Here is a 261,041-nt window from a genome sequence, read left to right as displayed (position 1 = left end):
TTTTCCAAAGATGGAAGTATAGAATACAGAGGGAAGTCAGGCCTATAATTCAGAGTTACTGGGAATATAATACTTGTAGAATGGAGGTGGGTTGCTCCCAGTTCGGACCAGTTCTTAGAATCAGTAATATTGGTAGTGGGAGGCTCCGTCCAGCTGCCAGGGATGCTTCTGTGCATGTACAGAAGCATTGTTCATGCAAGTGAACCAGTAGCAAAACAATTTACAACTTACCACTGTTGTAGAAGGTAACATTTCTTTTATTTCTCCCAGACACAGAAATTTTGGAAAGTCCCATCTGAATCTTTAACAACTTAGTGCCAGACAAAACCAGATTCTCTAACAGGTTTATTCCCTATGCCATCCGTCTGGTAAACTTGCAAGATTCGTTTTTCTTGCATTGTACTTGCAAACATTAGTTTAGAACTAAGACGCCTTAAACAAGATCTAAGTATTGCCCACAAGATCATATGCTGCAACGTCCTGCCTGTCGGCGACTACTTAAGCTTCAACCACAACAACACAAGAGCACACAACAGATTTAAACTTAATATTAACTGCTCCAAACTTGACTGTAAAAAATATGACTTCAGTAACCGAGTTGTCGAAGCGTGGAACTCATTACCGGACTCCATAGTGTCATCCCCAAACCCCCAACACTTTACCCTTAGATTATCCACGGTTGACCTATCCAGATTCCTAAGAGGTCAGTAAGGGGCGAGTACAAGTGCACTAGAGTGCCTTCCGTCCCCTGTCCTATTGCTCTCCTATACCTTTCTTCTATTCCTATATCTCTTCTTCTATTCTTTCATTGATATGTTCTATTACTATACCTTCTTTTCTATTATCTCTTAGATATATTTTACTATGCGTATCTCCTCTATAACCTTCATCATGTATTTTACTATGTGTATATAGATATATACCCACTAAAACCCTCATTGTATATTGGACAAAATAAATAAACAAATAAATAAATAAACAAACAAACAAACAAACATCCGGACTTGTTATTTCTACCCACATATAATATATATGGGTATGTGCATAATTTAGTATGTATTTATTTATTTTGTCGTGTTTATGAAGTGTATATTGGAGCTGGTGACCCTTTGAGAGCTGCATGCAATGAAATTCCATTTTAATGTATGCCAATTAGGGTAAATTCAATATGACAATAAATTTTTTTCTAAGTCTTTCTAAATCTAAGTCAGTGGTGAAATCTACTTTCCCTACCAGTTCAAAAGTGCTCGCTCTGCTCGTGCGCACACTTCTTCACCCTTGCTCCACTCTGTGAACATGTGCAGAAGTTTAAACAAAAGAAAATGGCAACATCCATGCGAGTGGGTAGAGCCTTACGCTGCCGCCACAACTGGTTCTCCAAACCACCACCAGCTACCGCTACTGGTACTCACGGGCCAGGACGAACTGGTAGCATTTCACCCCTGGTCTAAGACTAAAACGCAATGTTGAACCAAAAAAGGGAAGGACTAGCCACGTGTAATAGAAACATAGAAACATAGAAGTCTGACGGCAGAAAAAGACCTCATGGTCCATCTAGTCTGCCCTTATACTATTTTCTGTATTTTATCTTAGGATGGATATTTGTTTATCCCAGGCATGTTTAAATTCAGTTACTGTGGATTTATCTACCACGTCTTCTGGAAGTTTGTTCCAAGGATCTACTACTCTTTCAGTAAAATAATATTTTCTCATGTTGCTTTTGATCTTTCCCCCAACTAACTTCAGATTGTGTCCCCTTGTTCTTGTGTTCACTTTCCTATTAAAAACACTTCCCTCCTGGACCTTATTTAACCCTTTAATATATTTAAATGTTTCGATCATGTCCCCCCTTTTCCTTCTGTCCTCCAGACTATACAGATTGAGTTCATTAAGTCTTTCCTGATACGTTTTATGCTTAAGACCTTCCACCATTCTTGTAGCCCCTCTTTGGACCCGTTCAATTTTGTCAATATCTTTTTGTAGGTGAGGTCTCCAGACCTGAACACAGTATTCCAAATGTGGTCTCACCAGCAGGCCAGATTATGGTCCTTGAGACAGAAAAGTGCCTCTCTTCTGACTACAGAAATGCAATCACTTATATGAATGTTTCCTGCTAAAGTTATTGGCCAAGTCTGCTGCTTCATTCTCCTTTATGGCAGTGCTCGTTCATATTGAGCCTTTGCAGTAACTGCACTATATGAGAAGATGACTTCCTATGGCTATTAATCTACAAACTGAAATGAGTTAGACTGGATTGATCCAAAATGTTTAACTGAAGGTAAATTAAGGAAGACAAGTAAAAGCAACTGTGTTATTCAGTGCTGGGGGAGTGGACATGGGCAACCTTATCTACAGTATTCAACAAATGAACAACTTGGATATGCAAAAGTGGATGACACAGGCGTCTGGAAGATATAGATAATAAGGTCTTAAGCCAATGGATGAATACAGACTACAAGTGCTGAGTATGACAACTGCATCCAACAGTCTTCTTTTTCCTGTCATTAGACTGCTTAAAATTTCTAAGATATTTCCACTTCTAATCATTGCTAGTACTATAAGGCTTTATACCTACCTACTTCTTTAAATTCCTTTCCAATTAAAAAAAAATCTCATGGCTTTTTCTTTATAGTCAGGAAGCTTACCTTGCTCTTTACATAAATTCGAAAATATCAGTCACATAGAATAGAATTTTATTGGCCAAGTGTGATTGGACACACAAGGAATTTGTCTTGGTGCACATGCTCTCAGCGTACATAAAACAAAATATACATTTGTCAAGAAACATGTGGTACGACACTTAATGATTGTCATAGGGGTCAAATAAGCAATGAAGAAGCAATATTAATAAAAATCTTAGGATATAAGCAACAAGTTACAGTCATATAGTCAACATGGGAGGAAATGGGTGATAGGAATGATGAGAAAAACTAGTAGAATAGAAGTGCAGATTTAGTAGAAAGTCTGACAGTGTTGAGGGAATTAATAATAATGGAATACTAAATTGAAGATGATTTTATACTATACAGAGTTTGGCTTCTATTGATTTTGCTTTGATCTAACAGAGCATCTGAAATTATTTCCACTTCCTAACTTCTCTTGTCTCTTTATTTTGTGGCCCCCCAATATTTACTTCCAAAAAGCTAATAAAACCAATTTTCTTTTTAAAAAATTGTCAATGGTGATTGCTACGGAAACTCACGCATTTACCTAACTGGAATTATGGGTGTGCATAAGCGCACCAGCGTGCCTACTGTCCCTATCCTATTGTTCCCTCTTATCCATAACTATCTTATGTATATAAACATAGATATGTTATATCTATGTATATTACCAATATATATTCTCCTGCCTCATCTATCCCAGCTGCCTGGAAATTGAAATAATAAATACTGTATGTACTTTACAAAATAAATAAATAAAATAAAATTTACATATTGCAAACATATTGCTACTTTTATTTGACTGCTTGAGTGTATTTCAGTTTTCCCCCTGCCTTATATTTAGCACATGTATCTTATTTTTGTTTTTTTCCCCTTTAGCCTCTTAAAAAATTTGACCTGTCTTACCCTTTTTTAATTTGTTGCTAAATTCTGCTCTGAGATTTTCAGTCTTGGTCTCTTTCTGGTCTTTATCTTTTCCTTTTCCGTTCTCTTGGGATAGCTTTCCTGAATATATTTGTTCCTCTCCTCCCACCTCTTTTTGTTTCCCTTTTTCTCCTAAATGTAGTTTTCTTCTATTTTCCAAGAGATTCAGTTTAGTTAGTTTAGCACTATTTAATTTTTAAAAAATATATTCAATTATTTGCACAGTTATTCTGTTCTTTTCCTTTCACATAACAGATTCATTCACTCGCCGTTAATTTTTTTTTCTGGGTTCCCCCCCCTTCCCCCCAGTCTTAGATTATAGAAGACCAAGTGCAGGAATTTGTTTTTCTCATTTGTAAGAGCAATTGTCCTGTCTCTGAATGAAAAAATATATATAACAAAACTGTTCTGTAAAAGAGTAGTCTCTTCTCAGGAAATTGTGAACTTCAGCACAACCTGAAGAAATGTTAAACACTCCAAACAGAAAAAGAAATCCTTATTTCAGTTTCAAATAAGGCCATTGACTGAAAACAAAACTTGAAACATTTCTTTTTAAAAAAAACACGTATTATAACATGCATATACCCCTAATAATACATATGTGATTTATATATTTTATCTATTTTTTCATTGACTGTAGGCCATTGTGAATTTGTATTTTAAAAATAAAGTATGAAAAGACCATAGTGGAAAAATTATAAGATTGGCCATTTTTGGTCAGTCTTAAGGAGAAAAATATCTTTCAATGAAGTAATAGTTAATATAAGGAGGCTAAAATGTTTGATAAGTCCTTGGTCCTTGCTAAAAATCAATTTTCAGCTGCTTCTAGTTTTCCTGAGTTGCAGCTGTTCTTTGTGGCTGAGTTTTCCTGCATGTCACTAAAGAATCCAAGGAAACACATAAGCTCTTCTGCTGCTAAAGAAAAGAGCTGGGTTGCCAGAGAAAGAGAACTGTTGATGCTGGAGGTCACTACCAGCTGCCAAAACCCTACAGCCAGAATCTGAACGTTCTTAACTTACATCAAAAATATTCCTTTCTCTGTGAGGTCATGCGTTCCTCTACTTTTATTCTGAAAATCATGGAATGCTTTTGCAAAAAGGCTGGCCTGACTAACTGGAGAATGCATTCTATTTGCAGTCATATATGAGGAAACATAGGCTCAAGGAGGCATTAAAAGCACAACTCCTAGGTACATTGTGATTCTTGTTTCCTTGCCCCTCCCATTTTAAACAAATCTGTCCATCTATACTAGGGATGTCAAACTCAGATCATCACGGCGTCACGTGTGACACATCAGGATTTTTCTCCCCTTCGCTAAACTGGCCATGCGTGTGGCCAGTGCATGACACATCTGGCCTACGGGCCAGGAGTTTGACAGCTGTGATCTATACTTTCTACTTATTTTGTAAAGTATTTTGGCAACTCCTTTAAAAAAACACATCAAACTGGATACTTGCTCATTTGCTGAAGATAAATTCAATGATGAAGCTAGTGTCACCTAGCCTGAAGACAATCCTGTTGTCGCTGCTGCATTGTAATGATTAAGCCTAAATTTATCACAAGGGGGAAAGTATTGTTCACAATTCTAATGCACATGGGCCAATATCTTTAAATTTAGACCACTATCAAAACATTTCTTCTTAAAAATTGTGCACATTCTGGTAACTTCCTTTCATGTCCCAGTCAGGAGTAACACAATTTGCTCTTGTGTTATAAACTTTTCATGTTTCAGAAACAGCTGATTAATAGTACAAGTCATGAGGATAGCTTTATTTTATTTTTTTTATTTTTCGTTGGTCTTTGAAAGGCTGCAAAGGGTATGGCTATGATACGCAACTCAGTGTGAAACTCGTTGAATTTTTCTTATAATGGTCAAACATTTAGGAAGCGTTTTAAGCTTTATGAGTTGCTTAACCCAGCCCATTTAACTGGAGGGTTTTTTAAAGGTTTTTTTAAAATTAAAAATGTACCAGCAAAAATCATTTTGCTACCTACATTTAATAGTATGATCTTACTTTATACATGGGTCTGTTTGGATATTACCTACATGGTATGACATGGCATAAAGTCACTTTCTACACTGTTGTAGGCAGACCTGAGCATATCTTACAGTCTAGCAAAGTGACTCATTTTAAGGTTAGCCCAAAGGGGAAATGGAAAAAGATAGAAATTCAAAACTTGATTCTGCACTGACAACTTTAAAATGCCTAACCATCTTTTATAGTTTTAGATTCTATCATTAAGTGCCATAGAGGCAAATTTATCTGTGGCATTTATTATATAATCAAAATTAATTGGAAAACCTCTTTTTTCAGGATTTTAAGATAGTTACATAAATATACACACCAAGTAATAACAATTTTGGGTCAGAAAAGTTTATCCTTTTTGTTTTGCTCAGGTTCACTAATCCCACAATTTCTTAATCTCAGTGACTTCCTCTTTCTGTGTTAGACAACACCACTTGTTAAAAAACTGCTACTGTATAATGCAAGATGAACTTTGCTCATTGTATGTCAGAAGTAATAGCAATATAATGACACTTAGTCTTATATACTGTTCCATAGGATTTTACAGTTCTTTCTAAGTATTCCCCCAATAATCTGGGCCCTCACCTTGGAAAGATGGAAAACTGAGTGAATCTTGAGCTGGTCAGGATCAAACTCCTGACTGTGGTAGAGTTTAACCACTGAGCCACCACAGTTCTTGTAAATACTCTGAAGCAAATCTTCTGATTACCGTATTTACATTTGTAGTGAACCAACACCAGTTACACATTTCATAATCAAAATGAAACAAAAAACACAGTTTCAGAACCTATTGAAGATATAAACTCAAGAAAGTATTAAAATTTATGCAAATCTATATGCATTAATTTGGCAGAATGAATTTTTTACTTTTAAGGATCAGTTGTGAAACTGTAGCTTAAATAACTTTGACCTTTCAATAGTCTTGCCAATGATTGAAGTCAGGAGTTCGTTTCTTTCTCTCTCTCTCTCTCTCTCTCTTCATCATGGACAAACTTTGGTCTTTCTGTTGTATATTTAAAATATAGTTGACATTTTCTATGATAACAATAACATAATGTATCCATGGTCAAGATGTATTATTTCAGTAACAAAACCATTTATCCTCCTAAGACTTGCCATGAAGAATTCGTTATCTACATTCAGTAATGAAATAGATCTATGCTTCAAGATAATGAAATTCCTTTCCAACTTTATAAATCAGGGAAATGAAATTCTCTTTCTATTCCCCTATAGGGAATGTTTGTCTAACTTTTCTTTCCTTTTTTAAACCTTATGATTATTTATTACTGATGTTTTTCTTAGTTTTTTTAGTCTTTACCATTATATTTGGTTTTAATTTACTTAGTTTATTTTAAAATTTATCATGGATTCTTTACTGTTTCTATAAACACAGTAATAGTAAGTTGCTAAGAGTGATTTGGTTTGGGCAAGACAGAAATTGAAACAATAAATAAATAAGCAGTAATCAGGGTGTAGGTCTTTTTGCCTTATATTTTGTGAACCAAGCTATTTTTATGTAACCTATGATTGATATGTTCACTGAACATCTGGAGTAGATGATAGGATCATTAGATACTGCTCCCACCTTCTTGGTTCTAGACTTTGCCATATTACAGACAAGGTACAAACAGCTTTTCTAATTCAAATACAACTCTCTTTGCAAATGTAGATGCCATTTAATCAGAAAAAAGCCAGTCACTTATAATCTGGAAAATTATTTATTGTAAAATATAGTTGAACTCATATTTATTTAATATTAAAATTAATATCTGGCCTATTTAAGTTTTTTAGCAGAACCAACTTACCAGATATTCTTACAGATGCATTCAGCTATATAAAAATGTTAAGGTTTGTTATACTAGGATGCTATTTACATATTCCTTTTACAAATTGTATTTCTTTTACAGGCAATCCAATTTGCCATATGTATTGTATATATATATATATACCATTACCTAAGCAACGCACACTTTAAAATGAAGTGTTTTATGAAACTCCTGAAGTCAAGACTGGGCTGCATTCATTACTATTGTGTATTCATTTTTACAAGTTTAAATTGCAACTTTACAATTGCAACACTTAATTTCTATTGCTGCCATTATATAGGTCACGCAACTTTACCATGTAAAATGTAGCATATACCTCAATAAAAATAGCTTCTCAAGCTAAACCAGGATCAATGTCTTTATTTGAAAATAAAGGAAATGGAACAATAATTTGTCCTTTAACTTTCAGATTTTTTTATCTGAGTCTCTGGAGAGGGACAGCTTACAAATCTAATAAATTATTATCATTATTATTATTATTATTATTATTATTATTATTATTATTATTATTATTATCTTTGGTCAGACAAAAAAATGGAAAGCTAGTTTTGACACTGATTAGATAGATTTTATTTACTAGGGCTTTGAATTCTTATGCAAAATACTTTGAGGAGGAACGCTTAAATAAGAAAAACTTATTTCAAAAAGTGCTGAAACTTGTATTTATGTATAATGCTTTGATGCTGTGCTGCACATTCTGTTCATGATTTAATATAATTTCTGTCAGTGGATTTTTTGGAGTTAGCTGGAGCATTATTGTGCAGTCAACCCAGCTGCTTGATTTTTATGACGATTTTTAGCTCAAGGCTCTGAATTACATAACATTTATCTCCTCTCTCCGCACCCCCATTATTTTTTACAAAGCATGCTTTTAAATATGAATTCTGACTGACACACTCTTGTGCCTTGACCATTTTCATATGACATTTTATAATATCTGGAACGGTGCTGTTAAAAAGATGTTTTGGAGATCTGAGAACTGATAAATATTTATAGTGATTTTGCAAGAATTACAGGACTATTTCAGTGACTCTGTGATCATGATGCATCACCCATAACTTTGTGCTATTTCTTTCCCAAGGACTGGCAAAAAAAAAATGATAATAGTTTACTGCAGGGGTCTCAAACTCAATTTACCCGGGGGGCGCTGGAGGTAAAGTCTGGGTGAGGCTGGGCCGCATCAAGCTCTTACAAAAACACTCCAATATTATAAAATGTCTTTATTTTTTCATCTTATTTTGTGTTAAAAAATAATTCATAAGAAAAATTCATAAGAAAAAAAATAAACCAATCAGTAATAAATAAATAAAATGAAAATGATGATGATAATAATAATAATAATACAGCACAAATAGAAGATTGAAGAAACCACATATAGTTGCTGACTAGGGAAATATAATTATTATTATTCAGATTCTGTAATAATAACAGTTCTTTAAAATTTAACATTTAACAGAACTGTTACGTAGAAACATAGAAGTCTGATGGCAGAAAAAGACCTCATGGTCCATCTAGTCTGCCCTTATACTATTTCCTGTATTTTAGCTTAGGATGGATATATGTTTATCCCGGGCATGTTTAAATTCAGTTACTGTAGATAAATCCACAGTAACTGAATTTAAACATGCCTGGTATAAATATATATCCATCCTAAGATAAAATACAGAAAATAGTATAAGGGCAGACTAGATGGACCATGAGGTCTTTTTCTGCCGTCAGACTTCTATGTTTCTATGTAACAGTTCTTTAACATTTAGCGGGCATAGATTGCAAGCTGGGCAGTGTCGGTGATGTCTGTGGTCTCATCTAGAGTGACTGAGTATACACTGAAACATTTTGCTTTCTCACAGTTGATCATAAATGTCACTTGACAGGTCAGAAATGTGCTCTGCTACGGTGTTGGCAGAAAGGCTGATGTTACTAAACTGACCTTTCTTTTCTGGACAGACAATACTTACAGTCTGTAATGTGCACTTTTTTACAAATTCACCTTCTTTGAATGGCGTTCCTACTTTAGCAATCATCTCACTAACCACGTAGCTAGCTTCAACTGCTGAATCATTCTCTTTGGTTGCTTTCTTAAAGAAATCTTGTTGCCTCAGTAGATATGTTTTAAGATTAGGAACCCGGTTTGCTTTCTCATCTCCCTGGTATTCTGCATACTCCTCAGCATGTCTAGTTGTGTAATGACGTTTCAAATTGTATTCTTTGTGCACCGCAACTTTCTCTGTGCAAATAAGACATGTCGGGATGCCCCTCTGCTCAACAAAGAAATATTGCACTTCCCACTTTTCCTGAAATTGTCTGTGCTCATCATCAACCTTTCTCTTCACTGCAGGCTTTGAAAAAGACATGTTTGGGGCTGTGTAATATATAATTCCACTTGGTGTCACTGTTTCAGTGTTTAGCGGCTAAACTTTAGCCGATGTGTCTTTTCCGCTTTTTTCCTGTCCTGCTGAGTAGCAATTTCCACCTCCGCTTCTGAGCCTGGGGTAATGGCGCAAGTTCGCAATATGCCTGGATGATGTCCCACCTCCTAGAGCAATATAACCAAACTGTGATTGGTAGGTTCATTCAGCTCTGCACACAACACTGAAAAGTGCCATTCGTATCAAACCCAGGCCGCACTAACATTAAACTTCGATATTGAAGTGGGGCCCCAAACTATTGTCCCAAGGGCTGCAGTTGGCCCACGGGCTGCGAGTTTGAGACCCCTGGTTTACTGTATCTTTTATTTTATAGGAAGGGTTGAAAATCAGAAATGTCATCAATCCGCACTTTGTCATTTGGTCTTTCTGGCCTAAGATTTGAAAGGAAACTTTTGTATTTTTCTGTGTATAAATCCAGATGCATCTGCAGCCTGTTATATACAAACAAGGATTTTTTGGGGTGGGTGGGGGTTTGATGCCCTTATAAGTAGTCTTCAGAAATTGGGTCCTTGGTGATCTCTGAGTTTGTTAATTTACTTTTGTTTTTTGGCAGACATTTCAGTGGCAAATTAGGCAATATAATCAGTGCTGGTAGGAAGTGGGTTGTACTCTTATTTTATGTCCTAGTACAGGTGTCCCCAACCCTTTGCCCATGGCCCACTACCAGCCTGTAAGAGTGAAAAGCTTCCAAATTTTTTACTACCACTGTGGGTGTGACTTATTTTGTAGGTGTGGCTTGATAGTCATGTGACCAGGTGGGAGTAACTTGACGATCATGTGACTTGATCAAGGATTTTCCAAGAACGTCAAAACAATACCCATATCAATGGACTCAAAACAAGCAGGTCATCGAATTCAACCACATCCTAGAAGTGAGCACCTATAGAACAGTGAAATGACAGAAAAATCTCACTTAGAATTTTTAAAACACATTTTGAGCATTGTCAAAAGGTGCCTTCATGATTAAAACGGCCACTCACAAAATAATCACTTGCTCAAAGGCAACAATCTAAAATGTCCCTTGCTTCTTTGACAGCCTAAGTGAACATCCCAAAATGTTCTATTCCACGTAACAATCTTAACCCTCCTTCCTGCAGACTACCAAACAAAATCAAGGTTTCTGGCAAAACATTAGGTTTCAAGTACTATTCATTTTATCTTCTAGAGCAGGGGTCCCCAATCTTGGAAACTTTAAGACTTATGAATTTCAACTCCCAGAATTCTCCAGCCAGCTATGAAAATCTCTGTTGTAGAGAATTCTATACCCATTCGGAAAGGAGGGGGAGACAGAAACCCAGATCACTTAGAATTAATTCTAGTTAATCTTATCTCCTTATACTTTTCGTAGACATTTTTGTTTCTAGCAGAATCGCTGGCTTTGGGATTTTTAAACGCTTTTGGAAAGAATGTAGAGGCTGCCCAAAGAGGATGCCCTCCATTTTCTTCCAACTTCTTTAGGTGCAAATTGGGTGCTCTGGTGTGGAGCTCCATTTTTGCTACCCCATTGCATTCCCCACCCACCATCCGGGCAGCAGCCCACTCTTGGCTGTAAACCATTCAGAACCAGGCTGCAGAAGTGTAGGTGAGTACATGCACAAACTTCCCCTTTTGGTTGAGCAGCATGCAAGCACATGCTTGCCTGCCACTCTAATGTTAATCTTGATGTCTTCCACACATTGTTGTAAGAAGTGTTCTTCAAAAATGACTTATTAATATATTAATTTTGGTAAAACTTTAAATGCTATCAAAAACTTACAAAACCCTAAAAGTTATATAAGGTGAAATAACATTTCAAAAATTAGAGAAAAGTGTCATAGAAATAAAATATTTGAATTTTTTTAATGCAGTTAAAGCTAACCAGTCAGCGTATGTTATTGGCATGGTCAAATAAGTTTTGGATTGGTATCACATAAATGAAAAATCAAAATGCAATTCCCTTAAATCATTATTTTTCTTTTTTCTTTGGAGAACCATTCAGAATAGTTTATATGCTTTTATTTAGGGTACTGTGAGAAACCAGCCAATTGTAGTTTTAGTAAACTAAATATTCCAGATTACTTTGTACTAATAGAGCAAAACCTTTGTTAGTCCTGTTAGACAACCAGTTTTGAAATCAGGCACTCTCTCAGAGGTGCTCTGAATTCAGGACAACACAGCTGAGAAGGCCTCTCTGAGGTTGCCATCTGTCTGACATTAAAACTAGAAGGGCCTCTGGCAAGGCTTAATAGCACACATCAACACTCTGAACTGTGTTGAGAAATGGACAAATGGCCAGGCTCATTTTGGTTCTGAGTTACTGAACCATTGATAAAGCTAGTTTGGCTTTAGTCCCATTAAAGTTAACATGACATATTATTTACATTTTGCATATGTGAAATCTTAGCCTGTGATTGGAATACTATGCACTCTACTGCAGGAGTGTCAAATTCAAGACCTGGGACCCAGATCCAGCCTGCGGGGTGCTTAAATTTGGCCTGCAGGGCCACCCTGGAAACAGTAAAGAACTGGTGCACAGTGCCTCTGCCAGCAAAAAGGGAGCGGGGGGAGGGGGGCTTCACATAGCCTTCCCGAGGTCACTTTTCACTGACAGAGGGATGTAGGAGGCTGTCTCAGCCAAAAACAAAGCTCGGGAACCTGTTTTCACTGGCAGAGCACTTGGGCCACCACAGGCACTCACAACATAAATGACACTGAGCTGCCCCTCTCAGCGCAAAGTCCAACACAACCCTGATGAAGCTCTAAATGAAATTCGAGTTTGATACCCCTGCTGTACAGATATTGGCTGCGCCCTTAGTCTTGATTGGTTTAATTTGCAGGATGTAACTAGAAAAAGTTGGAAGTACTTACTCTAATGCATGTACTTTGTTTTCCTAACCTCGTGGGGAAGGTGGAATGTATAGGATATATCTGTACATCACGGGGTTGACTTAATCACAATATGGAGCTTTCTTTCAATTTTTCTATCATAGCTTCTCTCCATTTGTATCAAGTATTGTGCATACCAATAGAAGTCCATTACCAGAGGTTGGTCAGCTAATTCTTTAATAATAATAATAATAATAATAATAATACTAATAATAATAATAATAATAATAATAACAACAACAACAACAACAACAACAACAACAAGAAACAACAACACGTTGAAAGAGATCTTGGAGGTCTTCTAGTCCAACCCCCTGCGTAGGCAAGAAACCCTACATTACTTCAGAAAATTATCCAACATCTTCTTAAAAACTTCCAGTATTGGAGCATTCACAACTTCTGGAAGCAAATTGTTCCATTGATTAATTGTTATAACTGTCAGGAAATTGCTCCTCAGTTCTAAGTTGCTTCTCTCCTTGATTAGTTTCCACCCATTGCTTTTTGTCCTACCCTCAGGTGCTTTGGAGCATTGTTGACTCCCTGTTCTTTGTGGCAACTGAGATATTGGAACACTGATATCATCTCTCCTTCTTTTCATTAAACTAAACATTCCCAGTTCCTGCAACCATTCTTCATGTTTTAGCCTCCAGTCCCCTAATTATCTTTGTTGCTCTTCTCTGCACTCTTTCTAGAGTCTCAACATCCTTTTTACATCGTGGCGACCAAAACTGAATGCAGTATTCCAAGTGTGGCCTTACGAAGGCCTTATAAAGTGGTAGTAACACTCCACGTGATCCTGATTCTATCCCCCCGTTAATGCAGCCTAGAACTGTGTTGGCTTTTTTGGCAGCTGATAATAGTTATACAATATTTGATTAGAGAATCTATAGCCCAATGGATATGCACTGCAACTTCTTTTACCCTTAACTATAGATAATGGATTCTTTGTGCTAGGGAAAGATTAAAAAACAGCATATGATAGTTACTGAAGTAATAACTATGGAATCGTTCACATTCATTTTAAGCAGTTTTAAGTATCTATCTACAAAAATGAATAGATTTTTTTTATTGAGTATAGAAATGTCACAGCGAAACAGATCATCTCAATTAATTGCTCATCATTTTAGAAAATGGAACATATAACGGGAAACTTCATTTCTAATGAAGAATAATATTCTTTATTCACTGGGAATAGTTTTATGGATAATTTTTGGATACAGAAATAACCTACATGAGCCTTTATTAAATAAAAATATCAGTTTATGCCTTTTTTAAAAACAAATTGCAAAATTCTATTACTAAATAAGTTTCTTTCTGTGAAAATATTTCAAATCTCATCAAAATTTAAATTACTTTCCTTCGAAATAGTACTTTTTTCCTCTAAAAAAGAATAACTGAACATTGATTTAATAGACATATTGAAAAAATGTAAATATAAATATGAAAAGTACACAAAACCATTTTTTAAATAGCAAAAGAATGCTACTACACACTTAGTCAAAAATACAAATTGGTTATTAAACTGTTAATTGCTTAGTAAATATATGATTCTCCCTGTTTATATTAATGAATTTATTTTATTTTTAATGAATTGAGGGTTTAGATTAGTTAGTTTAAATTAAATTTGGATTTAGGATGTTTTTATTGTTCTTTTATATGTTGTAAGCCGCCCCGAGTCTTCGGAGAGGGGCAACATATAAATCCAATAAATAAATAAATAAACAAACCAAGAACCTGGCGAGGAAGGCCGCCTTTATCTTCTTTTGACAGATGGATTGGTCTGGTTTCTTAAAGTGGGGAGGGGACAGGGAGGGAGAGAGAGAAATGTTTAAGAAATGTTCTTTCTTTTCCAGTTAACCACACAGAGCCACAGCAATGCGTGGCCTGGTATGCTACTACCGTGTTTCCCCGATAGTAAGGCAGTGTCTTACTATCTTTTTACCCCCAAAAGCCCCACTGTGTCTTACTTTGGGGGTATGTCTTACATTGTCCCGGGCACCGGGGCCGGCTCGTCTTCGGGCGCGGGGAGCTGCCGGAAAGGAGGCGGGCGCCGACCTCGACGTTCGGCGGGTTGCGGGGAGCATCCCCTCGCCGCTCCCGGCAATGTTTCTCGGCAGGGGAGGCCAACTCCGCGGCGACACGGACGCTCGGCTGGCTGGCTAAAGGCAGGTCAAGGGGTGGATGGGCAGTCAAAAAGGGTGAGCGGCCGCCGCTGTGCCCTCCTTCGCCCGCCTCCTTTCCGGCAGTTCCCCGTGCGCCCCTCGCCTTCGCTCGCCGCGGTGCCACCGCCTCTTCCCCTGCCGAGGCTCAGCTGCAAGCGGCCAGCGAGGCCGCTTGGCTCCGAGGCGAGCGGAAAGGAGGCGGGCGAAGGAGGGCGCAGCTCCGGCCGATCGCCTCGGAGCCGATCGGCCTCGCTGGCCGCTTGCAGCTGAGCCTCGGCAGGGGAAGAGGCGGTGGCGCCGCGGCGAGCGAAGGCGAAGGGCGCGCGGGGAGCTTGGAAGCAATGTCATCGCCCCCCCCGCAATACTGTTTATACCGTGTTTCCCCGAAAGTAAGACATATGTCTTACTTTCGGGGTATGGCTTATATAAGCCGACCCCCCTGAAACCCCCCATATGTCTTACAATCGGGGGGGGGGGTCTTACTATCGGGAAAACACGGTATATACTAAATATTAAAATACAAACTGCTCAGGGGCTTCTTTCATTCACTGCTTCCCCGTATTTCATGTTCTATGTTACCCTCCTTTCCTAAGCATCCAAATCATTCCTCTAGCTGCATAGGTGTTGCAATTTCATCTGTAAGGATATGATATGCATCAAGAACTCTTCTTAGATACTTATAAATGCGCTTTGAAAAGCATATAGCTTTCCCAGTGTCTTTAAACATTTTCAATATATTATAGGCTGATTTGTGCTGCTTTGGGTTATTCTGTTTTATTGTGTGATTGTTTCACTTTTCACATTGTTGAATATATTTCTTGTAATAATAATTAGTTGTGCTAGAATTCACTCTCTCAAAAGACAGATTATAACTCTGGAATTAAATAAGCAACCATATGCATCTTCTGAAATTTTTGACGATCTATTACAATGGATGAATATTTGAGATTTTAGTTGTCCTCAATAGTTTCATTCTCTGGATATTGGCTATTTATGCAGATAATGATATAAATCAAGTGCACCGACCTGGCATTTTTATGAGACTGGGTTTTATGAGATTTGAAGTCCCAATATAACCAAAACATGCCAGCTTTGAGATATCTATTTTAAAGTGTGCATCTTCCCCCAAATTAATGTTATTTTCTTTTATTTGTTTCTGAAAAGTGGATTACCTATGCATGTGATTCTAACAAGTATCTAATCATGAATTAAAGAGCCATTTGAAATTATTTAATTTTTTTAGGATTGATTTTGCAATTAACATGTATTCTCATTTTAAAAGTTTATTTTAGCAACTAATAATTATCAATAATTGGCATACATAAATGCATAAAAGCAAAATACCAACAGAAAACACAAGGCAGTGTAAAAAATAAGTGAGATGTGTATCTGTGGGGGTGATTTCAGAAAGAAATAGAAAGAAACAGGGTATTAACAATCAGAGTTAACATTTAAAAGAAAAAGACTCCCTGAAGGGAGAAGGTCCTTTTCTCATGACTTCTCTGTTTATTGATTCAGAGAAAGGAGAATGAATCCACACTGAGTTTGTTTATTAATTAGAACAGTGTTCAGAAATTTACAGTTTAAGCATTTAAAACTAGAGAAACAAATCTATTGTTCAGGTTTCTTGTTTAGTCTACCTTGAATGCCTTAGAAGTTCCTTAACAAAGTTGGAAAGCCAATGGAAACAAGCAAAATTGCTTTTTCTCAATCTTATTTATTAAAGTTTATGTTGTTTTATTTGTTTGTTTGTTTATGTAACTTATATGCTGCACACCTCACCTAGAGGTGACTCCAGGTCATTAAAACCAATAAAAATCATTACATTTAATAATACCATTAATTTAAAATGGACAAAAAACGTGAAGAGATTGAGATACGTACAAGGGAGACATGGGGCCCTCTCTAGACTGTTAACTACTTTCAGAATAATATCACCCCACTAGGGACCACAGGACATTTGGCAGGGCCATGCTTCAGGACCTTTCAAAAGGCCAAAAGGTGGGTGTGCTTCTCAGCTCAGAGTGACATGGTGTCTCAAACAGCACATATATGTTCTATACATATATAATCTAACTTCTACTTTGTTTTAATTAGTTCCGAAATATATTTTCAAAACTACTGGTTTGAATAATCTATTGCCTATTCTAATTGTAGGGTGCCACTGCAAACCTATTTAACCCAATAACAGAGTTGGAAGCAATTTGGAGATCTTCTAGTCCTGCCACCTGCTCAAGCAGGATACCATATATCATTATAGACAAAAGGATGTCCATAATGATATATCTTCCAGTGATTAAGTATTTATAACCTCTGGAGGTAAACCATTGCACTGATTCATTTTTCTGTCAAAAATATCTCCTTAGTTCTAGATTGAATCTCTCCAACCTAATGTAAACTTTGTCTTTCAAATGTAGGCCATTGTTTTGAAGATAGCAAAGGCCACATTTTGGTCATGGCAAACCACTTGCTTGAAAGAGGGGTCAAAGAGGTAATCTACATTAAGACTGAACAGCTCTCTCTCATCAAATATCTATCTCCTATTTACAACACAGTCCTTTCAGCAGTTTCAAGAAGGTTCCATACCCATTTGCACTTTTAAGGTGATTCTGGGGCACAGATAAAACTTCTAAAGGACCTCAACAACTCTCAGAAAGAGTGCCAACAATCAGATGACTACAAGAACTATAAATCCTTTTCTTCTTCACAATTCCTTCAGAGCTTTTTGGATGAGAAGCAAAGTGTCTTGAAGCAAAACCAAGATGTCAAGTTGCGTTTTGAAAATGCAACTTTGGGACATGCATGACCTGGATGACTAAGAATCTCCTAAGACAGTCACTATTTTTCATTTTTCTTACAATACTTTTAAGTGCTTGTTTATTTAAGTAACTTAATTCTATTATTATTTTAACTCACTTAAACATTTGCTAAGAAGTACAATCCTGTACACCATGCTGCCAAGTGTGTGATTTCTGACTAAAAATGCAATATGCATGTGCATTCACTCTACTTGGCCGGGAATGTTGCTTAATACTATTTTATTATTTATTTATTAATCAAATTTGTATGCCGCCCCTCTCCGCAGACTCGGGGCAGCTCACAACAGTAATAAAACAATATAAACAAATCTAATATTTAAGTTAATTTAAAAAGAAACCCCAATTTAAGAGACCAATCATACATACAGACATATCATGCATAAATTTTTTATAAGCCTTGGGGAAGGGAATATCTCAATTCCCCCATGCCTGGCGATATAGGTGGGTTTTAAGGAGCTTACGAAAGGCAAGGAGGGTGGGGGCAATTCTGATATCTGGGGGGAGTTGGTTCCAGAGGGCCAGGGCCGCCAGAGAAGGCTCTTCCCCTGGGTCCCGCCAAACGGCATTGTTTAGTCAACGGGACCCAGAGAAGGCCAACTCTGTGGGACCTAACTGGTCGCTGGGATTCGTGCGGCAGAAGGCGGTCCCAGAGGTATTCTGGTCCGATGCCATGAAGGGCTTTATAGGTCATAACCAACACTTTGAATTGTGACCGGAAACCGATCGGCAACCAATGCAGACTGCGAAGTGTTGGTGTGACATGGGCATATTTAGGAAAGCCCATGATAGCTCTCGCAGCTGCATTCTGCACGATCTGGATTTTCCGAACACTTTGAAGGGGAATCAGAAATGATGAATGAAATTGCAGGATTGTCGCATTTTAAGAGTGAGACAAACTGAAACAGAATCAGAGAACAACAAAAACAATGCGGAAGTTGGAAACTATAATACTCGAGATTAAAGGAATGCATATGTACAGCCTTAAGAAAAGCAAGTTCTGAAAACATGTCAGAATAATACCATGATCTTTCCAACATCAAAGACACAGAGTAATGGTTTTAAGGTTCAATTGCAAATTCATGCTGAACACTTTCTAAACATGGTGGAGAAAATAAGGATAGTTCCATAGTGGAATAGTCAAGGGGTTGGTAGACTCCCAATTGCTGGATGCGTTTAGGCAGAGGTTGGACAACCATCTGTTGGGAATGTTTTTAATTCCAGCATTTAGAAGCGAGTGGGATTCAAAGTCCTAAATGGCTTTTTTCAATTCTAAGTATAGGATCAAGATGTAAATTGTGTAATTCAGTGAATAATACTTTTGATCAAATATGTTAAGAATGCAGTTGAATAGGGCAGGTTTAATAGCAATAGCTACCAATCCTATTCACAGCAAAATTCCTAAGCCGCTCCGAGTCCTCGGAGAGGGGCGGCATACAAATCTAATAAATAATAAAATAATAATAATAATAAGTGCTGAAACCGCCTACATGAATCAAGAAGCCACATTTGAATAACAAAATAACAGAGCTGAAAGCGACCTTTGAGATCTTCTAGTCTGGCCCTCTGCTCAAGCAAGAACCTCTATACTATTTCAGACAGATGGTTGTCCAATCTCTTCTTTAAAAACCTCTAGTGTGGTAGAATTCAACTTCTGGAGGCAAGTTATCCCATTAATTAATTGTTTTAACTGTTAGGAAATTTCTCTTTAGTTCTAGATTGATTCTCTCCTTGATTAGTTTCCATCCATTGGTTCTTATTCTGCCTTAAGGTGCTTTGGAGAAGATAGATTCCCTCTTCTTTGAGGAACACTTGGAGGAGTAGCAATAAATTGAATTTTTACATCATCAGTAATATGTTTTAATTAGACATTGTATTTTTTTAACTGAAAGTAAAACTGGTTGCTAAGCAAAAGAGGTAATTTTATTATGTGAAATAAAAATGCATTAGTTTCACTTACACTCCTATATTAATTAGAAAGAAGTCAGACGGGCTCTTATTTACTAAGTACAGTACAAGAATTTGAAACTGCGTATCAATTCATTTATTTCAGTTTCTATCTGTGGATTAAGAGATTTATTTATTTTTGCCTGATTTGTTCCTACAGCTGATTGAAGCAACCCCACTGCCTCATTGCTCTTAGTGTCCATTTCAGAGGAAAGAGCAGATGTGTTTGAGGTGCACACCATCGATCACTGAAACTAATGGGAAGAATAATTGGTTTCAGTTGGCTTTACACCAGACCCTGGGCTCTCCAGTACAGCATTGTGCTCTCTCATCTAAAACTTACTTCCAAAAGAAACATATTTCAATTTATGTATTAGTGTTTTATTAAAGGAGACAGGTGGATGAGTAACAACTGACAACCTGCTCCCCACAGAAAATAAAGTTTTAATGAATAGTTCTGTTACAGAAGGATAAATTGTTCTAAGACACTTTAAGAATCAAGAAGACTAAGTCAAAATTAGACACTTGGGCTGGGGGGAGGGAAATAACCTTGGGGGGGAAATATTACTCATCATCTTGTTTCTTTCATTGTATTGTGATTACGCTATCAAGTAACTCAGCAATGGTCCTCAAGTGGGCACCCTCAAATTATATTTATCATATTTTTAGGCAAATGGCCTTAATTGGAAACTGCATGTGATGCAGCCCGCTACACTTATAGGACAGAGTTTAGGGAAAGTTGTGATATTAAATTAATTCTCAAATTCTGTTATAATTTTAAATGATTGCAGAAATTATCTTAATTGATAGGAATTAGAAATCCTTAGCCATCCTTTAATAATTTGAAATGATCACATAACATAATTCTGGGCATTTAGGGTTCTTTGGCCATTAATTATTATTTTTTAGTCCTCAACTATTAATCTGTTTAGTTTATCTAGAATGGATCAACAATGTTGTCGGCCAGTGTCCCACTTAGATCAAGTTGCAGAAACGTACAGTAAATCATTGCCTATTCAGATAGTGTCTGGCACATTGAATATGACCAGTAATAAAACACTTATATTACTACTGTGACAGAAGAGGAACATTTTTGTTCTCTTATTCCAATACCAACCTGGAAAAGATGTATCCCATGTCAAGTTTTTCAACTGAAAACAAAGTCAGGTGGGAAAAGGAGCCTGGATAGCTGATGAGGAAGGATATATTGGTGCCCATAAGTATCAGGTTATATACTTCTGATCTAAGTGCCATATTTCTGAATTCTAGTCTATGCCTAGTTTATTTCTTTCAGATATTATATCTATTAAAATCTTTTCAAGCTATTTTTACAAACAACTCAATATGCACTGAAATACCAAGAGATACGCAGGCAGTCCTTGACTTATGATCACAATTGAGCTCAAAATTTCTGTGGTTAAGTAGAACATTTGTTAAGTGAGCTTTGGGAATCTTGCTTGCCACAGTTGTCAACTGATTTACTGTAGTTGTTAAGTTAGTAATATGGTTGTTAAATGAATGTGGTTTCCCCATCGACATGGCTTGTCAAAAGGTTTCTGAAGCTGATCGTGACCCCAAGGCACTGAGGCCTTCATGAATATAAGTCAGTTGCAAACATTTGAATGTTGATCATATGGCCACGGGGATGCTGCGTGTAAGCGTGAAAAGTGGTCATTAGTCACTTTTTTCAGTGCCATTGTAACTTCAAACAGGCACTATAGGAACTGTTGTAAGTTGAGGACTACCTGTATATGACTTGAGATATTTTTCGTTCTGTTCAGCATTCTGTGCCTTCTGTGCATGTTCAGGGTTCTTCTGGACAAATCCCAGAAGCCTTTGGGGGAATTTATATCTTTAGGCTGTTACATAAGTTGAACTATGACTGCCCCGCCCCATATAATTTGACATACGTAGTCCATTATTAACAGGCAATAATTTCCCAACTTGGTGATATAACTGAGATGGTGATAAATAAAGGGAGTTGGACTAGATGACCTTCAAAATGCTTCCCAACTCTATTATTCTTTATTCTATGTGCTATTTTCATGTAGAATGGACCAGACTGGGGAAAACTGATAGAATGTCTCCTGTCTCTTTCCCCTCCCGTTCACTCAGGACCGGCGGATGCGAGTCATTCATCAAGCACCCTCCCTCCCCCCGCTCTCCATCCCTCCCTTCCCCTCTCCGCCAGTGAAAATAGCAGCAAAGGGGGGGGGGTTAGCTCACTTCGGCAGCAGCGAGAAGGAGGAGGAGTGCTGCCTGCCCAGTGCTCGCATAAACCAGGTGTGAGAAAGCGAAAAAGACGGCGTCGAGAATTCGGCTCCCATTTGTTTTTCCTTCCCTCAGCTCCAGGACTTCGGTTGTTTCTTCTACCCGGCTCTCTGCCTTCACACCTGTTTGAGTCACTTTCGCAGCTGCAGCCGCCGTCTGCCTCAGGCTAAGGCGGTCCACCTGAGGGAGAAAAATTTTGCTTTCTTTCTTTCTTCCTTCCCTGACTGTCTGTCTTTCTTTCCTGTCTTCATTCCTTCTTCCTTCCTAGCATCTTTCTTTCCCCCCCTACCCCTTGGGTAAATTACACAGTCAATACTGTACTGGTTTTTATTTAAGGTTACAAAGCAAAAGCTGAGCGGCTGGGATTGCAGCAAGAAATCCCAGAGCGGGTGGGAGAGGTGCCTCCACGGACAAAGTTGCCTTCCTTTGCGATCGCTGCCTGCTTGGAGCCCCCACCCCAACCACTGCCAGGTCCGGTAATTTTCTTGCAGCAAGGAATCCTTCCAAAAGAAAATTGCCGGAGCTGGAGGGGGGGCTTCATGGTCACCCCCCCCCTGACTTCACTCCCACCCAGGCCCCCCAGGGATGGGGTGGGGGAGCCTAGCAAAAAAAGAGAGCTGCACCATGCCAAAGCTTTTCCATCTGAGCTGCAGGCAGAGCGAGGGCTTCACAAGGGGGAAATAGACCGCTTTGGTGCAGCGTGACTGGGCTCTTTTTTCCCCTGCTGCTGCTGTCTGCGTGCTCCTCCATTTTTTTCTCTCTCCTCCTTCCTGACGGCATGAGGCTGGAGGGGAGCTGGGCAGGAGAGAGGGAAGCTCACCGAGGTCAGGAAGGAGGAAACAGGGAAAAAGTGAGGAGTGCAGATGCAGCAGCAGGGGAAAGATGGAGAGTCAAGACCAGTAATCCCGGAAGTGACTGCCACCGGTCAGCTGAAGCTGCATGCAGTTTCATTTCCATTGGCAGAACGGTTCCATGCCCTGGTAGGTGCAGCCTACCCCTGCTGCCGGCGCTCAGGCCATTACAGCACCCGAGCGCCATCAGTGACTCAAGTATAAGCTGAGGTCGGATTTTTCAGCACATTTTTGGTGCTGAAAAACTCGAGTTATACTTGATTATATACGATATTTATTTTAATACCTGACAGTACCATACATTTTCAAGTTATCCTGTTCTTTTATGCAGACAAATCTACAAATAATTCATTTACTCCTACTGAAAGCATTTGTTTTTCCTACTGGAAATTACCTGGTCCAATAGTTCTAAGCAATCGCGGATAAGCAGTAGCTTCCTAATTTTCATTTTTGCTTTGTTAAGGTTTTCCTTTCATACAATCTTGTTTTTGTTCAACACACTATAATTTCCATTATACAATGCAGTCGTGGATCAATAAATCCTGGTAGAAAGAAATGGAAAGAAGCATATAAGATTTTATAGCAAGTTATAGAACTTTAATTTAGAACAAACATGTCTTGCCAAGAGTTGCCTCCAAGAGATGTTTACTGAAAAGCAGTATCTATTTCCTGTTCTTAGAGCCTCTTCTCCAGAGATTCCTGTACTTGGACACAAACTTTTGAAAATAACATTTTTATTCCTCTATCGGTGTTGCAATTTTAGAAACTAGTACTGACATTATGGTTGTCCCAAAAATTGTTGTGAAAGCAGTCAGTTGAATAAACTATACCTTTCTCTCACCTAAGCCCCTCTCAAGTACTGACAGTAATATACTACTTCTCAGTTGCTCCTGGTTGGTGGGTATTATTTTCATTTCCCAAAGTGATGCCTGAATAACCCATGGAACATCATTCTCCTAATGAATGACACTCTATAATGCCATAATGCTATTCCTGGAACACTGGAATATTCTCTATTATCATTTTTACCACCTTTAACAGAGCAGGATATCTCTGACAAACATAAATACTGAAAATGATATCATTGAACATTCCAATGTTCCAAATAAATGTTTATTAATTAAGTGATAATTAGTGGCACTCAGGCAAGTGCATGAAATTCCCTAGAGATTATAGGTAGATCTGGAGTTACAATCACAATTGATAGCAGAATTTTGGTGACTAAGCAAGGCGGCTGAAAAATAAATAACACTCAATTTCACTCCCTTTTTTTCTCATAGTTGTTAAACAAATCACTACAGTTAAGTGAATCATATGGTTTTTAAGCAAGTTTGGCTCCTCTGCCCTTGACTTATTTACTAATTGTGCTTATTATTAATTTATTAATTGTGCTTATATGCCACCCTATTCCTGAAGGTCTCTATTTGCGACTTTGCTGGCTGAAAGCCAGCTGGGAAGGTCGCAAATAGGAAACACATGTCTCCAGGATGCTGCAACCATCATAAATATATGCTGGTTGCCAAGCATACAAATTTTTATCATGGGAATGCTGTGATGGTCATAAGTATGAGGAACAGTTGTGGCTCACTTTTTCAAGTGCTGTTGTAACTTCAAATAGTCAGGAAACAAAACTACTTGTATGCAGAAAAAAGTCAGTTGCTATAATAGAAAAGGCACATGTAGAATAGAAACGATGCTCCCATCAGTTCTCTACTTATTCCCCAGGTGATAAATACTTGAGTTATTTGTGAGCACATTTAATTTTTAATTCATACATTTTTAAATACAAAATCAATGACTAAGTTTTCACAAAGTGACTCACCTTCTAACCATAGTGATTCAGTGACGGACAGTCAGCCTGTCCTGGGTTATGACTTCAGCCATTGCCACTACTGCTAAGAAAAAGCCCTGGCAGCTTCCAGTGCAAGGCTGGCAATTTGACAAGCAGTTTGTGAATCTGCATCACAAAACAAGGAGGTATGTTTACCATGGAGGTTGCAATCTTTATCAATCTGGATAAGGGAGGCTGATGGATTTCAATCACCTGCCAGGGAGGCAACAGGTGGGGCATATTCATTATAATTTGTTGTATTATAATAATAACATAATACAACACACACAGAGAGAGAGAAATGTATACATGTACACACACTATTGAGAAGCAGCAGATAGATTAATTTGAAAAATTAAAACCAAATTAGTCTATGTGTGAATTTTCAGATTGTAAAAACTACTTCCCAAAATTATTTTATGTATTGTTAGAAAACTGATTGTGTTACAGAATTCTCAACCAAAGATTCTCTTAAGAAGAGATTTCTATAATGTATAATTCTGTGTAAACATTTTCTGAAATATTTTAGAACTATTGAATAAAACAATTTTATTACTTGAGCCAATGGGCAAATCATGGGCTAAGAAATGGATAGAGGCAACAAACATTGCTTCTGACCATATTAAATAACTAAAGTTTTCAACTCTCAAACTACTGGATTTTTCCTATATTCATGCTAGCTTATTCAAGACACTTACTAAACTGAAACTCAGTATAGTATCCCAAGCAAGCTTGCTCATTATTTAAATAGTTTTTAACCAATTCAGTTACTCAAATGAAATATCACCATAATGTAATGTAACCAACTCCTACTGATGTTCATATATAAACTAAATTAAAAACCTCTCCTAGATGGCAGCAAAGAGATGGAGAAAATTGAAGCTCAAATTTAATAGCTCCATAGATGATGTGTGCATCACTGCCCACAATAACTAGATTTTATAGGGATTATGATCTAAAGCAAAGGTCACCAAGCTTTCGGACCCCAGGAACAACTAAATTCATAATTTTAAATCCTGTAGACCACTAATAAGATCTGCCCAATGATTAGCTGGGTGGGCATGGTTATGTGGTCATATGACTGGGTTAGTATGGCCAACTCAATGTCATTCACGTTGAGGGACGCCTTGCCAGCCTTTACTCTCCTCTCTCTTTCCAGCTACTCCTCACTTGCCCACCCAAACTCCTTAGTGACCCAACAGGAAACAGTTGTTGGAGTTAAGCAGCCACCACAAAAAAGAGTTGGCAAAAGAGCTAGCTCAGTTCAAACTGGATCTGACTGAGAAGGAGGCTCAGCAGAACATCTCACTGAGGACTACCAGCATAGGTTTTCAAGCAGGCAGAATACCTGTGGGAGTATAAGGCTAAGTACCGGTGCCTGGAGGCTCAGCGGGCTGAGTTGGTCAGCCGGTTCCAGGCCATGATGTACTCCCACTGGAACTAGGCCTTCCGACTTTTTGCTACCAGCAGCACTTTCCTCCAGCCTTCGTCCAAAGCCCCACACCACGAGGCTGAAGCAGACCCCAAATCGGAATTTCTGCCCCTTTCCGACTCACAACAAAAATGACCCCAAAGGGTAAGACACTCTGCAGCAACATAAAAGTCCATTGCATGTATTTGGCCAAGGAGCTGTAGTTTGAGGACCCCTGATTTAATGCAATGTAAAATATGCAAATAATTTTTCTGCGGACCACCACATTTTTCTTGTGGGCTACTGGAGCTCCACGGACCAGCAGTTGGTGACTGCTGATCTAAAGCATTCAGAGAGATTCAGACAGACTGCACCTGATAAAGATGGTCCTTAAACAAGATTCCTAAGGTGCCCACACAAAGCTTAACGAGGGTGAGGAAGCCTGGAAGCTAGGCTGCCTTTAAGACAATTAATTAAGACAATTAATTTATAGTGTTTGAACAAAGAACAAGCTTTCTATAATTGGCTTCAGTCAATAGTTTTGCCATATCAACTGAATCTGGTGCAAAATGGAACCAAATGCTTGAATACTTTAGCAATATTTATATTCAAGAATCCTTAACTTGAACCTAATGAGGAGATAAAAGGTCAGTTACCATCCTGTGCAACATATTTACAAGGAAGTAAACCCAACTGAACTTTTAATATGTAAATATATATAGGATTACATACCGTAGCCTACCTTACAAAGCAGCAATTCATTTTTTATTCTATTCATCCAGTTACTTCAGAGGCACATAAGTTGCTGATGTTCTGATCTGATTGTCTTCTTTGCTGAGAAGAAAAAAGTGATTCTTCTTATAGTCTTGACCAAAGGAGCATGTTTCTTTTGATCCCACTTGTGGCAGGGAAGCAGGTTAGAAATCTGTTTCAAAAGTAAAACAAAATTAGCAGTTTCTGTCTAAGAAAGTGAAACAGTAGTTCCTTATTTCAGAAATACTGAATCGTCTCTTTTGAAGAGACTAGATGAAATAGTAAATCACTGTGAGATTTCCCCAACAGTAATTGAACACCCTATTGTCGCAGCATAACAAAGTAAAAAAAAAGGGGGGTTTGTTTTCAATTAAAAGCTGATCTACAGGTAGACCTGTAGATTGGAATCAAAATTGGGATCAGAATTTCCATTGCTAAGCAAGGTGGTTGTTAAATTAGTAGCGTCTGATCTTATGACTTTTGCCATGGTTGTTAAGCGAATCATGATTTAGCAAATCTAGCTTCCCCGCTGACTTTGCTCATCAGAAGCCGACTGGGAAAGTCACAAATGAAGATCATATAATCCTGGGATGCTGCAATCATTGTAAATATATGCCATTGGCTAGGTGCCAATGGCATCTATTTTGATCATGTGACTGGGGGGATGTCACATGATCAAAATTTGGTCTTCTGGCAACTGGCACTTAAGAGAGTGAGAATTTAGGCCACTGTAACTTTGAACAATTGCTATATGAATGATTGCAAATCAAGAACTTTCTGTATATTACTAACATTTCATCCACTGATTCAGACAGGTTTCTTAATTTTATAGTTGCAATCAGATCTTGGAGATAAAACATTTATATTTAAAAAATACACAGAAATAATAATCCACATGTACTCTCTTTTTAAAGCATGCAATATTACTTGAAAAGTGAACATTTTCAAGCCTACTTTCTGAATTAGGCATCTAGTAATTTCTATCCTTGGAACTTTTCCTACGCATCTTAATTTAATAGTCATAATCAAGGAGTGAATAACCGTAATGTTAAGTGTTTTTATTTAACTGTCTGAGCTCTCACAATATGCCATACCAGTTAACCATGGTCTACTGAATAAACCATATGGTTTATAGTTGGTCAAAACTCATGATTTGTAAACCTTAGTTACTAGGGTATACAGTAACCCATAACCCAAAGGATATGGCATGAGGTACAAATTTAGCCATTCTTTTCATTGTTCTCACTACTTGAAAAGAATGATTATTTTATTGTATTGGTTAAAGATATACCACCCATGTTTATATAGAATGACAGTGGTAATGGGAATGATATGGTACAGATGAAATCTATTTATTTGTTTGTTTGTTTTGTCCAATACACAATAGTACACAATGAGGGTTATAGAGGATATAATCAGGTAGAATGTTTTTAAAGGGGGAATAGAGGAGAAAATAAAGGAGTAAAATATAACTATGAGAGAATAGCAGAAAAAGATATAGGTATAGAAGAGAAGATATAGGAGATATAGGAGAGACAATAGGTCAGGGGATGGTAGGCACTCTGGTGCACTTATGTATGCCCCTTGCTGACCTCTTAGGAACTTGGTGAAGTCAACCGTGGATAGTCTAAGGGTAAAGTGTTGGGGGTTAGGGGATGATACTACAGAGTCCGGTAGTGAATTCCACGCTTCGACAACTCGATTACTAAAGTCATATTTTTTACAGTCAAGTTTGGAGCGGTTAATATTAAGCTTGTATCTGTTGTGGGCTCTTGTGCTGTTGTGGTTGAAGCTAAAGTAGTCTTTGACAGGCAGAACGTTGCAGCATATGATTTTGTGGGCAATACTTAGATCATGTTTGAGGCGTCTTAGTTCTACTCTTTCTAAACCCAGGATTGTAAATCTAGTTTTTTAGGGTGTTCTGTTATGGGTAGAGGAGTGAAGAGCTCTTCTGGTGAAGTATCTCTGGACATTTTCGAGGGTATTAATGTTAGAAATACGGTATGGGTTCCAAACAGATGAGCTATATTCTAGCAATGGTTTGCACTTAATCACAGGCTTTAGAACCAGACTGCTATACAGTTCAAAACTGATGATTGAAAAAAAATATTGAAAGTTCTGTTCTGTATTATTCTGTTCCACTTCATTCTATTCCATTTTTGCATGAAAGTGGATTGCTATCTTCTAAGAAGTACTTCCTAAAAGTACATTTGAGGCTCTGAAAATCCAAAATACTTTTTGCAGTGTAAAATAGAAGAGACAAATTGACCAGAACAGATGAATGACTTCTTCAGTGACATGTGGTTACAATAAAACTATAAACATGAAAAAGAATCTTGTTTGCTAAAACAATTAGAGAAATCTTGTTAAGAATTACAGAACTGAGGGAGCCAGCTGTATAGAGATTGTTACTAAGAGAAAACTCTCCAAATGAACACAAAATGAACCCAAGAAAAAAATATTCAGGGAAAGCATAAAGAATACCAGAGCATACTTAAAACAGCACATACACTACCGAAGGCAACAAACACACCATATGGAAGAAAAAGGCTATTCTCAACAAATTAAGTGTTTAATAACAAGGAAATAGCAATCATAGTAAACCAAAAAACCAAAAACATTAGTTATGTATCAGGAAACCTATTTGGAAAATAATTTGTCTCAGATGTATTAAGGTATTTGTTATAATGTACAGTTTTAATCTGTGAGAAGCTTTACTCTGAGGTATGGGACATCAGATGCTCTTTTGCACTGTGGAAAAATAAAACCAAGAAGGTTGGAAGGGAAACATTATTTTCATTCCTGAACTATGATACATTAAAGACTCATTATTTTCTTTTGGAATGATTTTTTTTTTGTAGGCAGAAACCTATTTCAGAGTTGAACAATCTGCATTCCCAAGGCTCCAGGATTCCAACATAAATTCTACAGATGTAGAAGCAACATTGATAGTGTTCGTGCCATAAGTAAATGCTGAAACAGGGTGTAGTGAGGGTAAAGGGGATGGCTGGAGCAATCCTGGACTCATAATCATTCTGCTTCTCCTATAACCTCCTGGATGATCTTTCTCATTTAAGTCAGCTAGGAACTCAGATTGTTACCGAGTTCACACATGTGATTTGTTTACTTTAGGCTGGTCATCATCAACTGTGGTTTAACATAGTAAACGAGATTATTTCATCTCTCATTCAATTAAAATAGAAGGGAAAGAAGAAGAAAAAAAACCCTGCTGGGGGGTCAAGGGACTTAGACATGCCACCTGGCTACTTTGAGCTAGCAAAGCCCTGGATCTTTTTTAGCTGCTCTGTTATTTCTTTACTTGCAATCCTCCATGGACTCTCATAGATTACTTTTCACTAAACTAAATGGGGATAACTTAGTAGGTATGTATGGATCACATTGTATATATAAAATTTAAAATGTTCTTCAAGTTATTTTTAGCACTTGTATTTTTAGAATAGGGAAAGGTGATAGGAAACTGAGAGCAGATCACACACAGCACAAAGTATTTGATTCCAATTCTACTTTCTCGTTCCCGGTCTCATCCCTGCTGCAAAGTCACCAGATTCTTAATGGCCTTTGTCTCCAGCTGGTGTTGTCAAATGACACGTTGCTTTGTAATAAGACAAAGATCCATGATCTTATTATGGATGAGATAGTCAAGCTGACAAATGTTACTGAGACTCATTCATATATGCACACCTGGATTCTTTTCATCATCTATAACTTCAGGACAAAAGAATGTGTTGGCAACTATTATCTGGGAAGCCTTAGCAGGTTCCTGAAAACCAGAGGTGAGACAGTACGATTAAAGTTGGGCTCTAAGGAGTAGTTTATCTATGTATAAGCTGACCAATTCCATCATTTAGCTGGTAATGAAGTCTCCAAAACTGAGTTCTGGGAGAGTTAAAATTCCCCTCATCTCGTGTAAAGGGTTGTGGGGCTCAGAAGATCACATCCATCATGTCAAGTGTCAACCCCACTAGGTAGACCAGATCAGAAAAACAACTCTATATCTCCATCAAAGTAATATTCTTTATTCTCAACATCAGGAATGGATCTGACCCATATTATTTAAGATCCAATACATATATAGCATCAGATCTATTTTAGATGGTTTTTTAATTATTATTTTCAGGGAGATTGAAATATAAACTTAAAGGCAGAGTACATTACTATTATTTGTTAGTCATGATAAAGTCACTCTCTAGTTGCCTTTTGGCTTGTTGAAGCTATCTTTGTACTCTTCCACCCCCAACAGTTAGGTCCTATTTGATCGATGTACTGAAGCACTTAATGAATTTGAATTGATTTCAGAAAGAGTTAGAGGTTTTTCTTGGGATCTGGTAAACATTTGACAGCAAACCTTGACTGGAATGAGTGCATAATCTGATTGTTCCTATGTAGCCTCTCTTGTTCATTGATCCTATGCAGGATTCTGATTTTTTTATGGCACTTCAGAAGACGAAACAAAAAAATTACACCATTGGAGAAATACAAACAACCAATTCAACCAAGTACTGTACAGGTAAGAGTCCATGTCAAGGATTGTATTGTGGAATTAAGAACATCTAAACATAGCTTCTCATTCACTCTTTTTCACAGATACAAATAGCCCTGCTTAAAGTGATCCATTCCCAAGCTGGGGAGAGATAGGTCACAAGACTATAACACTCTAGGAATCTTGATTTTATTTATTGTTAAAATTTTGTAACAGCCTTGACATTTTTATTATTAATTGAACACTGTTCAGAATCATGTTCAGTGAAACGAGCAACCATGTATATTTATTAAATAAAAAATAAAATAAATCTGATGAATAAATTGGAGTAGGCACTGTTGAATCAGCTGGATCATGTGCTGTTACTTGATAAATATTTGACCCTCTAACTCCTGAAAAAATGGACAGGCTCCTTATATAAGTCAGTTAGTTGCTCATTAGATTCATGTACCTATAGGTGAACTGTGGAAAATCCATATGGTGAATTTTTACTCCACTCAAGGTAAATTCATCCTTGAGCAGAGATGGGTCTGCTTGCCCCAAGGAGGTGGTAGTTCACTCTCTGCTTGTGAAATCCCTATTTTCCTTCCCAAAAACTAAGATGCATCTCATACTCTGGTGCGTCTTATACTCTGAAAAATACGGTACTTAATGCGTCAATTGCTCTCATTTTAGGACTATCTCTTTAAGTCATTCTTAGCCATATTGAATGAGGATAATTGCAATATATTCTGTATGGTGTTAAACCTGAAGAACACTCAGATTGCAGTGACACAAGCCCTAATAGCCACACTTTAGTACATCCATGTAACCCATCTGCTATACGAGATGTACTGGTTACCAGAAATTTAAGGTGCTAATTCATCATCTATGAAACAATTTGTGGCAAAAAGGCTGAAAGATTGCTTCTTTCCATTATCTCTGCCTATCCCAGAAGATCAAACAGAGTTGGCATGCTTCATGCCCCACCCATTAAGCTAGATCATTCTCCCTGCTTGAAAGGGTACAATCCCAATATCTAAGGACAATCTATCAAGCAGTCACCTGCATGGTAATGTGTCATGAAGTCAATTTACCTAAAACTGGCATATATCATTGGATACATTTTCCCCCCTACTGGGTTAAGTTACTATTCTTTCCAGCCAGTCTGGCTCCCCTAGTCCTGGTGGAAAACTAATTCTTTTTGAAGTCAGTTATTTTACAAGAAATTACAAATCATCAGTTTTTTGAGGGCTACAGTTTTTCTGATGGGCTATGGCTACTCATTGTTGCTATCAACTAATATGCCTTGCCTAGATACATTTTCTTGAGTACCACATAAGAACAACACAGTGTCCTACTAGATCAGATCCTGGCCCATCTATTCCACTAGTCTATATTTGCAGTGGCCAACTAATGGCACAAGGAAGTCCATTAGTGGACCTGGAAATGCTCATCAGAGACAAGTCACATTGTTATCAAGACTAACAGCTATTGATTGCCATGACTTCTATGAATTGAATCAAACCTTCTTTGAAGAAGCTCTTCTCACCCATTTCAGTCAGCAAGGTATCACAACCAAAAAGTAAAAAGGCTTCACTCAATACCTCCCATCAAAGAAAAAACAGAAAGTCCAGTTGCCTCTAGAAAAAGTACCTTTGGAATAAGTCTAAGTGCTAATGATATATTTTGTTTTTAACTTTGTTTTATGCCATCCGGGATCACTTGTCTATAAGATGAATTACCATATAATTTATGGTTTAATTTATATATGAATAATAAAATGTAATTATTTTTTTAAAAAATCTGAGATAATGTCCCCGCAGTGGAGGAGCCATAATATATTGACATTTGGCAAAATATGTGCTCTCTCTATTGCTAGCTAAAATAGGATTGTTCTAACTCCTGTCTTAAAGTCTATAGTCATCATATTTTCTGGAGTGAAAGGCTGCAAAAAATTTACTACCACACTGTGGGCATGGCTTATTTTGTGGGTGTGGCTTGCCAGCCATGTGACCAGGTGGGAATGGCTTGACGATCATGCTTAAAGATCATGTGATTGGCTTAAAGATGGCCAACTTGACATCACTCACATCAAGGATTTGTGTTACGGTTAGGGTGCCTGGCCTCTCCTCATCTCAGAGATACAATTTTCCTATCTGTTTACTATTACTGAACATCCAAAATATACTATTTAATTTTATGTATAGATGCCATGTGTCTGCATACATATTACACAGGTACACACACAAAAAATATTATCTACTATATAAAGTGTACGTACACACACACACACACACACACACACACACACACAGAGCTCTTCTACAATTATACACATCCAACCTCATTTACTGTGATAGGAAAAACATACACAGAGCCCAGAAGGGAAAAAAGAAAAAAAATCAAAATTTTTCTACCAGTTCTGCGTACCTGACCATACCTGTAGGAGCCCATCACTGGACACACCTTATTTTTGGTGGAGGAAAATGGAGGGGAATGTCTACCAGGTATTTATCTGGATAGCATCCTTAGTCTGGTCAGCTGCCTCACATTATTTTCTTCCCTGTTAGGGCTTTAAAAACCCTTATTCACAGCAAGTAGAAATGAAAAAAAAGCCTGCAAGCTGGGAAGATTATTAGTGCCTCATTAGTGCCTCAGGGTTTTTTGGGGGGGGGGGACTTTGAAAAAGCTACATTCGGTGTATAAGACACACCCAAATTTTTAGCTTCTTTCAGGGGGGACAAAGGTATATCTTATACCCCTAAAATAGAGTACAGTAAGTATTTACAGGCACTTCCAAGTTGCAATTGTATCATCCACAAATTTACCAAAAGCTATTTAAAAACTATCCATAATCATCTTTATTTCTCCCAACTTTGAAATATAGAGAACAGGAAATACAGAATATTACGAAATCACGTAAATCATGTCTAAGCTGCCATTGATCCCAGAATATTTTTTTTTTAAAAAAACACCTTAACTCCTTAAACATGAAAAAAGAAAATACATTACTTGCCCTTTCATTTCCTCACTTAATGTTATGTGCATTTCTCTGATCATATGCAAAAAAGAAAGTTTCTTGATTTATAAGGAACTGTAAGGATTTAAACTGACTTTAGGGTGTCTATAGCTCAGGAGGTTGAAGTCAGAGAAGCAAGTTATTCCAAACGAGGAAGTCACGAGTTTCAGACTAGTTTTTCTGCACTCTACTGCAGCTGAGCCAGAAATAAATCAATTCAGCTGCCCAATAGAAGACATGGCAGTGTTAAAATCATAGAGACAGAACTGATTCAGGAGCAGTACAGTGATTCAGAGTACATGGGGGATTGTGTAGCACCTGTTGGCAACTACTTAAACAAGTAGGCCTTTGCTTAAGATTGCATAGTTACCCTCTACAGCTATTGCTGTGTAGAAAAGATTCATATGATTTAAGGAGTTACTGACAAGTGCCTCATGGATTGCCTTTGCATGCTCAAAGCACTGCACAGCCCACAAAATAACCCTTTGGCAATGCTTATAGCATCTATCCTATAATATACTAAGGAATATTTTGCAGTCTTGTCTAAACCAAAAAATGTGGGTTTACTTGTGTTGCCATAATTTGTAGTATTTATGTCACCTCTACATGCTATATTTATATTATTACCAGAATATTTTTAAGATGTGGTTTCAAGTAATATACATATATTAGCCTTACCATTTTAACAAATCTACATAGCAGTATTGTGTAATCCCATGCAATATCATTTTATGTGTATTCTTACAATAGCAAAATATTTTATCTATAGTGCACCACAGATGGAATTAATTTAGTTTGTGTTATAAACAAGTGTATTTGTTATTAAGGATTCCCAAACTCCCAAAAAGTATTTGTAATTTTTCAAAAATATTAGTCAAAAGGCTAATATATCCTTTTATTCAAGTAAAAAAATGCTTCATATATAGTATTTTTCTTCTTCTGTTCAATAATGTCTGATTCTCAGAGGCAAGATTTGAAGAAAGCTTTTCAGAAGTAGTTTGCCATTGTCTTCTTCCTAGGCTAAAAAAAAGTGACTGGCCCAAAATCACTCAGTTGACCTTGAACCCAAGGCAGGACCAGAACTCACAATCCTAGGTTTGTGGCCTGATATTTTAATCAATATACCAAACTGACTTTCAACCAGGATATAGCTTACTTCAAAAGCAGCAAACATTATTCAAGGGCTTTGAATGATAAAGCCATTCTATTATTTTTCAACTGTGAGTTGTAAGCTTTAGATAGTGTCCACTATAGAAGTTTTCCAATAGATTGCTACTATTTCATCAAGAGCCAAAGACTGATGACAGGAATTCTAGGAAATCATATACAATACTTAAAACATCTGATGGCAAAAAAAGTTGAGGAAGATAGTTGAACAAATTGCATTGAAATCCTCTATTCATTCACCTGGGAATAAGTTTAGTAAATTTGTGTTCAGAGCATACAGTATGAGTGAAACTTGCTTATACAGATGAAACTCAAAAAATTAGAATATTGTGCAAAAGTTCATTTATTTCAGTAATGCAGCTTAAAAGGTGAAATGTAATATATGAGAGAGACTCATTACATGCAAGACAAGATAGTTCAAGCTGCGATTTGTCATAATTGTGATGATTATGTGGAAACTTCACACTGGATTTCAAACATCTTGCTTTGTGTGCCTCTCCATTCTCCCTCCATACTTTAGGTCCTTGGTTTCCAAATGAAATGCAAAACTTTCTACAGTCTGTATTGATTTATAGAGCCATTTTCATCTGCTGATATTGGTCTACTGTGCTTCATTAAGTCCAGGGTCAATGCAGCCGTCTACCAGGAGATTTTGGAACATTTCATGCTCCCTTCTGCAGATGAGCTTTATGGGAATGTTGACTTCAATTTTCCAGCAGGACCTGGCACCTGCCCACACTGCCAAAAACACCAAAACCTGGATTACTGAATTAATTGGCCAGCAAACTCGCCTGACCTGAACCCCATAGTGAATCCATGGGGCATTGCCAAGAGAAAGATGAGAGACACGAGACCAAACAATGCAGAAGAGCTGAAGGCCACTATTGAAGCACCCTAGTCTTCCATAACACTTCAGCAATGCCACAGGCTGAAAGCTTCCATGCCACACCTCATTGAGGCAAATTGCTGCAAAAAGGGGGCCAAACCAAGTACATATGCATGTTTATACTTTTCAAAGGCCTGTTATTATTCTATGTACAATCCTTGTTTTATTGATCACATGTAATATTCTAATTTTCTGAGATGTTGAATTTGGGGTTTTCATGAGCTGTACTCCATCATCATCACAATTATGAAAAATCCTGGCTTGAACTATCTTGCCTTGCATGTAATGAGTCTCTCTCATATATTACGTTTCACCTTTTAAGCTGCATTACTGAAATAAATGAACTTTTGCACAATATTCTAATTTTTCGAGTTTAATCTGTATAAGCATAAGGCTGTATTCAACTTACTGTAGAACATTTAGTAGAAAAATTTTCAAATTTGAAGTCAAATTTAACCATAATCCTATATTTTTTAAAAAAGTTACAGAATTAATATTTTACTGTATTTAAAATGTCTAAGGCTAGTTACAGCATCTGTGTAAAAGGACGAATCAATAGCAGCGTGATCTATATGTCTTATGTCTTATCCACCTCTCAACAATTACACCAATCAGACATTTATCCATTTATGTAAATGACATATAACACCCTTTCCAAAATAATATATTTTTTAAAACTATCCCAAGAAAACTAAACACATATATATTATATGTGAGGTTTTTAGGAACCAGGTTTTTCTGAAGTAAAGGGGCATTGGTCTTACCTGATACTCTTCTTCCCATCGGTATGAAGCTATCATCCATGATGGGTTAATCTCGTCCATCAGCCAATGAGGACTGTTCTTATGTCAATTCTGCCTTGGTCTCTGTGGCCCTCTTTTGACAAAGACGAAGTGCAGATTCAAGGTGTGGTCAGCCGGATACTGTGTCATTTGGAGCTCTGGAAGAAATGTCTTTCTGGAAATGGATTTGTTCATTCAGCTATGGAAGAGGGTGAAGAAGTGGGGCAGCTGAATATTCTCCCTGGTGGCAAACAGATCGATTAAAAGCCAACCAAAGCATTGGCAAAGTTGAACAAAGATGCCCGAGTGACGCCACCTCTCCATTGAGTCTAGGGTTGAACAGCTGAGCCAGTCTGCCCAGACATTGGTCTCCCCCAAGATATATTCTCCGACTATAGACAGCAGATGTTGCTCTGCCCACAAGCCAAGGGCCTTGGCCTCATCCATCAAGGCACAGCAGTTGGTATCCCATCTGTGCCCTAGTTGTGGTATTGTTGGTGAGAACCAAAATATGCCTCCTCACCATCAGCGACTGCAGCTCCTGGAGGGCTCAAAGTATGGCACACAACTCTATCAGGTTAGCCTCCTGCTCAGACCAAAGGCCCTGGGCTATGGCTGTTGCAGTGTAGGCTCCCCTACCGAACAAGCTGACATCAGTAATGAGGACCAGTCTGGGAAATTCATGGAACAGGTTGCCTTGAGATAGCACAGGAGACATCCACCAGTGGAGGGAGTGACGGACTGCCTGGGGAACCAGGATCTTGGAAGGAGAGGAACCTCGTCCAGCCTGCTGGAACCGTAAGAGAAACCATTGGAAGTCTCTGGAGTGTAGGTGAGCCCAAGGTGTGATATTCATAGCCGATGTTAATTTCCCCAGAAGCGTGGAGAGCAGGCACAGGGTAACCCTGCAGTGCTGCGGAACAGAAGTTACCAATTCACAGATGCTGTCCTGACACTCCTGGGAAAGGAACACCCTACATTGCAGAAATAGGTAAGGCAGGTGCAAAGGGAGAGTTACTTCTCCACGTTGAAGGAGAACCCATGGCGTACGAAGGTATCAATGGTTACCTGGGTGTCATATAAGCTTGCTCCTTAGAGGAAGCCAAGAGAAGGATATTGCCCAGGTAATAGGAGACTTGCATGGGAATGGCTCTAAAGTGAACTGCCAAGGCTGCCAGCACCTTGGTAAACACCCTGGAGGCAGAGGAGATAGGTACTAGTAAGGATAAGAAGAATAGTAATACAGACTTAGTAGTTAATTTGACGGTGCTGTGGGAATTAGTTGTTTAACCGAGTGATGGCATTTGGGGGAGACTGACCTTGTGTCTTGTTGTTCTGCTGTTTTGAGCATGGAAGTTGAAACAATTTATGTCCAGGGTATAAGGGGGTCTATAGATATTTTCACTTCCCTCTCTTTGACTTATGCAGTATACATGTCCTCAATGAAAGGGAGATTAGTAGCAATTGTTTTTTCTGTAGTTCTAACTATCGGTTTAAGTGTTTGTCTGTCTTGTTTGGCTGCAGAGACCTGGAAGCTATCTTTTATCTTTTTATATTCAGGCCTGCCACATTTTCTATTGTGGCAAAATGGGAGGGGAGATTATATGGAAAATGTGATATGTACTAGTCTAAATAACATTCTTTTCAGAAAGCCAAGGCCACTGTGCACTGCAGCTGCAACGAATTGACTGGGAGGCATCTTCAGTTTTGGATGGTGCATGATTGGACCATGTGATAGACATGTGAGTGCTGGACAGGGACTTGAACTTTCATTTGGATAGAGAAAACCCTGAAGCTTTCAGATTCGGGTTTTCCCAAATATTGCCAACATATCATCTCTAATACATTGGAATTTTGAGGAACCTCTAGCCTGAGTGTTTTATTTTGTTGGGAGTGTTTATTGGAATGCTGACACAAATTGGCCTGTTATAGAGGTGCCAAACAAAATACAACTATCTTTTTAAAATCTAAACTCCTCAACAGATAAACAATTATGTTTATCATAATGTTTATATAAAAATGCTTATGTCAATCAAGTTTTTAAAATATTTTACATTGGAATAAAGCATATACATATTTTATTATAACTTTTTTCCTTATGGGATATGTATGAGAATACTTGTATGAAAATGGTAACAATTATTTATATCCTCTGTAACTTCTTTGAAATGAAATTCCCTCACAATTTGAATGCTCTCAATCTAGAGTACTAGTATTTGAACAGCCTGGGGTCCTTTTGCCCAGGCCTTTAGCATAGGTGACTGAAATCCTCTTTCGATTGTACATGTTATCTTCTTTATTCTTACCCTGATTTCTCATCTGTACTTTTTTCTTATTTTTACTTTTTTAACAATTTGTTATCTGCACAAATATTTTCCTTGACCCCAAATTTTGTTTATATGGATTATTGGGTTTTTCAATATTATTGTTTGGTTTTAACGTCTGCTCTGCTGCTGTCAGCACCAAAAATAGGCCAGATGAGTGTCCCAATGTAAGCTTTTTTTTAACAAAGAAATGGTGGCGAAGCTGAACTGATGGACCTACGTTAATAACTTTTATTTTTGGTGATCTTATCCTCAGGTTTAAGGAAGAGCTAGAATCAAAAGGACATACAGTAGTACCTTGAAATATGAACCCAGGGTTCGGAATTTTTTTTGCCTCTTCTTATGAACTTTTTTCGCCTTATGAACCCGCCGCCGTGAATGCCAAACCCGGAAGTTCGGCAAAAGTTTGGGTTCGGGTTTGGGAAGCCGCCGAGAAGTGCCGCCGTCCGGCTGTCACTTTTTGAAACAGCCGGACGCTTCTCGGCGTTCTCCCGAATGCCGAACCCGGAAGTTAGGCAAAAGTTCGGGTTCAACATTTGAGAGAATGCCGAGAAGCACCGCCGTCCGGTTGTCACCTTTGCAGAAAAGCCGTGGAGCTGTCGGCCAGTCAGGAGACTCAAATGGAATCCCAAGGGTAGAGCTTTGACGTCATGGAGACGTCCTACCTGACCGGCCAAAACGTGGACTCCAGGAAGGACATCTTCATGACGTCAAAGCTCCGCCCCTGGAATTCCCTATTGGGATTCCCCACCTCCATTTGAGCCTCCCGACCGGCCGACAGCCCCACAGCTCTTCTGAGGTGAAAGCCGGGTGGCGACGCTTCTCGGCGTTCTCCCAAACCCGAACGCCGAACCCGAATTTTTGCCTAACTTCTGGGTTCAGCATTCGGGAGAATGCCGAGAAGCGCCTGGCTGTTTCAAAAGGTGACAGCCAGGCGGCGGCGCTTCTCAGTAGCCTCCCGAACCCGAACTTTTGCCAAACTTCCGGGTTTGGCATTCGGGAAAATGCCGAGAAGCGCCCGGCTGTTTCAAAAGGTGACAGCTGGGTGGCGGCGCCCAGCAGAGCATTGTTTTTACGATTTATTTTTTTTGCTTGCCCGCATTAATCGGTTTTACATTGTTTTCTATGGGAAACATTGTTTCATCTTACGAACTTTTCACCTTACGAACCTCCGCCCAGAACCAATTAAGTTTGTAAGACGAGGTATCACTGTATCTGCCACTGGTCTACATATTTACAAAGAAAGAAAGATTTTAAATTAGACAAAAAAACCTATGTGTTAAAAATGAATTGGAAATCCTACTGTGTGGTAGTGATGAACATATCATTGCTAAAGTCTACAAAACATTACTGAATTTGAATAGTAAATATCTAAAGCATTGTATGATTCAATAAGTAAGGAACTTTGGATGCAATGTAAAGCTTGAACAATTAGAGAATATGTGAATGAGAGGTTTAAAATGTACATTAAATTACAATTTAAAAGAATTTTTTAATAAGATAATAAGAGCCGAGGTGGCGCAGCAGGTAGAGTGCAGTACTGCAGGTTACTAAAGCTGACTGTAGATCTGCAGGTCAACAGTTCAAATCTCATCAGCGTCTCAAGGTTGCCTCAGCTTTCCATCCTTCCGAGGTGGGTAAAATGGAGACCCAGGTTGTGGGGGCAATATGCTGGCTCTGTTAAAAAGTGTTATTGCTAACATGTTGTAAGCCGCCCTGAGTCTAAGGAGAAGGGCAACATAAAAAATCGAATAAATAAATAAATAAGATGACATATCATTGGTTATTTAACCCCAGATACGTTATCAAGAATGTATAATTTCGAATGAATATTGGAAATGCAAATGTAAACAAGGGACTTTTATAATTTATGGTAGACAAGTGATAAAGCAAAGAAATATTGGAAAACGATTCATATTCTATTGTAAAAGTTCTTGTGCGCCAAGAAGCACTTGAATCTAAACACAGCTAGGTAAGCTCATCTGCGCCGGTGGTCTGCAGCTATCATCCCAGGGCAGTAATAGCTCTTTGGGCACCAAAGATACTTGCTATACTGAGGAAAGCCTTTGCACAGAACAAATGGTAGAATCATAGAGCAAATGTTTTATGACCTCCTGTTCAAGCAGGGGATTGAACTAGAAGAACTAACATGTGCTTTCCAACCTTGTGATTCAATGCTCTATGTAATACAGAAAATTCTAAAAGTGAATATAAAGATAAAGCCAGAAACCTTTCTCTTGGGTTTAATGAAAAAAGATCTGGAAAAAAATGGGAACGTTGATGTTATATATGTGCATAGCAGCAAGATCACTTTATGCACAGAAATGGAAGGACACTTTGATTCCCTCATTGCAGTGTCTTTCAACTGGGGTTCCACAGAAGCCAAGGGTTCCGCAAAAGCCAGCCAGGGGTTCTGGGACTTAATGAGAAAAAAAAATGACCAGGACCATATCATACAGCATCAGCAATCCTCGCCGCCCCCTCCGCCTCAGGTCTGGCCTTTCATCGCCTTACTCTACTTTTGCTTCCTCCTCCTCCCAGAACACTTATTGAGGAACCATGACGAAGTCGCAGCCCCATTCACACATTATGGATGCCAGCGACCGAATGCCCCCCCCCCGCCGTGCATGGCATCCTGGGAAGTGTAGTTCTAAGGAAGCTTTCGGAAGTGCTCCGAGAAGCCCTCGGCTACCTTTTCGCCGTGATTCAGCTTTGGCCTTTGGCCACTGTTTGCTGTGGTGGCAGCACCTCCGCCTTCAACAACCGTCGGTTTTACATTGCTTCTGATCTTTCCCCCAACTAACCTTAGATTGTGCCCATACTGCTATGTCTGCCCAAATCCCAGTGACTCTGGGTGCTCTACAACATTAAAAACTACAATATAAAACTATGCCTCACCAATGCTAACAACAACACACTCAGGTCAACTACCTGATTGGTTCCATCTCTATTCAAGGTCCCCAGATGAGCTGACAAAATCATGTCTTAAGGGCCTTTTGGAAAAGCAACAAGGTGAGGGGGAATTGTATTCCTGGGGCGATGATGTTCCATTAAAGAAGGGGCCACCACTGAGAAGGCACTTTTTCAGGGATACATAGAAACATAGAAGATTGATAGCAGAAAAGCAACTCATGGTCCATCTAGTCTGCCCTTATATTATTTCCTGTATTTTATCTTAGGATGGATATATGTTTATCCCAGGCATGTTTAAATTCAATTACTGTGGATTTACCAACCACGTCTGCTGGAAGTTTGTTCCAAGCATCTACTACTCTTTCAGTAAAATAATATTTTCTTACATTGCTTCTGATCTTTCCCTAAGCTCAGTGATGGGAATCAGTGATCGTTTTTTGCTGTGCAAACCGCACAATTACACGATTAATGGAGTAGTGGATTAGTTTTCTGAAGTGTGCGAGGAAAAAATTGCAGGCATGAAATGTGCTATAGCAGAGTGTTGCCTTTTTTGAAGTAAAAAAGGTTTCCAACAGTCAACTCACCTACAAACATTTTTAGATAGAAAAAAATTGGGGGCTCACCTTTAAGGGACATAAACAGTACTTGTACACGGTACAGGTTCCACCAGAAAACCTAATCAGAGATACCCTATTAAATACATGGCAAGAAATTAAAAGAAAACACTATTTAAAGACTCCAAATTGGCTCTCAGTCATGAAAGCCCTAATTTACCCAAATACAATAGATATGACCAAAACAGTTAAATATAAAGAAATATTAGACCATTGGGAAAACTAAAAAGCAGGGAAGAATTGGCAAAACAAGGTATAAAAATCGTTTGGTGGCCCTACTAGCAAATACAATCAAGATATAAAAAATGGGTAGAAAGAATTGGCATCGATAGGGAAACCTAACAATTAGACAAATTACTCACGGACCCATAGGAAAAAATTATATCCAAAATATATAACTACAGTACTTGCTAGAATTTGATAAACATGAAGACATTTGCCGCCAGGCCTGGGGTTCCTTAGATCTTCCCCCCTGACCAATGAATGCTTTAGTTTGACTGTTGAATGAATGATATTGATAGCTTTTTAATTAGAATTTTAAGATTGTTTTTTAAGGTACAAATTGGATTGTTATTACAGTATTGTTTCCTGTTTTTCTGTACATGCTGTACAAGTCCTCAGAGAGGGGCAGCATACAAATCCAATTAAATCTAAATCTGAAAGATCCGATGATTGCATGGGCAAAAAACACCAGACACAACATACACCTGGCAAACGGGGAGCAAATTTGGACTGGGCTCCAATTAGATTGGCAAAAATATAGCCAAATTCTAATCTGATCTGTTGGAAATGTAAAATAGAGCAGGGTACTTTCTTTTATACGTGGTGGACGTGTCCCGAAGCTAAACGGAGGGAAATACATAAGTGGATGCAGGAAATAACAGGAACAAATGCTAGAGGATACACCTGAATTTTTTAAATTAGGAATTATTAATAAATAATACCTTAAAAACATCAAATATCTAATATTACACATTGGGACAGAAGTAAGGATTATATATGCACAACAATGGAAAGACCGTCAGAAAATTATTTTAAAAATATGACTGTGCTGAGATGGACAGACTAACAATGGAGCTAAATGGACAAAAGGATTAATGGATAAAGAAAAGTATAAATGGATAAAGAAAAGAAAGACGACAAGATAATGTGGGATGGGAATGTAAGAACTGACAATAAGGAAAAGCAATGTACAATGTGTAAACTATGTAAGTATTAATATTAACGTATATGTATTGATGTGGATCTGTTTAGAAATATTAAGATGTGGAAAATATGAAAATCTATTTAAAAAAACCGTTTCTAAAACACTTCAATTCTCTCTCTCTTCAGAGAGAAAACCAATAAGAAAAGCAGGCAAAGGAGAGTTCCTTCCCTAGCAAAGCATCACTGGTGTTAGGGATGAAAAAAGGCTTCTAAACACAGAGGCCCAAGTGATTGTCAGAGGAAGCAGTTGTGAAAAAGCAGGCAAAGCACTTCACTCATTAGCACCTCATTAGGACTGAAAAAAGTTTAGTAAATGCTACATTCAGAATATAAGATGCATTGAAATTTTCAGCCTCTTTTAGGGGGGAGGGTGTGTCTTATACTCCAAAAATACAGTACTGTATATATATTTGTATCATCTATTATTTATGAATTAGTCTCTCCCATCTTTCTGAGAGGTGAATACCCTTTATGTCAGGATTTCTCTCAATATTCTTTGGAGAAAGTTTCACCAGCATATGCTGTCTAATATATATTGCAATAAGCCATGATTATTTGTTTTCAGTCCTGTTTGATTACACAATAGATAGGCTAAAGTATGCTTACTGAGATTGGCTATAACCAGAAACTTTTGCAAATCTGTTTGTGCTCTATTTCCTCCTCTTCTTCCTTCAGAGAATTAGGGAGGGATTAAGCTGTTCTCAAATGTTACCTTGCTGTTCAAGATTCAAAGCTTTTGGAATTGTCCCTGAATATTTCCATGAAGGTCATCTTTCCCATTCTTCACAATCATTGCATTAGGGTTAGGGTTATAATTAGATGGGCGGTCGTGTAAATTATTTAAATGAATAAGTAAAATGTCATTGTGACACAAACTCTGCTTCTTACATCTGACCCAAAAACATCTGCTCATCAAATGAGAGTGCACATTTATTGTTTTGAAAAAAGGAATGTGTTGTTTGACATAATCAAGGTTAATTGTCTATGAATCTGGCAAAAAGAATGAATAATCAGATTTACTAAAGATACAGAAATATGTAGAATAAAAGCACTCTCTTTTAAAAAAATTGAAGAACGTGGACTTAAATGTAAATGAACTTTTATATTCACTTACTAACCATATTTCAGTCCATTTCAAAACTCTTGTAGGGTAATAATTAGTATTGATTATGCAAATTATTCTATGGTATAACCTATTTTTAAGCACATGAAAAATAAACTGCTGTCACTGATCTGTAGAGGGACTGGAGCTAAGTATTAGACCAAATGAAGATGTAAAGTATTACAGATCTGGAAAAGAAATGAAACTCTATAAAGCACAGCTTTTTAATTAGAAGAACTCTATTATCATTCTTGTAAATAGATGAAATTCATTACCCTTGCACATTCTAATTTTATACTAGTTTATTCCAAACTACTTCAGTAGAATTTAAGTTTTTAAAGTGTATTTTCTGTTTAAGATCTCAATTGCTTTCTGTGGTTCCCAAAATTCCAGGTAATCTAGCAACCATAATTTTCAATTTTCATAATTTACAAGTATGAAAACATTGGCTGTTGGTAAAGATATACTTACTTATACATTAGTCTTTGGAAAATAGATGTCCTAGACAAAAGTATGCCAGCTTCTGTTGATAATCTCCGAAAACATTGTCCATTTTCTTTTCTTGGACCCAAAGACTCTCACTGTAAAAAAAAAAAGTTTATTTTTCACTACTAAGAATTTAATAGGGTTTTTTAACATTAAGATAATTATTATACAGTATTCAACATTATTTTGCATTATATTGGTCACTGCAAATAAAAAAACAGGAGAAATTACTTCATACTGGTTCAAATTAGCCCATGTGTGTGTACGTGTATATGTGTGTGTGAGTGTGTGTTTGCATCTTAACATTAATTTTGAAAAATAGCTTGAAAAAACAAACCATTCCACTTTCACCTAGAATATCTGACATAATCAATCTATCCAGTTTGGGATCCATTCCAGACAATTTTTGTATTGTTTATCAGCAAGAAACTGGTTGATAGGAAAAGATCTTTTCAGTATATTTTCCTGATTACAAACTTTTCTCATTTGAGATATTCAACTGGCCATTTCTTTTTCTTTTTTTTTAGTTTTAGATAATTTAGTAGGTTTTTAAAAAAATTATTCTATTTAACAATGAATTTTACCAGATTTAATTCTGTCATATTTTTAACTGTGATCAAATTGTAATTGTAAACTATTATTATTAAAATTTATTGTAGATGCCCACTCCCATGGACTCTGGACAGCTTATAATACAACAACAATAATAATAGCAGTTAAAATTTACTCGTTTAAATATATATATATATGTTTAATATTTGTACACTTGCATAAAACATATACTGCTTTTAATTTATACAAAACTCATTTCTAGGATGGAGGTTGATTGACAAAGAAGTTGATTATATGTAATAATATTTTACAATATTCATAACAGTTGCAGAATTTATGCAACTGCACCTAGTCCTAGTTATGACAATAGAGCCCAACATTTTTGTTGCTAAGTGAGACAGTTTTATGACCTTTCTTGCCACAGTTGTTAAGTAAATCACTGCAGTTGTTAAGTTAGTAACATGACTGTTAAATGAATCTAGCTCCTCCACTGACTTTGTTAGGGGATCATCATGTCATAAAAGGGGATCACATGATCCAGGGGATACTGAAAGCATCAAAAATATGAACCAGTGGTCAAGCATCTGAATTTTGATCACATGATCATGGGGATGCTATAAGTCATGTGAAAAAGTCGTAAATTACTTTTTTCAGTGTTCCTGTAACTTTAAACCATCACTAAATGAATGGTTGTGAGGCGAGGACTACTTATGTTATCCATATTAATCAGAATTAAAACCCATTATTTCAGAAAGGTTCTCTTCTAAGTTTGTGTTATCAGAAAATATATGAAAAAATTGACCAAACAGATGAGACTGATAGTTGTTATATTATATTTTGATTTTACTGATTCTTGATGTTTTCATTGCTATGTTATTATTTATTTTTACTTTAGTATTGTTATACACTGTGGAATGTTTGTTCAGAAATTGAATATAATTTCACCCCAAATGAATTACAGCATTGATTGCCCCTTCTAGTTTTCTATATTGTGCTACATGCTTATGTTTGTATCTATTCTATGAACCGCCCCGACTCTTCGGAGAAGGGTGGCATACAAATCTAATAAATAAATAATATATTTGTTCAAGGATGATAAATCAAATGTTAATTTGTTCCCAATTCCACCGACCTTTCAAAAGACATGCCATAACCATTTTATTGCAAGAAAAAATAGAAGTTTGTCTTTACAGAAATCTGTATTTATCATGGCATAATCTTTTTGGAATTTGAATCCATGTGCTAAATATTGTAGAGCTGGTATACAGTATACTATACTATACTGTCTGGGAAGTACATTCTATTTACCTGCAGGAAATGCTGCTTTCCCTTTCGTTTATCATTTCAAACATCAGAATCTACTATTGTTAACATGACAAAAGAAACAGATAAAAGGTTTTGTATAAACAGATAAAAGGTTTGCCTCAGGGTCTTCTTTTGGAAGCAGACTTAGTACCCCACTCCACACATTTTATAGTAATTAGCATAGTATACTAATATGGGGGACCGTGGTGGTGGGTTTTTTGGGGAGGATAAAAGTAATGGCACTCCATGGCTGGAAGTTGTGGCATAATGTAGTTTGCGCCGTTATAATCGCACTCGTTGGCAAGAGCGCTCTTTTACAATGTGCTTTTTTTATTTATTTCTGACTTCCTTTCAACTTTTTTCATTCTTTTTCCTCACGCGCTAGAGCTCCGTTTTATTTTTTTAAAAGAAAAAAAAACTGGAGGAAAAAAGAAAGAAAACTTCGCTAACGGAATTCGGGTGGTCGTCTGCCGCCCACCTACCCCCACTCCTTTTCGAGGCCATCCTGCTCGGCGGCAACGCCACACGGGCCATTCCCGCGCGGAGCCTGGCTTGGTGCGCCTGAGGAGACTCTCCGCTCCTCCCCCCTCCCCTTGGGTATCCCTCCTGCGAAAGGAAACTCCTCTGTGTCCCTTCGATCCCACCCCGCTCCCTTAGGGGGTGTCCCGCCCCCCTCCCCCCTCCCCGCAATAAACAGTACCTGCCTACTGGGAGAGCTGAGAGAAACTTTTCCCTCCTGCCGGTTCAAACGCTGTGCCGTAAAGCGGGCGTCTCCCCTGGCAACAAGGTTCCGGCGGCCGAACACTAGGTGTAGGAAGGTGATGTAAAAAAGTAAAAAAAAAAAAAAAAAGAGCACCACGCGCGCACGCATACACACACACACACACACACGCACATACAGAGACACTCACACCAAACCTCCCAGTGTCGTAAACCAGGTCCGGGCGGGGGCTGAGGGGGGGAGGGAGAGCAAGGGGAGGGGGGGAGGAGGTGACTGGAGCATTTAGACACAAGCGAGAGGATCATGGCGGATGGCCCCAGGTGTAAGCGCAGGAAGCAGGCGAACCCGAGGCGCAATAACGGTCAGTCAGCTTCGCCGGGCAGCGGCCCGAGCTTGGCTGGGGCCGCTTCAAGTCGCCGAGCTGGATCGGGCTGAACTGGGGGTGGAAAGGGGAACGGGGAGAGAAGTAGAAAGTAATTGCCCGGGAGCTCGTCCATAGGAGCCCGGTCCCTGTGTACCGTTAGATCCGCTACCTGCTGCCTTGCCCGACCGCCTGCCTCTGCGCTCCCTCCCTGCCTGGCTGCTGCTTCTCCGCCTAGCGGTGCCTGCTCGCTCAGCCGGCTGCTGCTGCCCGGATGCCTCTCTCCTGCCCGGGGACCGTTACTCGCCGTCCGCAGCCACCTTGCCTCCCCTTCCTCTGCTTCTCCAGCGGCCGCCGGCTCCCCTCGCCCCGCTTTCCCTTCGGGGGATGGGGTGGGGTGGGGAGAGAACTGAAGCGGGTGGCTGAGTGGCTTCGATCTCCCCACGAGGAGCGGCCGAGGCCGCTGCTTCTCCCGGCCACCTCCGCAGCCCCAAACTTGCAAACTTATTACCTGGGCTGAGGCGGGTCCCGGCGGCTCTGGGGAAAAAAGGGGGAGACCGCGTCGCCCCGCTCCCCAAACTTTTCTGGGCGAGGGCTGATGGAAAGGAAAAAGGGGGGACTCGCTCCCGTCTCTTCCTCTCACCCCAGGAAAGTCGTAGGGAGACGCAGTGCTTTGTGGGGGGGCGGGGATCCCCCCTTTTGGGGCTGCCCTCGCTCTCCTTCCCTCCCCCCTCACATTTGGGGTGCTTGGGAGGGGACGGGGAGGATCGGTGGGGTTGGAGCACTTTTTTTAGCGGAAGGTGGGAAAGAGTGCGCGCTAACTAAGCAAAAAGTCTTTTGGGCAGCGAAACGCCGAAGCGGGAGGACTGTAATGGGGACTCGGGTGCCCAGGAGGGTGGCGTGTTTTGGCCCCGGCGGAGGAAGAAGAGGAGGAGGAGATGGAAGCACTGTTGCTTGCTGCAGTGTGTATCGATTTTATTTTATTTTTTCTTTGCAAGGGAAACGCGCCACATGCGCACCCCTGACATCGCCTTGAAAGGGACCCCCCCTTCTTTCGCTCTCACTTTCCTCCCCTCCCTCCTCTGCTTCCCCCCCCCACTCTTTCGCCTCCGCCTCTTTTAGTGCCTGCAGTGCATGTTGATTTATCTCCGTAGCCATTGAACATATTGTTTCTCCTCTTACACCCAGCCAACCTCCAAGATCTTGGCAGAACTATAAGAAGTGGGCTCCCCCTCCCCCCCTCCGCTTCCTTTTCTGCCTAATATCTTCTCTCCTTTTATCAACGCGATGAGAAAGAAAAACTCTTCGCTCTGGGTTAGGGAGGGAGCGTGAATCAGCCAAGTTTCTCTTTCTCTCGCCCTCTTCTTGGATTTCGAGGTACCTGTTTGTATAATAATCATAATAATGGGTGGTGACGGTTTGGCCGATGCGCCCCCCTCCCTTTCTCCTCCCGCTTCTTCGCAACGAACTGTTAACAGCCTATATAAGGAATGGGGCTTACTTCTCCCATTTGTCTCTTTTTGTTTCTTTTCTCCCCCCCCCCCTCTTTTTTTTTTTTAAAGAAACGACTTGAAAAGGGGGGAAATAAACACATCAAAGTTCCGCGTTGTTGGATTCACTCCCTCATTTCTTCTAGAAAATAACGGGAAAGCTGGTGATTTCATAGGATGTCAAACGGGAGGTTTTGTAACCTTTCTTGGTAGTTTTTTTTTTTTTGTGTCTCTGTGTGTGTGTTCGTCTGGCATTTCCTGTATACGGTTATGGATAGGAAGGTTTTTAGCGGTTGGTCCAAGATCATGACGTTTAGCATGGGGTTTTGATATCCCGGAGAAGGAATTATCGTTCCCCGGGCGGGAGGGCGCCATTGGTTATGAATCTTAACGTGCGAAATGCACATATAAACACCGGCCTTCTAACCGACTAGCAAGTTGACCTGATGTTGATTATGAAGTAGTAGTTTCTTGCTCTGTTGTGGGTGGGTTTATTTATAGCACAAGTGTGTGTGTGTGTGCCTGTAGTTATTTTCCTGTTTTAGACCTGTGTATATTTCATGTTGAGTCTATATTATAGGTAAGTTTGGAAAGAGCCGCTCTGTTGTTACCTTATTTAAAATGTTAATGATAGAGAAAAGGGGGCTTTTCTTGCTGACGACATGCTTGTGACATGCAAGTCTGAACCACCCAGTCTCTGGGCAGGATCTGTAAACATGTTTACCTGAGCAGGAAAGAAAATGCATTTTCTATTTAAAATACTCCTGTTGGAATATTATACTTGTAAAGATTATCAACAGATGCCTTGAGAAGTGCCTGAATATTTTGCTTTTGAGAGCTGCTGGAAAAAAACACAATTCCGAGGGCTGCAGCAAATGGCAACTTGTGCAGGTAGAAAAAAATGGTGTGTGAGGTTTCTCTTGCATGCATGTCAGCCCTCTTCTGTCTGCTGCTTTCATTCTCAAGGGAGGGATTTATTTACCATGCTTGTTGTCAGTGTTTTTCCTTTGTGCTTAATACTAGAAAACCAGATTTGAGATTGTTTAGTGCAAATGATTTGTCTGCAGCATGCATGATTTGTAGAAAACAAAAGGTGTGTAGAATATGTGCTATTCCAGGTATTTTAAATATGATTTTTGATTGAAAATATCTCACCTGGTGTTCAGGAGTAAAACCTTTGATCTATCATTGCTTCTAATTATAATATTTTAAAATAAATAACTTAAGCTTGTATACATTAATTCCATCAATCACTGGAAAAGACTAGATAATAGATGCTGGATACTAGAGATTTCTCAGCAGTAGAATCCTGTTTGACTTGCAAATGTTTACTGAACAAAATTACTGGGAGAAGTTAACCCTTAATCCTTTCTTGCAAATAGGGAGTTGAAATTATTTTCATTCTTTATGTCTTCTATAAAGATGCTATTAATGGTTACCTTGTCTATTGCTAATGTTGTGTTTTAATTTTCTTTCATTAGTCTTAAGGCATACAGACTTACCAAAGTACATTTGTTAGCAGCATCACAGATTAAAAATGATCATTGTCTAATGGACTAGTATATTATTTTAAAGATGATGTTCCTCTTTGCCTCCATTGATGATAAATTGATACCTCAACTTTTTTTTACTCCTTGACAGTTACGAGAAATACCCTTTTGTGCATTAACTTAAACATATATTCACAATCTTCCATTTTAATTTCTAAATATAATTGTTGTGATATTCTCTTGATTGATATGATCATGTTAATAAAGAGCACGTTACCAAAAATACCAGAGGCCAGTAAAAAGTGTCTGATATTTTCTATCAAAGTAAATTCATTCCATATTCTTGATAAAAATGTAACACCATATAGTTATAATCAAACCATAACTAAATGCAATGTAGAAAATTCTTAACCAAACTTGTTTTGAAAATCAAATTTCATTCAGATAAAAATTCTGTAGAAGTTTAAATGAAAATTTAACAATATACATTCCTTTGCTTGCTTAAATATTAAATATATATTTTATAGAATATATATATACAAATGTAAAAAATCCTTTAGATATTGCTGACTAACTAAAAGTTGCTTTATGTAATTTTTTCTAACAGACATAGTATATGAAGAAAAAGACCTGAAATTGCTGAACCAAATTTGTTATCTACATTTTTATTTAACAATTCCAAATACTTATGAGTAGTACAGTACTCTTAAATACGAACACTGGAAATGTGACCACTTGAATTATAAAATTTGCATAATCAGAGAAGCATTTTTCATATTAGAGTTTATGTGTACTCAGACAAAATAAAAATAGCATCAAAGTCTGACTTTTAATTCATTTTATAAGAAAGTCACTTTTATAAATCGATTATGCTAAACTTTATTTTCTGTTGAGTTCTTGATCTTTCTAATAGGAATGGACTGGAATCACTTTATTCATCTAGTACAAGTTCATATACCATAACCTATGTTGTTATGGTCATTAAACTTCCAAATATAGCTATATTGCTTTGTCCCCAAGAGAGCTGTCTAGTGTCTACAGAGGTTCTAGTCAGATTGTCTTGGCCTTGGTAATGGAGCAAGGCATGTCCTCCTTTTAGACTTATCTCACTTTTCTCAGCCAAATTTAGTACTAGAACTGATGCAGTGTTTAAATTTGTACTACTTCTAATAGAAAGTTCTTTCCATAGATAGTCAGCTTGATAGCAATAATGTTTATTATTTATTTATTTATTGTGCCTTTATTGCTTTCTAAATAACCCAAATGATGATCATATATGTCTGCATATATGTTTATTAATCATTACAGAAATCTAAATAATAACTTCAGCCATAATGTCAGACCTGAGGTCACAATATAATTTATATAAACCATTTGAAGTATTTAAGTAGTTGTAATTTGCATTTACTAGGCCTACATAGAAGAGAAGTCAGAAGAGGAAGTCTTGGTGTCAGGGTAAACTTCAACAAAACTTTAGGAGACTTTCTAGGCCAAAGAAGAAACAAATACACACATAAACACTCACACAAACACTGTAGCTGACCTCCATGAGCCCTTATCAAATGACTACTTGCCTATCTCAAGTATGCATTTTGATATGCTGCCATATTATGTTGTATGAAATTTATATAACAGTACAGAAGAATTCTGTACCGTATATTCTCTATCTAATTTCAAACAAATCACTCTTAATTCCTCTTATCTGGATTTGGCCCAAGGGGAATTTCAATTTGACTCAGTTTATGAGGGAAATAATATTAACAAATACGGTACATTAATAATAATCCAGTATAACACTGAATGTAAAAAATGAGTGCTTTAATTTGATCAACTATGACATTAACACCTCACAGCCAAATATTCAGATGGAGGAATGTTATGAACCTAAAAAAATGTCAAGGAGTAAAGAGCTCCTTTCCAAAATAGATCTTATTCTACTTTTATCTTCATCTTTGCTTTTTATCTTCATCTGTCTCTCTGTTGATTGTTTCAGGGCTCCTAGGGAGAATCTTAAGATTATGATTACATTTATTATGAAGTATTTTAAAAACTGAAGCTAAAGTCACAGGAACCAGCGGTTCTTTGGTTGTAGATGGCTTTTACATAAACATGTTGCAACAATCTGACTTCAAGGCTACCAAGCACTGCATCAATTATAAGTAATTGGGTGGAAAAAAATCATGACTTTAAATCCTTGCAAAAGATACACCGGTAGAAATTTCTGATGCAATTGCATTGCAGTGAAATGCCTGTTTATAGCTTTATTCTTGTCTGCAGTAGTGATTCTAATCTAACCAGGATGTGTCCAAATCTTTTGCCAGGACAAACTGAGAAGTTGAGCTAAGGATGAAGTGTGTTAGATTGCTGTTTTATTGTCAAACCCATGAGTACAATGTGACAGGTAACTTTGACAGCTTAGAGTATTAGGCAAAGGGGGGAAATATAAAAATGATATTTGGTACAGTTGACTACTACATTGAGAACGTTTGTTGGTTAAATTCTTTATTATTAATATACATGACTTTGTATGTTACAATTAGCTCATATGTCATATTTTGGAGGCATTCAGTTGTTCTGTGTATATGGTCTAATATGCATGTATAGTAATACCGCAATAGTAGTAAAGCATATAGGGAGATCATTAGAATTTGGGATTGACATTCTGTGGTTATGTTCACACCTCACATTACATCATTAGTATATATGGAAACACCATCAATCGTAGTTTATAAGTCACGGTTTATGACTTAGTGCTTCAAATTCTGGCAACAATATCTTGTTGGAGAAACCAAAGCTTATCACATTATTTGGGATCAGGCAGATTTATGGAAATGAACTGTTTATTTGAGAGCTTTGAACAGCTGGTTTACTAAACCACACTAATAATTATAATCGTCCTTCAGAACTTAAATTGGTAACCATTAGTGGGGTAGTAATTTCTTAGGTAGTAATTTCCTAGGTAGATTAACAGATGACACTCTTAGAAATTCTTGCCAATTAAAAAAAAATCAGAACATGTAGTCTTTGACTTACAATATTTCATTTAGTGACTTTTTGAAGTTACATCAATACTGAAGAAAGTGACATGCCCATTTTTTACACTTACAACTATTGCAGAAACACTCTGGTCATATAATTAAAATTCAGCTACTTGGCAATTGGCATGTGTTTATGTGGGGTCATGTGATCAGCTTTTGCAACCTTCTGGCAAGAAAAATATTGGGGAAGCCGGATTCATTTTAACAATTGTACTATTACTAAACAACTGCAGTGATTCACTTAACAATTGTGGCAAAAATGGTCAAAAAAGTGTGCAAAACTCATTTCACTTCTTGTTTAGTAACAGAAATTTTGAGCTCAGTTGTAAATTGAGGACTACCTTTATTATTAGTCTTTGTAGAAAAGGAGCATGTAAACTTTTTCCTGGTAAGATCCATATTTGCCCTTTGGTGATTTAGGAATTGTATTCCGCAAATGGACAAGAACATGTAGTGGAGTGTTAAATTATTATGATATAATCATATTTTGACTATACATGAACTATATTCTATCGCATAAATATTTATAATTTCATAGTTGCTTTTAGACAAAATTAGAAAAGTGGAGGTTATAGTTCTGTGTAGTATGTCAAAAAACAGATTGTAGAGTTACATATACATAGAAAACAAATTTTGATTTCCCATAATTTTAGATTTCTGTATTAATTTTCTAAACAAAGGATAATTGGCAGTTTCTAATACTTCTTGGCATATAGATTTGTCATATTTCTTGTTCCAGTTTTCATTTGATTGGAAAGCATGATTAGTAGTAAGGCATTCTAAATGCACAGCTTTGTCTGTATTTGCATCGTACTGAATTCAGTGACATCCCTCAAGTTAGTATTTTAATAATGTTTCATTGAAAATATATCATAGATTTCTTAGGTACATCGTGAAGAAAATACAATTATACTCTCGAAGTAGTCAACCAATCCTAATTCTTTTATTAGTGCACATCATATATTTTTTCCTGGAGCATAACAGAATGGAGTCTCTTACCTAATTTAACCCACACGCAGCCACTTGTACTCTTCAAATGCCCATTTCCAAGTTTTGTTCAAAGTAAATCTGGGAATTTAGTCAAAAGAAATTTAAATTACTTACATGATTCCAACTACATTCCAATAGCAGTATCTGTAGAATACTCTAGGTCAGTGATGGTGAACCTTTTTTGGTTCGCATGCCAAAAGGGTGTGTGTTTGTGTGTGTGTGTGTGTCTATGCTAGCATGCATGCACGTGCCCGCACCCATTCCCTCTCCTACACATGTGCACAATCCCTCTTGTCCCTGCGCATGCGCACAGGCCTCACTGAAGCCTGGGATGGTGAAAAAACAGACAAACCAGAAGTTAGGAAAAATGGACTTTTGGTTTATCCGTTGTGCTGTTTTTTGCACTCCGGAGCCTTCGGGGAAGCTTCCTGAAGCACTGGAGTGCAAAAAACAGCACAATGGCCAGATCTGAAGTATGTTTTTACCAAAGTTCTGGTTTGCCCATTGGGCGGTTTTTTGCACTCTGGGGCTTCCCTGAAGCCTCCATAGAGCGGAACGGCCTTCCCTAAGGCCAAAACTCATCTGGCTAGCATGGGCATGCATGCTGGAGCTGACAGGGCAAAGCCTTGCATGCCCTCCAATATGGATGTAGGTGCCATAGGTGATGGCGTGTTATAGGTTCACCATCATGGCTCTAGGTAATTACTTGAGTTATTTTCAAACTTTTAAAAATGGGGTGAAACCAAGCTACACATTGTTGTAGTTATACAGGCCAATATTTTCTCTTCACTTGATAAAACAGGTAGAAAGTCAGTGAAACATCAGGTAGAAATATCAATGAAAACCTATGCAAAATATTAGTACATAGGAAATCTAAATATGATACATAATACAGACCACGAAGTATATGAACTATGATCCTAATGTTTTATTAGTACTTTTAGGTCTTATATAACTAGGTTCAATCTTTAGTAGCCATACATATTATATTCTTCCTGGAAGATTTTTATTCCACATATCTAGTCTTACATATATGGCTGATGAGGCCAGAACAAGGCCGAAATAGCGCTATCCTAGTCTCCCTTAATTTTAAAAATTTAGCAAAAACATGTTTTATACATATACAGTGGTCCCTCGACCATCGCGAGGGTTCCGTTCCAGGACCCCAAGCGATGATCGATTTTTCACGAAGTAGCGGTGCGGAAGTAAAAACACCATCTGCGCATGCGCAGATGGTGTTTTTACTTCCACCGCCCTTCGCCCGCCCACCCCGTTGCTCGCGCCTGGGGTTTCCCCGCATGCCGCCCGCCCGCCCACGCTGTTGCTGGGGCCGCTTCCCAGCTGGGAAGCGGAGCTTTGATGTCCCCAAGCGCGCGCGCGTTGCTGGGGCCGCTTCCCAGCTGGGAAGCGGAGCTGGGGTTTCCCCAAGCGCGCGCGCACCGCCCGCCCACGCTATTGCTGGGGCCGCTTCCCAGCTGGGAAGCGGAGCTGGGGTGTCCCCGCGCGCGCCGCCCGCCCACGCCGTTGCTCGCGCCGCCGTACCGGGGCAAGAGGGGGAAGACCCAGGGAAGCCGCCCAGGGAAACTCCACCATCTACGCATGCGTGGCCATAGAAAAAAGGCACGCATGCGCAGATGGTGGAGTTTACTTCCGGGTTGAAAACTAGCGATATAGCCCTTTCGCGATGCTCGAGGACGCGAAACTCGAGGGTTCACTGTATATATATAAAACAATCAAATAGCCTGCAAGCTCCAACTACTCAGGATATCACGCCTAATCAACAACCATTAACTAATCAGCATACTTCAGCTACATCAAGGACCCCAGATGTTACCCCACTGACTCACCAGGAAGTTTCTACACAGCAGGCAATTGCTGAGCCATCAAACCACACCCAGCCACCAGTATTTATAGAAGGAAAGCAGCTCAGGTCTCGCAGTGTTCGCCTTAGAACAAGGACAGAAACACCAGCCTGAAGATGATGAGTGTGACCTCGTCGAAACGTCACCAGAAATTTCCAAATCCTACACGGGAAGAAACCCGAATATACCAAGACCGTCATATATATATATATATATATATATATATATATATATATATATATATATATATATGTTTTCGTAAATTTTCACGGGTATATGTATGTAGATTGTTCTGAGTTCGGGTTTTGCCCTGTGTAATGTTTTGCATGTCTATGCGACGTTTCGGCGAAATCACATTCACCATCCTCAGGCTGGAGTTCCAATCTCTGTGTTGTTGTAAATGGAAATTATTCCATTTACAACAACACAGAGATTGGAACTCCAGCCTGAGGATGGTGAATGTGATTTCGCCGAAACGTCGCATAGACATGCAAAACATTACACAGGGCAAAACCCGAACTCAGAACAATCTACATATATATATATATATATATATATATATATATATATATATATATATATATATATATATCACATGTTTTTATAGTTTTTCAACAAACTATATTTACATACACATACATACATACATACATACATACATACATACATACATACATACATACATACATACATACAATGAACCCAATATCCACATGAGAGATAGGGTTGGCAAAAGATAAAATAGTACACAATGGTAGTAATTTTACCTTAATTCAAAAATAAACATAAAATACCACCCAATGGTTTTCATCTTCATATTTCAGCATGCAGAAATCTTGCTTGAATTGTAGAAGAAATCCATCTAATACAGTTTTCTCATTTCCAATATTATATTTGGGCACGTTCTTCTTAACATTGAATAGTTTTGTGACTATTGGGTTTTCTAAATTTTCGTGGAACTGAAAACATTAGAAACCCGATTAGCTAATCAGATTGGAAGCAGTCAGGTAGATTCACAGCAGAGATGTTTTATTGTTTTATTTTGCTGTTTCAAAAATGTATCTGACATAGCTTGAATCATATTTTTTTTCTTCCATGCAGTAAATAGAACAAGAGCAAAACGGAAAACCTTTGTTAAAACTCTTCTAGATATGAGCTCTCAAGAAAAAGCAATGGACACTAATGTTACAGTTATATTCATAAACATCCATTTGCAGATTTGTTAACAGGATGAAGTTCAGAAATTTAATGCAGCAATAACATAATGTCATACCAGTTTTTGAATTGATCAGTGTTCAAAATGCAAAGACATTCTTACTGAAGATAAAGTAAAATCAATCAGGTTGCCAATTGCATTAAGTTTGCAATTAAGTGAAAAATATCAAAAGTAAAATTGTCTCAAATTATATGGTTTAGTGACGTTTGCACATCAGATAGAACAGGTTCAAGATTTGCCAGAGTTAGTGGCTTTTGGAAAAACATCTTTAGAATCTAGTATACATTACTAATTAATACTAATGAATACTCTGCAAATTTCAAATTTATTCATCATTAGATCACTTGAACCGGATAATGTGGGTTAAGAGTTTTCAACTTAATGAAGGATCACTAGATCTGGATAGAGTTTTTTCTCCAGTTCACTGCTTGGAGAATCCAAGCCTGGGTTGACTTCCATCTATCTGCTCAGAGACTGAGTTGCTAAGGTTTTTTTGGCCACACCTCTTCTGCTCAGCTGAGCCTCAGTTTTTTGACTCAGTCTAGCCTAGAGACAGGTGTCCACATTTAGCTAATGCAGATCTGAGCAAGAAATAATCTTTGTTTGGATTCTCCATTTTTTGTTTTGTTTTCAGATTTTCTTCAGAGGAGCAGGCATAGTGGAGGGAGTTTCTCCATGGCATCCTCCAGAGAGGCAAGGATAGGTAGCTCTAGTCCTCAGTTCTATGACTGAGTTGTAACATTTAGGAACACCTTCCTGCCAATGGTCCAGTTCTTCAACTCACTCCTAGCTCTGAAGGACACTATGGAGTTTTCTTCTCAGCTATTTCTGTTAGTATTTTTTAGTAAAGAAGAAATCCCTGCTAGTTTTTGTCACAAGGCAAATTTTAGCTTCTCCTTAGCTTCAGTATTGTTAGAGTGACCAGCTGTTTGGCAGTGCCCTCCACTACTGTGGATAGAGCAGAGGACAGCTGCCCTTGCCACTACAATTGCTGGACGCTAGCTCCGAGTATGATTACTTTGTTAGACTTCATCTTCCAGTGCCTGTGGTACGGCTGCGTCTCCTTGGCTCTCCACCGAAGTGGATTGACTCTTTGGGGAGGCAGTTGACCATTTTTGAGGCAATTTTTCGATTGAGAGAAAAAAGTTGCCGTTTTGAAAGTCAAGCCTCTGGGGCTTGCGAGCTTGCTATTATTGCTAATTTAGAATGATGGCACACCTTGGACATGAGGAGAGATCTCCATAGATACATCAAGAGAACAGCATCCCTTTGGAAGATAGAACCCCTGTTCATCTCTTTTCAGCCTTCCTCTGTCTGTTCTGTGGCCCAGCAGCAGCCTGTGCAGTTGGTAGCGAATTCTAACAGAGATGAGTCTGGTGTGATGATTCCAAAGCGGCCTGTGCAGCTGGCACCCAAGTTGGACAGTGAGGAGGTTTGAGAACACTTGGTGCCAAGGCAGGGATTCAGCCAAGACCTTCAGAACCTTCAGAGACTGTCATGAGCAGAAGGAGAGGAGGAGGAGGAGCCTATTATCAATGTGCATGAGCGCAGAGCTGCCAAAAGGCAGGAATGACACCTCAGGAGAAGGACTACTCAAGAGTAAGACTTGGGGCTAATTGGCCACTTCCATAGCCTATTTGAGTGAGGAAAAGAACTGGCCAATTTGTAGGAAACAACTCCATTCCTGTTAGACACATGTTTGAAAAATGTCCAGTTTCCTGCAAATTCCTTCTGGGCATTTTGCCAACAACAATAAGATTGAGTGGCTTATCAGACAAACTCTGGGTTCTTGTTGTTTGGACTATTGCCAGCTGTTAAGGACTATTAACATTAGTTGCACTGAAAGCATTGATTTACCATTTCATTGGCTTTAAAAATGAGTACTAAGAAAAGTAAATATTAAAACAAGGTTTGTTTGAATCCGGTTTGTGCTACCTTCCTTGGGTCAGAACAGTGGGCAGGAAGGTGTCTTCATCCACCGTTGGCTGAAGGCATATATTGCAAGAGCCTATGAGCTTAAGACCAGGCCTTTGCCCAGATGGATAACAGCCCATTCTACCAGGAGTGCGGCCAGAATGGCAGCAAGGGCAACGCAAGCATCCATTGGAGATATCTGCTGGGCGGCTACTTATTCTTACCATTGCCCTTTATTCGCCACTATAAACTGGGTATGCATACCTCGACTAAGGTGTCTTTCAGACAGAGAATGCTTCAACAGGTTCATTCCATCTTGGGGACCCCAGACCAGTCTGATTCCAGCCCTTAGAAATTTACGCTTTGGTATATTCCATGCTTGGATTCTCTAAGCAGTGCACTGGAGAAAGGACGTTGGTCTTACCTAATATGCCTTTTCTCAGTGCACTGTGGGAGAATCCAAATTCACCCTGATGACCGTTCTGGTCCGGGAGGAGGGGATTCAAGGGTGGTTTTCTATGCTCACTAGATTATTTCTACTGGACAGCTGCACCTTCGTCGAAAAACTGAGGTTCAGCCAAGCAGAGGAGGTGCGGCCAAGAAACCTTAGCAACTCAGTCTCTGGGCAGATAGATGAAAGTCAACTCATGCTTGGATTCTCCCACAGTGCACTGAGAAGAGACGTATCAGGTAAGACTAACGTGCTTTCTCATGAGCAGATGCTAAATATCTTAGGGAAAAGCTATATTTTTCTTTATGTGCTTTTTCACACAGGACAATGAAATAGGCTGTATAAAAGTTTAGCATATAAGAATATATATTTTGTTAGCTTGACATTGTAAAATTATTTTCAATTTAAATAAAAATTTAAATATAAAGTGTGTATAATGACTATTATGAACTTACCTCACAGCATTCGGATTAAAATTCTGCTTCCAAAATATTGCACACAATATATTTGTTGAGCACACAACATCAAAACTTAGAGGAAACATTGGAAGAAGTATAGTTGTGTATGATAGTTTGTTTAAAGAGAGGAATGCTTATTAGCTCTTTATAATATATGTTCCCTTTTTGCTTACTTTCCTACATATTATATATTATTATTATTATTTATTAGATTTGTATGCCGCCCCTCTCCGTAGACTCGTAAAATATAAGTAAAATTGCATGTATTATTTGAATATGTTTCATCCACTTCAATCTAGTGTTATGACTCTTACTCTTTGGTCCTTTGGCTTACGACCATTCAGCATCCACAGGACAGTGTGATCAATATTCTAGTACTTGGCAACTGGTGTGCATTTACAATAGTTGCAGCATTTTAGACTCATATGATCCCCATTTGTTACCTTCACAGCCAGCTTTTGACAAACAAAGTCAATTGGGAAATCAAATTAACTTAATAATTATGGTATGTGATTCATTCAACAAATGTAGTTATTCATTTAACACCTATGGCAAAAAAAAAGTTATAAAATCAGGGACAACTCACTTAACAGCTTTGCTTAGAATCAGAAATTCTGGTTCCAGTTGTGATTGTAAGTGAAGGACCACCTGTAGCCGGTTCTCTAGTAGTTTCCAAAATGACATCAGAATGGAAACCATCCAGACTTTTGGGGACAAGGGAGGACATCTTTACAGGGGACAGGTGCCATAACAGAGAAGATCTGCTTCTTGGATCCTGCTGGATGAAAATGCATGATCAGTGGAATGAGAATATCCAGTCAGCACACTCCAGTTTCAGACTGAAAGGGAAATTATTTATTATTTGATTAGTATACACATGAACTTTGTTGCCATAATAAAAATGTAAAGTGTTAGAAAAGTGGTGAAATTCAAAATTTTTCCCTGCCGGTTCTGTAGGTGTGGCTATGGGGGGCTCATATGACTGGTTGGTGTAGTCAACTTTTTAAAAACTCTTTTTAGCAATTTTTAACCATCAGTTAACAGGTAGTTTAAAAATGCTTTTAAAAGTTTTTTAAAAGTTACAGTGATCAGCTGTGACAGTCAGCTGATGCTCGGAACCTTTTTTAAAAAAAAACCTTTTGAAGCATTTTTATTACTTATTTGTCAGAACTGATAGTAAAAAATGATTTTTAAAAGTTTTAAAAGGTTCCCACGATCCTGCAGCACAGCTGATCGTGAGAACCTTTTTTTAAAGAGCATTTTTACTATCCCTTTGGGTGAACAGTTAGCATTTTTACTACTGGTTCGGTGACCTGCCCTGAACCGGTAGCATTTCACCCATGTTAACATATTATTCAGATGTAGAGATTCTTGTTCACAAAAGCACTGTTTGAATAGATCAAGAAAAGCAAAGTTTGGTTTTTATGTAAGTTTTATTGTTTTTAACAAAAGGCTATTATCACCTTTAACATGATAAAAGAAAATGGAAAATATTTCCAAGAAACTGTGATGACCATAGCTATGACTTACCTTGAATTGGCTCACCCTGCTTCGAACTAGAGAGTTGGTGATATAAAGAAGTTGTTACCTGATTGATCTCAGAGATTTGCAGCTGACTCCCTGAAGTTTATTGTCTATCCACTGACAATTTCACTTGAAGCAATTTTACTTTGGTTAGTTGGACAGTATATTATTAGGTTAAAATCAATATTTTGATATATTTATATAATTATGGGACAGTTACTATTGTTACCCTTACATCTTCATTCTTCTTCCTACAAATGGCTTATATTCTCCATGAGTTTGGAAAAGTAGACTGATCAAGCCAAGACTTAAGATACATTATGATGTCCATTATTGAAAAAATGCTAATAGAAAAAACTATTTGGCAGGACTTTCCCAGTAGTTGTTAGATAATAATAAACATCCTTTATCCTATTTAGATCCTAAATCCATTTTTCTAAATTATGACTGCTACTTTAAGGTAAAGAAACTGATTCACATTGCAAATAGTGGAACTTGTAAGTTAGCTAACCAGTGAAAAAAAGCAACAAAAATGAATGTGGAATTTACAATGTTAACCAGTAGGAACTTAGTTTGACTTAATTCTTTTTTAAAAGCGACTAGATACTGACTTGTAGAAAGCCTGTTCGATTTTTGTTTAGCTTAGGTTGGTAACTAAGGAAGAATGCTTCTGCGTGCCTGGATTTGTGATTATATAAACTATTAGCATGCTTTTCTGATTTCAGTCAATACTGTGCTATAAAAGGTTTTAGGCTATTCTCCTTTGTCATATTATGGAGAATTTTTTTGTTGAGGTAATTCATTAATTCAACTATTTTTTTTCTTTTTAAGCACTATATCAAGTAAAACAATATAGTAAGATTATTTTAATGACTGTGGTAAAGACACCATTTTATACTGTGCAGGAAAAGGCAATAAGTCCCTCCTATATTTATACCAAAGAAAATCACATGAACGTATTTTACATTTGCTTTTCAATGTATGCATCTTTTTATTCATTTAATAAAGTCCCTGATGTTTAACAAGGCTACAGTTAGCATCAGCATGTCAATACAGTTAAGTTATATGTAATTACTGAGTACACAATACAATAATAGGTGTGCAGCTGTGGATATATTGGAGCTATCTCTATCTGTAACTATTCATAGTTACAATGGTGGGTTGCTACCAGTTCAGCCCAGTTTGAGCAAACCGGTAGCAGTGAGAGGCTCCGCCCACTTGCCCAGATATCATAACAGACGTTCTGCACATGCACAGAAGCGTCACACATATGCTCCCATTCCCAGTAGCAAAGGCAAATGAAACCCACAACTGGTTGCTTAGACTATTTGGGATATGGCTTAGCTGCTATGGTATTCAAAAACCTTATTTCAATCATCAATAATTTTAAGATCTGAGAGCATGGCCTACTTTCTAGCACTAGGCTAGAAAGTAGGACATCATGAGTTCTAATGCTGCCTTAGGCCTGAAAACCATCTGGGTGACTTGAGCCAATCATTCTCTCTCAGCCCAATACATCGCCTAGGGTTATTGTGAGGAAAATAAGAGGAAGGAGAAATAGATACATCTCCTTCTAGGAAGTAGATCATCTTGAATTATTTATAAAAATAATAAAGGTGGATTGTTTTTTTAAAATATCTATATCATATTAAAGTAAAAAGATAAGTTATTTAGATATCCATGTTACAGCTATTTTGAGTTTTGATGATTATGCTCAATATTAGAAATAGTTAAGAAAATATTTGAGGTTGTTCTTACTAATACAAGTGTATAATTTTTTTTCTCAGCTGAAAGATGTGCATGGATTTTAAAGGCATCATAGTCCCAACATTTTAAAGACTATATGGGACTAAGACAAAAAAGGAATCTTGCCAAAGTAAAAACTTAACACTGAGCTTATATCGAAAGCTTTTGGAAATTTCATATTTATTTTTGATTTCTGGTTCTGTATTCCCATTTAAAAGGTATGCTAAACTACTGCTACTTGTGAATTAATGGGATAATTAAGGATATATTACAAAAAGCTGGAGCCTAGAAAAATCAGTATACAGTACTAGAATTTTTTGCTGCTACTTAAATAGAACAAATTAACAAAAATATTAGAACTGGTTAGTTTACTTTTCTCCATTTGAACTATGGAAAATAAAATAAAAGCTGGAATTGAGAAGTAATTTTTACATGATGGAATTACATGGCTTATTTGAATATTTAGTTATAACTACATTGGTACATTGACAAATATATCAAAATTAAATATAATTTAATTTATTTATTTAATTAATAAATATATACTAAGATCAGTAAAGTTTGTTTGTTTTGCATAACACCTAACAGAACTATGGCTTTCACTTGCTCTTAAATGTGATGATCGCTACTAATATAAAACATTTTAAAGAAAACTGGACAAATGTATGTGCCTATCACTGGCTACTAATCTTGATTAGCTCTTTAGCTCTTGAATTGCAAATAGCACACATTAAGCACCAGACCACTAGTTCTGTTATGCTGCCTCATTATAGCTGGGAAGAGTGGGGAGCAAAGAAAACAGGGAATGTTCTTGGCAAAAGTATAGTCCCAGCATGGCCACTCAAGGTGTGAAGATAATCTCAAATGCCCAACTAAAGAAGCAGGCACTGTATCAAGTAAAGCAATATAGGAAGATTATTTTAGTGACTGTGCTAAAGACACCATTTTATACTGTGCGAGAAAAGGCAATAAGCCCCTCCTGCATTTTTACCAAAGAAAATCACATGAAAAGATAGTATGAAATGATACAAAATATAATGCTAGATGATTGTTTCCTCAGGTTATACGACACTTAACATGTTATTAAGGAAGAGTTCAGTATCTTTGTAGTACTAATGGTGTTTATAACTTGGCTGGATTAAAGCCTTTGGGATGTCCTTTCCTGTTGCCATGCAGAAAAATAAAATCCAAACTGCAAGGACAGAATTATAATGGAAACTTGGAATGTAAGAAGTTGAGTTAAGTGAAAAATGAAATGAATTAACTACATATTGACATCTTAGACATCAATAAATTAAAATAGACTGGAACTGATTATTTGTCCAGAGTCATAAGAACATACTGTTTAATATTCAGGACAATAAAAACAAAGAATGAACGGTGATGCTTTCATAGCAAGTAGTATATTTGGTATAGACTGTCCTTTAATATGACAATCACCCAACTTTATGCTCCAATAATGGATGCAGGACAGTGATCTAGATTTAATAGCCAGGTTTAGTCTGAAACCAACAAAACATGTAAGCAAGGTAGACTGCCTGTGATTGGAGTCTAGAATACCATAGCTGGAAATATTAAAGAAAACAGTTGGACTGTTTTGCCTAGGAATCTGGTAGGAAGCTAGAAAATCTTCTATTGTTTTTTGCCAATTCAATTATTTCTACATTCCAACAATTCCAACTGTCTAGATTACATACAGATATCAAAGGATGAAGTTTTTAAAAAATCAAACTGATCATATTATTGATACAAGGAGTGGAAGAGCAAATACCTAGCCAGGGTCTAACAATGGAACAGATCACAAATTTCTCATATGCAAATTCGAAGTCAAGCTAAAGTGGAGCAACTTTATCCAACTAGTTTTCATACTTTGTGCATATAGATAGCTGCCATTGCAAGGAAAGCGTCAGGAATCACATTTGCCTCCTGAATCACATTTATTAAGAATCGGAGGTATTATTGAAGTTGCTCAGGGTGAATTTTAAAAAGGCAGCCAAAAATCGAAACAACCAAAAAAAGCTAACAATCTCAGAACAAACAGTGGAAATTGCCAAGAAGAGAAAAGAAGCCAAAGCCAAGAAAGATCTTGGAAACAATATCGAGATTTCAGAGAACTATTAGAAGAAGCAGTATTATAACAATCTGTAGATAGAAAGAGACTGGAGGTACATAAAAAAGAAATTATTTCAAAGTATTTCTGAATTCAGACTGAGGTTCCAACCTCAAATTAATATGCTACAGGATGTCAGTGGACAGATAATAATTGATTGAAAGAAGATCAAACAGAAATGGAAGGAATATCCATGTCAACATCCGAGATTCTTCAAAAATATTTACTAAGTACAAGAACTTCCAGTATTAGAAGATAAAGTTAAATCAACACTCCAGACCAAGCTTGACATTAGAACAATTTATGATATACAGTATTCCCTCGATTTTCGCGGGGGATGCGTTCCGAGACCGCCCGCGAAAGTTGAATTTCCGCAAAGTAGAGATGCGGAAGTAAATACACTATTTTTGGCTATGAACCGTATCACAAGCCATCCCTTAACACTTTAAACCCCTAAATTGCAATTTCCCATTCCCTTAGCAACCTTTTAGATTATTACTCACCATGTTTCTTTATTAAAGTTTATTAAAAAAATATTTATTAAAGGTGGATGAAAGTTTGGTGATGATATATGACGTCATCAGGCAGGAAAAACCGTGGTATAGGGGGGGAAACCGCAAAGTATTTTTTAATTAATATTTTTGAAAAACTGTGGTAGACTTTTCGCGAAGTTCGAACCCGCGAAAATCAAGGGAACACTGTATCTACACAAATATTGTAAGCAACAGAGGAATCTATAAATATATTAATTTATAAATTACAGCAAATGTGCTTTATGACCCAGGAGTCAACAGATTGCATAACAATATCAAAAGAAAAAAGACTTGACTGAATAGGCAATGTATAATAGCCTTAATTTTATATGTCACTACACTAGTAAATAATGTTTATAATTATCCCATGGTTAATTTCATTCACAGAATATTTCATTGTCTTCCTTGAAAACCTATAAACAGATCTAGAATTCACATGCAGTTGTGTAAAATAACAAAACACTGGATCCCGGTCTGCAAAAAAATGAATTGTCTGTATATTCTCATTTATTCAACTTATATCAGAATATATACTGAGGAAAATTAGATTGGAAAGAGATAGTGTTGTTTGAAAATTGAAGGAAGAAACATCAAACCTGAACTGTTCTGATGACACCACCTGACAGTCAAAAATGACTTGAAAACTGGTAGTGAAAAGAGTACAGTAAAAAAAAATTGGGACTAAGACTAAGAATAAAGGAAATTAAATTAGTAACAATAAGATAAGTAAAGCAACAAATTTAAGATTAACAGAGCTTCTGCCTTTTAGAATGTACTGTCAACATTAACAAAATTAACAGTCAAGAAATATGTTGCAGAGTAGCACTTGTTAGAGTAGCAAATATGTTATTAGAAAAAATATTGATATGCAAGGATGTATCTATACCAGAGTTGGGTTCCTCTCGGTTCAGACTGGTTCACTCGGACCGGTAGCCACCCACTTGTGATGTCATGATGATGTCATAGAACTGGATCGGTTAGTGCTAATCCATGGGCGCCGCCATCTTTAAAAAAAAAATCCTTCTGAGCTTGTGCAGAAGCTCTTGTGCAGACAATTATTTTCTTTGTAACATCCTGCAGAAGCAAAAAAAAAGGACTTTAAATAAACAACATAGATATTTATGCCTGTGAACTTTGGTGTTTGAGAAAATATCTAAGAATACTGTAGATAACCCAGAAAACTAAGAAGTCCTAGAACAAGCAGTACAGAATTTTTATTCAAGATACAAATGTTCAAGTTTTAATTATATTTTGAACATATTATGGAAAGGCCATATTATTGTAATTATTCTTTATATTAATTTAATAACAGTGGTAATGTCATATAACATTTTAAATCAAACAAATAAAATTTATTTTGATTCATTGTGCTGTCTTAAGTCCAAATGTCTTGCTCGTGGATATTAAACATGAAATTAATTACATAATCTTCTTTTAGAAATATAGTGTAGATAATAGTCAGAAAGGTAACACTGTTCTAATTAAAAGAAAAACACTTTTTAATTTGCAAACATAGAAGGTTTTTAAAACATTTCTGCTATTTGTTATATTTTGGATCTTATACGTACACTTATATAGCTGATATGATCATGGTTAGATAGGTTTCCTTACTAAAAAAAAGTGGGGAAATCACATATATGCAAGAGATTTGCCTATTACACAATACTGAACTCTACCTATTTACTTATTTATCTACCTATCTCTTTAGCTTATTTTAATTTGCAGGAGAAACTGATGACTGATGTAAGTTTCTCATGAACTACTATTGCCTACTATTACATGAACTATCATAACATATAAAGCATGGTAAATAAAATGTTAGTTCATTAATCTATATTGAAATAAGAGAGAACAAATATAATAATGGCCACTAGCTTGAATGCAATACAGCCATGGAGGAAAAGTTATCAATGACCTGGATCACACAAAATCTTAAATTTTAATATAGTTTGCTTGGTTTTGGCTTACATGACCTTAGTTATTATATAAATCACAGTTAAGCCAATCATAGCATAGTATGTTATGAATCCAGCTACTGTGCAATTAGGTACATTATAATTTACAATAGAGATGCACATAAAATGGAAAAAGTGTCTTTTATTTCAAACTCAAAAACAAACGAATGCCTCTCAAAATTTCTGTTGAGCCATTTCAGCCTGGCTGAGGCTTGGCAGAAAGAAAACCTGGAATGATTTACCAATTAAATGTTGCAGTAGAAATAAATACCTAAACAATTCAAATATTTTGGTCATGGAAAATAGGATTCAGAATATGTTATTGCATTATATGTGTATGAACAAACACCAGATGGCAGTAAAGAGATAGGGAAAATTTAAACTTTTTATTGCCATCCAATGAACGTGTATTTTTTTGCAGCCAGACTTTTCGTAGCCTCCCTAGAATTTGACACCATTGTAAGAGTAAGCACCAAAGCCTGTAGTCCTTCAGAGCAATTGCTTCTTCTATTATTCATTTTGTAGTCTTTATCTTCAGCTAAATGTAGAATGGTTTCCTCTGTGTCAGACAACATCCCAATTGCAAGAATTTCCAATCATAGCAGCTAAAACAGAATAGAACACCTGAAACACTTGTATCCAGCTAATCACAGATCAAAAGATAAATCAGGCCACATTTCAATCCATGTCTGGAACAGACCATCCAAAACACACATATTTCTATTTGGCTATGAACCATTTGAAATCTTCTGTTCCATGCAAAAGAATGTGTGTTCATCAAACATATTGAACATTCTTAACGTCTACTATTACAGTGCTGAAGAAAATATGTAGTGGAATGCTATTGCAGCTTTGTTCTCAGCTTGATATAAGCATTTGGGTGGCAATGTAGGCTATGTGATGGGCTAAATTTTCTTTGAATGTATACACGTTCTTGTCTTAATGAGTAGTTACTTAAAATGATGTGAGATTATTTGTGTAGTAGAAAATATAAGTGGTTCTCACATTGCTTTCCAAATAAATTCTACATCAAATGAAACATAAGCATTGGTATCTCTAATTTATATATCAAGAATCCGATATGTGTAGAGTAACATACATTTCTTGTTTTGTAACTGACACAGAGCACACAACTTAATGAATAAAAAGACATTCTTCTCTGTAATGTCTACCTATCACAGTGAACTTAAATTTTATATCTTGCTTATGCGCTTATCTTCTAAGATTACTATTATTTCTTTTTACTATGCTTTTGGGCCACAATATATCCTTGATATAAATATCCTATAAAAGAGGCAAAGAAACAATTATGAAATAGTACCAATCTATTTCCCTATCTCAACATTATTAATCAAGAGGCTAAAATCTGCTACAGTTAAATAACCAATAAAACGTATTTGATGTCAAAGATAGCTATGAAGAGATATCATTTCTCCAATGTGCTGATGTGAGAATTCAAAGTATGGGATTGATTCTGCCTTCTTTCTTTTAGAAATTGAATCCATTAAACTTTTGCCACACCTCTCCTGATTGAACTCCAATTTGATTCAGTCTTCATCAGAAATAGAGAGAGAGAGAGATGTGTGTCATCCAAAAGAGATTCTCACAGGGAACCAATTAACAGATAGAACTGGATTTAGAGATAGAAACAAGCAGCAGTTTCAGTCCAAGAAACAATTGGATCTGGAAACCGCCCCTTTCGGCGCTACAAGTGATCCCAGGTCACTCCCTCCCATTGTTGGCTGCAAATCAATGGGAGGCAACCATGTCAGACATGTGGATTCTAAACCCAGTCAGACTGGATCGCCGGCTTGAATTTCTCTCCAGATCCTTGAGATTCTTCATATGTTGTCCCATACCAGGGGACAACACAAAGAATAGCTTCAGAGAGGCCACAGTCCAGCACCTATTAGATGTTCAGCCGGTCCCAGCTGTCCAACAAGGGCAGGGATTCTACATACTATTTGTGGTTTGCAAGGCTTTGGGGTGGTGGACTAGAGACCGATTTTAGATCTAAAACGATTGAACAAATATCTTATTTATGTATGTATGTATTTATTTATTTATTTATTGGATTGGATTGGATTTCTATGCCACCTTTCTCAATTGGCTCAGGGCAAATGAGGTTCAAGGTGCAGTCCATGCTGGAGAGCATCTGGTACAAGAGGTTCAAGATGCAGTCCATACTGGAGAGCATCCAGGAGAGAGACTTTTTAATGTCCATAGACCTGATGGAGATGCCCATCCTACCATTACATCAAGGGTTCCTTCAGTTCTGCTACACAGATCACCACTACCAATACAGATCCTTACAGTTCCATCTGTCTTCAACACTCAGGGTGTTCATCAAGGTCCTATTGGGGCACAACCCCAATCCAGTGTTACCTGGATGACATTTTAATCCAGTCCTCCCACAATTGGGCAACAAAGGACCTACAAGTCACAGTCTGGGTTCTTCAGGATCACAGGTTTTCCGTCAATTACGAGAAGAGTTATCTGACTCCCACCATCCATTTGCATCACCTGGGTCCGATCATAGATACTTTGCTATGCAAGGTCTACCTATCACAGGACAGCATAAGGACTTTAGTAAATCAAATACAAGCAGATTGCAAGATTTCACTAGTTCTTCTCTCAGAGCTCTTAGCCAAGATGGTATTGTGCTTCATGATAGTTCCCTGAGCACGTCTACACACAAGGTTTCTCTTACCTTACCAGAAGTCTGGAGAAAGCAATTCAAATAGCAAGGTTCTGGTCCCACACAAAGTACTACAAACCTTCCATTAGTGAATGTCCCCAGCTATGGACAGAGGTTGTGCCTTCAGGAGGCCAACCACCTAACCATCACAACATATGGCAGCCTCTTTGGCTGGACCACTGGACCACTCACTTTCAGACAAAGATGGCACAGGAACAGTGGTTGCAGGAGGACCTAGCAAACAATATTAACATTCTGGAACGCCAGACAGTTTGCTTGACCCTGATTTGGAATCTAGGAAGAATGACACAAGCACCACAGAGAGAGTGCTTCGGGGACTGATCTAAATATGCACCTTCTGTCCGGACCAGACCGACAGCTCCATGGCTCTTTTGCAAAGCTGACAGCCGGGCAGCGGGGCTTCTCAGCGTCCTCCTGAACCCGAACGCCAAACCCGAACTTTTGCCAAACTTCCGGGTTCGCCGTTCAGGAGAACGCCGAGAAGCCCCCCGGCTGTTTCAAAAGGCGACAGCTGGGCGGCAGGGCTTCTCAGCGTCCTCCCAAACCCAGAAGTTCGGCAAAAGTTCGGGTTTGGCGTTTGGGTTCGGAAGGACACCAAGAAGCCCCCCGGCTGTTTCAAAAGGTGACACCCGGGCGGCAGCGCCTAGCAGAGCGCCATTTTTACGGGGGGGGGGGTTTCTTGCACGCATTAATTGACTACATTGTTTCCTATGGGAAACATTGTTTCACCTTACGAACTTTTCGCCTTACGAACCTCCTCCGGGAACCAATTAAGTTCATAAGACGAGGTATTACTGTATTACCAAAGAAAGACAACTGATGGGAAGGTGTTGAGTGAGCTAATTGGGTTAATGTCAGCTTGGCTTATTGAAGTTATATCTGGAAAAGCTGTAGTAATGCACATTATGCTTCAGAAAGCAATAACTAGAATTCCACTGAATTGTTGCCACATGATAACAATTGGTGTTGCTGTAATTTAAAGTTACTGTGATTCACAGTACAATAGAGTAAAAATGTTTTAAAATTGCTTAAGTGTAAAATAAACCAAAAAAATGTAGGAAAAAAAGATACAAAAATAATGCACCTTTGAAATTCCCAGCAAAAGGCAGGCACCAGGACATGATTTTAGCAAGAGATCCAAAATAGCAATAGTTCTTAGACTTATATACCACTTTACAGTGCTTTTTAGCCCTCTCTAAGCAATTTAGAGTCAGCCTCTTGGATTCTCATTTTACCGACCTCAGAAGGCTGGAAAGCTGAGTCAACCTTGAGCCTGATGAGATTCCAAATTCCAGGCAGCCGGCAGGCAGTTGAAGTAGCCTGCAGAGTTGCATTCTAACCACTGCGCCACTGTGACTCCTTTCTAGAGATAGCCCTGCGTCAGACCATGTTTTCTACAAGCCAATACATACATTCTGCTCCTGGTCCAGGAATGAAAGAAAGACCACAGGTTTACCATTTCTCCTCCACTAAGGCTATGGAGATTTTCATTAATTCTGATGCTAAGGTTAGAAGGGAAGAGTGGAAAAATTCTTATTTTCACATAGTTTTTTAAAAAAAATCCTTGTAACATCAATGCCCTTAGAAAGAAAGGGAGGGAGAAAAAATTTACTTATGATAATTATATGTAAATATACAAAATATAAAGAAATGTATCAGAAAGGTAATAGAAATGGATTAAGATCTGTTAAACTAGAACAAAACATGTGAGAAATACTGCTTTTATTCCTTATTCTTTTACCTTTTTTCTTTTCTTTTTTCTTTTCTTCTTTTTTATTTCTGGAAAACAATAAAGATACTTTATAAAAAAAGAAAGAAAGGGAGGAACATTGGGTGGATGGGTAGGGTAGGGGTAGGGTTTAGGTGAAGGATTTGTTTATGAGGAACTGTAGCACAGTATGTAAAATGAACAGCATGGCTTGAGACGGGGAAAATTAGAAAATCTCATTTTTGGAAGTAAGCATGATAACTTGCCGAGAGAGATTGCATTCGAATAAGAACAATATCAGGTATCGCCTTCTAGAAGTGATAGTTCTTGTGATTGCACTGGGGTAAGTTGGAAACATATCTGTCCTAAGAAATATTCAAAATAAATATTGGATTTACTAGAGTGACAGTTGGGTTCTTCTCAGTGACATCTGTGATTTGATATATTGTTTGTCCGGCTCTACTCTGTCATCGACATGGAGCGTTTTCAGCAGCAGGCAGACATCTCAGTATACAGTGGCCATTTTGAAGGACAAATACAACTGACAGCCATCTTAGATTCAGGCAGACAATTGACGGGCATAAGGTTGTTGGGCAGCCATTTTATTGAGGGGTGACCATTTGATTAACACTTCATCAGGAGGAAGGCCCTTCTCTCAAGGCCCTTACCACAGCATCCTTGCCAGAATAGGTGGAGACACCATTATGCCCAAGGTTCCCTCCATATGGCCCACAAAGAAGCACTTCAAGATGGGGCCTCACCCAATGGATGATACTTGCCATTCTACCTCTCAGGAGGATTTGGCCAGGGCTCAGGTGCCTAACCAACCCCACCAATCCAAGGCCTCTGAGAAAGATGAGCGCAGATGGGACACGTCTTTCCAAAGGATCTGCACTCAATCCTCCACTAGGGAAACAAGTCAACCAGCAGCTGTCAGGCTCTCTGGCAATTTTGGGGATCTTTTCTCACTAGATAGTGCACAGATCATCCTAGCTGAATCTATCCTCTGGGGTCAGCCCCAACGGATGCCTGTCACCCTAACACTGTCTCAAACAGAGGCTCCTCCTAAGAGTCCATATTCAGCGATTACCTTTGAACAGACCAGAAGTTTCACTAAAAGCACCCACCAACATCTCCTCCACCCCACAGAGGAGGGAACTGACTCCCCTATGGTTCAGATGCACCTGCAAATTTTCAGGCCCTGGTTTCCATGGCCGACCAGCAGTGCATCGCTGTAGGGCTTGCCCATATCCGCAGACCCCCAAGAGCAGGAAGGAACAATATCAACCTGCAGTCCAGCCACAATATCAGCCCCATATTTTACTCCCAATACTCTTCAGAGGATCAGCAATTGGTTCAGTCAGGGGATGAGAAACAACTGGAGGTTGATCTATTGGAGGATGAGAGGTTTGCTCTTTGGCCCAGCCCTTTCTATTATATAAGACCAAGATGGTGGCGAGACTTGATCTCCCTTAAGCTCCCCGAGAGCCACCCGGACCCCTTATTTGCTGAGCAGGTGCTGGAGATGGAGTCAGTTCCCACTCCACAACTCTTCGTGGACACAGTCCAGTGCCAGTGGTCTGCCCCTACCTGTGGTCCATCTACTGTTGCCTCTGACCGCAGGTTCTTCAGTGTGGACTCAGGGTTATCACAAGTCTTGTCAGTGCCTTCAGTAGATCTTCCCGTGACAGTGCTCTACACTTTGAACTCCATGCCCAGGAAATCAAAGAAACCTCTTGGCCCTGAAGACCATCGCTCGGAGCAAGTCCTTCAGAAGGTCCATCAAACGGTTGTCTGGGCAGTCAGAGCTGCCTCGGCGGCCTCCTTTTTCAATCCTTCCTTGCTGATTTGGCTCCAACCGCTACAGGAGAGAATACCTTACACCAACTTACAGGCAAACAGGACATCACAAAGTTGATTGCACCCACACAGTTTTCAGCAGACATCACTTTCCAGGCATTGGAACTCGCCTCAAAGGCCATCATCGGGTCTATAGTGTCTCAGCGAATGCAATTGCTCAGACAATGGCAGGTGGACACTTGTCACAAGTAGCACCTGGTATCCGCTCCCTTCAAGGGACCACTCTTATTTTGTGAGCCCCTGAACCCTATCATTGAATCCAAGGACGAGAAGAAGGTTGCCCCTACCTTCTCTCAAAAAGGGTTGTACGGCAGCTCCCTACTCCCAACATCCCTTTCAGGGTTCTGAGCAGGCCCTATCATTTCTGAGAAGCCAAGGTCATTATTTTATTTATTTATTTATTTATTTATTTATTTATTTATTTATTTATTTATTTATTTATTTATTTATTTATTAGATTTGTATGCCGCCCCTCTCCGAAGACTCGGGGCGGCTCACAACAGCAATAAAAACAATATAACAGTGGAACAAATCTAATATTAAAAACATATAAAACCCTATCATTATTTAAAAACCAAACAGCAACATTCATACCAAACATAAAGCAAAGTATAAAAAAGCCTGGGGGGAAAGTGTCTCAAATCCCCCTTGCCTGGCGATATAAGTCTACGGAGAGGGGCGGCATACAAATCTAATAAATAAATAAATAATCTAATAAATAAATAAGTGAGTCTTAAGACAGGAAGGGTGGGGGCAGTTCTAATCTCTGGGGGGAGTTGGTTCCAGAGGGCCGGGGCCACCACAGAGAAGGCTCTTCCCCTGGGGCCCACCAAACGGCATTGTTTAGTCGACGGGACCCGGAGAAGGCCAACTCTGGGACCTTATCGGTCACTGGGATTCATGTGGTAGCAGACGGTTCCGGAGGTACTCTGGTCCAATGCCATGTAGGGCTTTAAAGGTCATGACCAACGCTTTGAATTGTGACCAGAAACTGATCAGCAGCCAATGCAAGCCACGGAGTGTTGAAGAAACATGGGCGAATCTTGGAAGCCCCACGATGGCTCTCTCGGCTGCATTCTGCACGATCTGAAGTTTCCGAATACTTTTCAAAGGTAGCCCCATGTAGAGAGCATTGCAGTAATCGAACCTCGAGGTGATGAGGGCATGAGCGACTGTGAGCAATGACTCCCTGTCCAAATAGGGCCGCAACTGGTGCACCAGGCGAACCTGGGCAAACGCCCTCCTCACCACAGCTGAAAGATGATGTTCCAATGTCAGCTGTGGATCGAGGAGGATGCCCAAGTTGCGAACCCTCTCTGAGGGGGGTCAGTAGTTTCCCCCCCACAGGGTAATGGACGGACAGATGGAGTTGTCCTTGGGAGGCAAGACCCACAGCCACTCCATCTTGTGTGGTTTGAGTTTGTTGACACCCATCCAGGCCCCAACAGCCTCCAGGCACCATCACATCACTTCCACTGCTTCATTGACTCCCATCCTCATAAGTTCCAGGGCAGGCCCAACTGTAGAAGCCAATACAAGTGGCCATTTCATAGGGGAGAGGGTCGCTCTGCCTGACCATCCTGATAAACCCTCTCATGCTCCACCTATAGGGGGTTGCCGGTGTTTTTATGCCTCACATTGGGAGTCCATTACCCAAAACAGGTGGGTCAAGGGCACCGTGGCTTGTGTTAGAGTTCCTGTCCCTTCCCCTGAGGTTTTTTTCTTAAGTGTCCATTGTCCAGAAGACTATGTAAGAGAAAACTTATGGATTTGGCTATTTAACACCTGTTGGACATCAGAGCCAACCAACAGGTACCTCAACATCAAATTAGGCAGGGGTTCTACTCCATTCTGTTTGTAGTTCCCAAAACCTCGGGGGATGGAGGGCGACACTTGATTTGAAATGTTTGAACCAATATTTAAAATTCAAGACGTTCAAAATGCACTCCTTACAATCCATCCTGGAGTGTGTCTGTCAGGGAGACTTTCTCACCTCCATAAGACCTCACTGAAGCCTATCTGCACATTCCCATTCACCACATCAGCAGTACTTACGATTCTGCTATGCAAGTAGGCACTTTCAGTACAGGGCACTCTCCTTTGGCCTGTCCTCCACACTGCATGACTTCGCAAAGGTGCTTGCGGTGGTCAGAGCCCACCTGAGGACATTGTCTATTTGGGTCCATTGTTATCTTGATGATATACTGATATTGGACCCCTCTCTACTGTTAGCTAGAAGTCACTTCTCAATAACAATGGAGGTGTTGCGCACCCACAATAAATCTGGCAAAGAGTTACCTTGAACCCACAACTTCCCTCCTTCACCTAGGGACCATCATAGATTCCCTAGAATCCAGGGTATCCTTGTCCCAGGAAAGGCATGATAGTCATAATGCTAGTCCAACTCTAGTGGAGGGTTTCAATCTTCCTTCTATCCATCCTGCTAGGGGAAAATGATATCGGCTATCGCCATCACCCCTTGGGCTCGCCTGCATTCTAGGGACCTTCAATGGCTACTCTTGCCCTTCCAGAAAACTGGCCAATGCAATTCAAATTCCTGGATCCTCTGCAGATGGCACTCCTGTACACTGTCACTGGGGTGCAACTTCAAGGACCCCTACCAGATGTGGGGCACATACTCTTAGGGAAGGATTATGCAGGGCAGGTGGACATTGCAGGAAGCCAGTTTGCCCATCAACTAACTAGAACTTCGAGCTATCTATTTGGCCCTCAAGCATTTTGCTCCTCACATCTCCATCCTGCACGTCTTAGTCCTCGTGGACAATACAGTAAGCAGGCTCGTGTCAACAGACAGGGGAAGACCTGATCCTGGACCCTGATGCAGGAAGCCAAGAGACTGGGCCTCTGGGCAGAACGCCATCTTCTGTCCCTCTCAGCAGTCACATCTCCAGACTATCCATCACCCAGGCAGACTGGCTCAGCTGGACAATGATCAACCCGGCAGAGTGGTGGTTGCATTCATCACTATTCCAAGATCTGATTGCCACATCAATCTCTTTGCGAGTCCAGAGAATGCCCAACTGCCGAGATTGAAGCGGAGGCAATTAATGCACTCAGGGTCCCTTCATTTCCCTATCCAAGGTCACCCAAAAGCTCCTGGATAAATGGGCAGAGATGATTTTATTGCCCCCCCACTAGCTCGGGCATCCCTGGTTCTCAGACTTGAAGGCGCTATCCATGGTCACCCCTTGGCCCATTCTGATCCTTGAGTCCTCCCTCAGCCAGGGCCTGGTGCAACACCAGATCCAGGGTGGCTGTGTCTGACCACTTGGCAATTGAGCATCAATCTCTAAGTTACCAACAATACTCTGGCAAGGTCATCACCACCATGTTGGTCTCAAAAAGGCCACCCATTTGAACGCATTTATTCCACTACGTGGAGGGCATTCTGCAATTGGTGTGCTAGCGTCAGCTGTACCCTGGCATGCATCCCAGTTCCTAAGATCCTGGACTTCGTCCAGGAGGGTCTGGACAAGGGTCTGTCACCCAAACCATCCATAGGCAAGTGATGGCCTTATCTTCTGTCCTGTCATGCAGAAAGGCAGAATCTCTAACACAACATCCACCGATGCAGAGGTGGAAGGCCTTAAGGCCACCACCAACTTGTGCCCACCAGTAGTCTATCATTTTTACACCTGTGACCTTTGCTTACTTGAGCTCTCAACAAGCCACTGAGATTCACCAGCCTCAGACACCTCAGTTATAAAGTGACCTTCCTACCGTGTTTCCCCAAAAGTAAGACAGTGTCTTACTTTCTTTTTATCCCCAAAAGCCCCACTATGTCTTACTTTCGGGGTATGTCTTATATTGGAGGCGACCGGCGGTGAACGGGAGAAGCCGGCGCTGCTGCTGCTTCGGAGCCGCTCGCGGGCAAAGAGCGAACGAGAAACTTTCCCCGGATCTTTTTTCCAAGCGATGCGATCTGGAGGAGGAGAGATCCTGCACCCGCCGGGTGGGGGGAGGTGGGAAAAAAAGCGCCGCAGCGATAGCACTTGGGGGGGAGACGCTTCGAAGCGGGGGGTTGGTGTCAGTCTGGGGAGGCGAACGGCGGCGAACGGGAGAAGCCGGCGCTGCTGCTGCTTCGGAGCCGCTCGCGGGCAAAGAGCAAACGAGAAACTTTCCCCGGATCTTTTTTCCCAGCGACGCGATCTGGAGGAGGAGAGATCGCCTCCCCAGACTGACACCAACCCCCTGCTTCGAAGCGTCTCCCCCCCAAGCGCTATCGCTGCGGCGCTTTTTTTCCCACCTCCCCCCCACCCGGTGGGTGGAGGATCTTTGCAGAGGCGCCGAAGCTGCGGCCGAGACCGTCGCTGAACGAAAGGAAGCTGCTGCAACGCTCCGGACGGGATTTTGCTCCCCGCTCCATTATTATTATTATTATTACAGTTCGGCGTGGCCAAACGGGGCACGGGAACCGGGGGCTTCTCCTCGGTCCGAGCTTCTCCCGCTGCCGTGAGCCCGAAAATATCGGAGGGAGGTGGGCGGGGGGTGGACGAGAGACTCCCGTTTCTGAAGAAAAGTGGGGCCGTGAGCCCCCCCGGCCGCGTTTGAGCTTCTGGCACTTCTCTTTTTTAGCCCTCGTTCTCCTCCTCCTCCATCATCGCCGCCACGCCGCGCTGCTCACCCAGAGCGAGGGGAGGAGGATCTGAAGAGAGCGCCAATGGGAAGGAAGCGCTTCCCCCAGGAGGGACTGTTATTTCCCTCAAAAGCCCCGTGGAAGTGGCTAACTCGGGTGCTTTCCCTGCGGCTAACTCGGCTCCGCCGGCAAATTTCACTGGCTCTCGAGGAGGCGAAAGCGAAGGCTGGAGCAGGTCGCTCGCTGCAGCAAGCCCCGCCGTCTCCGGCCGACAGCTCCCTCTAACGAGCCGAAGCTTACCCCCGTGTTTCCCCGAAAGTAAGACTTATGTCTTACTTTCGGGGTACGGCTTATATTAGCCGACCCCCCTGAAACCCCCGATACGTCTTACAATCGGTGGTGTCTTACTATCGGGTAAACACGGTAGTAGCCATCACCTCAGCCAAGAGGATCTTGGAACTGTCCGTTCTGTCGGTTCAACAAGACTTATGTGGGTTCCTTCCCAATAGAGTTGTCCTACGGCGATATCCATCTTATGTGCCAAAGGTAAATTCTTGGTTTCATAGGGTCCAAAAATTGATCTTGCCAAGCTTTTGCCCTAATCTAACACATGACCTGGAGAAACAGTGGCACAAGCTGGACATCCGGAGGGCCCTCTGTATCTATCTGAAACAGACAGAGGAATTTTGCTGGACTGAGTCCCTCTTCATTGCTTTTTTATCTCAAAGTCTCTGCCTCCACAATTGGCAGGTGGATTCGAGCAACCATCGCTGCAGCCTACAATTACTCAGTGACAACAAGGCCCACATGAATCACAGCATATTCCACACGGAGTGCCGCGACATCAGCAGCATGGGTGATCCAGGCTTCATTGGAAGAGGTGTGCTGCAATGCGATCTTGGTGACTTGGTCACAATTCATCTGATATTATAAAATTGACAAATTTGCATCTGCTGACACATCATTTGGGCACTGAGTGCTGTAGACTGTTTTTCAGTCTGATGATTGAGTGCAGGGCCAGTTCCTTTCCCTTCCGAGAACGAACTGCGTGGGTATGTTCTATCCTGGATGATAGTTCCACCCACTGTGGAAAAGGGCCGTTGGTGTTACCCTGATACCCTCTTCTCGTAGGGTGGAACTATCATCCAGTCCCTCCCTGTGCTAACTGGTGACAGACCAGTTCCTGTTTGCATGGGGATCTTCTTGTCTTGGACTTGGACATTGTTGGGCGACCACGCCGAGTCTGTATTCATTGGCTTCATCATAACTGAGGCTCCAGACAAGGCTGAGCACTCAAATTAAAATTACATACTCACTCTTCATCTGATTGAACGAGGTCAACCCATCCTGGGTGATAGTTCCACCCTACAAGAAAAGGCATATCAGGTAAGACCAATGCCCCTTCTTGATTTAGTTATCCAATTTGTATAGCCATCCATCTCACAATCAATGGACTCAGAGAAGTGTACAACAAAGTTAAAACAATCAGTGTTGTTAGTACTAATAAATATGAAATACGTAGCCTAGTTTGATTAACTTTTCCTTTCTATGCAGCATTATGATCAGAAGAACATTCAGTTTTAACATTTTAAAACAAAACTGTCCAAGTTTCTTCGGGTATCAGAAAAGAAATATTTTTTCTGGAAATTGACCGATGCCATGTTTTGAATAAAGTTATGGTTGCATATTACACTTGGTTTTGAGGGGATGGGCAATAAGAAATTTGTCCTTTGGGGAAACTGACAATTGCAGGTAGATGTAGACTACATGATGCCCATGAGCAGGAGCAGGCTACCATTCCCAGCCCTATCGGAATGGGCCAGGGGCGCACCCCTGCTTCTCTTTCCTTTGTGTGTGCGCGCATGCACAATTTCCAGGGTTTTTCCGATGCTCAGAAGCAAAAAAAACCAGAAATGGGCAAACAAGTAAGTATCCGCTTGCCGCTGCTGTTCCCCCCCCCCCCCGCCCACTTGCTGACATCTGCCTCGCTCACCTCTCACTCTTGAGGCAAATGGCGGCAGCACAGGCAGTGGGAGGGAGCAGGCGAGAGAGACAAGCAAGGGGTGAACGGTGGGGGAAGGCAGCACTCGAGGCGGGGCAGGGCAAGTGTAGGTCCTACACGTTACATTGCCATCCCCGGAACAGCGTTCCCCACCGTTGCGGCTGGGGCCCACCACTGCCCATGAGGAAAGCTAAAGTGTGTAGATGTGTATGTGTGTGTGTGTGTGTGTGAGAGAGAGAGATGATTAATGTCACATCCATTGTTGATAGAATAGATTGAAAGCAAATAAGTAAACTACAAACTCCAGAATGAAACTTTTAAAAAATTGCATTCCTATACAGGTAGTTTTAAATTTATAACCGTTCATTAAGTCACCATTCAAAATTACAACAGTATTGAAAAAAATAATTTAAAAGTGAAAACGTCTTTGTATGTTACAGCACACACACCCCACCATGGTCAATTGACCACATTTCGGCCATTTGGCTGCGGGCATGTATTTTTGATCCTTGTGCTGTCCCAAGTTATTTGATCACCATTTATAACTTCTCAGCCAACTTCAGACAAGCAAAGTCAGATGGGATGGGGAGAGTGATTTGTTTAACAACTGTGGCAATAAAGTCTTAAAATGAGGCACAACCCATTTATCAAGGAGAATAATAAAGAAGTTCAGGTTGAAATGTGGGTTCCTTGGTGCTCTCTGATTTTGACTGTTTTATTGCAGACACTTCATTACCCAAGCTAGGCAGCATTACCAGACAGCACCAAGGCCTCCTCACAATTCACTTAGCTGCCTTGCCTAGGAACAAAAATTGGGACTCAGTTGTAGATTGAGGGCTATCTGTACAGAATCCACTAAATGGAGGTTAATATTCAAGTACATGTTTACATATTCAAGTACACGTTACATGTTTCAGATTTATGCATTTTATATCTAATCATTGGTATTTCTACTTCCCGTTTTAAGGGAGAGGTTAGATTATAGCTGCTGAAGTTAAAACTTTCTCATGATTTGCATATTGATAGTAAAATATTGTCTAAATAACATTTAAATAGCAAAATATTGTTTTTTTTTGTATTACATGTGTTTGTTTTCCATATATTTCTTCTGATTGTGGACAGTTTTTGAAAGCAGAATTTGTTTGGCAATACATGAATAATAGGGAAATTTATATTTATTGGCTTGATATAGAGTGATATTACAGTGACTAGGTAATATTAATGTAGGTATACTTCAAATAATTATCTGTTCTTTGCATTTCTTGTTCCTTGCATTTTGCTGATAACTACCCCTCAATCTCTTTTGTGGAAAACCTCTTATCTTTGCAAATATAATTACACTTTTTCCTGGCAATTCACAGAGTTAATGTACAGTCCTCTTCCAGTCAGCTGCAGAAAGATGAGAGGGCCCTACAGCATGGACCTATTGAAGTCCTCCATCTCTTTCTTCCCCCTGTTGTATGTGAAGTGAAATGGGAAAGAAATGTCTCTCTCTTCCCCCTTCGTCTCTTCAGCCTGAATGGGATACCATGGATTTTTGTTTTTCCTGAAGAGGAAATTACAAAGAAAAAGACAGATCACCTCTGAAACATTGACAAAGATGGTTTTCCCACTATAAGTCAGTTCAGCATACGGTAATGTACTTATTTGTGGACCAGCCTATTCAAAATGTCTTTCCAGATTTAGTTTGTCTCAGAGTTTCCAGTCTAATAAAATTTAGAAAAGTAAAAAAGGAAATGCAACAAAAAGGTTTAGTGATGTTTAAAAAGAGCAACCTAAGCAGGGTGGGTGAAGAAAAAGAAAAATTAGTTGAACATAGCGTATCTCCATTTTTTGTGTGCCTATTTTTTCCAATTTAGATTTCTCCTGTTGTTTTTCCTTCATGCGTGTACTCATATGATCACTTATTTTTGAATGGATATTTTCTCGTGCTAATCTTTCATATATGTGCCCGTGGAACTCTTCAAACAATTTCAAATAAGCCCCCAAATGTTTGGGAAATTCTGAGACCATTAACTTATATGGAATTTTCAGAATTATTTGTTTGTCTGTTTTTTGTTTCTTTATTTCCATTTTTTTTTTAATTTGAGATAGCCAGGCAATTTTTTATCCTTCCCTGGAAATTAAGAACTGAAGAATGAGAAGTCTTAATGTTTTGAATATTAATCATAATTAGAAGCAAAGCTGTGGGTATTGTTGTTATTATCTGGTTATGTTGTATAAATAATTGGGAATAAGTTTGCATTTATTTTTAGAAAACGTTTCTATTTTTCATACCAAGACAGATGAATAGTTTGTGCCATTCATTTTAGATATTTTCGATAAGATGTTTCTTAAATTCAGTCGTGTACAGGCAGTGAATTTTTTTATGTAACTTATTTAATATCACATACATGCTAATGTATTTGTCTTACCTCATTTATCCTTAAACGTGCAGTACATACATGTTGTAAGTGGAATGGAGGATAAATAGAATGCATGATGAATAGGATGGAAGTAAGAGAGGAAGCTATCTAAGATAATGAAAAAATCCAATTGCATTCCAAAGCAAACTTTTGTAAGCTGTATCTCCCAGATGGAATGTGGCTCTTCAGAATTTGTGTATTGGAGAATAGTCCCTCAGCAAAATTTCTCTCAGATTTTATAACCTAATCTAAGAGCTCCATTTAATTTTTTTTTAATGTAATAGCTCCTTGGAACAGTTTGAAAGCATAACAGCTGCTACATACTTTAGAAAAAGGGCTGCAAATACCTCTAGGAAAAACAGATATTTTTTTCCTGCCCTTCCCTCCCTCGCTCCCCTCCAATTAGACTTCCAAATGCAATTCTTATTTGTTTGTTTCACTCCACTCTAATATATCGTATATCAGTTGCCTGGGGTAATCCTGGGAGTTGTAAATCCACTCATCCTCAGATGGCCACAGTTGAGAATCACAGCTTTTACCGTTTGCTCTCTAGAAACCTTTTCTTTCAGCTTTTTTTATGCCTTATTATTCAGAATAGAATAGAATTTTTATTGGCCAAGTGTGATTGGACACACAAGGAATTTGTCTTGGTGCATATGCTCTCAATATACCTAAAATAAAATATACATTTGTCAAGAATCATGTGGTACAACACTTAATGATTGTCATAGAGGTCAAATAAGCAATGAAGAAGCAATATTAATAAAAATCTTAGGATATACGCAACAAGTTACAGTCATACAGTCAACATGGGAGGAAATGGGTGATAGGAATGATGAGAAAAACTAGTAGAATAGGAGTGCAGATTTAGTAGAAAGTCTGACAGTGTTGAGGGAATTATTTGTTTAGTAGAGTGATGGCGTTCGGGGAAAAACTGTTCTAGTGTCTAGTTGTCTTGGTGTGCAGTGCTCTGTAACGACGTTTTGAGGGTAGGAGTTGAAACAATTTGTGTCCAGGATGTGAGGGGTCAGTAAATATTTTACCCGCCCTCTTTTTGACTCGTGCAGTATACAGGTCCTCAATGGAAGGCAGATTGGCAGCAATTGTTTTTTCTGCAATTCTGATTATCCTCTGAAGTCTGTGTCGGTCCTGTTGGGTTGCAGCACCAAACCAGACAGTTATAGAGGTGCAGATGACAGACTCAGTGATTCCTCTGTAGAACTGTATCAGCAGCTCCTTGGGCAGTTTGAGCTTCCTGAGCTGGCGCAGAAAGAACATTCTTTGTTGTGCTTTTTTGATGATGTTTTTGATGTTAGGTGACCATTTTAGGTCTTGAGATATGATAGAACCTAGAAATTTGAAATTCAGCAAAACTGAATACAGTGATCCCTCGATTTTCGCGATCTCGTTCTTCGCGAAACGCTATATCGCGATTTTTCCCACCCGATGACGTCACTCTCTTCCTTCCTCATCTTTCTTTCTCTCTCTCTTTCTCTATCTTGCTTCTTCCTCTCTCACACTCTCTTCCTCCCTCTCTCATCTCTTTCTTTCCTTCTCTTTCTTTCTCTATCTCTACCCCTCTTGCTGGCGGGCGGGCAAGCGGGGGCATCAGCGAGGAAGACCCAGGGAAGGTTCCTTCGGCTGCCCAGCAGCTGATCTGCTCGGCAGCGCGATAGCAGTGAGGAGCCGAATCGGGGTTTCCCCTTTGCGTGGGCGGCGGGGAAACCCCGATCTTCGTCTGCTCGCTGCTGCTGTGGCCACCCAGCAGCTGATCTGCTCGGCAGCGCGGTAGCAGCGAGGAGCCAAATCAGGGTTTCCCCTTTGCGTGGGCGGCGGGGAAACCCCGATCTTCGTCTGCTTGCTGCTGCTGCGCTACCGAGCAGATCAGCTGCTGGGCGGCGCAGCAGCAGCGAGCAGACAAAGATCGGAGTTTCCCCGCCGCCCACGCAAAGGGGAAACCCCGATCTTCGTCTGCTCGCTGCTGCTGCGCTACCGAGCAGATCAGCTGCTGGGCGGCCGAAGGAACCTTCCCTGGGTCTTCCCCGCCGCCCACGCAAACTCCACCATCTGCGCATGCGCGGCCATGAAAAAAAGGGCGCGCATGCGCAGATGATGTTTTTACTTCCGCAACCCTACATCGCGAAAAATCGATTATCGCAAGGGGTCTTGGAACGGAACCCTCGCGATAATCGAGGGATCACTGTATACAAATCAGAAATGGTATCATATCCTAGATGTTGCTAGTTCTATAAAGTCGCCAGGTTTTTTAGTTACAATACTAAAGTTACGTTACTAAAGTCTTTATCTGGATTTTAAAAATAATTCAAATATAAATTTAAAATATAACCAATTTCTAATTATCAGTTCAGGATTGTTCCCAGCCTTGTTTAAGTAAGTGAAATTCCAGCCGATATTATTGTTATGAATGCATTGGATCATACCCTACTTTGAATATACTGCATATAAGTAGAATAAACTGCTATTCAGCTATTGAAGGACACAAAATAGAAAGATTCCATATTAGTCCACAAGGGGGCCCCAGGAAACAGCAAGATCCTTGGTAAGTGTATATGTAAAGAGAAGGTGGCTTTTTTAACATACTAACCAAAAAGTTATCTTTTTAATGGTAACAGCAATTTTGATATTTTTGTTACAAATTTAGAATGGGAGGGCCTTTATTTTTACAAAATGTAATAAAAAAGATTAATATTTGGAATATGTAGGGAAATTCCCTGAGACATTTAATACGGAATAAATATTTATTCTGAATTTATTAACTTTCTTATAGGTATTTTAAAGAAATTAGCTCTATTTCCTGTCCAAACATATTTTTGTTTAAATCCTGGATTCAGACTGATGCCATTTTGTAATAAGAAAAGTACAGGTATTATTTTAAAACATAAGGTGCAGACTAAAAAGAGCAATTATCCCAATAGCACAGATTTAAATGTGCACGTAGTCCTTATTTGGCAACTGCCTCATACACAACCATTCACAATTATGACAGTGAGAAAAAGTAATTTTGTCATGAATCCTCATATTTATGGTCTTCATAGGTCTGTAAAGCAAATGAAGCTGAACTAAGATCATAAGTATAGTCATAATTTAAGTTAACAAAAACTACATTTAATGACCAAGTTATCAGTCTCAATTGTGATTGCTGAACAAGGATTGCTTGTGTATATGAAAGTGTTTTTCAGCAATTGGTCTACACCTATCCCTAAGCCAGTGATGGGCAACCTTTTGAGCTTGGTGTGTCAAACTTCACCAAAAAACCGAGCATAACTCGGGTGGTGTGTCACCTTGAGAAAAAAAACACAATTTTGTGATATTTATAGTTTAAATAACAAATATGTATAATTATTTAACTTACCTGCTTAGTGACTTCTTTGTTAATCTGTCAGTTGGTTTCTTTTGTTGGTCTTGTTGTTATTTAACTTGTGTGGGGTGCCATGAACTAAGATAAGTGAGGGGGAGGGGGAATTCTTCCAGTGATGACGAGCCTGTGGCAGTCCAGCAACAGGACCTCCAGACCGCGATCATAGGGCCTCCAGACAGTGATCACAGGACCTCCAGACAGTGATCACAGGACCTCGGATATGTGTCCCCCGCGGCATTCCGCTGCTCCCTGCTGCGTCAGCCGGAAGTTCGGCCTAGCGGAAGTCCCAGGCCTAGACACTCTGTGCCGGAGCTCTGCTGTTCTGGCCTACAGACCTCCGGCACAGAGTCATTAGTCTACAGTCTACACTACAGCAATTTTTTTATCCTCGGCTACTGCACCTGGCCGTGTAGGAGGCGAGGATGAAACATAACTCTCCGAAAGTTTCTCCGGCGGCCGTGTGTCACTGAAAATGGCTACGCGTGTCAGTGCTGACACGCATGTCATAGGTTCGCCATCACTGCCCTAAGCCAACCTGCCTCTCCTTAGGATTCAAATCAAAACTTAACTGGAATTTCTTTGAAGGACTTTTACTCCATTTCTATAAAATAGATTATATGAGATTTATAAAGAATTTAAAAAAAATCTTTATACAGAAATTGCTATGTGTATATAACATATGTAGGGGTGGTCTCTACGTGATAGCAACAGGATATAAAATGACTGGGGCTAGTGTATATAAAATGGAAAAGGTAGAATTGAAAACAGTAAAAGAAATGTATATGAAATGGAAAATGCAATGGAAAATAGAACATGTGTAGAAAAGTTAGGGGCAAAAGATAATTAGGTTCCTACCTGTGTGTGGACAAAAGATTCTCAGAGCAGTTTTAACAGGTTTTAAATAAGTTATAATCACACAAAACATCTATCTTAAATTATAGCTTCTATTTATATTCACTTAGAAGAACATCTTAAATTAATGGTGCTATAAATCTTGATATTTCCTGCACATCATTTGTGCGCAAGTGGCTGAAAGTGTTTGAATGGTACAGCAATTTGGAGCTCTAAAGTAGACTTATTTATTTGTATCCCATCTTTATTATTTTTACTAATAATTCAAAGCAATGAACAATATATCTTATTCAATTTTCACTACATTTTACTCAATCCATGACATCTCCTGGTTCTAAAAGTCATGTGCAAACTAGGGAAGTACATCTGAAGGCATGTCTAATATTTTAATGTACAGACATTATGATTAAATCTGTGGCATAAAGTGAACTCTTGGTGTGTTTTTCCAAATGCAGTAAGTGAGGTTAAATGTGTATAATTTTAGAAGAGGTGTGTGTGTGTGTACATATACATACAATATATACATACAGTATACATATACATATACAGTATGTAAAGTATATTTTTCTGTATGTACATATATGGCATATATACCTAGGATTAAATAGTATATTTTGGATGTTCAGTAGTAGTAAATAGATAGAGAAACTGAATCTTGTTGAGGCCTTTGAGGCAACATTTGATATGAATGATGTCAAGTTGGCCACACCCACCCAGTCACATGACCACAAAGCCACTCCCACCCAGTCACATGACCACAAAGCCACTTTCACAAAATTAAGTCATGCCCGCAGAGTTGTAGCAAAAAAATTTGGAACCCACCCCTGCTTCTAATTTCCATGTTTCTATCTAGAAGAATCCAAGTAGTATAATTTAACTGGTTACCATAATAGGCATATAAATCTGAAAGTTACAGTTTGTTTTTAAAATATTTCTTGCATACCTTATCTTTTGGGGTATAAGATGCACCTTTTTTAAAAAAAAAAACCAGGGTGAAAACTTCAGTGCGTCTTATACACTGAATATATCCCCCTCCCCCGCCCTACACACACACTCTTTGGTCTCTGCCTCACAGCAATTTATCTCCTTGCAACAAACAGTCCAGAGTCTGATCAGCATAAGCAATTGAGTATCAGCCTCCCTGCACACAGCTGATTCAGTACAAGCAAACCAGATGCTAGAACTGAAAGTAAAAGTAGCTGCAAGGAGTCAAATTGCTGTGAGATGGACTGCTGGCAATGTTGGATTGCTGAAACTGCAAGGAGGAAGTCAATAACTATAAATGTCTATAAAATGTTCAAATTATTAGCTTTATTTTTTAAGGACTGCTTTATTATTGTTTTAGACAAAGTGAAGGAGCTTTTTAAAATAAATGCTTGATCTGAAGAGGCCCAGTGCTATTCTATCTTCTTTTTAATAGCAGAGAATAACTATATTTCCAGAAAGCCATATCCAATTTAAAGATCTGTAAAAGTATAATCTGAAATGTAACAGCGTCCTAGTTAGTATTAAGATAAGATGGTTCAGTTAAACTCTTGAGTTAGTCATGTTTGGAGTAGATCTATTTTAATAATTGGGAGAAGTTAGTGTGACTACATTTAAGAAAACTTTCCGGCATTAATGTATTGCCATAATGTACATTTTTCCAATTCTTTGCTATTTTTATGGGTCAGACACACATGTACAGAAATACATAGCAAACAGTGTATATCATCTATGCTGTTTTCTGTTTTGCAAATTGCTAAGAGGGAGAGGCCTTTCTTCCTTGTTTTCCTCCCCCAAAACTAAGATGCGTCTTATACTCCGGAAAAGACAGTATGTATCTTGATAATATTTCCATTCACCATACACAAATCGTTTTGTCTTATTAACCTGCACTGTATACTTTCGACATCTAGAAATCTCAATGTCAGGGATGGGCAACCTCAAAATTCCTTTGAATATAATTGGTGGTTTCTGCAATTTTGTGGCAGGAAGACTGGAAAGTGTGGTAAAAGGCTTCGCACAGCTTAACCAAAACCAAATATTTCAAAGCAACTCTGTTAAAAGCATGTATCTGGGAGGACAAAATTTACTCTCCACTTATATATTTATTTTTTTTCTACTATGGCTTAGCTTTCTATGTTAAAAATGGCAGAGAGAACAAAAATTGTCCACAAGGTAAGAAAGTAAAAAGTGAGATTCAAATTTCAAGAGCCATTTATATTTAAACATCTTGTAGAAAGACATGTCTGAATGTTTCAGCTAACCTTTATATTTTTATAATTTTATACACTTTGTAGGATGAACTATGAACATGAAAGATAATGTCAATTTGGAGTAAATACTAAACCTTCATAATATACATAATTGCTAATATCTGAATGTAAATCAGCTATTCTACTCAATGCAATTTATATTCTCTTATACTGCATTCAAAAATGTATTCATTCTAATAAGTTATTAAAATTATTTTGAATTTTTCAAAGATCTTGAAAAAAATTGCTTAATGTAATTCAGTGGCATCCAAATTTCATAACAAAATACCATTTGGCAAATAAGAATAACACATTTTGTTCAAATATTCAGCTCTGTTTCATTTTATAACAAAAATCTTATGTTTGTCTGATTTTATAATCTGAAAATAGTTTCAGTCTGCCCCATTGTTGGATGAAAAGATCAAGAGCAATGAAGACCCAATGCCCTAGGGCTGCGGTGTCAAACTTAAGATCTGCAGGGTACTTAGATCTTGCCTTGGAAATGGAAGGATTGACCCCGTAATCAGTGACGAATCACCATTCCCAGCGACACCACAATGGGCCACAAGCGCGCACATCCGGTACGGAATGGGATTTGGCTTCTGCACATACACAAGCTGAATCCTGCTCGAGAATCCACCAATTTTCAGCATTTTTTGCTTCCACGCATGTGCAAGAGCAAAAAGTAGCTGAAAATCGGGAAAAATGGCTACTGCTGCAGTTTGGAGGCCTCTCAGAGCAGAGGAACAGCCTTCTCCTTACAGGTGAGAGACCTCCAACCGCCGCCGCTGCTCATTCCGGCAACCGCTGCCTGTTCCCCGCTGAGTCCCAGCCGTTCATTCTAGCAGCCATGTCCCCGCCACCTGGTCTCTTTCTCCCCTAGCTTTTCTGCTGCGCAATGCTGCTTCACCCTCTTCTGTGGCGCGAAAAGGAGGCTGGGTGGCCAGAGGCTGGCACCACTGCGGCCTGTTGCTGCTAGCTGGGGCTCTCACTGAGCTTCTCAGGTCTGGAGTCTTGCACAAGTATCCTCACGCGAGGTTTGGCTGTTGCGGGTGCGCAGCAACCAAAATCTCACATGACAATCCTCATGTGAGCAATATTTCTCCGATTTTCCTGAGTTGTTTTTTTTTTTTAAACCAAGCGAAAATCACCAGAATCTCTCTGGTTGTGCCTGTGAACGGGTGCCGGAAACCTAGAGCTGCATGCACAGCTCCATTTCTACTGCCAGAACAGCATTTCCCGCCGTTCCGGCTGAGCCCCATACCTGCCCACAATTGTTCTGCCAATAAAAATGAGCTACCATGGCCTCCCGCAACCCACATACGGCCCTCCTGAGCAACATTTTCACTGGCATAGGGTTGCAGGAGGCTGTGGCAGCGAAAAACAGAGCTCGGGAGCCCTTTTTCGCTGGCAGTGCACAAGTGCCCCCGACACAAGTGACATCGAGCTGACAACACCCACCCCGTCCCAAGGTCAAACACAACCCTGATGCAGCCTTCGAAATCGAGTTTGACATCAGGTAATATTTGCCATTGGATAGACCCTGCTCCAGATAAGGAAGGATAGTCCTGAACTCTTTCAAGTTTTTTAAAAACCCTTAAAGATAATATGAATGGGTTAAATAATTTGTTTACAGATAGTCCTTAAATTACTATGTCAATTGAGCCCAACATTTCTGTTGCTAAGTGCTAATTTTCTTGTCCCACCTGTTAAATGAATACCTGCATCTGTTAAATTAGTAACATGGTTATTAAGGGAATCTGGCTTTCCCCATTAACTTCGCTTATAAGAAGGTTGATCATGTGACTGACCCTGGGATATTATAACCGTGATAAATATGAAGCAGTTGCCAAGCATCTGAATTTTGATTATGTGACCATGGGGATGCTGCAATGGTTATAAGCGTGAAAATGGTCATAAGTCAGACTACCTGTAATGTGAAACTTCCAGCAGGGTACTCATGAGCACGAGCATGCCTGCAGAATTTGGGTCTTTTTGTTAATTTTATTTATCAACTTTGTTTGCCACTCATGGTATCATGAGAAGAGTTTGGGAGGCTTACAATATTAACCTGCTAGTTTTTGGGGAGACCTCTGTTCCCCAAATGTTTCTGAGCTTTGAATGATATAATAAATTGCATGTGGTATGCTGCACAATAAAAAAAACCTCTCAGGCTGTAGCCTTCTACTTTTTCCAAAGAATGACTCTGAGTCTTCTGGCTCTTCCTTAGTACTGTGTTAATGTGTTTTTGTTGGGCCCATTAGGCAATAGAAATATATACGAGCTTATTTTTGTACTTCTTTTACCGCTGAGCCCTATTCTTGCCTCAGCGGTGAGGCCAGCAGTTGCTGCTTTCCTCACATATTTAATGCAAGACAACTTAAGGAAAGTGATTGGTGCATTTCCTTGGCATAAGCTACTCATGGGAGAAACATCCATCATTCAGCCTAAGAGAGCGGGCAGGTTTTCACAGATTTCTGGACCATCTATCACATGGTACGTTTCTCTGGCAGATTCTGCTTAGTAAAATACTCAGGTCTCTACTGTAGGTAAAAGCTGCCTGGAGTCATGAACAGGTTTTCTTGTAACTTATTAATGTCTTTCTTCTAAAGGGAGGTTTTTAACAAATTATGTCTATCAAATTAAGAGAACAATTATGACATTTCTAAAAAAAATTCTGTGTTTAATTGGGTCCTCTAATATCAGCTATTGCCTCTCAGAATTAAGTTAATTATTTTCATTACTTATTGATTTTTAAGTGGGTTAACATAAACAACCTAGTCATTCATTGTTAAAATAAAATAGAATAGAATAACACAGTTGGAAGGGACCTTGGAGGTCTTCTGGCCCAACCACTTGCTTAGGCAGGAAACCCTATACCACTCCAAGCAGATGATACAAATAAAAGATATTGGATATACTTGCAGATAAATGGAGAATTTTAGATTCCAAGATAACCCCAAATTACATTTGGTTTATTTGCAGGGGGCTTATGTATGTATGTATGTATGTATGTATGTATGTATGTATGTATGTATTATATTGTGTGTGTGTGTGTGTGTGTGTGTATATATGTCACGTGTTTTTTTTTGCTGAATTTGAAAATTAAGGGGGACTAGGATAGATCTATTTCGGCCTTATTTTGGCCTCATCAGCTAGCCATACCCACTGGGACTTGAACCTGCAACCTTTGCCTTGTAAGGCAGAGAATTATATATATATATATATATATATATATATATACACACACACACACACACACACACACACACACACACACACACATACAGTGGTACCTCGTCTTGCAATCTTAATTCGTTCCGTGAGGAGGTTCGTAAGGTGAAAAGTTCGTAAGATGAAACAATGTTTCCCATAGGAATCAATGTAAAAGCGAATAATGCATGCAAGCCCATTAGGAAAATCCAAAATATTAAGGCTTTTTTTAAAAAAAGCGACGGGTGGACGAAGCTGAGGCGAACAGAGTGGGGGGAGGGATAGCAAGAGGTGGCAGTCCCAACAAAGCAAGGCGAAAAGAGCCTTTCTTGAGCTCCATGAGTCCCTGCCTCCCATTTCTGTTTACCCCACTCTGCTCATTTCACTCACACCTTTCTCCTCTCTTGAGCTCCATGAGTCTTTGCCTCCTGTTTTTGTCCACCCCACTGTGCTAATTTCCCTCACACCTTTCTCCTCTCTTGAGCTCCATGAGTCTTTGCCTCCTGTTTTTGTACACCTCACTGTGGTCATTTTTCCCACAACTTTCCTCTCTTGAGCTCCATGAGTCTTTGCCTCCTGTTTTTGTCCACCTCACTGTGCTCATTTTCCCCACACCTTTCCTCTCTTGAGCTCCATGAGTCTTTGCCTCCCATTTGTCTGGGCACTGGGACAGACTTATCCTTTCCCCCAGAGAACACAAAATGCTCCATTGATTCCAGGCTGCCCAGATAGAAGGGAGGACTTCTTTTCTCTGGGAGAGACTTCCTCCCTCCTTGACAGCTTCTTCCCTCCTTGATAGCCCTGCTGCCTTGTTCTCCTTTTCCTCCCCCTTCTCCTTTTCCTTTCCCCCTCTTCCTCCCCCTCGTCCTCCTCCTTTCTTTCTCTTCCTCCCTCACTGGTATCCAAACGACCACCCCCGTCCTCCTGGATCTGTCCTTTATGCTGCCGGGATATCCCCTTTGCTTGCCTTAAATCCTGCAATTAAAGTGCCTCCAAAGCCAAGGAAAGGGGCGGGGGAAGAGACTTGGCCATGCAGTTTGGAAGGGGGAGTTTGTCACTGGGATTCAAAGCAGTGCCGGCAAAAATGAAGGGAATCCTAGCGACGGGAGCCTCAGGGAAATATCAGCAATGCAAGAACGGATGCTTCGGCTGGCAACAGAAGTCTAGAGGCGGGGATTCCCAGCGAGGGAGACTCAGGGAAATCCCAGCGCTTCGGGACATCCCGGCAGCAGCTCAGGTTGGTAAGATGAAAATAATTCGGAAGAGGCAAAAAAATCTTAAACACCGGGTTCGTATCACGAAAGGTTCGTATGAAAAGGGGTTCGTAAGACAAGGTATCACTTTATGTAGGTGTGTATGTGTGTGTATATATATATATATATATATATATATATGTGTGTGTGTGTGTGTGTGTGTGTGTGTGTGTGTGTGTGTGTGTATATATATATATATATATATATATATATATATATATATATATATATATAAAATTTTTGGAGTATAAGACGCACCAGCATATAAGATGCACCTTAGTTTTGGGGGAGGAAAATAGGGGGAAAAATCTACCTACCAGGTATTCATCTAGCTATAATAGGTCTGGTCAGCTTCAGCATATTATCCCCTGATTAGAGCTGAAATAAATCTTCTTTGATGGCAGTAGAAATGAAAACAAGCCCGCAAATACTTAAGGCTGGAAAAAAACTTTGGAGGGAATAGGATGCCAAGAAGTTCATTAGCACTTTGTTGGGGCTGGGGGGGAAAGTTTCAAAAAAGCTACATTTGGAGTATGAGACGCACCCAATTTTTTCAGCCTCTTTTAGGGAAGAAAAACATGCATCTTATACTCTGAAAAATTGTGTGTGTGTGTGTGTGTGTGGACACACAGAGAGGTAGAGACAAAGTTACGAAGAACTTACAAAGAATTTACATAGAAAGAAAGCGAGACTAGTATAGATCTACAGTAATACCTCATGATACGAACTTAATTGGTGCCAGGAGGAGGTTCGTAAGGTGAAAAGTTCGTAACACGAAACAAAGTTTCCCATAGGAATCAATGGAAAATTGATTAATGTGTGCAAGCCCAAAATTCACCCCTTTTGCCTCATTTCCGCCAGCATTCGGATTTTGTTCGGGTGTGGGTGGAGGGGGGGAGACAGGGGAGACAGCACAGGCTGCCCGGAGGGAGCCTCGTGGGTGGATTAACGGAAAAGTCAACAGTTACTGTCCGGCTTGCAATGACTGGAAGGGAAGAGAGGGAAACGCACGGGCGGTTTGTACGTGCGTCTTCTCTTATTTCCTCCCTCCCTCCTTCCCCCTCTCCCTTCTGGCCTCCCTCCTCCTCCTCCTCCTGTATTCCTCCTCCCTCCCAGCCTCCGGGCCACATTCTCCGTGCTGCTGGCCGGCTGTCATCTTCTAAAGAAGCAAGAAGAGGAGGAGGAACTGGGCGCCTTCCTCCGCCACCACCGGCGCCCAGCTCCTCCTCTTCTTGCTTCTTTAGAAGATGACAGCCAACTGGTGGCGCGGAGGCTGGGGATGGTGTGCGTGTGTGGAAAGGGTCAGCGGGAGAACTGGGGGGAGCCATGGCCACTGCCCCGTGGAAGGGACCCGGATGGGAAGCTCCCGAAGGTGTGGGCTGGGGTCTTTCCGGGAGAGCAAGCAGCAGGCGTGGGCTGGGGTCCCCCCAGTTCTCCCGCGGACCTCTTCCACACATGCCGACTCCTGCAGCCTCCACGTTTTTCTTTCGGCTTCGGGCTGGACAGGAGGCGCTAAGCCAGCCCAGTGGCTTTTTACATTGGGGAGATGTTGCCAGCCCAGCGGCATTGATTCCTCCGGCCGCTTAGCTCCTCCCATCCACCCAGAAGCCGAAATTTCTGGCCTTTGTTCACCAGCCTCCACGTTTTTCAGGTCTGCATCCTGGGCGGGCGGCGGGCGAGGAGGCACGACCGAGCGGGCCCGGCTCAGGCTCCGGCTAGGACAGGGCTGGGCGCGGCGGCGAGGGTGCGTCCGACTCGGGGCTGGCGGCACCCGACGCAGCGGGGAACATCAGCGTGGGAGGCAGGAGAAGACCAGGCAACCGGAGCAGCAGCACCGCCACTCCCGGCTCGGCTTCCCTGGCCGCCACACGCAATGCGTGCTGCGATCTTCCGGGCCGGCAAGGCTCAGTGACAGAAGGCAGCCGCCTGGCCCGGGAGGCTCGGCTGAAAGGGGCCGGGGCTGGATCCGCTGAGCCTGGCCTGCCCGGAAGATCGCAGCGCGCGTTGCCTGCGGCGGCCAGGGAAGCTGAGCCGGGAGCAGCGGCGGTGCCGCTCCTGGCTCAGCTTCCCTGGCCGCTGCAGGCAACGCGCGCTGCGATCTTCCGGGCTGGCCAGGCTCAGTGACGGAAGGCAGCCGCCTGGCCCGGGAGGCTCGGCCGAAAGGGGCCGGAGCTGGATCTGCTGAGCCTGGCCGCCGCAGGCAACGTGCGCTGCAATCTTCCGGGCCGGCGAGGCTCAGTGACGGAAGGCAGCCGCCTGGCCCGGGACGCTGGACCGAAAGGGACCGGGGCTGGATCCGCTGAACCTGGCCGGCCCGGAAGATCGCAGCGCGCGTTGCCTGCGGCAGCCAAGGAAGCCTGCACCATATTGGCCTTCCAGAAAGAACGCTGTAAAGATCTGGCTTTTCCAACAAGCCTAGGGCCATTGACCCCAGAGGTTACTAGCGGCTGCTATTATTTTAAATTGAAATATTTTATATTGATCCATATTTATTTTTGTTGTGAGCCACCCTGAGTTTTAGGGAGTTAGGCAACATAGAAATATATATATACTGCTCAAAAGAAATAAAGGGAACATTCAAATAACACATCCTAGATCTGAATGAAATATTCTCATTGAATACTTTGTTCCGTACAAAATTGAATGTGCAAAACAGCATGTGAAATTGATTGATTGTCAATCAGTGTTGCTTCTTAAGTGGACAGTTTGATTTCACAGAAGTTTTATTTACTTGGATTTACATTGTGTTGTTTAAGTGTTCCCTTTATTGTTTGAGCAGTGTGTATGTGTGTGTGCGTGTGTGTGTGTGTTTTCTGTCGAACAAGGCAAAGGCTGCAAGTTCAAATCCCAGTGAGGGTATGGCTAGCTGATGAGGCCAGAACAAGGCCAAATTAGATCTGTCCTACTCTCCCTTAATTTTCAAATTCAGCAAAAGCATGTGACTATGTATGTATGTATGTATGTATGTATGTATGTATGTATGTATGTATATCACCAATAGACATAGTATAGTATAAATTAAGTGATTTTAAAAAATATAATAAGTTGATATTTCAGATTGTCTCCGATTCCCTAGAGTTTTATCTAACCATATTGAATCCTTTTTATACTTCAATCTGGTTTAAATGCAGTTCTATGATTAATCCAAAATTATTCAGAGATTTTCCAATGCAGAGAATAGAATTGGACCTGGATCTTTCTGGTCCTTGCTCAAAACCTAAATCTTTACACCAAGTTGGAACTCTATATACATGAGCTACACAAAAAAATAAGGTTCTACGTTCTTGCTTCTCCATTCTTTTCTCCTATCTGTTTTGAACTAAGTCTTTATTTAGACTTGTACTATAGATTAAATATTGTTCGTAATATTGGTTTATCACAGATTATTGCCCTGAAAACAGCATTTGGTTTGTTTTAATAATTTATCACTATGTATAAATAGTTAATTAATTAATTAAATTTAATTTCTACCCATCTTACCATAGGGTAACTCTGGGCAGCTTACAATCATAACAGTAGAAACATAGAAGACTGACGGCAGAAAAAGACCTCATGGTCCATCTAGTCTGCCCCTATAGTATTTCCTGTATTCTATTTTACAATGGATATATGTTTATCCCAGGCATGTTTAAATTCAGTTACTGTGGATTTACCAACCACGTCTGCTGGAAGTTTGTTCCAAGGATCTACTACTCTTTCAGTGAAATAATATTTTCTCACGCTGCTTTTGCTCTTTCCCCCAACTAACTTCAGATTGTGTCCCCTTATTCTTGTGTTCACTTTCCTATTAAAAACACTTTCCTCCTGAACCTTATTGAACCCTTTAACATATTTAAATGTTTTGATCCCTTCCGTCCTCCAGACTATACAGATTGAGTTCATTAAGTCTTTCCTGATACGTTTTATGCTTAAGACCTTCCACCATTCTTGTAGCCCGTCTTTGGACCCGTTCAATTTTGTCAATATCTTTTTGTAGGTGAGGTCTCCAGAACTGAACACAGTATTCCAAATGTGGTCTCACCAGCGCTCTATATAAGGGGATCACAATCTCCCTCTTCCTGCTTGTTATACCTCTAGCTATGCAGCCAAGCATCCTACTTGCTTTTCCTACTGCCCGACCACACTGCTCACCCATTTTGAGACTGTCAGAAATCACTACCCCTAAATCCTTCTCTGAACAAAATGTGGTCCCATGACGCAAACTCCTCCCTTTGAATCCATTGTAGTCCCATGACACAAACTCCTCCCTTTGAATCCATTGTAGTCCCATGACGCAAACTCCTCCCTTTGAATCCATTGTAGTCCCATGACGCAAACTCCTCCCTTTGAATCCATTGTAGTCCCATGACACAAACTCCTCCCTTTGAATCCATTGTATCAGTCCATGCCCAGTCAACGAAGCGGTGGAAGTGATGTGCCGGTGCCTGGAGGCTGTTGGGGCCTGGATGGGTGTCAACAGACTCAAGCTCAACCCGGATAAGACGGAGTGGCTGTGGGTTTTGCCTCCCAAGGACAACTCCATCTGTCCGTCCATTACCCTGGGGGGGGAATTATTGACCCCCTCAGAGAGGGTCCGCAACTTGGGCGTCCTCCTCGATCCACAGCTCACATTAGAACAACATCTCTCAGCTGTGGCGAGGGGGGCGTTTGCCCAGGTTCGCCTGGTGCACCAGTTGCGGCCCTATCTGGACCGGGACTCATTGCTCACAGTCACTCATGCCCTCATCACCTCGAGGTTCGACTACTGTAATGCTCTCTACATGGGGCTACCTTTGAAAAGTGTTCGGAAACTTCAGATCGTGCAAAATGCAGCTGCGAGAGCAGTCATGGGCTTACCTAGGTATGTTTCTCCATCACTCCGCAGTCTGCATTGGCTGCCGATCAGTTTCCGGTCACAATTCAAAGTGTTGGTTATGACCTTTAAAGCCCTTCATGGCACTGGACCAGAATATCTCCGAGACCGCCTCCTGCCGCACGAATCCCAGCGACCAATTAGGTCCCACAGAGTGGGCCTTCTCCGGGTCCCGTCAACTAAGCAATGTCGGTTGGCGGGCCCCAGGGGAAGAGCCTTCTCTGTGGCGGCACCGGCCCTCTGGAACCAACTCCCCCCGGAGATTAGAACTGCCCCTACTCTCCCTGCCTTCCGTAAACTTCTTAAAACCCACCTTTGCCGTCAGGCATGGGGGAATTGAAACATCTCCCCCTGGGCACGTTTAATTTATATATGGTATGCTTGTGTGTGTGTCTGTTAGTATATGGGGTTTTTTAAATCTTTAAAATTTTAAACTGTTTGATTACTTATGATTTGTTTCTACATGTTGTGAGCCGCCCCGAGTCTTCGGAGAGGGGCGGCATACAAATCCAAGTAATAAAATAAATAAATAAAATTGTAGTCCCATGACGCAAACTCCTCCCTTTGAATCCATTGTAGTCCCATGACGCAAACTCCTCCCTTTGAATCCATTGTAGTCCCATGACACAAACTCCTCCCTTTGAATGCACTTGAAATCCATGAGACCCACTGTCAGGATTAATATTTTAATTATATTAAAAGGATCAAACCTGCAGATTTTAAGAATGACAACATTTTAGCAATTTTATTTTACTAGTGTTTTAATTATTTACTATTTTTTCCCCTTAAAATATTAAGTTCCCTGCATTTTTAAACTTGATGTTTTAATATTAATATTTACTATCAATGTTTTATTTGGGAATGACCATATTTAAAAATGTATAAGACTATTTATAATTGACTCTGTGGCAGTGATTAAAGAGGTGTGAATAATAGGTTAGAAAATGTTGACAGCTTCTTGTTTGCTAGTCTGCCTTTGGCACTCCTACCTCATTTATTATAAAAGAATATCTGCATTTGGCATAGGCTTACTAATATTTTGTATTCTTGGGAGGCAAATGAGTTTTGTGTTAGTCAATTACTCATAAATAATGCTACATGAGCATTTCACAATCATACTTCATTTATGAGTTGAAATTTGTCGATTTATTCAATTTCTATAGCAGCCCTTCTCAAACAGGTGACCCTGGGCAGCCATATATCAGTTCTAATTAGGTATTTATCAGAAATATTCTAAATTTTATTAGTTAAAATGTGCTCAAGTATAAAACTAATATTTTGATATCAGAATTTATATCAAAGCACTTAAAACCACGATAAAAATCCAGATCCATTATACATTATTTTAAGCAATGTTATTGCATATCTAGCTATATAATAAGTAAAGTTTTGAATATATGATAGAAGTAAGAGGTAATAAGAGGGAAACTATGAAAATTAGGAAAACTATAATTGAGTACATGTTTTCCTTCAATGAATTTAATTGGGCTTAGTTTTCAATAAATGAGTGTCAGATTGCACTCCATCATAAATAATGGAATAAGAAATATTCTGGGTTGTTGTTTTTTGTTGTTGTTGTTGTTGTTGTTGTTGTTGTTTTACAATAGCAACTATTATATGAAGAGAGCAGATTCATTGGGTATATGCTCCAGTTGGATGGATTTTAAAACAAAGGTTCACCATGTACTTAGAACTCTCATACATGTTTTTCACTTACATTTCTTGATCACTATAAACTTAACAATTGTCACAAAGTGAAGATAGATGTGTCTATGCCAAAATAAAGATTACAAAATCAATATCAGAGTTAAGTGGCAATTTTTTTCCTGATTGTGCAATATCATTTTATAAACTGGAGATTGCTATCATTGATGTTTTTCCTATGTAAAGAACGTTCTCTGTATAGCAAAATATATAGGGATGAAATAGATTTATTTCTCTTTAGCATGATATTTTATTTAGACAGAAAAGTTTTTAAATGCAAGAGTGCTATTTTTGAGTGGTAAGACTAGACCCATGACTAAAATACTACAAAAGATCTATTTACATCTGATCTATACTGCTACTTGATATTTTTCCTAAGTAAAGAAAGATAACCAGAGAAGTTTCTGACTCCAGAAATCTCCCCAGCCTTTTCATAGTCTATGATTGTATCTACCTTTTCCTACAATATTAAATGTCTGGCCCATCTTTATTGAATATTAAATAGGTAACATTTAATTTATTGTTGTTGTTCAGCCATTTATAGAATTGCAAAATGCCATGTATCTGATATTAAAAGTAAATGTTGATTTTTAGATTATGTTCCACAGGTAATACAGAGAAACACTATGGCTATTCTGACCTATTTTTATTCTAAGACAGGGCAATATTTCCCTGCAGCAAAAAAGAAAAAGAAAGAACCAAAAGCAGTGGTAAAGTTACTATATAACAGTGATGGCGAACCTATGGCACGGGTACCACAGGTGGCACGCGGAGCCATATCTGCTGGCATGTGAGCTGTTGTCCTAGTCAGCTCCACTGTGCATGTATGTGCTGGCCAGCCGATTTTTGTTTCACACAGAGGCTCTGGGAGGATGTTTTGGCTTCCAGAGAGCCTCCAGGGAGATGGGGACGGTATTTTTACCCTTCCCCGGCTCCAGGGAAGTTTTTGGAGCCTGGGGAGGGCAAAACAGGAGCCTACTTGGCGCACCAGAAGTTGGGAAACAGGCTGTTTCCAGCCTCCAGAGGGCCTACAGGGGGATGGAGAAAGCTGTTTTTGCCATTCCCAGGCATTGAGTTATGGGTGTGGGCACACGCTCTTTTGTCACCCAAGGGAAAAAAGGTTCGCCATCACTGCTATATAACTTCCAAGCAAGTGCTACCCAAATTTCTGGGATCAGCTTTGCAAGTTCCTAAACATACTTTCCTTGCAGTTCTAAAATCAGAATTGGGAATCTTAGATCCTGATTGCTATGCTTAGCCATTTCCCTATTCTATCCAGTCGTAGAATTTGGAACATAGGTATTTAATGTCCATTTTGCTGACTATGTTCAGGAGAGGGGCAACATTGCAGGGTGTTTTTTATAGATTGGTACAATAATTGCCATCGCCCAGTCTTTCAGAATATGAGCCAAATTGTCTGGAAAGGTAAAGTATGCTGCCAGTATGAAGTCAACCAGTGACTGCACAGGTAGTTTTCAATTTACAACAATTCACTTAGTGACCTTTGAAGTTACAACGCCACAGAAAAAAGTGACATGACTATTTTTCTCGCTTATGACAATTGCAGCATCTCTAGGGTCATGTGATTTACATTTGGCGGCTTGACAACTGACTCACATTTATGATAGTTGCAATGTCCTGGGGTCGTGTTCACTTTTTGTAATCTTCTGACAAGCAAAGCCAATGGGGAAACTGGATTCATTTAACAACCATTTTATACTACTTTAACTGCCGTGGCAGGAAAAATCGTAAAGTGGGAGAAAATTAATTTAACAAATTTCTCACTTGGCAACATAAATTTTGAGTACAATTGTGGTCATTAAGGTGAGGACTACTTGTACTTTTTGAATATCTCAGCAGGGACAAAGTCATTACCAGGGGTTTTATTGCATTTCAGCTGTTTAATTAGTTGTTGCGCCTTCCATACAGAACCTTTTTGCCATCTTGAAGGTAGGGTACATTGCTAGCCTCCTGCTTTTTTACATCCCAATTTATCAAAATCAGCTAGCTTATTATTCTCATTAAATCCATTAAAGTTGAATGAATTTGCTAAGCTGGTTTGAATGTAACAGTTGAGTGATTATCTTAATCGGGCATTCTGTCCATTTAGTTCTCCTGCCTCTCTTTTCCCTCCTAAATCAAAGATGAAATTTGTCAATATGGGTGTATATATCAGGAAACATAAACAGTTTAAAGTAATGGGAGAAGATTTCTATCTTGAATGCTCATTGTTACCTGAAATTAGGCTACTAAATTAAGCACATTTTTAAATATAGTAACATAGTTAAGTGTTTCAATTTTTTAAGGGAAATTACCTTCTGTTGTTCCGTTAGGGGTGCTCAAATTTAAGCAGTTAGATTAGTTGGGGTAAGCAGAAGGAGAAGACAGAAAAATGGTGGAGATTCTATCTTTAAATTTGCTTTTTACTGTACAAATACTAATTTTACAAACATTGATGGAAACTTGCATACAAGGAGTATTGAAATTACAGGACTAAATGATATCATCAATAGAATTTTCTAGTTTATCACATTGATGATAAAGACTGACAGATACTGAAAATGAAAAGGCTAACAGACAGCACCAACATTAATAACAACAGATAGTCATAATTGGGTGTCTGCAAGATGGGAAGGGATGAAGCTTAGCATGTACTGTCATGCTCAGCTCCCACTTGGTCTTCTTTTTTTCTGGTTGATGTTTCCTTTAAGGTAAATGTAATATAGAAAACCCATGAAACTAGATATTTTTAATTGGTTTACCATATGCAATATGACTAAACCCAATATAATTAGGAGGCAAGTTTTCTGCATATTTTGTTAGAGTATATGAAAATGCAGCATTGTTTCTCTCTTTATTTCACTCACTGACATTCAAAGAGATAGTAATAGGTACCTTGTAAAGTTAAATGTTACTCTCAATAGACTATGTGATTTCCTGTTACTAGTTCCTCTTTTGATATCAGCTAACATTAGAGCACCATCTTTCAGCTGTGGCGAGGACGGCGTTTGCCCAGGTTCGCCTGGTGCACCAGTTGCAGCCCTATTTGGACCAGGAGTCATTCCTCACAGTCACTCATGCCGTCATCACCCCGATGTTCGACTACTACAACGCTCTCTACATGGAGCTACCTTTGAAGAGAGTTCGGCTGCGAGAGCAATCGTGGGCCTCCCCAGATATGCCCATGTCTCAACAACACTCCGCGACCTGCACTGGCTGCCAATCAATTCCTGGTCACAATTCAAAGTGTTGGTTATGACCTATAAAGCCCTACATGGAATCAGACCAGAATACCTCTGAGACCACCTTCTGCCGCACGAATCCCAGCAGCCAATTAGGTCCTACAGAGTTGGCCTTCTCCGGGTCCCGTCGACTAAACAATGTTGTCTGGTGGGACCCAGGGGAAGAGCCTTCTCTGTGGTGGCTCCAGCTCTCTGGAAACAACTCCCCCAGAGATTAGGACTACCCCCACCCTCCTCGTCTTTTGTAAGTTATTAAAAACTCATCTTCGCCGCCAGGCATGGGGAAACTAACACACACCCCAATTGTCAAGGTTGGTGTATGGTTTGATTGGGTTGTGTGATTATTTTATTTTATTATAAGGGGTTTAAATTATATTTTTAAAATTAGATTTGTATACTGTTTATGTTGTTGTGACCTGCCCCGAGTCCTCGGAGAGGGGCGACATACAAATCTAATAAATTATTATTATTATTATTTAAGCAAAGTGAATTCCAATTAATTACATTATTTATTTGCCTGTTATTCATTCGCTAAGTCATCTTCACAATCCTATGGATAATAACAGGATATTTAATAGACAGAAATTTCCAACTAAATCTGTAGCCCTCTGCTTTAATAGATATATCTTTGACAGACTCTAGGTCTTCCTACTTTTCCACAGAGCTCCAGACTACGACATTACTCATGCAACAAAATTAACCTCCCTACTAACGTGGGCAACCTCCTGCCCCTACCCCATTATCTTCCTTGGCAACCTCAACCTACCACACATCAACTGTACCCTAAACAAATGCTCAACAGAACCAACACATACTGCCGTCACCAGCTTGGGACTTGACCAATTAGTATCAAACAATTCTAGACTCAACAACTATCTTGACCTCATATTCTGTAACAGCAAAAGCGCTATTTATGGACTGCATATAAAACAACCCTTCTCCAAAAGTGATCATAGTATGATTAACTTCAACCTCAATCTGCACCATCCTGACACCCATCTGAATAATGTGACACCTAAGAACAATTTTAGGAAAGCCAACTATGAACTCATAGATGCCAATATCTCAATTCTTAACTGGCAATCTTTATTCTCTAACTGCAACATTGATGATCTCTACAACACATTCTTACTCCAAATTAAAAGTCTTATCGGACTACATGTACCACTCACTTCATCCAAAGGTAAAAGAAAAAATAACTTACCTGTCTCGATAAAGAAATTACAAACCAAAAAAAGATCTCTCTGGCGTAAAAGCAAAAAAGGCCAAGTAACCAACTTCAAAAGCCGCTACAAAAGCATATTCCCACAAATAAAAGCAGAGTGTATCAACTATCACAGCAAAGAGGAAAACCTCCTTCGCACCAAATCTAACCAAGCCTTCTACAACTTTGTCAACAACAAACTCAATGACTCTAGACCTATTCCACATCTCGTAGGACCCAACAACAAAGAATACCACGATGATCCATCCAAAGCTAACCTCTTCAGCTCTTTCTTTGGCTCATCCCCCATCTTTGCAAATCGCACCTCAAACCCTCCAACAACCTAACCCAAATCGACTTCACTGTAGACCACATTGAAAAAGCAATCCGTGACCTCAAACCTTCCCTATCAGTCAGACCAGACAGTCTTTTTACATATTTCCTAAAAAAGCTTTCTTCTGCTATAGCTGAAACTCCTTCAGGACCAGCACACACACCGAGCTCTGGTCAAAAGCAGTAGTCACCCCCATCTTCAAAAAAGGAGACCCTTCTCTCATTGACAACTACAGACCAGTATCACTATGCTGCATCTCATGTAAAGTCATGGAATCAATTATAAATCAATCAATTACCCTTTAAATCATTTTTTAAAAATCATTTATTCGATTTGTATGCCATCCCTCTCCGGAGACTCGGAGTGGCTCACAACACAAAACATGATACAAGTCCAACAATAAAAAAGCAATTTAAAACCCTACATATAAAAAACAATCATACATCTCAGACAAACCTTGCGTAAAACGGGAAACAGCCCGGGGGAGTCAATTTCCCCATGCCTGATGACAGAGGTGGGTTTTAAGGAGTTTGCGAAAGGCAAGGAGGGTGGGGGCAATCCTAATCTCCAGGGGGAGTTGATTCCAGAGGGCCGGGGCCACCACAGAGAAGGTTCTCCCTGGGTCCCATCAGACGACATTGTTTCATCAACGGGACCTTGATAAGGCCAACTGTGTGGGACCTAACTGGTTGGTGGGATTCATGCGGCAGAAGGCAGTCTCGGAGGTACTCTGGTCCGATGCCATGAAGGGCTTTATAGGTCATAACCAACACTTTGAATTGTGACCGGAAACTGATCGGCAACCAATGCAGACTGCGGAGTGTTGGTGTGACATGGGCATACCTGGGGAAGCCCATGATAGCTCTCGCAGCTGCATTCTGCATGATCTGAAGTTTCCAAACACTCTTCAAAGGTAGCCCCATGCAGAGAGCATTACAGTAGTCAAACCTCGAGGTGATGAGGGCATGAGTGACGGTGAGCAGTGACTCCCAGTCCAGATAGGGTCGCAACTGGTGCACCAGGCGAACCTGGGCAAACGCCCCCCTCGCCACAACTGAAAGATGGTTCTCTAATGTCAGCTGTGGATTGAGGAGGATGCCCAAGTTGCGGACCCTCTCTGAGGGGGTCAATAATTTCCCCCCCCCAGGGTAATGGACGAACAGATGGAATTGTCCTTGGGAGGCAAAACGCACAGCCACTCCATCTTATCAGAGTTGAGTTTGAGTCTGTTGACACCCATCCAGACCCCAACAGCCTCCAGGCACCGGCACATCCCTTCCACTGCTTCGTTGACTGGGCATGGGGTGGAGATGTACAGCTGGGTATCATTGGCATACTGATGATACCTCACCCTATGCTCTTGGATGATCTCACCCAACGGTTTCATGTAGATATTAAATAGCAGGGGGGAGAGGACCGGCCCCTGAGGCACCCCCAGGGGAGAGACCTAGAGGTCGACCTCTGACCCCCCACTAACACCGACTGTGACCGACCGGAGAGGTAGGAGGAGAACCATTGAAGGACAGTGCCCCCCACTCCCAACCCCTCCAGCCGGCGCAGGAGGATACCATGGTCGATGGTATCGAAAGCTGCTGAGAGGTCAAGAAGCATCAGAACAGAGGATAAACCCCTGTCCCGGGCCCGCCAAAGATCATCCCTCAATGCGACCAAAGTAGTTTCCGTGCTGTAATTGGGCCTGAAACCTGACTGCTGAGGGCTTAGATAATCAGCTTCTTCCAAGGACCGCTGGAGCTGGAACGCCACCACCTTCTCAACAACCTTCCCCATAAAGGGAAGGTTGGAGACTGGACAACAGTTGTTAAGAATGGCTGGGTCCAGGGAAGGCTTCTTGAGGAGGGGGAAGAATCTAATAACCTAGTCTCTAACAAACAATTTGAATTCAGAAAGAAATTATCCTGAAACCTACAACTACTTCACTGCAAAAACATTGATGCAATTTATATTGACTTTTCCAAAGCCTTCGATTCAGTGGTCCACGACAAAGTATTACTAAAACCCAAATCCTATGTCATCTCAGGTTTCCTCCACAGCTAGATTACTGCATTCCTGTCAAACAAGCAACACGTCAAAATTGGAAGCGCCATTTCTACCCCCGTCCCTGTTAAAAGTGGCATTCCCCAAGGCAGCCTACTAGGACCTATGCTTTTCATTCTCTACATCAACGACCTCTGCGATCATATCAAAAGCAACTGTGTTCTTTTTGCCGACAATGTAAAAATCTTCAACACCATGGACAACACATCTACTCTCCAAAAAGACCTCAACTTTGTCTCAGATTGGTCTAACACCTTGCAACTTCAAATATCAACCAACAAATGTTCTACCCTCCACATCGGCAAAAAGAATCCGAACCTCATATATAAATTGAATGAACAAAATCTCACAGCCAACCCCCACTCAGTAAAAGACCTCGGAATACTAATATCAAATGACCTAAATGCCAAAGCCCACTGCAACAATATTGCCAAAAAGACTTCTAGAGTTGTTAACCTGATCCTACATAGTTTCTGCTCTGGCAATCTCACACTACTCACCAGAGCCTACAAAACTTTTGCCAGACCCATCCTTGAATACAGCTCATCTGTCTGGAACCCATACCACATCTCAGACATCAACACCCTCAAAAATGTCCAAAGATACTTCACCAGAAGAACCCTTAACTCCTCCACTCGAAACAGAATACCCTACAAAAGTAGACTAACAATCCTGGGTCTAGAAAGCTTAGAACAATGACGCCTAAAACACAATCTAAATATTGCCCACAAGATCATATGCTGCAATGTCCTGCCTGTCAATGACTACTTCAGCTTCAACCGCAACAACACAAGAGCACACAACAGATTCAAACTTAATATTAACCGCTCCAAACTTGACTGTAAAAAATATGACTAGTAATCGAGTTGTCGAAGCGTGGAACTCATTACTGGACTCAGTAGTGTCAACCCCTAACCCCCAACATTTTTCCCTTAGACTATCCACGATTGACCTCTCCAGGTTCCTAAGAGGTCAATAAGGGCCGTACATAAGTGCACTAGTGCGCCTTCAGTCCCCTGTCCAATTGTCACTCCTTTATCTCATATATCTTCCTTTCATATATCTTCTCCCCTATTTTTATATTTTTTCTTCTAGCCTTTTCTTTATATATATTACTACTTGTCTATTCTCTTCAAAGTGTATTGTGTATTGGACAAAATAAATAAATAAATATGTGTGGCTACCCTGAACCTCTTCCCCCCACCCCCCAATCTATCCAGAGACAGCACAGAATCACTCCTCATATCGTTCCAGCCTGCTTCCCTAGGTAACAAGATCACTCCAATGAATGTACGCTGCTGGATCACAGTGTATATTGCAAAGTTCTATGAACTACAGGCCCTTTTGTTTTCTAGACTGATTACAGCCCATTCCACATGGAGTGTGGCTACCACGGCAGCATGGGCAACACAAGTCTCTATTGAGGAGGTTTGCAGAGCAGCTACATGGTCTTCTCTGTCCCCATTTATCCACCACTATAAGCTGGACTCCTACGCCTCGGCGGAAGAAGCCTTGGGCCAGCAAGTCCTCCAGAGGGTGCAATTTACTCTAAAACCTATACTTGTAGTTTACAATCAATGCTTGTTGAGTTGAAGAACATCTCTACAATTAATAATTAAAGGAGCTGTAATAACAGGAAGTTTGGCTGGAAGATAAAATTTGCCCTTTACATAGAATTCTTGACGATATATCAGGCTTTCACTTCTATATTATCTTTCATTTCCTGTCAACAAGAAATATGTCATAAATCAGATTAACTATTGTTAACCTGCTCAAAGTAACCCAGTTCCTCTATCATTTAGATTAGGATCCTATAGCTTGTGCTGCTTCACAATACAAAGTATTCAAGTTAAACAAACCTATTAAAACAATCTTTGTTAAAAGCCATAGTTGCAATACTCTATTTGACATATGTTATTCAAATAATGATTTGAGAATACTTCTCCCAAATAACTAGTCTTGAAACAATTTATGTAGATGACAATAGGAAGGTCAGGTTCTGACCAAAAGCTTAAAATGGATTGTCTGGTAAATATGACTTTGATAACTTTGCAGTTCAGTTACAAGAAGTTGGTGAAAAATGTGGTATCTAGTTTGCTGACAGAGAAAATCACAGAGAAAATATTATACTTGTACTTAAGGATCTGTATTAGTTTTACAATTTAAAATGCTGGTATTAATGTACCCATCCAAAATATTGCCTTTCTTGTTACGAATCTATTCCATTAAGATGCATTGGAGAGGTCTTGAGAAAGCTTCTCCATTGTCAGTTCTATATTTCTGGTTCATTTAAATAGCCTTTTTTTGTTGTATTCTATGGATCTAATGCAGTGTTTTTCAACCAGTGTGCCATGTGCCGCCTAAGGCCATGCTTTCTTAACAACCCCCCTCAAGCGGGAGTGGCAGCTGGCATGTCCAACCGCTTTTCAGAAAGGGGAAACAAAAGGCCGAGCCTCAGGAAAAGGGGGACGTGGGATTCAGGAGGTGTGCGTGATTGATGGGCGCAGCTCAATAGGCGCACAGGAGTCCCCCTCAGCTTTCCCACCCCTCTCCAACCATGGGTGGAGGTGGAACAATGGGAGGAAAAGGAGATAGAAGCAGGAAAATGGCAGGGGTGTTGGCAGCAGCAGCGGCTTTAGCATCGGCTATGGGAGGCAGCAGCGGCAGCTCGCACCAGGGCGCAGCACCCACAGCCTGCTTCCCTGTAGTGCTCCTACTTGTGATTCTTTCATCCCAGCATGAGTCTCAGGCATGTCATATTGGGCGGCTGTGGAGCTGGGGGGGGGGACAGCCAAGGAGAGTGCAGATGGAAGGAGAGGCTACTTCCTCCTCAGAGACCCGCCGCCCTCTTAGCCCAACCTGGTGTGTGCTGGAGATAGAGGAGGAAGACCAGCATTAGTTTGGCTGGGGTGCAATAGGGAGGAAAAAGAAGAGCGCCATGCTGGCCACTGGGCAAAAGGCGAAGGGAGCGGAGGGCAATGCCGCTTTTGTAGGATGGCTTGGGGGGCTGGATGGAATAGAATAGAATAGAATTCTATATAGATATTTGACCTTTTTCTTGTTTTTCTAAGAGGCCCCCGCATACAATGCATCACAATGCACCACAATGTTATCTATATTGTATATGGCCTCCTGGAGGGTCTTCTTCTTAAAGAGCTCAAATCTCTATATACACCATCAAAACAGACAGAACCAAGGCCACTGCACCCAGCTAACACTATACGTATAATATGTACTGTGTTAGAGTCATTTTGTGTCATTTTGGTTGGTGGTGTGCCCCAGGATTTTGTAAATGTAAAAAATGTGCCGCGGCTCAAAAAAGGTTGAAAATCACTGATCTAATGTGTTAATAATTGCATCTGATCGCCACTTGTCCATATTTGGAAAACTTTAAAAAATGCATACTTTTTAACATACAGTTGATTTTATTTTAATAGGCTTGATCAGAGTTTTAAGTTTTGATATTCTGTTTTTAAGTTTTTTAACTGCCTTGGAATGCTCACCACCATGGAAAGGTGTGGAGAGAGAGGGAAAGGGGAAGAGAGAGATCGAGATCATAGTTCAGGAGCTTAAGCCTTGATCAAGGCTAAGGGGGAAAAGATGGATTCAACCGTACCCGACAAGAACAAAGTTTGGACCAAGCTGCTTCGACAGCTGCTAGAGAAATACAAAATGAGCTTAGCTCAAGTCTATAAAATGTAACAGTAAGCAACAAGACTTTACATGACTGCATCCCTTAGCAATCACAATCCCAGCACTTCCTTTTATTTGTATAATAATAATAATAACAATAATAATAATAATTTATTAGATTTGTATGACGCCCCTCTCCTCTTTGTCAAAACATGTACAAGATAATAGGTGTTGGTATAAACATAAACAAAAGCCAAGTAGGAACAGGTAAATTTGGACAATAGGACAGTAAGACAGGGATGGTAGGCACATTGGTGTGCATAGGTATGCCCCTTACAGACCTCTTAGGTATGGGGTGAGGTCGACTATGGACCGTCTTAAGGTTAAAATTTGGGGGGGTTGCTGTCGTTAACTGACAATCATAGATTCTTAAGCACATACCCACCCTACTCCAATCCAAGTCATTCTGGGCTTGGTGCCTTCTAGCTAGAATGGCTTGGAATATGAAGGCAAACAACCCACATGGCTCTCATGCTTGCCACACTCCAGCTGCCCAGCCCAGTCCACTTGCCACACCCCAGCTGCCCAGCTTGCCCACCCCAGCAGCCCAGCCTGCACTCTGAGACTTCTGCCACCCTGTACTCTCGGCCTCCAGGTGACCTTCATTGTCTTATTAATCCAGATCAGTGTTTCCCAACCTTGGCGACTAGAAGATATTTGGACTTCAACTCCCAGAATTCCCCAGCCAGCTTTCGCTGGCTGGGGAATTCTGGGAGTTGAAGTCCAAATATCTTCTAGTCGCCAAGGTTGGGAAACACTGATCCAGATGATGATGAGGCATGCCCAGTCTGCGGCACGCGAAACAAAGCGCCTGAGACAGAGTGTAATAAAAATCCCCTTTGCAAAAAGCTTCTGGTTGAGGTGGATTTTGCCCTGCAGGAAGGCTGTGGATCAAAAGGGCACAGGTGGGTGGGGGGAGTTGATGTGCACCTGCAATAGTAAAAGGAGGCGGGCTCCCAATGAATTTTAATCATGTGACATGGGACTGCAACAAATATAACTTCAGGCATGCTAGATCGACAGTGGGGGGGAGGACAGATATGGGACACTGAACAACCATTTTATTTATCACATTTCTATATTACCTCTCACCTAAGTGACTGTGGATGGTTTAGAACAAACTTACTGGCTGGTTGCCATAAGTTGAGGACTGGTGTACATATGACTCAGAGGAAAGTTGTTATGTGAAAGAAGATATATGTCACTGGCTACAATGTAAGGTTCAAATTAGAAACATAGAAGACTGACGGCAGAAAAAGACCTCACGGTCCATCTAGTCTGCCCTTATACTATTTCCTGTATTTTATCTTAGGATGGATATATGTTTATCCCAGGCATCTTTAAATTCAGTTACTGTGGATTTACCAACCACGTCTGCTGGAAGTTTGTTCCAAGGATCTACTACTCTTTCAGTAAAATAATATTTTCTCATGTTGCCTTTGATCATTCCCCCAACTAACTTCAGATTGTGTCCCCTTGTTCTTGTGTTCACTTTCCTATTAAAAACACTTCCCTCCTGAACCTTATTTAACTCTTTAACATATTTAAATGCTTCAATCATGTCCCCACTTTCCCTTCTGTCCACCAGACTATACAGCTTGAGTTCATTAAGTCTTTCCTGATACGTTTTATGCTTAAAACCTTCCACCGTTATTGTAGCCCGTCTTTGGACCCGTTCAATTTTGTCAATATCTTTTTGTAGGTGAGGTCTCCAGAACTGAACACAGTACTGTACTCCAAATGTGGTCTCACCAGCGCTCTATATAAGGGGATCACAATCTCCCTCTTCCTGCTTGTTATACCTCTAGCTATGCAGCCAAGCATCCTACTTGCTTTTCCTACCGCCCGACCACACTGCTCACCCATTTTGAGACTGTCAGAAATCACTACCCCTAAATCCTTCTCTTCTGAAGTTTTTGCTAACACAGAACTGCCAATGCAATACTCAGATTGAGGATTCCTTTAGAAGGATGGAAGAAATACTTCAACCGTTAGATTATAAATATTTGACCTGGAGCAGTTTAATTGGCTAAAAATTATGTTGCCGCTTGGAAAATTGAGACGCACAGAAGGCGGCTTCTGAGTCTGTCAGTCACTTAGACATTTGGGGTAGAACTAAAAACAAAAGTCAAATATTAAAAATCTAAGCTTTTATACAGGGCAATGCCAGAAAAAGATCAATTTAAATCCCCAGAAAAGAAGCAGAATGCAAGCAAGAATAAGGGGAGTAAAGGTTGCCTATGATAGCCTGCCATCCAAAAGAGATCTAACCCCGCTAATTCAACTCTACAGCAAAATTCCCTTTTAAAAAGGAATTATAATTGTAGAAGTCAAAAAGCAGAAGAATTTTTGTATTCTGGCAATAGGACTTTATTTAATTCAAATAACTTTAATGTAATTCAAAAAAAATTTTTTCCAAGAAACTAGAGAAAGTCCTCTGGTTAAAATCTGGATTCAAGTAAAAGCAAAAAAATCATTGATAGTATTTTTGAGGAATTGCCCTACGAAATAATTACTGGTATTGACTTGCCAGTTTATGGGCAACTGATTCATAAAAACCCTGCACTACAAAACAAGAAGGAAGGAATAACTACAATGGCCGCAAGAACTGGAGATAGCTTCAGAAACTGGATCAAGAGAAGAAGAAGAAGCAAAAAAAGATTCTGATATTTTTTTTTTTTATTTATTTATTTATTTATTCGATTTTTATGCCGCCCTTCTCCTTAGACTCAGGGCGGCTTACAACATGTTAGCAATAGCACTTTTTTAACAGAGCTAGGCTATTGCCCCCACAATCCGGGTCCTCATTTTACCCACCTCGGAAGGATGGAAGGCTGAGTCAACCTTGATGAGATTTGAACTGCTGACCTTCAGATCTACAAGTCAGCTTCAGTGGCCTGCAGTACAGCACTCTACCTGCTGCGCCACCCCGGCACATTTTGCCCTTCACCTAGGCCTAATGCCAGGAACAATACCAAGGAAAGAACGTGCTATTAACAAAGTAAGCAAGAGCCAAAAGGCTAAGCTTTAGACACAAAACTGGGATGTTGCTATTAAAAATTTTCAAGAAAAAGGAAAATTACAAAAGAGCAGTAACTGGAAAAGAGGGTGACCAAATAGAAAAAAAGGGTAGGGATCTTATACAGACTAGTGATCACCATTCTGAAGTTCTGTTCTACTCTACAGCTTTACTGACATATGTTCATAAAAATCTATTCTCAGATTGCACAGGGCAAGGGGAAAAATTAATGACGTTCCGAGACAGATTCTTGTAATATATTTTTGATTCTTACTCTATTTTCTAGAATTGCTATGGATACTTTTACCAAATAAGCCAAATTAATATCAATATGTACTTTTGATTTCTCATTATACCACAAGCAGTAACTATTAATTACACAAAAGCAATTTGATGCACACAGTCATAGCAAAAGTTATGCCAGTTGGTTTCTTAATGTTGCTCAGTAGATTGGAAATCTCTAATGAAATACTCACAGATCAAGCCTCCAGCTTTTAATCTGTTTTCTGAAGAATGTGTACACAAATTTGGGAATATTTATCCTTTATAGAGGTAAGATATTGGCCAAGACATTACCTTTTGTTTAAATCAATTCATGTATCATCAGAATAATAATCAGAACAATAGGGAAGTATAAATAAATTATTCCTGGAAAATTTTCACTTTAAGAGTGAAGCTAAAACAAAACCAAACTGAATTAATGCTGTAGATTTTATCTTTGCATTTTAAAGTTTTATGATGATATTCACCTTTCTGTTCAAGAGTAATTTCATAGAGATAAATACCTCTTGTAATACAATCAGGAGCTTGCACAACAATCGTGGTCCCATGTAGCCCACATGTGGAAATGTAAAGAGCTTGTCCATCTCAGCTATATAAAGTAATGTGCTGTTGGAAAGAGAATAATTAAATAACAGATTAAATATTTATCTAGATGAAATTGTATATTTTCTGCAATATTACATGCTGAAAATCGTATAGTGCTAATTTACACAATATTACTGAAATGTTAAGGTATGCTATACATGAGGTTCAATGATCTTTCAACCAGGTATACTGTATATATATATTTGTTTTCATAGATTTTCACGGGTATATGTATGTAGATTGTTCTGAGTTCAGGTTTTGCCCTGTGTAATATTTTGAATGTCTATGCGACGTTTCGGTGAAATCACATTCACCATCATCAGGCTGAAGTTGTAAGCTTTGTGCTGCTGTAAATTTACAGCAGCACGAAGCTTACAACTTCAGCCTGATGATGGTGAATATGATTTCACCGAAACATCGCATAGACATTTAAAATATTACACGGGGCAAAACCCAAACTCAGAATAATCTACATACAACTCAGAACAATCTACATATATCTTGATAACAAAATGGAATTTATACATCTAGTACATGAACAGATACAGCAGTTCATAAAACTATGAAATTAAAAAAATGTCTAGGTCTATACAAGATTTCTAATTCACATTACATCTTTCTTTGGATATACATTGAGCTTTATAGATGTGTTAAGGCCAGAAGCTTATAATAGTGTCTAGTGGTGTAGGGTGTTTTTTTTAAGATAAAGAGTAGTTCTGTAGGGTATCACACCAATCTGGTCAAAAGACAGTATTTCAATGAAATACAAAGCCATATTGTTATTGTAAGTATTCTTCACGATATGTGGTTTATTTCTCATAAAATATGAATTAATCAACAGGCAAATTACTTGTCACGTAAGTAACCAACTGTTTCTGAACTGTTGGAAACATGTTTTTCCTCATACTGTAAAGCTGAGAACAACTTTGTTGTTGAAATGGTTCTTCAATTCAGCTTTGACTCCTGGTGACCATAGGAACAGTTCCATATGTTGTTATTATTTGGGGAGGGGGAAAATACTGCTTCCAATATTTTCTTGGAAGTGATTTCCAATATCTTCTACCCAAGACTGAGAATAATTGATCCAAGTTCACCTAGCTGGCTTTCATGCCCTAAGGCAGTTCTAAAACTCCCCGCTATTAACTTTGGACTATGGTAATTCTTATAAATGTGACACCAAACCATTTTAACTATCTGAAAATATTATTATTATTTATGATTTGTTGCCACGTGTTGTGAGCCGCCCCGAGTCTTCGGAGAGGGGCGGCATACAAATCTAAGTAATAAATAAATAAATAATTTATTATTATTATTATTATTATTATTATTATTATTATTAATTAGATTTGTATGCCGCCCCTCTCCATAGACTCGGGGCGGCATACAAATCTAATAAATAATAATAGTTTTTGCAATTCTGATTTGTGTTTTTTTAACAATTATATTTGAAACATTCTGGCAATATATAAGGCATTAAAGCATTTTAATAAATGCAATGTAGAGTATAATAAACAGCAGGAAATCTGAGGATTTAAAGACATTAGAACTGTTTTACTTGAGTCAGGATAAGTAGAGTTCCCTCTGGTGGAATATTACATTTGGGGTTCTGAGGACAGTTAATTGTTTTATTTCTATTTGCTTCTTGGGGTTGGGTTGTGGGTTGTTTTGCATTTTTAAAATTGTTTTTTTACACCACTCAGAATTGTATTGTTTGAATTAAGAGACCATAGAAATGCCTTAAATGAATAAAATGTGTTGTATTCTTTGTTTTACAAAGCGTGGACACATCATAGAGTAGCAAATCTATACCTCAGGCTTTACTGCAACACACAAATCTTCCTCCCAACAATTGTCTATCACTTTAGCTTAAGTTTACCCTTCTATATTTTGCAAGTTGCAGTGACCACATGACTATGTCTTAAGTCTGTTAATACTCCATTCAAAGAAAAGTCTTGAAATTTTTAAGTAGCATACAACCTGCTTTTTCTCCCCAATACAGTATTCTTTCACTAGAAGGGATGAGGTGCTGTTTCAGTATGGTTGCTCCTTTTTCAGTTGCTGCTGAGCTCCAGCCAAAGATCCAAAGAGGATTGCTCCCAAGATATGCTGGACACCATAGATTGTTGCCCTAGCAGTTGAATGGAAGTCCTCTTGCCTACTTGTAATCTCTGCCAGATGCTGCTTCCACTTCCTCCTCCTTTGCTTTCACCTTTCTTACTACACCTTTACTCTTTGACTCAGCTTTTGCTTTGTAAGGTTAAAAATGAGGCTGCCTCTGGATTTCAGCAAGTGCTTGCAAACCCAAGGGTGTGGCTTAATTAACCAGCAGCTGGAACACCTGCTGGAATGCATGTGAGTGTAGCTGAGGGAGCTTGTTTGCCTCAATGCAACTACTTTTGAAAAGAGCAGGCAGCAACTCCAAGTCCATTACCTCAAACCAGGCAGTTAAAAATATGCTGCTCCAAAAAAAAGAAAGAAAGGGGACACTCAAATAACACATCCTAGATCTGAATGAATGAAATATTCTCATTGAATATTTCATTTGCACAACTATTCCATTTGCACAACAGCATGTGAAATTGATTGTCAATCAGTGTTGCTTCCTAAGTGGACAGTTTGATTTCACAGAAGTTTGATTTACTTGAAGTTATATTCTGTTTTTTAAGTGTTCCCTTTATTTTTTTCAGCAGTGCAGTGTTGAAAATATTGCTGTGAAGTTGCCTGTCCAAATTCCTTAAAGAATACTGTGTATTTCAGCTAAGGTCCACTACAGAAAAGGCCTTTTGCTTTATGCACACAGAATGCCTTTCTATTGCTGGCTGACTCCAAGTCAGTGTTCCCTCTAATTTTGTTTTGGGGGGGGGGGGCGGAAAAGTATAGTGTCTGAGCGGCAGTCCCTTCGGGACTGGGCGGCACAGAAATAATAAATAAATAAATAAAACCCACCCTGTTTTGCCTCAGAGAATTTCAAAATAAAATACTGTACTGTGTGTCTATAACTGAGCTCATAATAGGGCAACTCTATCAATATCAAAATGCCACTTAAATAGTTGAGCTAGTTTCAAACTAGATTTTGATTTTCTTTCTCTCTTCCTTACTCCCATTCTTTTTCTTTCTCTTTTCCTTCCTCTCTTTTTTCTATCTGTTTCTCTCTCTTCCTCTCTCTCTCTCCTTCCCTCACTCTTTCCCTCTCGGCTTCTGGGCAGGTTTGGAAAAGTCTGAGTTGATGATAATTTTTAAGTGAGCGATTGCTCACTGCTCAGCTTAGAGGGAACTGTGCTCCAAGTATCATTAAAAGATATTGATCCCAGGTTATTTGGCATCAAAAGAGGTTACTAGAATCCCAGGATTTCCCAGGGAGTTTAATTCAAGGATTATTACTTTAAATAGAATGTAGGATAGATACCATTTATGCAGGGATGTGTTCCTAATTTTTTTTAAACTCTGTGGGTATGGCTTATTTTGTGTGTGTGGTTTGGTGGTCATGTGATGGTGGACATGGCTTTGTGATTATGTGACTGGGTGGGAGTGGCCAAGTTGACATCACTCATTCAAGGGTTAGTGTTAGGGTGCCTGGCCTCCTCACATCAAAGGCCTCAATGAGAACATATTCCTTGCCTATTTACCATTAAACAGAAAGGTAAACTTTCCTCCTACCCCATTCTTGATCCCATACTAGGGAATAACTGGTCATCCCAGTTATTGAAGAATTACTACATGAATCAATGTTTATTACCACTGAACATCCAAAATATACTATTTAATCCTATGTATATATGCCATATGTGTACATACACCCAGGAACACAAAAAGATAGATTATCTAGTATATACAGTGTTCCCTCGATTTTCGCGGGTTCAAACTTCGCGAATAGCCTATACCACGGTTTTTCAAAAAATATTAATTAAAAAATACTTCATGGTTTTTTTCCCTATACCACGGTTTTTCCCACCCGATGACGTCATATGTCATCACCAAACTAATAATTTTTGCAAATAAATAACAAAAAAAAATTATTGTTAATAAATAATTATGTTTATAAATATCAGGATCACTAAGTGTTTTATTCAATGGTGAGTACCAGTAATAATGGTGAGTAAATGGTTGTTAAGGGAATGGGAAATGGTAATTGAAGGGTTTAAAGTGTTAAGGGATGGCTTGTGATACTGTCCATAGCCAAAAATGGTATATTTACTTCCGCATCTCTACTTCGCGGAAATTCAACTTTCGCGGGTGGTCTCGGAACGCATCCCCAGCGGAAATCGAGGGAACACTGTATACTGTGTGTGTATGTACACACACAGTGTATGTACACACAGAGAGAGCTCTTCTAAGACTACACATTCAATCTCACTTAATACATTTTGAAAAACAACTCAGAGTCCACTTCCTGCCATACATTTAGCCATAACTTTTGCATATTAGAACACTACACATGCTTCCATATGTACTTCACTAGCTTGCACATGACTGTTAGAGCCAGGAAATGTGATGGATTGAGTAAAATGTTGAGAAATTCACTTAACAATGCTCTTGTTAGCAACCAAAATTTTGGGCTCAATTGTGATCATAAGTCAAAGACTATCTCTGCTTTCCTCTGCATGGCAGTCTTGTCCTAGTAAACTACTTCTCCTTTCTGACAATATATAAGCATGAGGTTGGACTGTATGACCTCTGAGTTATCTTCTAGCCCTAAGTTGCTGTGACGTTTCAAAGTGCCCCGTCTAATATCAGGATTTGTGGTGCTTCCTTCCTTTTCTACCTTTCCCTCTCTCTCTCTCTCTCCTCTCCTTCCTCTTTCACTTTTTTCTTTCTTTCTCTGTCTTTTTCTTTCTTTCTTTTCTCTTTAACTCTTTCTTTGTCTTCTCTCCCTTCCTTCCTCTTTTTCTTTCTTTTTTGTCTCTCTCTTTCTTTCTCTCTCCTTCCCTTTCTCCCTTCCAGAAGGTTTTCACTAGCAGGGGGGAAAAACACATGTTTTGAAACTGAGAACATGTCCATAGATCATCAGGCATTCTTAAAGCTGCACTGTTGATTAGCTTAGAAGGATAGCTTATAGCAACCACTTACAATTAACTCTCAACTCAAACTCCCTGCACATGGGGATCCCTAAACATTGAGTGTTCCCCCCCCCCGTGTCCCATTTTGGGCCTACAAAGCTTTTCTACAGTCCTTGGAAGCCAAAATGAGAGTTTGGGGAGGATGCTGCACCCTCTGCTCCCCGTTTTGGGCCTAGCAAACCTTCCTACAGCCCCTGGAGAGCCAAAGGGGGTACGTGGGGGGATGCCCTACCCTCCCTCGCACCCCATTTTGGGCCCAGCAATCCTTTCTATAGCACCAAAGGGGACATGGGAAGGGCTCTGGACCCCACCCCCCTGCATTTTGTTTTCAGCTTAGCAAGCCTTTCTACAGCCCCTGGGAGCCAAAAGGGATGCAGGGGGCACTGCACCACCTTCATACTGCATTTTGGGCCTAGCAAGCCTTCCTTCAAGGGTGGGTTTTAACTCACCTCACTGCGTGTTCACTTCCTTCTGCATTGCATGGCAAAAAAATAAAGCCGAAAAACAGATGGCGACCACATGCACAGTGCCAGAACTCATTGAAGGGGGGAGGGGGAATAAAATTTCAAAAATAATATGGCGGCACCCACAGACTGGCACCAACTAAACCGGGTCGGTGACATCATAGTGACATTACCAGTGGGTCACTATTGGTTCTATCGAACCAGTCCAAACCGGGAGGAACCCACCCCTGCATACATATAACTCTGATGTCACTAATTGCAGTTTCTAAATGGCCAATAGTGACGGATCCTGAGAGTTGCAGTTTAATAACTGTATTGTTGCTGGATAGTCAGTAGCTATCCGTTGCTGCATGTTAAATTTCACCTAGCTAACCAGGGTGGCGCAGCAGGTAGAGTGCTGTACTGCAGGCCACTGAAGCTGACTGTAGATCTGTAGGTCAGTGTTTCATCACCGGCTCAAGGTTGACTCAGCCTTCCATCCTTCCAAGGTGGGTAAAATGAGGACCCGGATTGTGGGGGCAATGTGCTGGCTCTGTTAAAAAGTACTATTGCTAACATGTTGTAAGCCGCCCTGAGTCTAAGGAGAAGAGCGGCAAAAAAATTGAATAAAGAAATAACCTGCAGTTTGAATTTCACATTTCTCTACCTCCAGTGTCTTACAAGGGGCCTTCATGCAGTCCAACCATATCAAAGGAATGGGTGACTATTATAAAGTTTGCCACTATATCAGCGGTATCAAACCTGATTTCAGGGCTGTTACAGGATTGTGTTTTACCTCAAGTAGCCAGGGTGGATATGGCCAGCATGACATCACTTGTGTCAGGGGTACACCTGTCAAGTGCTCTGCCAGCAAAAATGGGTTCCTGAGCTCTGTTTTTGGCTGGGGAGGCCTCCTGTAACCCTCTGCCAGCAAAAACAGAGCTCAGGGGAGCTGCGCACGGCCCTTGCAAGATCCATTTTTGCTAGCAGAGGCACTGCAGGCCGGTCCTTCGTGGTTTCCAGGGTGGCCCTGTGGGCCAGATCTAAGCACCCCGCAGGCTGAATCCTGCCTATTTGCTTTGAGTTTGACACCCCTGCATTATATGGTAGCAATTAGCAAAATAGTCAAAACTGATCAGAGATAATAGCATATGTACTATAGTTTGAGGTCCAAAATAGCTTTAACAGCAATTTCCAAGAACTAATAAGAACACTGATGGCTTTTCTGTCGTCTCAGAATTGAGCTTTACAATATGAATTGAACTTCATCCATCTTCTTTCCACCAGCAGACATTCAATATTTGTATAGCTAATAGTAAAGACAAATAGAGGTGGACCTGTTAGATCCATCTCATTCTGGGCACCATTTTTTTGAACTTTTACCATGTGGCAGATGATACAGGATAATAAAAACAAGGGCAAATGGGCTGAAAAGCAACTTCTATCGCAGGGCAGTAACTATATTCAATTCTACTGTATAGTGCAATACTAACGCAACATTAGCTTTTCAATTCAATTGTATAGAATATTAAGGATGTGCGCTTGTGTTTTATTTTTATAGTTATAGTGTACACTGCAGATGACATTTAATTTCATTGTATGAGATGCAATGACAATAAAATAAACTTAACTTGACAGTTACATCACTGCTAGCACAAAGAAAATATTGCCTATCCTTTTTTAAGGGGGGGGGGCATAATGACTCAGTGATTAAATACTCTGAGCTTGTCAGCTGGAAAGCTGAGACCCCCTGTTTGAGACCTTGAGACCTGTGCAATGGGGTGAGCTGTTCTTGCCCAAGCTCTTCACCACCTAGAGGTTCGAAAGCATGCAAATGCAAGTAACAATTGGTACCACTTTGGTGGGAAGTTAAGAATGTTCCGTGCACCTTTGGCATATAGCCATGCTGACCACATGACCACAGAAAATACCTTCAGACAATACTGGCTCCCTTTTGCTGGCTCCCACAATGCTAAGAAACAGATTGAGCACTGCGCCCTAGAATTGGACATGACTGGGCAGGAAAACCTTTACCTTTTACTTTAGTTTTCTTAATAACGTTGTTGTGATATCAAGTTACTTAGAAACATAGAAGTCTGACGGCAGAAAAAGACCTCATGGTCCATCTAGTCTGCCCTTATACTATTTTCTGTATTTTATCTTAGGATGGATATATGTTTATCCCAGGCATGTTTAAATTCAGTTACTGTGGATTTATCTACCACGTCTGCTGGAAGTTTGTTCCAAGGATCTACTACTCTTTCAGTAAAATAATATTTTCTCATGTTGCTTTTGATCTTTCCCCCAACTAACTTCAGATTGTTTTGTATATCATATTCCTTTCTTGCATTTTGATATATATCTGTGGCTGCTGAGAAGGGGCATAGAGAGACGGCTGAACGATAAAGGGAAAGATGCCAGTTTATGACCTTTATTATTAAAACTGAAGTAGTTAAATATATAGTAGTTAGTAGATATATGTATTCTTAGAGATGTATAAGTGCTGTGATAATAAAATTTGGCTACAGTTTAATCAATAAGAAATTATGTTAAATTTTGTAATAATTCTAGTTCAGTTGTTTCCAATGAAATAAGAATTTATGATTCTTTTTCTAAAGAGAAATACTTTGAAATCAATTGCAGAATATCCAGGGGAATCAAAATATCACTCACTCTGTTTTGGTATTTCCAATTTAGAATTGATATCTGTGTTTGCTGTTATGTAGACATTGATTAGTTGGTCCGATATAAAATATAGTAGTACCTTGGTACTTGTTAATTAGTTGTGAGAGCTGTGATGAGTACCAAACCAATTTTTTCTATAAGGAATAATGATGTCAGCCAACATGATAAGTTCTAGTTTGTGCATTGAGTAACAAATAAACAATGAATATTGGGACAAAATTTTCACACCAAAAATGCCTTGAGTAGCAAATTCAATGTGTTTCAAAAATGTCGAGTACCAAAGTCCCACTATATGGTGGAATATTGCTGACAGATTGTAGCATATTATAGAGTATATTAGGAAATGAATAGGTGAAAGTTCTGATAGTAGAAAACCTTTATAGCTGAGGATTGAACTATGAAGTTCTTGGTGCTTTCTGAGCTTGGTAGTTTTCTTGCAGACTTTTCATTACCAAACTAAGTAACATCATCAGCGGAAGTTTATTTGGTTAGTGATCCCTGGCTTTGAGTGAAGAAGCAGGTGTATTTCTGTTATTGCATTGTTTTTAGACTGGGATGTCTGTGTTTATGTTTAACTGTTTTGTAAACTGCATGGAATGTACTGAGTAGACAGTCATTAAAAAACTAAAATAAACCAAATCTAATCCTGTAATGATGTTGCCAAAGTAAACTTGCATACAAAATTAAGTGTACTTTAGTTTTTCTAAACAAGTACTATTTCCTGGAGCTCAAGTAGCAAGTTATGAATTTATACAGAGCATGTCTTAATAAAGGACAGATTATAAGGATTTTCTCAAATTCTCTCCAAGAAGATAGCTGGTATGGAGTTAGGTTTGAATGAATGGTTTCATCTCATCTCTAGACAAAATGACATAGTTATTTATTTACTAGACATTTAAGACATTAAACTACTGTACATTATACCTGTAGGAAGATTGTGCTATATTTATACTAAACTGTATTTACTTGCCTCAATGAGAGTTATAGTATGTTTCAATATTTTTAGAAATGAGGGCAAAATTCGGTGTAGTAGTTAGTTATACCTTACTATCAGTATTTTTATTAGCAATGAAACATTCCTGAACTGTAGACTGCATTGATTTTTTCTCCTTATATCTCCGCAGTTACCACTTACAATAATGTTGTAGAAGCGAATTCAGATTCGGATGATGAAGACAAATTGCACATTGTTGAAGAAGAAAGTGTAGTAGATGGAACAGATTGTGACAATAGCGTGCCAGATGATGATTTGCCAAAAGACCATGCAGTATTACCGGAACCTAATGAAAAAGAAGGAAGTACAAATAGTTGCTGGGAAGATGAAAGTAAGTACAGTATCAAGAAATGTATCTCTTCATAAACTTAAAAATAAAGCATTAACCTCTTTTAGAAACAGCGTAGCACAGGTATTTATACCCTAGGAAGATATCATTGTCATTTAATCTTTCAAACTCTTATAGTTCATAAGTTGATTGCACAAGCTTTTATCATTCAGCTTAATGATATTTGTTTCTCAACACACTTTCACAAATATTACAATATCAGTAATGAAAATATGGGACTCAGTGAACATGCAAGTTTACCTCCCTTTCCACTAATATTTCAGTGTTAAGAAAGATAGCAAAATGCAGCCCCTATAAAATTTTCCCACTGTCCTTGTCTATTGCATTGTCCTTATTCATAGCACTTCAGTAACTTATCTTCTATCTGCTACCCAGCTTTCAAAATATAGGAGTACAGTAAGAAGATTAAAAAATTATGCATTTGCAAAGAATTGGCCTTGAAGGATATTATCATTAGGGGGTTTTTTTGAATCACAGTTTTAGGTAACATGGGCCCTCTACTCCCAGTGAATGCATATAGTACTGTATTTACCAAGTAGCCACCCATTACAAAGATAATGATCTCTTTGAGATAATAGTTGCTTAATCATAGTAGGAACTACACTAGATAATAAGAAAATTGTGGCCCTCAGCCTGATCCTAGTAATAGCTATACAAAAGTAAGCACTACTTTCTCTATCTGTGTATTAGCTCAGGAAACCCTTTATATTGAGGGAAAGAGTTATCTTGCAGAAAGGAAATTAGTAACAAATGGAAATTAGCAACAAGCACCAAAGAAAGGGTGCCTAATATGTTATCTACTTTTCTCAGAGAGAACTCCACTTGTTTTGTTTCAGTATATACAATATCTTCTCTCTTTCCCCTGTTACACTTATTGCTTTCTTATCAGATATTTTGGGGAGTGTGTATAGTTAGAACAAATATAAGAAAGAGTGGACTCATAAAATTGCTGAATAAAGCAAAAATTCTTCATACTGAAGTACCTTTATTCCCATTACTAATTTTAGATACAGTTTTAAGTAACTATGGGTCAGTAATATGTCAAATTGGTATATATAACTGAAGCAAATGCTTCTTTATACGTAATAAAGAACCTCTTCCAGAGGCGAATTCCTCCCGGTTTGTTTGTTTGCTTGTTTGCTTGCTTATTTATTGATTGATTTAATTTGATTTGATTTGTATGCCACCACTCTCCGGAGACTCAGGGAGGCTCATAACAACAATAAAACAATGTCCAACAAATCTAATAATTTAGTTTGGACTAGATTGTAAGTCAGGTAGCAACCCATTGGTGTCATCAGGATGATGCTACAGGACCAGGTGGGTGTGTGGGCGTTGCCATCTTTTTTAAAAAAAAATTGGATCCTTTTTTTAAAGAAGGATTTTTTAAAAAAATAATTCTGGGGTGTTTTTCTTATGCGCAAAACCCAAGTTTCTTTAACTGTGCTTGCAGCACCATCTTGTTTTTGGCTTTATGGGAGTATTTTCGGGGGTACTGCGCATGCGTGCATGAAGCACATCTGCAGTCCTGCAGCACACGACCACATGGCACGGGAGGACGTGAACTGGCAGTGATATACGTTAGAACCCGCCTCTGATCTTTTCGTGTGGAGAAGTCAGATGTTACCTTTTTAAATTTTGATTTTCTGTAAATGTTATTTCAGTACAGTATTGGTCTTTGTTTCTGCTGCTTATATGCCATTTAGAAGCAGTGGTTATTAGAAACATGTGTACATATAGTGGATAGTTTATTTTCCAAATAAGAAACTTGCTTTGACAATTCAGTGGTCTTTAGTAGGTCCAAATATTTACTTCAGATGTTTATTTAAAATAAATAAATAAATAACCTTTAAAGCCCTACATGGCATTGGACCAGATTACCTCCGGAACCGCCTGCTACCGCACGAATCCCAGCGGCCGATAAGGTCCCACAGAGTTGGCCTTCTCCGGGTCCCGTCGACTAAACAATGTCATTTGGTGGGCCCCAGGGGAAGAGCCTTCTCTGTGACGGCCCTGGCTCTCTGGAACCAACTCCCCCCGGAGATTAGAACTGCCCCCACCCTCCCTGTCTTTCGTAAACTACTCAAGACTCACTTATGCCGCCAGGCATGGGGGAGTTAAGATATTCCTTCCCCCTAGTCCATTACAAGTTATGCATGATATGTTTGTGTGTATGTTTGGTTTTATAATAAGGGTTTTTAGTTGTTTTATTAATTGGATTGTTACATGCTGTTTTTATCATTGTTGTTAGCCGCCCCGAGTCTACGGAGAGGGGCGGCATTCAAATCCAATAAATAATAATAATAATAATAATAATAATATAGACAAACTTTGAATTTTTTAGGTGAAACCGCTCAAGTCATATTAGCAGCAATTCTAAGGTCTAGATCTCCCTACAACCCCTAAAAAACTCCCTAGAGGTTTTTTAGACTCTTTTCTTTTTAGAGTTAAGGATCCTAAAGGCAAATGGAACATGTGAATTGTTTTTCAATGTAGGACCTCATTTGCAACCATCTCTTTTTAAATTGGCTACCACTAATATATATGTACAAAAGGGATAAGTGTAATCTGGCTGAAGCCATCAATGTCTATTAATGTACAAATTGCCAAAATGTAATACATTTACATGGAAATGTCTTTCATGGGTTTTTTTCAGTATTTAATAGTGAAGCTATCAACTAGTACTGACAGAGAATAGAGAATACCAGAACTTAAATAATTTGATTCAATGTATAAGTCAAATCACTTTGATTTCTAAGAGACCAGTCTGCATTGGTTGCCGATCAGTTTCCGATCACAATTCAAAGTGTTGGTTATGACCTATAAAGCCCTTCATGGCACCGAACCAGAATATCTCCAGGACCGCCTTCTGCCGCACGAATCCCAGCGACCAGTTAGGTCTCACAGAGTGGGCCTTCTCCGGGTCCCGTCAACTAAACAATGTCGTTTGGCGGGACCCAGGGGAAGAGCCTTCTCTGTGGCGGCCCCGACCCTTTGGAACCAACTCCCCCCAGATATCAGGGTTGCCCCCACCCTCCTTGCCTTTCGTAAGCTCCTTAAAACCCACCTCTGTTGTCAGGCATGGGGGAATTGAGACTTTCCCTTCCCCCTAGGCTTATAAAATTTATGCATGGTATGTCAGTATGTATGATTGGTTTCTTAAATTGGGGTTTTTTAAATTAACTTAAATATTAGATTTGTTTACATTATATTATTATTATTGCTGTTAGCTGCCCCTAGTCTACGGAGAGGGGCGGCATACAAATCTGATTAATAAATAAATAATAAAAGCTAGGAATAGCTAGAATAGGTGAAGGAAAATCTATGAATTTAACTAATTGTTATGATTTTCATGAGATACCTTTCCCATGATATTCGTCTTGAAGTTAGATAAGTGAATTACATAAGATAGGCATTTTTCAATGTTATTTCATTCTCTAACAATTCAGTAAAATTTATTTATTTATTCAATTTTTATGCCGCCCTTCTCCTTAGACTCAGGGTGGCTTACAACATGTTAGCAGTAGCACTTTTTAACAGAGCTAGGCTATTGCCCCCACAATCTGGGTCCTCATTTTACCCACTTTGGAAGGATGGAAGGCTGAGTCAACCTTGAGCCGGTGATGAGATTTGAACCGCTGACCTACAGATCTACAGTCAGCTTCAGTGGCTTGCAGTACAGCACTCTACCTGCTGTGCCACCCCGGCTCTGTTTTTGTTATTTATTTATTCATTCATTCATTTGATTTGTATGCCGCCCTTCTCTGAGGATTCGGGGCAGCTAACAGCATATAATATAACAATACAGTGCAATGGCAAATCTAATTAAATTTAAAATTACAATCTAAAAATCCAATATTAAAAACAATGATATCAGTTCTATCATACAACATACAGTGATACCTCGTCTTGCGAACTTAATTGGTTCCGGGACGAGGTTTGTAAGGTGAAAAGTTTGTAAGATGAAACAATGTTTCTCATAGGAATCAATGGAAAAGCGATTGATGCGTGGAAGCCCAAAACTCACCCCTTTTGCCAGCCAAAGCTGCTGGGATTCCCCACCTCCAGACTTCCGTGTTTGTATCTCGAAAAGTTTGTATGATGAGGGATTTGTAAGACAAGGCAACATAGGTGAGTCTTAAGACTATTACGGAAGGCAAGGAGGGTAGGGGTAGTGCGAATCTCCAGGGGGAACTGATTCCAGAGGGCCACGGCCCCCACAGAGAAGGCTGCTCCCCCAGGCCCCACCAAGCGGCATTGTCTGGATGACGGGACCTGGAGAAGGACCTAATCTGTCTCTGGGACTCATACAGCAGAAGAGAGTCCTGCAAGTAATCTGACCCGATGCCATGTAGGGCTTTATAGCTCATTACCAACAATTATTCATATATTATACAGTAAAATGATATATATGTATCATTTTATACAATATCATATTACAGTATTATGAATATTTATTAGTGTGTCTCGGATGATTTCAAGTAAATAAGTGAAGGATTGATCTTCATTGATAGCCTATTATATTTCAGGTAATAAAGAAGCAAAGGAAATCCTGGGGCCTGAAGCTCAAGTAGATGAATCTGGATGTCCAGGTATTGTCATCAGATTCCTTAATTTTGTTTTTAGTATTTAGACTATTCTTCGGATTAATAGAACTATGCATTTCTCCTAATCCCTCCGCCCCCCGTGTAGCACTTTTCTACATGCACTCCACTTAATACTTTAAACTATGGATATGCATTTACTGAAAATGACCAGATTAGGCTCCCAATAGTGCAATTTAAAAGTGTTGCTGATAAATTATGCACAACAGCTACTTCCCTTGGCTGCAGTGCCTCTGCAATTTCTTTGCTGTTATTCTTAGCAGAACAGTGGATGAAGAATTTATTTGGGTTCTGTTATAAGATTATAATGCAAGATTATGAGCCAACCCACAAGGGTAGAAATTACCCTTTTTATTTCGATTTGTCTTCAGCCATGTACTTAAAATCAGTTGATATAACTGTTGATATAACAAGAAGATGGTTTAAATATTGCAATTCATATTTTAATCACATGAAAAAATATTACTTTGTACAGTATAAGATTTTATACTGGCAGCATATCACAGCTCTGGACTAAGTAACGTATGTCTTTTTTATTATTTATTTACTTACTTACTTACTTACTTACTTACTTACTTACTTACTTACTTACTTACTTACTTACTTACTTACTTATTTGATTTTTATGCCGCCCTTCTCCTTAGACTCAGGGCGGCTTACAACATGTTATCAATAACACTTTTTAAACAGAGCTATGCTATTGCCCCCACAATCCGTGTCCTCATATATGTGATCACCTAGAATTTTTGTGCATCTTGAAATCTTTTGTTACTATCACAGCCATTTAAAAGTTCAGTGAACAAGCTTAAATAATGAAAATACTTTAAAAGTTCAATGAATAAGCTTAAAGAATGAAAAATAAAGAACTAAACAAAAAAGGGACATTATTTTACCATAGTACAAATTTGTACAGATATTTAAAAGAAAATGCTGTGTAATGCATTATGATACCATAACGCCTTTTCATAATTTCTCTAGATTTAAATGGCAGCTGCTAAGATTAATTTTAAATTTGCAATAGCCATTTCTGAAAATAAGGAGGCAAAAAGAACAAAAGTATTTTGGCAACTTTCAAACTTTCTTCTTTTAAAATATATAGCAATAAAACAGTAAATACAAACAGCATTTAAAGATTATAGAATAGCAAAATATATTCAAGTCAATATAGTTTACATCTGCATTACAATATGGATGACATCTTGGGGAATTCAAAAGAAACTCTCAGATGGCAAATTTAAACGTTTGATCCTAGTTTGTACTACTATAAGCAAGGGATCCCTGTATCCAGGATAGAGGCAAGAGGAAGACAGTATATTGCTCCTGTAGAAATCTCCTTTGATATTGGCAATGACTCAGTAGTATATATACAGTGATCCCTCACCACTTCACGGTTCACCTTTCATGGCCTAGGTACATCGTGGGTTGCTGCTGGGGCTTAATCTAGTGCGGAGCGGAGCCTCCGGGAGCCCCTCATGATTGTCTGGTGGTGGGATCACTGAGCACATGTTATATGTTACATGCAAAGTGTCGTATTCCAGGTGGCTGCACAGGGGCCCCGGATGGCAGGGACAAGGCCGGGGCACCGACGAGTTAGCCAGTCCCAGCAGAGGCGGCAGCAGCAACTGCTGAGGCGGCTATGGCAGCTTCCCTTCGAGGAGTGTGTGTGTGAGTGTGTGTGTGTGTGTGTGTGTGTACGTGTGTGTACAAGTGAGACATCACCAGTATCGAAGGGGATTTCTACAGGAACAATTTCTTCATATATTTATATACCGGTATTTAAAATTCTGGCCTTCAGCATCATCTATATTTCAAATAATTACTCAAAAACTGCAAATGAACCTTATAAGCTCCAAATGAATCTTATAAAGCTCCAAATGAACCTGATAAGGAAAAAAAAAGATGATGTGCAACTCTTCTTTTCTTGGCTTTGATTTGATTTTGTTTGTTTTTGAAAGTTTGTCCAACAGTCTGGAGAAAGAAGGAAGCTGATAAGGAAAAAGTGATAGGATAAGAGAGATAGAGGAGTTGGAAATTAGTATCTAGTTAGATACCATGGTGGGGCAAGGAATTTGCTTTCTTTTTGAAAGGTCAATTTTCCAGATTCTGGAAATTCCTGCCCCACTTGACTGATATCTTCAAGAACAAAAATCCTCTCCATCAAATCAGCTCATGAACCACTATTAGATCCTTTTGCAATTTTCACTAAGTCCAAACAAACGGTTTTTTAAAATATTTTTAACCTCCGGAAGTGCAATTTAAAGGAGAAAACTCTGTTTAATTGGAATATAAATGTTTTAAAAATAAAAAATATACTGAAACTTCAATTTTAAAATGAAATTGTGAAAGCTATAACATATGTCAAATATACAGGTCTTGCTGAATGTTGTATAAATTTTGAAGACAAATTCTATACTTTGGAACAGCCTAAAATAATTTGTCACCAATTTCCAAATTTTTATCATATCCTCAGTATATCCATGTGCTACTTTGCCTTTTAAAAAAATACAACTTAAATCACATTGCTGGAAAATGTGATAAAACTTTGACATAGCCAATTAAATTTGATGGATGGTAATTATGTTGTCAAATAAAGCCCTATTCAGAGTGAGGCAAACTGGTCATGAAGCATACTTTTATGAAAATATAATACTTTTTTATTGATAAAGCAATTATTTTCTTGCCCAGTTTGGCATAAATTTTAGTCAGTTTTCAATGTTAACTAAGCTCTTTCTTCCATCTTCCTTTCTTTTTCTTTCTTCATTTTTCTTTCTTTTTCTTTTTTTCTTTTTTGCTAAATTTATGCTACTGAGTCATTTTATGACTCAGCTATTCCGGATAAAAGGATAATATTTGTCCAAAAATAAGAGGTTTGGAGTTGGGGTTTGTTTTTGCTGGAAAATTTCATCTATAGCTCTACATACAGTTCTTAAAACATTTAAAATGTCAAAGAAAAGATTAAGGGGATTATAAAGATTAATGGGGATTGTTTAGAAGTGATCTATCCAACTATAGCATGTTAAAATAAACCATGGTAAAATACTGAAATTTTAACACTGTTACCAGAATCCATCTCTATATTTTCATCTCATTGTTTATACATATCAAGCTTGTTCAAGATTGGTAAAAGGTATCATATTTACTATCAGGATTATCCGCAATGGAGGTAAAAAGATGTGAGCCACAACCATGCAAGTGAATCCCCTTCCCTTTTTAACATGTTGGGTATAATTAAAAAGGGACAGCACTTTGCATTATTGCAGCCACTATCTAGACTTTTTTGACATGCAACGCATAGCCACCCTTGCGTAATATTAAATATTGTTTTGATGTTTCTTTACCTTAATTATAATTTTATTGACAAATGCACAATACAGAACAGAAATCAAAAACAGATATGAACACATTTGAAGAAAAGAAAAGAAAATACAAAAAGTAAAAAGAAATTTACAATAACAAAAGTAAAATAAAGTAACAATTGGAGAGATATTTTGCTCTCTCCTTCTTTCTTTATTATTTCCCTATTGTATTTTGTAAATTTACAACATAATATTTAGCTTGCGGATTGCCATATCTATATTTTTCACGCTTTCCTAAATTAACTATATTTCTTAACGAACAGAAATTTTTCATATCTCTTTCCATTTTCAACTCATAATAAAAAGGTATCATAAAACTTTGAAAGTAATAATAATAATAATCTTAATGAAAAAGGAAAATAGTATAAAATTTTAAGCCTATTTTATAAATGTGTTTTTTTATCTCCTATAGATAAACAGTTTATTAACTCTGCTAATTTACCCCAAAAAAAGGCTAACAAAACAATTCTTGTCCATAAATATTATGGCATGACTGGGTTAAGGAAAAAGGGTCTTAATTTTAAATTTGGTAAAATACCTTAATTTTTATTAATCAACTTGAGCACTTGGCTTATAAAGACATAATACAAATAGTTACAGAATATTATCACTCCTCGTTTCTAGTAAAAGATGAATGTGATTCTGATGCAGAAAATGAACAAAATCACGACCCGAATGTTGAAGAATTTTTGCAACAAGAAGATACAGCAGTTATTTACCCTGAAGCACCTGAGGAGGAACAACACCAAGGTACACCTGAGGCTAGTGGTCAGGATGAAAATGGTAAGCCCTATTTGGCTGTATGTAATATTTTCAAATTGTGTAATTAGAAGCAAGTTTGTAATTTCTAAAATGATGAAAATTAGAAGCAAGACCTGAATAAGTTGCATGTAAAGCAATGTTTTTCAAATTTAACCATTTTAAAAATGTCTGGAAATCAACTCCCAGAATTCCCATACAAGCCAGCCTGTCACATATTTTAAAGTTGCCAAGTTTGGAAAAAAAAATCCTTAACTAAAGCTATATATCTGTATATCTGTGAGAGCATTGCATCTTTATAATATCTAATAAGCAATCCTTTGAGGTCATGTTTTCAATCCCAGAAACATTCAATACTGTACAGAAAAGAAGATTTTGTAAAATAATACATAAGTGAAAATCAATAATCACAACTTTTCAGATTTTTTTTCTCTTTAAGTCTATCATGAACTAGCACTTTCGCTTCCATGCTTAGCTATTTGCTTGCACCAACTGCTTAATTGATTTGCTTCAATGAAACTACTCCACTGAATAATAAATTGCAGATTTGATACATATTTTAATTTGAGAAATTCTCTTTAGAAACGCTATGTCTTTCAATATCGATATTTAGGCTATTTCCTATGGTTACTTTAAGGAGAGAGCTTACTAGGTATTTCAGTGTCACATCTTTTGGCTCTTATAAGATTATAGGCATATCCCTTGTCAAATGCTGCATCTATTCTCTTTTGGATATTGTTAAAATTAATGATTTGTTGCAGTAGTACATTCCCCACTTGTATAGATGTCATAATGAAATAGTGTCATGAGGTATTATGAAAGTAACATTACATGAAGGAATATTATATAAGAGCAACACAGATAGTTTAATGATGGTAATTGAGACGGCAATGTTGCTAAGTGATATGGTCCAGGGGTGGGTTCCATTTGAATTTTGCTACCGGTGTGTATATACGCGCACGCATCCCACTGCATTATTTCACTTCCCCACATGCTCAGAGCTACATTACAAGCTGAAACACAGGTGAGGAGCTTCTCAGCTGTGTTTTGGACGAAGAATAAAGGGTGGCATTAAGACAAGGGTCGGTGAGAGAGCTTCTTCTGACTTGGAAATCCTACCAGTGCAGCGCTCTGGACCATACTAGAAGGAACCCTGTTCTGTCTGGGTCCCCCCAGATGCCAACACCAACCAAAAAGAGTATCAGACACACTGGTAAAAAGCAAAGGCAGTTTATATACTGGAAAGCAAACACAGGTAACAAAAACTGTTCTTACAGACAGGAACACGATGAAGCTTCACAGAGGTTTCACGAAGGCCAGGCAATAAAACAGGATTCTTGCTGGCAAAAACAACACTGGAGATAATAAAACCCATGCCTCCCCCAAGTCTTTCAGCCTTCTAAGCCACAAGCCAAGATCAGAGACGCCAAGAATCGAAGCAAGATCACAGAACTCCCAATTGATAACTCTCCACAAGACTGTAAGGGCGGGCCTGCCTTTTCAACCCTGCTGAGGAGAACCACACCCAAACCCAGCTGTTGCCAATTCAGGGATGGAAATACCTTTCTAATTGGCCCCTTCTTTGAGCTGCACGTCTCTGCCTCATGTCTATTATAGCCTGTGCGTCTTCATCCAATGAATCCAGGCTACTAGCTGGGGAGAGCCCCCCCCCGGGGGTCTCAGGCTGCTCTCCCTCCTCCTCTTCCTGACGTTCCTCTCCCCCGTCTGCCTGGTCCTCCCCCTCCTGGTCACTGTCCTCCTCCTCTGGGCATGGATCCGGCAGAGCTCCAGCCGGTCCCTGAGGAGCCTCAGGCTGAATCACAACAGAACCCACCACTGATATGGTCATAAAATATATCGTGACTACAGTACTTAGCAACAATCAAGTCCAGCACTCCCCATTGCCATCATTAGAGCTTGGGGTTATTCCAGAGGCACTCGTCCACAGTTCGGCGGAGTCTCTCGCGGAGGCCTGGAACAGGGCTGCAGCGGGGGCTCTTGACCGGATTGCGCCTTTGCGACCTCTCCATGGCGCTAGACCCCGTAGAGCCCCATGGTTCAACGAGGAGCTCCGGGAGTTGAAACGCCAAAAGAGACGTCTAGAGAAGCGATGGAGGAAGAGTAGGTCTGAATCCGATCGAACACTTGTAAGAGCTTTTATTAAGACTTACAAAGTGGCGCTCAAGGCGGCAAGATGCGCGTACCATGCCGCCTTGATTGCATCAGCGGAATCCCGCCCGGCCGCTCTGTTTAGGGTGACCCGCTCCCTTCTTAACCAGGGGGGAGTTGGGGAGCCCTTGCAGAGTAGTGCCGAGGAGTTTAACACGTTTTTCGCTGATAAAGTCGCTCAGATCCGGGCCGACCTCGACTCCAATTGTAAAACAGAGTCGACTGACAACGAGTCAGTCGAGGTGACTGGGGCACGTACTTGTCCACCTGTCTGGGAAGAGTTTGATCTGGTGACACCTGATGAAGTGGACAAGGCCATTGGAGCTGTGAGTTCCGCCACCTGTTTACTGGATCCGTGTCCCTCCTGGTTGGTTTCGGCCAGCAGGGAGGTGACACGGAGCTGGGCCCAGGAGATTACCAACGCTTCCTTGGGGAGGGGAGTTTTTCCATCACTCTATAAAGAAGCGCTTGTGCGCCCCCTCCTCAAGAAGCCCTCCCTGGACCCAGCCGTACTTAACAACTATCGTCCAGTCTCCAACCTTCCCTTTATGGGGAAGGTTGTCGAGAAGGTGGTGGCACTCCAGCTCCAGCGGTCCTTGGAAGAAGCCGATTATCTAGGTCCCCAGCAGTCGGGTTTCAGGGCCGGTTACAGCACGGAAACCGCTTTGGTCGCGTTGATGGATGATCTCTGGCGGGCCCGGGACAGGGGTTTATCCTCTGTCCTGGTGCTCCTCGACCTCTCAGCGGCTTTCGATACCATCGACCATGGTATCCTTCTGCACCGGCTGGAGGGGTTGGGAGTGGGAGGCACTGTCCTTCAGTGGTTCTCTTCCTACCTCTCTGGCCGGTCGCAGTCGGTGTTAGTGGGGGGCCAGAGGTCGACTCCTAGGTTTCTCCCTTGTGGGGTACCTCAGGGGTCGGTCCTCTCCCCCCTGCTATTCAACATCTACATGAAACCGCTGGGCGAGATCATCCAAGGACATGGGGTGAGGTATCATCAATATGCGGATGATACCCAGCTTTACATCTCCACCCCATGCCCAGTCAACGAAGCGGTGGAAGTGATGTGCCGGTGCCTGGAGGCTGTTGGGGCCTGGATGGGTGTCAACAGACTCAAGCTCAACCCGGATAAGACGGAGTGGCTGTGGGTTCTGCCTCCCAAGGACAATCCCATCTGTCCGTCCATCACCCTGGGGGGGGAATTATTGACCCCCTCGGAGAGGGTCCGCAACTTGGGCGTCCTCCTCGATCCACAGCTCACATTAGAACAACATCTTTCAGCTGTGGCGAGGGGGGCGTTTGCCCAGGTTCGCCTGGTGCACCAGTTGCGGCCCTATCTGGACCGGGACTCATTGCTCACAGTCACTCATGCCCTCATCACCTCGAGGTTCGACTACTGTAATGCTCTCTACATGGGGCTACCTTTGAAAAGTGTTCGGAAACTTCAGATCGTGCAAAATGCAGCTGCGAGAGCAGTCATGGGCCTACCTAGGTATGCCCATGTTTCACCATCACTCCGCAGTCTGCATTGGTTGCCGATCAATTTCCGGTCACAATTCAAAGTGTTGGTTATGACCTTTAAAGCCCTTCATGGCATCGGACCAGAATATCTCCGAGACCGCCTCCTGCCGCACGAATCTCAGCGACCGATTAGGTCCCACAGAGTGGGCCTTCTCCGGGTCCCGTCAACTAAACAATGTCGGTTGGCGGGCCCCAGGGGAAGAGCCTTCTCTGTGGCGGCCCCGGCCCTCTGGAACCAACTCCCCCCGGAGATTAGGACTGCCCCTACTCTTCCTGCCTTCCGTAAACTCCTTAAAACCCACCTTTGCCGTCAGGCATGGGGGAACTGAAACATCTCCCCCTGGGCACGTTTAATTTATGCATGGTATGTCTGTGTGTGTGACTGTTAGCATATGGGGTTTTTAAAATATTTAAATATTTTAAATTTATCTGATTGCTTATGATTTGTTTTTTACATGTTGTGAGCCGCCCCGAGTCTTCGGAGAGGGGCGGCATACAAATCTAAGTAATAAATAAATAATAAATAAATAAATTGCTGTTGTTAAGTACCAATCTTAACAATAAGTTGTCAATTCCCAGGGAGTTTGCAAACAGGCTGAGGTAGGTGTCTATTGCCAGACAGAAAAGGATGCATAGGGGGACCTCAAGGCACTCCACAAATACATCAGGACAGGGGTAGGGAAGAATGCAAGCAATTTATCAGATCACTTGCAATCTTCCCTGCTGGTTCCATTGGCTGACAATTATGTGAGTGGGGCTCTGCAGTCACCCTCATTGTTAGCCAATTGCCAAACATCTGGATCACAATCTCATGACCACATGAGTGAACGTCAAAGACCAGTCCTAGATGCCATACATTCAGCATTGTAAACATTGAAAAAAGTCACCATTAAATAAGAACTACCTGTGGTAAATTACTTGGAACCTACTTTAAGAGCAGTGGTGGGGCAGTGGTTAGAATGCAGTACTGTCAGCTACTTCTGCTGACTGCAGATTGGTAGTTCGAATCTCACCGGGCTCAAGGTTGATTCATCCTTCCTTCCTTCCTTCCTTCCGAGGTGAGTAAAATGTGGACCCAGATTGTTGAGGGCAATATTAGAGAGGGCTGTAAAACATTGTGAAGTGGTATATAAGTAAGTGCTATTGCTATAGCTTACGTAGATAAACTTTTCAAAAGAAAAAAATCTCTTAATATCCCACTTTTAAGTTAAATACTACTATTCATCTATTCAGCAGAAAATTATAAAGACATGACATTTATGTTACCCATAACTCTCCATAGCTTTGATTCTAAATCACTGTAGAATGGAGCTGTCCTAACAGACAAAGTATGTGATTTGGTCAGAGGTGGTAGTAGCAGCACTATGCTGTCCTATTTAGGCACATTTTGAAGCTGTGGGCATGCATGCAAGCCACGCATGCGTGCATTCACATTTGCAAATTGGTAGAGAAAGTAAATGAATACCACTCCTGGATTTAGGTCTTTACTTTTTAATCCTCGCATTTAATCACCTTATTAGCCATTCAGAAAACCATCTGCCTATCCAGGCAGGAACTAGAGTGGGGTCATCATCAGGACCTATCAAACAGGAATTTTGCCCCAGGTGTATCTTGCTAAGTAACCTGTTAAGTCAATTTTGACCATCAGTAGCACTTAGATTTACAGTAATCCCTCGCTACTTTGCGGTTCATCTTTTGCAGATTTGCTACTTCACGGGTTTTCAAACGGGGCTTAAATCCATTAAATCCATTGAAAAATTTAAATCCATTAAAATTCATAAAATTCTTCTACAGTACTACTGTACTCTATTAAAGAAACTGGTAGGATATCACATGTAGTTCCAGCTGAGAAACATTATAGAATGACTGTTTAATGCAAAGGGTGGGTTTTAAAAGTCCAAATACTCGTTAAATACATAAAAAAATATCTTTCCTCTACTTCATGGAAATTCATTTTTCACAGGTGGTCTTGGAATGATCCCCCGCGAAAAATATTGGGTCCTCATTTTACCGACTTTGGAAGGACAGAAGGCTAAATCAACTTTGAGCTTGTGAGACTCAAACTTCTGGCAGTGAGCAGAATTATCCTGCTATACTGCATTCTAACTATTGTCCTCCATAGTTCTTCAATAAGGTGTCCTTGTGGCTTTTCTTCACAATGAGAAAGTGAGAAAGTAATTCAAATCAATCTGTCCAGTTATTAGAGAAGAAATACAGAATAGAGAATGGTATAAGAAGTTGATAAAAAAAACAGATAGTTATTCAGCTGTCATCACTCCTACATAGACTAGAGGTGGGTTCTTCGCAGTTCACACTGTAGAACCAGTAGCAAACCACTGGTGATGTCATGGAGCTGGTTCTTTTGGCACCAGTCTTGGATCCCGCCATCTTTTGGGGGGATTTATTTATTTATGGGGGGGGGGATATTTTGGGGGATTTTTTTGCTGATTCCTTTCTTCTGTGCATGCGCAGAAGCCACGTTTCTGGCATTGTGCATGCACCACCAACTTGTCTTTTGCTTTTTAAAAAATGTGCATTTTTGGCACTATGCATGGCCACGCGGCATAGGAGGAAGCAAACTAGCGGCGAGGTAAGTTAGAACCCAACCCTGACATAGACTATTTCTAATTTTGCTATTTGATCTGCAAAAGATTGTTTTACGCTCTAAGTTAAATGACAGGAAACTTGCATATATCTATACAGCATAGATAACATATGTTTTATCATCACTTGGTCCTGACTAGAGGTGAACTGATGAAAATAAGGCAATTTTGAAATAGAATGACTGTAATAATGATCAACAAAATAATACTTTGTTATTCTCATTCAGGCACACCAGATGCATTTTCGCAGCTGCTTACATGCCCTTACTGTGAAAGAGGGTATAAACGCTTTACCTCTCTAAAAGAACACATAAAATATCGCCATGAAAAAAATGAAGATAACTTTAGTTGCTCCTTATGCAGTTATACATTTGCATACAGAACACAACTTGAACGCCATATGACATCACATAAATCAGGAAGAGATCAAGTGAGTAATGAATTCCATGGTCATTCTGTTCCATATTAGTAATTGCTTTAGATGGGCTTTCATTTTGTTTGAATTTGAATCTGACTTTGTGCACAAATGTTTTTTCTTGTACTATTTTATGTTTTATGCATAATTTTCAATCATTGTTATACTAACTTTTTCAGCTGCCAGGCTTTGTAAATACAGCATTCCCTTTGCTTTCTGTAAATCTGTATGCTGTGATTGGAAAATGATCTTGGATCATTTTCATCCAAGATTTGTTTTATGCAAAAAAAAATGTTATTATTATATTTTTATCCCAGCTTAATCAATTTATTTTAAGGATCTGGAAACATTCCAGTACTTCTTGTGATCAAAACTGTTTGAACAGTTCCCACCTCAAAACTTTCTTTTTTCCATTGGATCAGTAACTTGCTTTATTTGAATTATTTTGGTGCAAATTTTCAGGGAACATATTTCTAGCCTATAATAAGGCAAATGTATATTTGATACTTCCCATAACTTTAAATATTACATTTGGTATTTACTTATTGATGAAATATTTTGGAACAATTATTTCATGTTCCCTTTTAAGTTGATGAATTTTATTTTTCAGTTAAAGCCGAAATGATATGTTCTACTTCATACACCCAAAACTGCAAAATGAAGAATAATTAGATTATAATGGCCTGTGATATTTCTTGTAATTATAAGTATACAATTCCAGATGCCCTGTTACAGAAGTCCAATAATCTGCATGTGTTTAATAATTGTTCCAAACTATTAGCGTTTAGAAGGGAAATGTCCCCTAAAGAGGCTTTGCCTTTTAAAACATGACTATTTTAATAAACAGGTAAAGTGTTTAACAGGTATCAGTGTGCATAAATTTATATAATCTGAATAACATATATACAGTACTGAAACTGCTTTGGTCATGCTGAAGGATGATCTCTGGCGGGCCCAGGTAGGGCTCATTCTTCTATCCTGGTGCTTTCAGATCTCTCAACGGCTTTTGATACCATCGACCATGGAATCTTCTGCGCCAACTGGAGGTGTTAGGAATGGGAGGCGCCGTTTTACAGTGGTTCTCCTCCTACCTCTCCAATTGGTCGCAGTCGGTGTTGATAGGACCAGTGGTCAACTCCCAGGTCCCTCCTCTGTGGGGTTCCTCAGGGGTCGGTCCTCTCCCCCCTGTTGTTTAATATCTACATGAAACTGCTAAGTAAGATCATTCGATGACACAGGGTGAGTTATCATCAGTAAGCTGATGATATTCAGCTATACATCTCCACCCGGTGTCAACTCAGTGAAACAGTGGAAGTGATGTGCTGGTATCTGGAGGCTGTTAGGGTTCGGTGGGTGTTAACAGACTCAGACTCAGCCACAAAAAGACCAAGTGGCTATGGTTCTGCCTCCTAAGGACAATCCCACCTGTCCGTCCATTACTCTGGGGGGCGGAGGACATTTGACCCCTTGAAAGAGGATCCACAACTTGGATGTCCTTCTCGATCCACAGCTGAGCTTAGAGCACCATCTCTCGGCTGTGGCAAGGGAGACGTTTGGCCAGGTCCGCCTGGTTCACCAGTTCACCAGTTATTTAGACTGGGAGTCACTTCTCACAGTCACTCATGCCCTTATCACCTTGAAGTTCTACTCATGCAATGCTCTCTATATGGGGATACCTTTGAAGAACATTCGGAAACTCCAGGTGGTGCAAAATGTAGCCGTCATGCACCTTTTGAGATACGCCCATACCTCTCCAGCACTCGTGAGCTGCATTGGCTGCCAATTGGTCTCCGAATGCAATCCAAAGTGTTGGTTATGATCTATAAAGCCCTACATGGCATTGGACCATATTACTTATGGGACCATCTTCTGCCTCAGCAGGCAGTCAGGAACCACAGAGTTAGCCTTCTCCAGGTCTTGTCAGCTACACAATGTTGCCTGGCGGGACGTAGGGGAAGAGCCTTCTCTGCGGCCTACATGGCCCTCTGGAATCAACTCCCCCGGGGGTTTATACTGCTCCCACCCTCCTAGCCTTCCGCAAAGCTTTAAAGACCCATCTCTGCTGACAGGTTTGGGATCATTAAATCTAACACCTAGCCCCAGCTGAAGAATAAATTATATGTTTGATTGAGTGAGTGACTGATTTTAAAAATTGGGGGTTTTAGAATGTTTTTAGACTTAGATTTCTACATGTTTTATATGTATTTCTGCTGTTGGCTTTGCCCTGTCCGGTCCAGCCTGCTGATTTTCGGTCTTCTGGAAGGCAAAGGAGGCTTCAGGAAAGCCTCCACAGCCTGTGGATAGTGAAAAACAAACCTAATGGTCCTACCTGAATTTCAGAAACAAACTTCTGATAGGACCATTGAGCCGTTTTTTGCCCTTTCCAGCTTCCGGAGCCTGTGGATGGTGAAAAGTGGGCCCAATAGGCCTACCAAAAATTGGGAACCCGTGGGTAATGTTCCCTCTAAGGTGTGCGCCCATATGGGCGCACACACAAAAATAACCTCCCACACAGCCTTTTCCAAGGCTGCCCAGCCGAGCCGGGCATCGGAGTTGGGGGCGGGGAGCGACAAGGTTTTTCTTCATTTGAAAAACCGTGCTCTCCCCATTCCACTTTGGCCCTGCCCTCCAGAGGGGTGGGGGAGGGTGTTTTTACCTTCCCTCAGCTCCAAGGAAGCCTTTGGAACCTAGGGAGGGCAAGACATGAACCTACTGGGCCTACCAGAAGTTGGAAACAGGCCATTAATGGCCTCCAGAGGGCCTCTGGGGAGGGGTGGAAGCTGCTTTCACACTCCCCATGCATTGAATTAGGGGTGTGGGCACTCATGCATGCACAATAGCACATGTGAATGCTCTTTCAGCATCCAGGGGAAAAAAGATTCGCCATCACTGATCTAGAGCATGGGGGTCAAACATGTGACATCATGTTTCTGTCACGTGATACATCATCATGTTTTTTCCCTTTGTGGAACTAAAGTGGGCATGGCCTGAGCATGACGCATCCAGCCCACGGGTCACCAGTTTGATACCCCTGGTCTAGAGAGGTTGAAACTCACTGTGGACACAGATCTGCAATAAAGCCAGTGCATGACTCAGATCTGGTCCAAGGCAATAGTCCAGGTAACGGTCCTGAGGCTGCACTATACCATATACGGTCATCAAACTGTCCCTAGGACCCTTTTGGACCATAGGGTGTGTCTCACCATTAACCAGTATTTGTTTGGCGAAATGGTTAGGCCTCTTCCCACCATCAAATTATGCTCCCAGATAAAGTCACTTCCAAAACCCACATTTGTATGCATTTACTTCTGATCTTGTTTCTCCTTCATTACTGTACCCCTCACTACACTTTAATACATGCCCATTTAATCCAATGAATCCTACACCCTTCTTTTCTCTGTTACTTCCTACAATCTGCAAAACTTCCTCCACCTATCTGCCTTTCCTGCTCCAACCTCATATTTATTTTTCCCTAAATTCCCAGCTTCAGTGTTCTTATTCATTCTACCACAGCCTTCCCTTGAGTATCTGAACCGTGCCTTCCAAATTCCAGCCTCGTCCTTCATACCTTCTTCATACCATGATCCAACATACTTTCTTCATTTCTTTCCCAATTTACCAAAGCCTTTGTGTTCCTCTTCCCTTTCACTGCTTCACGTTCTTCTTCAACCTTACTAGTGTCCAGATTTGAATACAAATTCTAGCCAGGACTGGAAGAAGCAAATGCCCAGCTTCATATATAGAGTTATGCAAAATACGATCCATAGTTTGAAATCATCAAATGGATTGACAACTTTCATTCAAGAGAATAACTAATCAGTTAACATGTCATATCAATTTGAACGTCTTCAAAATATTAACTAGATTAGCTAAATTTATCTGCAAAATAAAAGTAACTACTGTAGCCAACAACCATATTATTCCCCTTAATGAACACAAACTGTTTCTGAACACTGACATGAATTGAACAGCTTTTATTTATGTAGTACTCCATTACTTTCTTCTATTCCACAAATAGATTTTTTTGAAAATATCCTGCAGTCGGAATATAATTAATTGCCATAGACTGGAAAATAAAGCTGCACCCAATGAATAGGCAGAATTTCACGCAGTCCTTCATTCTAAATACAATCAGACCATAAAAATGCCTATCCGATCCCTGGGGATCTTTAAATTTGGAGAGATGCTAAGTTTATTGATTCAGATAATGATGAACTATTGAGCTGGAAAGCTACTTGATGCATGGTTGTTGTTATTTTCTACAGGCACTAAGAATCAAGATAGCTTATGGAATAAGTCTTGGAATACAATGAATTTGGTTAAATATAATCCAATATATGTTTAAAGAAATGTCTTAAACCATAAGATAATTTCATGTTAGCATGATAATTAAAAGTATGTTTAATATTTATATTTACATGAGTCAGGTCGTACACATCTGGATACGGAGGGCATAATAAATCCATTCTAAAATTGAATCTTAATGGTAGACTTATTTTCAGCCTTACCTGTCAAAGTCTGCTGAGAAATCATTTGAGATATTCTATGAAAGATAAATTAGGAATGCTCTTGCTCAGTAGCTGTAATCAATCAATTGTTGCTAATTTTTGAATAGATTTTATTCATCTGCACGCCCTAGTACACTTTCTAATACGTCATGTTTATCTGTACCCCAGAATGTCTAGAACAGGATAAGAGTTTATTTATTTTATTTATTTATTTTGTCCAATACACAATGAGGGTTTTCCTCCTCTTGCTGGCGGGAGGGCGAGAAGCCCCCCCCAGCACCCGCTCGCCCGCCCTTCGCCCGGCCACCCACCCTTCGCTCGCTGCTCGCCCGGCCACCCGGGTTCGGGGGGGTGCTGGCAAGCCCCCCATGCCGGCAGCGACGTTTTAAAACAGCCGCGCGGCTTCCCAGCTGAGTCCTGAAGCGAACTTCCACGTTTGGCTTCGGGACTCAGTTGGGAAGCCGCGCGGCTGTTTTTAAAACGTCGCCGCCGGCATGGGGGGCTTCCTAGCAGCCCCCCAAACCCGTGTTGGGGGTCCGGGGGGTGCTGGCAAGCCCCCCATGCCGGCGGCGACGTTTTAAAACAGTCGCGCGGCTTCCCAACTGAGTCCTGAAGCCAAACGTGGAAGTTCGCTTCAGGACTCAGCTGGGAAGCGGCGCGAGCGAACGGCTTGTCTGCCGCCTGCCTGCCCGCACGCACGCCGCTCGCCTGCCCTTCGCCCGCCCACGCCGTTCGCTCGCGCCGCTTCCCAGCTGAGTCCTGAAGCCAATTCGCTTCAGGACTCAGCTGGGAAGCGGCGCGAGCGAACGGCGTGGGCGGGCGAAGGGCGGGCGAGCGGCAGCGAGGAGTCTGCGTGGGCGGCGGGGAAACCCCAATCTTCGGCTCCTCGCTGCTGCTGCGGAAGTAAAAACACCATCTGCGCATGCGCAGATGGTGTTTTTACTTCCGCAGCGCTACTTCGCGAAAAAACCGATCATTGCGTGGGGTCCTGGAACGGAACCCTCGCAATGATCGGGGGATCACTGTATATCTATATATACATAATAAAATACATGATGAAGGTTATAGAGGAGATACTCATAGTAAAATATATCTAAGAAATAATAGAAAAGAAGATGAAGTAATAGAACATATCAATTAGAAGAAGAAATATAGGAATAGAAGTAAGGTATAGGAGATATAGGAGAGCAATAGGACAGGGGACGGAAGGCACTCTAGTGCACTTGTACTCGCCCCTTACTGACCTCTTAGGAATCTGGATAGGTCAACCGTAGATAATCTAAGGGTAAAGTGTTGGGGGTTTGGGGATGACACTATGGAGTCCGGTAATGAGTTCCACGCTTCGACAACTCGGTTACTGAAGTCATATTTTTACAGTCAAGTTTGGAGCGGTTAATATTAAGTTTAAATCTGTTGTGTGCTCTTGTGTTGTTGTGGTTGAAGCTGAAGTAGTCGCCGACAGGCAGGACGTTGCAGCATATGATCTTGTGGGCAATACTTAGATCTTGTTTAAGGCGTCTTAGTTCTAAACTTTCTAGGCCCAGGATTGAAAGTCTAGTCTCATAGGGTATTCTGTTTCGAGTGGAGGAGTGAAGGGCTCTTCTGGTAAAGTATCTTTGGACATTTTCAACCCAGAAATGACAAACCATAAAAGAGTTAGTAACATTATTACCAATGTACATATCTAGAGAATTGAGGGAGCAAGCTGAGATCTGTAAAACTAATTAGCACTATAGAATCAGTTTTATTTCAAGAACTGCAGTCTAGGCTGGTAGAGTTGTTCTCACATGCATGTGATGACTTTTCTCAAAGGAAGTAGCTGGTGGCAACCTCTCTAATCAACTTGCTCCAAAAATTGTGGGGCGGGAGGGGACAGCATGTTTTAGGACAGGGTTGTCAAACTCAATTTCAGTGAGGGCTGCATCAGGGTTTTGTTTGACCGGGGGGGGGGGGGGTTACTAGGGTAGGCATGGCCAGCTCGATGTCACTCTTGTCAGGGATGCATGTGGTGGCCCGAATGCTCTTCTAGTCAATGCAATGGCCTCCTTCTACCTCTGCCAGCGAAAACAGAGGACGTAAGGGCAGGCCTTCCCAAGCTCCCTTTTCACTGGCAGAGGCACTATGGGCTGGTCCTTTGCTGTTTCCAGAGTGGCCCTGCACACCAGATCTGAACAATCCATGGTCCTGATCCAGGCCTTGAGTTTGACACCCTTGTTTTAGGAGAAGGGTTTGGCAATTCCTGGGAGAACTACTAGGACTAGCCAGACATCAAGCTACTAGATTCCCACTATGCAGGTTTCATTCTGATCCCTACTGCTTTTAAGTCTTTTTTGGCATTTATGAACACAAGGGAGAGTTTAGCCTCATCTGTGTAATCTACTTTATATAATAGGATTTTTTTTAAAAAAAAACTTCCCCCCGATTTCCTGCAGAAGATAGGAATATATACATTCTATATATTCCAGAATAGTGCTTTTTTAAAAATGACAGAAATTATAGTAACTATAAAATTATAGTAAAGTCACTTTAATGTTGTTTAGGAATACTGATTATTAAATTTTGAATTGTGCTAACTTTTGAAATAAGATTTATGTGCATTTATTTGGAAAATAATTTCTCATTGAGTATATTTGTGACTGGGCTATCTTTTCTAAAGCAGTTAGATGGTGTGGATGCATAAAGGAATTCAAGGCCAAGAGTAAGAACAAGGAGCATGTAAATGGAAAAATCAATTCCAATAATTAAAAATAATTTTTCTATGATATTTATAATTTTTTTATTCACATTCTTTATAGATAACATAATGCCTTATGGAATTTCCTAGCCATGTAAAATGGAACAACCCCTCTGCCTGAAATTCAGTAGAGGATAACGTGATTTTTGTAGCTTGTTTATCTAATATGGCTCACCTGCTTTCATTGTTGTTCTTTTTTCACAAGCAATATCCTCAATCATCTAATGATTTTTATCTCTGTTAAAATTCACTGTATTTTATTATAAATAAAAGATTTCTCACACATACAGACTTTATTATTCCTGTTTAGTCTTGTGATTAATTTTCATATTTTGTCTTACAGAGACATGTGACACAATCTAGTGGTAATCGAAAATTCAAGTGCACTGAATGTGGAAAAGCTTTCAAATATAAACATCACTTAAAGGAACACTTAAGAATCCACAGTGGTAAATATCCTGGTATTTTGTTTGTCACTTAACTTTTGTGCCATAGCATAAATTCTGTCTATTTTGAATATAATTTTTCAGTGAATAGTTAAAATAGAATAAAATTGTAAAAATAAAATTAAATAGGCTGTTAGTGTTCAAATAATATTGAAGTAGTTATCACTTTATGGGCTACGCTCTTATTGTTGTTACACTAAATAATTGGATTGAATCCAAATATATTGTCTATGCATGAGCTATCTTATATTTCCATTCTAATCTGCTTCAAGAAAAGTTATATTAATTCATAGAAATTTCATATACAGTAGTCCCTCGCTATACCGCGCTTCACCTACTGCGGCTTCACTTCATCGCGGGTTTCTGAGGAAGTCGATCGGCAGATTTAAACAGCCCGCCGAACTCGATCAGCAGGTTTTTTAAAAAATAAATAAATCTAAAATTGTAAATACTGTATTTAAATACTGTATCTAAAATAAATACTGTGTGGGAAGGGTTTATAAACACTTAAAACAATGAAAACTTACCAAACAATTACAATATAAATACTTAAATAAGTACTATCAGTCGATAAATTCCCCATCGCGGATTTCACCTATCGCGGCCAGGTCTGGAACGTAACACCAGCGATAGGTGAGGGACTAATGTATACCAGTTGTTTACCTATTTGTCCAAATGATTAGAATTTCTCCATGTATAAGCATTTACATGCTGTAAAATGTTTTGACATAATTTTCCTTTCAATGACTTCTTTGCTTCCAGCAGAGAATGAGCACTATGCCTTGTTTGTATTATTTATTTGTCTTAGATGTTACCATTTAAAACGTTTTGACACATGTACTGTATACCATACTATATTAGTGGTTCAGTTGAACTACTTATATTTAAAAGGTCGGTGAATAAATTATTGTTGGTGAAAGCATTTTATGCAATATACCTATTGTATAATCAGGCGAGAAACAGATCCCTCGCAGAAAAAATGGGAATGTATTCATTATTAGTAGAAAGAAAAAGACCTGTAGATATGTAAATACCATTCCATTTACAGGGTAGGAGTTACAAGGTTTGAATAACATATCAATCAACCTGTGTTAATTCTAAATCTGGAAATACAAAGGTGTTGTTATAGAGGTATCAGGGTTCTTTCCTCATCTGGAATGCATCTTTTATTCGTATAACTCTTTAAGTATTTATTTTGTAAATCTATCCTATAAGTAACATGTATACATTATAATATTTCTTTTTTATATATGTATGTATCCAGGAGAGAAGCCATATGAATGCCCAAACTGCAAGAAACGTTTTTCCCATTCTGGTTCCTACAGTTCCCATATAAGCAGTAAGAAATGTATTGGAATGGTGCCTGTGAATGGCCGAGCACGATCAGGGATCAAGACATCTCAGTGCTCTTCTCCTTCTCTTTCTGCATCCCCGGGTAGCCCAACAAGACCACAAGTACGGCAAAAGATAGAAAATAAGCCCTTACAAGAACAGCTCCCTGTAAACCAAATTAAAACTGAACCTGTGGATTATGAATTCAAACCTATAGTGGTTGCATCAGGAATCAACTGTTCAGCCCCTTTGCAAAATGGGATATTTAGTGGTGGTAGCCAATTACAGGCAACCAGTTCTACTCAGGGCGTGGTGCAAGCTGTTGTTTTGCCAACTGTTGGTTTGGTATCTCCAATAAGCATCAACTTAAGTGACATTCAGAATGTGCTTAAAGTTGCAGTCGATGGTAATGTGATAAGGCAGGTATTGGAGAATAGTCACGCCAATCTTACATCCAAAGAACAAGAAACAATCAACACTGCACCCTTACAACAAGCTGGACATTCCCTTATTTCAGCTATCAGTCTTCCTTTGGTTGATCAAGATGGGACAACCAAAATTATTATTAATTACAGTTTGGAGCAACCTACCCCTCTTCAGGTTATACCGCAGAATCTGAAAAAAGAAAACTCTGCCCCAAGCAACAACTGCAAAACTGAGAAACTACCAGAAGATCTCAGAGTGAAGTCTGAAAAAGAAAAAAGTTTTGAAAGAGAAACCAATGATAGCACTTGCCTTTTTCGTGACGACTGTCCAGGGGAACCTAATGCACTTCAAGAATCAAAGCACTATGATAACAAAAATTCCACTCAGCCACCTCAGTTCAGTGGTCCAGAAGTTGAAAAATCTGAATCCTCTGCTTTATCAGAAGCAGGGGAGGTTAACCCATCTCCTGGCCAACCTCCTTTAAAAAACCTTTTATCCCTCCTTAAAGCCTATTATGCGTTAAATGCACAACCAAGCTCAGATGAGCTCTCCAAAATTGCCGATTCCGTCAATTTGCCATTGGATGTTGTTAAAAAGTGGTTTGAAAAAATGCAAGCTGGCCAGATTTCTTTACCAACATCTGGCCAGTCTTCCCCTGAACCTGACAAATTAAAAACCTCTGTTAATAATGATGTCCACATTGGACCTACAGCTGAAAATGAATCCCAGGATAGCCAATTGAATGCTGTAAGTCCTCTTAAAACCAATAAACCACAGACTGTATCAACAGGATCAGCTCATAACGGCTCGCAGCAAAACACACCATCCCCGTCACCCCTTAACCTCTCTTCATCTAGAAATGCACAGAGTCTCTTGTACCTTAATGAAAATGCCCAGGAAGAGCCACAAATAGAACCTCTTGACCTTTCATTACCAAAGCAACATGGAGAATCATTGGAACGATCCACTAGTGTTTACCAGAACAGCTCATATTCTGTTCAGGAAGAACCTTTGAACTTAACTTGTGCAAAAAAAGAACTACAAAAAGACAGCAGTATTACAGACTCTGAACCAATTGTAAATGTAATCCCACCAAGTGCCAATCCCATTAATATTACTATCCCTACAGTTACTGCCCAGCTACCTACAATTGTTGCCATTGCTGACCAGAACAGTGTTCCGTGCTTGAGAGCTCTTGCTGCCAATAAGCAAACCATTCTTATCCCACAGGTAGCTTATACTTATTCAACCACAATTAACCCTACAGTTCAAGAAACACCAAAACAGATGCAGGGCAATGGAAATCAGGTACCTAAATTTATACCCATTTATATCAATATTTCATCTTATTAGCAGTATTATAAAAAAAAAGTACGAGGCATGATATAGATAAAATGTAATCTTAATTTTACTAAGATTATATGCTACCTTGACTAATCACATATGGCTGATAAAGTTCAAAACATTTTTTTACTTCCTGTGTAAGTACTTTATGCTGAATACTGTATAAACAAGGATCTTTCATAACACTTCCTGGATGCTTAACTATATCACATAGCCTACAACCAAGAGTGGACAGATCAAATCAGAACTTCGTAAATGGTGTTGCCATTGTTTCCGTTTTCTCTTTCAACCTGGCTAAACTGTGATGTTTAGTAGTGTAATACACATGTCTAGCATGCATTTGTGCATTAAAATATATTTCTGAAAAGATATAAATAGAATTTTGAAGATGCATGCTATTGTTTTTGAATCTATGAAAGCGATGGACAAGTTAATACTATGTCAAATATTTTTGAAGATGGATATTTATGAAAAAGTGTTGCTTACTTGGCATATTGGAACAAATGATAGAAAAATGTTTCCATTTGAATAATTGCAGTATATTACTCCCTTTTGGATTCTGTACTAATCCTTTAGTTGCTTTTTTTTTGTCTACCTAGAGTTCTGTTCTTCATCTTCTCCTTTGTTGTTCTCTGCTTCAGTTGTTATATGCATCATGTATTTCCCTTTAATAGTTTTCAGCACGCCTCATAATTGAGCATTAAAGGTATTCCTGAAGTTTTAACAGTAGGTATAGCATTCTGATTTTATCCACAACATTGTCTTCTTGTCTTACCAATCAAATTAAAACTGTTAATAAGGCTGAATTAAATCAAATGTAGGGAGTGGCAAATGTAAATATGTTAAATACAATGTGGTAAGATGTGCTCTATGGAGTAAGTTGGTGAAGTCTTCATTAATATGCCTTCCCTCTCCCTCCCCCCTCCTTTTAGACTGATTTATGGGTACCGTTAAGCTGTTTCTTACCTGAATCTCTATAATCTGGTGAGAAATCTCTGGCCTTCCATGGCATGACATGAATCTTTATTGATTAGTCCTTGGGCCATATCAAAGTGCAGCCCCCCAAAAAATACAGTATATAATTACCCATATAATTATGGCTGCAAGAATATCCTATGAACAATTTTGAAAAAACAAAGAGACCCCGCCAGAAAATAATATCATAGACAAAAGTTTTAGATGTGCAGAAATGGATAGGAGATTAAGGAAATTAACAACTCAGAATACCATACAATTTGGAATAATTGGTATAATTTGATTGGCAATAAAGGCGTACAAAAAATGAGAAATATAGAAAAATGCAATGTAATATATGTACTTATAAAGAGGTAATTATAAGAAAGGTAACAAACTTTTAAAAATGGGCATAGATCTGTATTAAATTATAGAATTGTTTTTAAAAATTTGAAAAACTAATAAATAAAACTTTTTTTAAAAAATGCAAAGTTCCAGAAACAAATTATCACTAAAATTTGATAAAAGCAATTTAAAATGGATAAAATACAATTTAAAATGAAATTGGAGTAAAATACAGCCTAAAATGAAATTAAATAAAATACAATAATTTAAGATGTAGTTAAAATATAATAAAATTATATGTTGATGTCACCCCTGCAATCTTCCCCAATCAGTCCCACATATACAGATCTCAACCAAACCATTTTGTTTAAATACTGTGCTGTATTAAACGTTATTTTCAAGTTCTGGCCAGACCTAAGGTAAGTTGTTTTGATATGGGCATCCCAATGGGTCATTCATTTGGTATATAGACCAAGGTACATGTCTCCCACCCTCTTATACAAGCAACAATCAAATTGGATACAAATTTGAACATAATTGCACATAATGGAGAAAAAATATTATTCTTTATTACCATGGTACTTGTAAATAGTTGTTTAATAGGGAGTTACTAAATGAGGACTGCCTATCATACTAGGGATCCTTATAGCATAAATATTCTCAACGTGTACAAGATATTAATGAAACTGCCTTCATTTTTCAATCTACATATTTTTTTCTTACCAAACCTTTATTTTACACTAACACTCCCTAGATCAGTAACAGCGAATCTATGGCATGGATGTCAGAGGTGGCTCCAACCTGTATGTGTGTGCCGGCGAGCTGTTGTTGTTAATAATAATAACAACAACAACAATAATAACAATAATAATAATACCTCATAATGCTTCTCATATTAATCATCATTATTTTATCTACATGATTCCAAGTCATTTAAATCTTCAAATCTCTGCATAATGGATTTTTCAAATACATATAAACCGATCTCATATGTAGAATAATAAAGAATCAAAATACAGTGATCCCCCGGGTATTGCGATCCCGATCATTGCGAAACGGCTATATGGCGATTTTTGAACCCGGAAGTAAAAACACCATCTGCGCATGCGCGCCCTTTTTTCTATGGGCACGCATGCGTAGATGGCGCCGGGCAGATCAGCTGCTGGGCGGCTTCCCTGGGTCTTCCCCCTCTTGCTGGCGGGAGGGCGAGCGGCGGGCATCAGCGAGGAGTTTCCCCACCGCCCACGCAAACTCCTCGCTGCCGCTCGCCCGCCCACGCCGTTCGCTCGCGCCGCTTCCCAGCTGAGTCCTGAAGCGAATTGGCTTCAAGACTCAGCTGGGAAGCGGTGCGAGCGAACGGCTTGTCCGCCGCCTGCCCGCGCGCCTGCCCGCCATTCGCCCGCCCACGCCGTTCGCTCGCGCCGCTTCCCAGCTGAGTCCTGAAGCGAATTGGCTTCAGGACTCAGCTGGGAAGCGGCGCGAGCGAACGGCGTGGGCGGGCGAAGGGGCGGGTGAGCGGCAGCGAGGAGTTTGCGTGGGCGGTGGGGAAACCCCAATCTTCGGCTCCTCGCTGCTGCGGCAGAAGTAAAAACACCATCTGCACATGCGCAGATGGTGTTTTTACTTCCGCAGCGCTACTTCGCGAAAAAACCGATCATTGCGAGGGGTCCTGGAACGGAACCCTCGCAATGATCAGGGGATCACTGTATATCTTTTTTATTTGATCTATTTCCACTTTCTCTCATTCTTAGTTTTCCACATTTATACTTATCATTAATTATATTGGGTCAAAAATTAATCTGTCACGATTATCAATTCATCCATCTAATATACAAAATCAACCTCTATAAACAAAGCAGGAAACTTAACACTTGATAAAATAATTATATTAATTATATATTTCAGATTCTAAACAATTAACATTTGTATCACAATTAAATCTGGAATAGTAATTATAATAAAGGGAAAAACAAAAAGAAGAAGAAAATAAAACATTTCTATAGCATTCCAACACCCCTCATCTGTTCCTTTTAATTTCTCATCTGTTTCCTTTTTATATAAATATTGTTTCCATCTCCATTTTCATAACTTTTTTTCTTTCTTTCTTTCTTTCTTTTACCTTTATACAAAAAAGTTCTCTTTCCCCTCACTCTTTTTCTCTCTCTTAGGTCTGTTTTCTGTATATATCTAATTTTTTCCATACCTTTTGTAGCCTTATACACCTCAAAATCATCATCATCATCAATCTGGACACAATCATTTTTAGTATATTTTTTTTCTTTTAGCACTGTAAACTCCAGTGGGAATCATAAATTTCAATATATTCATCAGCATAGTCATTAATATTTCATTATCAATATTCTTTCTCATTTCATCATCATTTTCATCAGTCCTTTTTTTTTCTTCTTTTGTTATCTTCTCCATTTTTTCTACATGTGCTTCATTCTTTCCTTTCTCACGTACTTCAATTACAAAAGATCTTCTGAAATCATTAAGAAGATCTTTAAAAAAACCAACAAATTCTTCATAATCAATTTCCTCCATGACTTTAAAATCAAATATCTCTTATTCTGAGATGCATATATTATGGCCTTCATTAACAGTATTTATGGTTATGTCATAAGTGACATTAAATAAGTTAAATGATTAAATAAGTGCAGTAAATATTGATCCTGATTTTTATTGTGTAACCTATTACCAATATTATATTTTAACAGATTAAGAATTCTGTCCCTTGATTATTTTAGGAAGAAAGACAAGACACTAGCTCAGAAGGAATATCAAATGTAGAGGATCCAAATGATTCTGATTCTACACCACCGAAGAAGAAGATGAGAAAAACAGAAAATGGAATGTATGCATGTGATTTATGTGACAAAATATTCCAGAAGAGTAGCTCACTTTTAAGGCATAAATATGAACATACAGGTAGGTGAGCACAAAATAAAGTCCCGAATTGTTAATTTGGGACTTACTAGAGCATAGATTCAGAGGATTACAAGGACATTTTCCTTGTTAGTCTCAAACATTTTTGAAAAATGGAACAAGTTGTAACGAATTCATTAATTTGAATTATACTTTGGAGATAGAGCATTGCAAATACTTTCTTCATTAAGGAGGCTAAACAAAGGAAGTAACTTTTGAGCTGTTATAGGTAATTGACACATGTCAGAGCAAGGAAAGGATTAGACAAATGAGCTACAAATGTCAGCCAACAATTCTCACTCTCTCCTGATATTTTTGATGAGAAAACGGGAAGGGGGCTCTCTTATAATGATTGTTGAGGACAGTACCCCACTTTTATTATTTATTTATTTGTTTATTTATTTATTTATTTATTTATTTATTCGATTTTTATGCCACCCTTCTCCTTAGACTCAGGGTGGCTTGCAATATGTTAGCAATAGCACTTTTGACTTCTGATGAACTAATTTTTGTTTGGGATTCCCTTTAAAAAATTCAGAAGTATAGATACAATGAGAAAGTACGCATTCAAGCAAAATATAGTCACATCTAGGGAAATAATTTCATTTTTATTTTTCAGGCAAAAGACCTCATGAGTGCGGAATCTGCAAAAAGGCATTTAAACACAAGCATCATTTAATTGAACATATGCGACTGCACTCTGGAGAGAAGCCCTATCAGTGTGACAAATGTGGCAAACGCTTTTCTCACTCGGGGTCTTACTCTCAGCACATGAATCATCGCTACTCCTATTGCAAAAGGGAAGCTGAGGAACGTGACAGCACAGAACTAGAAGGAACCACACAGGAGCACGTGGGGAACGAGAATGCAGAGGCAGGAGCTTCTCCCTCACCACTTGACTTTGATGAGAGAGGAAGCTTCACAAGAGAGGAGGAAGACAGTGAAAAGGAGGAAGAAGATGAAGACAAAGAGATGGAGGAAAAAGAAAAAGAATGTGGAAAATTACAAGAGGAGGAGGAAGAGCAAGAGGGGGAAGAGGAGGAGGAGGAGGAAGAGGAAATAACTGAAGAAAGCATGAAGGACGAAGAAGCCGTAGATGAAGGAAACAGTATTAAACCAGAGGTTATATTAAAAGAGGAGCTAATGTCAGAGGCAGCAACAAGTAAAGTTTAACTGATGAGATTTTGTACAAGAGAAAGAATCTCAATTAGTAATGAAAGTTGTTCTATACTCTACATGCTTTTTATGGAAGCACAGTAGTCTGTGCACTGTGATTCCTGTTCACTACTGTGTAACAAAAATTTTAAAAAAACAGAAAATATAAATATATATATATATATATATCCAGGTGTGCCTGAATCTCAAATCTAATAATTTTTCACAGTTTTCAAATTTAGAAACAAGTTTGAGACCTGAAATAGATTGGAAGAAAACAACTCTGGAAGCAAATAGGTTAACATGTTACAGGAAACATTAGGTATGTGTTGGACATCAATTTGTTACCATCAGTATTCTTTTTTGTTTAATATTTTGATTGTACAATTGGGAGATATTTTATGTTACTTTTTTTTAAAAAAATCAGTGAAACAATTCTGCTAATTCCACTTCAGTATTTTATTATGTGTTTAAAATGTGAGAATTTCTGCACTACAGACTTCCCTTAAGCAGAAAGATATGACACAGTTCCAAACAGTGTTTGACTACCTTTGTAAATTCAGCTTAGAAGGTAGCAGTTTATAACATTTAGATGTTGTTAGTAGAACATGTTCTCATTTAAAGTGTATTATTAGCCTTAAGGGAGCAACTGATAGAAGGACTGAAGTTTATTCATGTGGTTGAAAATATAGTTTGAAAAGAAAGATTGTGATGGGTTTCTGATTGCAGGAACTAACAGTGTTAATACTGGTGAGGACAGCGAAGTTGTCAAAATCAGTGTTTGTAATTGTGTCTGGAGTGTGTAGTAAAAAATATGAAGGATATGACATGAAGCTTTGAATCTCTTTTGGCCTTATGCAAGACCCTGTGTGCTGTAAGTGCCATTTCTCAGTATTTTTAAAGGCTTTGACCAGCCTTTCTCCAATGTGTGGCCTACAATAACTAGCATTTGTTGATTTGTATTAAATTTCAGTAAACTAAATCATGGGACAAAAAAACCCAGCCCTCAGAGAAGTAGAAGCACTGGTAGATTTCATAAAGTAATTCTTCATTCTTAGTTGTTGCTTTTTCATTACTTATCTGGAGAAAATTTCTCTACAGTAATTATGAAGGGAAATTTCTAATCTATTATATTGGCTCACTTTATTTCAGACAAGTACATGATATATTATTGGGCTCATATGTTTCCAAATGTTAGTTATTCTGGACCCCATTTATTGACAATGTTAGCTGATTTAACCTATCAGTATTATTTTCTTTCTTTAGTTTAGATCTGTGCAACATTTTGTACTGTATGTTTTCAAATCTGGCAGTATTAATACCCTTCTTACTGACATGTACCTTTTAGGTTTAGAAAACTTTTATATTTATGTGTCTTATTTTTATATTTCTTTATTTATTACACAGTAGTGTATAATACAGTAGTTTGTATTAATACAATAATATATTTTAGTATGAAAATTTGGAAAGTTGATAAGATTTAAAGTAGAGAGGCAATTGGTTCTCTTGCATTGAGATTTGATTTAACAGTGTTATGTTAACATTTATACTTGCCTTGGACTGTAGAAGAGGAGAATTAAAATGGGAATGTATCAATTTACAATTGCAATCAATTCATTTCACCTTTTCCCAGTTTTTACTATAAAGCTCTTAAATTTTGAAATCCACTGTATGACTAAATAGCATGATGCTCTGCAGTTTTATTAATCTTACCATAAAACACTCATTTCTTTAAGGAAACCAAGCTAGAGTAATCTTCTAAACAGTGTGGGAACAATGTTTAACATTTCTGTGCCAATTTGTTCCTGTATTCATAAATGTGAGTTACAAATCTGAATCTTCATTTTTTAAGTTCCTTGTTATATCATGGTCATTTTCTAGTTTTTTACCAGACTCCCCATCTCACAATAAAAAGCATCAATAAGCCTGATTTACTGTCATTATTGTGATAATGAAGTTTATCGTTTGTTATAGTTCTATGGGATATCGCTGAGGTTTTATCCAAACAATAATCACTGAATTCCTTTCCCCTTTACTGCTCTCAAAATACCCTCCTGCCTGACCTAGAGGCTATCAAGGGTATGGAGAAGGTGTCATAAGAAAAAAACATCATGTTTTCTTCCTAATGAGAACATTTTCACTGAATTCCATAAAAGTAAGTCAAGTGCATAATCAGCCAGGGTGGTTTATACCATATACTGTATAGTGTCTGTGCATATTGCTATAGATTAAAAAGAGTATGGTGGTGTCTTATATTTTTAAAAAGTACTATTAAAAGGCATAAGTTTTTTGAAGCTACAGCTTATTCCTTTTAAAACATTGTATTAGTTAGAGAATTTGCTACTAGTCATCCTGATTTTGCCACCCTGGAATAACAAAGCTGTCCTATAAAATCATGCAGGTATGGATTGCTCATATTTTGAAATAGTTAAAAAGCAATTCCGTAGATGCTGCAGAGATGAGATTTACATTGAAAGGAATTCTGGAAACTCCAAAAATGTATATTATGGGTTCCCTGATGCTCTCTGAATTTGGATGCTTTCTTGTAGATGTTTCATTGCCCAACTAGCTAACATTTTCAATATTAGAAGGGAGTGTGGTTTGGTCTCTTTTATATACAAATGACTTGCCCTATCCGTATTGTTGGGAATCTTCTTGGCGATTTCTTGATTAGGCTGTTGTTCACAGTTTAATTGTTTGTCTGAGTATTTTTGACATATATAAACAGAATCTCATCCTAGACATCTTTCCTCCACCATCTCTTTGGACGTCACCATTCATCTTTTTCACCAGCACCAACTGTTGTATGTATATCACTTCAGTGGTACTTCTAAAACATTCTTGTATACATAATTCTCAACCCCAATGGCCAGTTGGGACTGGAGTTACTGTCACTATGCAATGCAGCCATAAGGCCAGCGATCAAATCTATTTATCTTCCCTACCATTTTGGAAGCACGTGTACTCTGCGTTTTGCACACATGCTTCATGAGCGCCACCATTATATGTGCTATTTCACCCTCTGCACATACGCAGAGATTAAAAAAGAAAATGGCAATGTCCAGGTGGGTGGAGCCCCGCGTGACTGCCGTTACCAATTCTCTGAAACACCGGCATCCGCCACTACCAGTATGCCCGGGCCAAACCAGTAGCATTTCACCCCTACATAAAACACAATCACTGTATTATGGTTGCAGTTGTTAACAGTAATTAGGTGAGGCAACTTCCTGCCATCTTTCTACAATCAAATCCACAGGGAAACTAGTAGGAATTTGTAAGTTGCAGATAGTTTGCAAGCAATCTGCCAAGCAGGAAAGTAGCTATTGCTGGGTGTGGAGAGCAAGAGGGTATTTGCAAGGGTCAGGAGAATACAAGGGGATGTGTGGGGATATGAGGAAGGTCCAACAAGGGGATAGCATGAAGGGCTGGTAGAAGATGTGCTAGTGGAGGGCTGACTTACTTCAATGATATGCAAACTTCCCTGCCAGTTTCCCCATTGATTTTCTGGAGAAGCCTTCAAGGAAGTTTGCAAACAGTGATTATGTGATCATGGGACAGTGAAATGAGTCATAACTATGAGCCAATTGCCAAGTCCACATATCACGATCATGCGGCCATGGAACAGCCAGAATTAGTCGTAACCACCATTCATTCAAAACTGTCATTACTTCAAATGTTTGAACCAGTGATCATAAGGTATCGACTACATATAGTCACCCCCTGTCATCTGTGCTCCCAGAACATAAAACATACAATCATTCTTCACTCCCAAACACCAATATCATAAAACTCTTCAGCCGGACATATCCATCAGACTTTCTCACACCATGGCGCTGCCAATGTACCAAGACAAATCAAAGAGAAAGAAATTAACATTCCTTCATTCACCCTGCCCAGTTCAAATACATCTTATTATTCACCATGCCTACAGTCTCAAACTCTGATTTTTGGTGCACTGGTTTCCCTAGCAGCCTCTCCAGTTCACCCAAATCCCTCGTTTTCATTTTATTTCAATTGATTTTTTCCACCACTTTGCAAGATTCCATTTGCATATCATTTCCTCTGCTTTCATCTCCCTTTCCTGAGGACCACAACTATTGGCTTGAATGTAAGCTATTCTATCTCATCATCTCTTCACTAATAGTCACCTGTGCTACAACGGTGGCCTCCTCATTGCTTCATTGTCCTACTTTGACAGACTAGCAGCTGTTCCCCATCTTTTCCAACAGCAGGCTGGTATCTTATTTTCAGGAGAAAAGGAGAATCTCCTCCTCCTGTAAAAATATCAAACACCATTCCAAAATATCCCAATTTACTTTTCCTAACATCTTTCTCAATCTGTCCAAATGGTCTACATTTATTCTAAATCAACCAAAGCAATTCAAGCTCAGTAAATCTAAGAACATTTAGGCTCCATTTTTTTAAGACAAATGTTATTAGGACTTAAATACTCCTTATAAATGTTTTCTATTTTTCTCCTTAAAAAATCTATTGGTTGCTTTTCTTTTAAAGGATGAAAACCCCACCCCCAATCATTACACTTCCTCTCTAATTAAATTGTCCTATTCCACTCTTTCAGTAACTCTAAATCTGTATTTGCTGATCCTTTGATGCTATGCCTAACATCAAACTACTGGTATTTGGGCACTGCAACTGTCATAAACACATGCCAGTTGCCAAACATTTAAATTTTGATGTATGATGTGATCATGAAGATGGTGCAACCTAAGTGTGAAAAGTTGTCATAAGTGACTTTTTTTCAGTGCTGGCTGTTGTAACTTTAAATGGTCATTAACAAACTGTTTTAAACCAACTATCTGTAATTCTTTTAATTGCATCAAGCAATATAATTGTTAGGAAAATAAGATTTGCAATAAAAGAATGTTGAAGTAACAAGATTTAATTCAGTGGTGGGTTGCTCCCGGTTCAGCCCGATTCTGCGAACCGATAGTAGTAGTGGCAGGAAGCTCCGCCCACCCACCCATGATGCTTCTGTGCAGCGTGCGTGCACGAACCAGTAGTAATGGGTGTTAGAACCCACTACTGATCTAATTATATGGTATTTTCTCAAAGACAAAAATATTGACAAGGTTTAGTAGAGTTATAGATTAATGTTAAATGAAAAGTATCTATGATGTAAAAACTTTTCAATATTTGGTCGAATAATACCAAGTAAAATAAAAATGCATCCTATTTATTCTGATTACATTAATTTTGTCATTGTAACTTTCTTGTTAGGTAAATATAGTGATAATTAAATTTAAGAACATACCCTCTTAAGTGAGGCTACATTTATGCAAACGTTTATTCCAATTTTGGAGTTTGCAGTGACTTGTTCCTGATATGAAGAATATTAATAAGAGCATTTTAATTAATATTAATAATATTAATATTATATTTCATAATATATAATATTAATAATATTAATAATAGCATACCTAACAGTTTAATCACACTGACCAGTCTTTATATATTTTCATTTACAAGTCTACATATCATTTTATCCAATCTGAAAGTTCAAAGGAAAAAAAAGAAGGAAAACTAATGATAGAATGTTTAGAATGTATGTCAGCTACCATACAACCATTTTTAATTGTTTCAAAATACTCCCTGGAACTTTAGACAAAGTTCCAAAGAAACAGTATTGCGGAGAACAAAATAAGGGGTGATAATTGCATTTTCTTATTAAAAATTAGTTGCACCGAGCAGGGGTGGGTTCTGCTTATCTTTCTTACCAGTTTGCATCGCATCAAAATGTGTGTTGCGCAGAGGATTATTTGCAAGCCGATTTCAAGGAGCAGCAGCAAGAAAACCGTTTTGGGGATGTGACCAACTGATCATCGCTGCTGGTTCAGCAATAGGGGGCAGTTTCATACAAAACCTTTGCCAGGCCAATTCTAGACCACAGCTCGTCCACCTGGAATCCTCACTGTATATTAAAACAATTGAGCAGGTCCAGAAGTACTCCACTCCTCTACTCACAGTAGAATCCCTTATGCCACCAGGCTTGAAATCTGGGCTTGGGCAATCTGGAAATGCACCGCCTGTGGTCCGATCATAAAATTGTCTGCTAAAACATCTTACCTGTCAACAACTTCTTCAGCTTCAACCACAATAATACATGGACAAACAATCAATAGAAACTCAAGGTAAACTGCTTCAAACTCGTTTGCAGAAAGTACAACTTCAGCAACGGCTGCAATTCTCTACTCGACTCCATTGTTACAGCTTCAAACCCTCATAGCTTCAATCTCAAAACTGTCTACCATGGACTTCACTCCATTCCTAAGAGGTCCATAAAGGGGGCATGCATAAGCACAGCAGTGTGCCTACCATCCCTGTTTTATTGTCCCCATTTATCAGTATTTGCTTACTTAGTTTATAATTATGTTATAACTATACATGCTATCTTGTACATGTTTGACAAACAAATAAATAATAAATAAAATAAATTGCATGTTTGGGTTCTGAATTAATTTCCTCCAATCAAATGATTTGGTTGATGTTATCATCCTGCAACTATATGGGCCATCCAAACAAGACAGTGTCAACTATTTTAACATTCAAGCTTAAAAAGAGCAGTGAAATCAATAATTGCAGGTTTTCCTTGCCTTCAGATAAAAATACATATTTTTCTCTTCTCCCCAACAATACAGGCCAAAAGAGAATAGCAATCCAAAAGTTTGGATTGATTGATTGATTCATTCATTCATTCATTCATTCATTCATTTCTGCAATAGAATAGAATAACAGAGTTGAAAGAAACTTTGGTCTTATAGACCAACCTTCCTGCTCAGGCAAGAAACCCTACACCACTTCAGACAAATTGTTACCAATCTCTTATTTAAAATCTCCAGTGTGGAGCTTCTGGAGGCAAGCATTCCACTAATTATTTATTTATTTATTTATTTTATTATTTGGATTTGTATGCCGCCCCTCTCCGAAAACTCGGGGCGGCTCACAACAAGTGAAAAGACAATCCAATACATTAATCCAATTAATTAAAATATTATAGATTTAAGAAAAACCCCTATACTAACATACACACACACAAGCATACCATATATAAATTCAACGTGCCCAGGGGAAGATGTTTAGTTTCCCCATGCCTGACGGCAAAGGTGGGTTTTAAGGAGTTTACGGAAGGCAGGAAGTGTAGGGGCAGTTCTAATCTCCGGGGGGAGTTGGTTCCAGAGAGCCGGTGCCGCCACAGAGAAGGCTCTCCCCCTGGGGCCCGCCAACCGGCATTGTTTAGTTGACGGGACCCGGAGGAGGCCCACTCTGTGGGACCTAATCGGTCGCTGGGATTCGTGCGGCAGAAGGCGGTCTCGGAGATATTCTGGTCCAGTGCCATGAAGGGCTTTAAAGGTCATAACCAACACTTTGAATTGTGACCGGAAACTGATCGGCAGCCAATGCAGGCTGCGGAGTGATGGTGAAACATGGGCATACCTGGGTAAGCCCATGACTGCTCTCGCAGCTGCATTCTGCACGATCTGAAGTTTCCGAACACTTTTCAAAGGTAGCCCCATGTAGAGAGCATTACAGTAGTCGAACCTCGAGGTGATGAGGGCATGAGTGACTGTGAGCAATGAGTCCCGGTCCAGGTAGGGCCGCAACTGGTGCACCAGGCGAACCTGGGCAAACGCCCCCCTCGCCACAGCTGAAAGATGGTTCTCTAATGTGAGCTGTGGATCGAGGAGGACGCCCAAGTTGCGGACCCTCTCTGAGGGGGTCAGTAATTCCCCCCCCCCCCCCCAGGGTAATGGACGGACAGATGGGATTGTCCTTGGGAGGCAAAACCCACAGCCACTCCGTCTTATCCGGGTTGAGCTTGAGTCTGTTGACACCCATCCAGGCCCCAACAGCCTCCAGGCATCGGCACATCACTTCCACCGCTTCGTTGACTGGGCATGGGGTGGAGATGTAATTAATTATTCTAACTTTCAGGAAATTTCTCCTTAGTTCCAGGTTGCTTCTCTCCTTGATTAGTTTCCACCCATTACTTCTTGCCCTGCCCTCAGGTGCTTTGGAGAATAGCTTGACTCCCTCTTCTTTGAGGCAGCCCCACAGAAATTGGAAAAGTGTTGTCATGTCACCCCTAGATCTTCTTTTCATAATTTTTCCTGTTTTAACATTCTGTTTTAAAGAGTGTTTTGCCATGCCACATCTTTATCCAAATGCAGTGTTTCTTGAAACACACCATAATGTGATTTAATAAGCTAATTTGTCTATCACATTTGTTATTACGATCACACTTAAAATGCAAAATCTTATGGCTGTGAATTCTCTTTCGAGAGTAATCCAATCTCATTAAAAAATTTAAAAAAAGACCACTGAGGTTGTTGTTTCTCAGTTGCAATTTGCCAGACATCCACATTGCATTTAACAGGTACAGGTTGTATTGCCTCCTTTCAAATGCATTTTTTCCCAATTTGGTAGGTCCAGAATGCTCGAAATTCTGGATACATTACAAGTTACAGACAGGCATTGTATAGCACTACAGTATCAATGCTACAGTATCTGCATTCAGACAGGGTGATTTTCCATCCTGGAAAAAAAATAATACACTGACATTAATGCTCCAAAATCTCCTCGATAGAGCACGCTCCCACATCTCATAGAGCAGTGATTTTCAACCTTTTTTGAGCCGCGGCACATTTTTTACATTTACGAAACCCTGGGGCACATTGAGAGGGAGGGGGGAGATAAAAAAAGTTTGAACAAAAAAATTATCTCTCTCTCTTCCTCCCCTTCACTCTATTTCTTTCTCCCTCTTTCTCTCCCTTCCTTACTCTTCCTTTCTCTCTCCCTTTCTTTCTCTTCCTTCCTCTCTTTTTTGCTCTCTTTCTCTCTCCCTCCCTACCTCCCTCTATGTCTTTCTCTCTCTCTCCTTCCCTCCCTCTTGTTCTCTCTCTCTCTTTCTCTCTCTCTCTCTTACTCTTGTTCTCTTTCTCTCTTTCTTTCTTTCTCTCTTGTTCTCTTTCTCGCTTGCTCTTTCTTTCTCTTTCTTTCTCTCTTGCTTTCTCTCTCTTACTTTCTTTCTTTCTCTCTTTCTTTCTCTCTTGCTTTCTCTCTCTCTTGCTTTCTTTCTCTCTGAGCTTCACGGCACACCTGACCATGTCTCGCGGCACACTAGTGTGCCACGGCACACTGGTTGAAAAACACTGTCATAGAGCAATGATGCTTTTATTTGCTTATTGTTGTGAATTCTGTTCATGTTACACAAAACAAACTTTCATCCATCAAAAATAGGAGACATAATGATCAAGAACTCCCAAGGTCTCTCATATAGAAACTCCTACAATGTAAGGAAGGATATTTATCCAACTTTACCGAGAATGGAGTTTTATGAAAGCCATGTTTTCTCAGTGTCAATAATTGTATCACATTAGAAGCATTTGTCTTGTCGTCACAAGAGAAGTCTATAAATCAAGGTTATGCTTGTATCCTTCACTATACTATATAGAAAATTAATTTTAATTAGTTGTATGGTCCAATTCTAGCATATGCATGGCCATCTTTCATCTGCACAGTAGAAATATTACAGAGCTTGACTTAAAATGTTAGTAAGCCAATAGAACACACACTTCCTAGGTTATGACAAAGAGGAAGATTCCATAGACAGTCCTTTGAGGACTGCAAATATAGTGATTAAAAAATGGCAATTTGCAATAATTAGGTTGGATGTAGGCTGGGTAAATTGTAGAGTGTAACCAGTGAGACACAAATAATTGCTTCTAACTGCATTGTTATTTGTTTGATATTGTTACTATAACTGATGATGGTTCCTAACTTTAAAAATTAGCATCATATCTTTGCCCAAGGACTTTGATATTGTTACAATGTACACTGCTCCAAAAAATAAAGGAAACACTTAAACAACACAACATAACTCTAAGTAAATCAAACTTCTGTGAAATCAAACCGTCCACTTAGGAAGCAACACTGATTGACAATCAATTTCAAATGCTGTTGTGCACATTCAACTTCGTACAGAACAAAGTATTCAATGAGAATATTTCATTCATTCAGATCTAGGATGTGTTCTTTGAGTGTCCCCTTAATTTTTTTGAGCAGTATATCAGAAAAGGCTGCTTCTCCAGGCAAGGATGTCCACCTCAGATGTGACAAAACAGAGTTTTAATTGCATCTTTTAAACTCTTGCAAGTAAATTGCACCATTCCCTGAAGCTAAACTCATGGAAATTACAGCTGAATGCATAAAACTTGAAAAATAACTGAATGAAACAAATACAATACATAGTGAAAGCCACTAACGGGGTAGTTTTCATAGGAAAATTTCATCATGTTAAATCAGATTTTATTGGGTGGTTTTAAAAGATGCAGCTGAAATTATTTATTTAATTATTTAATTGGATTTCTACGCTACCCTTCTCCAAAGAAATTCAGGGCGGCTTACAGCAAATAAAAACAATACAAATATAGAATTATGAAATCCAGCCATAAAAACTACTCTTAAAAACCCAAACCTAAAACCATTCAACCGTCTTCATCCAAATCACAGTTATACTGTTGGCCAGAGCAGAATGACAACGCTCAATTACCGCAATTCATCTACCAAACCTGATTTTTTTTAATGAACCCCCCCACCCCCACCCAAGAAATATATGCACAAGTTTGTTTTTTTAAAAATCCTTATTGAATTCCAAGGGAATTAGCTGCACTTATACTTTATAGCACATTATAAAGTTAGAAATGTATATGGTCTATAGAATATTTGCAGCTTGTTAGTGAGAAACTAAAGGAGGTTTGTGTTTATTAGCTGCATTTAATGATTTCCATTGTGACCTCTGTGACTTCTGAATGTATCCATTTGTTACTAAATTCAACAATACAGCAGAAAAAGATGGTTTGTGGTGATATCAGCACATGTGCCTAAAAGGTTGTTCAGATGGAGATGAGAAGAACGAATTGTTTCTCTTTTCAGCCAACTTTCAATTGAAGCATCACATCTACTGAGGGAGTCAAAATCAGCCAGATGGCAGAGTGTAGTAATGCACAGACTACCCTTTTGAACATAAGAGCCGGGGTGGCGCAGCAGGTAGAGTGCTGTACTGCAGGCCACTAAAGCTGACTGCTAGATCTGAAGGTCAGAGGTTCAAATCTCATCACCGGCTCAAGGTTGACTCAGCCTTCCATCCTTCCGAGGTGGGTAAAATGAGGACCCGGATTGTGGGGACAATATGCTGGCTCTGATAAAAAGTGCTATTGCTAATATGTTGTAAGCCGCCCTGAGTCTAAGGAGAAGGGCGGCATAAAAATTGAATAAATAAATAAATATATCCCATCAACACATTTCAAAGGGGATGGGACTTAAATTGGAACATTGCATCTAGCATCTGGCTGACTTTGATCTTTCTTGAAGACCGCTATAAGGAGACCCAGCTACTGAGATGTTTATAATAACAGAACAATAACAGAATAACAAAGTTGGAAGGGACTTTGAAGGTTATCTAGTCCAACTCCCCCACCCAAGCAGGAGACCCTTCACAGTTTCTGACAGATGGCAGGTCAATCTCTTCTTGAAAGCTTCCACAACTTCTGAAGGACAATCAACCAATGTTTTTCCATATTTCTAGGTTGAATCTCTCCTTGATCCATTTCTATCCATTCTTCTTTAGTCTGATCTTCAGGTGCTTTAGAAAATAGTTTGACTCCCTCCTCTCTGTGACAGCCCCTCCAATATTGGCACACTGCTGTTACATCTCCCCTGGTCCTTCTGTTCACTGGGTTACCCATGCCCAGTTCCTCTAGCCATTCTTCATATGTTTTGGCCTCCAGTCTCCTAATCACCTTGGTTGCGCTTCCCTTTCTAGAGTCTCAACATCATTTTTATAGTATGGTAATCATAACTGGATGCAATAGAAACATAGAAGACATGCAATAGAAACAGAATAGAAAAATATTCTAGGTATGGTCTTACTAAGGCTTTAGTACCTCATGTGATCATGATTTAATCCTTCTGTTAATTCAATTTAGGATTGGCTTTTTTGGCTGCCACTACACATTGTTGGTTATATTTAATTGGTTGTTCACTAAGACTCCAAGATCCCTCTTACAGTTACTGCTATCAACCTTCTTTCTCCCAATCTGTATGTTTCGCAGTGATGCTTAAAGTAGTTTTAGATCAATGTTTCCCAATGCTGGGAACTTTAAGAGTTGTGAAATCAACTTAAAATTCTTGAGCCTGCTATTCTCGATGGGGAATTCCAAGGACTAATGTCCACACTTCTTAAAAGTTCCCAAATTTGGGGAACACTGTTCTAGATAGATCATTCTGATACATGTCTGTCACTCATATTGTTTTTCCTGATGGAATAAAATGTTTTACAATCTTGCCCTAATCTCTCTTGCCATTTTTAGAGATCACATTTTTGACTAAATCATAAACACACGCTTGGATTAACACATTATGTCTTCAATGAACTGTATAACTTGAGACAGAATTTTCTAACTTCGTATCAACCCAAGAATTACCAACCTTTATCTGCTTCACACAAGTCACTCGTCTTAAGATAAAGGATATGACATGGTGAAAAAAACATAAATTCTTCAAAGAAATATTTTCTTGGAGGAACTGCACTCTGGATATTAAATGAGAGAAAACAGGTGGGAAATAATACTAGTACTTCAGAAAAATATTTTTAAGATGCTATTTCTTTTAAGAGATGCCAGGCCTGGGATTTGTTGGGATGTGTTCTAGCCTCCATCATATTGTTTTCTGCATTTTTGTTCTACATAATTGTTTTAGTTCAGGCTGCCTATTTTTGTGGGCTTTAATTGTTTTGCTCTTTTTTTATGGATCTTGTAAGCCATTCAAATTTTTCAAACTTGGGAGTGGGGCATAATTAATTAATTTAGGTTTAGCTTAAAATCTGCTTATTAAATCTACTGAAATCAATGATACTTAAGTCAATAAATATCACAATGGATCTATTTTGACTATATTTAAAGCAGGAACCAATCTGTTATTTTCATCCCACACTTTCCTAATATCTGTTTATCTGACAATTGTTAAGTTTCCTTGAACACAATATAAAAATTATAGTTCAATTCTGTAATGGTTACTGGGGTAGACACAGTAACAAAAAGGCGGAAATATTCATGAATGCAATACAGTAGTATGATTTCTGGGTAGAATTTATAGAGTTACAATGTTTTGTTACATATATAGTGTTGTCATTATGTTTTTAATTGTCTCTTGGCCTTTCATGAAGTTGTACCAAGATAACAATGAAGCTAGAATAATCCAGTAAGGAAGTTGAAAAACACTAAAATGGCAATTGAAATCCTGTCCTTATTTTCCCCATACCTTTCACACATGCAATAGGTATTACAGGAAGTTCTCAATTTATTACCACAATTGGGACAAGAATTGCTTTGATAGTCCAATTTACATTGGTCACATTATCAGTGTTTTTAACTGTAAGTTGTAAACATTTCTTTGGTTGCTTGCAAAGCGACTGGAGCAGTTGCAGACAGGGAAGTGACCTTGTTGCAAGCAGGCCACTCCTCCGGTTTCTATTTAAAGGCCATTACAAGCTGTGAAACCAACAGGAAAACATGTTGGCTGCCAGGTGCCTCCCACAATTGTAACTAACCAGAAATGAAGCCGAAACTTTTGCACATTTCTGCATATCATTCTCAAAGCATCGTAGACTAAAGAGAATCAAAGAGGTGTGCATTTTTTTGTCTGGCTCCTGATTCTGTTTTGGAAAGAACCCTGCAATGGAAAGAGACATTTCCCATAGGCAGTTTTAAATGAAACCTCAAATGGCAAAAGAAGAAAAAGATAAAAGTTTGGAGTCAAGAAAGTCAAGAGGGCCGGCCATTTTGTTTTTTTAAAAATAATTTTTATTAATTTTCATAAAAGGACGTACAGACTTACAAAACATTAAACATAAAATGTGGGGATGTATCTTCCCCGCTTCTCTCAAAAGTATAAATGCAGATACAGAAAAAAGAATACATAATTGAGTACATAGTTAAATACTAGTAAATAAAGAGTAACTAATAAAAAAGACTAATAACAAATGGTTTTAACTAAAATAAAATAAAATATTCTTCTCATCTTACTACTATATATATAAACTAATTCTAATATTGTTCTTAAAGAAAAAAAGGAAATTTCAACCAATACATACATATTTGTTTCTTTACATATTGTAACTTTGATTTTCTATTATTTTTTTCTTGTCTATCCATATATAAACTTTGTTCCATGTTTCATAAAATTTCGTTTCTTCTTGATCATTTAAGCGTCTTGTCATCATATCCATTTCCGCGCAGTCTAATATTTTTGTGATAACTTCTTCTTTGGGGATATTTTCCCCTTTCCAATTTTGCGCGAACATGATTCTTGCCGCAGTTAAAATATGTATAATTAAATATAAAGTTTCTTGCTTATAAACCTGGTTAGTAATTCCTAATAGACAAAACTCCGGGGTGATTTCTATATTTTGCATAACTATTTCTGTTATCATTTTCTGTATCATTTTCCAATACATTCTAGCCTTACCACATGTCCACCATTGATGGTAGTAGGTCCCTATTTCTTTCTTGCATTTCCAGCATAACGGGGAAGTCTTGGGAAACATTTTTGCTATTCTATATGGTGGGAGATGCCATCTGTAGAACATTTTGGATCGCCTGAAAGCTCTGAATTTCAAAGTGGACCAAAGGAAATTTTGCTGCTGTTCGGAATATCTTAGGGCTGAGCTGGAAATTAATTGACTCAACACTCCAACTGTGCTAATGCTGTGAAAACACAGAAAATATGCTTTCTAACGGGCACTGCAGTATCATGTGGGGTACTCCCAAGGGTGGGCTGCTAGCTAGAATGCCTAATTGGGTTCACCTCCGCGGCTCTGGAGGTACTGTGAGTTTGAGGGGAATAATGCTTCTGTGCCTGTGCAGGTAGCAAAATTGTGGTTTTTGCTTCCGCACATGCCAGGACCTCGCCGAAAGACGGGCGCACCTGCATCTCCATGCACAATTTTGCTACCTGCATGAGTGCAGAAGCATAGTTCTGCTCGAACACACAGTACTTTCAAAGCCGCAGAGGTTATTATTATTATTATTATTATTATTATTATTATTATTATTATTATTATTATGTATTTATTTATTAGATTTGTATACCGCCCCTCTCCGTAGACTCGGGGCGGCTTACAGCAATGATAAAAACATTATATAATAACAAATCTAATAGTTGGAATCTAAAATAACAATAATACATTTTAAAAAGTCTAAAAAACAAGAAACCCCAATATATAAAAACATACATACAGTCATCATACACAAAAAACTACATAGTCAGGGGGAGATGTTTCAGTTCCCCCACTCTTGACGGCAGAGGTGGGTTTTAAGGAGTTTACGAAAGGCAAGGAGGGTGGGGGCAGTTCTAATCTCTGGGGGAGGGCTGGTTCCAGAGGATCGGAGCCGCCACAGAGAAGGCTCTTCCCCTGGGTCCCGCCAAACGACATTGCTTAGTTGACGGGACCCGGAGGAGACCAACTCTGTGGGACCTTATCGGTCACTGGGATTCGTGCAGCAGAAGGCAGTCTCGTAGATACCCTGGTCCGGTGCCATGAAGGGCTTTATAGATAATAACCAACACTTTGAATTGTGACCGGAAACTGATCGGCAACCAATGCAAAGGTGACCCCAATTGGAGGTGAGCCCAATTAGGCATTCCGGCTAGCAGCCCACCCCTGAGTACTCCTATCATAGATGGAAACATACATATAAATCCGCTGTGAGATGAGCAGCTATGCTTTAAATAGTATGAGTAAATAAATAAATATATTATCCATGTGATATACAGAAGTGTATAGATTTCCCACAATTAGCCTATCTGAAAGCTGCTTATGTAGAGCAAGGATGTCAAACTTAAGGCCCGGTGACCAGATTCATCTCACAGGATGCTTAAATCTGGACATGGGGATGCCCTGGAGAACAGCAAAGGAATGTCCATGCTGCCTCTGCCAGCCAAAATGAAGCTCCCAAGAGCTGCATGCGATCCGCCCGAGCTCTGTTTTCACAGCCAGAGGATTGCAGGAGGCTGTAACAGCCAAAAATGGAGCTGGAGCGCCCGTTTTCACTGGCAGTGCTGAGGTCACCGCAGGCAATCCCCACCCTGATATCAAACACAACCATGATGCAGCCCTTAATGAAATCGAATTTGACAACCTTGCAATGGAGGTATGGAAGCAACAACTGAGAAGAAGATTAATGTTCAGGTAGTTTTGACTTACAAGCATTTGTTTGGTGACCATTCAAAGTAAAGTACTGCCTATCCTTGCATTTATGACTGGTGAGGCATGCCTACGGTCAGGCACGTGATCAAAATTGCAGAATCTGGGGTTATGAGATTGCATTCGTGACTTCCCTAGCAGGTTTCCACCAGAAAACTCAATTGGGAAGCTGAATTTGTTTAATGTTCACATGATTTGCTAAATAACAGCAGCGATTCAATGGTTTAAAAAGTTGCACTGCTTAGCCATGGAAATTCTATTCCCAGTTGTGGTTGTAAACAAGGAGTACCTATATGGCTGGCAGCTGTCTTTTGTCCTATTTCATGATTATTTGTGAGTTGAGAGAGGATGCAGTAAACCTTGTTTTCCTTCACTTCTCATCATTCATCGGTGCCCTTTCTCTATATTTCCTGATAATTCCATGTACCTTTCTTCAGTTCTGCCCTTTTCCAGCAGCCATGAAGGCTAACTAACTAACGGGTCCTGAATTAGATGAGTCCACAAGGCCCATAGGCTGACCTGGCCACAGGGTGCCACTCTGGAAATAGCAAAGGACCAGCCTGCAGTATCTCAGCCCATGAAAATTTACAGGACCGCCTTGTGCCACATACCTCCCAGAGACCAATAAGAGCACACAGAGTTGGCCTTCTCCGGGGCCCGTCGACGAAGCAATGCAGGTTGGCGGGACCATTTGGGAGGGCCTTCTCTGTGGCCGCCCCAGCTCTATGGAACCAACCCCCTGATGTCCGTACTGTTCCCACCCTACTGGCTTTCCATAAGGCCATGAAGACCTGGCTTTGCCAGCAGGCCTAGGGGACTATGAATTAACAACTGACAGGGCCACACTGAATGAATGGCATGTATGTATGGGATTATGACTGTTTTATAATTAATGGGTTTCTTTTAATACGGGGTTTTATAGTTTTTATTATATTCGACTTCATTTTATTGTTCTGTATCTATTTCTATTTCTTTTTATATTATTATTGTTAGCCACCCTGAGCCCTTTGGGATTGAGTGGCAGAGCAGTCAAACAAACAAACAAATAAATAAATGATGGATGGGGGGGTGGATGGGGGGGAGGGAGGGAGGGAGGGAGAGAGCAGATTATTATGAGAGGAGTGGAAGGTCTGAGGGATATCCTGCTTCAGCATTTGGCCACCACACGAGTGACATCAAGATGGTCATTCCCATTCTGGCTCCCCGAGGTCAAATATAACCAGTCAGGTACACAGAACTAGTAGAAAAATTTTAATTTTTCTTTTTTTCCCCTTCTGGGTATGTTTTTCCTACCTCAGTAAATGAGGTTGAATGTATATAATTTTAGAAGAGCTGTGCTTGCGTACATACACTTTATATAGTAGATAATGTATATTTTTGTGTGCCTTTGTGTAATATGTATGTACACATATGACATATATCCATAGAATTAAATAGTATATTTTGGATGTTCAGTAATAGTAAATAGATAGGGAAATTGTATCTCTTTGAGGTGAGGCGAGGCCAGGCACCCTAACTCAAACCCTTGATGTGTGTGACGTCAAGTTGGCCACCTTTAAGCCAGTCACATGATCTTTAAGCCCCCCGTCACATGACATCAAGCCACTCCCACCTGGTCACATGGCCAGAAAGCCACATCCACAAAATAAGCCATGCCCGCAGCATGGTAGTAAAAATTTTGCAGCCCTTCACTGAATATAACCCTAATGCAGCCCTCAATGAAACTGAGTTTGACAACTTCATCCATCCACACTTGGAAAACATTTATATATTTCCATGAAAGAGTCTTCTTCAACCTCGTCCCCTCCACATGCATTGATTGCCAAGTTCCAGGATCACAGCCATTTGCTCCTGGTTATTGTAAGGTAAGATATCAAAGCTGGAGAAAGTGATTAAAGAAGCCCTTCTACATAGCCATTAGGTTACAAAGAGCTTTCCTGCTGATCCTTGACATATCTGAAGCAACTGGGCTCAGGAAAAGTTACAAATAAAGCATGCAGATAAAATTAAGCCCTGGATGATGCTTGAGTGCCAGGATCAGCAATCAAATTACTATTGGCTCTATGTTGTCCTCCCACACACTGATAATTCATTATCTGCAGCTAAATTGCAATCAAGAAAACTCAGCGCTCTTTCTTGTCTGGGGATGTGCGTGAAATCAAGTTATAAACTCTTCTTTTTCTCCAGAGAAAGCCCCAGTGGACTTTTTGTATATATAAATAAAGGGTGAGTGCATCTTAACCCATGAGCACAAGCTTTTAGAAAACAAGGCTTAATCCATTAGACATTATAGTAGCCCCTGAAAGCAATGGAAATTGAGTGCCTCTCTCTGGCAAGCAGGAAGGATGTACATTAAGGAAGAAGGATTTGTAGCTAGACACCATCTCTGTAGATAAAGGCAGAGACAACATAACTATCTTGCTTTTGTGAAACACGGCGCAGTTAATATCATCCTTCCATTCACAAGACGAGCATCATCTGCCTCCTGAAACAAAATAACAGTGAAAACAGAATTCCGAAGAGTTTCAAGTACAAAGAGAAAAAGACATTTTACAACGAGAAAGAGAAAATTGACAGCTACACCGCCTCCGAACTGATTTAACTGTTGTTCATAAAATAATACATCACAATGTACGCCCTGTTAGCGACTACTTCACCTTTAACAACAACACAAGAGCATGCAATAGATACAAACTAAATGTAAATCGCTCCAAACTAGACTGCAGAAAATATGATGTCAGCAATAGAGTGGTCAACACCTGGAATTCACTACCGGACTCTGTTGTTTCCTCCCCCAATCCCAAAATCTTCAACCTTAAACTATCTACAATAGACCTCTCCCCTTTTCTAAGAGGTCTGTAAGGGGTGTGCCTCCCATCCCTGTCCTAATGTCTTTTTATCTTTTCTATCTTTACTTTATACTTATATTATGTTAAACATACTACAACATTATATTTTTATGACAAATAAATAAACTTAAATAAATAAATAAAGCCACAATAGCTTGACTTAAAGCATGTGACTCTTTGAAGGTAGACAAACGAAAGATCACATGCTGGCAATGACGTATAGAGGTAGCATAGGGCAGTGGAGGCTTACGCTCAAACAACAGAAAATATTACTCATACAATAAGAACTAATCAGTGAAACAACTGAAAGAGGGTATATTTTTTAAGAATATCTGACACAAAGGGAAAATGAAAAGATACAGTCTTCCAGATATTCCATGAAAATGTGTAGACTTCAGTTCAGCATTTAATACCATCATACTGGACATTTTCTTAGCCAAACTAAATCAGCTAGCGGAACCTGAACACACATGTAAGTGGATCACAAGCTTCCTAACAGACAGGAAGCAGCAGGTGAAGCTAGGAAAAAATCACATCAGATACATGTACAATTAGCACAGGTGCCCCCCAAGGCTGTGTACTCCCAGCACTTCTCTCTATACACTAATGACTGCATCTCAAACTATCCATCTGTTAAACTACTGAAGTTTGTAGATGATACAACAGTGATCGGACTCATTCGAGACAATGATGAATCCGCATACAGACGGGAAGTTGAACAACTATCCTTGTGGTGTGACCAGAACAATCTAGAACTAAACACAGTCAAAACCATAGAAATTGTGGTAGACTTTAGGAGAAACCTTTCCACCTCTCACAATACTAGACAACACAGTATCAACAGTAGAGACCTACAAATTTCTAGGTTCTATCATATCTCAAGACTTAAAATGGTCACCTAACATCAAAAATATCATCAAAAAAGCACAACAAAGTATGTTCTTTCTGCGCCAGCTCGGGAAACTCAAACTGCCCAAGGAGCTGCTGATACCGTTCTACAGAGGAATCATTGAGTTTGTCATCTGCACCTCTATAACTGTCTGGTTTGGTGCTGCAACTCAAAAGGACCGACACAGACTTCAGAGAATAATCAAAACTGCAGGAAAAACAATTGCTGCCAACCTGCCTTCCATTGAGGACCTGTATACTGCACGAGTCAAAAAGAGGGCGGGGGAAATATTTACTGACTCCTCGCATCCTAGACACAAACTGTTTCAACTCCTACCCTCAAAACGTCGATACAGAGCACTGCACACCAAGAGAACTAGACACAAGAACAGTTTTTCCCGAACCCCATCACTCTACTAAACAAATAATTCCTTCAACACTGTCAGATTTTTTACTAAATCTGCACTTCTATTCTACTAGTTTTTCTCATCATTCCTATCATCCTTTTCCTCCCACTTAGGACTGTATGACTGTAACTTGTTGCTTGTATCCTAAGATTTTCATTAATATTGTTTCTTCATTGCTTATTTGACCCCTATGACAATCATTAAGTGTTGTACCATATGATTCTTGACAAATGTATCTTTTTCTTTTATGTACGTTGAGAGCATATGCACCAAGAGAAATTCCTTATGTGTCCAATCACATCTGGCCAATAAAAATTCTATTCTATTCTATTCTAAAATGAGACCTTATAAATTCTGCCGGCTGGAAGGAGCAACTAGTGCAGTACAAGTGGTCCTGGACTTATAACCGTTCGTTTACTGACTTTTCAAAGTTACAACGTCACTGACTTATGACTGTTTTTCACACGTTTTTTCAGCTTCCCTATAGTCACGTGATAAAAATTTGGAAGCTTGACAACTGACCCAGAGATATGATGGTTGCAGTGTTCCAGGGTCATGTGATCAGTGTTGTGATTTTTTGACAAGAAAAGTCAATGGGGAAGCCAGATTCGTTTAAGAACTGTGTTTCTAGCTTACCAACTGCAGGGATTCAACTGCAGCAAGAAAGCTAGTAAAATGGGACAAAATTCACTCAGCAACTGCCTTACTTAGCAACATAAATTTTTGAGTCAGTTGTGATCATAAGGTGAAGATTATCTAAGGGTAGTGATTTCTGAGTCTCAAAATGGGTGAACAGTGATGTCAGGCGGTAGGGAAAGGCTTGGCTGCATAGCTAGAGGTATAACAAGCAGGAAGAGGGAGATTATGATCCCGTTGTGTAGAGCGCTGGTGAGACCACATTTGGAATACTGGGTTCACCTCTGGAGACATCACCTACAAAAAGATATTGATAAAATTGAACGGGTCCAAAGACAGGATACAAAAATGGTGGAAGATCTTAAGCATAAAACGTAACAGGAAAGACTTAATGAGCTCAATCTGTATAGTCTGGAGGTCAGAAGGAAAAGGGGGGGACATGATCGAAACATTTAAATGTGTTAAAGGGTTAAATAAGGTCCAGGAGGGAAGTGTTTTTAATAGGAAAGTGAACACAGGAATAAGGGGACACAATCTGAGGTTAGTTGGAGTAAAGATCAAAAGCAACAAGAGAAAATATTGTTTTACTGAAAGAGTAGTTGATGCTTGGAACAAACTTCCAGCAGACATGATTGGTAAATCCACAGTAACTGAATTTAAACATGCATGGGATAAACATAGATCCATCCTACGATAAAATACAGGAAATAGTGCAAGGGCAGACTAGATGGGCCATGAGGTCTTTTCCTGCCCTCAAGTTTCTATGTTTCTATCTATAGATCCAAAAGAGAAGGTTTGAAAAGTTCTCAAAAGGCCCAAGCAGATTAAAAGGAGTAGGACAGAATTTAACAGGGGGGAAAAAATGTTACATTGTGCATCTGGATAGAAACAATGCAAAAACACAAGTACAAGCTGCAGAAGACTTGGCTTAGTTGCAGCGTACGTGAAAAGGATCTGGGTGTCCTTGCTAAAGTTAGACATCAGGTAATCAGAGTGATGCAGCTGCTGAAAGAGCAAATGCTATTTTGGGGCAGATTAACAGGAATATAGAGTTCAAGGGGAGTATTTCTGTTAATCTCTAGAATTGCAGAGTGGCTACCAAAGAAGGAGAACCAAGAGAGGGGACAGAACGGCGGCAAAGCTTTCAAAGTTTTATTAATGAATTACTCATAAATACGTACTTACAATGTCAGGCTATACATCCCCAATCAGCTGGGTGAGTCTGGGGAAGGTTCATGTTCCACAACTCGACCCTGGAAGAAGCTGGATAAGGTGGCAAATCTTACAGCTCTTTTTTTTTTTTTTTTGGTGGTGTATGTGTATGTTTTATTTATTTATTTTTAATAAATATATTTATTGGTTATATACATTAAAAACAGGGTACAGAATAATAAAGGGAATATATATAACGTACATTCTAGCAATTATAGTTTATTTATATAGCATGCGTGATTGGGGAAGGAGAGGGAAAGAAAGGGAAAGGGATTTAGAAAGAAGGGAAAGAAATACAAGAGGAGGACAAATAGAAATATAAAATAAGAAAAGAGTAGTAAGAAGAGTGTGGGGGGCCAGCGTTAGAGCTGGGGCTTCTATGTTTTGCGGCCTGTGGCTTAAGCATATAGGTGGTATAGACTTTCCTGAAGTTTTATCCATATGTATTTGACGTAGTTGCTAGTGCCATCATTTATCAGCGATTTATAAATTTATTCATTCAGTTTCTTTGTAGTTCAAAATTTGTGTCGATCGATGTTTACATTTTATCGTTTCAATTTGGTATTATGATTCATGTCGTTGTTTACTGGTTTTACACGTTGTTTTAGTTGGACATTTTTCTTGATGTATAATTTTTAAGTTAAAAAAAAAATATCTTACAGCTCTTTTACCCACTCTTTCCTTCTTTAGAATCATTGCCTTGGTTTTGAATAATTGGCAAGAGGAAATCAATATTTGTGTTTACACTCAAAACAAATAGGTTTTGAGCATAAACTCAAGCCGAACACTGAAAGGAATCCCTTGGCCTCTGCTCCCAGCCCTCCCTTTAGTGTCAAGTTGATTAGGATCATGTCAATTTCTGACCTGGTTTCTGCTAATGAATTAAGCAGTTTCATAAATGAGCTCAGGATTGGCCTTCTGGAGGGTTTGCAGAGGTTCGGGAGAACCTTTAGCTAAGATTCTGTGTGGTTTGAGAACCCCTAAATCCCACTCCTGGCTGGCTCCACCCACCACGCCCCTCCCATCAACCCTACACCCGGCGTGTAGGGTGCACATGGAGGCTCAGGGAGGGTGAAAAACAGACCTCACGTAAGTTCAGGAAGGCTGGAAATGGGCCTGTTTTTTGGCCTTCAGAGGGCTTCTAGAGCTTGGAGAGAATGTTTTTTGCCCTCCTGGAGTCTCGAGAAAAGCCGCCAGAGCCCTGGGAGGGCAAAAATGCCCCCTCCTCACTGTGGTGCAGGAGGCTGACTAAGCCACGCCCACTATGCCCCCCACCAGCAATCAGGGAGAACTCTAAAATTTTTGAAGCCTCGAATGAGCTTACTTGCAGTTTATTTTATTTTTATTTATTTTATTTATTCATTTATCCAATACATAAATACATAGGAAGAAAAATAGACATGTAGTAATATATATAAGGGTAAAAGTGAACTTATAGGAGAGGATATATGAAAGGAAGAAAATATATATGAAAAGCAAGAGAACGGAAAGACAATTGGACAGGGGACGAAAGGCACACCAGTGCACTTATGTGCGCCCCTTACTGGCCTCTTAGGAACCTGGAGAGGTCAATTGTGGATAGTCTAAGGGAGAAATGTTGGGGGTTAGAGGTTGAGACGATTGAGTCCGGTAATGAGTTCCACGCTTCGATAACTCAATTGTTGAAATCATATTTTTTTACAGTCAAGTTTGGAGCGGTTCGTATTAAGTTTGAATCTGTGGTGTGCTCTTGTGTTGTTGCTGTTGAAAGTTAAAACCTCTTGAGTTGAAGTTAAAACCTTTTGAGAAGGGAAGCAAAGAAAAACATGTTAGGAAGAGATACCTTGCCCAAGCTATCTTTCCTCCTGCAAGGGAAGGAGTTGTGGGGCTTCGGGAAATGAAGGAGACAATTAGGCAATCAGACACAGGCAGAGAAAAACTATTTTCCCTGCCCTCCTCAGCCCTGACTTAGAGCATAGGCAGGTGTGGATTGTCGCTAGTGGTGCTACCAGCGTGTTGTGCACGAAGCTTCAGGTCTTTGGCGTTTGCGCCTGAACATACCAGCGAGATTTTGCTTTTGCGCATGTGCAGGAAACAAAATAGTGTGTGCACGCAAGAGAGATTTCAGCTACTTTTTTGTTTCTGCACATGCACAGAAGCAAAAAACCCCTAAAAAATCTCACATGTGTGCATGTCCCCTCGTGAGATTCTGCTTCCTGTGCATGCATAGAAGCAAAATCTCACTGGGTGCATGCGTACACACACATGCCAGAGAACCGAAGCTGCACATGCAGCTCCGGTTTTATTATCAGTGCAACGTCGTCATCTGTAGCAATAGGAACCCGATAGTGAGTATAGGCAACCCTCCACTTACAACCATTCATTTAATGGCCATTCAAAATTACATTGGCCCTGAAAAAAGTGATCTATGATCTATTCTCACATTTATGACTGTTGAAACATCCCCACAATCAAGTGATCAGATTTCAGGTACTTATCAACCAGCATGTATTTACAATGGTTCCAGCACCCTGATGTCCTGGGGTTGCCATTGGGGGGAAGCCAGATTCGCTTAAAAACCACATTAAGAACTTTTACGATTTCCTCAGCAACTATGGCAAAAATATATATATATATATATATATATATATATATATATATATATATATATATATATTTGTTTTCGTAAATTTTCACGGGTATATGTATGTAGATTGTTCTGAGTTCGGGTTTTGCCCTGTGTAATATTTTGCATGTTTATGCGACGTTTCGGCGAAATCACATTCACCATCATCAGGCTAAAGTTCCAATCTTTGTGTTGTTGTAAAATGGAATGTTAGCAACTGTCATTTCTTCCTATATACTATACACTATATACTAGGAAGAAATGACAGTTGCTAACATTCCATTTTACAACAACACAAAGATTGGAACTTTAGCCTGATGATGGTGAATGTGATTTCGCCGAAACGTCGCATAAACATGCAAAATATTACACAGGGCAAAACCCGAACTCAATTTGAGCTCAGTTGTGATGCTAGATCAAGAACTATGAGAATTGATCTTAATCTCTCCCCTGGTATGGCCAACAAAGTGAGAAAGTCCCTGCCATAGGAAATAATGCATGGGGGAAGCACAGGGTGGGCTGTGCATGCATGCGTGAGGGCAGGGCATTTCATTAATGGTATGGGCATGCACACATGCGCTATGTTCCATGCACATGCCTTTTTGGCACCCAAGCAAAAAAAGGTTTGCCATCATTGCCCTATACCAGTGATAGCGAACCAGTGATAGCGATAGTGCCAGAGGTGGCAAGTGGAGCCATATCTGCTGGCACGCGAGCCATTGCCCTGGCTCAGCTCCAATGTGCATGTGATGTTTGGCTCAGAGAGCAGCTCTGGGAGGGTGGTTTTGACTTCCGCCCTCCAGGGGGATAGGGAGGGTGTTTTAACCTTCCCCCGGCTCCAGGGAAGCCTTTGGACCCTGGCGAGAGCAAAACATGAGTCCATTGGGCCCATCAGAAGTTGGGAAACAGGCCATTTCGGACTCCATTGGGCCTCCAGGTGGGTGGTGGAAGCTGTTTCCGCCCTTCCCAGGCATTGAATTATGGGTGTGGGCACTTGCGCATGCACAACAGTGCACGCGCACGCTCCTTTGGCACCCAAGGAATAAAAGGTTCACCATCACTGCCGTATACTATTCTCAACAAGTGGCTGTCTGGTTTCTTCTTAAAATCTCCAGTGATGAAGAAACTGCAACTTCTGGAGGCAAACTGTTCCACTGGTTAATTGTTCTCACTGTTAGGAAGCCTCTCCTTAGTTCTAGGTTGATCCTCTCCTTTATTAGTTTCTATCAGTTTTTGCAAACCAATAAATTCAACAAGTTTACCCATGCTTTACTATGGCATTTTAAAAGTTCGTTTCGCACTTCTCCATGTTGAGAAGCTGCTTTAGACTCAACCTGGGCTGAGAAAAGAGCTGATCTGCACTTTCTCCTTGGCCCATCGTTAATACAGGCCACTCATTCTCTAGGCAGTGGAACAGAACCAGAATTAATTACATTATTTGGCAAAGCATCATAAAGGCGACAGAACACGCTAAAGCCATACATATATCATCGGGAGTTGACAGAAAAACCGTACGCCAGAGTTAAATGACTAGATTTTTGCTTAGCTAGTTCTGGGCACTCAGCCAATCATTACGCTATGAACTGGATTGAAACTAATACTATCAGCTGTTGACTGGTTGGATATTCTGTGCGTAAAACACAAAATATTGCTACATATTCTCAAACCCTAACTACGTGGCATTGGTTATTTCCTTGGTGGTAGCAATCCTTTAGGAAATGTCGTCAAGACGCTCGACATGACCCTTCTGCCTTGCAGTTGGCAGCTGTATGTCAGCTTCTCATGGCTTCCAATCTTTGCCTGTCTATTTGAAGGACCTCAACCAAGCTCATAGAGAGTCTTATTTATTTGTTTGTTTGTTTGTTTGTTCGTTCATTCATTCATTTGTGCGTTTGTTTGTTTGTTTGTTTGTTTGTTTGTTTGTTTGTTTATTTATTTATTTTGTCCAATACACAATGAGGGTTTTAGTGTGTGAATATCTGTTGTGATTCCGTCTGAGGCCCCTCAGGGAACGGCTGATCCTCTGCCGGCTTCCTGCTCAGAGGGGGAGGATGAGGAACAGGAGGTTCAGGCAGACGGGGAGGAGGAATCTCAGGCTGAGGGAGAGGGAGGACAGCCAGAGTCCCCCGAGAGGGAGCTCTCCCCAGCAAGCAGCCTGGATTCCTTAGATGAAAATGCACAAGCAATAATTGATCTCCGGCAGAGAAGAGCAACACAACGAAGGGGACAATTAGCCAGGTACTTTCAGCACTAAAGAGGCAACAGCTGGGTTTGAGTGTGGTGCTCTCTGGAAAGGCTGAAAAGGCAGACCCACCCTTCCTGGCTTGTGGAGTATTATCTTTGGGAGTCCTGGGACCTGGCTGTGATCTTTGGCGTCTTGGAATTCTGGTTTGTGACTTTGAATACTGAAACCTTGGGGGGGAAAGGTGTGGGTCTTATTCTCTACAGTGGTGGGTGTGCCAGCAAGAAGTCTTCTGTATTGTCTGGCCATCAGGACTCTGCTGTGAAGTCTCATAGCCTGCCTGTTGGGAAGAACAGGTTTTTCTCTGTGTTTATTTTTCAAACTATAAAGTGCTTTTGCTTTTACCAGCGTGTCTGGCTGCTTTTTCCAGTTGGTGTTGAAGTCTGGGGGCACCCAGACAGAACAATATCTCTATACACATAGTAAAATACATGATGAAGGTTATAGAGGAGATACTCATAGTAAAATATATCTAAGAAACAATAGAAAAGAAGGTATAGTAATAGAACATATCAATGAAAGAATAGAAGAAGAGATATAGGAATAGAAGAAAGGTATAGGAGATATAGGAGAGCAATAGGACAGTGGACAGAAGGCACTCTAGTGCACTTTTACTCGCCCCTTACTGACCTCTTAGGAATCTGGATAGGTCAACCGTAGATAATCTAAGGGTAAAGTGTTGGGGGTTTGGGGATGACACTATGGAGTTCCACGCTTCGACAACTCGGTTACTGAAGTCATATTTTTGACAGTCAAGTTTGGAGCGGTTAATATTAAGTTTAAATCTGTTGTGTGCTCTTGTGTTGTTGTGGTTGAAGCTGAAGTAGTCACCGACAGGCAGGACGTTGCAGCATGTGATCTTGTGGGCAATACTTAGATCTTGTTTAAGGCGTCTTAGTTCTAAAACTTTCTAGGCCCAGGATTGAAAGTCTAGTCTCATAGGGTATTCTATTTCGAGTGGAGGAGTGAAGGGCTCTTCTGGTGAAGTATCTTTGGACATTTTCAAGGGTGTTAATGTCTGAGATGCGATATGGGTTCCAAACAGATGAGCTGTATTCGAGGATGGGTCTGGCAAAAGTTTTGTAAGCTCTGGTAAGTAGTGTGAGATTGCCAGAGCAGAAGCTACGTAGGATTAGGTTTACAACTCTTGAAGCCTTCTTGGCTATGTTGTTGCAGTGGGCTTTGGCACTTAAATCTTTTGTTATTAGTATACCAAGGTCTTTAACCGAGTGGGGATTATCTGTGATAATTTGATTATTCAGTTCGTATTTGGAGTTCAGATTCTTCTTCCCAATGTGTAGGACAGAGCATTTGCTAGTTGAGATTTGGAGTTGCCATGTGTTGGACCACTCAGAAACAGCGTCAAGGTCTTTTTGGAAAGTAGTTGTGTTATCGGTGGTGTTGAAGAGTTTTACATCGTCGGCGAAGAGGACACAGTTGCTTGTGATGTAATCGCAAAGGTCATAGAGAGAGAGGTCTTTCAAATCATTTCAGCTACATATTCTCAAACCCTAACTACGTGGCATTGGTTATTTCCTTGGTGGTAGCAATGACTTCCTCTGAGTATTTTTCAGCAATCCTTTAGGAAATGTCGTCAAGACGCTCGACATGACCCTTCTGCCTTGCAGTTGGCAGTTGTATGTCAGCTTCGCATAGCTTCCAATCTTTGCCTGTCTATTTGAAGGATTGTCAGCCGGTCACCTCAACCAAGCTCATAGAGGGTCATAGAGAGAGAGAGGTCTTTCAAATAATTTCGGGTGAGTTTCCTACAGGACAAGCAAGATTATCTTCCAAGCTGGAGGTGTCTAAGATCTCCAGGGGATTTTAAGAGATTGTCAAATACAGCAGAGCATTTTTTTTTCTCTGAGACAGATTTTTTCAGAGACACTTACCTTAGTCCTATTTGTTTAGTAACCACTGAAATTACAATAGTGTTGAAAAACATGACTTAAAACATCCTTTTAGGAAGCTTCAATCAGTAACTATTTTAAAATGAATGGGTCTCCTTCTCTAGACTAGAAAGAAGGAGGAAGAAGAGGAAGGGAAGGGTAGTAGTAGAAGGAGTAAGAAAGTAGGTAGTAGAGGCAGGAAAGCCACCTGAGATAGAAGGCAGGGAGAGAAGAAAGTTGGATGCAGATGAAATAATATAAAGCTAACCTTTAATGTGAAACATTTTGTTGTATTTGAATAGTGATATATGTATATTAAGATATATTGAAGGTCTATGAAGTTGTATGTTCAATATGGAGGGAAACAAACTTTTGGGGAAAAAGAATGGTCTCCTTCTCTCATAGATCTAACTAAAGATCTTGTTTTTTAAATTATTCTATTTATGCAAAAAAAAATCCCTAAAATAAAGCCTACAAAATTATATGTATTATATGAAGGTTCACGTCATATACTTAAGCATGTGCATTAGTATTTGAAGTCCACATTTCAAAATAATCCTCAAAACAGGAAATCTAAAAATTAAAACCTTTCTTCATATATAGTTTTGTTTAGGAAAACACACACATGTCTTTGAAGATGCTCATGTCTTTGGTACTGTATTATATACCAATGGTTTGGAAATTTAGTGGAAGACAGTCAAAATGTATTCTGCACATTATAGTTGCAAAAAAATTGCCCTGAAAGAATACCCCTATTCTGTCATGAATTATGTCTGAATAACTCACTTCATTATATAATAATACTGAAGTTGTGCCCATTGTAATTTTATGGCCAAAATTTTTAAACAAATCACTCCAGTTGTTAAATGACTCACAAGGTAATTTAGCAAATTTGGCTGTCTTCATTGACTTATCAGAACTTGGTTGGGAAGGCCCCAAATGCAGTCACATGACTTCAGGACACTGTGACTGTCATAAATACACATGGGTTTCCAAATGCTCAAATTGTAATCATGTGACCCCATGAGTATGATGAGATGATCATGATAAAGTACAGAAATAGGTCTTTATAGTTGCATATAGCTGCATATATATAGTGCAGCTATAATTTCAAATGGTCACTTAATAAATAGTTGTAAGTCAAGGACTCCTCGTATTCTCAAATTAGCAAAGAGCCAATGTGTAGGAGTGTGTAGTCTAAGATAGGGATCACCAGTCTTCCAGACCTCAGGAACCACTAAATTCATAATTTTAAATTCCATGGACACTAATATGATCTTCCTAATAACCGGCTGGGTGGCTGTAGCTAGGTGGTCATGTGACTGAGTGGGGGTGGTCAACTCAGTGTCACTCATGTCGAGCGGCACCTCACCAGCCTCTACTCGCTCATCTCCTCCCAGCTACTCCTTGCCTCCCCGCCAGGCTCCTTAAGGCCCCAACAGAAAATAGTTGTTGGAGTTAAAAAAATACCATGAGAAAGAGTTGGCAATCTCAGTTCAAATTGGATGTGGCCGAGAAGGAGGCTCAACAGAAGCATCTCACTGAGGACTATGAGCTTAGGCTTTCCAAACAGAGGGAAAACCTGCAGGAGTGCAAGGCCAGGTACTGGCATCTAGAAGCTCAGCAGGCTGATATGGTCAGCCACCAGACCATGATGCAGTCACACTGGAACAAGGCCCTCCAACTCTTTGCCACCAGTGGCACTTCCCTCCAGCCTTCGCCCAAAGTCCAACACCAGGAGGCCAGAGCAGACCTCAAGTCAGGATTTCTGTCCTTCTCCAACCCACACAAAAAGACCCTGAAGACTCTCTGCAAAACCACAAACGTCCAGTGCATGTATCTGTCCCAGGAGCTGTAGTTTAAGGATCCCCGATTTAGCGCAATATAAAAAATGCAAATAATTTTTCTGTGGACCACCAAAATGTTTTCACAGACCACCAGAGGTCCACAGACCACCACTGGTCTAAGAGAGGACACAAAGTAAATCTTTGCAGAAGGAAAGCCACCTTAATCTATAGTAGCCAACATCAAAAAAATTCTAAAAATATATTTTTTTCAAATCAGCATATTTTACTTAAAATATACATTCTTGGGAAGTACAGCTGACTTCATCAGGTGCTTGGAATGGCTAAATTGATACAGTATGCCTGCTTCATCCTCAACCCAGTTTAAATCCTAGTCCCTTGGAGTTCTTGAGACAAGTGATTTCTTCCACAATTATATGCCTCCTAGTCATTAGTTCAGTCACCAAAATTAACTCACCTATAGAGTTACCTATACCTAGGAAACAGTATAGACAACATTGTTAAATCTCTCCCTCCTTAGGCTTCACAAGTCTATTCTGAATTGGTAAGAGAGAGTGACTTGTTTGCATTTAATACTTTAGAGGCAATGCCAAACAAGAAGTCAAAAATGTTATCTACTTATTTATAATTGTGAAAAGTTATCTACTTATTTATAATTGTGAATCCAGAGATAAGATCTATCTCTGCTCTGAATTTCCTAATTTGGCTTACACAAACCAATATCTCTTAGTCTCACAAGCAATACACAGGGGTGGCTCTAAGGATTAATTGGGCTAGAAGTTTAAATAAATTGTATTACAGTACAGTGTTCCCTCGATTTTCGCGGGGGTTGCATTCCAAGACCACCCGCAAAAGTCGAATTTCCGCGAAATAGCAGTGTGGAAGTAAAAACACCATTTTTGGCTATGGACAGCCAAAAACTACCCCCACGCACCCTTTTTCAAGGCAGCGCAAGGAGCCGGGCTTGAAGTTGGGGGCGGGGAGCGACGAAAGTGCGGAGGCTGGCAAAGATTGTTTTGAATGTCGGCTGCCCCCGCCCCCCCAGCGCCTCCGGCCCCCTTGCCGCTACCGCCCACCCGCCCGATCCACCCCTCTCACCGGCTTTCTTGGGACACGGGTCCTCCTGCAGCAGCGCTGGCGGCTACGGCTTCTCATCCTCCTCATTCGGCCGGTAGCCGCTCTGAGCGCTTTGAGAATGCCTGCCTCGCCCCTCTCACAGTCCCTTAGCTGAGAGCGCTTTCGTCCCAGCTATCAGTGAGGGGGCTGCAGGAGAGGTGGGGCAGGCATTCTCACAGAGAGGGATAGAGAGAGGGAAAAAGAGAGAGAGAGCAAGAGGGGGGAGAGTGGAAGGTAGAGAGAGAGAAAAAAATGATAGAAAAAAGGGGAGAAAAAAAGAGAAATGAGAAAATGATTGAAGCAGAGAATGACAGGAAAGAAAGAGAAAGAGAGAGAAGTGACTCTTGGTGATGACGTATGACGTCATCAGGTGGGAAAAACCGTGGTATAGGAAAAAAACCATGGAGTATTTTTTAATTAATATTTTTTGAAAAACCGTGGTATAGCCGTTTCGCGAAGTTTGAACCCACAGAAATCGAGGGATCACTGTATTGCAATCCTTAGAGGTTGAGCCAAATGCTCTAATAATATCAGATTCATTCCAAGTTAATTTCTCAAATCTGCCCTTTTTCAAAAAATCTGATGGAAATAAAATAAACTTCAGCTCTTGGATAAACCAACTATATTTTTCATTCAGCAAAGAGAAAAGGGGCCTGCCATCACATTTCATCCAAGGAGAAAGATGGAGAATAAAATATTGCCTGTGTGTCTGCACGCTTCGTGTGTGTTTGCAAGTCTGCTTATGCGTTCCTGAAATTTAACCTCTCCAATAGTTTCTTGCTTTGTTTCAAAGCACCCAGAGTTCAGATGAAGGTGAAAACAGGTCCAACTCTCCTTCACCCTTTTGTGATATTAAGCCACAGCTGCATTGGGAATTTTTTCCCCCTTTGATCAGATGCCACCAGATTATCCCACACAACCTAGAAGCCTAGACAGAATGGAAAATAGAATAAAGGAGTAAGAGAAAGAAGAGGAATGGGGGGGGGAGTGAGGAGGTAGGCCAACGATGCTGCATAAAAAACATAATTAATTTTTAAGTTCTTTCAAACTAACACTTTACTGGGAGCCCATGGGCTTTTGAGTGGAGAAACTCTCAAAAGCTGATTGGTTTTGTTTAGGGCTGACAAGGGAGCCTCTGTGATGTGGCAGAGAGGCATTTGCTCTTAGGGGGATGAAACTTGGAGCTGATTTTACCCTGTTACAACCTTGATTGTTTAATGCCAAGCTTTTTAAACATATGCACCGACAGGGCAAGCAGCGGTAATTATTCTTTCACAGTTTGTCACACCTCATAGCAGATGCCTCTAGGAGTAAAACTGCAAGGAAATAAAGAGAGAGAAAACGAAGAAATAGTGAAAGGGGGATTGGATGGCATTAGCTCAGTAAACTAATGTGCAGTAAAGTGGGATCAGAGCAGTGAAAAAGACTTGTGGAAATCTGATGTGGTTGTGCTGGCTCCAATAGAAGAGAATATCTATAGCTTTTTGAGTTTGGTTGTTTGTTTGCAGATGTTCCACTACCCAGCTAGATAACATCATCTGTACAAGTGAGTATTTGTTCCCCAAATAGCTTATCCTGTCAGTTTTGGCAGGGGTATGATTTTGTCCTTTGTAGTTCTTTAATTAAAGTATTGTTTTTTAAAATTTGATTTCTTTAATCTGGTCTTAATTCATGTGTTCGATCGGATTGGGCTACTGAAGATGCTTCCATGACTTCTCTCTTGCGTTGGTTCAAGTTTCCTTCATCACCAATGTTAGATCGGAATCTGCGGAGTCTGCGGAGTCTGCGGAGAGGGGCGGCATACAAATCCAATAAATAAAATAAATAAAATAAATAAAATAAATAAAATAAATAAAATAAATAAAATAAATAAAATAAATAAAATAAATAAAATAAATAAAATAAATAAAATAAATAAAATAAATAAAATAAATAAAATAAATAAAATAAATAAAATAAATAAAATAAATAAAATAAATAAAATAAATAAAATAAATAAAATAAATGATGAGCAACACATGATCTGGCCTGATTCGTTTTATTAGGAATTGGCCGGCATTACCAAGTAACCAACAGAATGGATACAGTTAAGTTGTAGCGAAAAGTAACAAGGCGTGCGGCATGGTTTCCTTATTTAAAGGGCTTGCTTAGTGTAGACGCGGCTCTGACAGCCGTTTGGATTTTCCCACCCGCTGGTTAGCCAATCAGCAGCAGGGTATGCAAATGAAGTGGTTTAAACGAGTACAAGTAGTCCCTCACCTATCGCTGGTGTTACGTTCCAGACCTGGCCGCGATAGGTGAAATCCGCGATGTGGAATTTATCGACTGATAGTACTTATTTAAGTATTTATATTGTAATTGTTTGGTAAGTTTTCATTGTTTTAAGTGTTTATAAACCCTTCCCACACAGTATTTATTTTAGATACAGTATTTAAATACAGTATTTACAATTTTAGATTTTTTTTTTTAAAAACCTGCGGATCGAGTTCAGCGGGTTGTTTAAATCTGCCGATCGACTTCCTCAGAAACCCGCGATGAAGTGAAGCCGCAGTAGGTGAAGCGCGGTATAGCGAGGGACTACTGTATTAGCATATCACTATTTGCATACCCCATTTACATGGATACATAACATCATGCTTATCTAGATGTTGGCAGCTGTGCTTTGATCCTTTTCTTTCCCTCTTAGCTTGAGTTAAACTTCCTTCTTTGTGCGTTCCATTTCACTTTAATAGGTAGTAGGTGATGGTGGGTCAAGTATATAGCAAGGATCTCATCTGTTGTGGACTTACATTTGGCAGATCCTAGAAGGCAGGCCTTTTCTGATGAGATTATCCAGCTGGTTAATGAAATATCTACAAGAAAATAACCAAATTCGGGGAGCACCAAGAACTTAACAGTATTTATTGTGGCTTGGAGAGGCCCAGTTTAAAATAGTTTAAAATTGTTGCCTAAGAATTGTACCACTACATTTCTATAGACTAGGTTTGAAAAAAAATCTTTGAACTGTTTTACAACTACTCAAAAAAGAAGAAATAAATTCTGCATGGAGTGAAGCTACGGATTCTGTACATAAGGCTACCTATTAACAAGATTTTTAAAAGTAGCTTCTTAAAGCCAGCTGAAGACAGTTGAAAATTATCATTTTAAAATTTGGGCAAAAAATAACCTCATGTGAGAATATAGAAATATATATATTGAAATTTGGCTATTTTGTATACTTCTCAAATTTATCCATTGTTTGGGAGGGATAAAACACAGTTCTTGAGGGAAAGTATCAGAAATATATATTTTGAAATTTGGCTATTTTGTATTTTTCTTAAATTTATTTACTATTTCGGAGGGATAAAACACAGTTCTTGAGGGAAAGTATCAACTCAATCCCTATCCATGTGTTTATGAGTGCAACATATAAATAAATAAATAAATCCCCTTTTCTGCAACATGCTAGGGGTATAACAAGCAGGAAGAGGGAGATTGTGATCCCCTTATATAGAGCGCTGGTGAGACCACATTTGGAGTACTGTATTCAGTTCTGGAGACCTCACCTACAAAAAGATATTGACAAAATTGAACGGGTCCAAAGACGGGCTACAAGAATGGTGGAAGGTCTTAAGTATAAAACGTATCAGGAAAGACTGAATGAACTGAATCTGTATAGTCTGGAAGACAGAAGGAAAAGGGGGGACATGATCGAAACATTTAAATATGTTAAAGGGTTAAATAGGGTTCAGGAGGGAAGTGTTTTTAACAGGAAAGTGAACACAAGAACAAGGGGACACAATCTGAAGTTAGTTGGGGGAAAGATCAAAGGCAACATGAGAAAATATTATTTTACTGAAAGAGTAGTAGATCCTTGGAACAAACTTCCAGCAGACGTGGTTGGGAAATCCACAGTAACTGAATTTAAACATGCCTGGGATAAACATATATCCATCCTAAGATAAAATACAGGAAATAGTAAAAGGGCAGACTAGATGGACCAAGAGGTCTTTTTCTGCCGTCAGTCTTCTATGTTTCTATGTTTCTAAGTAATAAAATGCATAAATAATGAAGTAAATTTTCTGTCAGTCTTTCATGAACTATCTCAAGAAATTACCTCTTTTGCCTTAAATAGATGAGTCTTTTGCATATTTGAATATATTAATTTCCTACTATGGAGAGCTGAGAGAACTTTTATATGAGGATTTTATGTGCTGAATTTCTGCTATTGCACCCATAAAATTACATGGCACTAAAAATAATGCAGCAATAAAAACACATAATTTAGGTTGTTAAAACATAGGTTTTAATTAAGTAAACAAACAGAAGTTAACAAATGGTACACATGGAAAACCAGCAGTTGTTCCATCAGTTTCCGAACGTAAGTAATCTGCTAGGGTATGCAAATATACAAATTACATATTCTGTAAATAAAGATAATCTTCAACGTACAACAGTAATTGAATTGAAAGTCGTGAAACTTGCTAAGCAGGTCATCAAATGTCAAATTGCAATCATAAAGTGAGTGTTATGGTCATAAAGTTGTTAAATGAACACCATACTCATTAAGCAATGTCCTTTGGCAATTTTCAGCAAAAACGTTGTAAATTGTGGTTTTTCTGATTATGGATTGGTGCAAATGGCCTTAAATGTGGGCCCGTTGCCATAAACCCAAAACACGTGCGTTTAAGAGCGGAGGAGGCTGGCTGCCAGAACTTCAAATCTAGTTCGAGAGTAATTTTTCAGGGTCCCTCATATCTTTGAATGGTCAAACAACAAGTCATAAATCAAGGACTACTGTATAATGTGGCTGCAGTAAAGGGTCCCTTAATACCTAAAACAGACCATTTTCTGCCTATCTCTAAGTCAAGCAATGACATATGCATAATTCTATACCTGATTAAGCAGTTGAGACAGAAAATCCCATTAGAATTATCTTTGTTCTACCTATTGATAGGCAGGCTTGGTAAAAGAGTCTATCTCTCTATCTCTCTTGTTTCAACTTGCAGACTTTTCAACAGAGCTTTCAGAGAGATCATAAATGTTATGGGAGCAAGTAATACCTAACATAACTGGATGTCCTAACCTATATAGACATTTAGAGGTTAGACTCATCATCATCATCTTCACTTCTGTAGAGAAGCAAACTATGATGTGTGACCAATACTCAAAGCACAATCCTATTCAATATTATTTTAAAGAACTTTCTATAATGCCAGTGGTATTTATTGCAGTTGTTTGTAGAATAGAATGGAATGGAATGGAATAGAATAGAACTTTATTTGGCCAATTGTGATTGTACATACAAGGACTTGGTCTTTGGTGCAGAAGTTCTAACTGTACATGAAAAGCAACAGAGTAATCATAATCATACCAATAAGAGCTTTATATTGCCTTCCTTCTGACTTCCACAATATGCAGGTCTTCTATGGAAGGCAGGCTGGTTACAAGTGTTGTTTATGCAGTCTTAAGTATTGGTTGGAGTATGTTGCCCTGTTACTCTGTTTGGTTGCTATACCAAACATTGTACCAAAATTGCACTTCAATTTGATTTTTATTTTGACCCAAATTCATTTCATCCAAAACTGAAATTGATTCAGGCACATTATTTTCCTATTGATTCATCCAGCCACATTACTTTCCTATTCATAAGAACCTAGCATTTTCTTTTTACAATAACTGGATTAGCTATTGCAGGTTTAGGAGTACTGCATATTAGCTTTTTTTTTTCATGCGTGCTAGAAATGCCCAGAAATTATTATGTTAGAAATAGCAAACTTCCTTTAATATGGAAACCTTTCCAAAAAAATCCAGCATATTTATTTCTGGACTTTAAGTACACTTACTTTAGCCACCTGCTGACTTCTTTCAGAAAATAAATAAGTATATAAACAGGAAAAGAAAGATGTGTGAGGATAAAGTTTGGTATAATGTTGAAAACAATGACAAGGAAAGAGAAAATGTGAAAAAAAACAAGACAAAAAATAAGGGAAGAATGTAGAGCCTCTGCCGCTGAAAAACATACAATGTATGTTTATTTTTTTAAATCAAAAACCAGAAGTATGTCCATTTTGAAATGGATGAATCCACAGCTGTTTTAAAATCCCTCGGTACTTTGGAGACAAATGATCCACGTCAGACTGTGCTAATAGGGTCAGCCTTAAAGCCAAGGGAAGACTCTAAGTGATGCTGAATCACAGCTATTCCATCTCTTTTCACATCAATCACTATTGAGTAGATGTCCTGGGAGACCCTCGGAGTCACAGACAAGACAATATACATTACCACAGGATGTAGAACTCCATCAAAGATCCTCCATGGATGATGCTGGATTACAATTTAGGTTAACTTGCAAGCAGAGGTTATTATTACAATTATGATAGGGCTAGAAAAGGACAGCAAACAGCCACTTTGCCAGGCCTCATTTGGGAAAGAAAAAAAAAATACTGGTATTCTATGAAAGAGGTTCATGGTGTCATCACAGGGCAAAACTGATCTCTTCATTGCAATGAAGAGGTTAAGAAAGAGACAGAGGCTGTAGCTGCTTGAGAGTCTGAATGTATTTCTTCACAGAAGCCTTTTTAATTCATTTCTATACAATAATATTTTTTTACCATAATATGTACTGTAAAGTGTTGTGGTTGGCTCTGGTCCAGCTCCTACCCCAAGGAATGTGGAGGTAGATGCAGGGGAAACATCAACATGTCATTGGCCTGTTTTATTGCTGACAGAGTCAGGTAGTGAAGTTTCCTCGGAAGAAGAAGAAGGTGGGAGTGACTTGGAAGAGGGGAGTTTGGCAGACAGCCCAGGAGGAGATCAATCATCCTTATCATCCTTGGATTCTGAACAAGAATTTATGACACATCCACGCATACGTAGAGTGATGCATAGGAGACAACAACTGAAGGATTACTAGAGGAGATAAATGAGGCCACCTGTGGTTGGGTGGGACTGCTGTAATTAGTGCTACAGATAAAAGAGCAGAATCGCTTCACAATGTTTTACAGCCCTCTTTAAGCAATTTACAGAGTCAGCATATATTGCCCCCAACAATCTGGGTCCTCATTTTACTCACCTTGGAAGGATGGAAAGCTGAGTCAACTTTGAGTTAGTGAGATTCAAACTGCCAAACTACTGGCAATCTTCAGAATTAGCCTGCAATAATGAATTCTAACCACTGCGCCACCATGGTTCAATATCTTATTAAGCAGAAAAATGATCTCACTAATCCCAAATTACCTCACAGGATTGCTGTTGTGAAGAAAAGTGGAGGATAAAGGTGTGGGGGATATGGTCACCACATTGATCGTTGTAAAAATAATAAAAAGCAGGATATAAACAAATAAATAAACAAATTTGGTTCATTGATAGTTATTTTGCTATGAAAGTTATTTATCCATTTTCCTACCATTATCTTTTCATTGAAATTTAATATAATTTCATTCAACTTTAGGTCTAAATGTGATATAGAGTTGAATGAATGAAAAAATAGGACTAAATTTCAAATAGGTATATTTTAAGTCTGTAGATTTTCTGAACCTTTGTCCTCTAGATCAGTGATTTTCAACCTTTTTTGAGCTGTGGCACATTTTTTACATTTACAAAACCATGGGGCACATGGGGGGGGGGCTAAAAAACGTTTGGACCAAAAAAATATCTCCCTCCCTTTTGCTCTATTTCTCTCTCCCTCTTTCTCTCCCTCTTTTTTTCTCCCTCTCTCCATCCCTCTTTTTTTGTCTCTTCCTTCTTTTCTCTTTTTTGCTCTTTCTCTCTCACTCCCTAGTTCCCTCTATGCCTTTCTCTCCCACCTTCCCTCCAATTGTTTCTCTCTCTCTCTCTTGCTCTCTCTCTTGCTTTCTTTCTCTTGTTCTCTTTCTCTCTTGCTTTCTTTCTCTCTCTCTCTTGCTTTCTTTCTCTCTCTCTCTTGCTTTCTTTCTCTCTTTCTCTTTCTCTCTTGCTTTCTGTCTCTCTCTCTCTCTCTTGCTTGCTTTCTCTTTTGTTTTCTTTCTCTCTCTTGCTTTTTCTATCTCTCTCTGAGCTTCGCGGCACACCTGACCGTGTCTCGCCGCACACTAGTGTGCCACGGCACACTGGTTGAAAAACACTGCTCTAGATTTGTGATCTAACAACAATCACTCAGAAATTGTAGAATACAGTCTATACCCACAATGGTGAACCTATTTCATGCAAGCCACGGGTGGCACGTGGAACCATATGGGAGGGCACGTGAGACTTTTTAATGTTTTAGCTCCAGTGTGCCTATGCGTTCTGGCCAGCTGATTTTTGGCCTTGGGGAAGGCCGTTTCGTCCTCCGGATGCTTCAGAGAAGCTTCCCTGTAGCCCTGGAGGCAAAAAAAATCCCTCAATAGACAAACCGGAAGTTCTGAAAATTATACTTCCGGTTTGCCCATTTGGGCATTTTTTTCACCTACCAGCAGTGGTGGGTTCATACCGGTGTGGTCTGGAGAGCAGTATACCGGTATGAACCCACTGATTTTCAGCGATTTTTTTCCCGGCGTCTCCATGGGGAAGAAGACCTCAGCTGTGCTTCAGAGGAAGAATAAAGATCAGCATTAAGACGAGGTGGGACAGGAGGGGTTCTCCTGACATGGAGATGCCGAGGGGAAAAATCACCAAAAACCAGTGAGTTCATAACTGTGCGGCTCTCTGGACCACACCAATATGAACCCACCACTGCCTACCAGGCTTCAGAAAAGCCTGTGCACAGTGAAGGACTACCATAATTTTTAGTACCACGCTGTGAGCGTGGCTTATGCAGGACGCCCTGCATTTTCTTTCAACGTCCTTCAGTGCAAATTGGGTGCTCTGGGGTAGAACTCCATTTTTGCTACCCCACTGCATTCCCCCCCCCATCTGGGTAGTAGCCCACCCCTGCCTATGCACATGCATGGGGGGCAGCGGGGAGGTGCACATATGTGGGGGGACGGAAGGGGTGTGGGCACATGCACGCATGCTAGCACACCCAAATACACCCCCTTTGGCACAAAAAAGGTTTGCCGTCACTGATCTATACTGTTAGAGTATCAGTCTATACCATGATGAATGAAACCTTTTTTGGTTTGCGTGCCAAGCAGGCATGTGTGTGTGTGTTTGTGTGTGTGTGTGTATATGTGTGCTAGCATGCGCACACTTGCCCACACCCATTCCCTCCCTTCCCCACACATGCATACACACCCTGGAACGGGCCCTGCACATGCACCCAACTCCCCCATCCCCACATATGAAGCCTGGAATGGTGGAAAAAACAGCTAAATAGGCACACCGGAAGTTTGGAACAACAGACCTCCTGTTTGCCTATTGTGCTGTTTTTTTGCACTACAGGGCCTTCAGGGAAGCTCCAGAGTACAAAAAATATATATAGCACAACAGGCAAACCAGAAGTTTGTTGGGCTGTTTTTCACACTTCAGATCCTCAGGCAGCTTCCCTGATGTCTCTGGAATGCAAAAAACAGCACAACGGGCAAACCGGAAGTATGTTTTTCCAAACTTCCGGTTTGTCCATTGGGCAGTTTTTTGCACTTTTTGTACTTTCCCTTAAGCTTCCGGAGAACAAAACAGTCTTCCTCAATGCCGAAAAACAGCTGGCGAGCGCACGCATACATTTATTATTTATTTATTAATCAGATTTGTATGCCGCCCCTCTCCGCAGACTCGGGGCGGCTCACAGCAATCGCCATACAATGTAAACAAATCCAATATTTAAATTAATTTTAAAACACCACAAGTTAAAACCAATCATACACACTAGCATACCATATATAAATTTTATAAGCCTAGGGGGGAAGGAACATGTCAATTCCCCCATGCCTGACGACAGAGGTGGGTTTTAAGGAGCTTACGAAAGGCTAGGAGGGTGGGGGCAACTCTGATATCTGGGGGGAGTTGATTCCAAAGGGTCGGGGCCGCCACAGAGAAGGCTCTTCCCCTGGGTCCCGCCAAACGACATTGTTTAGTTGACGGGACCTGGAGAAGGCCAACTCTGTGGGACCTAACTGGTCGCTGGGATTCGTGCGGCAGAAGGCGGTCCCGGAGATATTCTGGTCCGGTGCCATGAAGGGCTTTATAGGTCATAACCAACACTTTGAATTGTGACCGGAAACTGATCGGCAACCAATGCAGACTGCGGAGTGTTGGTGCGACATGGGCATATTTAGGAAAGCCCATGATTGCTCTCACAGCTGCATTCTGCACGATCTGAAGTTTCCGAACACTTTTCAAAGGTAGCCCCATGTAGAGAGCATTACAGTAGTCGAGCCTCGAGGTGATGAGGGCATGAGTGACTGCGAGCAGTGACTCCCGGTCCAAATATGGCCGCAACTGGTGCACCAGGCGAACCTGGGCAAACGCCCCCCTCGCCACAGCTGAAAGATGTTTCTCTAATGTGAGCTGTGGATCGAGGAGGACGCCCATGTTGGAGCTGACATAGGAAAACACTTTTGTGACCTCCAATATGGCTCTGCATGCCACGTGCATAAGTTCGCCATCACAAGTTTGCACTGTTTTGAACATTTTGTTCAAAACTTATTACTTATTTTACACAGTATGTTATATCTTATTTTGATTCTGATTTACTTGACAAACTGACAAACTGTTATTTTAATGTATTTTATTTTGACATCCATGTGTACAATACTTACTTTAAAATGGCATGTATTCTTAGGGAAAATAGCAGTCTTAAAACAGTTATGAATTACCAGCTTAGAGGCTTTCCTAAATTATATTCTCAATGCCCAAAATACTATAAATCACATCTAGACGGATTGACAATTTTGAAACTGAGAGTGAGAGAGATCAATTCACAGAACAATGCTTAGGAACAACACATTATTTTTTTATACCTGGGGAAAACATGTTCTCAAATCCTTCAATTGGAGGCTAAGTTATGTGCTTTGAGAGAAAGAAAACAAATCCAGATTCACAAAGGTAAAATGTCATTCTCATTCTAAATCCACCAATAATTTGAATTCTTATTTCCAGATTATTGTTCTCACCCATTTTATTAACCTGCTGGAATGCCAGGTATTCCTGATAATAGCATCACTATATGAGCAGCATATACAGTATCACTCTGGCATTTCATATAAGGTCCCTGTTTAATTGTATGCCATCAAAGTGGGAGATGGGAATATATTTCGGCCACCTTTTTTGCATAAAGAAGATCCTAATTTCAGTTCTTGGGGACCAAATTGATAAAGAGCAGTACAATTAGATAATAATTTTAAATTCTGGATTGGACCTCTCTTGCTCAAGGCACAAATGACCAGTTCAAAGTATCCTATTTGGACACATTATGCAAAGATCTAGTTCACTGGGGAAGGCTCTAATACTGGGGAAAAAGTAAGGAAATAAGTGGATGACCAGCAGCAAGGTGGATGAATTGAGTTTCAGTGGTAGTTGGTACATTGTTGGATGACCTGACCAGTTTAGGATACACTATCATGGAGAAATATCTATGTGGTCACAATAAATCAGTCCATACAGACCCTTTCTACATTTAATGGGGAATTAGCTTTAAAATATGTAAATATATTGGAAATGTAAGAAAAAACTAGGCACATATCATATGTGGTGGAGTGGTAAAGCAAAAACGTTTGGGGGAGGAGAAATACTGAACATAAATGGCTAGAAAAGATGATTGGAAAGCACGTAGATTTAAATCTGAACTATTTTTACTAGATATTGTATCAGGTAACCCTGATAATAAATATTGCTTCTTTTGAGCCATTTCACAGGATTAATTTTTTTTTTTGCAAATTTCTACAAATCTAATAAATTATTATTATTATTATTATTATTATTATTATTATTATTATTATTAAAGGATGTATTTAATATTGCACATATTGACAGCACGCCAATTGTATTTGCATGATACTGGAAAAATGAAGAAACACCATGAGATGAAGAAATAATTAAAAATTGTGCAGAAATGGACAGTTTGACATTAAAAATGAAACCGAAAGAAGATATAGAATATTATCAAACATGGAATCTATTTTATCAGTGGTTGAAAATAAGGGTGGAGAAAGTGAAGGGCTACCAAATTTTTTCTACCACACTGTGGGTGTGGCTTATGAAGCATTTTCTTTCAACATCTTTCAGTTCAAATTTGGTGCTCTGTGGTGGAGCTCCATTTTCGCTACCCCACTGCGTTCCCCCCCCCCCCGTCCAGGCAGCAGCCTACCCCTGGGTGGAGATTAAGAACATAATCGGTGTACCTTTGTGCCTACAGTTCCTGTCCTAATGTCTTTTAAGCTTTTCTATCTCTACTTTATACTTATATTACGTTAAACATACTACAATACAATACTCTATTTGTATGACAAATAAATAAATAAATGTATTGTTAAGCAAGTTAAATACCCAGGCAACACAATGTGTATTGAACACTAAGAAATGTAATTAATAAAAAATTAATAGTTTAATGGGGAATTGTTTAGAAAATAATCTGCATTATTTAAGTCATTCTATGTTCAGCTGATTAAGGTCCAAGGTGTTTTTAGATGTCACTGCAAGTTTTTATTTTATTTAATTTATTTATTTTGTCAAACAATTATAGGGTGGTAATTTGTACAAATAAAACATTAGATAAGTAATTATAAAAAGTAACAAAAGAAGACAATAGGACAGGGACAGTAGGCACAGTGCTCCGCTTATGCACGCCCCTTATACGATGCCTAACAGAAAGAGATTTGCCTGAGATTATGCAGAAACAGAAAGAGATTTGCCTAAGTTTATGCAGTGGTCATCTGAGTGAGCAACATAGTCTGGAACCAACTCCCCCCAGAGATTAGAATTGCCCCCACCCTCCTTGCCTTTCGTAAGCTGCTTAAAACCCACCTCTGCCGCCAGCAATGGGGGAATTGAGATACACTCTCCCCCATGGCCTTTAACATTTTATGCATGGTATGTATGTATGTATGATTGGTTTTTATATAATGGGTTTTAACTGTTTTTTAGTATTGGATTATACTGTTTTATTACTGTTGTTAGCCGCCCCGAGTCTGCAGAGAGGGGCGACATACAAATCCAATAAATAATAATAATAATAATAATAATAATAATAATAATAATAATAATAATGGTGAAATAATATGATCTGGTATTACCTCCTCCACGTCTAGCAGATTTATCGTTCAGCAGAAAATATTGCTTCTTTTGAGCCATTTCACAGGATTAATTTTTTTTTTTGCAAATTTCTATGTTTTACAACACTTTTTAGAAGCATACCTTAGAAAAAAACCATACCGAGATGTTGAATTACATTATTTGTCTAGGCAAGGCAGGTGGTGACTTGGCAGTGATCTTCAGCTCACATAGGCAGATTCTTCACCTGACAGAATGTCTGACCAGACCTTTGCTTGTCACCTGAACAAACTGCATTATAGCACGGAAACTGCTTAAAAGCAGTTCAATTGTCTTCAGATGCCACTTTGCCCCCTTTTTCTCTGGCACATCTTGTCTGATAGTCCAAGAACATTTTTTTTTTTTGCAAACATCATTTCTTTCTCCCGACCTTTTATCTGTATCTTGATGTTTTGCAGACAATAAAATGCCACCCTTTGAGAAGAATTATAGTCAGCCTTGGGCATTTTTGCACTCCTGTAAGAAACCTATTGTTCATTTAAATTCATCTTTGGTGGGAAAAAATTCTAGTTAATCATTCCAACGATAGAAACAATGTGCAGCTGTTAATGTGGAGGGTGGCGGTGACCCTTTATCTCCATTTATGGTTTCTTGAATTAATGCTATGATTCTTCAGATCTTTGCAAAACTGTAGTCAAAACAATATCATATCTAACAATGCTATGTCTATTTCTAAGACCAAAAACTGATATAAATGCAGAAATAATGATAAGGAATATATCTTAAAAACAATCACAAATGCTACTTTTATGAGTGAGCATGAGACATTTATATTGGATTACTCTTACCCACAACCATCACCACCATCCTAAAGAACAAGTGGATGCAAAGTTTGTTATTACTGAGTAAATATATGATTCCAAAAATCTAAATGCAAAATATGTTGAGCTCACTTAGTGCTTTTCCGAATGGGTTATATTTATATTCAGAAGCCTTTCTTTTGCAGAATTGATGTTAACCTCTTTTTATCAGTGTTTATATGTAGAACACGTTCTTTGCTGGAATCATTAACCATTGTCCTATTTTCTGCCACAACCACGTTGATGTGGATACTTTCATTTCTGCTGGGCAGTATTTATTTTATTTATTTATTTATTTATTCATTCATTTGTCCAATATACAATACATATGGAAGAGAATAGACATGAAATAATATATATAAAGATAATATGTAAAAATAGAGGAGAAGATATATGAAAGGAAGAAAATATATATGATATATGAGATAAAGGAAAGACAATTGGACAGGGGAAGAAAGGCACACTAGTGCACTTATGTACGCCCCTTACTGACCTCTTAGGAACCTGGAGATGTCAATTGTGGATAGTCTAAGGGAGAAATGTTGGGGGTTAGGGGTTGACACTATTGAGTCCGGTAATGAGTTCCACACTTCGACAACTCGATTGTTAAAGTCATATTTTTTACAGTCAAGTTTGGAGTGGTTAATATTAAGTTTGAATCTGTTGCGTGCTCTTGTGTTGTTGCGGTTGAAGCTGAAGTAGTCATTGACCGGTAGGACGTTGCAGCATATGATCTTGTGGGCAATATTTAAATCGTGTTTTAGGCGCCGTAGTTCTAAGCTTTCTAGACCTAGGATTTTTAGTCTATTTTCGTAGGGTATTCTGTTTCGAGTGGAGGAGTGAAGGGCTCTTCTGGTGAAATATCTTTGGACGTTTTCAAGGGTGTTGATGTCCGAGATGTGGTATGGGTTCCAGACAGATGAGCTGTATTCAAGGATGGGTCTGGCAAAAGTTTTGTAGGCTCTTGTGAGTGGTGTGAGATTGCCGGAGCAGAAGCTACGTAGGATCAGGTTAACAACTCTAGAAGCCTTTTTGGCGATATTGTTGCAGTGGGCTTTAGCACTTAGTATATTTGCTAATAAAGATGGTGTTCTAGAATGCAACTATCTCTTATTCAATTTCCACTTGACATGAATTGTAAGGTCTAATTAAGTATTTCAGAGGCATCATGGATAGGATAAAGATGATGGTTTTGACAGCATGCTCATATATGTATATCTTCTTGACTTTTTTGGCCTTGCATTTCACAGACATCTCTTTTGACCTACTATAGTATCAGCTCCTAGCTCAGTTCAGAGACATGTAAAATGACTAAGTCAATATACAAATCGTGAAATGGCCCTCAGCCCTGTGTATTTTTATGCAGGCCCTGCCTACTATATTTTAGGAGCAGGGTTACCCATGATCTCATTTTAACTTGTATCGTACGTAACCTATTATAAAATAATACTTTAATTGGAATGTGCCCTGAGATCCAGTTATATGTTACACAGTGTCAAGTACAATCTTTAATTTTTATTTTTTCACAATGAATTTGTATGTTACAAGAAAGGCTTAGGCAATTAGAGTGAAATTCTACATTTCAGTGAATCTCTAAATGAATAGAAGCTGACTCAACATCTACATGACACCTTTCTACAAATTTAAATTCATACTTACTGTTTACAGTATGTGTAGTTATTTACATATTGAAAATAAATAAACAATGCATGTGATAGAAGTTTGGATATATTTTCAGCTGATTAACGTCTGCTTTCTTTCTTCCTTTCTCCTCTTATTCCTCTGTAAAACATCTATTAATAAAGTCACAAAGATGCAACTGATGCCTTAAGCTTATAGCTGACCTGGAAAAATGATTCTATAAGTGAACAAATCTCAGATATTTGTATCACAACTCCAGTGACTGTTGTTTTGCCTACTTCAGTAGAGACTTGTAAGCAGCTGTCTGAACATTTGGAACTTGACTATAATTTACTCCTACAAGCAAGAAAAGAGCAAATGTATCCAACTATCAATTTCAACAGTAAGGAACATGTTTAAAATGAAAGTTACTGGCAACTGTTAAAGTAAGGCCTCAGGAAATTTTATTTTATTTATTTTAATTTATTTATTTTGTCCCATACACAATATACATTGAAGAGAATAGGCATGTAGCAATATATATAAAGAAAAGGATAGAAGAAAAGATATAAAAATAGAGGAGAAGATATATGAAAGGAGGAAAAGATAAATGAGATAAGGAGAGACAATTGAACAGGGGATGGAAGGCACACTAGTGCACTTATGCACGCCCCTTACTGACCTCTTAGGAACCTGGAGAGGTCAATCGTGGATAGTTTAAGGGGAAAATGTTGGGGGTTAGGGGCGAATGGACTCAGTAAATGCCACTGAGATCTAGAAGCTAATACCTGATTGCCAACTAAGAAACTGAAGCTGAAAGTGGCTGGATATTTCAATAAGACAAATTGTACCTTCAAACCAACTATGAAATACTTACAGAAAATAAAGCTAAATGTTTTGCAATCAATTTTGCAATTTCCAGAGATTGGTGAAAATTGTGCAGAGACCTTAGAGATGCCATACATACAAGGAGGCCTAAAATGTACGTAGGGGCGCAAATCCATGTTTAAAAAATGTAGAGCAATAATCTTTGTGATAAATTTTAGATTTTAAAAGAGTAATAAAACATTCATCTTCGTCCTAAGACATAAGAAATTTAGCAAGGTGTTTTAATTTAGCAGGCGTCTGAATAAGAAGAGTCTTTTCAGAAGCTGTTGGCAGTAAACTGAATGGTGGTTTTAAAAGGTGGAGCACAGCTTAGAGTTCATTATTTATCTATTGCAGAGACCCCTCCTTCTATGCATTGGGCCAGATTAGGCTTTTAAGACTTAGTCTGCAGGAGGGCAGAACTACACCACCAGAAGACGGAAAACTGGGAGCAGTTGTACTTCCAAAAGCATTTTATAGTCTATACGAGCTTGTTCCTTTTTCTGCTACCTATTGTGAATGGGGCCCAGGCAAAAAAGGTTAAACACAGGCACTGAGCTATCCCAGTTGCCTTGACAACAGGTCTCCTGAGTAGGCTGGATGCTATCTTGTGTATTGTGTATATCCATGGTCAGGATGTTCGATCTGTTTTAAAGTGACCAAAAGATACTGAGGCAGAGAGGAGTTGTTTTGGGTTTGATACGACCTTAAGAAAATAAACCAGGCCTGCATAGGGTTGCCACCTTCAGATTGGTTTGTTTGGCATTAACCACAGAATCACTAATTTTACAATTCCACATGAACTTAAAAATGTGGGAGGGGAATTAAGCATGTGATTCCGTTTGGTCACTAAGCGTCTTGGTCCAGTTAACTCACAAGTACATCTAGAGTAATGCATTATGTGTTTGATTTAATAAAATAAAAGTAATAAAATCAAAATCATAATTTTTCCAAACTATAATGAGAGAGACAAGATTGTTTGTTTGTGTGTTTTTAGTTTGTTTGTTTGTTAAATGTATACTGCTCAAAAAAATAAAGGGAACACTCAAAAAACACATCATAGATCTGAATGAATGAAATATTCTCATTGAATACTTTGTTATGTACAAAGTTGAATGTGCACAACAGCATGTGAAATTGATTATCAATCAGTGTTGCTTCCTAAGTGGACAGTTTGATTTCACAGAACTTTGAATTTACTTGGAGTTATATTGTGTTGTTTAAGTGTTTCCTTTATTTTTTTGAGCAGTGTATTTGTCACCTATCTCATTGTGGGGCGACTCTAGACAGTTTACAACAATAAAAAAGGATACTTGCAAAGACTGTAAACAAAACAGAAGTAAATTAATAGAACAATAAAATAAGCAATGAAAAAGAATATTATGAGAATACACATACAGTGGTACCTCTACTTAAGAACTCCTCTACTTAAGAACTTTTCTAGATAAGAACTGGGTGTTCAAGATTTTTTTGCCTCTTCTTATGAACTATTTTCTACTTAAGGACCTGAGCCCAGAAAAAATTCCAAGCAAATTTGAGAACGGCACAAAGGCCCGGCCAGTTTCCTGCCATTCCCCCTTTTATCCCAGCCATATCGGGCTTTTCTGGTCTGCCAGAGGAGTGGTGGTGCTTAAAGAGGCTTTGGCAGTCCAGAGCGAATAAAGCATTTTCCTTTATCTGGGCGCTTGGAGAGGGAATAAACCTCTGCCAGCGCCCAGAGAAAAGAAACACTCCCTTCGCTCTGGGCAGCCAAGGAGTCACCACAGAGAAGGAAAGGCACCACCTACAAAATGAGCGAGTGAGAGGAGAGGGGAGCCCTTCAGCATGGGAAGGAAGAGGCAGCAAGTAACAGCAGTAGCAGCCAGTGTATGGGAGGAAGTATATGGGAGGAAGCTTCACGCCGGGTAAATTGGAGGCGGGTGCTCCTCCTCGCCGCCTCAGAGTCCCTCTTTTTTTTTAAGCCTTAAAGTTTTGGATTTTTTTTATTCCCCTCACATCACCTTCTTCCTTTGGCAGAGACTGTCCTCCTCCTCTTCTTCCTCCTCTTCCTCCCACCCAAATTCCGAGCTTTTATTTCTTTCCTAATGGGTTTGCACACATTATTTGCTTTTACATTGATTCCTATGGGAAAAATTGCTTCTGCTTACAAACATTTCTACTTACCTCGTCACGGAACAAATTAAGTTCATAAGTAGAGATACCACTGTATTATGAAAAAAAGGACAGATGGAGAGCAGACGGGAAGGTGTGATGGTGGAGGAGGTGTAATCTGCCAACAATCCAGCAGCCACTTCCAGCATAGAATTCCCTCATCTGGTTCCCAAACCAACCAGCAGAGCCATATTTTCAGGCTCTTATGAAAGGATGGGAGAGTGGAGGCAGACCTTATCCTAGATCAGTGATGGCGAACCTATGGCATGGGTGCCACAGGTATAAGGTGACCAGATGTCCCACTTTTGGCGGGACAGTCCTGCTTTTCAATGATTTTTCCCACATCCTGCCGGGTTTCCAAAATGTCCCAATTTTTGAATGGAAGAACAGGAAGGCCAGTGGCTGGAGGAGAGCAGGAGGGGAGCTGAAATGCCATCAGATGAGTCAAGTCCCGGCCTCGGCGGTGCATTGCAGGGCGTCCGAGGTTCTTTGGAGTATCTTCTCTGGGTGACCCCAGTGGGCTCCTGAGCTGGACCGGACCGAGGCTTGCAAGGGATGTCACTGCCTGGGCAGAAGCCACAGCCACTCAGGCACCGATGGGATCCCTTGGGGATGTTTTAAGGTTGGGAGAACTTTTATCCAGACAACTTTTGCAAAGGGCTTCTGCCTTGCCTTTTTTTGCTTCATGATCCCAGCAGGAGCAGAGCCCCCACCCACCTTGCTGCTGCCGCCCCTCCACTGGCCTGCCACAGCCCCGGAGCCAGACCTGAAAGGAGTGTGGCTGGAGGCTTCGCCTTTGCTGGGGCTGAAAGATGTGAGCCAGCCGGGGCTGCTGGCATCGGAACCCCCGCCTTGGCACCCCCCGCCCTGACCCTCACCTTCCCCTGGGGAGCTGGGATGGCCCTGGCAATGGGGGCACCTTGCATGGCCCCCGCACTTCCACCCATCATCCCTTGCAGGACCCTGGCTGGTCATGGTGATCCAGGCCATGGAGCTGTGTGCAGTGGTCATCATCTTCTTCATTGCAGTGCTCAAGCAGTTTGGCATCCTGGAACCCATGTCTCTGGAAAGTAGTGTTTGGAGGTGGGAATGAGGGGACTATGCATCCCTTCTTGAATTGGCCTCATTATTTCTTTCTTTCCTTTTTCTTTCTTTTCCTTCCTTCCTTCCTTCCGTCCTTCCTTCCTTCTTTCTCCCTTCTGCCCTCACCCTCTTTCTTTCCTTCTTTCCCTCCTTCCTTCCTTCTTTCCTTCCTTTTGTTTTTCTTTCTCTCTCCCTCCCTCCTTCATCTCTCTCTCTCCATCCTTCCTTTCTTCCTTCCTCTCTCACCGCCCTCTCTTCTTTCCTTTCTCTTTCTTTCTTTCTTTCTCTCTCCCTCCCTCCCTCCTTCCTTCATCTCTCTCTCCATCCTTCCTTCCTCTCTCTCCCCTCCCTCCCTCTCTTTCTCTCTCTTTCCTTCTTTCCTTCCTTCCTGCCTTTCTCTTTCTTTCTTTCTTTCTTTCTTTCTTTCTTTCTTTTATAGCAATAGCATTTAGACTTATATGCTGCTTCATAGAAAAAAAGAGAGAGGAAGGAAAAGAGAGAAAGAACAAGGGACACAGAGAAAGAGATAAATAGAGAAATAGAGAGAGGGGGAACAAGAGAGATAGAGAGAAAAAGAGAATTTTTTTTTTGCTCCATATAGACCAAATTTTTAATCAAAACACACACATACACCGCCCCCAGGCAATGGTGTCCCTCTTTAACAATGTAAAAATCTGTTCACTTTACACAGGTAGCATGTGGAGCCATATCTGCTGGCACGCAAGCCGTTGCCCTAGCTCAGCTCCAACCTGCATGTGTGTGCCAGCCAGTTGATTTTTTACTAGCAAAGAGGCTCTGTTAGGGCACTTTTGGCTTCCAGAGAGCGTCTGGGGGGAGGGATGGTTTTACCCTCCCCCAGGTTCTGGGAAGCCTTTGGAGCCTGGGGAGGGCAAAACACAAGCCTACTTGGACCACTAGAAGTTGGGAAACAGGCCGTTTCTGGCTTCCAGAAGCCCTGCAAGGGACAGAAACTGTTTTTGCCCTTGCCAGGCATTGAATTATGGGTGTGGGCATTCACGGAGGCATGACAGGGTGTGCGCATACTCTTTCAGCACCCAAGGAAAAAATGGTTCGCCAACACTGTCCTAGATAGAATCTCCTGACAAAGGCTCGTCTGACGAAAGAAGCGTGAGTGGCAGGGAAGAGGAGAGTTTGGCAGACAGCCCAGGAGGAGATCAATCATCCTTATCATCCCTGGATTCTGAACAAGAACTTATGATGGACCCACGCATGCATAGAGTGATGCATAGGAGAGAACAACTGAAGGATTATTACAGGAGATAAGTGAGGCCACCTGTAGTTGGGTGGGGCTGCTGTAATTAGTGCTACAGATAAAAAGAGCAGCGTGCTAGTTTAGCCTTGTTTATCTGATTCATAGTTTCGTCAAGATCATGGTTTTGCTGTTTCCCTGTTCAGGACTGTGTGTCGACTTTCTGGACTTTGGAATTGGACTCAATTACCCAGTGACTGGGTGAGAAATTGGATTGCATTTAACCTGTGCCTTGTGTGTACCAGAAAATCCCTTTGACATTTAAAAAGGGAGTTTTTCCTGCTTTTCTGTTGATAAAGACTTTTGATTTTCTCTAGCTGAGAAGGCTCTTCTTCTGGATTTCAATAGTTGCAGTTCTTTGACCAATGCAGTAAGCCCCCTCTTCTGGGTTAATCTGGCAGAGTAAATTATTTTTTCTTTTTATGACCCTGTAATCCCTTGTTGGAGTTGGAATGAACTAAATGGAGCTGAATATTTACTGACTGGATGCCCTTTTTGACGCCTACATCAAAAATATTTTGATATTTTTTCTTTATGCCCTAATAGAGAAACATCTGCTTTAGTTTTGAACTCTCAACCTTCTAAGTGGGAGGTGAATGTTTTCACCTCTAGGCCACCATGACGCTCTGACATATTAATTTTAATCTGCTGAATTAAACCATCCATTTGTCTTCCACTCCAATAGAAGACAACTATTCCAAACTTTTTAAAAATGCTATCTCTTAGAGACAGGAATTCTAAAATACTATGCAGTACATTATTATTATTATTATTATTATTATTATTACTATTATTATTACTACTATTATTATTATTACTACTACTACTACTACTATTATTATTATTATTACTACTACTATTATTATTACTATTTCTACAACACTCCGTGGCCTGCACTGGCTGCCGATCGGTTTCCGGTCACAATTTAAAGTGTTGGTAATAACCTTTAAAGCCCTTCATGGCATTGGACCAGAATACCTCCGAAACCGCCTTCTACCACATGAATCCCAACAGCCGATAAGGTCCCACAGAGTTGGCCTTCTCCGGGTCCCGTCAACCAAACAATGTTGTTTTGCGGGCCCCAGGGGAAGAGCCTTCTCTGTGGCGGCCCCAGCCCTCTGGAATCAACTTCCCCGGGAGATTAGAACGGCCCCCACCCTCCTTGTCTTTCGCAAGTTACTCAAGACCCACCTATATCGCCAGGCATAGGGGAATTAAGACATCTCCCCCAGGCTTTCTTATATTTTATGTTTGGTATGTATGTGCTGTATGGTTTTTAAATTGTTGGGGGGTCTTATATAATTTTATTATTAGATTTGTTCCATTGTTATACTGTTTTTATTACTGTTGTGAGCCGCCCCGAGTCTTCGGAGTGGGGCGGCATACAAATCTAATAAATTGAATTGAATTGAATTGAATATTAAGATTATTTGTTAGAATTATTTTTTACTTTTTTTGTATTTCAATGGAATTTACATAGAAGGCAAGGATGAGTTTTACACCTCGAATGCATTTTGAAAGTTTTGCTTCTTCTTTCATGCTTGCCATGGAAACAATGGCAACCTACACTTTAGGAAATTATTAATGAATGCAGGAGAGAACAGAGATAGTTCATGAAACAGACTCAATTCTAAGCCTCTCACACGATCTAGCAAAAGGGGAACCACAACAAAGTATAAACAATTTTCAGGTTATGCCGATTTTAATATGAGCCACAATTAATTGGGAATGTGTGCAATTATAATTATTTGCTCCAAGCCATATCAAACGTACTATACAATGTGTATAATCAGCATAAAAAGCCGTGAAGCAGAAGTAAAAATACTTAATAACAGGATGTTAGCAAAGAAATACAGAAAAATAAATAAGATGCTAAGGAATTAGTGAAAAAGTTAAATATTCTTTTGTTTTCTATGCCTAATAATAACATTTGTTTAGTTATCTGTTAGGTGAATTAATGATAATTCATCTACTTCTCCAAGGTGTTTTAGCTATGTATTTATTTTTCAGAAATTAATCAGTCTAGATTTCATAGATAATTTCTCATTTATAATCAGCCATAGATACTTAGCATTAATTTTATTTGATAGATCTGTGGAGTTCAGGTGTTGACTCAGAAATTCTTAAACATCTTAAATATGCCAAGTTGAGAAACATTTTGGAAACCATTAGACTAAGTATTACGTCACTATGGATCATAATGGCTGGAATTTCTGGAAATTGTACTCTCAATCTGTCATTTCAGCACTTTATGTGCTGACTGGGAAATTCCAAAAGTTGAAATTCACACATCTTAAAATTGCTAGAATTGAGAAATACTCAACTCATAATAATTTTGAAATCTCGTATTGTGGATTTATATCTTTTTCCTATACAACAAATAAGAAATCAATAAATTTTGAAGTTGAATAAATAAATAAATAAATAAATAAATAAATAAGTAACTAAGTAACTAAGTAAATAAATGTAGTCTTTTAGTAATTTTACTATTAGTAAGATTACTATTTTGAACTCAGTGAAGTTGCTTCCGAATAGATTATGCAATGTATTGAAATACTAAAAAAGATGAAAAAAGCAGTTGTAGATATACAATTTCCAAAAAAGGCAAGCTAATATTTTATGTATATAATCACTGAAATGCTTTGGATACATTTAGAATAACAAAAAAAAAATGACAGAATGTAGATTAGAAGAAAATGATTATTATAATTGAATTACTGAGAATTAAGGCTAATGTTTTTTTATATTTGGAAAACCTTTGAATCATGAAAAATTGCAAAGCTATTCTGCTAACTGGGTGTTTAACTACAAAGTCTGTTTGATTTCAGATGATTTATCCGTATCACAGAATCCATGTAGATAGAAGCATACACTATTTCAATCTGATATATAAACAATACCAATTAATGCTCATCAAAGCAGTTTCCTTTTTCAACCTTTCTCACCAGCATGAAAAGGCTATACTGCTTTAAAAGTGCAAGGCATGTTTTCTAAATCATTTTCAAAGCAGACATAGCCTTCCTGGAAATACTTAAAATATTTAAAATAAATTTTACTGAGTTCCAAATCTTTCAGTGGGTAAATATATTATACCTGGACACAGCAGACAATAAAATGTTTCAGATGAGGAAACCATAGTTCAGCAGCACAGAATTTATGTCCCAGGTTTAATTCCTAGTTTAGAAGTCTTCTGTTTTAAATTTTAACCACACTCCCAGTAGGCAGTAAAAGTATTGGTCCATGGATTTATGGAAGAAATCTTGAAAGAAGTCACTTCCAGGGTTATCTGCAACGCTATGACATACAGAATTGTTGTTCTGCTTTTTAGTTCTCAATGCTAATGTTCTTTTCTGCTGTCTAATTCTGTCTTACATCTCATAGATTGTACTTGATCTTGGTCAAAAGGTTGACAAAATGTTCATAAGTAACTGTTTCTGTTACACTTTCAATACTTTTAGGCAGCAAGGTGCCAAATACATTTCTATATCCATGTGATGATGTGAATGATAAATTTTACAGGAAGTCTTTTATAGTTTTCTTTCTTGAAAAAGAGAGGTTGAAAGAATAACATTTGCTTGCCTGGGAAGAATGTTACTAATATGGCAACAGAAAATAAAAGTTTAGCAAGTTTAACAACAAATAGCTGTACAGAAAAGAAGAGGGGAGCTAAGAGCCCTGATTCATATTGCAGCCGTTAGTGCCATTAGCAGTTAACCAGGTGCTGGCTATGTGAATATTTTAGTTCTAATTTAATTTAGCACTTGAATGAGGTGTGCGCTATTTATAAGCAAAGCAACACCGAATGCTTCCCTGGGCTTGTAGCAGGTGGGAGCCAATTTAGTTCTAAGTCAGTGCACACTGTGCATAATGCAGTGTTTTGTCTCTTTGCCTTGCAAGGCAAAGCTGAGAAGCCCATGTCAGCTTCCACTGGCCAGAGGAAAGCAATTGCACACTTTTCACAAAGAGATCAAAGGCTGTCAAGCTGAATGGCCATACCTAAGAACGAGTTGTAGGGCTATTACTCTTCACCTTTCTTGCTATCATGTGATAGTTTGTCTTCCCTGGAACTTGATGAAAGATTTGGAAGACGTTTATGTTCCAGCTGGATATCTCACCCTGGTTGACAATAGTTTCTAACGCACTCACTGGGATATAAAGAACTAGTTTCTTCGTTGACCAGGCAGAAACTTTTGAGAACAGTTATATTCTGTGCTCTGCAACAGACAACAGCCGTGACTGGAGATAGAGCTGTAAGTTCTGGCATCAGTTCAGAGCAGTGTCTAGACACTGTGACTTTTATGGGCTCTAATTCAAGGTGGAGTCATTCACAGCTCCAGTGGAGGAGCCAAAGTAACAAAACAGGGACAGAAGGATGTTAAGTTTAGAAGACTGGAGGAGTGGTGCACTTTGAAATCTTCTCAGTAGGAGACAGACCAGTATTATTGAAGAAAAGATAATAATCTGAGTTTAGAAAAAAACAGAGCAACTGTGGGTATTGGACCGAGTTGTCAATTCAGAGAAACCAAACGATTATTGCAAGCATCAGCCCTAAAAAGTAACATTAAGATCTACTTGAGAAGTAAAGAAGGGATCAGTCCAAAACAGCTCACAATTTGTCTTTCTATATGGTGGTTTTTAATTGTTTTATTTGCAGCCTTGTATCAAGTTATTCATATTAGAATGCCACAAAGATTATAACAGTATACTAAGAAAATATGCACAAGATCAAAATGCAGGAGATTATTAGATTTCTATTAAGTATTTTTCTATATTCCCTGTCCTCCTATGAGGGATGTAATAAAATAAAAAGTTTGACTCCATCTAGCATAAAATGGAATGTTAAAATCCACTTATTATGGCGGTGAGAAATATAAATATTCAATTGTGCCCTAACTAACAATATACAATTTTCAGTTTGGTTTTCAATGTGATTGCAAAAAATAGCTACACATTTTTAGTTCATATTATTTTTATTTTTATTATTTATTAGATTTGTATGCCACCCCTCTCTGAAGACTCGGGGTGGCATACAAATTATGGTATATATGGTATATCCAGCAGTGGTATCGGTCCGGTTCTTAAAACCGGTAGCATTGGTGGTGGGAGCCTCCATCCACCCTTGTGGGAAGCTTCTGCATATGTTCAGAAACACCGCGTTTGCACACAAGCATGCGCATGAACCAGTAGTAAAGGGTTTTAGAACCTACTACTGTGTGTATCCTATACATGAATAACATGCAATCAACCCATATAGAACAAGGAAGCACAAAGAAAATCCCAGGACTGCATGTAGCGTCCTAATTCATTAGATGTAGTTTAGACAGTGGTTTTAAATTTGGAATATTTTGAAACTTACTGCATACATTCAGATACTAATGTTAAATATACTGATTTAACTTAATTGCAGTTTAAATTCTGGCTTAGTCCACCTTTTCTTCAATTAGAATAATAGAGTTTGAAGGGACCTTGGAGATCTTCTAGTTCAATGCCCTGCTTAGGCCGAAACCCCTATATTTCAGATAAATGGTTATCCATTCAATCTCTTCTTAAAAACTTCCAGTGTTGCAGCATTTACAACTTCTGGAGCAGGGGTAGTTTGTGACCAGTTTGCCCTTGTTTGGGCAAACCAATAGCAACAGCGGTGGCAGGATGCTCCGCCCACCCACTGGAACATCATCATGGATGAGTCTATGGAGAGGGGCGGCATACAAATCAAATCAAATCAAATCAAATCAAATAAATAAATAAATAAATAAATAAATAAACAAACAAACAAACAAACAAACAAACAAATAAAATGATCTGTAGTCTGTACATATCTCTGAACTGGTAGCAAAGGTAAATGAAATCCATTACTATTCTGAAAGTAAGCTGTTCCACTGATTAATTGTTCTAACTGTCAGAAAATTTCTCCTTGGTTCTAAGTTTCTTCACTCCTTGATTAGTTTCCACCCATTGTTTATTGTTCTACCCTCAGGTGCTTTGGAGAATAGCTTGACTCCTTCTTCTTCGTGGCAACCCCTAAGATATTGGAACCCTGCTATCATGTCTCCTATGGTTCTTCTTTTCATTAGACATACCCAGTTCCTACAACCGTTCTTCATATGTTTTAGCCTCTAGACCCCTAATTATCTTTGTTGCTCTTCTATGCACTCTTTCTAGAGTCACAACATCCTTTTTGCATCATGGCGACCAAAACTGAATGCAATATTCCAAGTGTGGCCTTACCAAGGCCTTATAAAGTTGCATTAACACTTCACGTGATCTTGATTCTATCCCTCTGTTAATGCATCCTAGAACTGTGTTGGCTTTTTTGGCAACTGCTGCACACTGCTGGCTCATATTTAAATGGTTATGCACTAAGAGTCCAAGATTCCTCTCACAGTATTGCCTTGGGTTCAAATAATGTTATGAAGTTTGGTCAGAGCGAAAAAGTGGCGAGAAAGGATCACTTTCTTAGGTTATGTGCATTTAATAATATTAATATTGATATTGATATCGATACTGATATCGATATCGATATCGATATAATAATAATAATAATAATAATAATAATAATAATAATAATAATTTATTAGATTTGTATGCCACCCCTCTCCGAAGACTCGGAGAGGCTCACAACAAACAATATACAGTGTACAAATCCAATGTTTAAAAAGCAGTTTTAAAAAATCCTTATAATAAAAAGCAATCATACAACCCAAACAAACCATACATAAACCATAACAGCTGAGGGGTATATCAATTTCCCCACGCCTGGCGACATAGGTGGCGACATTTCTAGTGCACGGAGGGAAATTCTCACTGTACATAAATTTGTTCCTTAGGGATGGCCTTGATTTGACTCTAATAATTGTATTCCTAGGAAAGGTGGTAAGAAAAGAAGTACAAAAGAAAATGAATATGGAAAAATATGATTTACTTGATCTATCTCTAAAGGAAAAGTTGAAGGCTTTTCCAATATATTCAAGTTGCCAATCTTAACTATGCCATACTCAAAAACTGTCATTTTTTTTTGAGATATTTGCTTGAGTCCATATTATGTGAATATAATATTTATTTGTATTTTATTTCTGAGATTCCGCCTGATGACTGAAGATGTTGACAGAAAGGCGGGGACAGTTGAGTGCATAATCCAGACCAGAGCTATATTCACTGAGTGATCTAAGGACACCTTACTAAAGGATGTTAAATAAGGCTATACCTTTGAGTGCTTGGGAAGGAAGGAAGGAAGGAAGGAAGGAAGGAAGGAAGGAAGGAAGGAAGGAAGGAAGGAAGGAAGGAAGGAAGGAAGGAAGGAAGGAAGGATCTGTGTTGCAACATTGGGGGAAAATCACTCCAAAACCTGTGCAAACTGTTATTATAAGACTGAAAGTTCAATTTGCTTGTGTCTGAAACTCTGTCTGAGTTGTGCTGCAAACTCTTTTGCCCAGTAAACGTGACTGTCACGCTGCCTTGGTCTTTAAATATCTGAACTTGAAAGAGATGCCTCTGCAACATGTTGGGCCTGGCCCCATTGTTTTGTGAGACAGTGTTATTCATTTAGCTTCGGCCAGCTGCTCACTATATTCAGCTTAGAGGAACAGACTGGAATGCATAAGCAGACAGGCAGTCTCAGAGGTTACAGGCTATTCTCCAAACTGATCGGAATACAGCAAACAGACACCCACTGGGAATGTGTGTGGCCTCCAGCAAAAAGAAGTTTGTTTGCAAAATAGGTTATTTTTTCTCCTTATAAAAGAAGACGCGGAACAGTATTCCATGCATGCAGAGATTTCCTTCTTCGTGAACGTTGGATGAGAAATCGGCAAGCAGGATGTGGCAGTGTTAACTGGAATTCTTCTGGGAACAGTATTCTTGCATCAGAAAAGGGAGACCTTGGGAAAAAAGGGAGAGGGGTCAGGGTTCCCCCTGGTGGTGGGTTCACAACAGTGCTGTTGTGACATTGCGTGGAGTTTCGGGATGGTAGCGATCACAGGAGTGAACAAAGAAAACTTGCTTCCCTCCCAGCCTTTCAGCACCTAAAGCCATCAGTTCAACATCAGAGGAGAGTACATTTGTTTTATTAAAAGTTCAGTAATGGAATACGCAGATAAGAACATTTTCCATTCTTTTCTCTCTGAAATAAGTTTTTCTGAAGTCGCTGTTTTACATTATCTTAAACACCGTCTGTTCCCTAGTTCAGATCTTTCCTCTCAGTATCCTTATTTACCAGATTTCAACTTTCTACTTCTTGTTTGGGGAAGATATTTAGCTTACTCTGAGTCTAGTGTGCCTGGAGATGGAAATGTGAGGAAATTGCTGCGCACAGGTCAAGCAGGATATACAGAAGTCTGGATTTAAGGAGGCTCCGGGCCCAATAAAAGATTTCCTGTGATTATAAAAGACAGAATAAGCAGTTAAAGGGCCTGTCTGTAAACAAAAAACAATCAAACACCAATTTTTCAGCAATCTTGATGCTCAAAGAAAAACAGGTCCTTAAAATTATGAAAGAAGAATTAGGATATTTATCTCTGGTCATCCTCATTATATAACTTCATTTTGCTATAGAATTAAAATTTAGTCAGCAAGATGAATTTCCAGTTGCTCATTAACACTTCAGATATCTAAATATTCTAATATCTAAACCTAATTCACCACATCAGATTCATTTTTCTGTAACATTAATAATACATACAACATTTAAATAAATAAGGTTTTAGGAGGGAAGTGTTTTTAATAGGAAAGTGAACACAAGAACAAGGGGGCACAATCTGAGGTTAGCTGGGGGAAAGATTAGAAGTAACGTGAGAAAACATTATTTCACTGAAAGAGCAGTAGATCCTTGGAACAAACTTCCAGCAGACGTGGTTGGTAAATCCACAGTAACTGAATTTAAACATGCCTGGGATAAACATATATGCATTGTAAGATAAAATACAGGAAATAGTATAAGGGCAGACTAGATGGACCATGAGGTCTTTTTCTGCCGTCAGTCTTCTATGTTTCTGTGTTTCTATGTTTCTACATTACTAGATGTTCTGTCTGGGTGCCCTTAGACTTCAACACCAACTGGAAAAAGCAGCCAGACACGCTGGTAAAAGCAAAAGCACTTTATAGTTTGAAAAATAAACACAGAGAAAAACCTGTTCTTCCCAACAGGCAGGCTATGAGACTTCACAGCAGAGTCCTGATGGCCAGACAATACAGCAGACTTCTTGCTGGCACACCCACCACTGTAGAGAATAAGACCCACACCTTTCCCCCCCAAGGTTTCAGTATTCAAAGTCACAAACCAGAATTCCAAGACGCCAAAGATCACAGCCAGGTCCCAGGACTCCCAAAGATAATACTCCACAAGTCAGGAAGGGTGGGTCTGCCTTTTCAGCCTTTCCAGAGAGCACCACACCCAAACCCAGCTGTTGCCTCTTTAGTGCTGAAAGTACCTGGCTAATTGTCCTCTTCGTTGTGTTGCTCTTCTCTGCCGGAGATCGATTATTGCTTGTGCATTTTCATCTAAGGAATCCAGGCTGCTTGCTGGGGAGAGCTCCCTCTCGGGGGACTCTGGCTGTCCTCCCTCTCCCTCAGCCTGAGATTCCTCCTCCCCGTCTGCCTGAACCTCCTGTTCCTCATCCTCCCCCTCTGAGCAGGAAGCCGGCAAAGGATCAGCCGTTCCCTGAGGGGCCTCAGACGGAATCACAACACTAGAGGACAGAAGAATTCTATGCTTTGTATTCTTGTTACGAAAGTTGAATATCTTCTCAGTCCCTTTCTACAAATGCATCCTTCAGAATTCATATTGGGGGATGAGGGGAATGGGGTGTAAAATGAACAGTAATTTTGTTTGCTTGTTATAATGATATTTTGTGGAAGTAGCCTTAAAGCTGAATCTTCTGGCTTTTTTTATTACTAAAATGTAATAAGTAATTGCAGTACTTTTTACTATGTTATTATTTTATTTTTCATTCTGTTTTTTTAATCTACCCTTCAGCACAGGCTTGCCCAGAAAAAGAACATGAAAACCATTGGCTCCTTTTTTTCCCCTTTTTTTTTTTTTTGAGACGTGGCCTGCGGCTTTGGTCCAAGTTAAAAGGTTGTGGTGTGCTCTGTCCAAGTTAAACAAGCTGCTGTGGTCTGACCTGTGGGAAAAAGCATGGGTCTTGGGAACAGGGCCGCTAGGCAAATAAAGCAAGAAAGCAGCTTCACTGGAGGCACGAGCCCTCAATCTGGGGCTGTTCCGATCTAGGGAAGTTTGGGAAAAAATGCTGTGTGTCTGGTGCAGCTCCTGAGGGAAGTCTGAAAATAATAAAGTTTCTATCATCAAATGAGAAAAGCCTCCTCAGAGGCTGGATTTAGCTTTAGAAGTGGGTATGTATGTATGTATGTATGTATGTATGTATGTATGTATGTATTTAGGTATTTAGGTATTTAGATATGTATGTGTTGTGGTTAGCTCTGGCCCAGCTCCTGCCCCAAGGAATGTGCAGGTGGATGTGGGGGAAACATCCACATGCCGCAGGCCTGTTTTGCTCCCGATAGAATCTGCCAATGAAGCCTCCTCTGACCAAGGAAGCGTGAGTGACAGGGAAGAGGGGAGTTTGGCAGACAGCCCAGGAGGAGATCAATCATCTGTATCATCCCTGGATTCTGAACAAGAATTAATGACACATCCACGCATGCGTAGTGATGCATAGGAGGCAACAACTGAAGGATTATTAGAAGAGAAAATGAGGCCTCTTGTGGTTGGGTGGGGCTGCTGTAATTAGTGCTACAGATAAAAGTGCAGCTTGGTGTTTTAGCCTCATGGCAGTTTATCTGATTCATTGTTTCGTCAAGATCGTGGTTTTTTTGCTGTTCAGGATTGTGTGTGTGGACTCTCTGGACTTTAGAATTGGACTCAATTTCCCAGTTATTGGGTGAGCAATTGGACTGCATTTCACCTGTGCCTTGTGTGTACCAGAAAATCCCTTTGACATTTAAAAGGGAGCTGTTTCTGTTTTTCTGTTTATAAAAACTTTTGGGTTTTCCTTTTATCGTGTGGTGTGTGTCTTTCTAGAGTAATTACCCTGTAATTACGGGCGGTTGAAACACGCCAGCCGAACAGTATGTATGTATGTATGCATGCATGCATGTATGTATGTATGTATGTATGTATGTATGTATGTATATATGTATTCATTCATTCATTCATTCGAGTTGAAAGGGACCTTGCAGGTCATCAAGTCAAACCCCCTGCTCAAGCAGGAAACCTTACACCTCCCCAGCAAGATGGCAGTCCAATCTCCTCTTGAATATGTCGAGCGTTGGGGCGTTCACAACCTCCACTGGCAGGCCGTTCCATTGGTGGATCGCTCTGACCGTCAGGAAGTTCTTCCTTATTTCCAGGCTGAATCTCTCCTTGGTCAGCTTCCATCCATTGTTCCTTGTCTGGCCCACTGATGCCCTGGAAAATAGTGTGACCCCCTTCCTCTCTGTGGCAACTCCTTAAGTACCTGTATTCTGCTATCATGTCCACCCTGGACCTTCTTTTCACTAGACTATCCATGCCCTGTTTGTTTGTTTGTTTGTTTGTTTGTTTGTTTGTTTATTTGTTTGTTTGTTTGTTTGGTCAAGTACATATTGGCAGTATACAAATATATAATAATGTTTATATAAATGATACTAGTAAGAGAAAAACATTAGGACAGGATGGTAGGCACTCTGGTGCACTTATGCACACCCTTTACTGACCTCTTAGGAATCAGGTGAGGTCAACAGTGGATAGTCTAAGGGTAAAACTTTGGTGGTTAGGTGATGAAACTACAGAATCAGGCAGTGAGTTCCATGCATTAACCACTCGGTTACTAAAATCGTATTTCCTGCAGTCCACTTTGGAGCGGTTTACTTTAAGTTTGTATCTGTTGCAGGCTCATGTGTTGTTGTGGTTGAAGCTGAAGTAGTTGTTGACAGGACGGACGTTGTATCAGATGATTTTATGGGCTATGCTTAGGTCATGTTTAAGGTGACGTAGTTCTAAGCTTTCTAAACCTAGGATTGTAAGTCTAGTTGTGTAGAGTATTTTGTGAGTTATGAGTGGAGGAGTGGAGGCCTCCTCTAGTAAAGTATCTCTGGACATTTTCTAAAGTGTTTATGTCCCAAATGCAATGTGGGTTCCAGAACAGATGAGCTATATTCAAGGATTGGTCTGGCAAAAGTGGTGTATGCTCTGGTTAATAGTGTGAGATTACCGGAGCAGAAGCTTAACAACTTCTTGGTTAACAACTCTTGAAGCCTTCATGGCAATGTTGTTGCAGTGGGGCTTTGGCACTTAGGCCAAAGTATAGTTGCGTATGGTATTCTGTTGCAAGTGGAGGAGTGGAAGGCTCTTCTAGTAAAGTATCTCTGGATATTTTCTAGAATGTTTATGTCTGAAATGTGGTGTGAGTTCCAGACAGATGAGCTGTATTCAAGGATTGGTCTAGCGAAAGTTTTGTATGCTCTTGTTAGTAGTATGAGATTACCAGAGCAGAAGCTACGTAGGATCAGGTTAGCAACTCTTGAAGCCTTTTTGGTGATTTGTTGCAGTAGCTTTGGCACTTGTCATTTGATATGAGTATCCCAAGGTCTTTTACGGAGTGAGGGTTGTCTGTAAGGTCTTGTTTATTCATTTTGTATTTGGCGTTCTGATTCTTTTTGCATGGTCATCACTGGGACAGGAGAGCAGCTCAAGGAAGATGCGGTCCTGTGCACGCGCACTCCTAAACCACAGCAAACTCAGGGAAACCAAGCAGAACCCAGCAGAGCCGAATGTTTGCCAGTTTCTGTTATATGCATGTCTTCTCGGGGCTTTATTTAACTTGAAGGTCCTTCGTTTGGAAGGCCACTCAGGGGCCTGCGTCTCCTGTCAGAAAAGTCTCTCTCCAAAGAGGCGCAGCGCGGTATCCCTGGGCTGATTAGTGCACGTCCGTTCTCATGCCAGACCTTCCATTACTGATTCCCCTGAGGCTACATAAAAGATTTTAAAACAGGAGTCTCTGGCGGTTTTCTTATCAAGCAAATAAATGAAAGCAGCATTTCTGACTTCAGTGAATGGAAAAGCCAAGCTTTAAGGGAAGGAAAGATATCTCAGGGAAAATGCAAGTTGTGTGGGGTGAGGGGGAAGGTTTATATACGGAAGTGCAGGTGAAATATGGGACGGCCTGAAAGAACAGATTGTCCTGGATAAAATGGTGTGTGCGCCTGGTGGTTAGGAGTGAAAATTGACATGATGCCATATAAGCAATCCATCAATCAATCAGTCATGAGAGATGGGAGCAAGTGGGAGGTAATAAAGGGAACAAAACTGTTAAAGCAAGAGCAGATGATAAACTAGTTTGGGGTTAATGAGTCTTGACTACGACGAGCCAGTTCCACCAACCTTATTGAATTGGAAGATACAGTGATCCCTCGAGTATCGCGAGGGTTACGTTCCAAGACCCCTCGCGATACTCGGTTTTTCGCGATATAGTGGTGCGGAAGTAAAAACACCATCTGCGCATGCACACCCTTTTTCCATGGCCGCGCATGCATAGATGGTGGAGTTTGCGTGGGCGGCGGGGAAGACCCAGGGAAGGTTTCTTCGGCCGCCCAGCAGCTGATCTGCTCGGCAGCACCGCAGCAGCGAGGAGCCGAAGATCGGGGTTTCCCCGCCGCCCACGCAAAGGGGAAACCCCGATCTTCGGCTCCTGGCTGCTGCCCGCTCGCCCGCCACTCGCCCGCCTGCCCGCCGCCCACCGCTCGAGAGCAAGAGGGGGAGATATAGAGAAAGAGAGAGAAGGAAAGAAAGAGATGAGAGAGGGAGGAAGAGAGTGTGAGAGAGGAAGAAGCAAGATAGAGAAAGAGAGAGAGAAAGAAAGATGAGAAAGGAAGAGAGTGACATCATCGGGTGGGAAAAATCGCGATATAGCGTTTCGCGAAGATAGAGATCGCGAAAATCGAGGGATCACTGTACTGTAAGTAGGAAAACTGTATTTGCCTGAGATGGCAAAAAACATCAGGACAGTGATCCCTCGTTTATCGCGGGTGTTACGTTCCAGGACCACCCGCGATAAACAAAAATCCACGAAGTAGGGACAATAGATCTATCCTAGTCTCCCTTAATTTTCAAATTCAGCAAAAAAATATGTGACATATATATTTGTATATTTCACCAAAACGTCGCATAGACACTCAAAATATTACACGGGGCAAAACCCGAACTCAGAACAATCTACACACACATACACACACACACACATATATCTCACATGTTTTTTTTGCTGAATTTTGAAAATTAAGGCAGACTAGGATAGATCTATTTTGGCCTTATTTTGGCCTCATCAGCTAGCCATACCCACTGGGATTTGAACCTGCAACCTTTGCCTTGTAAGGCAGAGAATTATCCTCTAGGCTACAGTATCCAATCCCTTCAGCTTTGCACCAGGGAAGGTTTACATATTTTTGTGTCGAATCACTCCGGTGTATTGAAGGAACATCACAGCTCCTTATTTGCCTCTCAGCCGAACCCAGGGCCATTTCCAAGGCAATTAATTTTATTGATAGCCGGCAATTCTATCTGTATGTGTCACATGTTTTTTTGCTGAATTTTGAAAATTAAGGGAGATAGGATAGATCTATAGATCTATAGATCTATATATATATATCATGTTTTTTGCTGATATATATGACGGTCTTGGCATATTCGGATTTCTTCCCGTGTAGGATTCAGAAATTTCTGGTGACCTTTCGACGAGGTCCCACTCGTCATCTTCAGGCTGGTGTTTCTGTCCTTGTTCTAGGGCGAACACAGCGAGACCTGAGCTGCCTTCCTTCTATAAATACTGGTGGCTGGGTGTGGTTTGATGGCTCAGCAATTGCCTGCTGTGTAGAAACTTCCTGGTGAGTCAGTGGGATATATATATATCGCTCACTCGCTCTCTCACTCTCTCTCCCACACAAATTTTCCTTCATTTTCTCCGTCTCTCTTTACCTCTCGTCTCTCTGCCTCCATCTCTGTCTCTCTCTCTCAGCCTACCCCACTTCTTCTGAGCTTATCCTCATGCAGAACTGCACGGCTTCCTGGTTTTACAGCTGGCCAAGGAGGATCGACTCCTCTCCTGTGCTCCGCACAGAGATTCTCTCTGGTGGGTTCCATCCCCGCGGCTCCGGTTTCAGCCGCTGCTACTGGGCCTCCCAAGATGTGCCGGGGGGACGCCCTGCCTGGTTCCCCAAAGCTGCATGCGTGGAATCCTCCTCATGAGGGGCTCCTGGAGGCTCCACTCCGCATCAGGTTAAGCCCCAGCAGCAGGGATGGGCTACCAAAAATTTTACTACCACTTTTTGCTTCAACATCTTTCAGTGCAAATTGGGTGCTCTGAGGTGGAGCTCCAAATTTTGCTACCGGAACTGCGTTCCTGACCATTCCCAAAGGAGCCCATCACTGCCTAGCAGCAACCCGCAATGCACTGAGTCCAGAAAAGGTGAACTGCGAAGTGACAAGGGATCACTGTACCACCATTTTTGACTAACAAACTTTATTATTTATTTATTTATTTATTCATTCATTCATTCATTTATTTATTTTGGGCCTAGCAAGCTTCCCTACAGCCCCCTGGGAGATAAGCTGTGGCGAGGGGGGTGTTTGCCCAGGTTCGCCTGGTGCACCAGTTGTGGCCCTATCTGGACCGGGACTCACTGCTCACAGTCACTCATGCCCTCATCACCTAGAGGTTCAACTACTGTAATGCTCTCTACATGGGGCTACCTTTGGAAACTTCAGATCGTGCAGAATGCAGCTGCGAGAGCAATCATGGGCTTCCCAAGGTATGCCCATGTTACACCAACAGTCTGCATTGGTTGCCGATCAGTTTCCGGTCACAATTCAAAGTGTTGGTTATGACCTATAAAGCCCTTCATGGCATCGGACCAGAATACCTCCGGGACCGCCTTCTGCCGCACGAATCCCAGCGACCGGTTAGGTCCCACAAAGTTGGCCTTCTCTGGGTCCCGTTGACTAAACAATGTCGTTTGGCGGGACCCAGGAGAAGAGCCTTCTCTGTGGCAGCCCCGACCCTCTGGAACCAGCTCCCCCCCGGAGATTAGAACTGCCCCCACCTTTCGTAAAGTTCTTAAGACCCATCTCTGCCATCAGGCATGGGGGAACTGAGACATCTCCCCTGGACCTGTACAGTTTATACATGGTATGTTTGTGTGTATTTTTGCTTTTAATAATGGGATTTTTAACGTTTTTTAAATTATTATATTTGTTCTTACATTGTTCTTGTTATTGTTGTGAGCCATCCCAAGTCTACGGAGAGGTGCGGCATACAAATCTAATAAATGAATGAATGAATGAATGAATGAATGAATGAATGGGGTGTGGGGACCCTGAAAGCAGGGGTGGGTTATAACTTACCTTGCTGCCAGTTTGCTTCCTCCAATCCTGCATGGCAAAAAAAACCAGAGGCGAAAAGCAGGTGGTAACCATATACATAGTGCTGGAACTCAGTTTCTGCACATGCTCTGAAGGAAAAATAAATAGATTTTTTAAAAAAACATTTAAAAAAAGATGGCAGCAAATGATCTGGTTCGGTGACATCATAATGATGTCACCAGCAGGTTGCTACCAGTTCGGGCAAATAGTCTGAACCCACCCCTGAATACATGTTGGATGATTATTCTAGATATACTGTATTTCATAATTAAAACACCGGATTACTAAAGGTATGCTTATCACCGTTCCCCATAAGCTGCGCATTTGAGCAATAGCGCAGGGGGAAATAGACCCCCGCGCACCAATCATAATCCTAGCATAGAGGGAGGTAAGCCAATCAAATGGCTTCTCTCCTCAGCGCGGGAATTTTCGGGCGCGCCCCCTTTTTAAGCCTCGGCCAGCAGCCGAAGAGGCTTTTGTTTGGGAGCTCTCAGGACTGGAGGTTAAGGTAAGTAGGGTGGGGGGGGCTACCCTTACAGCCGCCGTGCCGCGAATGTCCTGGGGGGGGCAGCCTTGAGCCTTCCCCTTACCCTGCAAATGTCCTGGGGGAGGGGGCAGGCAAGCCTTCTCCTTACCGGCGCGTGCTCGGAGCCTGCAAATGTCCGGGATGGGGGGGAAGCCGGGCTCCAGGCTTGCCTCTGCTGCTAGCCAGAGAAAAAGGAAAGGAGAGAGAGAAAGAGAGAGAGAGCAAGAGGGGGAGAGAGAAAGAGAGAGAAATGACTCGTGATTTAAAGCATATGGTAAAAAGCACCCAAATAATAACAGAGAAAAAAAAAACCAGTCGTTTGTGTGTGTGTATGTATGTGTGTATGTGTGAACTCTTGAACCATTTCCAATAGCTCACCTGTTATTGGAAATGGTTCAAGAGTTCACACACACACACACACACACACACACACACACACACACACGGGGGGAGGAGACAGGGATGGAAAAAGAGGAGAAGATAGTAATAATAGTAATAGATTTTGGTTTTGCTTTATTCTTAATTTCTTTTAATAAAAAAGAAGGGATTTTTTTTCTTATTTATTTATTTATTTATTTATTTATTTATTTATTTATTTATTTATTTATTTATTTATTTATTTATTTATTTATTTATTTATTTATTTATTTATTTATACTTCTATGCCGCCCAGTCCCAAAGGGACTGCCGCTCAGACACTATACTTTTCCGCCCACACTGAAAAAAAAATTAGAGGGAACATTGATGCTTATAATTTTATTTTTAAAGAAATTATTTAAAAAATAATAACACTAGATTCAGTCATTTTGGTAAACGTGTTTTTATTTCTACTAGGAACAGTTTTCCACAGACCTAGAAACCATACTTATTTTTGAATATCACACATGTATGCTTATGAAATGTATTGTTTTTCGTGATCAGCTCAGCAGTCCAAAGCTAGTGTTTGCCTTTCCCTACTAAATTTGCTTTGTTGGTCTGTTTTTAAAGGAGGGAAATATCTGGATCCTATAGGAGGAGTTTATTCGGAGGGCCCAAATTGCTGATCTAAGGTTTTCAAAGATTAGGCGCCTTGAGAAGACCAGAAGAGGGAGCTTTAAAATCTGCCCATTGTTTCAGCACTGTTAAGTCTGAGCTGCATAGCTTGATAAAGAAGCAGAAATGAGACCTGAGAATTGTGATAATTCAGGAGAGAAGCTAAACAGCTGTTGCCCCTCAACATTATTCCTGCAGCCATAGGTTTCTAATCTTATTCAGTTAATATCTTCCATTACCATGCACAGAAAAAATGTTACAGCAATAAGTTACAGCAATTATTGGGGTGGCCCCCATCACCAACGCATCACATTACTACAGTCCATAGGAGAAGAAGCAATTGGAGAAAGTTCAGAATCCAGAGTAGATAAAGCCAGATACATTTGTCCCCATCCAGACTTAAGTTAGACACAATAGTAGATCTGATTTCAATGTGAACAATTTCTTAGGCTAATTGATTTGTTCGAAAGAATTTCCAAAATTAGGAATTTAGATAAATTGTAGGCATTACTGTAAAATGATCCCGCATATTTCAGTAAAAATATGGCAAACAGGAAATTATTGCTTTGCCTTTTTAGCTATTTTAGAAGAATATAAAAGACTTTTTTCTAACACTGCCAGCTGTCACAACAGATGGTTTGTGGATTAAGTAGGCCAAAGAGATTTACTTGTTCTGTTGCCCTAGATAAAGTTGCAGTAAATCTGAGATTTAGATACTGTATTGTAAATATTGATTTAGCAATAGGATCTCTTTGTCAAATTTTGAATTCATTTTGACGTGAGTCTGGAAGGTGTTTTTGTTTAATCAATAGATTAGGCCATCTACGTTTGTAACAAATTTCATCACTTCTCAATGTGTGTGTTGGATGCACCTGATTCAACAATTTCATTTAATTCTTCAGCTTTTCCTAAACTTATTCTCATACTATTTATTTGCCCAACAGAAAGAATATTCAGTTCAGACAAACAGTCCTGTATACTTCTCAGCAGGGACTAGTGACCTAAACAGATCTATTGGACACTTACCTCAGCAGACAGAATAAAGGGTGGAAGTTTTGCCCTCTGATATTACCACAATGTAATCCCTAATATGGGGTCTTTGTGGGGTTTAATCAAATTCACTCTTCAGTTTCTTCCAAGTGCTCCAGGTGTCCTAAATCTTCTCAGAAAATGAAGGTTTGTCCTGGGATTTGTGTAGAGACAATCTAGTTTAAGACTCAATCTAGTTTAAGACCCATTCCAGAACGTGACCAAATTGGACAACAGCAGTAAGTGCAAGACGGATTTTCAAGTTTTATTTTGTTTGTTTGTTTGTTTGTTTATTTGTCAAACATGTATAGGATAAGTAGTTAATATAAACATAGCATAAAGTAAAAAGTAAGGATAAAAGAGGACAATAGGTAGGACAGAAACGATAGGCACAGTGGGGCGCTTATTCATGCCCCTTTCGGACCTCAAGAAGCTCAAACTGCCCAAGGAGCTGCTGAGACAGGTCTACAGAGGAATCATTGAGTCTGTCATCTGCACCTCTATAACTGTCTGGTTAAGTTCTGCAACCCAACAAGACAGGCACAGACTTCAGAGGATAATCAGAACTGCAGAAAAAACAATTGCTACCAACCTGCCTTCCATTGAGGACCTGTATACTGCATGAGTCAAAAAGAGGGCGGGGAAAATATTTACTGACCCCTCGCATCCTGGACATAAACTGTTTCAACTCCTACCCTCAAAATGTCGCTACAGAGCATTGCACACCTAGACACAAGAACAGCTTTTTCCCGAACGCCATCACTCTGCTAAACAAATAATTCCCTCACCACTGTCAAACTTAAGTCTGCACTACTATTACTACTAGTTTTTTCCTCATCATTCCTATCACCCATTTCCACCAACTTATGACTGTATGACTATAACTTGTTGCTTGTATCCTTAAGATTTTTGTTAATATTCATTGTTTCCTCTTTGCTTATTTGATCCCTATGACAATCATTAAGTGTTATACCTCATGATTGTTGACAAGCATATCTTTTTCTTTTATGTACACTGAGAACATATGCACCAAAGACAAATTCCTTGTGTGTGCAATCACATTTGGCCAATAAAAAAATTCTAATAAATAATTATAAACAGGACATTGCTACACTTCAGATTATACTTTTACAGATTTTTAAAATTGATGTAGCTTTCTGGAAGTAAGGAAATATTATTTGCTAAGTTATGCATGGTATGTTTGTGTGTATGTTTGGTTTTATAATAGGGTTTTTTAGTTGTTTTTTATTATTGGATTGTACATGTTGTGTTTATTATTGTTGTTAGCCGCCCCAAGTCTGCGGAGAGGGGCGGCATACAAATCCAATAAATTATTATTATTATTATTATAATTATAATAATAATAATAATTATAATTATTATTATTATTATTATTATTATTTAATAGAAGATACAATAGCACTGAGAATCTTAAGATCAAGCATTTATTTTTAAAAGCTTCTTCATTTTGTTCAGTTGTCTGGAACAATAAAAAAAGCAGTCTTTAAAAAATAAGTCTAATAATTTGAACATTCCATAGACATTTATAGTTATTACTTAATTCCTTGCATCCAGATTCGGCAACTGATTAGCACAAGAAAATAAAATTTTGCCTCTGTCTGTTGCCTCCTTGCAGCTAAAGCTGCACTTTAGTTTCACTTTCATTTTAGCAGGTGGCTTGCCTTGCAGCCTCAATCATCTGAGAGTCGGGAAGCTGATAATGAATGGCTTGGCTTAAAACAGTCTCTGTTCTGTTTGCTGCAAGATGGTCAATTCCTGTGAGGCAGAGGCCAAAGGGTGGGGTTAGCCTATCAAGATAATTTTGAATCTTGAATCTGTCCCAAATATACCATGGTAATATCAATTTTCTACTATATCCCCATTATTTTGTTTTCATCTCAAGTTCAGCTGGTGCATAAGATAAGGCTTAAACTATGTATCTTTAGCTTAATTGGCATTAAAACAGTATTTCTTATTTTTCCTTTGTGTAATGATACTGGCAGGTATGACAAAGTAAGAAAAATATATTATTAGATTAGCCTACTACAACATATTTCATTTCCTTTAGGGATCTGTTTTGCTGAATTACTGTTATTTGCTGAATTTATTGTTATGTTGCCTAATGAAGAAATCAGCCTTGAATCATTTTTTACTGGTAGCATTTGCATTGCCTATGCAAAATATTTGTATGCGTAATAAAGGGTTACAACAATGTGTAATTACATCAAATTATATTATGCTAAATCCAGACAGCCGGAAAACCAATTTCGCCTATCTCAGATAGGTTTATATAGCTGGGTAAATTTAGGAAGATAAGTCTGGCTGATGAAAGAAAGCTAACTACCATATCTGTTAACTAAAGAAATGAATGCAAACCTAAGTCAAAATATTATATTTTCCAGTGCAATTAATTTGAGTATCATTTATTTCTGGGCTTCATTCAGAGTATGTGAGGCTAAATTGGAGATTCAGTGGAATCTAGTTGCAGAGATAGAAAAAGTAACTGCAGAGCATGCCAGATTTGTAAATAGATCTTTTAAAATAACAGTGTAAATGTTCATCGATTAAAGAATTTGGAAATGAAGGAAGTTAAAATGTACATTCTTGAAGAAGAGCCATTGATAATCGATGGTTTATTCCCCAATGTGTCCATCATTATGAGTAGAGTATGAATAGGCTTTTGAGTGAATTTGAAGTGACTTATTATTATTATTATTATTATTATTATTATTATTATTATTATTATTATTATTATTATTGCGTGGGACGTTTCCAGATGCTGCTGACTACGCATCTTTTCAAGGAAGCAGAAACCAAAGCTGAAATGTAGCAGTTTCAGGGCTGGCAACCTCACAGCAGCTAGAAGGGGAAGGACTTGAAAAGTTGCAGAGAGAGAAAAAAAGAGAGGAAGGAAGAAAGGGAAAGAAAGAGGGAGGGAGAGAGAAAGGGAGAGAAAGGGAGGAGCAAGAAATAGAAAGAGAAGGAAAGAGAAAGAGAGAGAGAAAGAGAGTGAGTGGGAGAGAGGGAAGGGAGGAGAAAGAACAAAAGAAAGGGAGGAAGGAAGAGGGAGAGAGAAAAGGAGATGAAGGAAGGGAGAGAAAGAGCGAGAGGGCGGGAAGGAGGGGGAGAGAAGGAAGGGAAGAAAAGAGAGAAAGAGAGAGAGAAAGAGAGGAAGGGAGGAAGAGAAAGAAAGGAAGGAAGAAAGAAAGAAAGAAAGAAAAAAGAATGAAGGAAAGCAAGAAAGAGGGACAGAGAGAGAGAGAGAGAGAGAGGGACGGGAGAGAAAAAGAACGAGAATTTTTTTTGCTCCATATAGACCAATTTTTAAATCAAGAATCTCTCTTCTCTCCCCCCCCCTCCCAGGGTGTCCCTCTTTACCAATGTTAAAATCTGGTCACTTTAACCTAGTTAGGGCTGGGGAGGGAAAGCTTCAAAAAAGCTACATTCAGAGTATAAGCCAACCTGAATTTTCAGCCTCTTTTAGGGAGGAAGAAGGTGCGTCTTATAATCTGAAAAATATGGTAATTACCTTCTATCAGTAAAATATTCCCTTCTTGGAAGAAGAGATATGAACGGAAGTTTAAAACCAATAAACAATTTGAGAATTAAGAGCACTACTTCCAATCCCATGCTCCCCAATCTTTGCTTTAACACAATACAGTACTTGTTTTTGTAATGTAAAAATAATGTATAGGTACACAAATTCAAAAGCAATCTAGCAGAGAGATTTCAATTGTGGATGCATATTTATTGTAGAAGTTAGATGGACTGAAGTTAAATACAAGAACATCTGATCTTTGAGGAAAATTCTTTGCAAAGGTATCCTTATGGTTTTCTTTTTCTTTTTTAGTGAGCTGGATTGAGATTAATTATATTTTTGGAACAATCTACTAAAATCAATCAAAGTTAGGTCACCCATGAGCTAATTAATTGCCATAAGTTACATTGGCTCTCAATAATATTAAAGCTGAATTTAGTGTAGCATATTGAACCTAACAGAATTCGGATACGTAGCTCAAAAAAGATGTATAACTATTGTACCTTTCTATCCTTAAGACATTTCCTATGATATAAAAAACATTTTTAAAAGTCAAGAAATGCTTAGTGAGAATTATAATGAATACAGTGTTCCCTCGATTTTCGCGGGTTCAAACTTTGCGAATAGCCTATACTGTACCACGGTTTTTCAAAAAATATTAATTAAAAAATACTTCGTGGGGTTTTTTCTATACCACGGTTTTTCCTGCCCGATGACGTCATACGTCATCGCCAAACTAATAATTTTTGCAAATAAATAACAAAAATAATAATTATTGTTAATAAATAATTATGTTTATAAATATTAGGATCACTAAGTGTCTTATTCAATGGTGAGTACCAGTAATAATGGTGAGTAAATGGTTGTTAAGGGAATGGGAAATAGTAATTTAGGGGTTTAAAGTGTTAAGGGAAGGCTTGTGATACTGTTCATAGTCAAAAATGGTATATTTACTTCCACATCTCTACTTCGTGGAAATTCGACTTTCGCGGGCCATCTCGGAATGCATCCCCCACAAAAATCGAGGGAACGCTGTATATGCTAAAAGTATTTTCTAGAAGCATGCTATGTTTTTATTCTAAATGCTTTTTTTTAATGCCAAAATTATTACTTTTTTTGAAATGTGGTGTCAATACCTTCTCATATATTGATTCTATGTTATGAGTTTGTAATGCCTTGGGTGAAATACAACCATTTACAAAAAAATAAGAAGATAAAATACTTGTAAACTAACAAAATGAACATTGCGGTTTCCTTTTCTTTTTAAATAAATCTCTTCATCACATAAATAGTGCTATAATAATGTGTGGACTAATTAGGCTTTGGTAGGATACACTCTTAGTTGATATTCTCCAATTCCTTTATCTTTAAAATACCAGATGATTAACAGATGCTCAACTAATTTCACAGATGTTTTATAGAAAGAAAATCGTCTTCTCACCCCTCACAATCAAAATTTTCACCTGCTTTTGTGTTGCTTACCTGTAGATTATTTTCACAATGCATTCATTAGCAGTTTTAAAGTTTCTAAAGTTCAGTAGTTTTTTGGCTTCTCTGTAGAATGCGTGTTATTACATTGTAGGATGTTGTTATTTAACAAAATAAGTCTTTATTAACTGGGTATCCTTTAGGTGTGCTGCTGCAATTCCCATAATTCACTGCGAGCATTTACTTAAAAGGCACCCCCAGATTAAATCATCATGATGTGTGCACAGTGCAGCAGTATTCAGGTAAGAGCAGTCCACCCCTGGGTATGAATTTATATGCAAGATATGAGTATGACTAGTCTAGAGCAGTGTTTTTCAACCAGTGTGCCGTGGCACACTAGTGTGCCGCGAGACATGGTCAGGTGTGCCACGAAGTTCAGAGAGAAAGAAAGCAAGAGAGAGAGAAAGCAAGAGAGAAAGAAAGCAAGAGAGAGAGAAAGAAAGAGAGAAAGAGAGAGAGAGAGAGAGAAAAAACTAGAGAGAAAGAAAGCAAGAGAGAGAGAAAGCAAGAGAGAAAGAAAGCAAGAGAGAGAAAGAGCGAGAGAGAGAGAGAAAAACTAGAGAGAAAGAAAGCAAGAGAGAGAGAGAAAGAGAGGGAGGGAAGGAGAGAGAAAGACATAGAGGGACGTAGGGAGGGAGGGAGGGAGGGAGAAAGAGCAAAAAAGAGGAAGGAAGGAAGAGAAAGAAAGAGGGATGAGAGAGAGAGAAAGAAAGAAAGAGGAAGGAAGGGAGAGAAAGAAAGAGGGAGGGAGAAAGAAATAGAGCGAAGGGGAGGAAGAGAGAGAATTTTTTTGTCTAAACTATTTTTATCCCCCCCCCCCCCCGCTCAATGTGCCCCAGGGTTTTGTAAATGTAAAAAATGTGCCGCGGCTCAAAAAAGGTTGAAAATCACTGGTCTAGAGAAAAGAAGGAGGGGGGGATTGGATAAAGAAGGAGTGAGGTGACAGGATAGTGTTCCTCATACCTCATTAGGGCCAGTAAGGGCCCACAGAGTCAGCCTTCTCCAACCCCTGTCCGCCACACTTCTCTGTGGTGGCTCTGACCCTATGGAATCATCATCCCCAGAGATTCACACTATCTTCTCCCTACCAATCTTCCAGAAAGCAGGCCTGGAATTAGATTGCCTGCTGTGTGTGTATGGTTCTTTTAAAGATATTATTTTATTGTTATTATATTACTTATTGTATATAATTTTGATTGTATTTTAATATTATTATATTTATCCCACTTGTTACCCACTCCGAGTCCATTTTGGAATAAGTGGCATTTACAAGGTGTGGACAAAAATATGGAAACACCTTGAAAAATATCTTTTAATATGGTGTTGATCCACCTTTTGCGGCAAATACAGCCTCAATTCTCTGAGGTATTGATTCATATAAATTGTGAATTGTTATCAAAGGAATTTTAGCCCATTCTTCAGTTAAAGCACCCTCCAATTCTTGTAGAGACGATGGTGGTAGAAATCAACTTCTTACTTGAATCTCTAAAATCGACCATAAATGCTCAATAATGTTGAGGTCTGGTGATTGTGGTGGCCAGATGAGATGCTGAACGTCACTAGAATGTTCCTCGGGCCATCCTTTAACAATTCTTGCTCTATAGATTGCTGCATTATCATCTTGAAAGATGGCATCCCCCTCTGGAAACAGTTCTTGAACCATAGGATGAATTTGGTCGGCCAAAATTCCTAAATAGTGATGGCAGTTAATTCTTCCATGAAGGGAAATAATTGGCCTGGCGGATTTCCAAGAAATAGCACTCCAGATCATCACTGAATCCCCAAAATGTTTGACGGTTGGGAGAAGGCAGTCTGGATGAAATGATTCTTTTGGCTGTCTCCAAACATAAATACGGCCGGAGGTCAGAAAAATGGTAAACGATAGTTTGTCATAGAAAATCACATTTTACCACTGTTCGAGGGACCATTTCTGATGATTTCTACACCACTCTAAATGCTTTGAAACATTTGTCTTTGAGAGCAGAGGTTTTCTTCCATGCAATCCAGATTTGTGGAGCTCCCTTCGAACAGTTTTTGTGGAAACTGTTCGAAGGGAACTGCAAATTGTCACCCCAGCAAGCAACACTGGTGAGGTTGTAAGCCGAGGAGTTAACAATTCACTTGAACGATGAGGATCATTCAAGACACTCCCACCTGGTCACATGACCATCAACCCACACCCACAAAATAAACCATACCCACAGTGTGGCAGTAAAAAATTTGGCTGCCCATTACTGGTACCACTGTATATACTTCTCTTCTGTCATGTCCTGCTTCATCATACATTAAATAAATAGGGATCACTTTGATTTTTTTGTATCAATGGGAATACAGTAGTCCCTCACCTATCGCTGGTGTTACGTTCCAGACCCAGCCGCAATAGGTGAAATCCGCGATGTGGAATTTATCGACTGATAGTACTTATTTAAGTATTTATATTGTAATTGTTTGGTAAGTTTTCATTGTTTTAAGTGTTTATAAACCCTTCCCACACAGTATTTATTTTAGATACAGTATTTAAATACAGTATTTACAATTTTAGATTTTTTTTTTTAAAAAAAACTGCCGATCGAGTTCGGCGGGCTGTTTAAATCTGCCGATCGACTTCCTCAGAAACCCGCGAACCAGCGAATGATTTTTCTCATTAATATTTCTTGAAGACCCGCGATGAAGTGAAGCCGCAGTAGGTGAAGCGCAGTATAGCGAGGGACTACTGTATATTTTTATCTGATTATAGTCCAAATAACATTCTTACATTTCATTTCATAAATTGTCTGAAGATTAGCTGGGCTTAGTGTCTTGAACTTACTCTTTTTTCATTTGGTAAGAATTTATATAATCAGTTTCAGTAATGGTTCATATCCTCTTTGCCCTTTCTGTAGTTCTTAGGTGTGCTAAATTATGCTATTGATTAAGATTTTTTTAAATGAAAGTAGGAATGTATTTTCTAATTTAGGACTGAAGCATGATGGCATAGTTAGGAAAAACAGCAAATAACCAAGAGAAATTTAGATAGCTATAGCACTTTAAATATAAATTAAAGCGAAGAACAATATCTTAAATCCGGAGGTATGGAGAGGGGCGGCATACAAATCTAATAAATAAATAAATAAATAAATAAAATAAATATTGTAAAGGACAATGAAAAATTAATTGTTCGTGCAGATTGGAAGCACTGAATATTGCTATAATTAATTCAGTTGGAAATAGAATGGATTTTTTTGAATTCCATCATTTATTTTATTATTATTAAAAATATGGTTAGGTCTTTTTCCTGCTAGATTTAAACTGTCCACAAAGCGAAATGAATTAATTCTAAATGAAAGCTAATCAGAAATAAATTATTGTGATACTTATTTTGGGAAGAATCATAACAGACTTTGGGGTTTAAAGTCTTTTCTTCCTACAACAATCCATTTGCAAAAACGGAGGGTGGGGATTTTTTTTTTGGTATCATTAGCTTGTGAGTTTATTTTCGCATAATACTATTTAAAATGAATAATGTCTGGGGGGGGGTGTAGGGGGAAAGACAGACATTTGGCTTACCATGATGTATTTGTATGAGAACAGCTTTGCCAGCCATCGGTTATTGCTGATATGACATTGAACCGTAAAATTTAACTGTAAAATTTATGGAATTGAACTTAGTTTAAATGCTTTTTGAAAGTGGACTAGTGGCCAGCAACAATACCATATGACTTACAAGCTTTCTTGTGATGATCATACCTATTATTGAATTCCTGCAGATGTCACTATAGTGTAAGAAATATATCTTGAGAGTAAAAATTAAATTAGTAAGGGCAAGCTGGTAATCCAACTTCTGGGAATCAGAAGAAACATAATGTGATACTTACCATGTTAGGGTAAGTAGTTGAATAAAAAGGAACAAAACTCTTGCTTTTTCAGAATAAAAATGGACAATTTGAGGCCCCAGTGCTATTTAGAGTCTTTGAAATTGGTCTCTAGAAATATATAAAAGATGCTACCAAATTGTAACACTAATAACAGGAGAAAAATAAAAGAATTGAGAATTTAAAAAAATAAGCTTTGGGCTTATTCCTCTCTATCTAGCACATCACTCAAAGACCAAATGCATCCTCAGGCCAGAAAAACAAAATTGTGGTTTAGTTTTAGAAGTTTTATGGAAGATAGAACATTAGCAAATTTAACTTTTGTCAACCTGTTGGACTGGATAGAATGTTCATAGACATAGAATGTCTATGTTATTTTTTCTTAATTATTATTTTCTAATTTGTCATTTTTATTATGTTAGTTCACATTTAGTTTTGATATTAGCAATGTGTTTCTGGGGTATTTCATGAAATGTTTTGATTAACAGTAAACACTTAACAGCGCTTAAGCCATTAGTGATTTATATTGGGAGGGAGAGAGGGAGTGAAGGAAGGAAGGAGGGAGGGAGGGAAGGAGGGAGGGAGGGAGAGAAGGAAGGGAGGGAGGGAGGGGGAGGGAGAGAGGGAGAGAGGAAGGGAGGGAGGGAGGGGGAGGGAGGGAGGGAGGGAGGAAGGAGAAGGGATGGAAGGACGTTTTTTGCCAGGTATATTTAAAGATGCCTCTTAATAATTTAGGAAGTATCAGTGTCAATATCCTATATTTCATATCAGATAAGAACAGTTTAACTTGGTCCAAGATAAGGACATGTTTTTTGTTTAGGGAGTTGACCTACAAAAGGAGAAAGATTTGGTATTGTGCTACCAATTTTTGTCATGGCGACCAAGATTCAGAAATGTCATGTTTGTGGATTATAGGAGTAAATGTTGTATTATTTTGACCTTTCAAAAGAGATCCAGACTAATTGTCTGGTTCTCAATCCCCTTTTTCTAAAGTGGCAAATGCAGGAACAATAGAAGAGCCAGATAATAAAATAGAATTTTGGCCACTGCAATGCAGAGTTGTCAGAAGGCAGTGAAGTTTTATCTTCATTAGTTCTTCCTAATTTAATATGAAGAGCATTCTGAGGTCAGTGGAATTATGTTATGTAGTATAATTGCAGTCAGAATTGGCCCCGTTCTTTCCTGATAGATACATGACAAAAGCATTATCGCAGAGGACCTACCATGGGTCCATGGCTTTCCCAAAAAGCACATGTATCAGAAGGCAAACTTCCAATAAATTCCCTATTTCTTTAACTTTTTGAGTTGTTCTCAGCGTCACATGTTGTATATTTTGACCCTGTAAGCCACATCATATTCTATTCATTTATTTGTTTGTTTGTTTATTTATTTATTTACTTATTTATGTATGTATTTGTTTGTTTGTTTGTTTATTGTCAATCAAGTACAGGATAGTAGTTTATATAAACATATCCACATAACATAGAAAGTAATTATAAAAGAGGACAGTAAGAGAGGGACGGTAGTTACAAGGGTGAGTTTATGCATGCCCTTACAGACCTCTTAGAAAAGGGGAGAGGTCAACTGTAGACAATCTAAGGTTAAAGATTTTGGAGTTGGGGGAAGAAACAACAGTATCAGGTAGTGAATTCCAGGCACTGATCACTCTATTGCTGATGTCGTATTTTCTGCAATCTAGTTTGGAGCTGTTTAAATTTAGTTTGAATCGATTACATGCTCACGTGTTGTTGCGGTTGAAGGTGAAGTAGTCATTAACAGGAAGGATTTTGTGAACTATGGTTAAATCAATTCGGAAGTGACGTAGTTGTAAATTGTCTAATTTCAGTATTTAAAGTCTGGCGGAGTAAGGTATTTTATTGCGGGAGGAGTGAAGGACTCTTCTTGTGAAATATTTCTGGACACTCTCAATTGTATTAATGTCTGATATGAAGTGCGGGTTCCATAAAGGTGAGCACATTATTAAATAAATAAATAAACAAACAAACAAACAAATAAGCACATTAATTAGTTTAGTTGAGCTGCTCTTCCCTGATTTTTAAAGAGATTTTCAACAATTAAATAAGACAACAATTGAAGGAAGTATATAAACTATAAATACTAAAATAATATTTTAGGTTAGGATTTCTCAAACCGTGAGGTATATATCTCTTGGTGAACTGCAGGTAGGGTCCAGGGAAAGAGTGAAGAATTTGTAGTTGTGCATTATTACAGTAAATCTACCTTGCCAGGGGCCATAATATTAGTCCAGGAATTCCTTGATTTATGACCATAATAAAAACCAAAATTTATGTTGTTAAGCGACCCAATTGCTAACTTGAGTTGTGCCCTATTTTACCATATTTTTGCCATGGTTAAAAGTATGTGGAAGATTATATCAAATTACTATCTCCGAGACCGCCTTCAGCCGCACGAATCCCAGCGACCAGTGAGGTCCCACAGAGTTAATAATAATAATTAATAATAATTTATTAGATTTGTATGCCGCCCCTCTCCGAAGACTCGGGGCAGCTCACAACAACAATAATAACAATATTACAATGGTACAAATCTAATATTAAAAACATCTAAACCCCCCATTATTTAAAAACCATGCAACACACGCATACCAAACATAAAATATAAAAAGCCTGGGGGAAATGTCTCAGTTCCCCCATGCCTGGCAATACAGGTGGGTCTTAAGTAATTTGCAAAAGACAAGGAGGGTGGGGGCAGTTCTAATCTCTGGGGGGAGTTGATTCCAGAGGATTGGGGCCACCATAGAGAAGGCTCTTCCCCTGGGGCCCCCCAAATGACATTGTTTAGTCAACGGGACCCAGAGAAGGCCAACTCTGTGGGACCTTATCGGCCACTGGGATTCATGCGGTAGAAGGCATTTCCGGAGGTATTCTGGTTCGATGCCATGTAGGGCTTTAAAGGTCATTACCAACACTTTGAATTGTGACCGGAAACCGATCGGCAGCCAGTGCAAGCCACAGAGTGTTGGTGAAACATGGGCAAATCTGGGAAGCCCTACGATAGTTCTCGCGGCCGCATTCTGCACGATCTGAAGTTTCCGAACACTTTTCAAAGGTAGCCCCATGTAGAGAGCATTGCAGTAGGTGATGAGGGCATGAGCAACTGTGAGCAATGACTCCCTGTCCAAATAGGGCCGCAACTGGTGCACCAGGCGAACCTGGGCAAACGCCCTCCTCGCCACATCCGAAAGATAATTTTCCAATGTTAGCTGTGGATCGAGGAGGACGCCCAAGTTGCCAACCCTCTTTGAGGGGGTCAATAATCCCCCCCAGGGTGATGGATGGACAGATAGAATTGTCCTTGGGAGGCAAAACCCACAGCCACTCTGTCTTGTCAGGGTTGAGTTTGAGTTTGTTGGCACCCATCCAGAGAGTTGGTTTCCTTAGGGTCCCATCGACCAAACAATGTTGGCTGGTGGGACCTAGGGGAAGAGCCTTCTCTGGGGGGCCCCCAGCCCTCTGAAATCAGCTCCCCCCGGAGAATCGTACTGCCCCCACCCTCTGCGTCTTCCAAAAGAGTTTAAAAACTCATCTTTGCCACCAGGTCTGGGGTTCCTTAGATCTTCCCCCCTGACCAATGAATGCTCTAGTTTCACTGTTGAATGAATGATATTGATAGTGTTTTAATTAGAATTTTAAGATTGTTTTTTAATGTATTAATTGGATTGCTATTATTGTTTCCTGTTTTTCTGTACATTCTGTGAGCCACCCCAAGTCCTCGGAGAGGGGCGGCATACAAATCCAATTAAATCTAAATCTACTGAGCACTTGGTGAACTAGGCATTCATTATGTCTAGGTTTATAGGCTAGGTCAGTGATGGCGAACCTATGGCACCAGTGCCACAGGTGGCATGCAGAGCCTTATCTGCTGGCACATGAGCCATTGCCCTAGCTCAGCTCCAACATGCATGTATGTTCTAACCAAATGAAATTTGGCTTGCAAAGAGGTTCTGGGAGAGCGTTTTTGGCTTCCAGAGAGCCTCTGGGGAGATGGGGGAGGCTCCAGAGAAGCTTTTGAAGCAAGGGGAGGACGAAACACGAGCCTGCTGGACCCTCCAGAAGTTGGGATACAGGCTGTTTCCAGCCTCCAGAGGGCTTCCGGGAGATGGGGAAAGCTGTTTTCGCTCTCCCAAGCATTGAATTATGGGTGTGGGCACGCCCACTTGCGTGATAGCGTGTGTGCACGCTGTTTCGGCACCCGAGGAAAAAAAGGTTTGCTATCGCTGGGCTAGGTCATCATCTCACACATTTTGGACTATGTTGTGCAAACTCTAGCAACCTTGTATGCTATAGCAGGAGTTGAGATCTGAAAACCTCAGAAAGGTATAGAATTGTCCTGTGCACCTTGGGTATTTGTGCATTTAAAGTCAGATGAGGTTAATAGAAATGTCTTTGTACTACAAGCACTGGAGAAGCATATATTCTGTTTTTCCATATGTCCAGAGTCACAGGGACGGAACAAACAGTATTTATTTTCCCAGCTACCTATATGTTGCCAAATCATTCCATTGATATTAAAGACATTTCCTTTGTACAAATCACTGTAGTGGGATGGTGAGACATTCATGAAATAAGACAATGTATTGGATAAGCTGAACAGTTTAGATGAGGAGAAAGGGGAGGGGGAGATTTGCCACACAGAATAATGCATGAATGTTTGTCTATTGGGAAAAAGAAAAGTACAGTATACCTTTAGAGCAGTGGTCCCCAATGTTTTTTCCACCAGGGACCAGTTTCAGCAAGGCAATTTTTCTATGGCCCGGTGGGGGCGGAAAGGGGTGTGGTTGGGGGTGGGATTAAGCATGGGGGTGCTGGTCCTTCCCGCCCCTCTTTCCCGCCATCGCCCTGTGGCCGGCAGAATCTGCCTCCCAAACCCTCTTGCCCCGCGGCAGGTGAAGCGCTGGAGGGAGGGGGTCAGGCCGGCCCTCCTGCCTCCCCCCCCCAGCCAAAAACGCAAAGGGGTGCCACGGCAGAAGCCAAAAGAGGCTTGAGCCTCCCGGTCCTTCCCGCCCCTCTGTCCCGTCCATCGCCCTGTGGCCGGCAGAACCTGCCTCCCGAGGCCTCTTTCCCAGCGGGAGATGAAGCACTGGAGGGAGGGGGCGGCGGCAGGAGGACTGGCAGCTGCTGACTCCACGGACCGGTGCAACATGCCCTGCGGCCCGGTATTGGTCTGCGGCCCGGTGGTTGGGGACCCCTGCTTTAGAGAGTCAATCTTGCTTCTTGACAGGAATTATACAACAATGTATGTGGAGTCCAATGAGTTGAGGAAAGCTGTCATTTTGGAATGTACAATTTCGTTTGCAATTTAGGAAGAACTAAGGGGCTCACCTTTGAGGCTTAAGGAGATAAAATATATCAAATTAAAAACTCTTGGTTAATTGCTTGCTCTAAAATGGCAGTCAGCCCACTGTAGTTTACTCAGCGACATGCGACAAAGAGGAAATCATACTTATTTGACACATAAACTTGGTCTGAATTTTCAGTTCTGCAAAAGATGTTTACAAAATATGCATAAGGAACATGTTACCTTCATAAGAATATATCTTTTTAAATGCTTGTGTTTGCAGCTTGGAAAATGTCTGATTTTTAAAGGAGAGTGAGTAATGGGGGTTGTTAAGACAACAATACTTTAAGCAGCACCATAGTAGGTGCATAATTAATGTTTATTTATAATCAGCATCTTCCTTTGCCAGCAATCATGGCAGGTTGAAAAGAAGCCAGGAAAGCTGAAATCCTGCTGTGTCCAGCTGTCTGGAGCAATAATTACGCAGTGCCACCGGAGCTCTAGAAGTCTGGAACCATTTATCCTCCTTGCCATTCCTCATTGGTCGCTCACCGCAAGGCAATCGCTCAGGCAGCCAATCCGTGCCATTGTTCTCGCACAAAAGGTAGAGGGAATCGCTTGGGGGAAGAGAAAATCTCTTGTGTTGGGGTTAGAAAAAGCTTCCTATCTTAAGTGAGCTTAAAATGGGCTCTAATCGGAATCCTTTAAAAACAGAAAAAAGGCTACTTAATAGAATCTAAATAAAGAGGCAATGTAAATGGAGGAGAGACAATGATACTTCTCCGACTGAATTTCCCTAGACAATAATTATTAGCCAGACACAGAGCAGAGCGAACTGGAAGCCTGCTTAGCATTCATACCCAAGTGAGTCAGGCACAGAATATCCTGGTAATTTAAATCTACAAGTGGATTTGTCCTGTTCATCCTGGTCTACATCCCATTCATTCTTCTTTTGGATAGTGATGAATAAAATCAGTAGCCTCTTTTTATACAACTAGTTTAGGCTCCAAGGAATGTATAATTGAGCAATGATATTTCTTTAAGCAGCTGTTTAAAAATCAACTCAGGAAAACACAGCGGATTCTTTTTTTTCTTTTACTCCTTATTTTATTTTATTTTATTGGAAAACAATAAAGAAATTTAAAAAAACACACAGCAGATTTTAAATATCCAATACGGAATCCTAAATACACTTTCTAGGGAGTAAACTTATTTCCAAAGAGATTTCCTTAGAATTATGCTGGAATGCTTTAAGAGGCTTTGTTGTTGTTGTTATGCTGGAATGCTTTAAGAGGCTTTGTTGTTGTTGTTGTTGTTGTTGTTGCAGAATTATGAAGAGTATATGCCCAGATATTGAATGATAACTTCAACTACTTCATCTTCACGTTTAGTGCAGAATCTTCAGGCAATTCAGGAATCAACATTGGGCTACTTATCCTAGCATTCCCTACCATGAAGCAGAAATTATGTTTTCTTATTTTCCAGGCAGCTTTTGTGTCTGTGTAGTGGGTGTCCCCATGCTTGTGTATGGGGTATGTTATCCCTTAGTATAGGTGGATAAATCCTTTCATTATTATGCAGATATCTTGCAGACAATCATCAAATACTGAATAGCTGCTGAAAGATTGTCAGATGTGTTAGCCTTTCAAGAAATCACAGTTTTCATTTGGCTTTGTTGTTGTTGTTGTTGGAAAAGGAAGAAAGAAAACTAGATTCACTAAGTTGCAACACTAACTTTATTAGCAATTCCCTGGTATGTTAATTTATTTGGGAAGATACAGGATCTTTCTCTTTTCTTCTCTATAAAGCCTTAGTAAAACCACACCAGAATACTGCATATAGTTTTGGTACCAATTTGTTTGTTTGTTTGTTTGTTTGTTTATTCAATTTTTATGCCGCCCTTCTCCTTAGAATCAGGGCGGCTTACAACATGTTAGCAATAGCACTTTTTAACAGAGCCAGCATATTGCCCCCACAATCCGGGTCCTCATTTTACCCACCTGGGAAGGATGGAAGGCTGAGTCAACCTATAGCCGGTGATGAGATTTGAACCACTGACCTGCAGATCTACAGTCAGCTTCAGTGGCCTGCAGTACAGCGCTCTACCTGCTGCGCCACCCCGGCTCAATTACTATCTACACTATAAAAAATATGTTGAGACCCTAGAAACCATGCTGAGAAAAGCAACCAAGATGATTAGGGGATTGGAGGCTAAAACATATAATGAGTGAATGCAGGAACTGGGCATGGCTAATCTAGCGAAGAGATGGATCAGGGGAGACATGATAGCAGTATCCCAATATTTGAGGGGCTGCCACAGAGACAAGCACCTTCCAAAGCATCTGCAGGCCAGGGAAAGGATAATGGATGGAGCACGGAATAGGAGAAACTTTCTGGCAGTGAGAACAATCGACCAATGGAAATCCATTTTTGAAATCCCCATCTTCAAAAAGAGAGATCCCAGTCTAGTTGAAAACTACTGACCAATCTCACTATGCTGTGCCACATGCAAAGTCATGGAATCAATCATAAACCAATCAATTACCATCCATGTGGAAACTAACAACCTACTCTCTAACAAACATTTTGGTTTGAGAAAAAAATTATCTGTCAACCTGCAACTCCTTCACTGCAAAAACATATGCACTACACATCTCGCTCAGGGCAAATCAATAGGTGCAATTTACATTGACTTCTGTAAAGCCTTCAACTCAGTGGTTCATGACAAACTACTTTTAAAACTCAAATCCTACAGCATCTTAGGATCCCTCCATAGCTGGATAACTGCGTTCCTATCAAAAAGACAACAAGTTGTCAAAATAGGGAGTGCCATATCTAATCCTGTTCCAGTTAAGAGCAGTGTACCCAAGGCAGCGTACTTGGACCAACACTCTTTATACTATATATAAATGACCTTTGCGACCACATTACAAGCAACTGCATTCTCTTTGCCTATGATGTAAAACTTTTCAACACCACCGATAATACAGCTGCTCTCCAAAAAGACCTTAACTTTGTGTCTGAATGGTCAAACACCCGGCAACTCCATATCTCAACCAAAAAATACTTTATCCTACCCATTGGCAAAAAGAATCAGAACACCAAATACAAGGTGAATAAACAAGACCTCACAGACAATCCTCACTATGTAAAAGACCTTGGAATACTCATATCAAATGATCTAAGTGCCAAAGCCCATGCAACAACAACACCAAAAAGGCCTCAAGAGTTGTTAACCTGATCCTACGTAGCTTCTGCTCTGGTAATCTCATACTACTAACAAGGGCATACAAAACTTTCGCCAGACCAATCCTTGAATACAGCTCATCTGTCTGGAACTCACACCATATTTCAGACGTAAACATTCTAGAAAATATCCAGAGATACTTTACTAGAAGAGCCTTCCACTCCTCCACTTGCAACAGAATACCATACGCAACTAGACTTACAATCCTAGGTTTAGAAAACTTAGAACTATGTCACCTTAAACACGATCTAAGAATATCCCATAAAATTATCTGCTACAATGTTCTTCCTGTCAACAACTATTTCAGCTTCAACCACAACAACACACCAGCACACAACAGATGCAAACTTAAAGCATACTGCTCTAAACTTCACTTTAGTAACCGAGTAGTTGATGCATGGAACTCACTACCTGAGTTCTGTAGTATCTTCACCTAACCCCCAAAACTTTACCCTTAGACTATCCACTGTTGACCTCTCCCGATTCCTAAGAGGTCAGTAAGGGGCAGTGCACCAGCGTGTCTTCCATCCCCTGTCCTAATGTTTCTCTTTTACTATATCATGTATATAAATATTATTATATATTTGTATACCTCTAATACATAATTGACAAATAAATAAAATATATAACTAAAGCTTGCCTTCAGAAGTTGTGGGAACTTCATCATTGGAAGCATTCAAGAAGCGACTGAACTGCCACCTGTCAGAAATGGTGTAGAGTCTTGGGCGGGGTGGGTGGGTTGGACTACATGATGTACCAGGTCCCTTCCAACTCTCTTAATCTGTATCTGTATCCAATTGTACCTAACCATACACTAGTCATGCCTTAGCAACCTCTTTTTTTCTTCAGTTCTCGTCACATTGCTTTTCTTTATTTTTCTTTATCCATCTTTATCTCACCAAGTACAGTGATACCTTGACTTACAAACTTAATTGGTTCTGGGACGAGGTTCTTAATGTGAAAAGTTTGTAAGATGAAACAATGTTTCCCACAGGAATCAATGGAAAAGCGATTAATGCGTGCAAGCCCAAAATTCACCCCTTTTGCCAGCTGAAGCACCCGTTTTTGCGCTGCTGGGTTTCCCCTGAGGCTCCCCTCCATTGGAAATCCCACCTCTGGACTTCTGTGTTTTTGCGATGCTGCAGGGGAATCCCAGCAGGGAAATCCCAGCATCGCAAAAACGAGCGCTTCTCTGGCAACGGAAGTCTGGAGGTGGGGTTTCATAGCGAAGGGAGCATCAGTGAAATCACAGCATCGCAAAAACACAGAAGTCCTCGAAACCCCACCTCCGGACCTCTGTGTTTTTGCGATGCTGTGATTTCACTGAGGCTCCCCTCGCTGGGAAACCCCACCTCCAGACTTCCGTTGCCAGCGAAGTGCCCATTTTTGTGCTGCTGGGATTCCCCTGCAGCATCACAAAAACACAGAAATCCGGAAGTGGGGTTTCCCATGGAGGGGAGTCCCAGGGGGATCTCAGCAGCGCAAAAAGGGTGCTTCGCTGACAACGGAAGTCCGGAGGCAGGGCATTCCAGTGGTGGCGGTGGGTTTGTAAGGTGAAAATAGTTTGTAAGAAGAGGCAAAAAAATCTTAAAACCCGGGGTTGTATCTCGAAAAGTTTGTATGATGAGGCGTTTGTAAGACGAGGTATTACTGTATACATATTTCTTCCTCCTTCTGTTTTCCCCACAACAACAACACTATGTTATAAGTTGGGTTGAGAGAGAGAGAGTGACTGGCCAAAGTCACCCAGCTAACTTTCATACCTAGGACAGAACTAGAATTCACAGTCCCTTGGTTTCTTGCCTTAACCACTAGACCAGTGATGGCTAATTATGACACGCATATTAAAAGTGACCTGCCATGGCATTTTGAGTGACACATAAGCATTTACCAAAACCTGTTCATAAAAGCAAACACAATTTTTGTACAATTTTCAGAGGCAGAGAAGACACTCTAGTAGTTGTGCAAAAGACCTGTCTTCTTGCACAGCCTCTGGACTCTCCAAAAATGAAATCCCAAATGTGACACTGTCAATGCCCACCAATGTGGCCGATGCTGCCAGCCAAACTGGGACCACCCTCAGGCCATAATGTAGCCTATGGACTGTAAAGAGCCCATGTCAGATCTAAGGACAGCTTCAAGATACATACAACGTTTAAGGTCACGGGTGTCAAACTCGCTGTGTCATGTTGCCATCACATCATGTATCGCAATATTTTTCCTTTCATGGAACTGGGGTGGACGTGGTCTATGTCTGATGCATACAGCCCACGGGCCACCAGTTTGGCACCCCTGTTTTTGGTCCTGCCCCCCTTACCTTAGAAAGAAGTCAAACAATTATACTGCAGTGCCATAAGTGGGAAAAGAGGCAGGCCTGCTACTAAAAAAGGAGAGAGAAAAATGTCAAGCCAAATGTGATGACCCAGGGCACGACACAGAGATAACACAAACAGCTGGCAGTTCAAACTGCCCCTTTATTACTCTAAATCTCCCCAAATGCTCCCATGTTTCTGGCAAGTCCCTGAACAGAGTGATAACAAATTCCATCTCAAGCAGCCTCTGGCTGCAATTAGTCCAGGCCAGTGCTGTATGCACCAAGGCTACACAGCAATAAATCCAAATGTATTTGGCAAATGAATGGCAATTCAAGGAGTTCAGGGAGCAAAAGATTTAGGTAATTAGCCCAGAACGAATTACATACCAAAAGGTATGAAAGGACTGTTGGCAAGTTCAAACATCAGCATGCAACATTTTAGGAACTCAGCGTTTGTTCCCAACCAATGCCACTTCCTACAGCATCTCCTTAAGTCTCATTTCTCCATTGTTCCTGGTGAAGATGGGTGGGACAATCTCCTCGCAAGTAGCCTGCTAAATCTGAGCTGATCATGCCTTCTCTGAACTCTCCAGGCCCTTGGATCAAGGCACTTGCTTCTTGTCTTGAGTTAGGAGATGATATATTAGATATTTCTGGAACTTATAAAGGAATGCAGTTGGTTATTCAAAAGGAAAATTCAATATTTTGAATCGAGCCGGGGTGGCGCAGCAGGTAGAGTGCTGTACTGCAGGCCATTGAAGTTGACTGTAGATCTGTAGGTCAGCAGTTCAAATCTCATCACCGGCTCAAGGTTGACTCAGCCTTCCATCCTTCCGAGGTGGGTAAAATGTGGCCCTGGATTGTGGGGGCAATATCCTGGCACTGTTAAAAAGTGCTATTGCTAACATGTTGTAAGCCGCCCTGAGTCTAAGGAGAAGGGCGGCATAAAAATTGAATGAATGAATATCTATTCATTTAATTTCACTAGAACACTTGGTGTTCCAATCAGATAGCAGAGTTGGATGGCTTACATCCAATTTCATATAAATTGGATATAAACAAGAGCACCGACAAAAGCCAGTTTAGGAAAACAATAAAGCATCAACAAAAAAATAATTACAACTTCAAAACTGAGACACAACGCTAACAAAAATAATACTTGTACAACCAGAAAGTAATTTGGTTCCACTTCAAAGACCTCTTGAAATAATTACGTTTTTAATTGGTTTTGTAAATCCAAACAGGATGTGAGTTAATTGACTGTCTGGGGGATGCTAGACCAACAAAATGTATTAGCAGCTTAGTCATAAACAAGGAAAAGGCAGATAGTTATTGGGATAAATTCACTTTTTAAAAGCAAATGTTACAGGTAAAGGTAGTTATTCTGAAATTCCATCAAAATAGAAGATGTTAGTAAAGGGTTGATACAGTGTTTCCTAATTCTGGCAGTGCTTGGGTGCTTTGCTGATTTGAGGAATTCTGGGAATTGTGGTCCATGCAATTTAAAGCTCCCAAGATTGTGAATTACTCATACAGGTCTACAGAGGAATCACTGAGTCTGTCATCTGCGCCTCTATAACTGTCTGGTTTGGTTCTGCAACCCAACAAGATCGACACAGACTTCAGAGAATAATCAGAACTGCAAAAAACAACAACACACAATTGCTGCCTACTTGCCTTCCATTGAGGGCCTGTATACTGCACAAATCAAAAATAGGGCGGTGAAAATATTTACTGACCCCTCACATTCTGGACGCAAATTGTTTCAACTCCTACCCTCAAAACGTCACTACAGAGCACTGCACATCAAGACAACTAGACACAAGAACAGGTTTTTCCCGGATGCAATCACTGTACTAAACAAATAATTCCCTCAACGCTGTCAACTTTTTACTAAGTTTGCATTTCTATTTCTACTAGTTTTTTCTCATCATTCCTATCATTTTATTGATTGATTGATTGATTGATTGATTGATTGATTGATTGATTGGATTTGTATGCCGCCCCTCTCCGCAGACTCATCTTTTTCCTCCCACTTAGGACTGTATGACTGTAACTTGTTGCTTGTATCCTAACATTTTTATTAATATTGATTGTTTCTTCATTGCTTATTTGACCCCTATGATAAGGTGACCAGAAGTCACGCTTTGGCGGGACAATCCCACTTTTTGATGATTTGTCCCACGTCCCAGGGCCTTTGAAAAATGTTCTGCTTTTTAAAAAAATTCTCCCCTGGCGGGGCTGCAGCTATATTCTGCCAGCGTGTTTCAACCGCCTGTAATTTCAGGGTAATTAGTCCAGGAAGACACACACCACACGATAAAAGGAAAACCCAAAAGTTTTTATAAACAGAAAAATAGAAACAGCTCCCTTTTTAAATGTCAAAGGGATTTTCTGGTACACACAAGGCACAGGTTAAATGCAATCCAATTGCTCACCCAATAACTGGGAAATTGAGTCCAATTCTAAAGTCCAGAGAGTCCACACACAATCTTGAACAGCACAAAAACCACGATCTCGACAAAACAATGAATCAGATAAACTGCCACGAGGCTAAAACACCAGGTTGCACTTTTATCTGTAGCACTAATTACAGTGGCCACACCCAACCACAGGTGACCTCATTTTGTAATAATCCTTCAGTTGTTGTCTCCTATGCATCACTCTATGCATGCATGGATGTGTCATTAATTCTTGTTCAGAATCCAAGGATGATACAGATAATTGATCCCCTCCTGGGATGTCTGCCAAACACCCCTCTTCCCTGTCACTCACACTTCCTTGGTCAGAGGAGGCTTCATCGGCAGATTCCATCAGGAGCAAAACAGACCTGCGGCATGTGGATGTTTCCCCCACATCCACCTGCACATTCCTTGGAGCAGGAGCTGGGCCAGAGCTAACCGCAACAAGCGGGAACATGAAAACGGCGGTCCGGAAGCAGCCGCACAGCTCCTCTCCCCGAGTGAGGCTCAGGATGTGCCGGTCATCTCGACCTCTTAATCCGGGGGTGGCTTCAAGGGGGGGCACTTCAGGGCTGCCACTGAGCCCCAAAATGATGTAGGGGGCCTCCCACAGCTTCCCATCTCTCCAGCCCTGCCCTCCCCACAGATTCCATCTCTCTAGGCAGGATGAGGGGACAGTGGTGGTGGTGGCGGTTTCCCTTCGAGAAGCAGCAGCAGCACTGGGAACGTCATGTCCATGCCCCCCCGCTGCCACCACCAGTGTCTCCACCAGGACCAGCTAACTCAGGGGCATATCCCTCTCATTCCTGCCACCTGGAGGGAGCCGCTCATGAGGAGGATTCTCCTTGGTGCATCCAGCCACAGAGGAGGCCCGTGGTATGGTGCTGATTGCTGATCGCTCGGCTCCATCAGCCCACACTCCAATCTCCCACCTTAGGGGGCATCCCCAGGGCCGAGCCGCCCTCCTCCCACCAGGGGCTGCCCGGCAGCCTCAGCAACATTCCTCAGCTATGGAGAACTGGGCAGGAAGTCCCCTTGTTGCATCTTGGGGGGTGGAACCCAGCCAGAGACAGATTGCAGCGCAGAGTACAGAAGAGGCGATCCTGTTTGGCCAGCTATAAAACCCAGAAGTGCTGCTGTTTCTGCATGAAACCGAAGGACAAGCTAAGAAGTGGGGTAGACTGCTGGCTCGTCCCTGGAGAGACAGAGATGGAGGGAAAGATACAAATGTTCTTTTATGTACACTGAGAGCATATGCACCAAGACAAATTCCTTGTGTATCCAATCACACTTGGCCAATAAAGAATTCTATTCTATTCAGTAGAGTCTCCTTGGAATACTCAGGAGGCAAATGACAAATGTCCTATTGTGGTTTTACGTTGCATTACAAACTCCCTTTCAATGGAATAACTTGCCTCCTGAAATTGGAGTGTTCCAACACTTAAGGTTTTCAAGAAGAAACCATTTGTATATAATTGCCACTCTATATGGTGTGAAATAGTATCAGATCTTTTGCTCCAGCAGTCGATTGGACTAGAAGATCCTCCAACATGGTTATTCTATGTTCTTTTGAATCTTTGTTGCATGATCAACATGATGTATGCTGATCTTGTTTATAGTAACTTTTTTTGTTTTGCAAATGCCCCTTAAATCAGTACAACAGATTTCTATGCAGACTTGTAGACCAGCGGTACAGTGTTCCCTCGATTTTCGCGGGGGATGGGTTCTGAGACCACCCGTGAAAGTCGAATTTCCACTAAGTAGAGATGCGGAAGTAAATACACCATTTTTGGCTATGAACAGTATCCCTTAACATTTTAAACCCCTAAATTACCATTTCTGATTTTCTTAACAACCATTTACTCACCATTATTACTGGTACTCACCATTGAATAAGACACTTAGTGATCCTGATATTTATAAACATAATTATTTATTAACAAAAATTGGTTTTTTTAATTTATTTGCAAAAATTATTAGTTTGTGATGACGTATGATGTCATTGGGCGGGAAAAACTGTGGTATAGAAAAAACCCCGTGAAGTGTTTTTTAATTAATATTTTTTTAAAAAACGTGGTATAGGCTATTCGCGAAGTTCAAACCCGCGAAAATTGAGGGAACACTGTATTAGTAATTGTTTTAGATCCATGCTGTTTCCCTTGAACTTTACTAGGTGGCAGCAGAATTAGGAAACCAAAGAGAATTCTGAAATTGGATTTCCTCTGCTTTCATGTATGGACATTCTCCTCTTCCTTGGAAAGGGAAATATAAGATTGTATGTTTCTTGGATAATACTCCTAAGCATTGCAACCTTTTGATAGGATTATCAATGGAATGGGGACCAACAAAAAACTAATATTAAATGATTTGTCTTGGTTCTCCCCAATTAAAATAAGAACTGTCCCTTGGTATCTTGTTGGTTTATTTTTTTATTTATTGCTTTGTCGAGTACATATTGGTGGTATACCAAGATATAACAATGCCTATATACATGATACTAGTAAAAGAGAAACATTAGGACGGAGGATGGAAGGCACACTGGTGCACTTATGCAGGCCCCTTACTGACCTCTTAGGAATCAGGAGAGGTCAACAGTGGATAGTCTAAGGGTAAAGTTTTGGATTCCATGCATCAACTACAGTGATACCTCGTCTTACGAACTTAATTGTTTCTGGGACAAGGTTTGTAAGGTGAAAAGTTTGTAAGACAAAACAATGTTTCCCATAGGAATCAATGGAAAAGCGATTAATGTGTGCAAGCCCAAAACTCACCCCTTTTGCCAGCCGAAGCGCCCATTTTTGCACAGCTGGGAGTCCCCTGAGGCTCCCCTCCATGAGAAACCCCACCCCCGGACTTCCATGTTTTTATGATGATGCAATTTCGCTGAGGCTCCCCTCCCTGGGAAACCCCACCTCTGGACTTCTGTTGCCAGAGAAGTGCCCATTTTGGTGCTGCTGGGATTCCCCTGCAGCATTGCAAAAACAAGGAAGTCCAGAGGTGGGGATTCGCATGGAGGGAAGCCTCAGGGGAATCCCAGCAGCTCAAAAATGTGTGCTTCGCTGGCAACAGAAGTCCGGAGGCGGGGCATCCCAGTGGCAGCTCTGGTTTGTAAGGTGAAAATAGTTTGGAAGAAGAGGCAAAAAAATCTTAAATCCCGGATTTGTATCTCGAAAAGTTTGTATGACGAGGGGTTTGTAAGACGAGGTATCACTGTACTTGGTTACTAAAGTCGTATTTCCTGCAGTCAAGTTTAGAGCAGTTTACTTTAAGTTTGTATCTGTTCTATGTTGGTGTGCTGTTGTGGTTGAAACTAAAGTAGTCATTCAGGAAGAACATTGTAGCAGATAATTTTATGGGCTATGCTTAGTTCATGTTTAAGATGACGTGGTTCTAAGATGTCTAGGATTGTAAATCTACTTTCGTAAGGTATTCTGTTGTGAGTGGAGATGTGGTGGGCTCTTCTAGTAAAGTATCTCTCGACATTTTCTAGAGTGTTTATGTCCGAAATGCAGTGTGGGTTCCAGACAGATGAGTTGTATTCAAGGATTGGTCTGGCGAAAGTTTTGTATGCTCTGGTTAGTAGTGTGAGATTACCAGAGCAGAAGCTACATAGGAGTTTACCTGAAAGTAAACTCCTGTAAGGATAAATCTGAATAAACATGCATGTATTTGCACCATATGTGAAAGACACTCATGTATAATTTTATGAGCTATAAAACAGGAAGGAAGAATTATCCTGTCTCCAAGTACATTTGATTAAACTGTGTTTCTCATTTCCTATCCAGGCTCATTAGGAGGCAAATGCAGAACTTAGGGTCTTTTTTTAATGCTGTCTATAGGCAAAGTGGCCAACTCAGTCTCTGCCAGGCAAAGCACATTCCTACTGACATTCTCCATGAACGACAATGTACAAATAAGGAAGCAAACAATCTCCAGTCACGCTGACTTTCAGTGCAGGAAAGGAGCAGGTGGGAGGGAGGTGAGAGGAAGAAAAATCTGTGTTACCAAAAGGGGGGAAGGAATGACTGGCAATGTAACAAGGGATTTTGAAACAAAAACAAGTGATGAAAGTAGAGATTCGAAAACTACCGGTATATCAAAGTCTTCAGAAAAGCAACTTTAAATCAGAATATGAAACCCAGTTTCCAAAGTATTGCTTGAATTCAATTGATTCACCAAAGTTCTAAAAAAGTAATACTATATGGCACAGCTTATTTTTTTTTTTAATGTTGGCTCCCTAAAAGAACAACTCTAATTTCCTCTTTCTACTTCCTGTCTGTGATCCTTCATGCACATACATAATTTAAATAATTGCATTTGAATGACTGAAAAAATGGAGGAAATACACAGGAGGCATATTAAAATCGATGCGTATTAATGAAACCGAGTTTTGCATTTTCCTTCAGCAACCACGGAACATGAAATGCCCCAATCTACTGTATCTTTATTTTGGAAATGAACGCAAAGGGATTGTTTCTGAGTAGAATTTGTATAGAATTGCACTGTTCAGATGCCTTTCTTGTTTAACCTATAAAATTAAGTACAGTACTGTGGGTTGCTTCCTCAAAAATAAGTTTTTGATCTGGAAGGGTAGAGGAATTTCAAGAGGTCACTTCCCCATGACTAAACTTCTGTCAAAATAGCCCTTTGAAGTGCTTTTATGAAACTAATGTCAAAACAAAGCCCAGAGTCCAGAAGGAGTTGAGCGGCTTAGAAATCTAAGAAACAAACAAATAAATAAATGAACATCACAGTTAATCCTAACTAACATGTGCATATCAAAGTGGAATGCATCTTATTGCATCCCTGCTCTTAAGGATATTTTTTTAACCTCTAAGAAAAGCAAAACAATTAAACCAACCTTACTTTTCAATTTAATAAATATATTAAAGCATGGGTTCCGTACAGTTTTTTCATACAATCATAGAGTTTCATACAAGGGTGAAATTTAATTTTTTTATCTACCGGTTCTGTGTGCATGGCTTGATAGGTGTTGTGGTTGGCTCTGGCTCAGCTCCTGCCCCAGGGAATGTGGAGGTGGATGCAGGGGAAACTTCAACATGTCACAGGCCGGTGTTATTGCCAACAGAAACAGTTCAGAGTTTAGTTTCCTCAGATGAAGAACAAGGTAGGAATGACTCGGCAGAAGGGGGCTTGGCACACAGCCCAAGCAGTCAATCTCCCTTATCTTCCTTTAATTCGGATGAAGACATTTTGGATCCACGCAAGTGCAGAATTATGCGTAGAAGAGACCAAGTAAGGACATATTACAGCAGATAAGAGCGGCCACCTGTGTTTGTAATTAGGACTGCTGCTATAAATAGCAGCATGTGGGTTTGGCCGTTGTGGAAGAGTATCTGATTGCATTTTGTCAGGAATCCTGGGTTGCTGGTTTCTGGACTTTGCTTGTTGATTTTTCACGCCTTTGAAAACAAAGAAGAGCAACTTGCGTATGTGTCTCACTTCGTTGAAAGAAGAAGCAGTGTGAAGTTTCTTCACAGCTGCTAGCTAAGTACTTAATGACTGCTTCAGGTTAATTGTACAGACTACCCGGTTGTTTTGGGATGAGTGCTCTTTGCAATACAAAAATAGTGCGTAGTTTATTTTGAATTTTGGGATAAAGAACATTGTTTTGAATTTTCAAATGTGTGTGTGTCTGAAATTTGTACCCTTGAATTTTCGGGAGGCTCCTACCAGAGAGCTCGGCAGAACAATAGGCATGGCAGGGGAAAGACACTGAAAAATTTCCATTCCCACCCTCCCACTAATGGGGGAAAGATATTGCAAAATCTCCATTCCCACCCTACTCTGATGCCAGCCAGATGTGGGTTTTGCCGGTTTCCCGAACTACTCAAAATTTCTAGTACAGTACTGGTTCTCCAGAACCTGTCAGAACCTGCTGAATTTCACCTCTGGTTTCATATAATATTGAGTAAGAGTTGAAGAAGCTTCTTGAACAAGAAGCAAAATGCCTTCAAAGAAAAACCAGAAAGACCAGTGGAATCTTGGGGGGGGGGAAAAACACCTTTGGGAAAACTAGGACCTGGATTACTAAGAATCTCCATAGTCAAAGAAATTGATGGATATTCATACAAAATTGATGGAATGCTGTAAGACATTAAGAGCGAACAAAAAAAGGCTAAAAATTTCTCTATCTTCATCTAGCAGAATGTTCAGTAAGGCTTCATTATAAATCGCCTTGTAATTCAGTTTGCAATTTAGGATTTGGAACATGAATTCATATAGTTTAGACTTGTCCTACTACAAATACTTTACTAGAAGAGCCCGCCCTTCCTCCACTCGCATCAGAATACTTTATGCAACCAGACTTGAAATCCTGGGCTTAGAAAGCTTAGTACATCGCCTTTGGCATGACCTACACATAGCTCAAAAATTATATCTGCTATAATTTGACGACTACTTCAGCTTCAACCACAACAATACAGGAGCACACAACAGATACAAACTCAAAGTGAACTGTCCAAGACTTGACTATAGAAAGTACAACTTTAGCAATAGAGTGGTTAATGCCTGGAACTCACTACCTGACCACCTCATCACCAAACCCCAAAAATTTACCCTTAAACTGTCCATTGTTGACCTCACCCAATTCCTAAGAGGTCAGTAAGGGGCATGCATAAGTGTACCAGTGTGCTTACTGTCCCTGTAAAATTGTTCCCTCTTATCAGTTCCCATCTTATACATACACTACTAAAAAAAATTAAAGGAATGCTTAAACAACACAATATAACTCCAAGTAAATCAAACTTTTGTGAAATCAAACTGTCCACTTAGGAAATAACACTAGTTGACAATCAATTTCACATGCTGTTGTGCACATTCAACTTTGTACGGAACAAAGTATTCAATGAGAATATTTCATTCATTCAGGTCTGGGATATGTTATTTGAGTGTTCCCTTTAGGTTTTTTTGAGCAGTACATATAAACAACGTTATATCTACGTATATATTACAAATACGTACGTGACACATAAAAATAGTCCTTGAGTTACAACCTTAACAGAGCTTTGCAATTAAGGTTTTAAATGGTGATATTCATAAACCAGGTCTGGATCTGATTTTATTGTCTTTTTCTACCATGGTTATTAAGTAAACGTGCGGTTGTAAAATGCAAACCACTAATGCAGTGGTTAAGCAGCAAACCCATTATTACTTTGGGAGTTTGTCGGAACTGGAAGTAACATGCTCTCCAGCAAAACATTGCAAATATGAGGCTTTGAAGCACATCAAACAGCCATCAATACTGGCTGGTTGCCAAGCACCCAAAAAGCTTTTGTATAACCACAGGTGATTGGAGGGGAAGGTTGGCACGAGAACTGGGTCTTAAGTATTTTTTTTTTGGCGGGGGGGGTGTCCATTGTAACTTTGAATAAGTGCTAAGGCACTGGTTATAAATTAAGGATCTGTATTGTTTGATTTAATATGTATGGCTTTGCTTTTATAATTTCACATAATTTTTCTTTGTTTTTATAAACAATCAATAAAACTAATGTAATATTTTTTAATAATCAGTTCAGAGCTACAAACATTGAATGACCACTAGATGGTAGCAAAAGCTAAGCTATATATTCTGTCTTTTCTCCTTGCTGCATCTGATGGTCACCTGTTTTTTGCGGTTCTAATAGTTAAGTTTGCTCAGGTTGCACTCTGCCATTTTGGCTATAGCCCCAACATTGGCAATTTGATAATGCACCATATAAATTCATTGGGGAAGAGATGCTAAGAAAAGAATTAATAAAAGAACATTGGTAGAATATACTTGATTTGCAGCAATTAATAGCTGCAATTAATAGCTGATATACATTTTTCAAATTCTCAGAGTATTTTTTAACAGAGCATGAAAAAGGATTTTTAACAACTTGGTAAAATGTTCTGAAGTGGTTTTTTTCAGGCAAGATTTTTTTTAATTTTTCACTTCAATCACATATGCAAATTAACATACCATCAATCTTGAAATACATTACAATATTTTTTTTTTTTACTTTGGTATTCATGATCCATCCAATGCTGCCTCCAATGCAATTGACATCTGGACAAGAATAATTATTCAAATTTCTTATGTGTATTTTTAATTGCTGTTAATTAATACAATTTTTAAATTGCTTCTTTTCTAGTCAAATCTAATCATTTAGGCCATAGTGCTTCAATCTTCCCCATGTATCCTTAACAACAATTTCATAATATTTATTAACATTATTTTCATAATTATTTCCCTTAAAAAAGAAATGTTCTGAAGCGTTTGATTCAAATTTCCAACTATTGTTGCTTTCAAAATTCAAATTTTAATAATTTTATCAATATAATTAATTATACTTGTAGACATCTGTGATCTATTATTTTGGCTTAATACTGTTAAGTATCATATTCATTTTATGATACTTTTACCATTGTTACCAATACTTTATTAAAAAGGAAGTTTATTATTTTTAAAGTAGTAAATGCTGCAAAAGCATCTTTATGAGCTTTCTGTGGATGCTTCACAATTTCTTCCAGAACAATGTCTTTATACAAATATTATCTTTATAAAATCTTACATCAGCCGAACAGTATTCAGCTTACAACAGCTCATTTAATGACTATTTGAAGTTACAATGGAATTGAAAAAAACACCACTCATTTATTTCAGGTCCCATTTATATCTTCTTAATAGAAATCTTTCAACAGAGCATCTAAAACAATATTGGTGCCTGAAGTTAAAGAGAATAGAATTCTTTATTGGACAAGTGTGATTGGACACACAAGGAATTTATCTTTGGCGCGTATGCTCTTAGTGTATATAAAAGAAAAGATACATTTGTGAAGAATTATGAGGTACAATACTTAATGATTGTCATAGGGCACAAATAAGCAATCCAGAAGCAATCAATATTAATATAAATCGTAAGGATACAAGCAACAAGTTACAGTCATAGTATTAAGTGGGAGAAGATGGGTGATAGGAATGATGAACAGGATAATAGTTATAATGCAGTCTTAGTGAATAATTTGACACTGGTAAGGGAATCATTTGTTTAGCAGAGTGTTGGCATTCGGTAAAACTGTTTTTGTGTTTATTCGGCTATGCTCTATAGCTTCATTTTGAGGGTAGGAGTTGAAACAGTTTATGTCCAGGATGCGAGGGGTCAGTAAATATTCTCAGCCCTCTTTT

The 261,041-nt window shown here is 39.7% G+C and overlaps 1 protein-coding gene and 2 long non-coding RNA genes across 9 annotated transcripts; 1 reads left to right on the top strand and 2 right to left on the bottom strand.

The window, feature by feature from the left end:
* Window positions 1-23,178: 23,178 nt before the first annotated feature.
* Window positions 23,179-48,428, bottom strand: LOC139154480 (uncharacterized). Of its 4 annotated transcripts, none has more exons than XR_011556917.1 (5): window positions 48,316-48,428; window positions 45,744-45,853; window positions 26,756-26,948; window positions 24,604-24,825; window positions 23,179-23,323 (listed from the first exon to the last, which is right to left on the bottom strand). It is a non-coding gene; the product is annotated as an uncharacterized lncRNA (long non-coding RNA). The 4 variants fall into 4 exon arrangements; XR_011556915.1 differs by having other exon boundaries at window positions 26,766-26,948; XR_011556918.1 differs by lacking the exons at window positions 23,179-23,323; window positions 24,604-24,825; window positions 26,756-26,948 and adding exons at window positions 40,905-41,114; window positions 42,974-43,025.
* A 173-nt stretch (window positions 48,429-48,601) lies between these two features.
* Window positions 48,602-159,717, top strand: ZEB1 (zinc finger E-box binding homeobox 1). Of its 4 annotated transcripts, none has more exons than XM_070729115.1 (9): window positions 48,602-48,697; window positions 125,979-126,179; window positions 130,727-130,789; window positions 134,782-134,940; window positions 141,437-141,639; window positions 149,210-149,315; window positions 150,577-152,378; window positions 156,461-156,641; window positions 157,258-159,717. In XM_070729115.1, exons 1-9 carry the CDS (start codon window positions 48,640-48,642, stop codon window positions 157,809-157,811), a joined length of 3,327 nt encoding a protein of 1,108 aa, XP_070585216.1. In that variant the 5' UTR covers window positions 48,602-48,639; the 3' UTR covers window positions 157,812-159,717. The 4 variants fall into 4 exon arrangements, with proteins under 4 accessions (XP_070585216.1, XP_070585218.1, XP_070585215.1 ...); XM_070729117.1 differs by having other exon boundaries at window positions 48,609-48,697; window positions 134,809-134,940; XM_070729114.1 differs by lacking the exon at window positions 48,602-48,697 and adding an exon at window positions 49,563-49,659.
* Window positions 82,666-119,039, bottom strand: LOC139154479 (uncharacterized). The gene is made up of 3 exons (XR_011556914.1): window positions 118,647-119,039; window positions 116,588-116,690; window positions 82,666-83,906 (listed from the first exon to the last, which is right to left on the bottom strand). It is a non-coding gene; the product is annotated as an uncharacterized lncRNA (long non-coding RNA).
* Window positions 159,718-261,041: the final 101,324 nt, after the last annotated feature.

This window comes from Erythrolamprus reginae, chromosome Z, assembly GCF_031021105.1.
Source record: "Erythrolamprus reginae isolate rEryReg1 chromosome Z, rEryReg1.hap1, whole genome shotgun sequence".
Lineage (NCBI taxonomy): Eukaryota > Metazoa > Chordata > Lepidosauria > Squamata > Dipsadidae > Erythrolamprus > Erythrolamprus reginae.
This window is presented reverse-complemented; position numbering and strand designations above follow the sequence as displayed.

What these genes read in the sequence shown, in the direction of transcription:
- ZEB1 (XM_070729114.1), top strand. Translation starts at nt 49,569, where the DNA reads ATGGGGACTCGGGTGCCCAGGAGGGTGGCGTGTTTTGGCCCCGGCGGA. An exon ending in TAGTGGTCAGGATGAAAATG is followed by an intron (nt 134,941 to 141,436) that starts GTAAGCCCTATT and finishes ATTCTCATTCAG; the next exon opens with GCACACCAGATGCATTTTCG. An exon ending in TGCAGGGCAATGGAAATCAG is followed by an intron (nt 152,379 to 156,460) that starts GTACCTAAATTT and finishes TGATTATTTTAG; the next exon opens with GAAGAAAGACAAGACACTAG.